The sequence below is a fragment of the Rhineura floridana genome, chromosome 4 (assembly GCF_030035675.1).
Source record: "Rhineura floridana isolate rRhiFlo1 chromosome 4, rRhiFlo1.hap2, whole genome shotgun sequence".
Taxonomy (NCBI): Eukaryota; Metazoa; Chordata; class Lepidosauria; order Squamata; family Rhineuridae; genus Rhineura; species Rhineura floridana.
Window position 1 is genome coordinate 82501739 of NC_084483.1, and position 288358 is coordinate 82790096.

A 288358-nucleotide genomic window follows, 5' to 3' on the forward strand; every position below is an offset into this window, starting at 1 on the left:
TTATTTGTGATGTCTATCATTTGGGATTCAGTTCATGCATGAGTAATAAGAGGGACTCTATGTAAGGTGTGTTTTTTGAGACTGCACTGCTCAGGGTGCTGATTTGATACTATATGTCTCTTCGATTTTAGCTTTGTTTTTATGCTTGTATTCTTTTATTGTAAACCACTTAGACTTTTTATGACAATAAGTATGCAAATTGGATGTATGAATAAATGCTGTTAGATGTAAAGAACCGGAAAGGAGTAAGGAAAATAATCTCTATTTAAGACTGATGGGGGGCTGGATCCTTATAGATCTTTCCCCCCATTTTATTGCTCTTTGAGAACATTCAGTATGTCATTGTCACATACTGCTTGTATGGTGTGCCGTCTGGCTGAGGTAGATGAGTTGTTCTTCACTGCTGAACATATGGGGGGAGCTGCCAGGGATAGTGCAACCTCCCACCCATTTTGGTTTGATTTTATCCTTGCTGTGGTCCAGATGGCATTGGATGAGCTCAGTGGGGCGAGGGAGCTCAGCGGAGTGCAGCCAATTCTCACTGGGATCCCATCAGAAGTTGATGAGTCCTTCTTGTTTATACTGGATTTAAAACACAATAAGTCTTCACCTAATCCATATTTAAGGCTGCCATCCTAAACACCCTGCCACCAGCATGGAACCATACTTCTGAAGCAGAGAACATGGTTTGCATGTACAAGAAGGGTGTAACCAACAGGAGAATACTGTACATGCCTTTCAGAAGCAAGTCTAATTGCTTTCAATGGAGCTTACTTCCAAGTAAATGTGACTATGATTGAAGCTTAGAAAATACTCTGTCTGGTACAAAAAAAATTGTTTTCATTCCTGTAGAAAACTAATGTCAAGCATTAAGCATAATAATTAATTGTCATGATCTGTGAATCAGTTTGCCTTAAGACCCACCACTAAGCACCAACACAGAATGTCGAGCTACTAGCTTGGCAAAGCCAATGCCTACTTGAAATTATAAGGCTTTCTTGGAGAACTATTGTCAAAGCTGAAGATATTTTGTGTGAATTCTTCATTTTAAATACATTTAAACTAATAATCTACACTGCATTGTGCTTGTGGCAATGAAGCTTCTGATACTGATTTCCTGAGCTGGTGTATGGAGCCTACAGTTGATCAAAGAAGTTGACAGTGGCTGCATATACATCATACTTTTAAAGCACATTTACAACACATTTTATCTCCAAAGAATCACGGAAATGGTAGGTTGTGAAGCGTGCTGGGAATTGCAGCTCTGTGAGAGGTAAACTACAATTCACAGGATTCTTTTGTGGGTGGGTATGCTTTAAATGCATGATGTGTACACACTAAATATGACTGGGGCTGGTCACCACTGTCAGGAAGACAACGGGCAGGCAAGCCAGGGTTGGTTACTCTGCATTAGGTCTAAAGCAGCGATGGTGAACCTGCAGCAGCCCATGGACCAGATCCAGCTCAGCAAGCTATGAGAAATGACCCGGCACCCTTACCCTCCAGCTTTATTTCCCAGTTTCAGTACTGCAGTACTAAATCTCTCTCTCTGTCTCTGTCTCCCTCCCCCTCTCCCTCTCCCCCTCCCCCTCTCCCCCCCTCCCCCTCCCCTCCCCCTCTCCCCCAGCTCTTTTCAGGCTGAAAAGAGTCCAAACTCTAGATCCCAGCATAGAAACTATACCAGTTGTAGCTGACACTGTGAATGTGAGGTTGTAGCATCGTTATGAAAGCAATCAGAATCAGCACTCTCTGGGGAAACATTAGTAGCTACCAGCTACTGACATACCAGGAACAGTTAGTTTCCCGCCAGCTTTTGCATCCCCTGAACACTGTCAAAGTAATACTCTGCCAAATTCATAGCTTGAAAATGAGATTGCAAAATGGACATTTCAATTCAGCCCTGTAATATTCTTCCCACAGTTTAAGAAGCTATGGAAGTGGAAAGTATTATCTAGTATTTACACTCTAGTGTAATTTCACCAGTGGTCCACAAACGTCATTCAGGTAGTCCATAGTGTGTCTGTGAAGAACACAATTTAAATTTTAAAGAGTTTTATGGAATTCAAGTTATAATATAATAAAATACAATATAAAAATAAAATATAAGAATGAAAACAAGCTATAAGATGCAAGTAAAAATCATACAACTTCTAGCACTCCACATTACAATTAGTACAACAGGCAGAAAAAATTATTAAGTGATCTGCCAAGACCCTCAGCAATTTTCAAATGGTCCATGGAGAAAAAAGTTTGGGAACCACTACCCTAGTTCATCAAAGTTGTCAAATAAATACCACAATATTAAGACTGGCATGAATAGTGTTATGCTTCCAAAATGGTATGTAATTGTGGCATATCTAGTCGATATCACATATAGAAATGGAAATATATTGCAAAACTTACTCTTCTGTCAACATAAAACTCAATTTTTCAAGAGCTGTCAAATTTTATTAACAAAACATTAATGTCAAGTTAAAGTCTTTCCTTTTATCATTAGGCTTAGGAGAAGCCTTACGGGAAAGAAATGTGGGGTAATTAATTAATTAATTAATTACAGTTCAGGGAGAGAGCACATGCTTTGCAAGTAATAGTTTCCAGGTTCAGTCTTATTTACTGCTAGGAAAGACTCTGGTCTGAATCCATATTGAGCCACTGCAGTTTAAAGAATACTGAGCTAGATGGACCAATATCTGACTCAATATAAAGCAGCTTCCTAATGTTCCAGGCTAATGTAATTAAGGCACTTGGTTCCTAAAACATCTTAGAATGATGTGGTCATAGCCATGTCTGTTCACCTTCAACTTTTCCATACTAATATTTTTAGTATTTGTATTTAATGTTTGTAAAGATAGTTATGTTTCATCTTTTTTTCTCTAATTACTTTTGATTTGTATTTAATATGGGTTTATTATGTTAATCTCACTTTTGTTGTATGTTTAAATTGTTGATTTGATGATCAGGTGGTTTTTAAATTGAATGTAAATATATATATTTTTTATCCAATGTACACCGCCCAGACAGCCTTGCTATGGGCGGTATAAAAATTGAATTAAATAAATAAATAAATAAATACTAACTGATCTGATCCCCATTATCAGCTGGGTAGATGGAAGGCAGACCTCTGTTGTGAAACAAAACCAGCTTACAAACTACAGAAATATCATCAAGCATCTTAACAATCCATTTTTCCCCTGCCCTTTATTAAAATCACTTATTTGTTCTGCAACATTTACATTGGTTTATGTATCTGTAACACCAGAGTAATATAATAGTTTGTGACATTGCACTGTTGTGGCACTTGACTACACACATTCCATCCTCAATATTTATCTTTTGGTGCAGCATAACAGAAGAGATACAAATAATGCTTATAGCTGGGTCTTTGACTTCATAATAAAAAGTTTCTTATCCTCACTGTCAACTACATTTTTCTTGACCATGAATGGTGTACATCAGACAGCAGCTCTACCATTTAAAGTGCACATGCATTCAATATTTTCTGTTAGTGTTTTTCTTTTGTTTATATTCTTCACAAGGCTGCACTTCCATTTCTACACCAATCAAATGATGACTCATATAGAATAAATAATCAAATCATTTTCCTTTAAACTTACTACAATTAATGTATAATTAACAATGGAAGCAAATGCTTTAGGAGTTAGAGATCATGATAATAGAAGATGATTCCATTAGACAGCAAAGGGATGTTATTGTTATCAATGAAGAAATCCATGTCCAAATGAGGATAATGCATTCATGAAAGTGGGCCACAGGAAATGATCTGCATTTCCTCAAGAAATGACCTGCAAGTATTAGCTTAAATGAGGGTCATAACTGACACTGCTAGTATTGAATATGAAAATTACTGAAATGAACCAGGGACATAGTTTTATTAAAACAATTAATTAAAACTCGATTTTACCCTTCAGTACAAGGCTACACTTTGCTTGAGGCCAAAGGACTTTGGTTGATTAGCAACATTTTCCACCTTCCTCAGTCTTCTTTGCTTTTAAAAAACTAATATAATAAGACAGTATAAAGTTTTTTAAAAAACATAGTGTTAGGGCTCCTTCTGGGAGGAAGGGCTAGATATAAATTTAATAAATAAATATATAGATGATATGCACAATATAACACTGTAATTCATCTAATTGTTGCTGCCCTTAACTTGCCCCTGCCAACTTAAAATTCAAAACTTCTTAATTTATTCTCCATCCTAGCCTGTTTCAATTTACCATATGACTTGCCTATTATATTAGTTCTGCTCTACAACTTTTCAAAACACCTTTTCTTCAGCCTCTAATTCTTATCTAATGTTGAAGAAAAGATATAAACCTTTTGATGCAATTATTTATACAAACTTTTTTTAAAATCAAACTATAAACTGCTCTTTGGATCATACCAGTAATATTACATGATAAAAAGAGACAAACAGTTATTTACCCAGGCTTGTAAACAGCATTTAACCATAACCCAATGTGTAAACATGTCCACATTTAAGCCTTAAGAACACTTATAGCTTTGTTGTATTATGGCACAGCTAGATAAACACATACAAATCCTTTTACCACTTGTGCTGAAGGCCATACCAGTGGATTGAGTCCAAAGATCATTAAAGGCCAGGTGTTGTACAAAGATAAATATATATTGGTAGATTAAAATCAACATTTGTTTCATATATAAGTGCTTCAGTACAGATACATCCAGAAATTCAAATGGCCAATTAACCTGGCATTTTGGATAGCAGATAGATACATTTACTTTCTGTATATTGTTTCTAAGGTGAAGAGTGAAAAACAGTATTCACATAAAAGAAGGATCATTCATTTTACTGTTAGCAAGATGTGATCAATGCATGATGACCAAAAACTTGTAATACACTCTATTTTAAATGTTTATGTGGTTTTTATTGTATATATGTATGACTGTTGTAAACCTCTTTGATTTTTTAAATTATATAGTAGTATACAAATGTTTAATTAAATATGCAAGTGTCCCTTTCAGTTTTCAAATAGGTATGGTTCTTGCAACCCTAGGATTAAAGGAAAGGGTTATCTTATATACACATATATTCACACATTGTACTTTGCACACTGTAATATTATATAAAAAAATGGAAATGGACTGCCTTCAAGTCGATTCCGACTTATAGTGACCCTATGAATAGAGTTTTCATGGTAAGCGCTATTCAGAGGGGGTTTACCATTGCCTTCCTCTGAGGCTAAGAGGCAGTGACTGGCCCAAGGTCACCCAGTGAGCTTCATGGCTGTGTGGGGATTTGAACCCTGGTCTCCCAGGTCATAGTCCAGCACCTTAACCACTACACCACACTGGCTCTCTAATATTATATAACAATGGCTCAATTCAGACACCTTCATGAGCCCTGGCTCTTTTGTATTCCCCGTACCCTCTCTTCTTCTTTCATGAGTAACAGGAGATCAAAAACTTCGACTTTACCTTTTGAAAAAACCACATTATGTCCAAACTTGGGAAACTGGTTTAAATGTGGTTAAAAAAAACAAACAGGGCCAAATCATGATTTGAAATCCCGGTTTGTTAACTAATCGCAGTTAGAACAAACTACAGTTCCCTGAAACTGGCCAATTCAAAAGTGAAAGCAAAAGCTTTCAATCTGCTCATTTTATGCACTAACGAAAAAGAGTGCAAGAGTGCATGAGCTTGAAGCTTGTATAGACTCATTTGCACAATGACAAATCATGATTTGTTGTGACATCTGAGCTGAGCCAATATATAGGGAAAATAATCTTTTAAAATTAAAATAATCAGTTAAGCATGCTAGTAAAAAAATCTAGCAATCCATAGTTCTTAGTTCTCTGTCTATCTAAGCAATCTGTCGGCTTCTCATTAAACAAAACAAGATACTCAAGACTATATCTAGGTCTAGATGTGGTCCCTGGTTATCAAGGCCTGAGGGGCACATACCCTGTTATTAACTCCAAGTGTGGGTAAATGTACTCAAGATGGGGTACTGGAATGAGGTGTGTGTAAAAGCATAGTAAAAACAAACAAACCCTTAGAGTGAAGTTTTGGCTTGCTCTCCTATATAAACCCCTATATTTTAGTTTGGAATCCTTTATATTCATAGACGAGTAAGCCCCATTGAGTAGGATTTAACTTTGGAATAGTCATGAATAGGGTTGCGATGTTAATGTCTTTCCTTTTACAAACACCATACCCACACACATTTAGTCTTTTCTCAATATATACATACTGAATAACCAGAGCTTGGAAAAGTTACCTTTTTGAACTACAACTCCCATATGCCCAATCCAGTGGCCATGCTGGCTGGGGCTGATGGGAGTTGTAGTTTTAAAAAGTAACTTTTCCAAGCTCTGCTAATAACCAACAAAGGGCAGAAAAATACAGTGTAATGCAAATGATAGTGAGAACACAAGCCACAAAAAGGAGGGTAGTTAATGCTTTTAAAGACAAATTATTATTTAGGCTGCAATCTTATACATATTTACTACAGAATGAAATTGGACTTATTTCTGGATAAATATTGTAGGACTGACCTGTTAATGAACAATTCATATCATGTTCTATTTTAAGGCTGTAAGTGTCCCATGCACACTTACCTGGGAGTAAGCCCTCTTGAAGTAAGTTAGTCTCATTTGGAAATAAACATACATATGATTAGGCAGCACTCAACATTTCTGTTCAATATGTCTAGCAGTTGCATGATAATTTCTTTCATATAAAAATGTTCTATAAATGGAGAATCAGCAAATAAATTATCTGTTACTACGAGCATTGGCTGTTAGTCCTTAAAACTGGTAAAAGGAGTTTATTCTGCCATGTATTATTTATTAATGCAGTGAATTTTTATTAAAATCATGTATAAAAGAACACCTGACTAAACTTGGATTTTCTTCCCCAACAGTATAGTTTGTAGTAATTTCGTTTATTTGTTTTGGTTGATTGGTACCATTCTTTTTGTATGCAGGCTGTTGTGATAAAATGAAATTGTGTATAATATTTCAGCCAAGTTAGACATAAGAAAGGCGTTTGCATCTCATCTGTTTTCCTTGGAAACTCCTCTAGATAGACCATAAATGCTGACTTAAATGGCTGCAATAATTTTGGAGTGATGAAAATGACTATGGCAGATGACTCAGATGAAAAGCAAAACTAATTTTATTGACCAACGATGGTGTACCACCCACAGATTTGTAAGAAGGCACCTCCTGTCTCTTTTCCCTTAAATAATTACTTCCCATCTTAATTACTGAGTGCTCTGAAATCCTTGCCAACTAACAATATAGCCATTTTTGAGCAGGAAATTCCCCAAGGCAAGTTGCTTATACTCCTTGAATTAAGCTATAAAGCTGTCAGCATTAAATAGTTTTATTATTATTTTATGTAATAAAGTGATATACATAATAAATTGTAAAGCATTAAATTAATTAGTTTTAGAAAGCCAAAATTCTCACATGGCTACCAAGTGTAACCAAACCTTTGCTTACCATATATGTCTGTGAATTTTAAGTGACTATGCATAGAATTTTAGGTATCTCATTGGGTCAGATCCAAAGAAAGTCTGCTAACTGGAAAGTAACAGGTTGAAAGAGAGAGAAGCAATTTTCAATTATTCCTTTCTCCACCTGAAGCCCTCTATACCCTTGAAAATGTGCTCTGGAGAACTGCTGAACACTCCAGAACAGCAGGAAAGGTGACAATGGAGGCTGCAAGAAAAATAAGTAAAACTGCCTTCTTCTCCATCCTCCAGGAAAAGCCTTGAATTCAGCACCTTCTGGATCAGTGAAAGGACACTCTGGATGCAACCTCTTATGAAACATTTGTGTAAAAGCAAGCTGTCTTTACCACTGCAGTGTATTTTAAAAATACATCACTATGGCTAAGGCAATAATAGTAGTTACTTGTAATTAGGGGCAGAGACTTTCAAACTTCCTTGGGGGGATGGGATGGGGGTAGGTGAAACCTAGGAAAAGGCTGGTGCAGGCCAGTGGTTACAGCAATATCTCAGTGGTCTCCTACAGTGTCCTGTCCTTGAAATTCACTTTTAGGATGGTCACTTTAAGATCTGCAAATGTACATGCATGCACATAGGACAAACTGGACAGTCTCTACTCAAGCGAATAAATGGGCACAAATTTGACATTAAGAAAGTCAGCACAGAAAAGCCTGTAGGGGAAATTTTTAATCTCCCTGGCCATTCATTTGCAGGAGCCATGTTTTTCTTTCATTCAGTAGAGTGATATAGGAATAGACTAAACAGACTAAATTATAGCATCATGGATGCCTTTATTTGATAAAGGCATGGTTGTAGTCTTTGAGCCAATGCAGAGTGTAAAATAGTTGCTGTGCAATAACTCAGTTTCTAAGCAATGTACAGAGTTCAAAGTAGTGGCAATCTTTTTTTCCCCACTTCAGATTCTTAACCAAGTATCCTATAAGTGGGTGCAAGCATATTTTGGGACAATTCCTAACAACTGTGAAGTGTATCATGACAGCCCCCATAGCCATGACCACAAGGAAAATTCCAGAGTCATGCCATCTGGATTTTATATACCTTTCTTTTCTAACACTGCTTAAAAACTCCACCTTAAAAACACAGACATTCAAAACAAATTAACTACTAATAAAATCTCATAAAGTTAATGGGCCGTGATTGCAATCCTGTGCCTACTTACATAGAATCATAGAGTTGGAAGGGACCTATAAGGCTATCAAATTCAATCCCCTCCTCAATGCAGGAATCCATATGACATGTGGCTGTCCAGCTGCCTCTTGAATGCCTCCAGTGTTGGAGAGCCCACCACCTCCCTAGGTCATATTGCTCTAACAGGCAGTTTTTCCTGATGTTCAGTCGAAATCTGGCTTCCTGCAACTTGAGCTATCATATATCCCCTCAATCTTCTCTTCTCATGGCTAAACATGCCTAGTTCTTTCAATCTCTCCTCATACGGCTTTGTTTCTAGTCTGTTGATCATCCTTGTTGCCCTACTCTGAACTTGTTCCAGTTTGTCTGCATCCTTCTTAAAGTGCAGTGTCCAAAACGGGATGCAGTACTCAAGATTATTCAAGATTTGCCGCCCTGGGCTCGTACTGGGAGAAAGGATAGGATATAAATCAAATAAATAAATAAATAAAATAAAATTAGGCCTAATCAGTGCCAAATAGAGGGAAACCAATACTTCATGCAATTTAGGAACTATACTTCTGTTAATGCAACCTAAAACTGCTTTTTTTGCAGCCACATCGCACTGTTGGTTCATGTCCAGCTTGTGATCAACAACAATACCAAATTCCTTCTCACATGGAGTATTGCTGAGCCAAGTATTCCCCATTTCACAACTATGCATTTAGTTTCTTTTTTCCTAGGTGTAGAACTTTGCACTTATCCCTGTTAAATTTCATCCTGTTGTTTTCAGCCCAATGGTCCAGCCTATCAAGATCCCTTTGAATTTTGTTTCTGTCTTCCAAGCTATTGGCTATCCCTCCCAATTTTGTATAATCTGCAAATCTGATAAGCATTTGCTGCACCTTCTCATCCAAGTCATTAATAAAAATGTTGAAGAGCACTGGACCCAGGACCAACCCCTGCAGTACCCTGCTCATTACCTCACCCAGTTTGAGAAGGAACCATTGATAAGCCCTCTTTGAGTACAATTCTGTAGCCAATTGTGGATCCACCTGATAGTTGTTCCATCCAGCCCACATTTAGCTGATTTACTAATCAGAATATCATGGGGCACTTTGTCAAAAGCTTTGCTGAAGTAGAGATATATTATGTCTACAGTCTACACGAGAGGTTACCTGATCAAAAAATGAGATAAGATTAGTCTCGCAAGATTTGCTCTCAATACATCCACGTTGGCTTCTAGTAATCACTGCATTGTTTTCAAGGTGCTTACAGACTGACCGCTTTATAATCTGCTCCAGAATTTTCCGAGGGATAAGTGTTAGGCTGACTGGTCTGTAGTTTCCAGGTTTCTCCTTTTTTGCCCTTTTTGAAGATAGGGACATTAGCCCTCCTCCAGCCACTTGGGAGTAAGCACCATTGAACTCAATGGTGCTTATTTCTGCTGTATAGGTTCAACGTGTAAAACACGTGGGTTTAACAAAAGATCTTCAGACAGCCAAAATACAATCTTTCACTCTTAATTAAGGCAAACAATCTTTTTTCTGCAATTATTTTGAAATTTTACAAGTAAATCAAACAATCCCCTATTTCCCCCTCCCCTGCTCCTACAAGCATCCTCCCCTCCCTCATATCCCCTGAATCTCCTCTGCACCCCTCCCTAGATCCCCCACCATATCTTACTCTCCAATTTCCCTTACGTGCCCCACCTGTAGTATCAGAAAAAACAGCCTGTTATGCATCCCAGCCATTTATTTGAGAGATTATTTCAAACTGGGAGAGACAGGCTTCCTAGGAGATTTTGCCATCACAAAGAGTGGGGTTCTGGACAACACTAGCTGCAGTGGCCACCCCCCTCCTCTCAAGGCCCTTAAATGGAGCACATGGTGCAGAAACATCTGTAAGGGGAAACTCCAGAGTTGCTGGCTGCTGGTCTCCTCTCAGCCACTCATTCCCAAGGTGGGTTGCCAGTCTTGCTTTACCTCCTCCAATTGCCTTTCCAGTTCCTACAACCCCTTCTGAAACTTTTTGTTTTCACCTCTTTTGGCCAGTTCCAAGTTAGCTAAAGCCTTCTGGGTTTCAGCTACTGACTTAAACACCCTAGAGTCCAAGCTAGCCAACCTCCCATCCACCTCATTGACTCTATTGTGGAAGCCCAGCAGCTGCGCTTCCATTCTCTTTCAAGTCTGTTATCACATTGCTTTGTTTGCTACTGATCCCCCTGGTGCTCTTGTTGCTTTGCTGCTGGTTCTCTTGGCACCACAATTTTGTCTGCTCCAGGACTGCTGCTCTTCTTTTCTCCATTTTGACTCAGACACACCTTGCTTCTAATTTTTCCTCCAAGAAACTCAATCCCACTTCTAGTGTTGTGTGCATCCCATCACCCAGGGGTTCCTGTGCTTAACCAGGGTTTCCATGGAATTAAGGCCAGCAAAGCCTGTGGTGTCTTTAGGATATATTGTTTATTTACACATATATACAACCTCAGCATAAGATGGAGAGGTTCACAGTATCAACAGTCCAATAGATCCTGCTTCCCTATAAGGGAGTCTTCCCAGCCGTAGCCTGAGGTTCAGATACACGAGAGGAAGCAAGCCTCTTAGTCTCTTTGAAGTTCCCAGCCTCTTTTCCAACAAACCCTAAACACACAGAGAAGCTACTTCCTGCAGGGGTGGAGGAATCATTCTCCACAAGGAGCATCCCTGGTCATTTGTTCCTATGTCAACAGGACATCTCTTGACCACATTCTTACATAGGCATATCAATCCACCCAGCATGAATAAAGAGCCTGGCCAGGTACTTGTTTGACCAATCAAGCAGGTTTCTCTGCTGCAGATCCTGACTCCCATATACAGGATTTTAGGCTGGGAGTGAGAATTCACAGAAAGAATCCACTCTACCTCACAATCTCATAACAATATTTAATATTATGGAGGCTCTTGACTTACCTAGTTCAGTCTTCTTTACAGCTTTGCAGCCTGTTGGGCCCAACTGAGATCTTGCAGGTGTGGCTAATGGAAACACTTTGGGGTAGGAAACTAGTGTGTTCACAGCCATAGTCCTTACATTGCATGGCCAGACTCAGTTCTGATTATGCCTCCCAGTACCTCTCACTTTCCTTTGCAGTCAACAAGGTCTAATCATCCAAACATAAACAGAGCAAAGGATGGGAACTGAGGAAAGCAGATTACATGTGATGAGAAATTAAGAAAAGTGTACTATATACATGCTAAACGTAACTTGTATTTTTATTCCAGTTATGCTTAGAAATCAACTGTTCCAGGAATTCCAGATGGCTGGATGATAACGTATAATGATCAAACTGCAAGAAAGTAATGAATTTTAATGGGAGGGGCTTTATCTCAGTGGTAGAAGGCAAGCTGAACTGAAAGGGGCTGATAGGTGCGATAGTCCAAAACATCTGGAAGGCGCTAGGTTAGGAAAGATTGCTCTAGATAAAAGAACTCATGTAGTAGGACTGAAAAAGTTCTCTGACACCCTGGAAGCCACTGCTGGTCTGACCAGATGAGACTGGATAAATGGTCCAAACCAGTGTATGGTTCATATATTCATAAAATCGCTTGCTGTGTTTCCTTTATGTACCTCATAACAATGGCCCTGCAATTAAAATAGGTCAGTCACCTGTTTTTTAAAGCAAATATATTTATGCCCTTTTAAAGTATCTGCATCCCTAAATCATAGCCCAGTTTATTTATAGCAGGCAGTCAGGCTGCGCTACTAAACATACTTTGGGGTGGGGGGAGAAAGCTCGAGTGGACAGTGTGGGGCTTACTTTGAAGTAAACATGGACAGGATTGGTCTGTTGGTATATAGAATTGGTAATATTGATTCTGTATTCCATATATGTGTTTGAAGAGAAAACAAAAATGTAAATGTTTTTGAAACAAGTTGGAGGGGAAGGCAACATCACCATCTCTTCCTCAATGCTGCCCCTGCCACTTCTCTTCCTTTCTTCAAAACTCACCTTTTCCTTGTGACTTTTGGCTTAACCTCTTAATAGCTTCATACATGTAACCAAACTTCAAGTATATGACACTGCATTTGCCCCAACCATCCCTCCCCTGCCTTTTCCGTTATTTCCCCCAAGCATGTGTACAAATTCTTTTAGACCAAATGCCTGCCTACATGGAGAGGGCTGTCATTCCTTAACTTATTATATAAATAAATTAAACCACCGACATGAAAGAAACAGGTGCAGTCGTGAATGTTTTTCCCAAAGTCAACCCAACTTTAATACATCTGGCAGTGCAATTCTATATATGTCTACTAAAAATAAATCCCACTGATTTCACTGTGTTCACTCCAGGGTAAGTGTTTGCAGCACACGTACATATAGAGCTGAAGGAGATGGAATGGGATATGCTATTTTATCGTCGGTTTTCATTTTTTAATCAATATTTTATATAATTATGTAAACCACTTAGAGGTATATTTTTATTAAGCAGTATATAAATATTGGTAAATACAAAAAAAGAGCATTGCATCCTAAGGTTTATTTCTAAGTAACTGGGGCAGTTGTCCCCAGGGTAGAACTTTTGGGGTAGGAATCCAGAGCCCCATTCAGCGAAATCGGTAGAAGGGCCTCTAAAGGCAGCAGGGCTAGCTTACTGCATTTCGAAGAAAATGAAGTAATACTTGCGGCCATCTAAAGACAGGGGCGGGTAGTAAGAGTATTAACTCCGGAGTCTAGAATTGCCCAGTTGCACCGGAGCTGGGCAACTGGAATACAGGGAACGTTTTGCCGGTAGAAAGGAGAAGCAGTCTTATAGAAGGCGTGGCTTACTGGAGGCGGGGGAGAGAAGAGAAAATATGCGGAGATAGGAGACAGACATTAAGACGGTCACTTGAGGTTGGACTCTGAGGGGCTTTTGTGGAGCTCGCCGTGGCGCAACCAACGAGACGAGTGGGCGGGAAGGCTTAAGCAGGTGTGAGGCCGCGGCCGCGCGAAGTAAGTGGCTGCTGCACTGCCAGCTGCGTTCCGTCTCTGCTTAGCCTCATTCAAGCTTGGTAGCCACCGAGCGGAATTCTACCCCCCTTCCCTCCCCCCCTTCCGCTGCCGCTCCTCTCTCCCATCTTTCACGCTGAAGCCACAAGAACCGCAGCCCTGCTGAGCCGAGCAACTATGGCGCGCGGGAGGTAAGCAAACCTTTCGCCTCTTCTCCTCACCGCACGGAGAGGGGCGGAGCCAAACAAGCTAGAGCGGGGGGGGGGAGGGGGAGGTGTATATATTGTTATTTCTTGAGAGGAAGTTGCTGGCGGGGCCAGTGTTGCATTCCTTGGGGGCTACTGGGATGCTGACGATGTGGTGCACTTCCGGGTTCACACTTTTTCTTCTTCTCTCGCTTCTCCTGTTACCCCTCAAACGCCCTGAAGTCAGCCATGGAGTTCCGCTTTTTTTGGGGGGGGGATAGCTGTAGATTGAGTTGTCCCCAGCCCGGAATGGGGAAGCCATAGAATGCCTAGCATGTATCGCCAGTGTATAGGCTGCTTCTCAACTGACTGCATTAGCTTGCTTGCGCCAAGGTTTGTTTGTTTTTAAAGCCCAGCGGCAATTGCAGGTAATAATGCAGCAAGTGAACGCCAGGTGGCGTCTTGCCCCTTCCCTATTCTCCCCCCAACCGCGCTCCCCTTCAGCGCTCCCTTACCTTACCACTCCCCTCTCCGCCTTGCTACACGTAGATCTTCTTTGTATGTACCAAAAGAAAAAGAAAAAACACCAAGGAAATAATCTTCGCAGTGATGGGGGCAGGAGGGATGCTCAGGGAGAAGCACAGCTCAGAACTTTGGCGTGAGGGAGAGAGGCTGCAGCTTTAAGGTTCTGTACGTGGAAAGGCAAGTGAAGGAAGATAAGAGAGATGGACAGCTACATTGTTTTGCTAAGCACTGCAGGGCGTGAGCCTTAAAACCGACTGCAAGAGTAGAAGATGGAGCTGATCTTTCATCGATCTGTGCCCAAAAAGGCGATGTTTTTTAAATGCTCCTTGGTAACTATTCTGCCCTTTGTGGGTTTTGTAGGGGGAGAGAGTGACATATCGTTGCTTGATCTTTTGTATAAGTCGGGGTCCTTTCTAGGATTATAAAATGTAAGTAATAGTCCGCCATTTTGAACTGTTTCAGGCAACAGCAAATGAAATCCTTGGTCTAAACGCTGTTTCTTTGCTTACCCCCCTCCCCCCGGTATTTCTTTTTCCCTTGGCCGCCCCCATTGCTGCTATGCTATGTTCTCTTCTGTTAAGTAGTTACAGTACTATGTAACAATAACTCCCAATTCCTTGTAAAACTAGATGTATTTATGGCATTTAATGAATAAGAGAATAAAGAACCTAAAATTATATAAGCTCTCTTGCCTGCTTTCTAATGCAGTCAGAAATCTAGTTAAATCGATCTGATGCAGTGCCTGGTACTAGGAATAGAGTACAGTGGGATTTCTGTATTACTTTATTTTGGAAAACACTTAGCTTTCCAGTTGAAAGTAATGGTAACTAAATCTAGCCTACAATACAATGTAATATTTAAATAGGCTGGCTTTAATTACAGTGACTGTAATTAAAAATTCCCTGGCCATTAAAGTTGTGTAAAGATAGTTCTATCTTGTCTAAGCCTCTAAAACAAAATTAAGCCAGAGCTACATTTGAGCTGTTGTCTGGAGATATTTTAGCTAATGTGTATCAAGACTTCTACAATAGCAATATATATTCATCTAGTTTGTAAGAATACATATGCTCAATAGAATGAATACATATGCTTAATAATGTGCAGCTGAGTTTTCTTCAACATGTGATCTACTCTTTTTCTGTTGGAAGGAAGGCAGAGCGTATTGGCCTTGAAGTCATTTTATCAAAATATCTTCTCCTTTCAAAACAACTATGTTATCCATTAAAAACAAACCTAAAACTTTAAAACAACTTTGTATTTGCCATTGTCTAAATAGTTTTCAGTAACACTCCTCGTTAATTACAGAAATGTCAATCAAACAGACATTCATTTGCACCAAGTAAGACCACTGACTATTGAGCATTACCTACTGATAAGATGTAATGTGGTAAGCACCACATTGAAAACGGTGGGTAGGCGGTGGTTGTTTTTTTAATTTAAAGCAGCACCTTAAGATAAATATGACTGCTACTATTGGAGAAACAAATCATTTTTAGTAATGTTGAGTTGGATATTGAGCACAGAATGTGGAACCAATGTTAGTTACATACAGTGTCTCTACAAGAATAACCATATTGACCATACAAGGCATAATACCTTTTTGGTTCTTTAGTATGAAGGAGAACTGAGTTAACAGAAGGAGGCTTTTTTAAAAAAATCTGCTTAGTATTATCAAATTGCAGCCATACTTGGATGTGAAAACAAGATTTGAAGAAATGAGCATTTTAACATGCTTAGGAAGTGCATGCTGAAAAGAAAGTGTCAAAAACACTTGAAAAACAATTGAAAGGCTGACATAAGTGTTAACATAAAAAATTGCAGAAATGGACAAAGTCTTGCATCAGAATTAAAATCTTCACTAATATGGCTATTGATAGAATGAAGTGTTACCTTTGTAAGCAATATTCCCAGAGCACATCTCTTGAACAGAAAAATGAGCTGTAAAGAGCTAAACATTGCAGCATTTTGTTTAACTTTAAATTATCTAAATATATAATATAGAAACTGTGGCTAAAATTAATGATTTTATCTGGTTGCCTTTATACATACTAGGGGATCTCACTGTATACATTCTTTATTGCTAGAAGGCAGCTTCTGGAGCCATTTTAAATAATGGTTTTAAAGCTTTTCTGGTATGTAATTGCACCTTGTACATTAAGCAGAAACATTATTATGGTTTCCCCAATATACTTAATGTTTGACTTCTGTTTTGCTTCACCAAATGTATAAAGCTAGTTATAGTTTGCAGAAATATTGGAGAATATACATTTACAGAATAGCTCCTCCTGTGACATGACGCTGTGTGATGTCGCTGACCGAAGTGCTGAAGCAAGACAGCCATCTTGATCATTATTAAATCCAATTGAAAACATCCTCAAGTTCTGAAATGCCAGAATTACTTGAGTAAGTCACTGTGTCGTTCACTTTATTCCCATTCTTTAAAAAAAAAAAAAAATCATAAATTGCATGAGGCAGGTGTACTTGTCTGTTGTATTATGCCTTATACTTGAATGCTGACTGCTGTCACCTATCTATACTGAGATAAGCTTATCATAAGAATGACCACTTTACTTGTTTTAATTTATCAAATTGTAATCTTACAGTGGCAATAAATTTTGATAGTTTTTAACCTTTGATATTTTGAAAGGATATAATGAAAGCTGACATGACAGGTCTGATTCTTGACAGATAAGATGGATGACATCTTTGTAAAACTTTCAGCAGATTTGTGTGAAATAATAATAAAATAGTTTGATAATAGTAGAATGAAGCAGTGCAGAATCTATTTTAGTGGGAAAGCTCTTAAAGAAAGAAGCAGAGTAAAGGAATAGTGTTTCCTTTTTCAAAAACCACTCTATGGTAGCTCACTATGGTTCATTCGTTCTCTCTGGTTTAAAATATTGATATTTAACACATGACTTCTTGAAATCTTGTTTCTAAAAATAGAATGAATTGATATTCAGGAGGCCAAAGGTGACAAACCAAGACAAAGGTCACAAAGCTCATTTTCAAGCAATCAGTTTTAACTTTGTCTCATGCCTGAACAAAAACTTTACAGAAAAGAGACACATAATGTCAGTCTTAACTGAGAAATACAGATTGTTTTACAGCTTTTGAACGAATAGGTGTTTACAACTTAAGTCTATGTGTTATTTGGGTATATATCAGAGTGAACGTAATGCTACTTTAATGGTACACTGTCTTTAAATAGATACCTTTCTAAATGTTCATACAATCATGTCACAATTTAGGTAAGTTCAACTAAAATCTTAAACTTAGCCCTTGAATTTAGTACACTGGTACTAAAAAAGAATTAAAATAAATGTTTTATTGAAGGGACCAGTTTTTTAAACCTTGATATGTTTTTTCCCTATAGCAGTTAAATGCTTGAGAATTGAAATAGGCTTTAGTTCACAACAGCTTAAAGCTGTTAGTCTTTAAGTGCCACAGGCTTTGTTGGCCTGCTGTGGCAAAAACATTACTACACCTTTCAAATTTGCTGTTTTCCTCCGATCAGATAAGATATTGCCATTATTATTTAATATTATCATAATTCACCCAGTATGTTTTGAAATATTTTCTGAACTTTATATCTCATATTACTCATCTAATTGTCAAATTCTAAATTTAATTAAACAAAATTTAAAAGTTCACAAAGTAATGTGAATATGTGTTTTATACAACTGCCTGTTGTATAAACTGGAAAAAAATCACTATGTGAACTATAGATTTTTCTAATAACATTTTTAGGGGGGAGGAATGTGTTATTAAATATTTGCATTATGAATATATATTGAGCATGCACTTCAGTTGTTTGCAAGATCTGAATTCACATACTTTAAGTTTAAGATAGTACTTAATTTTTTGCTTTAATTCCTTTTTATGCATGACAACTGAAACTATTTAAGCTTAATTAAGATAATAATACTGTATTTATACATTATTACCTATCTTTGTCAAAATGTTATCAATTTGATAATAAATATGCATACAAATGAGTACATTGGTGTTGGGTATCTGTTATTAATACATGGAACAGTTATCAGTGCTAAGATACCTTTAAAAATTATTTGAGCTTGTTTAACTTCTTAAATAAGAGAAAATGTTAGAGAATTTGTGGTTGGTCACATATATAAAAGTCCACAATAGAGTACAAAAATATGGAGTAATACTAGGTTCATTTTCTAATGTGTAATACTATTTGAATATACAGTAATTACAAGACAAGCCAGGCCTTATAATGATCATAAATACCTGATAAACCAAGAGATCGATTATTTTTTCATATGCTTGCCTTTACTGAGTGCATACTAAGTAAATTTCAATATAAATTTAAATACATTAACCACTCTTCTCAAATTTGTGTAGCCACTGAGATTATGCCACCAACTAAAAAAGTTGACTCTTTGCTTTCTTTTTGTAAAAGTCAGATGGAAGCTTAATGCAGTGTACATTATAATGTTATATAGCTGAATAAAGTTATATAACTGATTAATTGCTAAATGTTAATTTAAAGGCTGTTTAGAAAATCATCAGATATTGGAAGACATTTAGTTTCTTTCATGAATGTGGCCAAAAACCTAGGTGTATATTATGAACAGACATTGTAAAACAGATGGATAGTGGGGGAAGTTTTTGCTCTTTAAGTTCTACTTAAAATCACATTCTGTATTTGTGACTATGCCATAAATATATCTAAATATCTTTTTAGCCTTTCATTATGTAAATTTGGAATGTAGAGCTACAAATGGACTAACCTGTGTAATGATAACAAATGTTGATTTGAGAAACAGGCCCTGGTGGTATCAGTAGTCCCATTGACACTGGTGCAAATATTCCTGAGATATGGATCTTTTACCATCAATAAAAAAGATTGTATTTGACTGCATTTGTATTGAAGTTAATGAACTTTATAAATGGATTAGTGCTTTTAACTATCCTAAACCCAAAGTGTAGCTTAATCTTAATCTGCTTGCATAGTTTTGATAACTTAACCAGAAGCAGAGGTAATAAAAACATCAAATTCAAGATTTAACACAAATAAAACCTGAAATCTTAACCTAATTAAATTGTGAAGGAAATCCAGTGGATATACATGATAAACCTTCTGATTTGAGCAAAAGTTAAGAATACAATTCAGTTAAACTGAAGTACATTTTAAGTTCTATAATTATGATGGGTGTATTTAACCATTAACATAACTATCTCTGCTGTTGAAACTATATGCTTGGATTATCCAAAAACTATAGTTGATGATGACTACTGAAAGCTTAGTGAAACGTTTAGGTGAAAAATGGATATTCCTATAGATTTTTCACATACATTATTCATTCAGCTTTGAGTATGCTTGTACTTTTAATTTCTTTTCAAATTACAGAAAACTTATATTTTTACTACAGTAAAATGATTTCATAAAAACTTATATTTCAGTTGTCTGATTAATTGTGGAAAGTTGCTAAAAATGCAATTTGTTAAAAATGCATGTTGACTTAGTTACAGAGATCATTAAGACTTCAGTTCTATACAGTACACGCTCTCCTAGCCATGAGTTGCATTGATTTCAGTGGGGTATGCTTTTGAGTAGACATATACAGGATTGTATGGCACATAACTAAATTGGTCCTTAAAACAATAATATTGCTTCTAGTACTGTCATTCATTAGAAGACACTTAGGACAATTAAAATAACTTTAGAAAACAAATAAAGCAAAATATAGCACATGATTTCAGGGTTTGGGTAAAAGTGGCTTTCCTGTACATTACTGTAAACATTTTACAAGAATCACTGGATATTTTTCCATTTGATTCTAAAGATCTAATAAATACTTTCATATAGTTTGAGTCCTGTTAGCAGAAAATTGTTAAAGCACTAAAGTTTCTTTTCAAATAAATGTATTTTTAAAAAGCAAATCTCCAAGATTTCACCATAGCTTGTAAAAGAAGAATTATGTTAATACAAATAATGAAAATATTTATCTTTTAGATAGGTAAAAATTCTTCAATTAACCTAAGAATTGGAGTGGGGGAAATTAAAAAGCAAGGCAAATACAATATAACATGAACACAACTTAGGCTAAAACAAGGATTAAAACATGGGTAGGGGACCTTGTAATATATCTATATAAATGCAAACACTTTCATCACTTTCCATAATTCTGCTATTTGTCTCATTTGATTCTCACCTATTTCAGTTCTTCAAAAAGGGAAAATGGGAACACTTTTACTTTAACGTCAATTTTAGTGAAGATTGAAGAATAATAGTTTTTCAAAGCTTATATATAATATTACATAGTTCAAGTTGTCTCATGATGGAACTGGACTGTCTAAGCATCTCTTAAAAATCACAGATTTCCAATTTTCCAATTGCCTTTGGTATTCAGTTTCCCATAAGAATTGTATTTGTGTATAATGTACAAGTTTCAAATATGTACAATTGGAATAGTGAAGTGTTTTAACTTATGACAGAATTTGAAGAAATGTTTGGCTGTCTACCATCAAACTGTCAAGGAAACAACCTGTTGAATAAACTCTTACTGTTGCCAACATCTTGAATTTGCAGGAGATTGTCAATATCCTCCAACTGTACTTATTACAATACTTAGAATATATCTTGAATTTTAAGGGATGAATAGGTGGCTTAGTTCTGCATTGTCCAATAACAGAATCAAGATACCTTCATTATTCTTTCTATGTTGTTAGTTTTCATTAAATGGTTGAAGAAACAATATGAAATTTCAGTATATCCATCCCATTGTACTGAAGTATTTGCTCTCAGAAGACCAAAGAATCTGCACTTGCCAACTCCTCTCTTTTGTACCACCGCAACCTCTTATTGACTTGCTCTCTGAAAGTCTTGTGCTAGTTTTGGGGATTATGCTATCCTATTGATCTACGTAATGTGCAATACGAAAGCTTACTGCATGCGAAGTATAATTCAGGTGCAAGAGGGCAGATAGAATCTGCCTTGATTAGAAGCATGGAATGAAATTTGGTAAAATCAGTACCTTGGGAGTTATATTTTCCCTCAGGTGATAACTCAGAGAGGGTTTACCCACAATTAAAAGAAACCCAGCAGCCCCCAAATTGCTTAAGTATCCCATTATTATTTGGCAAATTTTCTTTCACAGTGTTTTGGTTCCTCTTTAAGTACACAAAAGTAGACTTCTAACCTCTTATGTAAAACTGAGCTATTTTCATCATGAGAAATAGAAATTTGCATTGAAATTTAGAATAAAAAGTGTTGTATATTTGCTTTGTAAATTTTATGTAGTGAAGAATTGCCCTTTTTTTACTCTAAGAATAATAAAAACTGTTGCTTAAATAAAAACACAAGCACTGAAGAACATGAAGAAATTGTTCCCTGCAATGCCAATCTTGTTCTTTTACTGTTAGTAGAATGGGACAGGTAAATACCGATCCCTCATGAGTAACTATCATATGGCTGAGATATGGTCTGGTACAAGATAACTGTGGCCTGTGAAATAAATATTTTATTTGTACTGTGTGATTTTCAACAAGTTCTAGCTCTCCAGTTGAATTTGTATGAAGATTTGTGGTAAAATTACATCCTAATTTGAGTGTTTTTATTATAAATGCAACTTTAGGATTTCAACAAGCTGCTTATATAAAAATAAAGTTCTTTGGGAAGGTTTACAAAACACTAAATCTTCATTAGTACATGGATTCTTGTAGTTTACTATTTTGTGTGATTTGTTTTTCAAATGTAGAGTGACTCTGCAAAGGGGCAGAGGATGGTTAAAAACTTGCTCTTTTAAAACAAAAAAAGGTATGAATTACTTGTATTACTTGAACTATCCATTGTAAAACGGACACAGAGCAGTAGTCATTACATAGGCACTTTCTGCACAATGCAGGAAATTCAGAAATAGCTTTTTGGAATGTAAACTAATCTACCTGCACAACCCAAGTAATACATTTACTCTAAAATCTTTGTGTTTTTTCAAAATGCAGGCATTAAACGGTCAACTAGCCAATTCCTTTCTTCAGGACTTAGTTCAAAAACTAAATGTAACATTTTATCCAAGCAACCTGGTTGCGTAAGAGTCTACAGGAATAAGGTTTACATAAAAATGGAAGATAGGATTTTCATTTGTAATGGAAAATGTGTGACATGCCTAAAAAGTATATTATCACAATTTGCATTTGGCCAGGGCATTTTATCAATGTTCACTGTGATTGTGGCTAAACAATACCATTAATTTTAAACTGCCAAGTGTGCTGAGTGAATGCTAAAATCCAACAAGCTGAAGACTTTGAGCTGCTTCTGCTATTAATTGAATCATTCCTTGCATTATCCAGTTACCAGTAGGTAACTTGTTTGTGGAAGAGCCCAATTAAAGAACACTTTACATAAAAATGTGGGTGTAATTCCTCCCTTCGGTGCATTAGACTGATTAGAACACCACCTGGTTATCCAGTTGTGGTTGTGATGAGCTAGGTAAATCACAACCTGTTAAAAGTTTACAGGTCACTTCATAGAGTCAAGAACAGGCATTTTATGGCCTTCTAATGAGCCATTAAACTGGAGAAGAGATAATTAAATAGAGTGCTCTGGTGGAATTAACGTAGTAGTGACTGCAGCTCTCTGATTTTTAGGTGCCTCAGAAGACTATGAAATCATTCTGGAAAGCCTCTTCAAGTCCAGGTTAGTCTTTATTCCATACAACTGCTACCACTCCCTATTTTGTGACTCTGTTGTTTTTTTCTTGGATGAATGGAAATGAGAGAGTCCCCCTAAACAGGATGAGCTTAGTTTTCTTGAGGAAAGATAACATAAAAATGCACATGGATTTTTCCAAGGTGCGACTGCAGATTGCTGAATCCAAAGCAACTTTAATTATAAGAACCATTAATTTCTGTAACCCAGTATAACAATACTAAATGGGTTTTCTAATAACTTCCCAAGTAGTGTACAAAGAACCACAGTGCCACTCCCACACTGAAATAAATTTCTTCAGTGTTATGTGGGGAGGCAGAATCAAACAAAAAGAAGCCACCACAATAGTCATAGCATGAGTATTCCACTGAATTGTGGAATTTATTATCTCTTGTAAGTGTATTTAGGATTGCAGCCTTAAAGTTGACTTTCTCATAAGTCTGCCATGTATGTTTCTTTAAAAAGTAAAACTGAAAGATTCCGCTATTGGGTTTGAAAGAGCCACTGTAACAGTACAGTCTTGTATATGTTTCTGCAGAAGTAAGTCAGTGTCGAATGGGGGCTTATCCCCAAGTAACTGTTCATAGAGCTACAGCCTAAGAGCCATACCCCCCTTTCTTCATCCCCCCACCCCCTTGTGCGCTATATACTTTCCCTTAAGGAACTTTTGATCAAACAGCCTGCTGAACCTGATACCAGCCATGGGCACTAACTACTTAATGGTCTTCCACAGAGAAAGAAAAAGGAAACTGCATGTGTGTGTATGGTGGCAATGCTTCCATTGTAGAGTACCCTAGTTACAAGACTTCCATTTGCAAGGGTTATGGGCTGCTGAAGTTAAGCCCATTTCTCTCTTCCAGATTTAAGAGTTTAAAAGAGATGCTTATCTCTATACACCCTTGTCTTCTGAGGATCTCTGATCTATTTTTGATTCCTCCTTGGGCAGCCTTGTTCTATGAGGAAGGAAATTTACCCCCCCCCCCCCGTGCTATCTTATCCTTGCCAGCCTCAAAAATGAAGTTTTCTACTCTGCCTATTTCTGGGAGAAATTTCCCTGTTTGCTTTCCCTCACCAAAACCCAATCCTTAACTGTACTGTCCTTAAAAGAATGCTTGCCAGTGGGAAGGCAAGAACAGAGCTTCCTTTTTGCAGCTATCTTCCTTGTCGCTGGGGGCAAAGTGGTTTTTCCTTTATTGCATTCCTCCTGAAACTAGTTACAGGGTCAAACTCATTCTCGCTCATCTATTTTCAAAATTTATTGGCCAATAAAACAGGAAGAATTTCCAGGCCGGCCAGCTAGCTCTCTATCCTAAGGATGTAATCCTATGCACACTTGGGAGTAAGCCCCATTGAACACAGTGGGATTTACTTCTGAGTAGATGTGACCTGGATTGCACAGTTAATCTTAATACTAAACTTTTGCAGTCGATTCTTAACTCTGATTGCTTGCCCCATTAATTTCAGTAAAACTCACTTCCATAGATGTAGACCTAAGACTGCAGTTTTCAAGTCCTTCAATTGCGAACAGCCTTAAATAACATTACTGAAAGAAATCCCCAGCCCACCCCCTGCCGCTCTCATCAGTTGTAAATCCACAAGTAAAGAGCTGCCGACGTACGCAAAGCCACCCCCTGTAGGGCTCCGAGTTGTCAACGCGTCCTGGTGCCCTTGACTTCCTATTGCCTTAACTGCCTTAGACCTGCCGATTGAAACAAGATGACTGCATCGATCGCTTCGACTTAGGCGCTGATAGATGCGAACGTGGGTGATTTCTGGCAGCTGGACGTAGGAACGGACTCCATCGGAAAACGTAGTGTGGGAGGTGATGAATTTTTCTGTGGCGTTGCGTTTTTTGCTTACTCGCACCTGCCTGTCATCGCTCGATGAACGCGAATGCCTCGGTACTTCCTCTGTCTGAATACTCGCCCGGCGTGTCCCCGACTCTCTTCCCCTCCACTATATGAGCAGTGAAATCCTATGCATCTTCATTCCGAAGTTCCATTGAGTTAAATGGGGCTTGCTCTGTTAGGAGTAGCCAACGTAATGCCTTCCAGATGTTGAACTCCATCACCAGGCAGCCCCCGGCAGCATGGTCTATTGTTCGGGATGGTGGTAGTTTTCCGGCAAAACTGTTCGCTACCCCGCCCTAGAAGTATGTATACCTATGCAACTAATCTTACACATAGTTACTGGGAGTCTTTCCGTTTCGTTTATTTGTGTACCTATGCGTAGGACTGAAGCCAGAAGTCAGGAATGCTGCGCTTTCCTTAGCTGCTAAGTGAGCTTGGTGAATAAGTATAAACTGATCGATAAAGGCAGCTCCCCACGTGCTCAAACGTCGTGTTTGGCGGGAGCAACGCGGCTCCTAGAACTCTGACCTAATCAGCATATGCCTTTGAAATATGAAACTTTCGGGGAGAAGCTGGGCAAAGGAGCCGCGCGACGCTCACCTTTTGGGGGACCTCGGGACTAAATTTTCATTTATGCGGGAGCTAAATATAGTCACAGTTCATGCAGTTACATTAATAGAAGCATGCGTATTAGTATGGCTTAGATTTCCAAAGAACAGCAGCCTGCAAACTCGAGCATTTTTACTTGGGATCCCATTGGCTTACGCATGAGTAAACATCATTCTTTGTTTTGCTGCAAGACTTAACATGCCTACACCTCTAAACGTTTTTTAAACGAGTGATTCCTTGTTGCGTTACAGTTTTACCCTAATGAGGGGTATAGATGAGAGGGGGGAAATTGCTGAAAGGGAGTTATTTATTTTTTCCCGTTTGATTCACTGACGCCCCAAATAATGAGGGTTGTTTTGTTGCTGTAGTAAAACATAAGGAAACATGAATTCCTGCAGTATTTCTCAATGTAGTCGTTGCCTTGAACTTCCTATTTTGTTCGTTCGACGTAGAGTGGCTCTGCCGCCATTTTACAATAACGGTGCGACACAACTGGCAACGCTTTTGTGGGGAATCCGAGCTGTATAAGACCACGTGTGCGTTCGCGCCTTATTTTCCTTTCAATGAGCTTTGCGCAGATGAAAGATCCGTTTATAATAGCTTTCTAAAAGTATGATCTTCAGCATTTTAAAACTGTTTTATTTTGCGTAACGCACAAAACAAGGAACTCTTGAAAGTAATACGGTTGAAGGAGTGGGATCGTTTCAGAAACATATAGATTTTGTTAACCTGCTTTTAATAATATAAACCAGGAAAGGGGGGAGGAGAAGGGCACCGCCAGGGGGACCATGGCCATAATTCAGCAAAACCTAATGGAAGATAGGGGAGGATTCTTTGCATTCCTTTTCCCGGCACCTTAAGGCTGCCTTTTGAGAAATGGTGTAGGTCGGATATAGGATGTAGGTCGACCTGGATGTAGGTCGAAGGCACTTTTTTTGTGCATTTGCCGTGAGCGTGGTAGGGCTGAAGTGCCGGCAAATGTGTTACCTCTTATTTTTGAAACTCGCCTTAGGCATTAGCGTAAGGGACCGCCAAAATTAGTCCTCCCTGTGGTATTTAAATTGCCCTCCTCTGCCAACTGTCATTGGAGAAATAAGGGTTTTTCTCATAACGGCTTCAGTCTTCCTACAAAGGCCAGGGCTTCAAAAATATTAACACGAACCGGTTTATACAATTAACACTCGCACACCTACAAAAACGCATAGGCTGCGAAACTTGATATTTCAAGGCTAGTTTACCAGGAATTCTACTCGGTGTTAAATATGGCAATACTTAGAGTATTTTTTATTAATTCGGAGGAAAATATTTTAAAATGCTGTATAGCCGTTATGCTTTGAGAAAATTTCTCGACATAGTTTTAGCTAATACACTGCCCTTTTCCGGGGTGTGTGTGGAAATGGACTGCCTTCAGTGATCCCGACTTGTGGCGACCCTATGAATCGGGTTTTCATGGTAAGCGGTATTCAGAGGGGGTTTACTATTGCCTTCCTCTTGAGAGGCAGTGACTGGCCCAAGATCACACAGTCAGCTTCATGGCTCTGTGGGGGAACCCTGGTCTCCCAGGTCGTAGTCCAGCACCTTAACCATTACACCACACTGGCTCTCTTTTTGGAGGGGCAGGTAACAATTCAAGCCTCCGGGTAAAGAAAGGACAGCAGCGAATACGGAACAAACTACGAAAATGCACATGAAACGCAGGAGATAGCGATGTGCGTGAACAGCCGTCGACCTGTTCTTCCGGGCACCCAACCGCAAAGGTAAGAAGAGAGGGAAAGCTGGCCCTTTCAGCAGCCTGAAAATCGGCGCTGAAACGCTAAACTCTACAGTTCCGACATGTGTGCGCAGTACTGTAAAGAGTACCTCTGTGCACGTGCCGATTGCTTTCCCTTCCGTACCCAGTTGAGACAGAAATTTTCCCTGTAGGAACATTTGGAGGGGAGGGGTTTGTAGTAGGTGCCCGGAAGTCCTCAAGGAAGGAGGGCTTTGGTGTGCGCCGGCAAGTTTCGGAGGTTACCTTTTTGAATAGTCGAGGTTTCCAGTCTAAGCGTCCTTTAGGACCCTCCTGCTTGCTTGAAGCCTACGGCCAGAAGGAAGCCGAGAGCATGGAGAGCACCACTGAGTAGCTCGCTGTCTCTCTCTCTCTCCCCCCCGGCCTGTTTTTAACAGAATGGAGAGGCAAAAACACCCGGGACCCTTTATTTGCTCCCGCAGGACAGCAAGCGTGAGGCTTTCTCGTAGCATCGCTGAGATGCTGGGCGGCGGCGCAGTTAGAACGACACTTTCAGCCTTCCTGTAGCTCGCTTTTATTAGGTGTCCTCCGAGCCGGTTCATGTTCTGTTGTCTCATGCTTGTATCGGCTGAGAAAACGGCGAGATGCCGGTCTGAGAAACGACTACTGAAGCTTCCGCCTTGTGAATTGACTGCGGGCTTTCCCAGGGAAGCGTGCTTGGAAGGGTGAGCGAAGGAGAAACCGGAAACAAAAGAAGCGACGCACCGGACACCACGGTCCGTGGAAAGAGGCTTCTTTCCCCAACCCGATCCTTTGCAGATATAGGAGGGCCCCGGCCTTCAGATGCCTGTATCTAGGCGGGTCGGTGTGGTTTGTTCGCATACAACTTTTTGGCTTTCTCCAAACGTACTCTATAGTGTACTTCGGAATGACTGCCGGTTCTGCTCTTTCTCTCTCTTTGCTTGATTTTTCTTCTCTTCTCCCCTTCGGTTTAGGAAAGTTGCGAGAGTTCCTAGCTGCCTTGGACTTTTTACCTTCCAAGGAACTTAAAAGGCTGGTGTCCTTTGCAGGAAATGAATGAACCGATAACATCTGACACCAGTGACCAGTCCGCTGACCCCAACCTTAATTCTGCTAAGACTGGAGGCCTCCAAATTTGGGCAAGCCCAGCTTTCATAGAGTAGTGCGACCTATGCTTTCTAATATTGCTTATCGTTTCCTACATCTTGCTGTTGCACGACTAGTTCATAATTACTTCCTGAATTAAAAGGGGAAACAACTCTGCAAAAATTAATCATGCATTCTGAATCAATTGCTAATCTTCTCATTTAAAAAATATGAGTACTGTTATCCACAGCTCCAACTTATTTTATTGGTGGTGGTGAGATGTTTTCTTAAAATTTCCTTTGAGCGAATTCCCAGAGTTCTTCTTTATTGTTCAGCTACCTCCTTAAGAGGAGGCATTTGTGTTTCTATGGCCATTAATAGTGCAATCCATTGCATGTTTACTGTGAAGTATGCCCCACTGTATTCAGCAGGACTTACTCCCTTGTAAGTGTGTTTAGGACTGTAGCCATATACACCATTCATTGCACAGCTTGCCACTTCACAGGATGCAGATGCTGAGGAATATTTTGGACTGAGTTTGAATCGGATAAATGTATTGAAGGCAATGGAAGTCGAGCTATTGCAGCCATAGTTGGCTATAGCATTGCATAGTGAGAGATGGGGGTGGTTATAAGATTGTCCCTCTGTACATCTGGGTCATGTTGGAAAATAGGGGTACCTGTTTTAAAAACGTTTTAGTTGCTCTAGGACATTTTGGAACTAGTTCATACTGTCAGAGATGCTCTGAAACATAAGTATATTTGCATAACTTCCATGAGGGCATCCCTGTTACCCTATTTCAGTTTTTTACGTCGTTCTTTCCAAGACTACCCGTGTGCTATAGTAAATGCGCAAGTCTAGAGTGGTACAAGATTCTTTGAATGTCGCCAAACAGCATCCGGAAGAGAAGATACATGTATCCATTTATCTTGTTCCATTTATCTGTTCAAGCATGTAGAAGAGTTTAACAATCTGTTCCTCTCTGTCCTCCCCCCGCAACAACACTCTGCCTCCCCCCGCAACAGCACTCTGCCTCCCCTCTCTACTAATCTCCTTCCCAACCTTTATCAAACGTTTTAACACTTTAAAACTGTCATTCTTCCTTAAAACTGAGCAAGCATTCCTTACTTGGAAGTAAACACCACAGAACTTGCTTCAGAATAAACACGCATAAGGTCGGGCTACATGTGCCATAGATTTCAGTGAAACGTGGACCGATCCTGTGCTTGAAAAGTGAGACTCAGTGAATTCATTTGGGACTTGGTTCAGCCTTCGGCGCGCGCGGTTTAGTGCAGTGAAATACTCAGAAGGAGATGAAAGGCAAGAAGGCGGGCCAGGGGAGGGGCAAACGCCTGAAGCAGACACGGCTCGAACGAGGAAGGCAAGTCGACCTCCACTATTGAAATAACCTATAGGAAATTTACGGTTGAAGACAGCAAAGGAATTTCATGATTTAGGGTGTCTGCTCTACTTAACCATACGACGTGTGTATTTAATACAAACTTTTCCTAATGATTGCCCTCACAGCACGAATGTTAAAAGCTGACCACCCTGGTATCTTTAAAAAAAACACCACCACCAAAAAGCCCCCGCCCCAAGAAACAAAAAAGGAGAGTAAATAGGCTGTTTTAGGCAGTCCCGAGACCTTCCGTGTTTGTTCAGACTGCCTGTCGCCAGTTCTAAAACTACAGCGGACAACCTTGCAAATTCATAAAAGCATATTCAGGGCAAATCACCAAACGGGGTGGGGGTGGGGGTGGGGGTGGGGGACAACGGCGAGGATTAGGGTTAACAGAAGAGAAAGGAGAAAATATATCTTGCAACCTGTCAAGCCGCAACCAACCAAACTTTAGCTTGACATAACTTGGGAACGGCTGTATTTTCATTGACTGAAATTGACTTAAAGGTGCTCGACCCGGAGCCACTTCATTCAGGTGTAAATTCGAAGAAAGTAAATATGTTTAAAAATTGGAGAAGACTGACAAGGGATGGGTTGGGAGGAGACTAAGCAAAGAGTAGGAGAAAAAACCCACGAACACTTCAGCTAACTTTTTAAAAAATATATTGATCAATATATATATTGGTAAATGCCCAATTATTATTGAGACCGAGCGCGTCTATTTCCAATTATGGCGACTGGGTCTGTGTTCTTATCCCTGCCTTTGGAAAACGGATACATTTGGAACTCTACAGGGAAAGAGTCTGTCGCAGGAATGGAAGGCTTCCTCGTGCCCCTGAGATCCACCGCCAAGAATGGGTGTGCGCGTGTTAAACTACAGCTTCCCAGCCCAGTTTATTCCTCTTTCCTTTGTTTTCTTCCTGCTGCACATACTCTGCTGCTATATGTACTTCCACCCACCCTGTTCCCTCATTTCTGGCAAATTCTCCCCCCCCCCTTTCTCTTCCACCATACTCCCTCCTCCTGGAGAACAATCGTTAGTGATTGAGGCTAGGCTTTCAAACTGGCCTCTTATTTAGGAAGTCATTAATCACATCCCCTCCCCCGCAACGAGATGGCGGAGGGACCTGTGAGGCGCAATCCCAGGCCCCCAGGCTCCTCCCCACCCCAGTTATCCGCTCTAAGTGCTTTGAAACGCTAGACCGCCTCGCATTCAGGACCGAATGGAAGTGCTATCGCGTTTCCGGTGGGCGTTTCATAATTGCATAGGTAATGAACTTTTTAAAAGGTGGCTTCCCCTGTGGACCATGCCTTATGCACCACGCCTACATATCATATGGATACGTTTTATGTAGTGGATCTGCAACTCATATAATGCGTATGTCAACGTTCCTTTAACTTTTAAAGTAGTTAACAGCAGGCTTTTTCTTAAATTCACGTGGTATATGGTTTTTCGGCCGTGTTAAATAAGTGTGACATTAAGGAAAAAAATATCCTATGTTGTTATTTCAGTTTCACGTGGTTTATTATTATATATATGCGGCACTCAATAATTATCAAGATGTGACGTGAGTTTTATATACTAGCTAGGCACCCCCTGTCTCTCTCTTCGGCGGTGCTAGGATTTTACATTTCCGCTTTCCCATCAACAGACGTCTTTTAATATTAATGGCGCTTACCTCTGTGTAGGGCTCCTGTGCATCCTTATGGGGCAGTGCGCTCCATTAAACTCGGTGGGACATACATATCTTGAGAAAAATATATAGGATTGCGCTGTAAATATCTTAAGAGACCGATCCTATAAATGCTTAGATATAAATTAATAAAAATGTATAGCCATGCTGAAACAAGTCTCACTGGGGCTTACTCTTAGGTAAATATGTATAGGGTTAAGATTGCATTCTCTAACAACCATAATTCATTGATTTTATTTCAACGTGACAAAGATTGTATCTTTACGTCGAGATCCTAAGGCTGCTATCCTCACCCTAGTTACCTGCGAGTAAGCTCCCTTTAATTCACTAGGACTTACATCTGAGCATAGATGGCTAGGATTGTGCTGTAAATCAATGAAACAATCCATTTCAGTACTGTGTTTACGGTTGCTTCTGTAACCGGTTTCAGGTTAGGTACTTCTAGCTAGTATTTTGTGGATCAGGTTTAAAGATGAGATCCTTAAGCGCACTTGCTGGAGTGCCTCTGTCCCATTAAGTGCACACCATCATGAAAGTGCGTGTAGCGGATGACAATTATTTCATTTGCACGTGGTGGTAATGAAAATCCGCTGCTCTAGAGAGCGGTGTTATTACATGCGGATCTCCCTCGCTGTGCTTCCCACAAAGGCCCTCCCCACTCCTTCGAGCGGCACCAGGCTCTACGTAGAGAAACATGCCAGCTCGCTGCAAGGCGAGTGTGTTTTGAAATTACGGTTGTTCATTCATAAATTATTCCGGCGTGTCAAGCCCACTTGAAGTGCCGATTGGCTACTCCTTCCTCTTGCCAAACCCCCTCTGAGGAGTGGAGGTGAAATTAGTAGCAAGAAGGCATGTAATTGACCGAGTCACGTGTGTGTAGGGGCCCGCAAACCGAGCGAGGGGGGGAGGAAGAGTCAAAAGAGGGAAAGCACGTTAGTTCAAGCGAGCGAAACTGATGATCGTTCAAAATCAAGATGTTAAGCTGATTCAAAAGACTGTTTCTAACCAGCAAGGGGGAACTTTTCGTTTCGCCACTTTGGAGCAGAGGGCCAATGGGGCAACATGGCCAAAGGTTATTCTTCCCCCCGTTGTTTTTTCAGGGGGGACTTTTTATTATTTTTCTTCCTTTCCCCTCACGCCTTCCATTTTTAAAAAGAAATCATTTTAAAATATTTGATCTTTCGTGCAAGAAAGGGGGGGTTCTATGGGGGGGACCTATTGTGGGTAAGATCTCCCAAGTGCTCCGCACCGCCCACTCCCGATTCACCCAACTTGAAAAGCTTTCAGAGGGGCCTTTTGTTCGAATTGTTCCTGTGCGATTGAGCAAGCAGTTGCTGGGAAAGGAGGGGGGGCGAAGAAACTTTTGTACACCTGCCCCCCCTCCTTCCTCTCCATGACTCTAGATTAAAGTGATTCTGGAGGGGAGGGAAGATTCGGTGGAGGAAGAGAGGAAAAGAGGGGATGGGCGCAGTTGGAAAAGAACACGGCGCTCGCTGCTGCTGCTACTGGATGGGCCGTCCCAAGTTGTTGTGCAATCGTCTTCTCTCTCGGCTCAGTTCCCCCCCCCCTCCGCCTTTTTCCTCCCTCCCTCGCCTGGCCAGCCAAGGCACATTCGACTGCGAATTCCTCTGGGGAGGGATGGGATCGGTGCTCAACCAACAGTACCCAAGTAAAGTATCGCTTTCTGGGGTGGTTTATGTGGCTGAAAGATGGAGTTAAAGGGCAGAATCGCACGTATGTACAGAATAACGTGGGCTGGGCTGCTGCGTGTGTGTGTGTGGTGTGAAAAATATAATCGGAGTGAGTCACAGCAGATGCTGCCTTTCCTTCAATAATGCCCTTAAGCACTGGGTGGGTTTTTAAAAATAATAATTTTATTTCCTTCCTGTGCGACTATGGTGTGCTTAATGTTTTTGTGGGTAGGAAGGGGGGTGGATTTCGTAATGTTTGTGCGTGCGTGCTTGTGGTTTCTGTCCTCTGTAGCAATCGTTCTTGAACAACAGCCAAGGAGATGTTAGTAGAATTTAATTCTTTGCCTTTTGTGTGTGTGCGTACGTTCTTGTTTTTCCGCAATCCCTCTCCAAATCAGCGGGGGCGCGTAAAGGTGGAGATGAGCCCGGGAAATTGCCGGAACAAGAAGAGGAAGAAGAAGAAGAATCCCAGGTTTTGCACGGAACAGGCCATTGCAAGTGGTTTAATGTGCGAATGGGGTTCGGATTTATTTCCATGATCAGCCGCGAGGGAAGCCCCTTGGAGACTCCGGTTGATGTCTTTGTACACCAAGTAAGCACGTTTAGTTGTTTTTAGTTAAGTCTTGCCCCCTTTTCCTTTAACCGATGCCTTAGTTTCATGTGGCGTAAAAGCGCCTCATCTACACACTTCCGTAGATGTTTGTTTGTGTCCCATTCTCTACTCCCTAAATGAGATCTATGGAATTGTTGGTGCTACAGAAAGAAAGAAAAGTGTGCCATCTCGACAGGCTTATAGTACAAGAACTTGATTTTGTTTAATGTTCTCCCGCTTTGTTTATGTGTGGCTTAAATATTGGTTATTTTTCACTTTTCATCAGTTCATGATCTAAATGATAAACTGGTTGCAACTCTGTGCATCCTTGTCTGAGTTAGCCCCATTAAATATAGTGGGATTTACTTTTCAGTAAACATGTACAGCACAGTGCTGATAACTTTCCCCAATTTGAAAATTAATATCCTTTTTATTATATGGTTGAATATGAGGCATCAAAGTACTAGTGGTTTTGTGTTTGTGTGTGAGTGAATTCCTCTGACTGGAAAATGTTCTCCTGTGGAATATAAGGCCATTGTCTTATTAAGGGCACAAGGCTCAAAAGTCAAATGGCAATAGGTGGCTATTGTCCTCATATATGCATATAACAGCAAGACCAAGCTAGTATTTAAATGTGCATATTGACTATAAAAACCATTATACTAATATTGGGGATCTAACAAATTTTATTTAACTGTGGCACATACATATGCATGTACTGAAATTGCCTTTAGCCCCCTTGATTATCTAAGCCCTAAAAACAGTAGTTAAATTCTGAATTGTACTGGTTTTATAATTTTTATAGTAATTTCAAAAGGATAAATATTGGGTAAATTATAGCATGAAATACCCCCAAATCTATACATATTTTGCTTAAAATTCCAATTGATTTCTTAATTCCACATGTATGTGTTTATTGTTGGATGTAGTGGGTCTGCAAAGCATAGATAATGTTTGAGCTTTGGCCGTATAACTGCTAAAGACAACATAATGTTTATGGTGGTCTTTTTCTAGCAAACTGAAAAAAATATTATATGCTAGGTATTAATTTGGGTATATCTTTCCTGAAAGCCTAGTTTGGACCAGTGCACTGCATAGTTTTGGGGTTCCCCCATCTATTTTGTGGATCATATTTTTAAAAGAACTGACTTTAAATTGAAAACAAAAGGAATATGACTTCAGTTGTAAAGCCATTTACTGTTTCAATGATTCTACTGAACTCAGTGAGACTACTCCAGAATTAGTGATCTGAGAATTGCTATTGCTACTGCTCAAGATAATATTTATTTGTATTATTTTCCATCTTAGGTCATCAACATTGGTTTATTTAACTACAAAACTGGGGAAAACTGTTGAGATCAGATGTGTTTTCTAACATAGAAATATTACTTTAACAGAATTTTAAGCTCTCAACTTGATATTGGCACATAAAAACTCATTTTCTTATGTTTCTCCTGACATATAATTACTAAAGCTGTTGTCATTGTTGATTGCTAGCAGCGTCTGGCCTTGTTCCTGTTCTCCCCTGCATCTTTGACCTTTCTTTAGGTCACTGCATGAGGTTTACTATCCTATATGTTTAACTTTTTATATATGAAAGAACATTTTTCTAATCATATGTAGTATTATTTTCTTTGGTCTTCAATATGAAAATCAGAAATGTTTACAATATAACTGTTCTTTAATATTCATAACAACAAAGTTGTTTCCTATAAGTGCCTTTGGATAAATTCACTCAGTGAACAGCTAATGCAGGTTTCTGACTTCAGTGCTGCTGTTCCACTGCGGAAGAGACAAGTATCTCTATGTGGGGGACCATTTCTTTGACTTTGAGAACTGCAGTGGTAAGCCTAGTGTTACACGCAGTTTTCTTCCATGTACGTATGCACCTTTTTTGGATTCTTATGACGTGGTATATCAACATACAGTATAGTACCCAGCTATTGGTATACATTTTAAAAGAGAATTGTGTAAAGAATACCTCACCTTATCCCTAAGGCTGAGGGCAAGTACTTTTTATCTCATACATTGTCTTACAAATACAATTGGACAAGTTATAGTTTTACAGAAATAGTTCTGAGATGCATACTCTGGTCACAGTTACACACACTTGTTAGTTGCAACAGTTATGACTTCTATATGTGAAAGAACAATCATGGATATTTGTCACAGATGGAGGAATGTTTATCATTTAACTATAGTCCTTTTCACTGAAGGCAGTGTAATCTCTCTCTCTCTCTCTCTCTCAAAATCCTCTTCACAGAAGGCAGTTTCCCCTCCTCTCACTCATACATACATACACTGCTGCCTGTCAGCTCATAAATTATGATGTGGTGTAGCTGCATATGTGAACTGTCTCAATGAGCTGGTACCCAATAATTCCATGATAATAGGAGTGTATGAACCCAATTATTTGAGGTTTAAATTCACTGGTCCATGCACTGAGCCATGGTAGCTATAAGGAATAAGGTACGTAAATAAACCTGCTAGAAAGCATATTAATTTATCTCTTTGTGATAAATGATTATACTATAAGTAAAAACAAGTAATTTATTAGTTATACCCAAGAGAGAAATCTAAATGTTAAGAAATATTTTAATCCTCTATATGTTACTAATATCTTCATCAAACTTGAAGATAGCATCTCATGAATACTTCCTAACGTGTGTTCTGTGAATGTTCATAATAAATTGTTTTCATAAGACGTATACTATTTTGATATAGCACTTTGATCTGTGCTATTGTAGAGTCATTTTATAAAATACTGAACAGATGGGGAAATTTATTTTCCATTGTGTTTGGCAGTATGTCCGGAAGCATTTAACCAATTGATTTGTTATAATTTGTGTAATACTTAGTTGGGGTTTGATCAGAATTTTTGCTTGTTGAAAAAGTGTTCAGAAATATTAATTGATATTAACCCATCAACTTCCCTCCACTCTCATGAATCAGAAAAAGAGAAGCTAGTTGGGGTGGGAGGAACACTTCCTGTCCATTGGAATAGGATAGGATTGGCAACAAGCAGCAGATCCCATGCCTCTGGGGCCAGTAAGGGGCCCTTCTGCATTCCTGGGCCCTCGGCCGGAGCCGGACCTGTTGGTAAATGCAGAAACATCTGCAAGTGGAGCCAGCATGTGTGGGAATGTGGTGGGGGCATGCATGCCCCTCCCCACTTAACCCCACATGTCTTTGCACTGAATTCATTAATAGAGCTATAGTATTTAAAATATGTTCTTAACTGAAGCGACATTAGAATGAATTGTGAGTCCATGGCTCTTGAATTATGTGGTTCACTTTATAAACAGGCTGCTAGGATGATAGTGGGTTGTATTCAACATAGAGCTAAGGCAAACATTCTGCAGTGGAATATCCGTCTCTTCCCCCCACATGCCCTTAAATCTGTTCTGGAGTTTCCCTGGAGCAGATCTGGGGAGAGCATGGGGAAGGGGGTAAGAGAGGTGAAAATCCCATTGTGCAAGCAGAAGTTGTTACACTCACACAAATATTTAGTTGAATACTGCCCATAATTTCTTCGTTACTCTACTAAATCACCCATACTTGAACCAAAAGTTACAGTGCCTTGCAAAAGTAATCAGACTCCTGACCAATGGTCTCATATTACTGAATTACAAATGGTACACTGTAATTTCATTCTGTATGATATCTTATTTTGAAACACTGAAACCAATGTTGCCTTACAGTAATTGATTTTGAGTCTCAGTGTTTCAAAATAAAATATCATACAGAACAAAATTACAATGTACCATTTTAATTCAGTAATATAAGACCATTGGTCAGGGGTCTGATTACTTTTGCAAGGCACTGTATGTTTGTGTACATTTGTTGTAGCATTCATTGATAAATCTTTGGGGACAATGAGGTTATTGACTTTCTACTTAACTTAATTATTCCAGATTTATTACTTGGCGGATAGTAAGTCCTCTTGATGTTAGTTAAACTTAATTCTGTGCAATGGATTTGGTTTTTTAAAGGATAAACATTCTGATTTTTAAAAATTCTTTGCAATGGTGTGGCTTGAATGCTTGCTTTTCTTATGTACTTGGCGTTATACTATAGAATGACATAATCATATTTCCTATACACATTTACATGAGAATAAGTTCCATTTAACTCAATACAACTTAACTTCTGAGTACATCTGTATAATATTATAGTATTAATAATGCCTTTACACTGTTAATACTGCCTTTCTTTCTAGCAATATTTTTGATTATCTTCAATTTTCCAAAACCTTAGGAAAAGTGCCATGTTCCGTATTATAACAAACTCAGAAACAACTCAGCAATAATTCAATGCCCATAAATAGCGTGAACAATCTAGATTGTTAAAAGTATTTATATTTTTTTGTTGGACACGTTCAGCTTTACAGTACAATCCTAAGCTTAGAACTAAGTAGAACTGTGTTGGATATTGTGCCATTCACTGAAGGAGTCCTTCTGCTTACAGAAGGGCTTTTAGGATTAAGTTCATACCAGTGGAAGAGTGAAGGTAATTTTTCCTATTTCCCCTCTCCCTGTAGCTCCCTGTGCCAACTCCCACACTCTTTCAGAAGGTTCCCCAGTTGTTCAGAGGAGATTTTCTAAGGGCTATGGGGGTGGTGAGGATTGCAGAAATTACTTCCTGTTAGTAGAAGCAGGAGTGGAGTTCTGCTTAATGTAAGCTTAGCTGCATCAAGGTGTTGGATACTTACTCCCTAGTATGTAGGCTTGTGAGCTTTAGTTGCTTGTGGTTCTTATTGTGAGAAGAATAGCACAAATGGAATGTGCTTTCTTTGATAAGTGGATGGAAGAGCAATGTTTGTCTTGCCATTGGTGAACTTTGGGACAGAGATGAGGAAGTCTTAAATGTTTTAGAAGTTCTAGAGTTTTTGCTTATTTACAGTAATGTTTAATTGGGCTTAATCAGCAATTAAAGAATTAGGGCTGTAGTCAGTTGTGTCATTCTGTTTGTGAAAGGCTCTTTGATCTAGCAGAGGCTTCCATGAATGTAAGGGGGGGTGAAAGGTAATTTTTACTTATTTTCCCTTTTCTCTGCATCTCCTCCAATCTGCTCTAGGGGGTCGGAGATCCTCTGGAACAGTATGAGAGATGCTGCAGGGAAAAGTGGGTTTGTGAAAACCATCTTTCTCCCCTTATCTGCAGAAGCCTCTAGTCTAGTGGATCAAATAGCTTTCCATGAGCAGAATGACACTATTTGACACAACCCTTAATAATTGTACCAATTTAGACTGCAATCTTACATCCATTTACCTGGGACTAAGCCTGACAACTCAATGGGGCTTGCTTCTGAGAAGAGATATAAAAGATTGCTCAATTAGTTGATTAAACCTTGTAGCCATGGCTTGTTCTCATATTATAAACTGTACAAATGCTGTTCTAAAGTATATTGAAATATTGGAATATTTGCTACCATTACCCAAACTTGTGTACATCTATTCTCTAGTAATCTCACACAGAACCATATGAATTTATTAAATTGAGGTATATAGCTTCAGTTTTAGTTTTAGCTTAGGTAATTTATACCCCAATTCTAAACACATTTACTTATAGAGCGGTCTAAAAATGTAATAAAATAAAAATAAAATAAATAAAAAAATAAATGTCAATCTGTAATTTAGAATGACCAGATGGTCTAAAAATGTAAATGTACTGCCTTCAAGTCAATTCTGTCTTATGGCGACCCTATGAATAGGGTTTTCATGGGGGTGAGAGGCAGTGACTGGCCCAAGGTCACCCAGTGAGCTTCATGGCTATGTGGGGATTTGAACCCTGGTCTCCCAGGTCGTAGTCCAACACCTTAACCACTACAACACACTGGCTCTCAGATGGTCTAAAGAGGTGACAAAAACAGGAGGCAATATTAAGACACATTTCATTTCTTAATCTCCTTTCCAAAGTAACAATTGAAGAGAAGCTTTCATGAAGGAAATGTGCAAACTGTTTCAACACCCACAACTTGTATGCTTTCCCACAAAGTTCCTTTTTAAATATTATGCTAGAAGTGAGAGAGATGCAACTTGTTTGAGCTCTCTGTCTCTCTCTGCTCTTTTAAAATGGTACTAAGACAAACCTATTGCCATGTAAATACACTCAGAATAGAAAATCCTTGTTAACTTAAAGTGGTTTCTTTAAATTCACTTATTTGCCACAGATTAAATAACCTGTTTTAGGGATTCTCAGGTTTTGTCGTTAGTTTACTCACGTTCAGAAAGTAACTATCCAAGGCTCCTAAATGTCAAGCAAATTATTAAGTGTACAAAGCGTGCCCCATTCAAACATATTAACAAACCATAGTTTGGGCTCATGTGCAAGAAAGGTGATTTTTATTGATTCTTCCATCTCTCTGCTTCTCCTGAATTGCTCTAGAGCGCTTCAAGGACAAAGTTGGACTGAGAAGTGCTCCTAGACTATGGACCTGTTTGTTCAATGGGAGTGCAATGCCACTATCTACCTAATTCCCAGAACTAAGAATTGGCATCTGCTCTACTTCCTCTCTCTCCCACCACCACCACCTCCTAATCTGTAGTACCAGATGAGGGGACTGTGAGGCCCCTGTAAATGTTGTACAGTAATTATGGTAAGTGTTGGTTTTGTAGGGTAAATGTGGTGGTGGGGGAGTATGTGAATTGGAATGTTGAGGAATGCTGAGTTGTGATTGGCTGAGTGTCTGGGTGATTGAAGGTATAAATGAGAGAATGATAGTTGGAGGTTGGTTGGTTGTTGTTAGTTCTGGGTTTTGGAGGGGTGGATTTGTGTTTAGGTAGGTAGTGAGGCAGGTTTTAGGACTAAGAGGTATAAAGAGAAAACTATGATATGTAACCACATGCATGTTGACTGAACTTAAAGTAATCTTGTTTATTAAAATGAATAGTTTTGGTTTAACAACATGCCTGATACTTGGCTGGGATATTACAGACAAGAAGAGTGGGCAGAGCAAATACCAAAGCTGGGAACAGTATCAGTGGTGGCAGGGTTGAAGGTATAGTGTAACAGCAGCAGGTATCCAAAGCAACCCAGGGCTGTAATCTTTAACCAGAAAGATACAGGGAGGTTGTGGCCTGTAAGTGCACCCAAACACTACATAGCAATCTATGGAGAAATTAAGGCACAGTCTCAGGGCACTATTGTGTTACAGAGTGTCAGGTGGGGGTGCCTAGTAGTAGGATCATGAGAGACCTGTGCTGGGGCCAGTGGAAGAGATCCATTATGAGACCAGACCCAGAGTAGGGGTCTGACAGGGACTCCCCAAACACACTTTTATATAGCAATGCCGCTTTGTTTCCTCAGCCCTTGCTATATTCACCAGGTTTACAGGCAAGCTTCTCCCCTCTCTGCCACTTTATGTCCTTTCTAAAGATCACAGCTATGGGTTTGCTTTAGGCTTGCCAGGTCTACAGTTTTCACCTGGAGACTCTGGATTTTTGGGGTCCTCTATGGATCTCTGGGTGAGTCACCTTAATCTCTGGACTCCCAGCTTTCATTTTTTTTAAAAAAAAGTAGTGTTCTGGTTCAAGAGATATACACCAAAACATCAGCCACCACCCCCTGCAACTTCTATTAAATGAGCTTTAGCTGGCTGTCTAACCCCATCCTTTCAGGTTTGTAGCCAGTAAGTGAAGTCAGAGTTGTGATAGACAAGGGATTTTTTCACTTCCAAGCAGTACCTAGACCCCATTGCAAGGTCAGAAAACGTTTGTTTTTTCATGCTTATGAAGTATATAACTTTTAGTCTTTTGCTCTCCTGTGTGCAGGAGTCAAACAAGTTTAAATTTTCCTGGGCTGTTAAAGAAGGTAGTGTTTTGAAAACCTTCCCAGTATGAAGCTTTAATCCAATACTCAGTTTTCTGGGAGTAAAGCTGCAATGCTAATCGCACATAACTGGAGTAAACCCCACTGAATTCCATAGAACTTACTTTTGAGTAGACATGGCTAGGATTGTGCTGTAAATTAATGGGCTTTTGAGTGAACATAGCAAAGGACTGTGTTTGTGTTGTAAATCTTTCTCCCTCCAATCCTATTTTTAAAGCAATTAGGCAGGGCTTATGTAGGTATCACTGCTTTTATTATGTTAGAAACTAATACTGATTTTATTTTATTTTTTAAAAAAATGTTCTGCAATGACCAACTGGTTTTGACAATATATTATATGGGGTGGGCTGTATGTATTTTTACATCTGCTGTGTGTGTGTGTATGGATTTTTCCAACAACCCTGTGAGGTAGGGTTGCCAGCTGGAAACCAAGGCAGCTCACAATAAGAAATAAACCAAATAGCCATAAAAATAAGTGTAAACAGTTCAAAACAGCTTAAAGTGGCATGATTTTGAATTTTGGGCTGGGTGGGTGAAATTCCTTATTACTTGTTGCCATTCTGGGCACACTTCCCTGTTACTCAAACATTGGGTAATATTGAATACATTTTACATGCTTCTGAGTAAACAAACATAGGATTGCACTATAAATATCTTTAGAAGTTGTGTAAATAATAAACATCTTTAACAGTCACGCTTATATAAATATTTTGTCATACTATGTCCCGATAAGTATCGGATTTCACACTATGATTGTAGATTATTTTTTCCTCTACATTTTAAGTGTGCCCTTCTTCCTTGAGGTGGTCATGTTTTCATCCTGTGGGGCAAATTAGGCTGAGAGATGGTGAGTAGCCCATATCACTCAGTAAACATTATAGCTCATTTCCATTTTAAAAATTTTATTAAAACAATTTACATGCAGGTAACGTTTATTAAATAGATCTACACAATATGTTTAAAGCACATCCAAGTCGCATTTAAAGTGCATAGCTTCCCCTAAAGAATCCTGGGAAGTGCAGTTTTCCCCTCACAGTTATAGTTTCCACCACCCTTAACAAACTACTGTTCCCATTATCATGTGGTATGATTCATGTGCTTCAAATGTGTGTTGAATGTGCTTTAAATGAATGTTGTGGATTTGCCATAGGTATGATGTGCATTCATTAGTGAATTGCAAAGAACAATTTTAAAAGATGCTTCTTTAAACAGGGGAAGGGTTGTAGCTCAGTGGTAGGGCATATGCTTTGCATGCAAAGGCCCAAAGTTCAATTTCTGGAAAAGACTATTGTCTGGAATCCTGGAGAGCCAATGCTAGTCCATGTCATCAGTACTGAGCTAGATGGTATCAAATGGCCTGACTCAGTACAAGGCACATTCCTTTATTCCTAAAAATGGAAAGAGACCTAAGGGCCACAGCGACTCCAAAATGTATTTATGTATTTTATTTACAATATTTATATACCACTTCATTGTAAAGAAAAACTCAAAGCAGTTTACAGATGGAATTAAAACAATAAAATTGTTGGCAAACACAGTTAAAGATGAGTATTTAAAAACATTCAAAATAATAAAACCAACGAGTTAAAAACAGATGAAAAGCACAATAGCTTCTACCTGCCTGGGTAGGCTTGCCTAAACAAACATGTTTTTAGCCGGTGCTGAAAAGAGTACAATTAAGGTGTCTGCCTAATGCCAATAGGACGGGAGTTCCAAAGCGTAGGTGCTGCCTAACACTAAAGGACTGAATAGAACAAGTGCTATATGGCACCCATAACATGAAAAGCACACCTTGAACTTGGCCTGGTAGCAAATCAGCAACCAATGCAGATTTCAGAGCAGAGGTATTATGTGCTGATAGGGTCTCACTCATGTCAGCAATCATGCCACAGCATTCTGCGCTAACTGCAGCCCCTGGGTCAGGTTGCGCTGCATGGAGACTTCTGTGACCTTGGCTGACTGGCTGCTAGGATATTTTTAGTTTTGGATTTTGGTTATGAATCCTGTCTGGTTGTGGGATGGTGAGGTTTCTTCCTTACTCATAGGAATCTTGTTGTCGTTTGTATGGTATTGCATTTAGGAAATCATCAGTGTCTTTTTCTTTTTCTATTTGCATTTCGTTTACCTTTAGCCTCACTCCCTTACATCCATAAAAGCAACAACAGTGGTTCCAAGCGCTCAGCTCAACCCCCTTAAACCCACTGATGATGCACTTTGTTGGTTGCATGATGGTTTGTTTTTTGCCCACTAATGGTAAAAGAGAATTCACATATTGGGAAGTGTGGCTTCAATTGCTGTTGTTCCCAAGGTGTTGCCTGTGAAGATAGACCAAACCATGTGTGTTTTCTCTCTGTCATTTATTACTCACTGGAACTGGGTTGGCTGTCAAAGTGAGTTTATAGCAGCTCGCAGGGTAGACAGAAAAGGGAAGAGAATATACTTTTACTCATTTCTCAGACCTCTTTCTGAAGTGAAAGGTCAAATCTGTAAAGATGTTTGGAGCAGCCATGTTAACAGGTAGAGGCAGGGCATTCCAGGCATTGGGTTGCCAACCCTGCTTGCATATGGATATATTTGCAGAGGATCTCTATTCAAGCTTTACCAACAGCACAATCCAAACTATATCTACTCAGAAGTAAGTCCTGTTGAGTTCTATGGGGCTTAGTCCCTTAATAAGTGTGTTTAGAATTGCAGCCTTCAGGGGCATCTATCTTTACTCCTGAGTGCTCCCATCTAACATCTCTACAACACTAGGCTTTCTTCCTACAATGGCTTTCTGGTGACTAGCCTAGCCTGAGGGCCAGAAGCAAGTAGGCTCGATTAAATGTTCCCTACCCAGGCTCCATCTTTTATCTATGATTTCTATCTTAATTTCCAGTCAGAGAAATGTTCTTGTATTCTATGCCTCAAGCAACTGTGGTTAATGCTTAATGTATCATGCTTAATGACATCACTAGGGCCCGCCCCTGAAATCTCAGGGTTTGGGATGCTTCTGACCCGGCAACTTTGCTTCCTTAACCCTCTACTGTATCTCTGAGGTAATTTCGCTGCCACATTTTGATACTGTTTCACAATCCTTGTTTATTTTCCCCAGTCGTTATATGTGTTATAGTAGCTGGCCAAATAACCAGGCATGTTTTGAACCAAAGTGATTTATTAAATAACAGATTTGAATATGAACAATAATATTTTGTCTTCAGGTTCTTAAATGTGTGTTTACAAATAAATGTCCTTTACTTCTGAATGATGTACTTATTAAATTGCTGGATTAACACCAATACTAACTATCTACACTACAACCACTAACTTCCTAACTACCACACTACAACCACTCTTCCTACCTTTCTCTTCAAAAATCAAGTCCTATCTGCTGTTCAGTTGCCAAACACTCAGATAAAAAACTCACCATCCCATTCACTCAGACAATCACAAACCAGCCTGAATCAACATTCTATCTCACTCGTTCCCCGCTCCCAACCCTCACCACTTCATCATTCTAATATACTAAATCACATATAACATAATACAAACACATACAACGTATTAACCTACAACTGTGGAACAAGCATCCTATAGCACCTCTGTCTTGGTGGATTCAGTTTCAGTTTAAATTATGATCTCAATGGCATTTAATCTGAATGGAGTATTTCTTCCTGTGGTTAATTGCACTTTTCTTAAGACTCTTTTGTTTTGCGATTACTGTTGTGCCTCTTCCACATTGCTAGGTATTAAATACTAGCTTAGTGGTTCCCAACCCGTATGAGTATAGGACCCCCTTTTTAAGTTGAAAAATTTTTGTGACCCCCCCTCCCCCACGCTAATTGTGATTTTAGTCTCTCTTAATTGAAAAAATGGTATGTGGCAAAATCACATCTCCAAATATCCCTTTCCATTAAAAGCTAACTGCAGACAGGGAAGTATTACTTTCTTTTCTTAATGCAAAGGTCCAATCAAATTGGTATTCCCCTCCCCCCCCACAGTCTGAAGACATACAGTCTTGTTTTCCAACACCCATGGGTTACAGTGTTGGACTAAAATCCAGGTTCAAATCCCCACCTAGCCATGGAGTGCACTGGGTGACCTTGAGCCAGACACAGTCTCTCAGCCTGACCTATCTCATAGGATTGGTGTAAGGATAAAATGGAAGGGGGGGGGCTATGTGCACCACCTTAAGCAACTTGGAGGAAAGTGGGATATAAATGCAATAATTAAATAAATACATTTCAGCTGAAGTATGTGGACCCCAGCCTCAGCCAACCTGCTGAGCTTTTTAAAAAAAATAATAATCAAGAAGCAGCAATGTGTAGTGGTGGGGATACTAGACTGTAAAGACAAAAGGGTGAATAGATTGAGGAAGGGGGTTAGTGCTTTCAGGCCTTGCAATGATCATCAGAACTGCTGACTTGGCTAGTGTGCACTTGGGTAATGAGAGTGGAGCAGAAGACAGATCAGCGTGCACACACAACCTCCTGCAAGCATCTGCAGGCGTGCATGCATTCAGGCACATGGGAGGGGGGACTGCCGCAGCATCTTGGAGAGAGAGATTGGGGGGTAGAGTGTAGGTGGAAGAAAGAGGGGACGCTGGCACACACATTTAGCCTCAGAGATGGGGGGTGAGCAAGCAGTACCGCCCCTAGGCACCAGGAAGCAGGACAGTTGCCCCGGGCCCCGCACTTGGCGATCCGATTTTGTTTAAGATGTGTGGGCGTGAGAGCGCAGGCATCCTGTGAGGTAGTGCGAAAGAGGTGGCCGGGGAGGTGGCGTCGCGGTCCTTGGGTGTCAAATCCTGAGCAGCGCTTTCTGATCCTTGTCTCTCTATGAGCCGCACAGCCTGAACTTCCCGTATTCAATTGGAAGTCGCTCTCAGCCGTGGTTCTCTGTGGACACTGAAACATCTGCCGCTCTAGCCTTTTTGGCATCTCTATGGTGAAAGCCTTCACTGCTTTGCATTAGAAAATGAAGGAAAACTTTGCCTATCAACAGTGTGTATAGCTCTAAACGACGGATTTGGGGGCAGTTACTAATATCTGGGGACTGTCAACACCCAGTGTGTGTGGGGGAAGCAGAAAGTGGGAGAGTCAGACATTCATTCTAACAGCTGCCCGTCATGCTTTATGGGGTGCTGCTCCCCTATATTTAGTGTTTTAAAATGAGCCCCTCCTAGTCATTGGTTCAGCTGCTCAGGGGTAAACATTCTCACTGCTCAGAAGGTTTTTTTGGGGAAAAACCCTGTCAACTGCCCAAGGCCTAGGGACAGATGAGGCTTTGTCCCGCTAGTGGGAAGAGATGTGACAGAGAAGGGAGCAGCCAGGTAGCCTTGTCCAAGTGTTAGCCAGTTGTTAACAATGTCTGCAATCCTAATCACACTTACCTGGAAGTAAGACAAACTATACTCAGTGGGAATTATTTCCAAGTAACAAGATGTTGGACCAGGATCTTTGTTTAAAATGTGTAAGAGTCAAGGAGGTGCTTTGGTATTGTGCTGACAACACAGAAAAAGATGGTCTGTGGGGGAAGGGTTCTTCTGAGACTTGGCTGTACCTGAGCTGGGAAACAGGCCATTATACAAACATTAAGTCTCTCTCTCTCTCTCTCTCTCTCTCTCTCTCTCTCTCTCTCTCTCTCTCTCTCTCTCTCTCTCTCTCTCTCTCTCTCTCTCTCTCTCTCTCTCTCACTCACTCACTCACTCACTCACTCACTCACTCACTCACTCACTCACTCACTCACTCACTCACTCACTCACTCACTCACTCACTCACTCACTCACTCACTCACTCACTCACTCACTCACTCACTCACTCACTCACTCACTCACTCACTCACTCACTCACTCACTCACTCACTCACTCACTCACTCACTCACTCACTCACTCACTCACTCACTCACTCACTCACTCACTCACTCACTCACTCACTCACTCACTCACTCACTCACTCACTCACTCACTCACACGAGAGAGAAGAGAGAGAGAGAACCTTAATGTTTGTATAATGACCTCAAGGTTCTCATAAAAAAGCTAGTAGAACTCAACTCACAAGCCTGAAGTCTATTATTTAAGAACTACGATGTCTCAAGAAAAGTTGTCTAATTTGACTTTATTATCAATAGAACATAAATTGTGTGAAAATCTAGATTTTGACAAGTTGATTAATGATTTTGCAGAAGTGAAAGCAAGGAAAATAATTTTTCGAGAATAAATAGTTTCTTATATTTGTATTATTTTTATTTTAATCCAAATGTAATTGCCCGTCAAGAAAGCAGCCAGACATTTACAGAAATGATTAAATTCTGTCATCCTCGATATTTAAAACAATGGTTCTGTACAAAGTGTTTTCAGTTGTTTAGTTAGGAAGATAAAGATGGGAAAATATGCCTAGAAATAGACTGCCATATCTAGCAGATATCGACAAAAGGAAGAAAGATGTCGAGAGACCAGTGAAGAAATAGATATGTATGGAACAGGTTGACTAGAGGCCTATTTCCTGAAGTGAAGGTAATCATATTTGTATTTAATATGTTGTTAGCCTCATATGTAAATATTATAATTACATATATTCGTAAATAAAATCTCTCTCTCTCTCTCTCTCTCTCTCTCTGTCGAGATATATATATATATATAATAGAGAGAGAGAAAGAATGGGGGAGGCAACTATGCTTTTGCCCCGGGCTCCGCACATGCTAAGGGTGGGCCTGCGAGCAAGTCCTGAGTGTACTAGCTGCTCCTTGGCTCCATCTGGACCAAAGGTGAGATCTGGGTGGACTCACAAATAAGAATACTTTTTAAAAAGAGGTGGCAGCAAATGAGGAGTCAAGAAAGGCAGGCAGGCTGGCTGGCTGTCAGGAAGGAAAGGGGAAAGCACCCTTTCCTTGTGGCCTTGCTTTTTGCTTCATGAAAAGCCCTCTCCTCTAAGAGCAGCAGCAGCAGCGACAGTGTGAGGAGATGGGAGTCAGTGATAGAAATCTCCTCTTCTTCCTGGTAGCTCCACCTTCAACCTTGTTTGGGATCTGCAGCTGTTTCATAGGCAGATGCCTGCCCTCAGCGTGCCTGAAAGATGCTCTGCTGCTTCAGCAAAAGTCCTCCCCTCTTGTTTGGAGCAAGGGAAAGGTGTTATCTGCAGCGGCAGTGGGCAACAGCCAGCATCCAGGGAATAAAGACTTCTTTTAAAAAATCATAAATAATTCACTTCTTTACTGTTTGTGACCCCCTCTGGATTACTTCACGACCCCCTGGAGTCACAGCCCCCAGGTTGGGAACCACTGTACTAGCTTCTTTTACAATGCATGGTACTAATTGTTATGTTCTACTAAATAGGGATAATAAAGCGTAGGTTCCTAGTGTGATCAAGAGACAAAATACAAGACTGACATCTTAAACTGTTCTCTTCTAACTGTCTTGCACTGAAAGTAGTGGGACTGTCATCTTACTGCCCTGTTGCAGCAGCATCTACCCACTTGCAGAAAGATGTTCCACATGGTGCTCTTCTATGACAGGTGGTAGATGTATTAACAACAGGCCATTGTGTGTGTGTGTGTGTGTGTGTGTGTGAAAACTGCATCCTGTGCTGGAATAATACATCTGAAATGTGTCACTGTGTTGTAGGCATGGGCACTACATTATATTTATGAGTTCTGAAAATTATGGATTGGATCCAGTCTTTGCTTGTACCAGTGGAAGAGGGAAGTAACTTTTTCCTATCCACCCTTTGCTTTGCAACCCCTCCCACTCTCTGAAAATCAGCTTTAGAAGGTTGGGGATGGGGCTGTAAGGGAGAGGCAGAATTACCAAAAAATGCTGTCTCTTCTCTTCTGCCAATAGGATCCCCCCGATGGATGAAAAGTCATCCATGAGTGGAAAGACTTTTCTGTTTGCTAGCAGCTAAGTTTAGATCTAACTGAAAAATTTCTAAATGTTTGTTTATATTTAAAGGACAATGAGAGACTTGCGCTCATGCAAAGGGACTTCACTGTCCTGTCTTTTCCCTTGCAGCCCCCACTAGGGATGGGAGAGAATATCTGCTAAATCAGGCTTAGTACCTGATTCCTATTGAATCTGATAGTCCGCTATCTTTTTGGACCAGCACTGATTTCTTGCAGCAGGCCGCAGCTGTAATCAGCACAGATTTTTTTTCAATCTCCCCCCCCCATTTTACGTAATTATCTTCGTAATTTCCTCTAAGTTGATGCATTCATAACAGTGTGTAGCTGTGATAAATAGGAAAAAATAAACCACATGGAACACCGTGAGCATTTACATAGGCACTTATGTTAAAAACTATGCAATTTTTTTCTGTAACCAAAACAACAGCCGATCAAATTGACAAGTGCCAAAGCAAGAGGGAACAAAAAAGGGTGGATCGGGATAGAACGATGGACTATTGGAATACAAGCAGATTGGAACTAGGCAGCAAACCCCCCAGTGTGTGCCCAAAATCTGCTCCAGAAGGTTCCCCAACACCCTGGAGCAGATTTTGGGCACACATGGGGGCTGCAAGGGGTGAGGAGAGAAAGGTCAAGTCCCCTTGTGTGTGTGCAAGTCTGTTCTGCTTGTACGCACACCGCATAGGATAGAACCTACTGTTCTTATTTTACTAAGAAGCAGATTAATGTATTTTTAAAAGCATTTATTTTTAATTTGCTTCACTAAGATAACTTATTAGAGTTTATGACTACTTTGCTCTATTTCATTTAATATGGTTTTGTAATTTTTAATGCAGTTTAAAATGGTTAACATTGTTATTTGTGCTGTATACAGTATATTAGGTGCTTGCAGAGCAATAGTTATAATTGTAGATGTGGTGTGGTTGAAGATTCAGAGAAATACGAGTTAACTAAGGAATGAAACAAGAACCCTGTCAACTTTCAGGAATTTTTAAGGCTTTAATCTGACAGCAGTTAGTATTGTAACAAGAACGCTAATGATCATCAATGTGTACTTTTTCATTAATGTTTCAGATAGGAAGGGCAAAGGGTTTCCCTTACAGCATCTTATTTCCTTCTAATAAGGGAACTGTGGTGGTCTTAATTATTTCCAGATATACAGCTAGACAGTTTGAGGTATTCACTCTCTCTCTCTCTCTCTCGTGTGTGTGTGTGTGTAATTGCAAGCTAAAACTACTTGGTTGTATATTGTATAGGAATATGTATTGAAAACCAGCAAAATGAAGATATCCTGAATGGCACTGGCTTCGCACACCTATAGATCAACTATTTTGTTTTTTACAATATCAGTTGCCAAGTTCTTAAGTCAAAGGCCTCTTGAGATTTTATTGGCTTATTTCATCAATAACCTATTGGCTGATACGCTGCCCTTGTAAAGTATTTATTGCGCAGCAATTTAACAAGAATGTTTACTTGCACACCTAAAAGTGTGACTACACAAATACATAAAGATTTACAGTGGAGAAGTCTATTGATTTTTAATAAGCTTCTTATCAAGACCATAACAAAGTCCTACCATTTTCCCCATACTCTCTCTCTCTGCAGTGTAACATTTTGTGTATAAACTCATACAAAATTACATATTTAGTCTCTCTTCCCCCTCCCCCCAGGTAGTGTTAAGTAGATGGGTTAAATTTTACCCATCTTTCTCGTGTGAACCATTTACGTAGGTTTGAGAGTGAATGCTACTTTAGTGCATTGAGGCAGCCACTAAGCACAGAACAAACACAAGAGAAATAGTCCAGAACTTGGCCTTTGCTCTGCCCCTATATAGCTGCATTAGCCTCAAAGATGGAAGGGGGAAAGGGAGTGGATAGGAGGGAGAATGTCCTATCAGTCATTTAGGCCAGGGGAAGGGGTTCATTCATGTATAGGGTTGCCAGGTCTCCGGTTTTCTGCCGGAGTCTCCGGCAAAAGGGGGCCGTCTCCGGCCTCCGGCCATATTTATGCTAAATAGATAGATCTCCGGTTTTCAAGAGCCTCCCCCAGCCACGCATGCGTGATTCATGCATGTGTATGCTGCTGAAGACTCTTCCCGCCCACCCGCCTTTTCCCAGGCAGGCGCAGGTGCAGGAGGAGGAAGCAGCGTCTTCCCGCCCACCCGCCTTTTTCCAGTGAGGCACAGGAGGAGGAAGTAGCGTTGGCTGGGCAGCCTGCTGAGGGTGGGCTGAAGCGAGCGGGCGCATCTCTGTCGAGCCTCAGGGCGGCGGGCAGGACCGAGGCGGAGGCCGTTGCTCAGCCGTCGAGGCGCCTCCATGCGGCACAGCCGCTGCCACTGCCAGACGGCACCGTGGAGTAGCAGCGGGACATGCTTGCGCACCTCCTTGGGCTGCGCTGCCACCGCTGTAAGTCTCGCCGGCTGGCGGGAGGCAGAGCGCGGCCGAGTAATGCAAGCACCTCTCCTGCTACAGATCCTGCTCGGTGCGCTGCTCAGGTAAGGCGGGCAGGACGGGGATCGCCTCTGGCCGGGGCAGCCACCGCCGCCGCCTCGCGCCTCTTGGGGAGCAGGTTCTGGGCGGGGCTGGTTGTGGGTCCTCAGAGGGAAGGGACACTTTGCACGTGTGCAGAGGCACGCTGCTGCTTTCCACAAGGAAGCGCGTCTCCGGGACTAGAGCTGAGCGCTAAGGTTGAAAACTGGTTCTGGGGTTCACATCAAGGGCCAGGCAGCCCCTCCCCCCCACGCGCGCTTTCTTTCCTGGAGTGTCCCTCGGGCCGCCGCTCCCAGCCTCTCTAGCTACTTACCCTGAGCCGGCCTGGGCGTCAAGCCAAAGGCAAGCCTAGAAGAGAGAGACACCCCCCCCCGTGCAGATCGTCCCCTGCTTGTGGCGGGGGGGGCGTGAAGCGGGTGCGGGAGGGAGGGAGGCGGGCCTCAGACCTAGAGAGGCGTTCTGCCCCTTCCAGAGGGGAGAACTTTGGCTGCTGCCGCTTTTCCCTTCCACACAGTAATGATACATTATTGGATACAGACCTGCAACTGCTTACATTAAGACCAACCTCACTTAAGTGTCATTACTCTCGCTCCTTAGAAATATTGCTGTTACTCAAACCTGTTCGCAGCTAGGGCTTTACTCAGCTGGCAGTCTACTAACTTTTGTTCTTTGTGATGCTCCTCCTAATTCCCCCTCCCTGCTGTGGGAATTAGGCATAACCACCACCATGTTAACTGCAGAACACCCAAGTTGATCCAACTCTGTTAGCCAACCCACTAACAGCCAATTATAAACAGCAAACACTTTATCAAGCAAGTAGCAAAGTGGTGAAGAATTTTGAGAGATTTACTATGTGGCTTCAATCAAAGTCTCATTCTTACATTTTAAAGGAACAAAAAAATAACAAATCTCATGGAAATGCATAGGAGGAAGTTTTGAGCTTTGCATAATTTCTTTGAACAGAAGAATAAAGGTCAAATGGTTTACAGTAATTTATTCTGCCTCCCTGCAATTTAATTATGATTGATGTGACTAAAAATCACGACCACAAAATAACATTCTTATGACAGAATTTTTTTTCAGTGTGTCACTTCCAAGGTTAATAAGTATAGTGCATTATGTAGCTGCCAAAGGTATGCAAGAGTTGGGGAAGGTAGCATTAAAGCTAACTTATGTAGAGAGAGAAATACAGGAATTGGCAAATGCACCATGACTCTCTGCAGGCCACAAGTCTCCATAAATGTAATGTAAATTGCCTTTACATTCTTAAGATAGTGGAACTGTATCACAGCCATTCATCTCAAGCTGGAAGGTTGGAGAGGGTTTGCATATATTTTAAAACCAAATCTGCACATAGACTTGCAGACTTCTGCTAGTAAATAGCAACCTCACTTCCTTCTTTTTCCCCCCTATGGTAAATGTGCAATATATGGCAAAAATTACTGGCTGTTTCTATACCATGTTGATTATTATTATCACCAACTGAGATACTCAGTTAATACTTTTGTAAAAGATACAGGAATAGAAGGCTCTCTCTAACACACATATGGTCTTTGTTATTTACCCAGCTTTCAAAAATCCTTCAAATGTATAACTCTGAAAGCAGGCTAATATAGATCTCTTTAGAATTTTGCCTCCACATTTGATTGTAAAATGGATGATCCAGCCTGTTGTTAGTGTGTACATGTGGTGCAGTTAGACATGCAGTCTCTAGTGGCTGCAATGCATGCAATTCCAATATTGCATTCAAAGTGTCCTTCTGTGCATGGAATGCCTTTTTCGCTTATGAAGGTCTGTTTTCAACTTAGTGGAAAACTTTGTGCAACAGATGTCAAGTGAAATCTAGAGGTGTTCTTCTATTTGCATAATTTCATGGTAATATCCAACCATGTCATACTCAGAGCAGACCTACTGAAATCAATGGATTGTATGACTAACACCCAGTCCTATCTGGTTTTTAAGGTGAGTCGCTTTGGGCCATTTTAGTGATAAAAGTGTATAATAAGCATTTCAGTTTGCAATGCTCTTCTGCTAAGCTGGAGACAGCCCATGAATGACTGGAAGGGGCCATCTAGTTGACAAAGGGTACCTTGAGATTCAAGGCTGAGTAAAGCACTCCTTTTGAAGACCCTTCACTGTCAGCCAATTACAATTCTGGTTATTACCTACAAAGTCTTAAATGGCTTGGGACCAGGTCATCAGAAGGATCACCTCCTCCAGCATGAACTGGTTAACTGCAGTCTTTTGAGAAGCTCTGCTTTGTGTTCTGCCACCAAAACAGATCCCAAGGAAGCCTAACCCTTTTCAGTGGAAGTGCTATGGTTGTGAAAGGTCCATAGGAAGGAAGGCAAGACTGGCCTCTTCTCTGTTGTCCTTAAGGTGCCTGACCTTGGGCCAGTCACTGCCTCTCAGCCTCAGTGGAAGGCAATGGTAAACCCCCTCTGAATACCACTTACCATGAAAACCCTATTTATAGGGTTGCCATAAGTCGGAATTGACTTGAAGGCAGTACAATTCCATTTTTCATCCTAATACCCAGGACACCCCAGTTCTCACAGAGCTACAGTTTGTCATAGTGATTCAACAGACAGCCTCTCTTCCCAGAGATTTCTGTGATTGTAGCTCTGTTAGGGCAACAGGAGTCCTCTAACAGCTTTCAGCACCCTTTGCAAACTACACTTCCCAGGATTTGTTGAGGGAAGCCATGGCTGTTTAAAGTGGAATAATAGTGGATTAAATGTCTGGTGTGAATGTGGCCTGAGTCTTAGCAAGTGGAGGAAGTAACTCCTATTGAGTTCTGTGGGGCTTAGTTCCTTAATAAGCATGCTTACAGTTGCTGCCTTCAGGGGCATCTATCTGTGCTCCCATCTAACCTCTCTGCAACACTAAGCTCCTTTCTTCCAATAATGGCCTGGCCTGAGGGAATGTAAACCCTTCTTGCCAGAAGCAAGTAGGCTAGATTAAATGTTCCCTAAAGGTGTTGAACTGTGACCTGGCAGACCAGGGTTTGAATCCCCACACAGCCATGAAGCTCCCTGGGTGACCTTGGGCCAGTCACTGCCTCTCAGACTCAGAGGAAGGCAATAGTAAACCACCTCTGTCTGAATACTGCTTACCATGAAGACCCTACCTGGGATCAACTTGAAGGCAGTCCATTTCCATTTTGCATCACCCTAAGCTTGTGAGAAAGAATGACCTTGTCACTTCAGATGGACCTAGGAACACCCTATTTTAGGTAAGATTTCTATTTTAATCTCCAGAGAATTTTTTTTTGAATGGTATGCTCCAAGCAACTGTGGTTGATACAATGTATCATGTTTAATGACGTCACTAGGGCCCGCCCCGTGATGTCACTAGGGCCCGCCCCGTGATGTCACTAGGGCCCGCCCCGTGATGTCACTAGGGCCCGCCCCGTGATGTCACTAGGGCCCGCCCCGTGATGTCACTAGGGCCCGCCCCGTGATGTCACTAGGGCCCGCCCCGTGATGTCACTAGGGCCCGCCCCGTGATGTCACTAGGGCCCGCCCCGTGATGTCACTAGGGCCCACCCCGTGATGTCACTAGGGCCCACCCCGTGATGTCACTAGGGCCCACCCCGTGATGTCACTAGGGCCCGCCCACATTTTCTCAGGTTTTTGGATGGTTCCGACCTGGCAACCCTATTCATGTATATGGCTGATGGTGGGGCAAAGCGACAACAAAAGGTGGGCAGGCCCACCAAGGGTTGGGTCTTGTCTCTGACCTTGTGTGGCATCTTTGAAAAGTAGCACAAAGACGGGGACAAAAAGAGTCTCCATCATCCCCCCTGCAATGCAGAGCTAGCAAGGTTCTGTGCCTGCCAGGAGATTTTAGTTCCTACTGCCTTGCAGAGAAAAGTGAGGAAGTGCCTTCTGAAAGTGGCTCCTATGGGTCCCCTCCTAGGGCCTTCCTCAAGAGGAAATTTGAGAAGGAAGAATGCATGCCATTGAGTATCACTTCATGACAGCACTCTGGTCTCATCTGCACCACACATTTAAAGCACAAGGCTTCCCCCAAAGAATTCTGGGAACTGTAGTTTACTCCCCCTCCAGAGCTGCCGTTCCCAGCACCATCATTTCCCAGTATTCTTTGGAGTACGTCATGTCCTTTAAATGTGTCTTAAATGCACTTTAAATGCATGGTGTGGATGTGACCCCTGTGCTCTGTCAAGAAGTGGCATCCAATTCTGCCTTCTACTGAGGCTTTTGAAGAGATTTCACTTCTCAAAGGTGCATGGTAGTGCCTTCAGGCGATGAAACCCAGTGCTTCCCACCCTAGCCATCTTTCCACAGGAGGAAGGCCAGATGGGAAAAGGGCAGGAATGTGTGTGTTTTGTCCTACTGCCCAAAGAGGCAGCGGTGCCAGAATAGGTCAGGAGTTGTTCACACCATATTAAGGCCATTACTGCAGGTGGAGTAAAAGGTAAGGTCAGGCCTTCATTTCCATGACTGTGCCTGTTTCCTGAAAGCATTCTGTGTTATTCTTCTTCACGTCCATTAAGACACCCCCAAGTAATTTAAAATATAAAAAGTTACATATATTAAAAACAGTGAAATACATATGCACTCGTACACACACAGTTTGAAACAACACCACCACATACAGAAAATCAATTCAGATCCACTATATGTACCAACTGGGATAAAAATCTTCATTTAGATGTCATTGAAAGAGGAACATCTTTATCAGGCACAAAAAAGACAACAGAGAAAGTGCTTGTCAGATATATAAAATGGGACGGAGTTCTAGGATTGGTGCCTCCACACTAAAGGCCTGATTCCAACATCCAATTGTTACGTGATTCCTTCTTTTCCAATATGGCCTTCTGAATATAGGGAGGAGATTAGGAAGAACAGAGGCAATGTGTTATTGCCTGTCTCTCCCTTCAATGACTCATCTTTTTAGCCAAGTTTAGTAAAACAGGAGATTGGATCCAAAAGTGCCCTTCCTTGACTAGAAAGCCTCTAATGCATGTGGAAGAGCTCTACCCCCTGCACTAGATTCCTTGTGCCCCAAAAGAGATCAGAAATACAGAGGGGTGCTTCCATTTCTGCAAGGCATTGTGCAAGTCGTTGTGCACAGTCGCACAAAGTCTTCATTGAGAACAACAATTGATGGAGTAGTGCATCTTCCAGAATTTCTTCCACAGATACATCCCAATCTTACTGTTTTTTTAAAAAATTATAATAATTATGAAATATTTGCCCCAGTTTTGTACCTGAAAAAATTTCAGATATATTTGAATACATTTATTTAAATGGAAAGGTTTGGATCCTGGAATAATCTGTATTTTAAGTTGTTTTAGTTCCAGTGATTTAGTTATGTATTATTTCCTTACATTGATATCATTCCTTTCCTCTGTCATCAAACCTAAGGACACATACATGAAGTTCCCAGGGGGTCACCCATCCAGGTTCTAACCAGACCTACTTAGCAAGTGGTGCCTTCATGTGACTTCAGACCAGAGCTTGGAAGATTACTTTTAAAAAGTAATAAATTACAGTTATAGTTACATGGCCCAAAAAAGTAGTAGATACCATTATAATTACAATTGGTCTGAATGTAACTGATTACTTTACTTTTACTCAAAAGTAATCACTACAATTACATTTTAGTTACTTTTTTTTAAAATTGCCTACAAGGTGCTGGCCTTGGCTGCTGCACATCTGAGTAGCCTAAAACAACATTAAAAACAAGAACACACACACAGAGGGTAGTAGAATAATTTTTTTATCTGTAAGATTAATAGAATCTCACATCCTCCCACCTCACCTCCAGCAATGGTAATACCCCAACACACACATAATTCACTTGAAATCAAATTTTACACTTGAAATGCTGCTTTTACAATACATTTCTGTTATGTTTCAAAAGAACTGGATGCTCAAAGAGCACATCAAGACAAAATCTGCTCTGGGCTGGGACAAATCATACACCCCAAGAAAGAGGAGGGTGTCCTCTACGAGATGCCAGTACGTCCCGCCTGGCCCACAACATTTGCTGGGTGCAGGGCAGGGATAAGGGCATCTATGCACAACCAAAATTGACAAAAAGATGCAGAAAAAAATAAGAAACTGAGCGTGCCCACCCCACAATCTGCTCTGGGCCAGGACAAATCATACACCCAAGGAAAGAGGAGGATATCTTCTACAAGATGCCAATGCTTCACACCCAGCCCAGAGTTTCTGTTCGATTCAGGTCGTGTATAAGAGCATCTATGCACAACCAAAAGAGAAAAAAAAGCAAAGAAAAGAATAACTATCTGGGGGTGTTCACCACAAAATCTTCTCTGGGCCAAGATAAATCAGACACCCCAGAAAATGATAGTGTCTTCTATGCTATGCCAGTGCTTATGATCTATGTGGATTTTTAAAAAAATTGTATTGGTCTTCCCTGTTACTTTGTTATAGCTCAATTATTATTTTTAAAAGACATTGATGTTGGTGACAGAAGGACTTAAGGCAGGGTCAACAAACAATAATTTCTTGAAGAAGATGTAATTTCATAGATGATACTCTAAAGTATGGATGGATGGCATCTCATAGAACACACTCTCCCAGATGCATGGAAGTATATATGGTGCCCCAAATCATCTTTTAGGATGGGCACTCCCGTTTCTGATTTTCTTTCCTCTACATATTCATTATTTTTCTAATACATATATGCCCTTGTCTGTTGCATACACACAAAAGAAGCTCTGAACTGGATAGGAACCCTCTTCTGCATGCATGGATGTATGACTTGTAGTGCCCAAAGAATGTTTTGGGGTGGGAACCCGCAGTTCCTTATATACGTTCTACATTGCTTGTTTTGCATAGATGCACATATCTGTTTCATGTGTCCACAAGAAAATCCATTCCAGGCAGGATGCAGTGGCATCTCGTTGAGGACACTCTCTCCTTTGCTCAAGTGAATGATGTTTCATGGCCCACAGCAGATTTTGGAGTGGTCACCCCAAATTACATATTTTTCTCTACTTACTCTTCATTATTTTAGTTCTGCACAGATGACCTTATGGGTGCCCTGCGCCCAGCAGAAACTATAGGCCAGGTGGGAAGTACTGGCATCTTGTAGAGGCCACCCCTCCCCCTTCCTGGGATGTATGATTTGTTATGGCAGCACGGGTGTAGTTGTCTAGTAAGTTGTCCCTTACTCTTTTGGGAGCAGGGTCCCTATGTCTCCAGCATCATATGAGCTGATAGGCATGAAGGGGAGTGTGTTAGCCACTGAGAAGAGTCTTCTAATATGCTTCCTTGTCCTTTCCTGCTGATTGGAGCCAATCAGAGTGAAAGGAGGTGAGTCACCCACTGAGAAGTCTCTTTTCAGTAGCTAATACTCCCCTTTCATACTGATCGTCTCCTAGGGACATCAGTTGTTATGGGAGAAGGCATTAACAAGGACCTCATTCTCAACCCAGGAGCAAAATTAGGGGAGGGGAGGTCTGGCTGTGGCTGATACTATCACGAAGGGACCTTGCACTTCTGAATTTGCCACTATACTACTGCCTGGCACAGTGCAGATTTTTGGGCGGGCACCCCTAGTTTCTTACTGTTTTCTGCATATTTTTGTCGCTTTGGGTTGTACATATATGCCCTTATCCCTGCCCTGTACCCAGCAAAAGCTCTGGGCCAGGCAGGACACACTGGCATCTTGCAGAAGACACCCTCCCTTTCCCTGGGGTGTATGAGTTGTCCTGGCCCAGAACAGACTATGGGGTGGGCATACCCAGTTACTTACTTTTTATGATTTTATGACATCATTATGCATTTATGAGCATTTCAGAAGCCTGAGAATTTTGATTGAATAACTTTGTTGTTATTCTTGACGGGGAGACTCCCCAGATCACAGCGATATATGATATGGGGTACTCCAACATATATTTTGGGGTTTAGAGACATGTTAACTTTGGCTTGGAGTTACTGTAGCTGTGAACTTGGAACTGGCAACTAGGAACCAACTTCAGCATAATTATGTTATCTGAGACTGATGGGAGTTGTAGTCCAACAACATCTGGAGGGCTTATGTTGAAGACCCAACTCCCTTCCCACCTACCCATCTGTTTCAAACACATCCAGAAAAGTATGTCTCTTAAATTCTATGTCTCACAGTGCGTTCCTTTCAGAGGTAAAAATTAATCTGCAATCCTATATACTTATCCATTTAACCCAATGAGGCTTAATGTGGAGCAGACATATATAGGACTGGACTCTACCAGAATACATTTCAGGGACTATACTTTATTAATGCTATACCAACTGCAACTACCAACTGCTGCTTATGTACATATATTGTCTCAGCTTAAACTACCTTGCAGGGTTGTTGCAAAGATAAACGGGAGGGAATGGCAATGGTCATGGCATTCACAAATCAAAAATAAATCTGGGAAGGGGGGCACACACAAATAATAAGATGTCCAACAGATAGAATGTTAACAGGTGAAGCTTTCCCCATAATTGTATTTCCATACAAAAAAGGCTTACTCCATTTAATTTCTACCTGCCCCACAGCTGTCCATAAGAGCCTGATCTCCTGCAATGCCACCCCTAAACCGTGCAAAGAACTCAAGTTAAAAAATAAACACCACAGAATTTGGGCAATTTTTTTTAAAAAAAGAACATCTGTAACAGTAAGAAATACGACATTTTCAGGCAAAAAGAAGTTACGAGACAGTAGACGTAAAAACCCACACACAAAGCCTTGACATAGAGCAACAAAAATACTCTGAGCATGAGCATTTTCACATTTTAAAATTTTACTCATTGTTTTTGCTTATTTATTGCCTTGGGCCAGTCCCTAACTCTCAGCCTAACCTACCTCACAGGGCTGTTGTGAAGATACAGAAGGCAGAATTAAAATGGGAGAAAAAGGAAACTAAGGCTGCAATCCGATACATGTCTACTCAGAAGTAAGCTTTATTGGGTTCAATGGGACTTACTCCCAGGTAAGTGTGTACTCAATACACACTTGCCTGAGAGTAAGTCCCATTAAGCTCAGTGGGACTTACTTCTGAGTAGACAGGCACTGGATTGCAGGTTAGACCTTGTATTACATGCATCAAATTTTACTTGCCTTAACCAGATTGATGCATCTTTGTGCTATAAAGGGTCATATTTTTTCTCCCTCCCCCCCCCACAAATTGGTACAGCTTCATCCAGTCCTCATGTTGCCTAATTAGTGCAATTCTATACCCAATTTGATTTACCTGGGAGTAAGCTGCATTAAACATAAAGAGACTTACTTCTGAGTAGACTGGTATATATTGTACTGTAAGTCAGCTATGCAGTCCTTTTTAACAAGTGCCTGTTTGGAACTTTTTGCATTTGCCATGGGGAGAAGGATTTACACAAAAGAGCTTCCAGGAATTATCTTCCTTACAAGACGAAGATGCATTCTGCTTGTTAGGAAAAGGAAGGGCAGCTCTTTAGGACCCTGCTGCAACTTCTGCCTGCCACCCTGAAGCCCTGCTTTTGGCTCTGCTCTGCTCTCTCCGCTGGTAAGAGAGGGAGCTTTGCATGCCAAACACACACACACAAGCTTTGCGTGTCAAACACACACACATTGTTGTCTCTCACCTCTGCACCCAGTTCTTCATGCCCATTTTACTAATGCCTCCTTGCTCTCCAGCTCTTTTCTCCCCCATTTCATTTTTAAACAGTTGTTTTCTCAATTCCATTTCGCTCTCCACCTCCTCTCTTGTCGCACAGAAGCCCAATTAGAAGCACATGGTTTTTATCCACAAATCAGAGGAGCCAAAGACTTCCCCTGCTCCCCCCCCCCCCCGGTAACGTCTCTGGAAACGTTAAAGTTACAGCTCAAAAGTAATGAAGTTACTCCTCGTTCTATTACCAGCAAATTGTAACGAAGTTACCCATTCATTACTCAAAAAAGTAGTGAATTATAAGTAATGTTATTTCTAATGAGTTACTTCCAAGCTCTGCTTCAGACCATACCCTTATATTTCAGATACATTCACTTCCATTCACATAAGGAAAGGGTGACTTCTGCCAATTCGCCCTTCCATCTTCAACCCCATCCAACATTCGCCAGGGTCCCTCAGTCCCCAAGAGTAAACTTTCAGGGGGCTGCAGAGTGAAGGTGTACATGCGAAATCCCTGTTCAATGGTCATGAACTGTTGGTGAAAGTTAGAATCCAAGGCACTGGCTTTCACTGAGCTATGGGTAACATCTGTACATTTTGCTATGGAATATTTTCTAGTTCTAGGATGAATGCTCTCCCTCACTCATTTCCAATGAAAGGAATAGGTTTAAAACAAAACGGGCATGGCTGAGTCAAAGTAAAAACACTTTTAAGTACTGTTGATTTCTCACTGATAACTGTCCTATCGACAACAGTGGAACATGAAAGTGCTATTGAGTCCCCATCTTTTTTTTTTAAGTCCTTTTTAATGGTGGGAGCTTTTCTGTGCAACATGGTTTATAAAAGTTAACTGAAAATGAGAAAACAACTAACACAACGTCAATTTAAAAACCTATTCTGAATTGTAGAGGTGAGCTTGGTTTGGTTTGCCAGGGAAAGCAGATGGGGTCCTTGATTCCTTTATTTATGTCACTTGCCTTTTTAACACTTGTCTTCTAAGTTATTGGCTTAGGGTTGTTTCTGTTTTCTGCATGATCTGGAAGACAGTTCATAGATAATTTGAACAGTTAATGAAATCTAGGTATGTGGTAATCAGGAACATGGGAAGCTGCCTTATACTAATTCAGACCGCTGGTGTATCTAGCTTAGTAATGTCTACACCAGGGCTGGCTAACCTGTGGCCTTCCAGATGTTGTTGGACTCCAGTTCCCACCAGCTCCAGACAGCATAGCCAGTGGTCAAGGATTATGGGATTTGGAGTCCAGCAATATCCTGAGGGGGGGGGGTACAGATTAGCCACCCCTGACTGGGAACAGCTCTCCTAAGATCTTTCCCAGTCCTGCCAGGAAATGTTGAACCTAGGACCTTCTACATACAAAAGAGGCGCTCTCCCACTGAGCTGTAGTCGATCTCAAAGATTAGATTTCTAATAAGCATAATGGGGCTGCATTCACGTATAATGCCAAACCATGATTTAGCATTACAAGCATTACTAGCTACAGCTAGTGCAAAATGCGGCGGCCAGACTGCTAACAAGAACTAAGCAGTCTGAGCATATAACACCTGTGCTAGCCCGTTTGCACTGGCTTCCAATATGCTTCCGGGCCAGATTCAAAGTGTTGGTACTTACCTATAAAGCCTTATATGGCGCGGGACCACGATATCTGTCGGAACGCCTCTCCCGATATGAACCGGCCCGTACACTACGGTCTACTATGAAGGCCCTCCTCCGGGTTCCGACTCATAGGGAAGCCTGGAGAGTGGTGACAAGATCTAGGGCCTTCTCAGTGGTGGCCCCCGAACTATGGAATGGTCTCCCCGAGGAGGTGCGCCTGGCGCCGACACTATCATCTTTTCGGTGCCAGGTTAAAACCTTTCTCTTCTCTGAGGCATTTTAATTCCTATTAATTCTAAATTACTATATTTTGATTTTAGACTGTACAGTTTTTTGTACAGTTTTGTATTGTGATATACTGTATTCTGTTATTTTTATTGTATTTTTAATGTTCACCGCCCAGAGAGCTGTTGCTAGTCGGGCGGTATATAAGCTTAATAAAATAAATAAATAAATAAGAAGATGCCTGGCTTCTCTCCAGGCCTGCACATTCCTTCCAGTCCTCTCCAGGTACAGTGCAGCTGTGAATAGTTTGGAAGCTTCCATTTCTATTTTAGATTAAACATAGTTTAACAAGCGATCTGAATGATACACTGTAGATATCTTAACTATGGTTAATGAAAACATGCCAGTTTCATAAACTATGGTTGAAGTTGACCTGCTTCCACTGATCATAGTTAAGGTTCATCAGAGTTTTTTCAGTTTTGGATGACACAATATGCTACAATCAAAGTGGCTTACCGGATAGAGTAGAGCTACTGCATTAGCTTCCTGGCAGGTGGGTCGCTGTTGCTTACCAAGAGAGGGAGGGAAGGTCATTGCAGTGCAAACGCACCAGTGGAATTATTGCAGTGCTCCTTCTGGTTTGCACCATACTGACCACCTCGCCCTCCCAATAAACTAGTGACTGACCTGCTGGAAAGCTAGCGTAGCTAGTCCATCCTACCCAGCAAGTTGCTTCTGGCTACAATTAATGTACAACTAAAGTTAATGCTTCTTGCAGCTGTCCTGGGAGGGAGCATATGAGCCCAGGGGGAGGCTAGGCTTAGTGTAGCCTTCTCCAACCTGGTGCCCTCCAGCTATTTTGGACTACTACTCCTGTTAGTGCTGGCCAGCATGGCTAATCATGACGGATGATGGGAGTTGTAGTCCAAAGTATCTGAAAGGCACCAGGTTAGGGAATGCTGATTTAACATTGCCCAAACCAACCCTGTAATTCTTGTCTTGCTAACATGTATTCTAGTCCTCCTCATGTCTAATTCTATCTGATTTCATTTCTATTGAAAAGAAAAAAAAATAAGTGACTGGATGCATAAATGCTTCTGCATACTGGCCAGAAAAACAATGATGGCTTTATGTGCAAATTCCTGAATGTGTTTGCTGGGGAACATGTGTGTGTATTAATGATGTTGGAGGCACAGTGCCTTCCACAGGCTCAACATTTTATAGAAAGACTAAAAAACCCTCTTTACATATTACTTGCATGAAGAGGGTAAGCATGGGGAGAGAGGCTGCAGGTGTTGTAACTTCTGCAGTGGGGAGTCTTCTCTATGCATGGCAGCTCCCTATCATCACTAGAAACCTGAAAACCCAGGGTTCTACATCGTGTAGGGGAAGCGTCCACCCAGACTCCCTGCTGCAGAAGTTATGAGAAACCTGGTGATGAGAGGGTTGGGAGGAGCCATGTGACTTCTGGGGCAGGGCTAAACATGCTTACCCACTTACAGTCTTGCCCTGCTTTCCTCTTCATACAAGTAATGTGTGAAGAGAGCTACAGTAATGTGTGTACAAGCTACAACCTGTAGCTTTCCTTTTCTTTACTACAAGAAAGCAGATCATCTTTTCCTGACACCTCTGCTGTCCCTAAGAGAAGACCCTTTGCCAGAGAGACCTAGAGCTGACAAAGAGTTTTTAAAAATGGCTGAGGAAGGAAGATGTCAGTTTCATCACTGGTTTTCACTGATTTTGTGAGGTGGGGTCTAGATCAGGGATGGGGAACCTCAGACCAGGGGGCCAAATACAGTCCTCTAGGCTTCTCTATCTAGTCCTCAGGAGTGTCCCCAGGCTGCACCCCTCACTGGCCCTGCTTTGCATCCTCTTGTGAGTGTTCTTGCCTGGCTGAAATGTGTCCTTGAACTCTGAAAATGCTTCTAATGCCTGGATGAGGGGGTAGAGAAGAGTGTGTAAGTGTGTATAGAAAGTGGCCTACTGTACAAAGATAATGTTCACATTCATTGCTCTGTCCACTTTTGCCTCTGGTCCTGCTCGCATGTAGCACCTGGAAGACGGCCGTGAAGGAAAGGCCCTTGGGCTCAAAAGGTTCTTCACCCTCAGTCTAGATAACGTGCCGTAGTTCTGTAAAGTTTGAGAAATGCAAACCTTCAAGGAACAGTGGCAAAACTGATGGGCATTGCAGCATTGCTGGGGAGCTGGTGGTGGACAAAGAGAAGCTAGAGCTGAAACTGAAGGAGATATCTACATCCTGTTTTGGTAACCAGAGGAATACTGTCTTTGAATGTAAAGATTCCATTTTAAGCTGTTATGGCTGATAACCACAGTAATGTATGCTTAAAAAATAATTCTGCACCAAGAATAGTTGGTTTTGTATCCTGCATTTTAATTTTGCATGGTTTTGCTAATCGCTTGGACAAAGCATTGTTCTGTACAGACCACTGAACTTCACATCCTCAGCCACTGGAAATCTCATTCAGCCACATCTTTAACTTATTTGAGTTCAAGTAGCATTGCCTGCACTTCCAACACTAGAAACCTGCTTTAAAAATAATTTTAAAAGTACTGTGGGCAGTATTCAACTAAGTAATAGTGCTGCTAGTGCAAAGGGATTTCCTCCTCCTCTCCCCATACATGCCCCATTCTATCACCAAGTCTGCTCTGGAGGGTTGGGGGGGAAATCAGAATAGATTTAGGGGGTGCAAGTGGAGAGGTAGGAAGTCCCATCATGCCAGCACTAATCCTTAAGATAGCACAATTATTTAGTTGAATACTGCCCTCAGTTTTTCAGAAAGCTAAATTCTACACCCAATACCACATTCTGCATTCTGGGGAATTTTGTATTGTGTGAAGTTCTTCCAGTTATAAACCTGCAGCTAGTCAATATGGATGACTTATGGTGAATAAAATTGCTTCTGGTGGATCTCACAACTTCTCTGCCTGCCCCTTCCTAATTGCCTAACAACCTTCTAGCCTTGTTAAAGTTCAGAAAAAGGTGGACATCAGCCTTGGCAACACAGCTGTGTGCATTATGGAAGATGTATACACAGGGCCTTTTTTCTTCTTCAAATTTCTTGAGCCTCCTCGAGGTCAGAAAAGGGAAATCAGTCCTGTGCTCAGTTTTCACATGTCAAAGAAGGCTGAACTCAATGTTGGCTCTATCTGTCCTTGCAGCACTGAATACAGCATAGGATAAATGTCCTATACCACACAGAACGACAGGCAAGTAAAGCAAAGAGTGTGTGATCTCTCTCTGAATAATTATTTGCAATACAGTCACCATTAACTGCCATCATAGTTGGGTCTGGAAAAGGAACCAGTTAGCTGTACTTTTCTTAGGCTGAACTCTGTAAGATGAATTGAGTAAGAGTGGTTACTTACTATTTGGGCTTTCCCAGCCCTAGTTAGCATGCTTTTAGCACTTCCTTAACACTACACATGTGTAGTCCAGAACCTGATGTCCTTTCAGCACTAAACACCACATCAGGCTAAAAGCTCAGTGCAAAACACCGTTTCCTCTCTCTCTTTTTCTAATGCAACACACATTCTGCATTAGAGGGACTTCTCCATGGTGGTGTGGGGGAAGGGAAGATAGTTCCCTTTCAAAGCTGGAAAAATACACATTTCTATAGAGTTTCTACTACAAAGTACTCTATTAAACTATTTTTCAAATATGCAGTACATTAACTGAGAAACATTACAAACACCACAATATAGGCATGAATCTCTAACATATTTCCAAAACAAAATCCTAAATTAATTAATTCAATAATAAATGTTTTATTTAGTTTTACAAGGTCTTACGGTAACAAAAATAAGGTAGATGTGTGTTTAAACACTCCTGTCGGTGAGAAAAGTGACCATCTAGATAAACTGGTGTATCAGACTGTTGAGGCTGAATTTGTTGTCAATGTAATTAATTTCTTAAATTGACTGTCACAAGATTATGGGCTAGATCCAAAGCTGTGCTCAGTGTGGAGTTCTGCAGGGAGTACAGAAGCAAACCTTGCCAATGCTTCCTTCCCTCTTGCAGCCCCCTGTGTCTCCTAAAAAGATGTTCAAAAATATTGGAGAACCCTCTGGAGCACCACAAGAGGAGGTATGGGGGACTGTATAGAGAAGGAGGGATCAGCTAAGAGAACTCCTATTGAAGACTCTGCTGGACCTTGTTGCTTTCCATGAATGGAAATAGCCTTTATGGCAGCCTTTCCCAACCAGTGTGCCTCCAGATGTTGTTGGACCACAACTCCCATCAGCTTCAGCCAGCATTGCCAATGGCTGAGGCTGCTGGGAGTTGTGGTCCAACAACATCTGGAGGCACACTGGTTGGGAAATGCTGCTTTATGGTCATGGGATAGCCAATCTGAATCCAGCCCATTTCTTCTTTAGTTGAGTAATGATATTGGCATATGAGAAGAGACTTTCCACAGGTGCAGACAAGCATAAGCCTACATTATTATGGTTGAACAGCTTCATTCATTCAGCATTTCCAAATGTTGCTGTTTGTAAAGCATTAACAATTGTCTATGATAACTGTTGTTGGACTCAGAATTTTTATGTACTAACATTTGTAAAGGAGCCACTGTACTTTTTTATTTAAGGGAAAACACCTAGATAAGGGGTTTTGTTTTTTGAGTGAGAAAAGTGATGGTGACTTCAAACTTTTTCTGTTCTACTTTTTCCTTCCCAGAAGCTGCCCTTAAAAAACAAAGTAGAGGGGCATAATTGCCCAACTTTATGCATAAGATTGTTAAACTCCTTAAGTGTGATCATGCTCAAACTATATCAGAAAATTTATTAAAAATTACTATTTGCCTACTGAAGTATTTTTATTATTTGGGAAACATTTAGGGTTAAGTAACAACTGCTTAAAATATTAAATTTAAGTTTTCTCAGCCCAACTTTTATTTGTTTTACACGTGAGAATTAACAGAGCTATTAGAGTGTTTTCTGATTACTATGGGTATGCTGGACTCTTCATCAGTTTGCATGCACATAGTAATGGAAATACAGACATGTTGGGACTCTCCAACTCCCAACAGCTGGCCTGGCTACCATGGTCGGTAGTTAGGGTTGCCAGGTCTCCGGTTTTCTGCCGGAGTCTCAGGGAAAATGGGGCCGTCTCCGGCCTCCGGCCATATGTCAGTCAAACTGGTGGATCTCTGGCTTTGTAGCAGCCCCCTCAGCCATGCATGCGTGAAGAGGCGGTGGCTGTGGAGGCCAGGCTGGGCTGGCTCCTCCTTAGGCAGTTCCCCTGCTCTGGAAAGGAAAAGAACTCTTTCCGGTGGCAGCTCAAGCTTAGCAGACCCGCAGAGCTGGCTCGCCCGGTGGAGAGAAGGCAGCGACTCTCGCCTGGATTCAGACACCCCAATTGCTTCGGCTAGCGGAGCCCAAATGCATAGGAAACTGTTCAAGGTGAGGCTGCCTTGATTTAGCCCTGTCCACTTTGGAACCCGTTTCCTCGCTTTCGTGTTATGTCTGGCCCCGAGATCTCCCTCCCCTCCCCCGTCGCTTCTCCCTTTCTCCGCCCGCCCCCTTTCCCTGGTAATAACGACATGTATGCTCTCCTGCCCACATTCTAGCAACCGGGAATGTGCCAAGCGCCGCAGCAGGCAGCTGCTGCCACCCACTCGCCTTGCCTTGCCTTGCCTTGCCCTGCCCCCTCGCACAATGCAAGGGACCCCCACCCCGGAATCCTGCGCCCCCTCCTCTTTCCCTTGGTAAAAAGGGGTGAGCCGGCGAGGAAGGGGGCTCTCTTTCAGCCTCCCCCCTCAATTCAGGGCTCCCAAAGGCTCCCGGTCTCCTCTCCCCGCCCGCCAAGCCCCCAATCGGGGGGAGCAAGGCTAGCATCGGCGGCCTCCCTTCCCTTCCCCTCGCCTGCTGGTCCCCGGCCGGCCCGTGCGGTGCCTGGGGTGCGCGCCTCCGCCACTGCGATGCAGCCACTTGCGGCTGTCAACCTCTCGCTCAGCCCCTCCCTGCCGATTGCAGCTCTCACACACTCACACACACCCGCTCTCACACACACGGTGCCGGGAGGGAGCGCGGCGGCACAGTCAGACAGGCGGAGCCGGACTCGGCGAAGCTGGCGGGCGAACACTCATGCCCGGAGCCACCACCGCGCGTGTGTGCGCGCATGCCCACACACCGAGCGAGGCAGCCCGAGCTGCTGCTATAGTCCGAGCGGGAGCTGCAGCTGCAGCTTCTCCGAGCAGCATGCTCTGGGAGGGTGGCGTGGGTAGCTTGCTGGCTGGCCGGCCGATGCCAGCCTTGCTCCCCCCCCGATCGGGGGCTTGGCGGGTGGGGAGAGGAGACCGGGAGCCTTTGGGAGCCCTGACTGTGCCGCTGCGCTCCCTCCCGGCACCGTGTGTGTGAGAGCGGGTGCGTGTGAGTATGTGAGAGCTGCATTCGGCAGGGAGGGGCTGAGCGAGAGGTTGACAGCTGCAAGTGGCTGCATCGCAGCGGCGGAGGCGCGCACCCCAGGCACCGCACGGGCTGGCCGGGGACCAGCAGGCGAGGGGAAGGGAAGGGAGGACGGCCGATGCCAGCCTTGCCCCCCCGATCGGGGGCTTGGCAGGCGGGGAGAGGAGACCGGGAGACTTTGGGAGCCCTGACTGTGCCGCCGCGCTCCCTCCCGGCACCGTGTGTGTGAGAGCGGGTGCGTGTGAGTGTGTGAGAGCTGCAATCGGCAGGGAGGGGCTGAGCGAGAGGTTGACAGCCGCAAGTGGCTGCATCGCAGTGGCGGAGGCGCGCACCCCAGGCACCGCACGGGCTGGCCGGGGACCAGCAGGCGAGGGGAAGGGAAGGGAGGCCGGACGATGCCAGCCTTGCCCCCCCCGATCGGGGGCTTGGCGGGCGGGGAGAGGAGACCGGGAGCCTTTGGGAGCCCTGAATTGAGGGGGGGAGGCTGAAAGAGAGCCCCCTTCCTCGCCAGCTCACCCCTTTTTCCCAAGGGAAAGAGGAGGGGGCACAGGATTCCGGGGTGGGGGTCCCTTGCATTGCCCGAGGGAGCAGGGCAAGGCAAGGCGAGTGGGTGGCAGCAGCTGCCTGCTGCGGCGCTTGGCACATTCCCGGTTGCTAGAATGTGGGCAGGAGGGCATACATGTCGTTATTACCAGGGAAAGGGGGCGGGCGGAGAGAGAAAGGGAGAAGCGACGGGGGAGGGGAGGGAGATCTCGGGGCCAGACATAACATGAAAGCGAGGAAACGGGTTCCAAAGTGGACAGGGAAGGACACACTGTTCACTGTGGACTTTCACCGTTAAAACCATTTGGAACAGAAAAAAGATCAGAAGAGCTCTGTATTGCTAATTATAATAAGGAGTTTTGTAAAGACTGCACTAAAGAGTATCAGAGTAGCTATTGTATAGTGACCAGCTCTATGGAAGCCCCAAGAGTGTTGACATCAAAAGTGAAGGAAAACCTCTACATAATAACAAAGAAAAACAACAAATTTTGTGGAGGCATGTTGGGAATGCTAGTGAAATGGACAATGGAAAGGAGGACAGTGGATATTCCTCTTTGTTGGCCAGTCAGCACGAGCCCACAGATAATGACGATAGTATGCTACTGGCAGGAAACATAAGTGATACACATATATGCATATTCTTTATCTTTTAAGGAGGCAAGTCCTAAATGGGGGGTGGGGGAGAGAGAACACACACCTCTGCATTATTTTAGAACAATGAAATGGTATATAAATAGTCCCCTGAAAATATATGTAGGTGACATTGTGTACTTTGTAAAGCCAGAAGCAAGTAAGCTAGATTAAATGTTCCCTAAAAGTGTTGGACTGTGACCTGGGAGACCAGGGTTCAAATCCCCACACAGCCGTGAAGCTCCCTGGGTGACCTTGGGCCAGTCACTGCTTCTCAGACTCAGAGGAAGGCAATAGTAAACCACCTCTGTCTGAATACTGCTTACCATGAAGATCCTATCTGGGATCAACTTGAAAGCAGTCCATTTCCATTTTGCATCACCCTAAGCTTGTGAGAAAGAATGACCTTGTCACTTCAGATGGACCTAGGAACACCCTATTTTAGATAAGATTTCTATTTTAATCTCCAGAGAATTTTTTTTTGAATGGTATGCTCCAAGCAACTGTGGTTGATACAATGTATCATGTTTAATGATGTCACTAGGGCCCGCCCCGTGACATCACTAGGGCCCGCCCCGTGACGTCACTAGGGCCCGCCCCGTGACGTCACTAGGGCCCGCCCCGTGATGTCACTAGGGCCCGCCCCGTGACGTCACTAGGGCCCGCCCCATGATGTCACTAGGGCCCACCCCGTGACTAGGGCCCACCCTGTGACATCACTAGGGCCCGCCCCATGACGTCACTAGGGCCCGCCCCATTTTCTCAGGTTTTTGGATGGTTCCGACCTGGCAACCCTATCAGTAGTCAGGGATGATGGGAGCTACAGTTCAACATTGTCTGGAAGGCACCATGTTAGGGAGGCTGCTGTAATTGTTTGCTTTCATTGCCACCCTGTAAAATCTTTTTTTTCCAAGAAAGCGAGCATTTTTCCAGAACTTGATAGTACAAGGTATATATTATATATTATATGTGTCCAGTGATTGCACAAGCAGAAGGCAGTTTTTCAATCATTCTTTCCTTTCGACTCCTCACCACTGGAGCTCCCTGTACTCCCCAAACAGCCCCTCTAGCGAGTTTGCCTGTGGCTGGAAAGTGGCTGTGTCACCTGGAACTGCAGTGTGACCATGGAATTGCCAGATACCAGGCAGAGGCATCTTGTACCAGTGGATCTGCTCCATAGAAGTTTGCTTTGCCTGACTTAGCTCAACTTTTACTGCAGATCCATGTGACACAGCCCATGCTGTAAAGGAGAGCCTACCAAACTTCTGGAGAGCTTTTTAGGGGTACATAAGATTGATTACACAAGCTGCCTTATTGCACAACCATTGGATTCAACCCTTTTTTATTATTGATTTATTTTTCAGTATTCTGCATTAAGGAGGAAGGGCAGTAGTTCACTGACAGAGCACATCCATTGCATTTAGAAGGACCCAGTTCAAAGCATCTCCACTTAAAAAGAATTTGAGTGCTAAATGATGGGAAAGACTTCTGCTGAAGACTGTGGAGAGCTGCTGCCAGTTGGAATAGACAATACTGAACTCAAAAGATAATATAATCTGCATTTTTACTGCAATTTAAAGCTATTGATGTTAATGGGATCAAGCATTTCTACCTCTTATGCTGTTGAGGCCTACATAGTGACTAAAATCTGGTAGAAAACTACTGAGAGTCTTGCCTTTAGCATCAAGAAGGTATTTATTTTACTTCTTTAATTCCTCACCATATAAAAATATTAAATATAAGAGGTAAACGTTAATTACAATACAAAAATTAAAAAGTCCTATGTATATTTTGGATACAGCCTTTAAACAGTATTTGAAATAATGAATTTCAAATGCATGCATTTTTAACACTGCCCATCTCTGTTCCCCATCACTTCTCATCTCTCCTGCTGCTTGATGGGATCCACAGGCAGGCCTAAGGGATTGATTGTTGAATTTAAATATTGTTTGGGAGGAACTAGATCTTCTACTACTTTATGGACAAGCTGACAATCTCAAGGGCTGTTTTAATAGTTTTTAAAGCCCATGCCTCCTATGCAAAATTGTTTACATGTATTACAATGGTTTCCCCCCTTTTTACATTTTATATTGGCCATGCTAGCACATAATGGTGAGCCATAAATTATGGTTTATTATACTGTGCACAAACTATGTGCTGGTATACACAGCCCAAGTGCTCACACTTTGTTTTTCCCTTTGCACAAGCAAGTAAACAAACAGCAAAGGAATTAGCTCAGCATGATGTGCAAATCTGGAGTTTGTTTTACCATAACAAACCACAATGGCCTGGTTAGCACATAACACTAAGCCATGGTTTGTTTAATAAACTACCATGGTTCTCCCACAGAGATTGGAATAAATCATGGCTTGTTTTGACAAAGCTTGGTTTGCTTTCCATTTGCTCTTCCCTCTTGACTTTGTAGCTTGGTGAGACTCTGGGTCTGGGGTGTTTGAACAAGCAATGGTTAAGAAAGGATGTTGGGTTCACACATAATGGCAAGCCATAGTTAAAGCAAACCAAGCTTTGTAAGACAACAACAAACCATGGCTTCACATTTTGGTTTGTTGGTAGCTAACAAACTATAGATAAGCTGCAAGCAACGTTGACACATAAACAGTAGTTTAATAAACTACAGCTTAGCATTACATGCAAACCAAGCCAATTGCAAAGCCAAACCATGGTTTCAGGCTGGCTAGTGGTCATGATTTGTTAGGGCAAAACAAATCACGCTCCTGGATTCAGACATAATACTGAGTTGTCCACTTTGTGGTTTGTTTACCCTCTCATGGAAAAGCGGAGGGAAGCAAGTGTACTTGGGCTGTGTTCTCCAACGTGTAGCATGTGCACCTTATGACTTACTAAACCATACTTTATGACTCAGTGTTATGTGTGAACACAGTCATTCTGTATATAAATTCTAAACTATTTGTTAGCACTTATGAAATCAGCGTTCAATCATTATACAAAGGTCTGTAGCAATTTAATCTTGTCAAGTAGTATTTTTAATGTAATTGTCCCATTCTGGTTTTGAACAGAAAAAACAGGTCTGCATTCCTGTTGAATGTAACTGAATGTCCTGTTAAGTTTCAAATTCAGCAATGCTATGTGTACATCATGTGTTGTTCTGATTTAGAATATAGAATGCCAATATAGCCTAGAAACTGAGACTATTGTGGCTTTTGGTCTGACATAATAGGTTTAATATTTTAACTGGTTGTGATAGTGATGTGATTGTCCTACAGTACATAGTGAGCTTACTTGATTTAATTGGCTCATAGTATTTCTCATTGGTATACTCGATTATTTTATGTACTGTTCCATGAAATCATTGAATGTTGGGCATACAAAGTTATATCTAGAAATAAGAATTCTAAAGCCATTTACTTAAGAGTAATCTTATCTGTGTCAGTAATTAGTGAGTTACTAATCCATGCAACAAGCAGTTCATGTACCCATTCTGGAAGGGAATATGTGTGTCTGCAATATGCATTAAGCAGGGTTTTTTTATGCCCTGGACCTGAATCAGAAATATGAGCTGCATACAGATTGTCCAGCTGGATCAGAATGAAAAATGTGCTTAAAGATATTGCAAAATAGTAAAACTATTTAGCATAGGAATTTCATACATACCAACAGCCATGGAGCTGACATACTTATTTCCTCTCCCATTGAAGGGACAAATGGGGGGGGGGGACAGAACTGGCTGAAAAAAAGGGAGTGCAGACAGAAAATTGCAGCTACTCCCAGCTTATGCCAACCTGGCACAATCTGGCAGGGCTTTCGATTTGTGGTTCTTCTGACCCCAACCCTGTATGAGTGCTTTGTAATTAATGTATACTTCAGAGGATTAAAAATACCGGAATCCTTTTCCTGTTTTGTGAATAAAACAAAATATTTTATTTGTTAACATTTACCTTTAAACTCAAAAGTGTAAAGTTGTCATTTATCTAATGTTCAGAAGAATGGGGATATGACCCAGCCAACTCTCTTTGCCTCACTGATTTCAGAAGGGAAAGTTTGACATTTGCTTAAAACTCTCCCATGAAGTCAGTATAATATGCATCAAGATCTCTGGGAGGCAGCCTTGGGTACAGAGCTCCAGTGGCCAGAGTGGTTTAACAGTCAGCCCCTCTTCTGGGGATTGTAGGTCTGTAAGGGGAATAGGGTGTCTCCTAGCAACATGTGCTCAGAGGCACATGTTACCAAATTCTTCCAAGCTACAGAGGAAGTGGATTGGACTTTGAAAGACCAACTCAAATTGTGTTTGCATTTTTACAAATTTGTAGGGCAGTACAATATCTCAGACAGAAGGTCAGATCTCCTGTTCCCCTAGTATATTTATAGCTGCCCAATTTCCCTGCTTTTAAAGGTTTGATAGAAATATCTGTTGGCTATAGGTACAGTGTGGTGTAGTGGTTAAGGTGTTGGACTATGACCTGGGAGACCAGGGTTTGAATCCCCACGTAGCCATGAAGCTCAGTGGGTGACCTTGGGCCAGTCACTGCCTCTCAGCCTCAGAGGAAGTCAATGGTAAACCACCTCTGAATACTGCTTACCATGAAAACCCTATTCATAGAGTCACTATAAGTTGGGATTGACTTGAAGGCAGTACATTTCCATTTTCCACAGGTATGTTCTTAAACCACAAGGTTTTTTTTTTTTTTTGCCTATTAGTGAATACATTCTCAAAGTGACGTGTCTCTCCTCTCAGAGCCTGTCCCCTAGAAGCCACAGCTAAACAGGCTTGTAACAACGCAAGGTCTTATGACAGTCGCAGAAAAGTCACAAAATATATTTTTTCATCAAACACAGATGTATATGCAGCATTTCTCCACAGCCCTCTATTAGCTTTATTGTCAATATTGGCCACAGAGTATCCCATAGACAACTAGTGGCACTCTTCTTAGCTGTGATCAGGATACAGATCTCCAAGGGCTGAAACACTTCTGATGGGCATTCATTGCAGGGTTTGGTTCTATCCTTCATGTTGTTTAACATCTGCATGAAACTATCAAGTGGGGTAATACCAAGTTTTGGAGTGCATTGTCTGGGTCTCTCCTCTGAAAGATGCTTATAGGATGATGACAAGGGAGAGGAACTTTTTGGTTGTGGCTCCGTTTGTGGAATGTTCTCCCCAATAAGGTTTGCCTGGTACCTTCACTGACATCCTTGGGGTTCTAGCTAAAAACGTATCTCTTTCCCCAGGCTTTTAATGGATTACAGTGATATTGTTTGCTGTTAGTTGTGCTGCCAAAGCATTTTGTTGCTATGATTATTTATTTATTTATTATTTGATTTACATCCCATCCTTCCTCCCAGCAGGAGTCCAGAGCAGCATTATTGGGGGTGGGGTGGGGGGGTTGCTTGTGGATTTTTATGAATTATGTGTGTGTTTATTATAATGCATTTTTACTCCTATTTATATTATTTAAAACATTGTGAATTGCTTTTTTATGTAACAAGTGACTAACAAGTTGAAATAATAATAATTACATTTTATTTTAAAGCAAGTTGATTTAAGAGACATTTAATCTAACTGAAAAACCAAAGTTTTAAACAATCATCTATACTTTTCTACCTCACTATAAGAATAAGAAATAAGAAAAAACATTACTGATACTAGATCTTTTTCTCTGTTTGCTTCCATCTTGCATTATAGATCCATAAACTTTAGTTGAGATCATTCTTATTCATACTGGCATCAAGTGAAGGCATCAAGTCCTATTTTAATGTTGCAGTCCTCAAAGCATTCAGGAGGGATCTTAAAACTTTTCATTGATGTAGCCACACAGAAATCATAGGCCTGCCTCAAAAGTAAGTGGTTAGACTCTTTAGAGGTTGAAATACTTGCTTTTTAGGAATATAGTGTGCATCTCTGTAGGCCTTGCCATTGTCTAGGCTGCTTACCTTAACACCTCCCTTCTTCATTTTTTGTGAAGTAGGGCTCAGAATAGGTGCCACAGCAACTTTAGGTGATAGGTGCTTTGTCTTACTTGGCAGTTAGCCCCATTAAAGATTTCCAGAGATGTTTAATCTTTATTACTTCAGGATCCCTGGATTTATGTCATACTATTTCTCTAATAGGAATTCTTTGACCTGTATAAAGAAGTGAGTATTTCCAAACAGCATGAACTAGGATATTATTTTCAGTCTTGCAATATTTCTGAAAACCAGAATAAATATCTGGCAGTTCTATAATCCTAATATTTACTTGGCAGATGGACCCATTAATTTTAGTAGAATGTCTTGCACTTACACATAGCTTGGACGGTGTGTGTAATGCATTACAATTGCTGAGATCTACTTCCAAGTAAAAGCATTTAGGATCAAGATGCTAGACTGCATTCTGTTACCCACAATGAATTCCAGCATTGTTCTTGACTTGCATTTACAATACAAGCCGCATTGATTATACTTGAACTTGCTTGTAAACTGTACCTAGAATTGTACTCTTAGAAACTTACTTGGAAGCAAGATCTGTTGGTTTAAATGGAACTCAGTTCCAAGTAGGCATGCTTATGGTCACAGTCTCTGTCACGTTTAAAAAAAATACTGAAACATCAACACACAAACAGTTTTGTTTGATATAACTTCATTGGGTCACTAAATAAAATGTTGCCAATAAATCTGCTTCATAGCAATTGTACCCAGAGCTTGTTTGGTTTTTAAAAAATGAAGTGCTGGTACTCATATCTTGATAAAAGTAATGTGGGTACCAGCACAAAATGGCTGCCATGGGCAGCAAAAAGACAGGTGCCAGTACTAATTATACCTACCTGTTCCAAACTTGGCACCGACACTTTGGAATTTAAATATTAGGTGCCATCTCTGTTATATTTTTTTAAAGATGTTTTTAAATTTTTTGAAGATGTTTTGTTTTAGTATGTTGTAAAGTCTTTTGTTTTTAAGATGTTTTAAAGTGCTTTTAGTGTTTTTGTTTGCCACCCTGGGTTCCTTCTGGGAGGAAGGGTAGGATATATACACCATACTAAATAATGCTTTAGCACTTTGTGAATTGACCTTTTAAGGAAACCCAATGGTCTCTTCTCAAATGTGATGGGCTTCCTTCTCTTTCCTCTCTGGTTTTATTTATTTAATACATTTAAATCCCATCCTTCCTCTCAAAAGGAACCCAGAGCAGCAAACCATAGTTTTTTGATGAATCCAAATGAACAAACAATGATTTCTGCTTGTTCTGCAAACCAGAGTAGGAAATTGGGAGCGTACTTTTGTACTTTTCAAAAACCCTGCTTGATCTAACAAAAGACAAACCTCACAAACAGGAGGGGGGGTTGTGGCATGAGGAAGAGGGGACAAGAGACCTTTGAAGCTCATTTATATAATGCCAAACCATATAATTCTGAAGCAGCCCTCAAAGTTCAGTAATCCAGTACAATAGTATAATGATCCACAGATGTTCTAAGAGAAATAATATTATTCAGAAAAACAAATGAAAGGAATTAATTTTATAGTTTGATGATGATGATGACGACAATGATGTTATTGTAGGTGACTGGTTTGGTTTTGGTTTTCCCCATTTTGTTGTATGTGGCTTCATTGAAAGCATGCTAACAACTAGCAAGTCTACCCTACCCTACCCTCTTTACTACCCAGCCATTACATGCATGTTTTAAAAATCTTTGTTGACCAAGTGCTTCACCATTTGTGCAGTCAACACTAGTGTTTCTCATCCAGCCTGCATTTCTCCCCCCCCACCTCATTGAAATGAGTGACATGGCCATCCCTTATTTAGCAGGCAGGGCCGGTTCTAAAGGGCGGCCAGGTGGGCCACTGGCTAAGGGCCCCTGGGGCTTCAGGGGCCCCTGCGCTCCCCTTCTGCAATCCACAGCAGGATTGCTGTCGTGGGTAGCAGGGCAGGCTTGCCATCAACCAAGATGGTGGCAGAGGCTTCAGCTCCTTAGGGAAACCTCAGCCGCCATCTTGATTGATGGCAAACCTGCATGCGCAGCTGCAAAAAACAGCAGAGAGAAAGGTAGGTGAAGTAGGGGAAGGGCGGGCGGCTTGGGATCTCCCGCCCTGTAATCCGCTGTACCAATCCTGCCATGAATTACAGAATGGGAGGGCCGGGGGCGGGGCAAGCTGGTGCCCAAGGGCCTCGGCATGCATGGGTCCAGCCGTGTTAGCAGGGCTTCCTCTCCTCCATTTTGTGGAGATAGGATTTTTCTGTACTAGTTCCGAATTGGGGTTGCTACTGCAGTGCTAAGCACAATGACCTTTCTTTTTTCAATCTGGAAAGGCACTAAAAAAACTTCCTATTTTTTAAAAATGCAAATACTTGCTTTTGAAACAAAAGTCACACAGTGGTTCCTCTGGCAAAGGTATAAACTTGTAAGTGCTGAGTTGAAAATTGAATTTTCATACAGGATGCCTTAAACGGGAGTTTCCTTCCACTCTACTCAAGATTTAGAAATGGTGAGGAATGTGCACCCTTTTGTCTCAGGTTGCAGATCCTCTTGATAAAACCAGGGAAGCTGAGAGGTCACAGTCACTCACTGCCTACCATTTCCAGAGGCATTCCATTGCTCTGCTGGTTGTCAGAACTTTCTTTGCTATTGGTCTAAAAAACATTTCAGAATTCCCTTTTTGTTTGTTATGATTTCCATTGTGTAAAAAAGAAAATGAGGCAACTCTGAATACTATCCTGCAATTCAGATCGCTGCAAATATATCTAGAATGCATGTCTAAACATACGAGTCTTTTTAAAAAGTGTTGAATTTAATTCATGTATATAAAACTTAAGAGAACCAGTGTGGTGTAGTGGTTAGAGTGTTGGACTACGACCTGGGAGACCAGAATTTGAATCCCCACACAACCATGAAGTGCACTGGGTGACCTTGGGCCAATCACTTCCTCTCAGCCTCAGATGAAGGCAATGGTAAATAGGGTTGCCATATCTCAATTTTTTGGCCTGAGACTACGGTTTTTGGGGGTCCCCTTTGGCTCTCTGGCTGACCCACCTTAATCTCTGGACTCTCAGCTTCAATTTAAAAAAAAATTAAGTTCCTAGGTGGTCTGGTTCCCGAGATATACACCAAAACACCAGCCGCCCCCACAACTGTTAAATCTGTTTAACGGATCTGTTATAGCAGCTCCTAGCAGAGCTTGGAAAAGTTACTTTTTTAAAACTACAAGTCCCATCAGCCCCAGCCAGTGTGGCCACTGGATTGGGCTGATGGGAGTTGTAGTTCAAAAAAAAGAAACTTTCCCAAGCTCTGGCTCTAACCCCGCCCTTTCAGGATTGTAGCCAATAAGTGAAACCAGGGTTGTGATTTGTTGACCCAGGCAGTGCCTAGACTTCATTGCAACGTCAGGAAATGGTGGCTTTGAGATCTTCAGTTTGAGTAAGTAGGAATATGGCTTAACGCTTTTTTCCTCTTGTGTGCAAGAGTCAGACCCTGGGCTGTTGGAGAGGGCAGTACTTTGAAAACCTTGGCAATATGAAAGTATTTAATCCAATGCTTGCTTTTCTCGGAGTAAAGTAATGCTAATCCCATGTACCTGGAGTAAACCCCATTGAATTCATTAGGACTGACTTTTGAGTAGACATGGTTAGGATTATGCTGTAAATTAATGGGACTTTTGAGTAAACATAACAAAGAAGTTTTTGTGTTGTAAATCTTTCTCTCCCTCTCCAGTCCTATTTTTAAAGCAATTAGGCAGGGTTTACCTAGGTATCACATTATTATGTAGGAAACTAATACTGATTTTTAAAAAAATGTTCTGCGATGACCAACTGGTTTGACAATAAACTATTATATGGGGTGTATATTTATGTGTGTGTGTGTGGAGTCTTTCCAACAACCCTGTGAGGTAGGGTTGGTGATTGGAAACCAAGGCAGCTCACAATAAGAAATAAATCAGTTTAAAAACCAATAACCATAAAACAAGTAACACGTTGCAAAACAGCTTAAAGTGGCATGATTCTGAATTTTGGGTTGGATGAATGAAGTTTATTTATTTATTTTTATTTATTATTTGATTTATATCCTGCCCTTCCTCTCAGTGGGAGCCCAGGGCGGCAAACAAAAGCACTAAAAACACTTTTAAAATAATAAAAACAGACTTTAAAATATATTAAAACAAAACATCTTTAAAAACATTTTTAAAAGCTGTGACTCCAAAATTTATTTATGTATTTTATTTACAACAGTTATATACTGCTTTATTGTAAAAAAATCTCAAAGCGGTTTACAGAAAGAATTAAAACAATAAAATTATTGGCAAAAATAGTTAAAGACATATATTTAAAAACTTTCAAATTAATAAAACCAACAATGAGTTAAAAACATTTAAAAACACAATAGCTTCTACATGCGTGGATAGGCTTGCCTAAACAAAAAGGATTTTAGCAGGTGCTGAACAGCGGCGTCTGCCTAATGTCAGTAGGCAAGGAGTTCCAATGCGTAGGTGCTGCCACTTCGTTGTTGTTGATATGTGCCTTCAAGTCAATTTTGACTTATGGCGACCCTATGAATCAGTGACCTCCAAGAGCATCTGTCATGAACCACCCTGCTCAGATCTTGTAATTTCAGGTCTGTGGCTTCCTTTATGGAATCACTCCATCTCTTGTTTGGTCTTCCTCTTTTTCTACTCCCTTCTGTTTTTCTGTATTGTCTTTTCCAGTGAATCATGTCTTCTCATTATGTGTCCAAAGTATGATATGTGTCCAAAGAGGAAGGCAATGGTAAACCACCTCTGAATACCTCTTACCACGAAAACCCTATGAACAGAGTATCCAAAATGCTGCCACTTTACAGGACTGATTTCTTACAAGAGCAGAAAAAGTACTATGTGGCACCCATAACATGGAAAGCACAGCTTGAACTTTGCCTGGTAGCAAATCAGCAACCAATGCAGATTTCAGAGCAGAGGTATTATGGTTGATAGGATCTCACTCATGTCAGCAATCACGCCGCAGCATTCTGCATTAACTGACAGGCTGCAAGGATTTTTTTTAGTTTTGGTTTTTGGTTATGAATCCTGAGTGGTTGTGGGATGCTAAGTTGTCTGCCTTACTCATAGGAATCTTGTTGTGTTTGGTATGGTATTGCATTTAGGAAAGTATCACTGTATTTTGTTTTTCATTTTTTGTTTGCATTTCATTTACCTTTAACCTTACTCCCTTACATCCATCGAAGCAACAGCAGTGGTTGCATGTGCTCAGCTCAACCCCCTAAAACCCATTGATGATGCACCTTGTTGGTTGCATGGCAGTTGTTTCTTGCCCAATAGTGGTAAAAGAGAATTCATATATTTGGAAGTGTGGCTGCAACTGTTGTTCCCAAGCTATGAAAGTAGACCAAACCATGTGTTTTCTCTCTGTCCATTATTGCTCACTGGAATTGGGTTGGCTGTCAAAGTGAGTTTATAGCAGCCCACAGGGTAGACAGAAAGGGTAGAGAATCTTCTTACTCTTACTCATTTCTCAGACCTCTTTCTGAAGTGAAGGGTCAAATCCTCATCTAATCTGGATTACCATATATCTGTGGCTTCTTGGGAAGATTATTTTACTAAAATTTATGCGGGTGAATGAATTTACCATCAACCAAGTAAGCCCCAGGGTCATAATTTCCCCAAATGGCCGCCTGTTACTCCTAAGGAAATTGTCAGCCTGATCAACAAACTAAAAATAGGCAAGGCACCAGGATCGGATAATATTCCCCCTGAGGTTTTTAAAACTAATGCTGACTGGTGGGTGATGGTTTTAGCCACTTTGTTTACATATATTGATTCTGATATTGTCATCCCAGAGGACTGGGGACTGGGTATAATTGTTCCAATCTTTAAAAAAGGTGCCAGATCTGATCCGGCCAATTATAGACCGATCAGTTTGTTAAATATCATCAGTAAGATTTATGCCAGTCATTTAAGTGACAAACTTCAAACGTGGATGGAACAGGAAAACATTCTAGCAGAAGAGCAGGCGGGATTTAGAGTTGGCCGTTCCACGATGGATCATGGCCTTGTTCTATCCCATCTGATAGAAAAATATACATCGCCCCGCCAAGGAGCCCTCTATACAGCATTTATCGATTTCAAATCAGCTTTTGATTTGATTCCCAGACATAAACTTCGGGAAAAATTAGAGTCCACCACTATCGATAGACGCCTGCTAGCCCTAATTCGTTGTCTATATGAATCTACTTACTTACGAATTAGATGCAATAGAGCTGGTCATCTATCTAAGGCTATTCGGTGTTCGGTGCCATCAGTATGCTGATGACACTCAACTCTATTTCTCTTTTCCACCTGAAGCCAAGGAAGCCGTACAGACCCTAAACCAGTGTCTGGCATCAGTGATGGACTGGATGAGGGTAAACAAGTTGAGATTAAATCCTGACAAAATAGAGGTACTCCTGGTCAGTCGGAAGGCAGATCTGGGAATAGGGGTTCAACTGGTACTGGATGGGGTCGCACTCCCCCTGAAGTCTCAGGTTCGCACTTTGGGTGTACTCCTGGACTCAGCTTTGAATTTGGAGGCCCAGATTGCTGCAGTATCCAGGAGCGCATTTGTCCAATTAAAGCTGGTGCGCCAGCTGCGCCCGTTCCTGGACCTGCCTGATCTGACCAGGGTGATGCATGCCTTGGTCACATCCCGCTTAGACTATTGTAACGCGCTCTACGTGGGGCTGCCTTTGAAGACTGTTCGGAAACTTAAATTGGTACAAAGAGCTTCAGCCAGAGTACTAACTGGGGCTGGTTACAGGGACCATACAACTCCCCTGTTCCAACAGCTCCACTGGCTGCCAATTTGTTTCCGGTCACAATTCAAAGTGCTGGTTTTGACCTACAAAGCCCTATACCGCTCAGGTCCAGACTATTTGACAGATTGCATCTCCCTACATGAACCTGCCCGGGACTTGAGATCTTTAGGTGAGGCCCTTCTTGTGTTCCCTACACCTTCGCAAGCACATTTGACGCGGACACGAGATAGGGCCTTTTCGGTGGTCGCCCCTAGGTTGTGGAACTCCCTCCCGAGTGAGGTACGATCAGCTCCCTCCTTGCCGTCTTTTCGGCGACAAGTAAAGACTGTTTTATTTCAGCGGGCATTTGGGACAGAGAACGACCAGGATTAATGTCTTATAGGCTTGGTGATCATATTATATGATTATTATTTTAAATTGTTCGCTGTTTTAACTTTTATCTTATAGTTTTTAATTTTCCCTTATAGTTTAATTCTTTTTTTAATAATATACTCTGTATGTTTTAATGATGTTGTTTTTAGTTGTAAGCCGTTCTGAGTCCTATTGGAAAAGGGCGGGGTAAAAATAAAGTTTTATTATTATTATTATTATTATTATTCCAACGTTCAAAGGTGTTAAGCAGGGATGTATTCTGGCACCTATGTTGTTTAACATACACATCAACTCTCTGGTAAAAACTCTTTCACCTATAGGAACACACTACCCCAGTTTGTCCAAAAGGCTGGTATCCATTCTCTTATATGCTGATGATGTTGTTCTTCTTTCTTTGACTCCTGTGGGACTGAGACAATTATTGACTGCCCTTGCTAGCTACTGTAAAACAGACCTTCTGGAAATTAACTATGACAAATCAAAAGTCATGGTTTTTTCCAGAAGAAGATTAAAACCTCGATGGCAGATCACTGATCGTTCTATAGACCAGGTATCATCTTTCAGATACCTTGGGATGATATTTCATTCCTCAGGATCCTGGCGTCCCCAAGTAAAACACGTTACAAACAACGCTTACAGAACAGTAAAGGCGCTCCTCTCCTTTTACTATAATAAAGGAGGACAGTATGTGCCTTCTGCCATCCAAATTTTTGTGACCAAAGTAATTGCGCAATTGCTATATGGTGCCCAAATAGGTACTTATGATAATTATGCGCCCCTTGAAATAGTTCAGACTAAATTTTTGAGAGTGATTTTCGGCATTCCTTCGTGTGTTCCCAATTCCATTCTTCGCTTGGAAGCAGGACTCATTTCAATAGAGGCCCGTGTATGGCTGCTTAAAATTAATTTCTGGTTAAAATTGCTGTTTATACCCGTGGGTTTGGCCCCATTAACATTAACTGATGTTTTTTGTTCCAGTTGGAAAAAGACCCTAACAACTAAATTACTATCATTAGGGTTCTCTCTTCTTGCAATTTTGCCGCTGGGTTTCCCCAAAGCAAAATCCTTTATTTACCAACAAATTTATGATCTGGAATTGCAAACCCACTTAACCAGAGTGACGGCATACCCTTCCCTCAGATACAACACAAGGATATTTGCCGCAGCCTGCTATTTGTTTAATCTTACAGTCCCAAAACTCAGGAGGGCGTTTACTCTCGCAAAATTCAATATTCTACCCTCGGCTCTTTTGGAGGGCCGGTTTAAAAAAATTAAATACGCTGAACGGTTCTGCCCTTGTGATAACGATGCAGTGGAGTCGGTTAGTCACATTTTACTCTACTGTCCTTTTTATCGTGACTTACGAGCCGCTTTAATTTCCCCAATTTTGCAAGGTTCTTTTGCCAGAGATGAATCCGTGATAGTGGACCATCTTTTGTCTGATCGCCGCCGCTATTTGTACTAGAAAGTCTTTGGTAGCTTCCCAACTTAATTAAGTTTCTTACTGGCCTTTTTATTTCAGAGTGTAATCTTCCCAGCTGTGCTTGGGTCCTCTTTTTAAAGTATTTTGGAGAAACTATCTGTATTTTCGACGTGGATACTTATAGTTAGTTTATAAACCCTTATTTTAAACATGTCTAGTACAACTTCCTTGATTCAAAGGAATAGAGGAAGGAAAGTGCTTAGTTTCTTATGTGGTATTTAATGTTTTTTAACGTCTGCATAATTGTATGATTGGTCTTTGACTGTAATAAACTTTTACTTACTAATCTGTAAAGAAGTTTGGAGCAGCCACGTTAAAAGATAAGGGCAGGGCATTCCAGGCAGGGGGTTGCCAACCCTGCTTGTATATGGCTGTCTTTGCAGAGCATCCCTAGTCAAGGTTTACCAACAGCACAATCCAAACTATATCTACTCAGAAGTAAGTCCTGTTGAGTTCTATGGGGCTTAGTCCCTTAGTAAGTGTGTTTAGAATTGCAGCCTTCAGGGGCATCCATCTTTACTCCTGAATGCTCCCATCTAACATCTCCACAACACTAGGCTGCTTTCTTCCTACAGTGGCCTTCTGGTGACTGGCCTGGCCTGGCGGCACTTAAACCCTTCTTCCCAAAAGCAAGTAGGCTAGATTAAATGTTCCCTACCCAGGCTCCATCTTTTAGCTAAGATTTCTATCTTAATTTCCAATCAGATATTTTTTTTAATTGTATGCTCCAAGCAACTGTGATTGATGCTTAATGTATCATGCTTAGTGACATCACTTGGGCCTGCCCCTAAAATCTCAGGTTTTGGGATGCTTCTGACCTGGCAACCCTAATGGTAAACTCACAGTTTGGAAAAGTTACTTTTTTAAACTACAACTCCCATCAGCCTCAGCCGTCATGGCCACTGGATTGGGCTAATGGGAGTTGTAGTTCAAAAAACGTAACTTTTCCAAGCTCTGAAGTGCTTACCATGAAAACCCTATTCATAGGGTCACCATAAGTTGGAATCAACTTGAAGGCAGTTCATTTTCCCCCCATATAAAACATAAGCACGGTGAGTCTTTTAGATCAGAGTCAATTATCATTGAACATTATTTCCAACATGGTCTGGTTAATATAAAATTGGAACAGGGTTTGCAACAAAGATGGCTAATCTGTGGTCCTCCATATGCTGTTGGATTCTCAGCTCCCATCAGCCACCATAGCCAATAGTCAGGAATGATAGTAGTCCAATAATATCTGGAGGGCCATAAATTGGCCACCCCTGATCTAGGAGGTCTGTTTTAAAAACTTGTCTGCAATGGCTGTTTGAATTTTGTTCTGGTCATGTCAGTAGCACTGATTCAGTAGTACATTGATTATTATATTGATAGAAATGTTTGTTTTTTAATGCTTTGTTGCTGGAAAAGTGGCATGCCAGTTCTAAATCAAATCAAACTCATGCTGCAATCCTATACACACTTACTTACATCCTGTAGAAGTCAGTGAGGCTTACTTATAAATAGAAATGTATAAGTTGTGTGGCACATTTCCTATGTGTAAAATGGGAGTAATGACCCACCAAATAACTGAATTTTATAGGGTAGTTGGAAGTTTACCCTAAGGACAGTAAAGCTCAATGCATATTAATTTCCATCTCAATGAGGCTGTTGTAAATGAAAGCCAAGTAACTACTATAAAGCATTTTGCAAATTAAAGACTGTCTTAAGTATGAATAATAATACAGGGCAATTATGCCTTTTAATTTGGAAGCATTACTACGTATAAATAATACCTAGACACAATATAGCAAAAATTAAAATAAGAAAGCTCTCCTTGATTTCAGCTTAGTAAATAAATAGTAATAATTAGGAGACGTTTTAAGTTTGTGCCTAACTCTACCATTGGAATTAAAATAGTTAACTTTGGCTGGATTGTGCCCCCGATTTAAGAAAATTACCAAGTTGGAGGAAAAAGCAGTTAAACTTAATAATGTATCTGCCTCCTCTCAATATTTGTCCTGGCACTTCCTAATAAAGCTTCAGATAGCAGCTTTTGTTTACAAGATTCACTATAAAAGCCACAAATACTGTAAACTGAACCAAGGTTGAAACAAATGCCCAATGTTCTGTTCTTATCTCTGCATCCCAAACACAGCTTTGGTGCAAAACAGTTCGGACCACATGTCTGCATGGTTATCGGATACTCCTATTTATTCAAGAAGCCTTTGAAGCACACATGGGTTGGAAGGCGAAAGAGCTTTTTTTAAAAAAATGTTTTTTAAAATGGCAGCACCAGTTGAGGTGACTCTCAAAAGCAAAAAGGCTGTTTTGTTTGGAAATGATGAATTGATGTCCCACCAAAGTCTTTTGATTGTAGCTCTGACTTCAGATAAAATGCCTGAATAATTGCTCTTGCAGTGGGCCTGGGGAAGATGCAGTTTCACATGTTCTGTTGTTTGTTTGTTTTTTTAAAAAATTAGGTGTATTCAAAAGGTTAAAGTGGGGCCTCCTGTTAAGATTAACTCTCTGCTCTATTATAGCTCCTTGGCATGCAGGCCCCACCCATGAATAGCCCTGTGCTGCTAATACCATGCCTTTGTTTCTTTTGCTGGATGGGTGTTTTATAAATATCCCCTCCCCCAGAAAGGAAAGAAACAGCTCTTTCCCTTTCAGTGCCTTTGGTCATGTGACTTCCCTTTTTTCTGTGAGTCATGGCTAGGGGTTGAAGGTGAATCAGAGAATGATTCAGAGATCAGAAATTCTATTTTGACATTTATAACAAACTTGGGCTGAAATATCTTATAACTGAATTCAGAACACAGAATACTAGAGACACACACTTGCCTTAATTGATGTTTATCTTGAAATACTAATGTATTATTTTTAAGAGAGAGAAATAATCTACTGCTTTCATTTTAATAAGGCTTAAGCTGTAGAACTCAATAAGAGGGTTCAAAAAGGGGGGAGAGTAACTGAGCCCAAATAATTGCAATTCTTTCAAGTATGCACATTTATGTGGGGGTGGGAAGGAGAAACATTTCCTGTTCTGGATAACTTTTGAGTTTACAGAATACTACCATATTTTTTTCAGAAAGTACATGGGTGCTGAAGTGCGGAGGGGCACTGACCCACCCACCTAGCTTTGTGGAGGGGGGAGATTGGTGATTGCTTTTATGTCAGGCTGAAATCTGAAGACAAAAATGTTTGAACAATAGCATTGTGGCCTCTGGGTTCTGTTTTGCTTGTTATTGATTACATTTTATTTTTAAAAACACAGCTACTCAAACCAACTTATTTCCTAGTATAATTGTATTTTTTTTCATCTTAAAAAATGCCACTTTTAGTTAAAGGCTTTGAAGGTGGTTAGTTTATTGTTGTGTGTTTTCCGTCTTGCTTTTCTTAAAAGAGCGTTTGGTCATATTTCAACATCAAAACAGTGAAAGATCTCTGCAGGGATCTTCCATTCAATTTTTGTTGTGCCAGTTTTGTTTGTCTTCATTTTGAAGGTCTTATCTTGTATGACAAGCTAATCAGACTGATTAATGACAAGAAAGGCTGATAGTTTAAATGTTTGCTCTTGGTTAAGTATTAGTCTAGTCAATAAGGGACTTTTTGTTGTAGTATAGAATTATTTTAGATCTAAATCATTGTTAAACATTTTGCTGGAAATATTTTTGCCCTAGTCCAGCAAATATTAATTTATGTACAGAAAAAAAACACATTTCTGTGCACAAAATGCCCTTCTTGTCCCAGACTTATGTTCATCCTCTAGAGCAAATAGTTGCCATTGTCAGCTCTGATCATCTTGGGGGCAAAATGGAAAATGGTATGGATCTGAATTTACATACCCCTCAGCCTGCTTTGAAGCAAGTGATTAAACCTGTCAGAACTGACAATACCAATCACATGTTGGTAAGGGGGGGGGAGAGAAAATATATATTTGCTGACCATTATCAGGTTGGGGGCATTGAATTGTGGAAATTAGCTCTTGAAATGGTTGAGTTTAAGGGGGTGGTGTTGCAGGAAAGCTTTTTTTAAAAAGTTTAAAAAATTTGCTCCTCAATGAAACTTCATGTATGAAATCAACAACAAAGGAAAAACTGCCATTGTCTTAATAAAGGTTAGTGGAAACAAGCCAACTTCAATAGTTTATGAAATTGGTTTGTTTTCACTAACCGTAGTTAAGGTTAACAACAGTTGAAATCTGGGGTGCCAACAGAATTTCCTGGGCCCAGTACACTGTATGTAGATTGGGCCCCCTATATTTCCCACACAGACAGCACTGCCTGGCCATCTGTTGGCAAGAACTGTTGCTTATGACATACATTACCAATATGGTCAGTTATTTTGAATCCACAATTAAGATGATGTTATTTAACAGATTTCTAACCTGCCTTTCAGGGTATCTGCTCTCACAAGTTATAAATAGTTCAGACACCATAATCCTGTAACAGTCCATCTGATATTTTACAGAAGATTTTTTTTTAAAAAAATTGGCAACCCTGACAAGAAGATACAAAAAAAAATGCTCTAAGTATGTGTGCTGTTTCACAACCTTGGTGATTGAACCAGTTCTCAGCATATTTATTTTATTTATTAGATTTATATCCCTCCTTCCTCTCTTTATGAGCCCAGGGTGGCAATTAGCCCAGCCTAATTTACCTCACAGGATTGTTGCAAAGATAAAAGAGGACCCAGGAGGAAAAGCAAGGTATAAGTATGTTATGTCATATTCATAGACCATGCAGAGAAAAATAAACATGCACAAAGCCCACACACAATACACACATATAGTTTTAATTGTGATGTCTCCACCAGGGACCAAGCCTTTAGTGTGGCAGACCCTGCCCTGTGGAACTTCCTGTCAGTGAACCACCCTTCATCGCCTGAAAACAGAACTTGGTAAACAGGCCTTTTAATATGAGCTTTCTTTTCCAGCAGTGGAAATTGATACTTTTATTGCTTTTATTATTATTTTTAATGATGTTTTTATTGTTTTTTAATTCTGTTATGATTTTGTATACTGTAATGTCGCCTTGATATATTTTTATGAAAAGTGTGGCTTATAAATATTTTAATAAAATAAATAAATATTCCACAATCCTGATTTTTGCAGCAAAATACCCCCCAAGCATGTTTAGCTTCACATTTTTTATGACTGAATCAACTTTCAGTTTAACCTACCTCACACACACACACACACAATATGTTGTAAAAATAAATACCCAGGGGAAAAAAACAATTTGACAGGGTTTATTGTCAAAAGCAGTTGGCCATTGCAGATTTTTTAAAAAAAATAAGTAGTATTCATTTCCTGCCAAATAATAGCAGTGACACCTAAGTAAGCCCTGCCGTTTTTTTTTAAAAAAAAGGATTGGGGGTAAAGAGCCAGTGTAGCAAATTGATTAGAGTATTGGACTGGGACCTGGGAGTCCAGTGTTCAAATCCCCACTTGGCCATGAAGCTCATTGGGTGACCTTGGGCCAGTCACTGCTTCTCAGCATGTCCTACCTGACAGGGTTGTTGTGATGGAATGGAGAGGGAAGAAATATGTACACCACCTTGAGTTCCTTGGAGGAAAGGTGGGTTATAAATACAATAATTATCTGTTTGTTTATTTAACACTACAGTATTCCTATGTCTACTCAAAAGTAATTCCCATTGACTTAGTCCTAGAAAAATGAGTCTAGGATTAAAGCCTTATGTGAGGCAAGCAAGCTGCAAGGCAGGTCAGTCACTTGCAGGTGAAGCTCGAAAGGGCCCCTCACCTAGAGATTGAGACCCAGTCCATACTCACTCTCTTTGGGCTGGCAACTGAGATGGTGGGGTTGGGGGTGGGTTGAGAAGGGTCCTCTTCCTTGTCCTTTCAGATGCTGGGCGCAAGGCATGCCTGCTGCTATGCTGCTGGATCAGCTTGTTTGCCTCATGCAACTCATTAATTAATGGGGCAGCAGCAGCTGTTTAGCAGTGCAATGATGCTTGTAAAAATGTGCCCCCTATACCCCCTGTTGGTGGCCCTGCTAGTAGATATTGCAGGTGCTGTTCAGATTAACTTTAAATAATGGACATTTTGCTGTTGATGCCAATTGGATGTTGACGTGTGTGAGAGAGAAAGAGAGAGAATGCTCATATTTTTGGATATTGTTACTTGCTATTTATTTATTTATGAGATTTGTTAGACGCCCATCTGACAGAGGTTAATCTGCCACTCTGGGTGACTTACAACCAAACACAAGTACATTTCATATAAACATAATCAAAATCCTAAAAATTAGAAATTAAAAATTAAAAGCTTGAACATTTAAACCCCCCAAGAACTGCAATCTGCTAGAAAACCAACCTCTCACATTGTTCCGTGGAAAGCTTTTCTCCCCTCAACCCCCCAAAAAAACTCTTACTTCCATACTCATCCTACTTACTCAGCTCCACTGAAATTTGAACTTCTCAGCTGTGTGTGCTGTAAAATATCAGCTTTCCATTCCTCATGGTGTCCCCACTCACGAATCACAGCTTTAATTTTACTCATGGGTTAAAAATCTGAAGAGGCAGGGACTTGGAGCGGTTTGCATTCTGGTGTCTAGATTTTAGGGCACGTAGATATAAATAAGGCTAGGAGTCCTGCCCCTTTGCTAGCTCCAGGCCCAGGAGAAGCCAGCTCTTTACCTATTTATCGGCAGCCTTGGTTGGAGTTCAGATATAACACTAAACTGCAGCTCCTTTTATCAGTGCCAAAAAACGGAGTGCACCAGCCTGAGGCTCATCCTTGTAATGCTAAATAATTATTTAGTTTATGGATGAATTGGACCACTCGTTCTAGTGGGTGGTATTCAACTAATACCATGTCAGCACAAGGATTTGCATTTGTGCAACAAGGCTTTTCTCCCTCTCTTCCTGCTGCGTGTGCTCCACGTCTCCCCACAGATCTGCTCTGGAAGGTTGGAGGAACCTCTAGAACAGATTTTGGAGGCTGCGGTGAAAAGGAGAAGGGGAAAGTTTCATTTCACAAGCAGAAATCCTTGCGCTGACAGGACTGTGACTTAGTATTCCATTAGATACAGCCCCATGTCTGTTTGCTTTTTGCATGTTGAACTGGCAACAATGCAGCTTCAAAGAAGATTCTAACTATGTGGCAAACATGATAAGACTGACTATGGCAGAGAGAGTGATGATGCACTGGTGGTAAGCCTGAACGAGATGGGAGCAAAGATAAAACTGGAGCAAAGTGTGAACTGGAGCAAAGACACCAGGGACTCGCTTAGAATATAACCAACAGTTGCTCCTGTTAGGCCTTTGCAAAGGAGATTTGAAGGTCAATGGTTGAAATCTGGTTTATGTCAAGAAATCTTAAGTGTACATGTGTTTTTCATTCTTTCAACTTTTCCTGTGGGGAAAAAACCCTGGATTTTAATATTTTATCTGTAATATGCTTTGTAAAATTTATATAGATTATGCAACTTCAGATTTGGAATTCTTGCTTTGTGTACGGTTGAAAATGATATACAATATCTTTGTCAATCTGATGAAATAATGGATACATTAGATGTTCAATCTCTAGCTTCAGTTTTCTGACCCTTAGAGAAAATCAAATTCAGTCCCTATAGTCCTCAGTCCCCCCACATGCGGATAGAATTTTTAGACGCTGAGTTGCATAGAAAACTCAACTTTTATGGAATATGCAGAAACTGATTTTTTGTTTAGGTTAGGTTTACCCATCTCATTGGTATTAGAGATGGCTGAATATTTTGTTTCACGTGGAATGTTGAATGCAACACTTGTTCTCACTAAGGAGAAACTGTATGCAAACATAAGGCCATAGGTCACCTCCAAACCCTTTTCCTGCATTTCACAGGGTAATTTCTTGTTTCTATTTTTTTGAAAAAATTACTGCATATGGTACTAGTTGGGAGTCTGTGGGCCTCCAAAAGTTCCTTGACTCTAGCACTCGTCATCTCTGACCATTGGCCATGTTACCTGGGGCTGATGGGAGCTGGAGACTAGACATCTAGAGGGCCAAAGGTTCTCCACCTAGCATATAGTTTACTTTGGCTAATGTTATCAGGACATTTTTGGTTGTTGTTATTTATCCATAAAGATTTCTTCTTTATTGGTAGTGGTGTACAGCAATAATCTCTTGTTAGATTAATAATATGTATTTATGTAGCACTTCCATCTCAGTGCTCTACAAAAATGAAGCAGGTATTAAAAGAGACATTTGAGGGGATGATAGAACAGTGGGAAAGGGAGATATATGAATGCTTTGTTATGTGCCTTCAAGTCGATTACAACTTACGGCGATCCTATGAATCAGCAACCTCCAACAGCATCTGTCGTGAGCCACCCTGTTCAGTGGAAAGAATTTCATAAAAGGAGGACTACATGAGACAAAGGCTGTAGGCTGGTGTGAGAGAAAAAGAGGTTAATAAAATAAAAGTGTGGCACTACAGCGGAAGAACTGAGGAGGATCACAGAGAATGAAGGGAAGAAAAGGAAGTGCAAAAGGAATGTAATAACTTTTAAATAAAACAAATTTAAAGTGAGACTTTGGCTCAGTTAACACGTAACACTAAGCTAAACCATAGGTTGTTCTGTGTTTACAGCTCATGCCTTGTCTGGAGGAGACAAAGCACAAGCCCTGGGGTTCAGATGACATGTCAAGCCAAACCACGTTTAGCTCACAGTAGCATAGCAGCAGGGTAGGAGGAGGAGCAAAGCAACCACAGTTTCCTCTCTGGGAACCTGTATATTCATGGTAAGCCAGTCTGGGTTGCATGTGAACCAAGTCAATGGGGAATAGGAAGACAGACAGAGGTAATGTAGTAGTAGAAGCAATAACTATAATGCATGGTCAATGCAAGGAACAGAATGACAAGTTGAGTAGTGGAGTGGATACAACTGGATGGACAAGAGAAACAGAAGCATATTGTAGTAGTCAAGATGAAAGAGGATCCGTGTGGTAAAGTCTTAGTAGCAGTAAACAAAGGATGAAGGCTAGAAATGTTAGAGTGCAATAGTATTGCACTGTAGTATGTTAAAGGAATCAAATATAATTTCTAGATTATACATCTGAGCAAAAAGATAAAATTATAATAGAACTAATAGATCAAGTAAAAGAAGTAACTAGAATATTTGGAAGACAGTTGAGTAGTTCCTTTTTAGATATGTTTAACTTATGAAAAATGAGAAGAAAACTAAGTTGAAACAGAAAGAAGGCATAACAGAAAATTAGACAACAAAGTAGAAGGATCTTGGTCAAAAATAGAATTGCAAATCTGTGAAAAAATTAATTATTAATCCTAAATGAATGTATAATAGCAGCCAAAGGATAAAAAACACACAAAAAAGCAAAGATCCTAGGACTGACCCTTGGAAGGACACCAAGAGAGGGAGGAAATAAAGAATATGAGCCAGAAACAAAAAATGGAAAAAGAGCAACCAGATTACATACAAAAAAAAGAGAGAAAAAAATAATAGAGAACTGGTCAGCAACTCACCTTGCATGTAGAGATTATCTGGTATGGGGATTGATGATGATTTTGAATAGATTTATGGAGAATGTCCATATTGAATCGGTATTGGACATATAATGCCACATTAGCTGTCCTCTAGCTGAGTCTCCTCTGATATTTTAAAATCTTAAATCTTGCTGACTAAACTATTATATGCCTTTATGAATTTGGCAGAGACGGGTGGGTGTAGGCATAGGGTTTGTTTAATTTACAAGCAGGGGTGGATATGGTAGTTAAAGCTGCCTGTTGGAAGGACAGAGAATCAGATAAGGGATGGGTTCAGGATTTCATGGCTACCATGATAATCATGGGGATGTCTCATCACAACTTATTTGTTTATAGCATTTGTATCCTACCTTTCTAAGAGAATACTCAATAAAAACAAAAATAATAAAATACTAAAAAAATAAAAAATATTATTGACCTACTACACATGGCAAGACATACTCTGGACTACGTGTTCTAAAGTAAACAGATTGGTGATCTGTGGATGGAGGAATTTTCAATAATTCAGTTGTCATGGGCATATCACTTCATGGTGAAGTTTAGATTTACAATGGCATTGACCTGCAAAAGGAAAGGGAGGAGTTGGGTAGGTCTCCCTTGGAGAGTCATGGGTGTGGACAGAGAGATTTGAAGGGAGTTTCCTGTTGACATGGCTGGTGTTCATGTTGTAGTTATCTGTAGAATGCAGAGATGACTCAGGTAATGTATATGATTGCTCCTAAGTGCCCTCTCCTGGTGAATTGAACCCAATCAGCTCCTTGACATATGAGAAAGCTGGGAGTACTGAATCAATTGGGATGATGGTTAGAACAGAAGCAGATGGCCAAGTTAGACCAAGCATAACCTAAGTTTACTTCAGAGACTAATGTGGCAGTGATGGCTGCAAAAAAGGAATACTTTTTAAGTCATCATTGCCTTGGCACAGTATCTTTAACTTTTAAGTGGAAATAGTTGCACAAGTGGTGCATGTGTGTTTAGTTAACAAAAACAATTTGGTTTAGCATGTTATCTTAATGCCTTCCTATGTTTAGTCAAGTTCTAAAATTCTGGGGAATTGCCCTTAAGAGGCCACACCTTTTCCAGATGTATCATTAGGCAATAAGGTACGGCTGTAGTTAGTTAAAGCTTTACCACTATCATAGAGTTGGATGACTGTCAGTGGCAGAAGGATGGATCAAAGTCCCAGATTTGTCTGTTTTTTGGAATAGACACATAGAATCTGTGCAACTGAAACTATTCATTTAACTGAAGTTACCATTAGATGTTACAAGTGCCCAACTGCAACCAATACCATCCACATGGAATGATAAGAGTTGGAAGGGACCTGAGAGGTCATCTAATTTAACCCCCTGCTCAGAGCAGATGAAACATTCCTCCTTACTCTTTCTGTCCATCTCTTACATAGGGTTTAGTGTTGTAATCCTGAAACAAAAGTCCTGGTGAATATTTCCCCATAGTGCAGAATGAGCTAAAGAGCAGAGAGAAAGAGAGAGTTGCTTTTATGTACTGTTTGAGTTTATAGTACAGGGACAATTGAAGCTTTAGGTTGCTGAATTGCATTGTAACTTTACGCAAATTTAATCAAGTGTAAGCCAAAATTGAAATTGAAAATGAAAATGTTAGTGTAGAAAGTAGAGAAATATGATTAATAAGATAATTTAGAAGGCCAAGACACCACATACAATTTATCTTATGCCTATTAAGTAACGAATAAAGATTTTAAAAAATCTGAGGATGATGCCAAAGTAGTTCACAATTTACCTGAAAATGTCCCAGATGGATACTGGTGTTTTTGAATTCTCTCCCCCCCCCACATACACACACACCAAAAAAAGCAAAACTGAGTGGCTGAGCTCTTCTCTCCCTCCATTATTATGGTAATGAATAGGATTTGCCCTCGGTGACAAAATTATTATTGTCCATTGTAAAAATCAATTTGTATTTACTATTACCACTCCTGAAGAGACCCTCCCTGGACCCAGAAAATCTTAATAACTATAGGCCTGTGGCAAATGTTCTATTCCTGGGCAAGGTCCTTGAATTAGTGGTTGCGGGCCAGCTCCAAACCCTCTTGGATGAGACCGATTATCTGGATCCATATCAGTCTGGTTTCAGGCCTGGTTTTGGCATGGAAACAGCCTTGGTCGCTCTGTATGATGACCTTTGTCAGGAGAGAGACGGGGGAGTGTGACTCTGTTGATTCTCCTTGATCTCTCAGCGGCTTTTGATACCATTGACCATGGTATCCTTCTGGGAAGACTGGCTGAGTTGGGAGTGGGAGGGACTGCACTGCGGTGGTTCCGCTCCTACTTGACAGGTCGCCTCCAGAAGGTGGTGCTTCGGGAACATTGCTCGGCACCCTAGACTCTGCAGTATGGGGTTCCACAGGGGTCAGTTCTGTCCCCCATGCTGTTCAACATCTACATGAAACCATTGGGTGCGGTCATCCGGAGCTTCGGAGTGTGTTGCCATCAGTATGCTGATGACATGCAGCTCTATTTCTCCTTTTCATCTTCTTCAGGCAAGGCTGTCAATGTGCTGAACCAGTGCCTGGCTGCGAGAATGGACTAGATGAGGGCTAATCAACTGAGGCTCAATCCAGACAAGACTGAGATGCTGCTAGTGGGTGGTTCTTCTGACCAGATGGTGGATGTCCAACCTGTCCTGGATGGGGTTGCACTCCCCCTGAAGGAGCAGGTTTGTAGCTTGGGGGTTCTCCTAGAACCATCTCTGTCACTTGAGGCTGAGGTAGCCTCAGTGGCACGGAGTGCCTTCTACCAACTTCGGTTGCTGGCCCAACTATGCCCCTATCTGGACAGGGATAACCTGGCTTCAGTTGTCCATGCTCTGGTAACCTCCAAATTAGATTACTGCAATGCACTCTACGTGGGGCTGCCTTTGAAGACAGTTCGGAAACTGCAGCTTGTGCAAAATGCAGCGGCCAGATTGGTAACAGGGATCAGACAGTCTGAACATATAAAACTGATTCTGGCCCGCTTGTATTGGCTACCTGTATGTTTCCGAGCTCGATTCAAGGTGCTGGTTTTGACCTATAAAGCCTTACACGGCTTGGGACCACAATACCTGATGGAACACCTCTCCCGATTCGAACCCACCCATACACTACGTTCAAGATCAAAGGCCCTCCTCCTGGTGCCTACTCAGAGGGAAGTTCAGAGGCTGGCAACAAGGGAGAGGGCCTTCTCAGTAGTGGCCCCCAAATTATGGAATGATGTTGTTGACAAGGTGTGCCTGGCGCCAACACTGTTATCTTTTCAGTGCCAGGTCAAGACTTTCCTCTTCTCCCAGGCATTTTAGCATGTGTTTTAAATTGTTTTAAATTTTTAAATTGTGTTTTAAATTGTTTTTAAAGGATGTGTTTTAAATTTGTTTTAATGTTTTTGGTTGCTGTAAACCGCCCAGAGAGTTTCGGCTATGGGGTGGTAAATAAATAATATAGTATATTAGATTAATGAAGACTCTTCACAATATGGCTGCTCAAAAACTGCATAATTGTTCCCTATAATAAGAAGTTCATATATTAATTTACAACACTGTCTACAATATGATCCTGGTACAAACTTCTCAAAATGTCTGACTATATTTCAGTTTATTGGAGGCCTTTGTCTCCCTAGTTCAGTCTGTAAATTAGTGGTGGGGAATCTTTTCTGGCTGGCAGGGCAGATCCTAATTTTCCTGACATCTGGCAGGTCAGGCCACTCACCTGACTTCATAGTAACATGTAACATTAAGTGATGCTGTGCTTTGAAGCCCTTATTGTTGGACTAACAAGCACAGTGCGAAAATTTCAAACAGCCCTTTGTAAACTTAATTGCCCTATTCTTTAAGCTTCTGAAAATTGGAGGCTTAAAGAGCAGCACGGGCACGTTTACAAAGGACGGTTTGAAAGCTCAGCACTGTTCTGTAAAGTCCTAACCATTGGGGCTTCAAAGCACAGCATCACCTGAGGAACTGTAGCTCTGTCCATACCTCTCCCACTGTCTTAGTACTGTGCTGACTTGTGGCAGGGGTGAGCAGTCAATTCTCTGGAAGCAGCTGTGCCAGAGAAAAGGGAGCCAAGGACAGTGAGTCTTTCCTGGACTTTTTTTATCTTTCCAGAGAAACACTACTGATTGCTTTAAGTGCCCTACAAGCTCTGTTGTCCAATGCCTCTCCTAACAGCATTTGTTTCCCTTCAGTGTCCCATTCATTTTCCTGACTCTGCTATGTACAGCCTGTATGAGCCTTTCTGTTGTCTCTGCACGCCCCAGGGGCCATCTAACGTTTTAAACTGTAGTTTAAAATAGGGGTTGCCAACCCTCGGCAGGTGTCAGTACAGTCAGGCTGCACCAACAGAGATCCCTCCTGGGCCAGCTGCAACACAGCGAGGGAACTCTGCCGCATCCAGGTGCAACAAGGGCCTAGCTGGCTCAGCTGATACTAGCATAAGTGGAGCCAGCAGAAGACCTGAAAAAGGGCCATTTGGGGAGAGAGCAGAACCAAGGGGAGGGGAATTTACACCACTTCCTGAGCCCATTTGGCTCAGTCCTGTAGCCCTCAGCCCCAGCAGATAATATACCAGGAAAGGGGGTGGCAGAAGGAAACATAACTTTATTTTCCTTCCACCAAGCCCTGCTGGTGTAACCAGCATCCTCTCCTTCCAGTGGCTCCTGAACAGAGGTAGGATGTGGCAGCTGGCTCTGCTTCTGCCAGCCTCTGCCAAGTTGGATTGGGCCCTGTGTCACTAATAAGCTCCCTGTGTTCGGATACCTGTTAAATATTTTAAGAGAGATGTCATTTCTGTAAGGCAATTAACTCAGGCTAAATTATAATTATACATTATTTTTGAGGAGTTTTAACAACAGTGTATTTCTACTGCTAATTTAATTAGATTTCTAAAAGAACCAATCATCCAAAGTTTCTATAAAATCATTTCCTCTCAACTAAGTACATAATTAGTAAAATCTGGCTTGGACAGAAATATCACTAATAACACTTTACAAGATAGCGGGTTATATATTTTTGCAATCCTTCTTATGCACATTGAATCAGTAGCATTTCTAATGCTAACAACCTGTAAGATGGGATATAAAATTAAAAAACCAAACAATTAAGCTAACAGCTGATTAAAGATTACTAATGCAATACAAATGCGTATATCTGTTTCTATGTTTCTCTTTGTATTACAATATTCAATATTTCAAGATAACAAGTTTGGTCTTAAAATATTGCTTGCTATGCAACAAATAATTCTCAATTAAAAATAAAAAGACATCATAGGAAAAGTTTTTAAAGAGAAATACTTTAAAAATTGAAAAATTGAGAATTACTTTAATTGAGAATTTACTTAAAAATACAGAACAAGTTAAACTTCTGGGTTGCTGGTTTTTAAAGTAATATACTGACCTATATAATTTGCTAATTCTTTATTGGTTTTATACAGCCCTGTGCTTTAATAGACTAGAATGTCTCTAAAGAGGGCTTTAAAGGAGGAACAGAATCCCAGCTGTTACGTGTGCACTGACAGATGCGGTCGTATGTGCAAATAATTTCTGTTAAGCCTATGAAAGGGCTTGTGCTATAGAAGAAGCAAAACACACTTCACAACATTTATGTATTTTTTCAATTTCTATGCTGCGCAATATTTGCAAGGTTTTGTGTGTGTGTAAGGTTTTAGTTTAGGTCTGATGTCTTGGCTGGTTGGCTTGGAAATCGTAGTAGCAGTAATGGAATAAGAGATTTAAGAAAAACTGTAAAATGCATCCTTGTACTGCGTGTGGTAAATTAAGCTGTGTTTCCAGGAGCCTCATCCTTAAATGTAGTCCTTGCGATGCAAATAGTTGGGTGATTCATTACTTTTGCATTCAGAAGATCCTTCAGAAAAACATTTCCATGGTTAAGCTTTGTGGATTCATAAGTCTTAGTACGCTGCCAGCTGCAGTTTATTTGCTTGTTTGAAAACATTAGGTCCTTTGCTGAGGGTGTGTGTGGCAGGCAGGCATTCATTGTGAGCCATGTCCACGCAAGTAATGTAGCATGTGATCAGGAAGCTCAAAGATGTCACCAGTAACAAGCTCTGAAACCTCCTGGTGCTCTGAAATGTATTTTAGTGATCACAGAAGGATGCCATGTCATGAATCCTTGCTCACATGTTGTAATGCTTCTGTGGATGCAGGCAGACATGGAGAGGATTCCCCCCCCCCCCGCCACATAGGGCCAGTATAAAATCTGAACAAATCCTTAGGCACTATTGACTGGGTTTTATAAGTAAAATTAATTTATGGTTAATTTTGGCTGTGAAATTGCTAAATATGATGATTTAATAGCATGGTTACACTTCTCAAACCAGTAAAATAAAACACAAGACAAATACTGAGTTAGAGGCAATTTTCTATAAGCAGTCTGTGTGTTTTTTCTCTCCAGAACTTTGCATGGTGCATTAGCAGGTGTTTAGACCCTAACTGGAAGCCTACAAAAGAGAGGAAATTCTGAATTATAGTTCATTATGGGAGCCCTTTCTCCCTTCCATACCCTAATGGTATGGCATTCTAATAGGAGTAGCACACGCATATCAAGAGGAGAATAGACAGTCACAATGAGCCCCAACTTGGAGTTTCCTTTCTTTTGTGAATTTAAGTCAGATTCTGAAGCACCCACTGACACTGGGCACAATGCAACAGGACCTTTTCCTGTGCGAGCCCACTGAAATTAATGGGACTCTCAGAAGAACATGAAACATAATGAAGTTTGTACAGAGGATGCTCCTGTCAGAGTATGAAAGGCGGCACCCTTAAAAAAAAGTAAGGGATGATTTTATCTGGTATTGTTTCTTGTCCAATTATATATTGCTACAGTAGCTTAACAGGCAAGTCAAGCAACTGAGTGCCTACAGGGCAATTAACATCCATTTATTTAATGTTGTAATTATTTATTTAGTTAAAGCATCAGCTTGACTAATAAATAACTGCACAGAAGATGTAATAACTTATAGCTCAGAATTTAAGTGCTAGGAATGTTAAGGCTGTAGAAAACTAGTTTTCAGTTCTGCCTTAACAGGAAAGCTTGAAGTAACCACAGGAAAACAAGATGTAAATCCCAACTTGGGAGAAGAGGTAAAAAGAAAAAATCACTAATATATATTCAAAGCAATACAGACCTAGCCTAGGGGGAGAGTCAGCTTAGAGTAAAACAAGTAGGCTTAGGTTTTAGCTCAAGCTCAGTGTAGACTTCAGTTTTCCTAGATTACAAGGTTAGGAAGATTTTTAGATGACAAAAGGCTCAGCTGAAAGTTTCAGCTTTCAGTTCAGTTTAAAACCAGATAAAAGCTAGTTCCATTTATCAAAGCTGGAGTGTTAAGCTGCAACTTAAAACTACAGGATAACTTGCACTTTAAAACCCTCAATATTTTTTCAGGTTTATATTTTTACAAAATGTTTAGGGGTTTTTTACGGGAGAAAGGAGTCTGCTAAAAGTTTCTGTTTGATTTCAGTATAAAATCAAACAAAACCTAGTTAAAGTTTTTTTTAAAGTTAGTAAAAAGGAATCTTTCGAGGAAGGAAGGAATCTTCTATAAGAAGTTAATCCTGTTAATTTACCACCCATTGCCCACTCCCCACTTAATCAATATCCATGTCCTGCCCAGAGGCGAAGGATTCAGACTGAGGCAAGGTGATGTCTTTTCCCTTTTTATTAAAGTTATAGTTCTATCCAAAGCAGTGTGCTTCATATACCTGTCTACTCTGACTCACTACTTTCTCTAACTATCTTAGCTAAACAGTCTCTGTAGTGTTTGGAAATTACAGGAGACCCCGTGCGACAACAAGCAAGAGGCTGAAGCTCAATCAAGCAGGGGCAATGAAACCATGCCCCACAACAAGAAGAGAAGAGTACTAGTAGTGGGAGACTCCCTACTGCGTGGGATCGAAACCCAAGTATGCCGAGAAGATCCGTGGACTCGCCAGGTATGCTGTCTACCAGGAGGATGGATTAGAGATGTGACGGAAGGGTTGCCATCACTCATCAAGCCCACCGACAGGTATCCCTTTCTCCTCATCCATGTGGGAACAAATGATACTGCCAAACGAAGCTATGAAGAAATCACATCAGACTTTGAAGCTCTGGGAAGGAAACTCAAGGACTTTGGGGCCCAGATAGTTTTTTCATCCATCCTTCCAGTACTTAGAAGAGGAGTAGAAAGGGAAAGAAAAATATTCTGTGTGAATGAATGGCTACGAAGGTGGTGCTGATATGAGAGATTTGGATCCTGGGACCACAGGCCATGGTTCCTGGAAGATGGACTGCTGGCAAGTGATGGGTTGCATCTCACAAGGACTTGGGAAGAATGTGTTTGGCCACAGCATGGAGAAGTTCATCAGGAGGGCTTTAAACTGAATCCTAAGGGGGAGGGAGACATAAACTTGGTGGTAATGACTGTTGAAGGCTTGTGCACAGTAACGGGACCAGAGAGATCGGCTCTAATAGCGCCCAGTAATAGTCCTCAGAAAAATGTAGTAATGAAGGCAAGCCATAAATCACATGGTCTTCAATGTCTATACTAATGTTGTTGTAAACCGCCCAGAGAGCTTCGGCTATGGGGCGGTATACAAATGCAATAAATAAATAAATAACGCACAGAGCATGGGAAACAAGCAGGATGAAATCGAACTCTTAATACAGGAGAATAATTGCAACTTGATAGGTATAACTGAAACTTGGTGGGATGAGTCCCATGACTGGAATACAGCAAGTGAAAGATATAACTTGTTCAAAAAGAACAGAAGGAATAAAAAGGGAGGTGGAGTCGTGCTATATGTTAAAATATATATATCCCTGCACAGAAATACAGGAAGATGAGCTTGGTAGCTCCACTGAGAGTATCTGGATTAAAATTAATGGGACAAGTAATAAAAGGAATGTGGTGCTTGGAGTCTACTACCGACCACCCAATCAAGGAGAAGACAAGAATGAAACTTTAGAAAAGCAAATTGCCAATGTTTTGAGGAGGCATGATGTAGTAGTAATGGGGGACTTCAGTTATCCCGATTTCTGTTGGGAGACAAATTCTGCCAAACACGGCCCCTCCAAGAAATTTCTGACTTGTGTTGGAGATAACTTTCTCCTACAGAAAATGGAGGAAGTGACCAGAGGATCAGCTATCCTGGACTTGATTCTAACCAATAGAGATGATTTGGTGGATGAAGTGGCAGTTACGGGAACTTTTGGGGAAAGTGACCACACCTTACTTGAATTCTTGATTTTAACAGAAGCAAAAGCTGAGAGTAGCCATACGCACACCCTGGACTTAAGGAAATCTGATTTTAATAAACTCAGAACAATTGTAAGTACAGTTCCATGACAAGCAACCCTAATGAGAAAAGGAGTCCAAGATGGGTGGGAGTTCCTAAAAAAGGAAATTCTAAAAGTGCAATGGCAAGCAGTTTCAACAAGGAAGAAAGGGGGGAAACAGCAGAAGAAGCCAATGTGGCTTCACAAAAAGCTTAAAGATGACCTGAAATAAAAAAAGAACACATACAGGAAGTGGAAAGAAGGCCAGGCCACAAAGGAAGAGTGCAGGCAGGTATCACGGAATTGCCGGCATGGTGTCAGGAAGGCTAAAGCTGAAAATGAGCTGAGGTTAGTGAGGAATGCTAAGAGCAACAAAAAAGCTTTCTTCAGGTACATCCATAGTAAAAGACAGAGAAAAGAAATGGTGGCACAGCTACTCAATGAGCATGGCAAAATGATAACAGATGACAAAGAAAAGGCAGAAGTGCTCAATTCCTACTTTGGGTCATATATCCAAAAAAGGGTCTATGACTCTCCCAGGAAACATGAACTGGAAAAGGCAGGATTAGAGCTTGAGATTGATAGACAAATGGTCAAGGAATACCTAATCACTTGACCGAGTTCAAATAGGCAGGGCCTGATAAACTGCATCCTAGAGTATTGAAGGAACTGGCTGAAGAACTCTCAGAACCGCTGTCTGTTATCTTTGCAAAATCATGGAGGACTGGTGAAGTGCCGGAGGACTGGAGGAGAGCTAATGCTGTCCATTCTGATAGAAATACATCAAGGCAGAGTCATGGTAATCCACCTCTTGAGCTATGACACGAAACAAGTTGGTGTACACCCCCACAGAGTTTCACCCCTGCTTCATGGTTCCCAACTGCCGGGATACAGTCTCCTTCCGCTGAGGATCATGAAACATCTCAGTCATGGTATCAACAAATGCGGCATACTGGGTCAAGACAGGATCATTTGGGACCAAAAACTGAGTAGTCCATTTGGCAGCTTCCCCTTCCAGGAGACTGATAACAAAAGCCACCTTCACATCATCATTTGGGTGCTCAGCTTGGCACAGTCGCATGTACAGTTCACACTGGACAAGGAACGTGGCAAACTGGTCACTCTGGCCACCATAACAGAGGCAGTTGCACTGGCACTATGACACGGACAGATGGCACAGCTGCTTGAGCCACACACCCTTGAGCAGCTTGGTTAAACAGGGCTGGAAGATTTTGTTTGTCGAGTCGGAGATTCTGCGTTTCTGCATGGAGGTTCTGGACTTCTGCATACAAGACTTTGACTTTTATCTGGAGACTCCTTTTGCGCCACCGCTGGCCTCCATGGGTTCTGTTATGGGAGTGTCAGTGAAGGGAGGTGGTGGCTGAGTCAAGCTGTCCTGTCCAGAGGCGAAGGATTCAGACTGAGGCGAGGTGATGTCTTTTTCCTTTTTATTAAAGTTATAGTTACATCCAAAGCAGTGCGCTTCATATACCTGTCTACTCTGTCTCACTACTTTCCCTAACTATCCTAGCTAAACAGTCTCTGCAGTGTTTGGGGATAGTTGACTGAGTACTTGTGTCTTGGGAGACACCTGCTTAGGTAGGGAAGGTTTTCGTGCTTAAGCGGTGGTTCTGCCTGCATTCCATGCTTTGAAAGTCTCTCTTCTTGTGCCTCCTCGCGCGGGATGAGGGGGAGCGAGTCTCAGACGGCCCATCTGACAGCAAGGCTTCGCTCGGTGACAGTACAGTCTCTGGAAGCGGAATGCTGATTGGCTGGGAAGTGTTTGAAGTGTCTAGTGGGGATTCCTGCACAGGAGTAGATGGCATGATCGGAGAGTTGCTTCCCAACTGCCCGGGCGTTGGACTCACAGGTGGGGCAGGAGCTGCCTCGGTGGAAGTGCTGGGCATGGGAGTTTGAGGGCTGCCAGAACCCTCCCTGCTTGTCTCCCTTCCTGCAACTCCCCAAGGAGCCTTGTCCTCATCTGACTCCCTTCCCTGATCTACCTCTCCTTTCATCTGGGGCACAACAATGCATTGACCACTCTTCATTCCCAGAAGACTGAATTAAGCTAAGTCCACCCCCCTTTCCAAATTCTCTAGAATTTGAGCCACACCTCCTGATCCCACTGGTTGCACTAGCAGTTGGGAGAAGCTAGCCAGGCATATAAATTTAGAACAGCCTAGCAAGGACCCCAGCTGATGCAGCATCTCTGACCCAGTGACAAAATGGCATAATGGGTGAGTTTAGCAGCAGGGCAAGGAGGCCAGAACAAGCTGCTCTGTCATTTGATATAAAAAATCCCAAGCTCTCAAGTAAGGTAACTTAACATATTATACTACAAAAGTAGATATGCAGTTGCAAAGCCAGCAGGGGTATGGGGGCTTTTCAGTATGTCACATGTATTACTGTCTGCCTGTTGGTCAAAAGTCATGGGTGTGCCCTTGAAAAAATGAGCTCTTGGGCCTCATGGAATTAGTCTGTTCCATTGAGGCCAAAGTGGCTGACATGGAGAAACTGAGAGAGGCAGAGGGGTTGGTGAACGAGACATATGGAAATGAGATAGCTATCTCTTACTCCCAGGATTACAATTTGCATCTTGTCATGGAGAAGGGGGGTCTCCAGGAAGGAGGGCATCATTCTGAGGAAGAGGGAAATGATCCCTTAAAAGGGACTCTTGTGGGGTGAGCAGATATTCCTCTAGGGATGGGGAGATCATGGTAGTGGGTGATTTCATCACTAAAAACACATAGCTAGTTGGGTGTGTGATGATTGTGCAGGCCTCAGGGTGAATTGCCTGCCTGGCACAAAGGTTGCGAATGTCACTTGTCGTCTAGATTTCCCGGTAGATAGCAATTGGGAGAAGTTGGTGATCGTGGTGCATGTTGGCACTAATTACATGGATAAATATAGTTGTGAGGTCCTGGAAGTGACCTCACAACTCAGGCTGCTAGGTAGGATGTTGATTTCAAAATAGCTTTCTCTGAAATTCTGTTGGTTCCATGCACAGGGCCAGCTAGACAGTGTCAATGTGTGGATGAGACAGTGATGTCGGGAGGAGGGTTTTGATTTTGTTAGGCACTAGTAAACATTTTGGTACAAGTCTGTACAAAAGGGGTGGGCTCCACTTGAACCAGGATGGAACCAGACTGCTGGCACTTAAAATCAAAAGGGATAGCATGAGTGATTTTGGTGATTGGTTGGCGATCACTCGTGATCGAGTAAGATTGTCTTCCAAGATAATTTGGTTGGAAGATGCCTGTGCATGAATTTGTTTTATGTGGGGAGATTGGCGCATGACGATCAACACACAATCTTGACAGAAAAAAGCTTTGCTCCAATGGCATGGATACCACGACGATTGGAAGTCTTTTATCTGCTGCAGCCTTCATCTGCCTTCACAGCCGTTGTAACATACACATTGTTATCCTCCGCCTGTTCTGCCATTGAGGACTTTCTTGGATCGTTCTTTGTCTGGTTCCTCTCCCTTGACCTTACTGCCATGGGTGACCCTGCTGGGAGTACATGACTCCTGATGGCATCACTCACAGGGTTCATTGGAACACGCAAGCCCATTCACCACTGCAAGGTGATGATCTAGCGAGGGATAGCCTTGCTGTGGTGATTCATGCATTAAAAGGTAAAGGTAAAGGTGTCCCCACACTTACAGTGTGAGTTGTTTCCGACTGTTAGGGTGACGTCTTGTGGCGTTTACTAGGCAGACCATATATATGGGGTGGGATTGCCAGTTCCTTCCCCGGCCTTTCTTTACCTCCCAGCATATGCCGGGTACTAATTTTACCGACCACGGATGGATGGAAGGCTGAGTGGACCTCCACTCCTTTTACCAGAGATTCGACTTCCTCCTTCCGTTGGAATCGAACTCCGGCCGTGAGCAGAGCTTCGGCTGCATTACCGCCGCTTACCACTCTGTGCCACGGAGGGTCATAATTCATGCATTAGTAACCTCAATATTTGATTATTGTAATGTGCTTGTATGTGGGACTTCCCTTGCACCTAGTCCAGAAGTTCCAGCTGGTGCAAAATACTCTGGCTGTTGGGGACAGATCACCATACCTCCTGTGCTGAAAAGCTTGCAATGGCTGCCCATATATTACTGGGCCAGGTTCAAGGTTCTTGTAGAATTTAAAAGGCCCTTAACAACTTGGGTCCAGGATATCTTAAGGAATTCCTGATTCCTTATATCGCAGCCTGATCACTGAGATCTTTGAGGGAGTCTCTGTTGGTGGCCCCCCATGGCTCAGATGCACGGCTTGTAATGACTAGAAGCCGTACTTTCAGTGCAGCAGGCCCATGTCTGTGGAACTCCCTCACAATTGAGATTGAACAGGCACCCTCCTTGTTGCACTTCAGGCACGTGACTGGCATTTTAAGGTGCTATTTGGTTTTATGAGGATTTTATTGTTCTATTGTCTGGCTCATTTTTATGTACACCACTTAGAAATGTGAATGATTGTGCTGTATGTAAATGCCCAGACGACGATGCACCTGCAGCCCAGCAGGAAGCCCATGCTGCCGCCCACAACAGCCCCAGCCTGCATGCAGTCGCCACCCATCACCACCTCCACCAGCACCACCACCACCAGCTCCACACCAGGCTGCGCCGTTGTTGGGCAACAGTAAGAAGGCTCTGGACATTGTATTGTTTGTATGGTATTTTATGTTTTATTGTATATTTTATTACATATTTTGAACGTTACTTTGATATTTTATACGAATTGCCATCTACCTTAGTATTTATTCATAAAAACAAGCTTTATGTTGTTTTTATGATGATGTAAGCAGTTGTTGTTGTTTTGTTTTGTTTTTTATAATGATATAAGCCGTTCCCAGGTCTCTTCTTTGTTGCGAGATTCTGGGGGTGAGCAGTGTTTGGGTCCTGGGTGAGAGCCAGGATGGATATATGGAGTCCTGGGTGAGAGCCAGGAGTCTGAGAGGGTGTGTATGTTAGAAGCAGAAGGGACTGATGTGGGTTTATCTAATAGTAATCTGTAGGGGTGCCACACTTCTATATGTAATATTATGTATTTTGGTAACATTTGTTGTTTAAGCTTATTTTGTATTACTTTATGTTTTGTAGCATTATAGTATGATAGTATGATTACTTCTGTATATTTTTGTCATTTCTATGGTTGTAAACCACCTTGAGTGCAGTGATGTAGAAAGGCGGTATACAAATTAAAAATGAAAATGAAAAATGAAATGAATGAAAACAAAAAGGCGATGGGGCAACTATTAAATTGGTTGCCAGAGGAGTGGGGAGCTGACAGGAACTCAGGAGGGTCTAGTTCAGACCAAATCTCCCCAGGATGAAGATGAGGGTGATGATGATTTAAATGAGGGAGGGATAAAAGTAGGCTTTGAGAGTGCAGGGGCTCATGATAACAATTCAGAGAGGCGAAACCACTATAGGCTAAAACACAAGTGCCAAAGACATTTAGACAGAGACACAGTACGTAAGTTCTACATGCTAATGCTAGAAGCCTCCAAGCTAAGATGGGTGAGCTGATATGCTTGGTCTTAGAGGACAGCATAGATATAGTGGGAATAACAGAAACCTAATGGAATGGAGAGAACCTGTGGGACACAATTATCTCTGGGGACAAGCTCTTCAGGATGAGCAACAAAAATTGTTACATACATTAGTAGCAGTAAATAGGGAGGTCGTTGAACCACTGGGTGATAAGGGAGTCAAGGAGGATAAGGAGATTGTAGAAAAGTTAAATGAAGTCTTTGCTATCTTCACAGCAATAAGGCAAATTACTGGACCTGATGTAACTTTCACAGAAAGGGAATCTGAGGAACTGAAACAACTAGTGGTGACAAGATACCAAGGTTTATTAACAAAATAAAAATTGGCATATCATTGCGTCTAGATGGCATCCCACATCAGAGTTCTTAAATAATTCAAATGGGAAATTGCTGCCTTTCTAACGAAAATGTGTAACTTTCCCCTAAGATCAGTCTCCATATCTGTGGGTTGGACAGTAGCCAATCTAACAGCTTTTTTAAAAAAAGAGATCCAGGGAGGTTCCAGGAAATTATTGACTGGTTAGTTCAACATCTGCTTTGGGGAAATTGGCAGAAAGCATTGCCGAAGATAGAATCCCACACATGTAGGAGAAATAAGTATTGCTGAAGCAGAACTAGTGTGGTTTCTGCAAGGGTTAAGTCTAAAAAGTTGCTATATAAGGGACTAATTAAGCAATTAGAAACTAAATGTGGAAAGCAATTGGATTTTCTTTTACTGGTTGCTGGGTTGATTTTTTTTTCTGCCCAGAAACCCTGAAAAGGCCTCGTGCTGAGCCATACATGTTGGGAAAATGAGAAATTAAGCCTAAGTTACCCCCTGGGTTGCCAGCTAACTGTAGGGTATATGGCAGCATTTCTGTTCCTTTAGGGCTAGTTTCATCCTTTGCAATCAAGTATTCAAGAAAAAAGAAGAAAAAACAGCCACTATGATTGCAAGTGCTTTGAAAGAGTAAAGGGTAACCATTTTTTCAGATCACCCTTTAGCAGTAAGCACCCAATCCTGCTCTACTCATTATAATAACTGCAGAATAAACAGACTCTTACTTTTAGTGCAGACATATTGCTGGCCAGGTAGAGAACACAACTGAAACTGAAAAGCAGAGCAAAGGAAAGTCTACTGAACCTAGCTTAACCAGAGATTTATTGTAAGCCATGATCCCTCTAGTCTAGAAAACAGGACAGGGTGACATTTAGGGAAAGCAGAACTAACCTCTGGCAAAGTCCCTCTCCTGGTCATCCAGGAGGGGGAGATGGGAGCATTTGAGCTTTCCTGCTCGAGTATGTAGTGCTAAGAGTTATGTGTGAACTGGACCATACTGTTTAAAGGTTTCATTCTAAAGTTTAGTTTCTGAATGGCATTCCAGTTGCTTATTCTCTTTATTTAGAAGTTGTCATAAATTTAATATTCTGAGACAACTGGCACAGTTACAGTAAATCCCAGAAGATTCCCCTCACCTGGGTGATGGCGCAGATCACTGGTGATGCTGTTGTACTTCATAACCTTAGTTATTCAAAGCTAAGGTTTAAAACTTCTGCTGTATAGATCAAGAAAAAGAAAATCTAGATTGAACTCATGGTAGCATAATAGATTTACTGGTGAGTAATGGTAATGTGATTTTATTTGCCATTTTCAGAAGAGTAGTTTCCCTCTTCTTTAAACTATGGGCATGGTAGTTGTGCTGGTTTGAAAAAATGATTTTTCCCCTTTGCCTTTGTTCTGAAAATACTGTTCAATGAAAACCAGAATTATATGTCTAGACATAAAAGTCCAAAAGTGAACCTTTTCTCTGACATTCTACTTTAGGCAGTCTTTTCATTTCTGTTGTTTTAACAAAATAGATAACATGAAACAGAACTTTGTATAGCAACATTTTGAAATACCCTTTAGATTAGCTAATTTATTTTATTACTGTTTAGATATATATTTATTTATTACATTTATATACCGCCCCATAGCCAAAGCTCTCTGGGCGGTTTACAGCTAATGTTTGCCAAGTGTGTGTATTTAGAGTTTATAAACCAATTTTCTGCCAGTAGGCATCCAGAGTGGTTTAGAAAACTTTGAAAATCATAATCCTTGGGTACATCAGTCATAAAACTTTACCTAAAATCCAAATACATTGAACTGTAAACACAATAAAATGGTACCAGACAGAAGCAATTGTAGAATAGTGTTCTTCTGGGTACTTTTTGTTCTTCAGGAACTTCTTCAATTAATTTAGCAAAATAAAACAATTAAACCTGCCAAAAATATGTTCATAAAAGGAGCTGGTTTTAAACCAGAACAATGTTTCTGCTATAGCCCGTAACCTAAAGCTGTACATGTTGCTTTGGTGTACACCTGGTGCTTCTGCATCAGTAAGCTTTGCTCCTTCACTTCAGAGTCATAAGAATGTGCAATGGTAGTAATATGTGCTGCACTCATTCATTTTTTTCTGTTTGGAACTAAAATCTGTGCAAAGTTGGCATAGTACCTTCAAGTGTTAATTGTTTGGGTTTTATTTCGGAAATTCCACTCTAATTGTACACTGTTAGAGGATTATAACTATAATTCTGTTTTTTGTGTGTGGTTTTTTGACAGACTTCAATATTGTTTTTTTTTAAAGTCTTTGGTAACTAAGAATATGTTTCCTGTTTACAGAGCAAGCTTTACATGGAAGGATTTAGAAGCCTAAAAGAAGGAGAACCAGTGGAATTTACTTTTAAGAAATCTTCCAAAGGACTTGAATCAATACGGGTAACAGGTCCAGGTGGGATTCCCTGTTTAGGAAATGAGAGAAGACCCAAAGGAAAAACAGTACAGAAAAGAAAGCCAAAGGGAGATAGGTAAATAACATTTTTTTCTATTTCTGCATCTTTCTGAAAGTTTTTATTTGCAGTATTCAATAATTTTGTGACGAGAAGTGCTTCTCTACAGACTCAGATGTAGTCATGTAAAACTATGGCTGTAAATATTTAACTTTTAAAAATGGTGATTTTTTTGAGCATCTGTGGAAATCACATACTGACTTTGGAGTCCTTCCTTGGCAAAGGATTGTAGTTCAGTGCTAGAGCATCTGCTTTGCATGTTGAAGGTCTTGGGGTTCAATCCCTGGCATCTCCAGGTAGGGCTGGGAGAGACTCCTCTCTGAAACCCTGGAGACCTGCTTCCAGTCAGTGTCACCAATACTGTGTTAGGTGGAACAATGGTCTAACTTTGTGAAAGGCAGCTTCCTATCCTAGATGTGCTGCTTTCTGCTGCTCTATATTGCTGTTCATATGTCTTAAAGCACTGTCTCCATGAGGATTTGTTGTGTTTTAGCATTAGGTCCTGGCATTAAAAATGAGTTCTAGGTGCATTACCAGAGTTAGTCAGAAGTTTACTAACAGACCTTCAATCAGAGCAGCTGACTGTTAAGCCACTATGGCCACTGGAGCTCTATCAGGGGAATAGGCATCTCCTCTCAGCACCCTTCATAAACTCCACTTCCCAGGATTCTTTGGGGGAAGCCATGACAGTCTAAAGTGAAATAAAGGTCTGGTGTGGGTGTGGCCCCCTGATTAAGCAAGCCCAGCAGCTGTGAGTCTGGCTTTTCGAACACAGACAATCTGTTGTTACTGAGCATGCCCGACATTATCATGGAATTCAAGCCAAAATTTCTTAAATTAATTAAAAATCAGCCAGACATTTTTTAACCTTTAAACTGCAGAAGATAAAGGTCAGAGTATGGGGCAAGGTCAGTAATAGGATTATAGGTACTCCTTGAACATGGCATTTTAATTAATTTCAATAAATTATGAGAACTCTGACAGAAAAAAATTCCAAAAGTAGTCTGGTTTCTCTCTCTTTTTACACTTTGAACTCTCAATTCTCTCTGACTGTTTTGTGTATCACCATGAAATTTAGAGGGTTGCTAAGCAAGCATTTCTGAGTTCAGGACTATACTTTTTGTAAGGTTGTGTTTTGAAATGAGCTTACGGGAAGCATCAGAATGGCATGGGGGTATTTTCAATTTAACATTACGGAATGCGAAAAATTCATGCAGACTATAGTATACAGCCACTCTCATGGCTGTATAATACAAAGCATATAACAGCAAAAAGAACAAAAACAGGGAATAGAAAAAAGGGGGTTAGTTATACAAATGATGGTATAATCTCATATTATGATGGTAAAATGTAAATGTACTGCCTTCAAGTCGATTCCGACTTATGGCAACCCTATGAATAGGGTTTTCGTGGTAAGCGGTATTTAGAGGTGGATTACCATTGCTTTCCTCTGAGGCTGAGAGGCAGTGACTGGGCCAAGGTCACTCAGTGCGTTTCATGGCTGTGTGGGGATTTGAACCCTGGTCTCCCAGGTCGTAGTCCAACACTCTAACCACTATGCCACACTGTCTGTCATTATGATGGTAGGTGTTCCAATAATTAATGGGAGTCAGTGTTCCAGTACTGAGTTATCATTGGCTTCTGCTCTCTTCCTTTGAACCAAATTGTATAATTTATCCATTGTAGCTATATCTAGACATTTCAGTTTCCATTCCCATTTAATGTGCCCTTTTGGATGCTTCCATTTCCTTTTGGCAGCAATGAGAAAGTTACACAATAATAGCTTCAGATTGTCCTTTAGAGCCAGATCTATGATATTTAACAGGGCTAACAATGGGATTGACCTAATTATCCTTCCACGTAGTTCAGATATACAGTGAAAAATCTGGGCCCAGAATGCTTTACCTTGGTGCCATCTAGTCCACTCAACCATAACTGATGAGTGGTTGGATATTAATTTAGTCTTTATTCTAATTTTTAATGGGCGAGCGGTTAATCATGGGGATAAAAATATAGTTAATTCTAGAATATGAATTATGTCTAACAAAGTAGAACAGTGGTTCCCAACCTGGGGGCTGTGACCCCCGCAGGGCCACAAATAGTAAATAAGTTAATTATTTATTATTATTATTTTTAAAAAGTCTTCATTTCCTGGCTGCTGGCTGCTCCCCACTGCAAGACAGTTACAACAGAAAAGTTTAGGATGTCAGCCTTGTATTTTGTCTCTTGATGACATAGGGAATGATGACATTATACCAACCCTGTGAGATAGGTCAGGCTGAAAGACTGTGTCTGGCCGAAGGTCACCCAGTGGGCTTCATGGCTCAGTGGAGATTTGAACCTGGATTTTAGTCCAACACTGTAGCCCATGGGTGTTGGAAGACAGGACTGTACATCTTCAGACTGGGGGCGGGGCTTTGATTGGTCCTTTGCACTAAAACAAGAAAGCAACACTTCCCTGTCTGCAGTGAGCTTGAATGGAAAGGGATATTTGGAGGTGTGTTTTTGCCACACCATTTTTTCCATTAACAGAGACTAAAATTACAATTAGCATGGGAGAGGGGGGTCATCAAAATTTTTGAACTTACAAAGGGGGTCCTGTACTCATAAAGGTTGGGAACCACTTGAGTAGAATGTGTAATCCTTCTGATATGGATATATATATCAGCAGATATCTAGAAAGTTCCAATGCTCAAGCCACTTTCCTAAAGCTTTAGGAAATCTTGAGATGTTAACATACCATTTGAATTTGGAGAAATTTGGGAAGACATTTTTGTTAATGTTCCTTTCTCTGGCCAATCAGTTCTCTGTACCACTCAGCCAGTCTCAGACCAAAAGTATTGCTATGGCTAGGTGGTCCCACCCATCTTTCTCCAGGCACAAAAACAATGTGATAGTAAATTTGTATATTAATAGAGCTATTGGCTCTTAGCTCTGGTTGTGCAGTTTCCTCCTCCCTCCTGCTGTTATGATGGCAATCCAGCCATACAAGCAGATCTACTTTTCTGATAGACCCAGGAGCCAATACATCTGTTCTAAGTATGCTCAGAGCTGTTTCCATGAAGGCTGCACCTACATAGTAGCAAAGCTCAGAGCCCAGCTTCCCTGACCAGCCTTTTTGTTTGATTCTTCCCCCCCCCATTATTTGTGTGAGTGAACATCACTGGACACACTGAGTTTCTTGTTTGTAAAGTAAATGGGTTGTGTTTTTTCACTTATATAATTTTTAATGGATAAGGATGCCAAAATATTTTTAAACAATGTTTTAATCACATTTCCTCAAGCAGTTCACCCTCATTAATAGTTGGTAGAATTAAGAAAATAGCATAATTATGCTGGAAGGGGAGGGGAGAAAATAAAAAAAATTACTCTTTGCCAGCAATTAATGCTTTTTGCCTTGCAACTGTTTTTTTATATATAAATCTGGAGTGGAACTGCTCTAGACTCTGGTGAAGTAGAACACATGAAGCACTGACTGGGTTCCCTTAACATTACAGTGATTGCTGTTTGTTGGTGTTAGAGCCCCTTGCTTCTGATTTCTTTTCCTTGGCGTTTTGGTAAAAGAATAGTGGTGATTCCATGTATCATGTGACTGACTGGCAATGAAGGGCTGTGGCCAATGCTAGTCTGTTTTGTTTATTAGTATAAGGTCACAGACCCGTTCAAGTAAAATGATCAATACAGCAACAAAATAGTTAAAACACAAAAATATAAGAGTACAGCATAAAAGAAGTACTGTATCAGTTAACAGTCAAGAAAAAAGAATCCTCTTACTAATCTAATAATAGATGGCCAATGCTAGTCCTATTCAGAGTACACATATTGAAATTAATGGACCTAAGTTAGTCATGTACATGTACAGTGGGCCTGCTCTGAGTAGGACTAACATTGGATACAGCTCAATGAGTTTATATTTCAGATTGAAGTTACTGTTGTGGAATCATCTTATTAAATACAAACAGAGTTTTCTCACTGGGGAGTCAGATGCACTCTGTGCATGCTCATGTCATTTATTTCTGAGGCTCATCATTCTGAACCATGTCTCCTCCTGCTCAATTTAAACCCCTCAGGCTCCATTATGTTTGACTGGGTAGAATATTACCTGCACAATTTCCTTCTCATTAAGCCAATTGGCAAGAGCCTTGTCTTTATACCTTTTTCAAACAAAACAAAACAAGATAACCCATGTTATTAACTAACTCATTGTTTAACTCCATCATATTTTCAGACCTAGTGAAGCTTATTAGGTAACAAATAGGGCCCCCAAAAGGGTTGTGCACATGTCCTGTGGACTATAAATCAATCAATACAAGGAAGTAAGTCCCATTGTTTCAGTAAGACTTACTACCAAGTAAGTTGGTATAAGATTGCAACATTAAGGTGCTCTAATGCAGCCATTTCTTCATTAGAGTTTCTGAAATGTGGCTGTTCATCAGATAGATTCTTTATGGCAAATTTCTTACTGGCTTACATGGTTTAGCAAAACAGGAATGAGTCTAGGCTCATTCTGTCTATGTCTGTCTGATGTCAGGTGTATGTGTGTTGCTTCATGTCTATATAATGTGGTTGCTTCTGGTGCTATGATTGTCTGTTTCCTGGTTTGTTTTTCCATCTGTATTTTATCTGTGTTACTTTTATGAAAGGATCCTGTGGAAGAGGGGGAGTACTTTTTTCTTTTTGCACAGAGTGAGAAATTTGAGTTGTCATTAGCTTCTAATTTTGTTAAATTTAACTGCTCATAAAATAAAAGCTGCAGTGCAGACTTGGGTAAGTGGATCTGGCTAGCAGGCTAGATCACTGTCTTCCACCACCTCTTGCAGGACAGGTTTGAGAGGTAGGCAGAGCCCACCCATCAGTCAATCATTTGACATCAGTGCCACACTTTGAAGGGGCTTCTGAACACCCAACAACAAAGTGCTATTTGTACAGTGCTTCGAAAGGACCTGGCAATCGTATACGGTATATGACATAGGGTGTAGACAGGTGGGTGTGGTTTGGCTGAAATGGTCTGAGGAGCCAAACAGAGAGACCTGGTGGCCCTAAATAGGCCCATGAGCTGGAGCTTCCGCACTCCTGTTGTAGTAGTATTCCTAGCATATAGAGTAGTAGCCACTGTAGTGGGGCAGCGCCATGAGCCGCGCTGCCAACACCAGCATCTCTGCAGCTTACCTGGACATGACTGTGGCAGGGCAGCAAAGTTGGGGCCTTTGTGGTCACATTACAGAAGTGCTGGATGATGATGATGATGATTAACATTTATTATTAAATTCAACCAAAAGTCCCAATGTGGGTTACAACAGTTTTAAAATACAGCATTATAACAACTTAAAATAACCTAAATTCACAAAGAGGGTGAGTCCTAAAAATATATGTCTCAGGTGTCAAAGGCGAGGGTAAAGAGCATTCAGCATTCACCTAAAACTATACAATGCACCTCGGTGGGAAGGAAGTTCCACAACTTAGGAGCCACAACAGGGTATGCCCCTCCCAGCCCCCGCCCCGAGCTTCATAGGTTGGCAGAACTACCAAAAGGGCCCCCTTTGCTGATCTCAACACCCAAGAGGGTCCACAGGAAAGGAGTGGTCTTCCAGATATCTGAGACCCAAGTCATTTAGGGCTTTAAACACTAGCGTGAGCACCTTAAATTAAGCCTGGAAAGGAACTGGCAACCAATACAGCTGTTATATGAAATTTAACAGGAACCCCAGCCAGTAATGCTGCATTTTGGACTAGCTGAAGTTTCTGAGTTATTTCAAGGATAGCCCCACAATGAGCGCATTGCAATAATCCAACCTGAAAGTTACCAGAGCATGGAGTACTGTTGCCAAGTCATCTCTGTCCAAAAGGGGCCGAAGCTGGTGAAAAAGCCAGAGCTGGAAGAACCCACTCCTAGCCACTGAGGTCACCTGAGCCTCCAGTGGCAATGTTGGATCCTGGAGTACACACAAACTGTGGACCTGCTCCTTCAAGGGGAGCGCAACCCCAACCTCTTTAGGAGGGGGTGCACCACCACCTCCTTCAAATCAGATGGTATGTCCCTCTCCTTCAGTGAATCATTAATCACTCCTTGGACCCACCCAGTCAACCCCCTATGGCTACCTCTAAGAAGCCTAGATGGGCAAGGGGGCAGGTGGTCAGCCACACTTCTTCAAGCAGCTTGTCCACATCCTCAGCCATCTCCCCACCTCCTGGACATGAGAACTCTGGACACATAACACCTCTGTTTTTTCAGGATTTAGCTCAGATTATTCATCGAGCCCATCACCGCCTGCAAGCACCAGTCCAGCACCTCAACTGCCGTTCCCAATTCAGGTAGAACAGAGAGATAGAGTTGGGTGTCATCTGCATATTGGTGACACGTTACTCCAAATCTCCTGATGACAGCTCCCAGCAGCTTCATATAGATGTTAAATAGCATGGGGTACAAGATGGAACCCTGCTGAACACCACAGGACAGCTCCCATGGTGCTGAACAGTAGCCTCACATAACTACATTTTGAGAAGCAGCCCTGAAGGTATGAGCAGAACCACTGCAGCACAGTGCTCCCAATACCCATTCCCTGAGACATTCCAAAAGGATACCATGGTCAACAATATCAAAAACTGCCAAGAGATCAAGAAGGACAAGCAGGTTCACACTCCCCCTATCTCTTTCCTGACAGATGTCATCAACCAGGGCAACCAAGGCAATTTCAGTGCTATGGCCAGACCTGAAGCCGGACTGGAATGGATCCAAGAAATCAGTTTCTTCCAGGAATGCTTGAAGCTGGACCACCACTACCTTCTCTAGTACCTTGCCCAGAAAGGGGATATTTGCCACTTGCCAATAGTTGTTTAACACTTCTGGATCCAGATCTTACAGGGGATGCACCACCGCCTCCTTCAAGGCAGATAGTACTTTTTTCTCCTCCAGCGAATCATTAATCACTCCCTGGACCCACCCAGTCAACCCCCTATGGCTATCTCTAAGATGGTACATGGACAAGGGTGAAGGGGGCAGGTGGCCAGCCATACTTTTTCAAGCAGCTTGTCCACATCTTCAGGCTGCAATAATTGAAACTGATCCAGTAGAGATGGAACAGACCGTGCTTTAGATGCCTTCATTGGACTTGCTTGAACTGTGGCATCCAACTCTTTCTGAATCTGAGCAATTTTGGCCCTCAAATGCCTCACAAAATTGTTACAGCAGGCCTCCAAGGGTGTCAGAGCCAGATGACAAAAGCCAATTCATCACCTGGAAGAGCTCTGCTGGATGGCTACTTGTGGACAGTGGTGGCACAGAAGTAAGCATTCTTACCTGTGTTCAGTCAGTTTAGACTGAGATTTATACCACCTGTGCTCCAGCTGCCAACTGTCCTGTATCATTGCATGCACGTCACTGGAGTACCAAGATGACTTATGTGCTCCTTAGTGAGGGTGAGGGCACTCAGGAGCGATCATGTCAGTGGCTCTATGCATCTCACAATTCCACAGTGAGACAAGAGCTTCAACAGGAGTGCAGCCATGTCAGCCAGAAAATCTTCCAGAGCATTCAGGAATCCATTAGATTCCATTAGTCTCTGAGGGTGGACATCTCAATTGGTCCCCCACCTTTGCAGTGTGAAGTAGCTACATTCAGCCCAAACCTTACCAGGAAATGGTTCGTCCATGACAAGAGACTCACAGTTAGTCCCTCAATCAATGGAGTATTCCCAATCATCTCAGTGGCAAAGACCAGGTTGAGCAACATATGTTGGACCATTAATGTATTGAGACAGCCCATGGTTGTCATGGAGGCCATGAAGTCCTGACCTGGCCCATTTGAGGCAGCCTCAGCATGGATAATGAAGTCCCCCTACACCACTGTGAAATAAACATATCACTTAATCCATCTAATTCAAATCTGTTAGGCCCAATAATTTCAATAGCCATTCTTCCATTATCTATATTAATTCCATCTTCCATCTTCAATAATCCTGTTGTCCAGTAATTTCAGTAGCCATTCTTCCGTTATCAGTATCCCATAATAATCTTGTTGTCATAGCCATAGTCCAAGCAAACATATCAATTAATCCATCTCGTCAAATCTGCCAAGTCCAATAATTTCCATAACCATTCTTCCATTATCAATATTAATTCCATCTTCCATCTTCAATAGTCCTGTTAAATCCAGTGGTTTCAGTATCCATTCATCCATTATCAGTATCCCATGATGATCTTGCTGTCATAGCCATAGTCATATAACAAGAGTCTGATGGGAATTTCCCCCATCACAAATATGTCCTTGTCATCAATTCTGAATATGTTGTTGAAATATTGTTGTAAAGTCACATCTCTGCTCTGGGTGCATCTCTGCTCTGTCACATATTTGTAGTTAATTCCATAACTTTTTTCTATGTCAAGCCCCATCACATCATTCCAGTCAAGAATTCTGAGTATGTTGCTGAAATATTGCTGCAAAGTCATATCTCTGTTCTTCTTTTTTACAAAATGCACTGGCTCATTTCTTAAGAGTTTCTCCACTGTCACATATCTGTAGCCAACTCCATAGATTTTTTCTATGTCAAGCTCCATCATATCATTCCAGTCCAGAAAATTATCCAAGACATTGATAACTTTACCACCAAAATCTTCATTAATTTCTTCAGAGACAACTTTGAATTCCAAACAGTCAACTTTATTTCTAACATCCATAAACTCCAAATCTTTTTCCAATTTCACATTTGTTCCAATCTCCAGGGCTTGTAGCTTCCCTATCCCATCAAACTCCTCTCTCACAGAATCCATTGTTTCTTTAAGCTCCTGCGTCATTTTGTTAAATTCCATTTTCATCTCCTGTCTACCCTGTCTCAGGGTTTGTTTCGTTATCTCAATCTCAGCCATTATTTTCTGAAACATAATTTCTTCCATGGTCTCAATCACTTTCCTGGTTGTCTTTCTTAAAACCGCAGAAACAAAAATTATTTCAGCCACAATTGGGTTAATGTTCCAGGCTTGCTTATATCAGTGTAGACATTACAGCCTGCCTTATCTCTATGTATTCAGGAATACAAAAACAAACTTAGTTCCCAACATCAAAACAATTAGTGGCGTCGTGAACAAGCAGATTCGTCAAAATGAAATAGACCAAAAAAAAAGTTTTTGTTTCCCCCTCCTCGAAATAGAAATCCCTCTTCCGTTGGTATCTTTAGAATGCACCTCCAGGACAGCTTTTTGCGATAAAAACAAAGATAAGCTTTTTCGATTTCTTTCCTCCTTAATTTCGTTAGTGAAAGAGAAAAGCCATAATAAACTCACCTAGAAGTTCTTCACAGCTGATTCATTGACAAATCTCTTTTTTGCTACACCAATTTAAACCAAGTAAAAAAAGAAAATAGAAAGAAGGATGCTTATCTGCCTGTTGAAGTCCGTTTTTCTTTAAAGAAAAGATAAACGTGTCATTGTAATCAGCAAGAGCTTGATGAAAGTCCGTCTGGCATTGCAGTTTGAACCTTCTCTCATAAATAAATGAAATCCAGTCCTCCCCACAAAAACAGGCTTTGTGGTTGATCTCTATGTTTCTCCCTGACCGGGAGAAAATCTTTACCAGTCAAAAAGAGTGTTGTGACTGATTTTAAAGCTGAAAAAGCTTCTTCTGAGACAAGAGCTCGTCTCAGAGGCAGCACAGGCAAAGCAACCCTTCCCGGAAGTCAGAATGTACAATATCTGAAGACAGATATAAGCATATTCCGCCCTGCGTGCTTTGCATGCCAACCCCCCCCAGCATTCCCAAATCATCCCCCCACCCCTGACACTCCCAAACCATCACCTTGCCCCAGATACTCCCAAACCATCATCTCCACTCCAGGCATGTTCAAACCACCCCCTCCTGCAGCACACTCTCCTTGCCAACCTTCCCCCTTAGTACCTGCAGGAGTTGGTGTGCCTCAGCCATCATGGGCCCACTCACACTGCCTGCCTAACCTGTTCCTATGCCATTGCAGTCTCCCACTGCCCTGTGCTGGCACCCCAACAAATGCTGCTGCCATCCCATGATAGGGCTCTTATAAGCTTCCCGTTCACCTGGCCACCGAGGCTGATGCTGCCACTGATGCCCCACACTTGCTGGCCTCCCTCCCACCCCACAGCCTGGAGTAAAGGGAGGCCTCGCAGTAGAAACACTGAGGCCTCCCATGAAGGGGGTCCATGGGTTGCCCAGGCCACCACTGCCATTGTGCTCTTCTGCTGTCTACTTGGTCTTCTCTGCCTTCCTTCCTCCTTTCCCCCTGCCTTGAGGACAGTGTAGGTCAGTCAGACTGTGCAGTTTGCAACGCCACCTGTGCACAACATGACGGTTACATTTTTATTATTTGTATATACATATAGAATAACAAGCACCAGTTCTAATGATGGGTAACTGATAAGGATTCATGTCCTTTAATACCAAATAAAATGGGCTTTTGCTTTTGGAGGTCGCTGATTCATAGGGTCGCCATAAGTCGTGATCGACTTGAAGGCACATAACAACAAAAACTCATTGAAATATCCGGTCCACTACACTTACAGTTTAATAATGCATGCTCCTATGGAATATTAATAATAATGCAATTGGTATTGATGGGGAGATGCAATAAAAGTATCTGAGATGACCTGGTGTAGTAGTTCCAGTAACACATTTCCAGTGAAAAAGAATGTGGAAAGAAGGTCTCAAGAATGACATGGGCAAACAGAGCTGGGTAGATTTCCCAAAGAAAAACGAAAAATCCAGTGCTGCAGAGAGAAAGAGATCTGGGCTGTGAAAGACTACAGAGAGGAGACATGGGCTGTGAAAAATACAGGCATGAGTTAAGGACTTTCTTCTCTTTGATCCACATTCATTTACAATTTTAATTTTTGTATTAGTTCTCATAGCATGGAGTTTTTTTTGAAGTACCATATTCAGGGTAGGGTATAAGAAGTTATTAAAATTACATTATGTTTGCAAGGAATAGCATTCCATGGCTTAGAAGTGACTAGAACTGGTTTCTACTCTTTAGCTTTTGGACAGTTTAAATGCTGATCAATTTATTTTAGTTCAGACAGGTTGGCAAACAATAGCAAACCACAGACTGCTCTCATTTCATTGTCTGCAATTAATGTTGCAGTACTCTTTACATCAAAGTTACCTGGACTACTTTGATTTCTTCTGACATATTGATATATATGATACATGTGATTTAAATTGCTTGTATGTTGAAAGTTTAATTTTATTCAGAATTATCACTATTTTAGAGAAATACCTTTGCTAGTATTTATGTTGGATACAATGCCCACAATCCACATTTTTTTGTCAAAGGCAAGCTAATGACCCTAGATTACATAGCTTAGAGCTTCTTTCTGTCCACATGTCCTCTACTTGAAAGGAGGGGAAGCAATCTCTGAGGTACAACAGGATGGAAACCTGTGGTCCTCCAGATATTATTGGACACCATTTCCCATCAGTCCCAGCCAGCATGGCCAGTGATCAGGGATAATGGGAGTTCTTGGGTGAGTCCTAAATGTTGGAGAAGATGTGATCAAATTAGCACATTTTACCATATGTGGTAGTCATGTGACAAATCTATTCATGTGAATTTGGGTCATGGTACCCTGGTAGATTGCAGACAGTCTCGTATGTTTCCTCAGTTAGCACTGTTAACACTGTTTGAGGACAGTTTGAAAGAGCTGAAGCATAAAAAATGTGAAAACCTTTGTTCTAGTTGCAGCCAGACTAGTTATAACGAATAAATGGAAGACTTTAGACAACTTCTCTGTGGAAGTTTGGCTGCAGCAAGTATAGACCACGGTGCTATAGAAAAACAGCTGAGATGAGTGCAAAGATATGAGGCTTCCCAAGGAACAGAGGACTTGTTGCAGGTCTGTTGGATGTGAACTTTGTGGACATGGATGATTCTGACATTTGTTCCTCTGGTTGTTGGATTTAATGTTATGTTGTAATTTATTAATATTTATTTACTTGTGTATAAGGATGATAGGAGTTGTAGCCTAATAACTTCTAGAAGACCACAGATTCCTCATGCCTGAGTTAAAAGGAACAGAGGGCAACTGGCCCATTAACAAGAAGAAGGCTATGGAAAAAGATTGCTTTGCTAGAACTGGGAGAGTAATAGTCAGGGATTTGCCTACTCATGGATTTGTTTGGGGAATCTTACCTTTACCTCACAATTTGATCACTAGAAAGAAAGTACCTAACTCTTGTCATTACTGTCTGTTATACCTGTGAACTGAATACTGTATTGTTCTGTTAAAGACTTGCAGGATTGCTGTGGAAAGGTTAAAATGTGGGTGAAGTATATTTGGGTGGGTTGTTTTTAACCTGGAACTGCTAGTGGAAAAGTATGCGAAACATTTCACCTTAACATAGGAGACCTCAAGAAAGTTTCATAGTATGTCGTGGGCTGTATGCTGTTCTCTTATCAATCCCTTTTCCAAACTGTGAATTGTGTCCTCAATTTCAATTTATATTTTAGAGCTGGAGAAATAAAAATATCAGCCTGACCTATCTAAAAGAAAAATGTTATGCCAAAACACTACTTTGAGGACAGGTAATATGCAGATATAACTCTTCATAATTTGGAAGCCAGAAAGTTAATTTTTGAGGTAGCTTATGCTGAGTAGATATGATTTCTGGTCTTATGTTTTTAAACTGGGGAAGTGTTTGCATCATTTTTACTTATTAAGTAAACTGTGGTGTGGTGTTTTGAAGAGAGAGAGACTTGGTTTTTGTGTAGACATCCCAAAGAAAGAGGTTGGATAATTGTTAAAGGCAGCTAAAATGAAATGGATTGTGTTGCCACTGATAAGTAGACTGGCCTTATGCCCCAACATTTTTAAGGAATCTATTGTTTAGAAATAAATAGCTCTAAAGGCACATCATTTACAACTGAAAACCTCAGTAAACAGTAGTGGATTGGAAAAAATAAAACCTGTGAACCCTTTAACTAACCCTAATTAGATTTCAAAATTATTAAAGCATAATTTCAATTTCTCTCTTTCCACCCCCGACTCCCGGCGTAGGGACAGGTTTAGAAGTTAATGTTTTATAATAAAAATGTTGAAATACTGCTTATAGTGCTGGCCATTTTAGGCATTTTTAAAATAGTAATATTCCAGAAAGTTCAAAAAATGTTGCAGTGGGCTTGTGTTTTCTAAGTCTTGTTGTGTCAGATTTTGGAATTTGCTTTCCAGAAGTTTCTTTTGTAGGAGAGAAATCTTTCAGGCATGAATTGATAGTCCAGATCTTTTGTGGTCTGTCTCTTCTAACCTATGACCCCTGTTCCGTACAAGGTCAACATCTGAGGGCAGGAGATTAAGATAGTTTAAAGACTGGAATGGGAACTGGAATGGAAAAATTAGCCAATCCATTTTGGTTGCAAAACATCAAAGTCCTTGAACAATTTACTTATATTTCAGTGTAGTTTAAGAGTAACAACTTAATTATACTGTGTTTGGCAAATATATGTATAGAATTAAGAAGACCATCATGAAAGAAATTTTGTATTGTATTAAAATATATTTTATTTGTTGTACCTTAACAAGTTGTTAGCAGTTTGAAATATAACTTGGAATCTGGTCTTGCAACTTCTTGACCCAATTACTTCTCTTTCTCATTAACTGTAATACTGACACTAGTAGTACAAATTTCCTGTACAAGGATCTGACCGTGATTGTGTTTCCAGTGACTCCTGAGATCATGTGCTAAAATGCATAATAATTAAAGTTTAATTATTAAACCAAGGCCTCTTTTGTTGGTTCTTTACAAATGCAAACACTTTCTGTTTAGTGACATTGTCAGCCAGAATTACTTCATAAATGAGGGGGGGGGAAACAAAACCTTTTTGCATGCCTTTATATGAAAGATTTGTTCCCCATCTGTGTAACTGTGTTTAAGGCATTATGTGCATGATGTGTGTTTGCACATGTACACACATACACTTCAATATCAGTTGCAGAAGCAATTTTTTTAAGGAAAAATGCAAGCTGTTATTAGTTTCCTTTTTGTTGCTGGTTCTATAAATCCCAAATGGGAAGAAAAGCTATTCTTGCATGAAAAAGAAAGATATGGTGCCTTCAGTGTATAAGCAATGTTTATCTTTATAGAATTCAGTGGTTTTCCTGTTTGCAACAAATTTGAAAAAGATTTCCAAGTTAAATAGCTTAAACTACTGTTAGAAAACTGATTGTTGACCAATAGCTAGTCAACATTCGTGGCTAAAGGTTTGAACAGTAAGCCTGAAAGTCCCTCTATTATAACAGCTGAGCTATGACCGTAATTTAGCGAAGCCATGGACTTACTTTGCAGTTAGGAAAGCCACTATCTACCTGCCTCACTCCCATTTGTAACATGGGGTTGGTGCTAATGATAGCCTACCTTTCAAAATTACTGAAAGGATTACTGAAATAATATATGTGAAGTGTTTTGAACACTTGAGATGCATTTACTACTAATCGTATTTGTATTAGTCCTGATGTGGACTATGTTTGCAAAGTCAGATATTTTCCCCTTTGCTTGATTCTCTTTTTGTCTTTTAAGTCATTGTTACTGATAAGAGGGCATGGATTCAGTTTAAGAGGTTAAAAGTGTATACTTCTAGCATGTTTGTATTAAGTTTAGATTTAATTTTAAAACAGTTGTTTTTATAAGAAAGTTACTATAGTGGAACCTTTACTTAAAAAAAAAAATTTAAATGAGATTTTCCACTGCAGTAATTGGCAACCAGTGGGCTGTATCCAATGGTTTTATATGTATTGCTGTTATACCTCATCCTTCCTCCTGTTGGAGTCCAGGGTAGCTAAAAAAACATGAACCAAATATCATAAAACAATAATTAAAATTGCTTCAGATGGGTACAAACTCTTAGAAACACAGCTGCAGAACAACAGACTCCCTGTTAAAACATGGCTAGTTGTCAAAAGCCTGGTGAAATAAATATATGGAAAGAAGATGCCTAAATGTTGAAGATGTGGGCAACAACTGAATCTTAGTCAGAAGGGAGTTCTATAAATGGAGGGCCACAACAGGGAAGGCCCTGCCCTGTGCTGCCTTATGGGCTTTGCTTGCAGATAGCACCACAAGCAGGGCTTCCCACCCAGATCTTAAAGCATGGTCTGGAAGACACCAGGAGAGACACTGGTTTGATTCTAGGTTGTACAGGGTCTTTTACATCAGTACTAACACCTTGAATTGGAGCTGGTAGCTAACAGGCAGCCAGTGCAGAGTCCTAAACTTCAGTAGTATGAGCCCTTCTTGGTATGTCCCACATAACAGTTTGGCAATGGCATTCTGTATTAGCTGCAGCCTTCCGACAGTCTTCAAGAGCAGCACCATGTAGAGTACTTTGCATTAATCTGAACGAGAAGTTATTTAAGCATGGGACACTAACAACCAGGCTATATGTTGCACCAGCACAAGACAAGTTAATGCAGTGGATCTTTCCCTTCCTTTTGCAATTCCTATACCCCCCAAAAGCCCTCAAGAAGGCTATGGGGATCTATCAGAAATTGTGAGAAGTGTCTTAATGGGACTTTAGTGGGCTTTCCCAAAATCAGAAACAAGGCACTTGGTTCTGCTGTAAATGTGCTTTATTGCAAGCAGAATTTTTAATGATACTTGCAGCTGTCTCCTGGTCTGACAGTGCAGTTCTATGCATATATACCCAGAACTAAATATGATTGAGTTCAATTACACTTGCTCCCAACTAAAAATAGATATCTGTACAGCCTTAATGGTGAAGATGAAAACTTCATTGATGGGGATTTTTTCAAGAGTTTTTTCACCCCACCCTTTTTGACACTGCATTTAGGTAGGTCAGAACACAGGCCTCTGTGAAAATTCAGTTCACAATGCACACATGTGATTACTCTGCACAAGATATTCAGTCAAGCCATATGGAATATTGTGCATGCACATTTCCCAACCAACAATTGTTAATGGTGCGCTTGTCTTCCTGAACACACTTGCCTAACATGATCTCTTTGATCATTGTACCCAGTGACCACTTAATACATCTTAAAGTAAGCTCTGGTCCATGAAAGTTCGCCCCACAGTACATGTGTCAGGATTGAATCCAAAGAATTGTGAGCAGAATGAGAAAAGGTCTTAGTGTTGTTCCATGAAATCTTGTGCGAGTGGGATCCATTAAAGTAGAGCCCCCTTCATATGTAGAAAGAAGTTGTGCCACCGCCCCAAACAATGCATGGGCATCTGTTGGAGAAAACTTGTGTGTATAGATCACTCAGGTTAGCTAGAAGGATAACTTCTTATGTATGTTTTCCCCTGAGGCATCCATGTATCATGAGGATGTGGGGCAAGAGACTGTGTAACTCACAGGGAGAGATGTGAAGGCCTGCTGGTTCCACTTGCACTGGTCTTTGCTGAGCTGGCTGTGCCCAGGTGGCGGTAGAGATACCGGGGGGACTTCTGCCAGCAGAACCCAGCACTGCCAACACTCTTCATCCTCCACTGCAGCTATGCCCCATCCAGCAGCCTCTGTACCCAGTATCTAGGACAGTGATTCTTAAACGGTGCTTCGCGGCACACTGGTGCGCCGCAAGAGGTGACTAGGTGTGCCATGAATATTATGAAAGTATATTTTAAAAATGAGAAGAAACCCATTTGTATTTACGTTATTTTTATTCATAGTTTAAAATATATTAATATATTTTTAATTTTGTACACGAAGTGCACCAGAAAATTGTTGTATGTTTTACAGTGCGCCGCAAACCAAAAAAGTTTGAGAACCACTGATCTAGGAGGTGGATTGCACCCTAAGTCTTGGTTTCCCTGCCCCTTCTTTTCCTCAGCCCTTTCTGTGGAAATGAGTGCTTTACATCTACTTGACACTGTGGAGGACTGGAGGAGACATAAAAACTTTCAGAATACATAATAATTGCCTTTCTTGTTAAAAAATATTTTCTTGCTCAGGCTTCTTTGGGAGGAAGGATGGGATATACATATAAGAAATAAGTAAATATAATTTTGATGGTTTCTTACGTGTTTGTTTTTTGTCTGCTGCTCTTAAACTGGCAAAACCAAAGAGATGCTAGTATTGCAAAGAGATGCTAGGTTCCTTATAATTCAGCAGCTTGTATGTCAATTTGAAACAAATTTAAATTTAAAAAAGTAAATTCAGTTTGGAATTATGAATAAACTGTACTTTTAATATACCAAACATGATCATTTTACAGGCAAACCAAGTTATATAAAATACATTTTATATTCCTAAAGTAACAAAGTGACTTTCAATCTGTAAAGGGTGCTATAGAAATAAGTACTGCATATTTTTAATGTTTTCCCCAAATTTCTGGGTTTTTTTCTGGAAAAAATAGGGGAAAGGGTTTTTTCCCCTCATGGCTTCAAATTTTACTCCTCTACTCACAAGCAGCATCAGCTGCACCCAAAGCCCTTCCTATATTTGCCTTTTCACATGCAAAGATAATTTATAAGGAGCTGTGAATAAGGAAAATATAGGGTACCATGTATAAATTCTATTTGTCCATCAATGTTCATGAGAGAGTGATCGTGCAAAGTCTTTCACAAGAGCTTATGCAAATAGAAGAACTCCATTGGATTTGCATCCCATTGCATTTAAGGCGCTGCAAGACCAATATTGTGCTTTGTTGCAACAGACTAACATGGTGAACCTTGTGGAATTTCATTCTTAACCAATAGTGACTAAATTACCAGAGGATATAAATATGCACATTAAAAATGTCTGACTTACTTTCTAACCAGAAGCTGTTCTAACACAAATCATTCTATTATACTATAGAAGTAATTTTTTTGGAAAAGTCCAACTTCTTAATTCCACTTTTGCAAACAGGTATGCCATTTCTTATAGCCTGCATTTATGGAGAAAGGGTATCAGAGGCTCTTTCTTTTGTGTATGCTTAGTCATTTAAATGCACATAAATTAATTGGCTCTGACTTTCTGTGGTGCTAAGCTAAGGAAACAAACAGGGAGGCAGTCCCCTGATCAGTCATTATAAACAGCAACCTTATTTGTTAATAAGAATAGTTTTAGTTGCGAGCCTGAGCTCTTACTGTATGAGAGGGAGGCAAAAAGAAATCTCATTTGAACAATGTGGTTTCTTTTTATATAAAGGCGATGATACAAAGTATCTGAGTAGCTTATTATGTCACTGACAAGATGCAGTTCAAGCTTGTTCTGACCTGAGGCCTGATAGATCAGTGTTTGCTGCTTGGAGGAGGAAAGAAGTGGGGTGAGGGTGGGAGGACAAAACCTGCTGCTCACAACCATTAAAGAAAAATAAAAAGCCAGCTGCTCCCAGAACCGAGCTTGATCCTTTTCAGACAAGAATATATTCAAGGGATGAGAATTCATGACGCCCTATGGACCTATATCCCAGCATTATGGAAAAATGCAGAGCTTGAACAATGAGTGACTCTTTGTGGTTCAATCTGGCTTATCACTAGCACCCTTAAAACAAAAGGTGTGTGTGTGTGTGTGTGAGAGAGAGAGAGAGAGAGAGAGAGTGAGAGAGAGAAATTCAGACATTTACTTTGGGTTTATTAATAATGGCAGTTACTGAAAGCATGTCAGTAAGTACAGGGAAACCCAAAATGTCAAATACTTAGCAGAGAATAATAAAGAAAAAGAAAATTGTCTTAAAATAGGACTTGGGAATCTTCTCTGTTCCCTCCCAATCATTTTCAAAAATATTTTAGATGGTTTAAATTGTTTTATTGCTTGTGTGTTTGCTGCCCTGGGTTCCTTTGGGGGAAGGGTGGGATATAAATTTAACAAACAAATAATGTATTTCCTTTTTAGGAAACAATGTGAAACAAACACTACTTTGAACAGTGCAACATTTTTATTTGAACTATAAGGATATTGTGATGATTAACAGGATGGAGTAGTAGAAATCTTGAGAGAGATTATAGAACTAGAGAGCATTTTACTTAAATTTATCTGCTTTGCAAGTTTAGCTAGCTATCTTTTGCCTTTTTTAATGCGCATACTATTTTGCTGATAGTAATGTATGTTTGTGTTATTTCTTACATACTAGTCTTCATTTAACTTTCCCATTAAAAATATTGTACACCATCCTATAATAACTCCTTTAAGAACAACAATATTTGGCATGCTTTTGGTGCATAAATAGGTGTCTTGTGGTTGCAAAAGAGAAATTCTGGCTAGTTGCAGCATACACAAATGGCTGGTTTCAACTAGCACTGTTTAAATCTGCTGTCCTACTACAAGTTCTCATTGGTATCCCAGAAAACAAGTTTCTTATTTTTTGCACTTCATTTCTTTAAAAGTTTCTAGCCAACATATTTGGAAAGTGTAGCACTAAATGACAGATAAACAAACAGGTACATAAAAATTAATCCCATCCCTTCACCATCACTTCATCACATGATTTCTAAGCCTGTATCAAGATTAGCTGTAAATAGCTGTAAATTAGAGAGAGATAGTTTAAACATATATTACTTAAATTACCTAAGTATACAGAAAGCTGTCAGTGAAGCATTTTGACTTGTAAGAGCCGAATCCTTGTCATTTATATTACACATATTAGGGAGATTGTTTTGCTCCCTGGCTTTCTTGTGACATTGAACTTGACATGAGTAATTGCTTTTCATGCAGTTTCATCATCTTCAGTATTATTGCCATCCTGCTATTGTCAGTTGGCACAATAAAATTAAAATACATTCTTCGTGGCTCACCCAACAGTCACTGTCCAAATAGTACATAAAGATTTTTGGAAGAAGAGGAAAAATGAAGAAAGCAGTCAAATGGCTTAAATTTACTCTGTTGGTTAACTTTAAATCTGAAAGATGGAGCTCTTCTTAGGTCTCTGAAATTTTGTTCTCTGCTCCTGATGGGAGCAGATCAATTATGGGTTGTGCTGCAGATAGGATAGTTACACTGCTCTGTTCACCGTTGTTCTAGGACTCCATGCCCTGCCATTTACACATTCTGGCTGTTCATTATGTGTACAGGAAACCTGTGGCAAGCAACATCCCCCCCTACACACACATACTGCTTATTCCCTTCACTTTATTGGCATTGGCATCTCTGTCCCACCAACATTTAAGATTGACTTGTCATTCTGCAAACTGCATTTTCCATTCTGCAGAGGATCCCAGCTGCTTCCACTTAAACACCCAGAAACTAATCCTCCAGAATCAGCTTGAGCAGGCCAGCATCTGTCTTTCACATTTTGGTCCCCTTGAGGTGCCTCAGATAATGCTCTGCACCTCAGTCAGGGCTGCTATTTCCACCTTTTGGCCTGCCTTTTGATTCTAAGACTGCTCCCAAACCTTTTTCTTTTTCTCCCTTCTTACTACAGTGGAAGCAATAAAGTCATTTTCTCTTGAGGAAAAATCTGGTTTATAGAGAGGTCAAAAAAATGAGTTTAAAGTCAGCCTGCCTTCAGTTTATGATTACCACAGAATCAAAATTTCAAAACATCCACTGGTGTGTAGATAAAAACTGGAGAAAGGCATTCATGAAAAAATGGTTTGTACAACCTTTTAGCAAGAGAAGCCTTTGTACAACCTTGCATGCATGTTGCATCTATTGGACATAGTGTGCATCAGTTTGGTGCATGTTTAGCTGTTTTTGAGAAAGAGGGTGATGGTACTTGGAGTGGTTTAGGACTTTGCTAGTGCTAGATGGTTTTGCCAAAGCCCTTACAATTAAGCTTTTATTTCATTTGTCTGATCTGATTTGTTCTCATAGCTTCACTGCCGAATCTTATATTTATATCAAGGCAAGACTTTCCAAAGATTAATATATTTTTACCAATTTGATTATCAAAATGGCATCCATTTAAATGTAAAGAAGCATAAACAGTGGTTGCATTCACATGTAATTTAGCACTACATGGATGAACCTGAACCAGCCCAAGTGAAGCGTTTAGCTCATAGTCCCCCTTCATCTCTCTTTCTTCTCCAAAGCTGGGAGGAGTACTGTTTCAGAGTTTAGTTTCACTTTTACTGAATCATGGCTTAATGTAAATTTCATAATAAGCAAACTTCAAAACATGGGTTGTGAAACTGGCTTATTAAATTAACCTGTGTATGTTGAGTTTGTTTTAAACCAGCATCTCTGGTTTGAATGTAATGCTAATCCAGAATTCAGTAAAACTAAACTATGCTAAAGTCCTTTAACCAGCCATGTGGGATGGAGGAGTGTACCACATGGCCAGTAGTCTTTATTTCTGGATTGATCTCCATGCATGAAAGGGATTCCTAGACTTTTTCAATGAAATAGAAGTTCTTGGTGTACAAGTGTATAGATAGATGGCTTCCTTCTTGCTGAAAAGGATAAGCCCTATTGATTTGAACATGATGATTCTGGAGTAAATAGTTTCATGTTCTTGCTCAAGTTAGTACATCACAGCTTATGGAGCATGTTCTTAAATGTTGAACCATGGAAAGTTTGGTGATGAGATCATACTTCAATAAATCTCACATACTTAAAAGATTTAAAAAGTGATTAAAAGTTTTAGTTTTATATGTATTTTCCCTGCAGCCTATCCTCTACTTAGTGCATGTGGGAGAGAAAAAACATAAACATATTTTATAAGATGGAATGTCTCCCTTTTTTAATTGCAGATTTTTAAATAACCCCCTCAAGTACCACCTTTTGGAGGAAAAAGGTCAGGATTATGGGCTCTTAACTGAAATGAACAAGTTGGTGCTTATGGTACTCAACAGATAGAAATGGTGTATTTAAAGAAGTATTTTTAAAATTGTTTGAACATTAAACTTCCCTTAATAAGAAACAGTTCTGCTTTATATGGTTTCCAGGGCAAATACTTTGTCAGTGTCCAAGACTTCATTGTACAATCACTTTGACCATAATGATGAAGCTCTTATCAGGCTGCTCCTAGCTTTAAGCATCTCCTATAAATCTGTGAGATATCTTATCTAAATTTCCTGATGTACAGGTCATCACTCATGCTAGGAGAATTGATTCCTGGCTTTGTAAGTAGCCTTTCTTGGAATTTCATGACTGATTGTCGCCTACCAACAAAGCACAACAATAAGCATATACTTGCAGAAATAAATTTAAATATTTCACTCCAATTTCCTATCTTTATATCCAAACTTAGAATGGAAGCCACTTTTTAATGTTTATATTTAAAAAATTCTTTGCTAAACATGTCTTAAGTACCATATCAAATTCTGCACTCATTTTAGCGGATCAGGAATAATTTTTTCATAGTAGAGCCTACTGGATTTTATGCCAGTGTAACTGACAGCTTTCAGCAGGCTTTTAGACAGCATATTTAAAAATGTTTAGTAACTTTCACAATATATATATATTACTTTTAACTCCTTAGTATGTATCTACATGGCAACAGAGATGAGCATATTTATTTCAACTTCTGTCTCTTGCTACTGTATGCGCACCCAAGCCAAGCATGTTTAGCTAGGATAGCATCAAAGGACACAAATCCTTTTCAGTGGTTCCAGACTAAAGTATGAAAAAAAGGAGCTGCTGTAGAGGCTTTTCACTGACATGTTTATATTGTTGTATGCTTCTTTTAAATAAAAAGCCAAACCTAGAGGATGTAATCCCTGACTAACCAATGGATACCAATAAATGAATAAAGTCAAGGAGTTGTATTCAACTAAGTACTGTGCAGAGTAGACCCATTGAAATGAATGAACCTAAATTGGGTATGTTAACCTCAGTGGGTCTACTCTGGGTAAGACTAGCACTTAATACCACCCAAGGTCTAAATGAATATAATATACAGTATTTCTATCACATAGATATTTAAAATTTTAAAAATTTACAAAAAATTGGTCTGTGGCTTATAGCCAATAGAATATACAATACTGTATTGCCCAAATGATCTTATTATTTGCGTTGCAACTTTGGAATGCACAGTGTGTAATATTGCATAAATATGTTCTGGAGCATATATTATATACAGGGCTTGCATTGCCACATAAGATTATTTGCCTGTAACATCCTTTTTGCTCTTGTTGAAGGGTACTGTTCCCATACCACGCTCCTGCTACACAGGACAGCATGAGAATAGCACCAGTGTGCAGCTTATGTGTAAGCATTGATCAGTGTCCTAGCACTAGTATGAGTGAAGTTATGGTTCTCTGCTGGCCACATGTCCTTTACAGACAAAGTCAACACTTTAGTCATCTGCACAGGGTTTTTTTAATGTGTAGGAAAGCAATCCCCCTCTAGGATGCACACCTTAATGTGGTGAGGGGGTTTGAGAGTGTTTAAGAAGCTTAGAGCAATGCCGTCAAAAGTCTAGACCAAGACGCTAGACTCCTAGCAAGAGCAGCCAAGGCAGAATGGTCAAAGCTGAGCTACCAGACTAAGATGCATCCAAACTCAGAGGAAGGCAATGGTTAACCACCTCTGAAGATCTCTTACTATGAAAACCCTATGAACAGAGTATCCAAAATGCAACACGAGATAGTGCTGGAAGATGAGACCCACACCACTCACCGAGCTACTGGGAAGAACAAAGGACAAGTACGAGTAGCGCGGTGACTAATGACGCAGCTGAGTCAAAGCTGAAAGGAAGCCCAAAGGCTGATGTGCACAGATGCGAAAGGAGAGTCCAGAGTTGTACGACGCACGCAATAGGAACATGGAATGTGAGAAGCATGAACCAGGGAAAGTTAAAAATTGTCAAGCAAGAAATGGAACGCATCAACATTACAACATTTGGTGTGAGTGAATTAAAATGGACGGGAATGGGACGTTTTCAATCAGGCAACTACAAAATATTTTATGCAGGAAATGAGAAATTAAGAAGAAATGGGGTTGCTTTAATAGTGAGAAGTGATGTAGCAAAAGCAATTAGGAGCTACAATGCAAGGTCTAAGTGAGTGATATCAATGAGATTAAAAGGGAAACCTATTAACATAACCATCATCCACATCTATGCTCCAACAGCAAATGCAGAAGAAGAAGAATTGGAGAGATTTTATGCAGAATTACAGGAAGAAATTGATCATACACCAAAACAAGATATGCTGATAATCATGGGAGACTGGAATGCAAAAGTAGGAAAAGAGAAGAATTAGGAGAAATCAGGCTTGGGAGACAGAAATGAAGCAGGAGAAAGACTTACTGAATTATGTGAAGCCAATAATTAGTTTCTTGCGAACACATTTTTTGAGCAACTGAAAAGACGACTGTACACATGGACATCACCAAATGGTCAATAAAGGAATGAAATTGATTATATAATTGGTAGCAGAAGATGGAGAAGTTCCATACTTTCTGCAAAAACAAGACCAGGAGCAGACTGCGGTACAGATAATGAACTGGTCATATCGAAAATCAGAGTAAAGCTAAAGAAGACCAACAAAGCAGTCATAATGCCAAAATACAATTTAAATAACATCCCAGAAGAATATAAAGACCAAATAAGGAACAGGTTTGAGGCTTTAAACTTAGTTGACAAAGAACCAGAAGAATTATGGATGTTGTAAACCACCCAGAGAGCTTCGGCTATGGGGTGGTATACAAATGCAATCAATCAATCAATAAGTCAGAGACGTTATCAGGTAAGAATGCAAAAAGACAATATCTCTAGTTAATAAGAAAGACCTCAATGGATGACTGAAGAAACTCTTAAAATGGTTAAAGAGAGAAGGAAAGCAAAAGCAAAAGGAGATAGAAACACAGTCAGAACCCTAAATGCAACAATACAGCGACTAGTACATAGGGACAAAGAACTATTACAATAGTTATTGTATAGAAATAGGACAACAAAAAGGGAAGAACAAGAGCCCTATTCCAAAAGATTAGAGAAATGAAAGGGAAATTTAAACCAAGAGTAGGGATGATGAATAATCAACAGGGGAACACACTGACTGATCAAGATGAAATAAAAGGAAGATGGAAACAATACATCGAAGAGCTCTATAAAAGAGATGCCAGGATGACAGATTCGTTCACGGAGGAACTGTATGATGAAGAACCAGAAATTTTAGAATGCGAGGTGAAAGCTGCTCTTAAAATACTTGGAAGAAACAAATCACCAGAACAGATGGCATACCAATAGAGTTGCTACAAGCTACTGAGACTGAATCTGTCCAAATTTTGCATAAAATCTGTCAAGAAGTATGGAAAACTAAACAATGGCCCACAGACTGGAAGCATTCAATATACATCCCAATTCCAAAGAAAGAGGATCCCAAGGAATGCAGTAATTATCGAACGATTGCCTTAATATCCCATGCAAGTAAAGTAATGCTCAAGATTCTACAACAAAGGCGCTTATCATATATGGAGCAAGAAATGCCAGACACCCAAGCTGGATTTAGAAAGGGAAGAGGCACCAGAGATCATATTGCAAACATACGTTGGATAATGGAACGGAGCAAGGAATTTCAGAAGAAAATCACCCTGTGCTTTATAGATTACAGCAAAGCCTTTGACTGTGTAGATCATGAAAAACCATGGAATGTTTTAAAAGAAATGGGGGTGCCACAGCATCTGATTGTCCTGATGCTCAACCTATACTCTGGACAAGAGGCTACAGAAAGGGTGTGAGACAGGGGTGTATTTTATCACCCTATTTATTTAATCTATACGCAGAACATATCATATGGAAAGCGGGATTGGACCAAGATGAAGGAGGTGTGAAAACTGGAGGGAGAAATATCAATAATTTAAGATATGCAGACAATACCATACCACTAGCAGAAACCAGTAATGATTTAAAAGAAATGCTGATGAAAGTTAAAGAGGAAAGCACAAAAGCCGGGCTACAGCTGAACATCAAAAAGACTAAAGTAATGACAACAGAAGATTTATGCAACTTTAAAATTGACAATGAGGACATGGAACTTGTCAAGGATTATCAATAACTTGGCACAGTCATTAACCAAAATGGAGACAATAGTCAAGAAATCAGAAGGCTAGGACTGGGGAGGGCAGCTGTGAGAGAAGCAGGAAAAGTCTTCAAATGCAAAGATGTATCACTGAACACTAAAGTCAGGATCATTCAGACCATGGTAGCCTCCATCTCTATGTATGGATGTGAAAGTTGGACAGTGAAAAAAGTGGATAAGAGAAAAATCAACTCAATTGAAATGTAGTGTTGGAGGAGAGCTTTGTGCATACCATGGACCACGAAAAAGACAAATAATTGGGTGTTAGAACAAATTAAACCAGAACTGTCACTAGAAGCTAAGATGATGAAACTGAGGTTATCATGAGAAGACATGATTCAGTAGAAAAGACAGTAATGCTGGGGAAAACACAAGGGAGTAGAAAAAGAGGAAGGTCAAACAAGAGATGGATTGATTACATAAAGGAAGCCACAGACCTGAACTTACAAGATCTGAACAGGATGGTTCATGACAGATCCTGTTGGAGATCGCTGATTCATAGAGTCGCCATAAGTCGTAGTCGACTTGAAGGCACATAACAACAACAACAGGAAAGCAGTGTATGACAAAGGAAGTGGGATCACTCCCTGACCTCAATATGTTGATCAGCTGTTCTGTACAGAGTCTTTGAATGTACAGCTTGTTCATGTGAAGGGTCTTCACAGGAGAGCTAATCACTACAAGGTTATGTGATTCTGCTCTGTCACTCTGGCTCAAATACTGTACACATGCGCTGACACACATTTAGTAATCTGCACAGGATAGTTTCAGCACAAGAACATATCAGTGGTTAAGGAATTATCCTTAGTTACTTGAGTATGCTTGATATGAAATTAATAGCATTACATTTATTTTATTGTTCCTCTGCAGAAGCTGCCTATGACAGGGCTAAATAGAAAGTAGACCAAGATATAATGATAGACCTCTGGCTAATTTGCATTAGAAATTAATCAGCAAGGATCTCTCATTTTCATTTGCACCACCATCACACATTGCAGTCTGGTGTGTTTTTATTCAGAAATAACTCCCACTATGTTCATTGGGTAAATGTGTAGAGCTGCGGTCACCAGTGAGGTTCCACAATGATGCCCTTAAAGCCTTCTTCTGTTGCGTGCAACGTCTCCAAGTCCTCCCTCACTGCCCCGTTCATCATAAGGTGGTAAGGGCGGTTACCTATTTATCTTCTTGAAAAGTACATTAATCTGAAGGAGGAAACTAAATGAGTGATGCTGTTTCTCAAGTACCCTTTTAATTCTATGTTTTTTTCAAGGTTCAGATTCGCATCTGAACAGAAAGCAGAGCAACCAAGAGGGTAGGAGCCAAAAGGGAGCAATCTGGGAGACTGGGGAACTGGGTGATGGGGGTGGAACAGGGGATGCCATAGATGTCAGGAGACAGAGAAAATGAAGTGGCGGGGGAGAGTCACACAAATACACACAAGTTAGATCCAGTAAACAGATCCTCTTGAAATGGCTTGATATTTTACATGCCACCCACCCCCTGCAACTATCATAAAAATAATGGTTTTAGTGCTTTCCAGTCCTGTCACAGTGCAAAAACAAGAATCTAATGCACAGGAGTCTCTTAATTCTTTGAAGGGTTCTGCTCAAAACCACCAGCAGATCATAGGTCACCTCTGCATCCACAGATGTGTTCTGTGATTTGTTGGTCATCCTATGTAGAAATCATGAAGATCCATGAGGATCTCTGCCTTGTATTAATGCCTTTGCAGTGCTGGTAGGCACCAGATCTATGATTTTTGCTGTGCAGCTTTCCACTGTAAACTTTAAATGTGATGGTGTTTTGTGGGGAGGGGGGGGATCCCATTTGAAATCATGTAAATCTGAGAGAATTCTTTTTAATTCTGCTGGATCAGACTTCTGCCCAAGTCTCTTTGGAAAGGCATGTATTCCCTCTCTCTCCTGCCCCCCTCCCCACTGCCTCTCTGTTTAGGTGGGGATGGAAGACTTATGTAGGGAAGAGGGGAATGAAGCAACCAGATTTTATTTTATTGTTAAATTTCTATACCGCCCGACTAGCATAGCTCTCTGGGCGGTGTACAACAGAAAAAATATAAATATATACAATAAAATCCTATAATTCAGTGCGAGGAACACGTAAGTAAAAATCCACAAATCTAAAATCAATTAAAACATACTTAAAAAACTAAAATGCCTGAGAAAAGAGGAAGGTTTTAACTTGGCGCCGAAAAGCGCACCTCATCGGGAAGACTGTTCCACAGTTCGGGGGCCACCACTGAGAAGGCCCTAGTTCTTGTTACCATCCTCCGAGCTTCCCTATGAGTCGGAACTTGGAGGAGGGCCTTCGATGTTGATCGTAGTGTACGAGCAGGTTCATATTGGGAGAGGCGTTCCAGCAGGTATTGTGGTCCTGCACCGTATAAGGCTTTATAGGTTAAAACCAGCACTTTAAATTTGGCCCGGAAACATATTGGTAGCCAGTGTAGGCGGGCCAGAACAGGTGTTATATGTTCAGACCGCCTGGTCCTCGTAATCAGTCTGGCCGCCGCATTCTGCACAAGCTGTAGCTTCCGAACCATCTTTAAAGGCAGCCCTACGTAGAGCGCATTACAGTAATCCAGTCGAGAGGTTACCAGAGCATGGACAACTGAGGTGAGGTCCTCCCTGTCCAGATATGGACGTAGCTGGGCTACCAATCAAAGTTGGTAGAACGCATTCCATGCCACCGAGGCTACTTGAGCCTCGAGTGACAGGGAAGGATCTAAAAATACTCCCAAACTACGAACCCGCTCCTTCAGGGGGAGTGTAACCCCGTCCAGAACAGGGTGAATATCCACCATCTGATCAGAGAAACCCCCCACCAACAGCATCTCAGTCTTGTCTGGATTGAGCCTCAGTTTATTAGCTCTCATCCAGTCCATTATCGCAGCCAGGCAACGGTTCAGGACATTGACAGCCTCACCTGAAGAGGATGAAAAGGAGAAGTAGAGCTGCGTGTCATCAGCGTACTGATGGCAGCGTACTCCAGAACTCCTGATGACCGCACCCAGCGGCTTCATGTAGATGTTAAAAAGCATGGGAGACAAAACCGACCCCTGCAGGACTCCACATTGGAGGGCCCACGGTGTCAAGCAATGTTCCCCAAGCACTACCTTCTGGAGACAACCCGCCAAGTAGGAGCGGAACCACTGCCAAGCTGTGCTCCCAACTCCATGAGCCTCTCCAGAAGGATACCATGGTCGATGGTATCAAAAGCCGCTGAGAGATCAAGGAGAATCAACAGAGTAACACTCCCTCCATCCCTCTCCCGACATAGGTCATCGTACAGGGCGACCAAGGCTGTCTCAGTACCGAAACCGGGCCTAAAACCTGATTGAAATGGATCTAGATAATCGGTTTCATCCAATAGCACCTGGAGCTGGCCAGCAACCACTCGTTCCAAGATCTTGCCCAGGAATGGAACATTCGCGACTGGTCTATAATTATTAAGATTTTTGGGGTCCAAGGAGGATTTTTTCAGGAGTGGTCTCACTACCGCCTCTTTCAGACGGCCAGGGACCACTCCCTCTTGTAAAGAGGCATTTATCACTTCCCTGGCCCAGTCAGCTGTTCCATCCCTGCTAGTTTTTATAAGCCAAGAGGGGCAAGGATCTAGAACAGAAGTGGTTGCACAGACCTGTCCAAGCACCTTGTCCACGTCCTCGAGCTGAACCAACTGAAACTCATCCAGTAAAACATGACAGGACTGTGCTCCGGACACCTAATTCGGATCAACTGTTATAAACTGGGAGTCTAAGTCCCGGCGGATGCATAGGATCTTATTCTGGAAGTGCCCAGCAAACTCATTACAGCGGGCTACTGATGATACTATCGAGTCCTTAGGGCCTGAATGAAGTAGCCCTCGGACAACTCTAAAGAGCTCCACTGGTCGGCAAAGAGATGACTTAATAGTGGCAGCAAAATATTGTTTTTTCGCCACCCTCACCGCTCCTAAGTACAACTTAGTAGAGGCACTTACCACTGCATAATTGCATCTGTCGGGAGTTCTCCTCCACCTCCGCTCAAGCCGCCTCCTATCTTGCTTCATCACTCTCAGCTCTGGGGTGTACCATGGAGCTGTATGAGCTCTGCACAGGAGAGGGTGTGCAGGAGCAATCGTGTCAACAGCCCGGGTCATCTCTGCATTCCACAGTTCAACCAGGGTGTCGACAGGAGCGCCAGTCTTATCAGCCGGAAAATTCCCCAGAGCCCTTTGAAAACCTTCCGGATTCATTAGTCTCCGGGGGCAGACCAATTTAATAGGTCCCCCACCCTTGCAGAGGGGAAAAGCTGCTGTAAGTCTGAACTTCAACAAGCGGTGATCTGTCCATGACAAAGGGAGAGATGTAAAACTCCCCACATCCAGATCACCATCTCCATATCCAGTAGCAAAAATAAGATCTAGAGTATGCCCCGACACGTGTGTTGGGCCACTAACATATTGGGACAGCCCCATGGTTGTCATGGAGGCCATGAAGTCCTGAGCCGCCCCAGACAAAGTAGCCTCGTCATGGATGTTGACATCCCCCAGTACTAATAGTCTGGGGGATCTCAGCAATACCTCCAAGACCATTTCCGTCAACTCAGTTAGGGAAGCTGTTGGGCAGCAGGGTGGGCGGTACACCAACAAGATTCCCAGTCTGTCCCTTTGACCCAACACAAGGTGCAAACACTCCAGGCCAGTAGCTACATGAACATGGTGCTTGATGAGAGGGATGGAACTCCTATAGACCACAGCAACCCCACCTCCCCGACCCCTGGATCTACCATGGTGCTGAACCAGGTACCCAGGTGGGCAGAGCTGGGAGAGACTAGCTCCTCCCTGCTCACCCACCCAGGTCTCGGTTATGCATGCCAGATCGGCTGCCTCATCCACAATCAAATTATGGACGAGGGAGATTTTATTATGTACCGATCTGGCATTTAAGAGCAGCAACTGGAGATCCGAGAGTTGGCTGAGAGGACAACCAACAACCCTGCGGATGTGAGAAGGACCGGAACAAGGCACAGCCACTACTTGTCTGGGCCGCATTCCCCTTACCTGGCATGTCCTTGACACAGCGCCATACCTCCCTCTGCCCGTCACTACACTAATTGGGGCCCTGACAAGTCCTCCCGTATGGTGGAAAAACCTCTTTCCCAGGCACATAATAAAAAATTTAGAAACTCACGTATTCACTCGCAGCAAACACAATCACAGGTACACACTCACACATTCCTTCACAACCAAACACACAAAACACAGTCCCACACTTTATACAAGCAGGCACTGATATCAGATGATGTTAAAGATGGAAATGCGTTGATATCCTCTTCGGAGCAGGCAGCGTCGTCACCAGCAGGAATCAAGCTCTTATTAAAGATAGTCCAATTTCTGCTCCCATCCACCACATAGAGCAGAGGAGGCGTAGATAGCAAGTAGCGAGTCACCGCAGACTCATCCGCCGCCTCATCCACAAGCCCCAGACTGGACCGAAGCAGCACACCAGGCATCAAGTCCAAGCCGCAACGCCAAGCCCCAGAAATCCACGCAAGGGCAGCGCCAAGCGGCCCAGCACAATGCCAACAGTCAACAGAAACAAGGCGCCTACGCCCCCAGAACAGCAACTCGTCCACTGAAACCAGCGTCTCCTCAAGCCGAAACGAACAAGCTGGGGGGGGGATGACACCTCACCACCCACCGAGCAGCGTACCCGACCAAGCGGCAAGGATGGGACCAGCAAGCCGCCAAGCAGAAACTCCCAAACGAAAGCTCACGCCGCAGACGAGCCAGCCTCTCCCGACCGGCACCAAGATCACAAACAAAGCACCGCAGTATTTATATACTGCTTTATATTTTAAAAATATCTAAAGCGGTGCACAGCACAAAATTATAAAACAGAACAAGAAGTCATACATAAAACCACAAAACAGTAACATATACAATCTGATAAGTGGCGTGTACAGGTAACATCACTGATCAGGGCATGCCTGTTCGGACAAATACATTTTAAGCATGTGGTGAAAATATAGTACAGTTTGCACATGCCTAATCTCTGGAGGGAGACTGTTCCAAAGGGTGGGTGGCATTACTGTAAAATGCCTCTTGCGGGTGGATACATGATGGAACATTGATGCAATGGTGCCCCAAAGAAGGTGTCATCTGCTGATCTCCATTCAAGGTATGTGGGACTTTACCAAAAAGTACTTGATGTGTTGCCTTTTCTCGTGACATGCAGACGAGCAGGAAAAGGCAGCTATTTTCAAGGCTTGCAAGAGGTTCTAGCTATTGCCTCTTTCCTCCTCTGTCTGTCAGGCATTCCACTGCAGCACTCCATTTTCTCCCCCTGCCTGTTCCATTTCCTTCTCACCAAGATGGGATGATGACTTCTGGGTCTAGAGAGGGGAGGACACTTCACCCCCTCCTTCAATGCAGGTGGGACCTCTCTCGCCTCCAGTGAAGCATTAATCACTCCCTGGACCCAGCTTTCAATAAATGTTTCAGGAAATAAAAATTGATTGAGATACTGTTTCAATAGAAAGCTGCTACCTGGTTGTCACCATTTTAATAAAGTATTTGGAAGTTTTGCACACATTTATGACATCGGTTCTAGGAACTCTCAGAATATCCTTATACAATAGTTTGATCTACCACAGTTTCAGGCACGTGAGCGAAAAAGGTGTGTTTATTTCTTAGTTCAGTGAATAAAACAGCCTGCAGGTAAGGATTGGGAAGGGATTGCCTGCCTACCACCTTTTCTGACTGCTAGTTCTTCTTGAACAGCTGTTCCACTTGTGTGCATGCTCTTCTGTTCCATACAATGGTGGTGAAGAGATGTCCGTTATTTACATTAATTTTATTTTTACATGAATATGCATGCATGTGTATTTTGCGGCAGCTGTGACTGCCCTATCCTTATTTCTCTCATTCTAATCCCAGGACAAATTGAGATAGCTTATGAGCAGCAGATGCAAGACTGAACAGATGACCAGACAGCAAGTGCCGAAGTGCAAGGCTGTAAAAAGCTGTGACAGTGCATTAACATTCAGTTCCTTGTTTCAGTGGTGACATTTGATAGTCATCGGTAAAAAAGAATATAACAGTAGACCTTTTAACTTGGCAAGAGATCTACACAAGCTTGTCCTACTTAGTTAAACTAATGTTGTTCCTTGTTCTTTAACATTATCTCTCCAATCCCATAAAGTGAGACATCCAGCAGAAGCAGATGTCTAAGCACAAAGGGCATGTGAATATGTCCCTCAAATGCATGTTCACCGACACTGCAGTCTCATATGGATCCTATTGTGCTGTTTTGATACAGATGAGGCTGCGCTTACCCATTCAGGACAGGTGATTATACAAAACAAGTGGCATTTGCCTGCAGTTGGATCGGGGTCATGTGTATATCAGATTCACATCATTTGCATGTTGGATTAGACAATATTAATATTCACTGTATTAACAAGGAAGAACGGTAGATCTGTTGCAGGATGCATGCATTTTGATTGACTGTAGTGCTGTTATATTTTGAACTGCTGTTGATTGCTTGTATTTTTCATTTTGATATTGAAAAGTACTTCGAACTCCTCTATTACCAGTTAGGATTGACTGTACTAGGCTATGGAAACCATTGGTCTGGCTTGCTGTTATAATGATGTTCTGTGTCACACACTAGGTTGTATCCAGAATGTTTCTCCTGTAAATGTCGTCTTCCATTTGCAGAAGGAACTGTGATTAGGAGGAGGTGATTTTCATGCATTTGCCCTGTCACCTGTGGCCCTAAACATCATTTTTCACACTGTTCCATGGAGATATCCTCATTTGCAGGAGGAAGGAGAAACTGGCAAAACAATCTTCTCCCCATGGGATCATTCTGTGACTGGAGTTCTGCATACAGGAACTCTGAATCTAAGCCTAACGTTTAATTATACAAAAATTACAAATCTAATTCCATATACATCTTTATTCCTGTATTATTTCCCTTATGCAATTATTTCAGTACAGTTCTACAGAAAATCAGAGCCTGATGGAAGAAGGACAAAATGTTATGGAAAAAAATATTATTATTATTTATTTATTTATACCCCGCCTTATGGCCAAAAGGCCCTCAAGGCAGCTTGCAGGAAAAACACAAATACAGGAATACATCCATAAAAAATACAATTTACAAAATTAAATAACAAATAACATTATTAAAAAACAGCGATTACAAAACTTCCAATGAAAATACAGTGTGGTGCATGCACCTGGAACAGCAGAAACATATGCTTATATGATTCATTTCTTAAATATTTATGTACTTTGAAAAATTAGAACTAAATATTCCTTTACAAATAATCACATAATATGATTTTAGCAAGGTTTTAAAATGCGTAAATAAATTATCCTATTCACTACAGCCCTCAACTGAAGTTGGGAGACCTACCTTGGAGAGGTGCTTTCTATTTGTACAAAAGCACCTTTTGACACAGCCATTGCTTTAAAGTAATTGCCTTTTTGATAGCCACACTTATTATGGTCTCTTAACCATCAATTACAAAAGGGATGTGCAATTTTTAAGCACTGAAAAATTGAGTATAGTTCAAAGATTACACTATTTGTATGAGAAATGACCCCATCACCTTTCTGTTTTATGAGAGCTGTAACATAGTGGCTTAGAGACCAAGTTATAAATCAGGAAGCTGCTGGTTCAGATCTCACCTCTGCCATGAGGTGAGGTAGTGTGGTGCTAGCAAGACCAGCAGAGGACCAAAAATGGCCACAGTTTTCTGTCTGCGAACCTACATGTTTGCTTATTCATAGTAAGCCACTGCTTGGCTTCATGTTATGTGCAAACTGGGTCACTGTGTGGCCATAGGCAAGCCACTCGCTTTGGCTGCACTATGGGGGACAGAAATACTTGGTCATAAAAACTTACATGGTTTTTGTAAGATTTAGAAATAGGTAATGCATGTGAAGTTCTTTGAACACTTGAAAGTGCTTATAAATGCTAAGTGGTGTTATCTGAATATGTACCAGAAACAAGAGAGCTGCACCAATTCACGGGGGGGGGGGAGAAAACACCCAAAGGTGTAATAGAAGCAACTTCAGATTTGTTGCTCTTTCTCATGTTATTCCAATACAAAAATACATAATAATATTAAGAGAAATTATAATCTAATTGATATAAACTAATATATCTGTATTATCAAACTAGTCATTATTAAATTTGTGGATCTAAAAACTGTCCTCTAATATTAAAGGACTAGATTTAATCTTTTTTCACCGCTTATGTCATAGGACTATCACATCATAACATATATAACATTTATATTTCAAACGCTCTCCTTGAAAACAAAGGTTTTCTAGTTTGTGTCTCCATTGTCGTAACCAAAAAATTACAAAACCTCATTGAGTAATATTCATAAGCTGTTAATAAAAAATAATTTGCCAAAGAAAATATTTTTTTATTCATTCTCTCTCTGTAAGGGTCACTTATCTCACTATTCAATACAAATAGAGCTGTCCCTTAACTTCTTTATTGAAATTGTTTTAATGTATTTTATTGCTATCTCTGTAAACCATTCTGAGATTTATTTGTAATGGTAAGCGCTATAAATATATATTTTAAGTATTTTTTTGAAACTTTCATGTAAAAAAGGTTTACATTTCAAGCTATTATTGTAACAATCTTCTACAAGATCAAAAGTACTCATCTCTTTTAGCAACAAAAAAGTAATACTAAAACCATTTAGGAACTTAACATGCAGATAACTCCCCCCTCCCCGACAACTCCTTTAATATGAGAAAATGTCTCTTCTTTCACCTGGTTTTTCTTCCTACAGACCTTATTTATTTATTAACTTAATACACTGATATGCCGCTTAATCATTTGTATTTCTAAGCAGACTTCTTAGTAAGTATGCTTACTAAGATGCCATACAGATGGTTCATCAATCCAATTATTGACTCAGGTGTTGAATCTCTTTTCTTCATTGCAAAAGTTTTTATAGCTTTATTTACCATTATGTGTCTATATAGACACCATTCCGTTGAAAGGAAAATGACTATTACAAGAGAACCAATAACCCCATTGTGATTTGACAGTAAAACACAGCCCATTAAAACATGAATGATAAAACACATGTGAGATGGAAATGTCTGAGGGAAAATATATGAAATGAATTCAAAGTCCTGTGTGTCCATTATAAAGAGGAAACAAAATGAATTGAAAGCCCCTATTTTGCAATTGCACATCCAGAAACTTCCATGTACTTCACAAATGAAATGAGCCAAATTTGTAGACACATGCAAGATGAAGGCTCTCTGTGCCATGAATCTAGATTTGATTTGAACTTGTGATGTCCAGTTGACAACTGAAATAGTTACAATAGAAAATCTATGGCAAGTATTAGAAGAGATAATCTGCATAAATACCACATGTTAACAACATATCAAGTTGCTAAGGCATCTAAAACATTCTTCACTCAAGTGCCTCCCAAAGTAAATAAATAAAATAGAAATTATTTGTGTTTATCTCAATTCTTTTCTTTGTTGCAGCATTATATACTCAAAAGAGTATAATTGTTTAAACAATTAAGTTTCCTGATTAAGAAAAAATGAGAATAATCCTGATTAGCTATGAACAAGCCATGCATTACAAGCTTCATGTCTCTTGAATTTCTATTTTTCAATATCCCTTGGTTCTTTATTAGTACCAGAGAAGGCGGTATTTTACACAATTGTTTGTTGAGAAACGTATTGCACTTTATTAGTGATTTTTTAAAAAAACCCTTGTCCTTTATTCCATACTATTTTAAATGTCTTTATGGAAAAGGAGGAAGCTACAGAAGCTAAAGTGAATGTCACACAGAATCTGGAGCCAAAATGAATTTCTCCTCCCCCATCTCATTGTAAGTTTCCACCATGCGTGTCTCTTCTGAGGTTCCTCAATTGTTTGCATAAAACTTGTTTTATTTACTTGGTGGTGGGACTGATAAAAAATATTTGTGCAAAACTGTCCCTGACAAATAGACAAATAGTATTTGTCTGTTTTTCTGCTTAATGTAAAACTGGATCTCAGTCCACTTGCTTTTGTAGTGTTTGCACTAAGAATATTGAACCCCCATGCATCATTCACCAATGGGATTTACAGTTAAAACAAGAATGTAAATGTGTAGAACCTTTTTTAAAAGGATCTGTGCCTGTACCGTGTGTGTGTTAGACTAAAAGGCATATGCCATAATAATAAATGAAAGTTACTTCATAATACTGTAATAATCAATTTCTTTAAAGGATTAAAATAATCAATTTCTTTAAAGGAAAGGTTTTCCTTCTTATTATAACAGAGGGTGTATTTTGCTTTTGCATAATGGGTTCAGATCCAGGAAATTACATGTGAGATTTCCAGATTTAAGAGAGCTCTGTGTGTGTAAAAAATTAGTATCCAGGGGTTTTTTTGCGTGGAGAACCTGTTTAATTTAGCTGCTATAATAATCTTGACGTTCTGAAATGTTAAATTAGTTATAGCTGCACAGTAGCATCTCTACTTTAAATAATAAGTAAATATTTAAATCTAATATTAATGAAATTATTATTGGTAGTAGTAGTAGTAGTTTTGGTGCTAACTGAATTAACCATTTGACAGAAATGCATTATTATTTTTAATGAAATTGGCCTAAAGAATATTTTACTTGTAAGCCACACTGAACCCTCTGATACAGATTTTAAAAACTGAAGTTAATTTTTGTCATTCCATCTTTGGTAATGTATCTCTGGAACCAGAAGAGGATAATTACAGAAATGCCCCTACGTTTTGCTTTCCAGAACGCTATAATTTCCTTAAGTGGACATTGTGGAGTTGGTGGCTTGGTACATCTTTTTATTTTTATATACTCTGCTGCCTGATATGATGCATGGCATACTTAAAAGTAACTGCATTGATTTCAATTAGTTACACGTGAATAAGTGTGCATAGGATAGCAACTTCCTTTTTTATTTATTTAAATTTATTTTACTTGTTTCTTAATTATTTTCCCCAGCTTTTTTTATGACACATGATACTTTGGCTAAACATCTAATTTGCACTTCTGAAACACCATTTTTCAAAGTTTTTAAAACTCTGCTAGTAGCAGAAAGTTTTTTTTATCACATTGCTGCCCTGGGCTCCTACTGGGAGAAAGGGCTGGATATAAATCTAAATTATTATTATTATTATTATTATTATTATTTGTCCAAAATGCCATTTTGTGATAGCATTAAAAAGAAGAGACAAGAGAGTTGGTTGGATGACATTATTAAGTAAGTAATTCAAAGCTGTCTCTATGTTGTCACCAGTGGATAATTATGAAAAGTTTTTTCTGGCAACAAATAATATTGTAAAACCAACACAAATGGCAATGTTGTTTGCTATGCATATTGGATTAATGGTCCAAATCATATTATAGGTCAGCATGAACAAGATAATAGTCCTGGCTTTCTTTCTTGCTTAGGTCAGCTGAGCAGTAATTAAAGCCAACTATTTGAAAGTCCCTTTCTGCTAGAAAATATAGGCCAGAGGTGCTGTAAAAGACAAAATAAATGCCATCTTGATGCTAGAAAAGTAGATTAGCTAAATACAATCCAATCTCAGCTTCAATTTCATTTTTTTAAAATAATAATTGATCTTGACTTTTCATTTTCCTTAATTTTTCATTACCTAGTCCACAACAGCTCAGGGCAGGAAACAGAAGCATCTTCCCAGCTAAACAGAATAAAACTTAATCACATGCCACAAACAATTCCTTTTTCTTTCCTGACAACTCAAGTTCCATAAACAAGCAACTTCTGTGAAACAGTGATTGGCAAGCTCTGTTGAAGAATTCTGGGGATGGTTTCAAAATGTGTATGAATTCCATTTGTTTGTACAAATAGTTACATTTTGAAGGGTGTATTTTAGATGTCAGGTGCAAATCAGCAACTTGTAGGTACAATGTTCTAAAATAAGTTTAAATGTGTGAGGGTTTCTGTTTGCTTGTCATTTTCTGCAGTGTTTTCATTTGAGCTGAAAGGCAACCTTGATCTAGGGCTTTTACTTTAGGTGTGATGAACTGGTATAAATGATTTTTAAAGTATTTGCCATGTCTTCATCTGCTTTATATTCTGAATGTTTGGAGAAAAGGGCTGCATCTCTTTTAGAGCTGGAATTCCCTCTTTCCCCCCCCCTCGTGAAACAGTAAGAGAAAGAAATATTCCTGTTTTATTTTAGAAACATTTATCATCAAATATAAACTCAAGTGACTTCAGGTTTCTCTGCCACATAAATTGTTACAACACTACTTTTTTTAAGGGCAGGGCAGACTTTATTTACTCTTGATGTTTCTGGAATATATTTTAAAACATCAGGTGAAAAGTTATACTGATTATGTTGTGTTTCATAAGACTGACTTTCAGAAGTTGCACTGTATATAGCACAGTTATATTATATATATCAGTTATTTTGAATACTTTATTCCCCCACCCCATACCTGGTCGATCTTAACTATTCATAGAAGTTACCATGAGGCATCATTTGTGAACTCAAAGCAGCTATCCATTTTCATTTTGGTCAAATTCCTAGAGAATGCAGTGTTTCAGCCACAAGATTTGCTTGCTAAGTGACAAGCAAGAAGTACTGAATCTTAATTACAGTGTGCTTTATTTAAAAGGGAAGGGGAGAGTAAAAGAAAAAAAAGTTGTGTTTATTTGCAAATGATAATAAGGAAAGCTGGGGCAGATGGTTATCTTAAGGCTACATCCATGTGTATCTGCAAGGGTGTTGAAGCCCCCTTGAATAGAATCAAGCCCTGACAGCTGGCTTTTGGTCAATTGGATAACACAGTACATACCACGGTGACTGATTAAATTGATTTGTCCATGCCTGCTGCCTACCTCTGCTCTGCTGCTGGAGCTCTTTAGCCTACTTGAGAACTCTCAAAGAAAAGGGTGTGGGGAAAATACTGTGCTTCTGGGTATATGTGAACATAAATGAAAGAAGCTGACCTAAATTAAGTGTTCCCAGAAAAATGTTGTCTTTTATCCTTTGAGTGGAATATATAGATTTTTCAAATGGATGGCATTCCTTAGTAAAGGTAATGTTTAAATCCGATCTCCTCTACCAGAGGAAGAGGTGAGGGCACTTATATTAAATGAACTAATTCTTTTCCCCTTTGTTTCACCCTAGATGTTCAAATCTTCTTTCTTAACAGCCTTTAAGAAATGGGTCTCCTTGCTGTGGTGAAGGAAATGATTTTAAGCTGCCTCGCTGCAGCTGAATAGATAGAGAGGAAGCCAAAGTAATAGCAAAATGCTTAGTTGAGAAAACAGGGAAGGAAGGCAGGATCATTATTTAGAAAAACAACTGAAATGATTGGTGAGGGTTTTTTCTGTTTTTGGTTCCCCTTAAACTCACAAGAGAAGTTACTTCTTTAGTTTGTAGTATCTAGGAAACATAAATCTTGACCAAATCCAAATATTAGTTAGGATGCACTAACACAGAATACAAATTCCTCAGAATATGCATATATGCACATGGTTTTATTTTTTGAAAAGCAAAAGGACCTGTATTGCATCAAAATATTGCTGGTATGGCACATTTATTGTTGTTGTTGTTGTTAATAGTGGTGGTTAAATTCACCAGTAGGTTCCAGGGTGGGTTACATAATCTAAATCCAATATTAAAAAAATTAAAACGCATTTCAATCACAAGAATAGGGTAGATTCTGAAAACATACATCTCAAGAGTTGAAGGCCAGGGTAAAGAGGTGTGCCTTTAGAATTTGTTGAAAACTGTATAGTGAAGGTGCCAGGGGCACCTCTGCAGGGAGGGAATTCCACAATTTAGGGGCTGCCACAGAGAAAGCTCTCTCCTGGGCCACCATCCCCCAAACTTCTGAGAGTGACAGAACTACCAAGAAGGCTCCCTCTGCTTATCTTAACACCTGAGAGCATCCATAGGGAAAGATATGGTCTCTGAGATATTTGGGGCCTAAGTTGTTTAGGGCTTTAAACACTAACATTAGCCTTAAAATAATATTGGGCCTGGAAACAAACTGGCAACCAATGCAACTATTTTAGAACAGGGATTATATGAGTTCTAAAAGGAACCTCAGCCACTAATCTGGCTGCTGCATTTTGGAGCAGTTGACGTTTCTGAGTTGTCTTCAAGGGCAGCCCCACATAGAACATATTGCAATAATTCAATCTGGAAGTTATCAGAATATGGAGTACTGTGGCCAAGTTACCTCTATCCAAAAGCTGGTGTAGCTGGAGAACCAGCCAGAGCGGGAGATAGGCACTTCTAGCATTATTGTCTTATCTCAAGAGCTACTAAGCTGACAAATAAGTGTTCAGCAATCTTGCCCAAGGCTGTTGCATGGTGTGAAGTTGTGGTGTCATGGGGACAGTTTTATCGAGGGGCCTTTCATTTTTTTTAAAAAAAGTTTCTAAGTGGTGTAGAACAAAATATATGCACCAAAGTGTGAGTAGCCACTGCTTCCTCCTCCTCCCCCCCCCCGGCAATTTCTGTGAAATGAGCTATCCTGTATTACAGCTGTTGCCGCTGTGGGTCGTGTTGCCCCCGGGAGCCATCTTTGCAGCCTGTTTTCATCGCCGCTGCCGCCCCCTGCTTACCTGGGTCTTACGTCTCTGCAGTGTTCGGACTGTTGTTGGTTAATTGACGTGGAAGAGACTGTGCTGGTTGAGATGGGGTATGTGTGAATGTGAAATTGGGGTGGTATTATATTGATTTAGTTTAACTTATTAATCTAATTTTATTAATTGATAGTTTGTTATAGGGTACGGAGGCGGGTCTCTGGATTAATTATTGTTCTAGGGTGGGTGGCCTGTTGACTGACAAATAGGGATAGAGACATGTGCAAGTCAGGGAGTGAGGTGGGGGACCAAGTTATTGGAAGATTGGGTGGCAGGCGCTGGAAAGGTGCTGTTGGCAGACCACGCCAGAATAGGGGAACAGGGAAAAGATGCATTATACCTATCCCCTGTTCCGGGTCAGTCCAGAACCAGACGAAAACTGGGGGAAGCAAGGTTCCTACCGACCTTCGACTGTTGTTATGTAATGCCAGGTCTGTGGTACAAAAAACTTCGCACATCCATGATTTGATCTTGGATGAGCGGGCAGACCTGGCATGTATTACGGAGACTTGGTTGGACGAGGCCTCTGCTCCCATTCTTGAGGCAATGTGTCCACCAGGTTTCCGTTTTGCACAGCAGCCGAGGGTGGGAAGGCGGGGAGGGGGTGTGGCAGTCATCTTTCGAGAGTCCTTGGGTTTTGCCAGACTCCCTCTCCATAGGACTCAATATGTTGATTGTATGTACTGGAGGTTGGGTCCGAAGGGCAGTTTAGGGATCCTGCTAGTGTACCGCCCACCCCGCTGCACAGCAGACTCCCTGGCCAACGTGCTGGAGGTGGTCTCGGCTGTACGGGTGTTGTCCCCTGAATTGTTAGTGCTGGGTGACTTCAACGTGCATGCTGAGACCACCCTCACTGGAGCCCCTCGGGATTTCCTGGAAACCATGGCTTCCTGGGAACTGCACCTTAGTAATAGGGGGCCCACCCATGTAGCCGGTCATGCTCTCGACCTTGTGTTTGTCCTGGAAGAGGAGAGAAGTGCTCTGAAGTTGGGAGTGGTTTATTCCACCCCTGTGTCATGGTCAGACCACTACCTGGTAAACATAGACTTCTCAATGCTGCACCCCCTCCACAGGGGCGAAGGACCGATTAGAATGGTCCGCCCCAGGCGCCTGATGGATCCGGATGGATTCCTAACTGTGCTAGGGGAATTGGAACCTGCTGAAGGTCGCCCGGTCGAAACCCTGGTGAGGGAGTGGAATGATGGGATCACCAGGGCATTAGACCGGGTGGCTCCAAAACGTCCTGTCCCCCTGAATAGAACTCAGTTAGCACCGTGGTATACACCACGGTTGCGCTCCCTGAGACAGGAGGTGAGACGACTAGAACGCCGGTGGCGGAAATCCCGCTCCGAAGATGTCCGGACACAGGTTAGAGCAGCAGTAGCTGCCTACCAAGTGGCAATAAGGGCAGGAAAGAAGGCTTTCTTTGCTGCCTCTATTGCGTCTGCAGAGTGCTGTCCCAGGAGGCTGTTCCAGGTGGTTCGAAGCCTGGTCGATCCAGTTGCCCAGAAACCCTTGGAACAGTCAAAGGCCTCCTGTGACATATTGGCAAAGCACTTCGCCGATAAAATCGAACACTTACGGAGCTCGATCCTGTGCGCTGTGGATACAGTAAATGAACCAGAGTTGGCCAGTTGTAAGCCGGTAAGTTGGGATCGGTTTCGGCTTCTTCCTTCTGAGGATGTGGACAAGGTGCTTTCGACTGTGAAACCTACCACTTGCCTAACTGATCCTTGCCCATCGTGGCTCCTTGTGAGCTGCAGAGAGAAACTGGGCAGGGGGATTAAAGCGGTGGTAAACGCATCCTTGCAAGAGGGTGTGATGCCATCAGCCTTCAAGGAGGCAATTGTAAAGCCCATCTTAAAGAAGCCCTCCTTGGATCCCCAGGTTTTTAATAACTTTCGCCCAGTTTCAAATCTACCATTCTTGGGCAAGGTCATTGAGCGAGTGGTGGCCAACCAGTTGTCAACACACTTGGATGAAACGGATTACTTGGATCCATACCAATCGGGTTTCAGGACTGGTCACAGAACGGAAACGCCTTGGTCGCTCTGGTAGATGATATGAGGAGGGCATTAGATAGGGGAGAATTCACCTTTCTTGTCCTCCTCAATCTCTGAGCGGCTTTTGATACTGTCGACCATAGTATCCTTATACATCGTCTGGAGGGATTGGGAATTGGAGGTACTGTATTGCAGTGGTTCCGGTCCTTTCTCTCCGATAGGTACCAACAGGTAGCGTTGGAGGAGGAGGTTTCAGACCCTTGGCCTCTCAATTGTGGTGTGCCACAGGGCTCTATCCTCTCCCCCATGCTATTCAATATTTATATGAAGCCGCTGGGGACAATCATCAGGAGATTTGGGCTGCAGTGTCACCAATATGCGGATGACACTCAGCTCTATCTCTCGTTTAAATCTTCACCAGAGTTGGCTGTGGAGACCTTGTCCAAGTGCCTGGAATCCGTGAGTGGATGGATGGGAAGGAACAGGCTGAAGTTGAACCCCAACAAGACCGAGGTGCTGCTCGTGGGGGACAAGAGAAGGTTGGGAGATGTTGACCTGAAGTTCAACGGGGTGAGCCTACCCCTGAAGGACCAGGTCAGCAGCCTTGGGGTGGTACTTGATTCCAGGCTGTCCATGGAGGCTCAGATTTCGGCAGTGAGCCGGGCAGCCTGGTATCAACTACACCTCATACGAAGGCTGCAACCCTACCTTCCTGTTCATCAGCTCCCACTGGTAGTACATGCCCTGGTCACCTCTCGATTGGATTACTGTAATGCGCTGTACGTGGGGTTACCCTTGAAAACGGTCCGGAAACTACAACTTATACAAAATGCGGCGGCTCGACTACTTACGAATAGTCATCGCCGGGATCACATCACACCAGTGTTGTTCGATCTACACTGGCTTCCAGTTGTTTTCCGGGCCCAATTCAAGGTGTTGGTATTAACCTTTAAATCCCTATATGGTTCTGGCCCAGTTTATCTAAAGGAGCGCCTTCAACGCCACCAATTATGCCGCCCGACACGATCAGCCACACAGGGCCTTCTCTCAATCCCGCCGACAAAAACAGCTAGATTGGTGGGAACTAGAGAGAGGGCATTCTCAGTGGCCCCCCCACCTTTTGGAACTCCCTCCCACAAGATCTACGGCACGCCTCTTCCCTAAATGTATTCCGTAAAGCCTTAAAGACCTGGCTCTTTCAACAGGCCTTTGGGATTCCGGGGAGGGTTAACTGCTATGATTAAAATGCCTCTCACCCTGTATTAGTATTGCTTTTGCTGTTGTATTATTGTATTATTGTGTTTTATTATATTGTGCTTCAACTGTTTACATGTACGTCGCCTAGAGTGGCCACTGGCCAGATAGGCGACACATAAATTAAATTTATTATTATTATTATTATTATTATTATTATTATTATTATTATTATTATTATCCAGCTACTACAATCCCCAGCCTTTCAAGGTTTTAGTCAGTAAGTGAAGGCAGAGCTATGATTGACAAGGGGTTTGTTGAACTCCAGGCAATAGCTGTTTTCAGGACCTTGCAAGTCCTGAAAGTAGCAGCAGCTTTTTTCTGCTTGTCTCTGTATATTGTTTAAAGCTATGTGTCTGCACATCACATGAGTTAAGGAAGGTTATAGCTTTCAGCAGCAGCATGTGTACTTTCCACCCTCTTTTTTCCTCCAGCGTGAGGTCCGAAACAGAAGATCAAAGAAGCACACACAGCACAGCAGGCTCTTTATAGGCATTGACGGTAAACAATTTCAGTGATGATGATGATGATAATAGTGTATTTGCAGGTTTTTTAAAAAAATGCTTGCAAAAACATATACAGTATCTATCAAATAATTTTTCAACAGGAATAAAATGTATATATGCAGTTTATGGTGCCATTACAATGTGTTATAATTTTTTAAAATATAATAGTCATACAAATTTAAATTTTCCTGGGTTACTGAACAGGGCATCTTATTTGTCTAATTCATAGCCTGTTTTGAAAATCTTCACTCAGTAAAGCTGCAATGCTAATCCTACATACCTGGGAGTAAACCCCATTGAATTCAATAGAACTTACTTTTGAGTAGACATGGTTAGTATTATGCTGTAAATCTTTCTCTTCCCTTCCAATCCTATTTTTAAGCATTTAGTCAGGGCTTACGTAGGTATGACTGCTGTTATTTGCTAAGAAACTAATACTGATTTTTTTAATTAAAAAAAAGTTCTACAATAGCCAACTGGGTTTGACAATAAACTATTATATGGGGTGTATTTAGTATTACATCTCCAATGTGTGTATAGAGTCTGCAACAACCCTGTGAGGAAGGTTGGGCTGAGAGTTGGTTCAGTCAAGCTGCACATGTGTAGAGAATGTGTTTGTTGGCAAATTTGTTTTTTGGTAATTTGCTTTAAAATGTCAGAACTGTGGAATGTTTATTTATTATTTAATTTGTATCCCGCCCTTCCTCCCATCAGGAGCCCAGGGCAGCAAACAAAGCACTAAAAACACTTTAAAACATCATAAAAACAGATCTTAAAATTAAAATACATTAAAACAAAACAGCTTTAAAAAGATTTTAAAAAACAACTTTAAAAAAGGGTTAAAAACATTATTAAAAAACATATTGAGCAATTCTAACAGACTCAGACTGGGACAGGTCTCAACCTAAAAGGCTTGTTGAAAGAGGAAAGTCTTCAAAAGGCGCTGAAAAGATAGCAGAGATGGCGCCTGCCTAATATTCAAAGCTGTTAAAGCAATGAGGGGGCTGCCTTTGTGCATGTTTTGCCCCTCACTGCATGGTTTGTGAATGAGACATAATATCTTTGTACGTCCTGGGTCCTCCCCCCCCCCTTTATCTTTATCTTTGCAACAACCCTATGAGTTAGTTCAGTCAATTTGCACACGCTTTGTGGGTGTGGGTGTGTTGGCAAGTTTTTTAATTTTTAAAAATATGATTTACTGTAAAATGTCAGGACTGTGGAACATGGATGGAAATGTAGGAGGCCTAATCTACATACAGTCAACCAGGCCCAGGAAATCCTGTTAGCACCCCTGGGTCTACATAATCAACATGACCCTCTCACTCACCTTCCCAAGAAAAGCTATATTAGCAATGGGTGGATTACTAGTAGATCCAGGGTGGGTTAGGAGTGGGCTCATCACCACCTTTTTAAAAGCAGAAAGCACCACCCCATTGTGTAATGATGCATTGACTACACTCTGGATTTGTATGTGCTCTAACCAGTGTTCGGTCAGCTTCAGTATGAGATTTCCACCACTTGCTCCCTAGTGGAGCGGCCTATAAATCTTTTAAATAATAAACAAGCAAATAGATACAATTACTCCAAATCCTCCAGCATGGTGCCACTATTACAATGGTTTTTAAATTGCAGGAGAGAGGCAAATGTTTAGATACTTGCTGCCCTCTGGTGGGATAAATTTAAATATTCAAAAGGACTAAGCATGCTTTATATGAAGTATTCCTACCTCAGGAATCCATTGCCAACGAAGTACTTTCCCTCATGCTTGTTTTTAATTCCAACCCCCAGATGTATTTTCTCTTGTTTTGTAGAGGCCTATTCACACTCAGAATGGATTGTATGTATAATATATACAGTATGTAACACATTATATAATATACATGTGCGAGAGTACTACTACTGTCTTATAAATTAGCACTGTTTACACAAAGTTCCTTTGCATAGTTTGCCTCAGAACTATTGCAGCATTTAGGATAGCAAATGTTTTGTTACAGACATGGGCTTGGATTGTAAATTAGCTTTAGCAAAGTCAAAGAAATTTCCTGTGCCCTCATCTTGCCACCAAACTGTTAGATCAGATTCATAGTTGGGAGTATTGATTGATTGTGCATTGTCATTAGAGGCCAACTCGTCTTAGTGGCTCAGAGCACCTTTTATTAACTTTGGCTGATTGCCAGCTGTGATACTTCCTGAATGGCAATAACCTTACTTCAATTATCCACACTCTGCTAAACTCCCATTTGGAATACTGCACTGCATTGTACATGGGGTTGGCTTTCAGAATGGTCCACAAACTTCAGCTAGTCCAAAATAGGGGTGCAAGATTATGAACAGAGACTTTATTATTTGAACACACCAGTAGTTTATCATCTGCACTGATGCCCTGTCCATTTCCGAGCCTCAGTGCTGATTTTGATCTCTTAACAGTCCTGATGCATTGAGATAGTCTTCTCCCACATACCTATCCCAGACCCTGAGATCATCTTAGGAGTCCCTCCTGTGCTGTATGGTGCAGCAGGAGGCTACTGAGGAAAGGACCTTTTCAGTGGTGGCACCTGTGATGAGGCCTAACCAGTGCAGAACAGAGGGGAACTAGTACTCTGTGCAATTTGGAAACTATGCTTCTGTTAATGCAGCTTAAACTAGCATTTGCCTTTTTTGCAGTCACATCATGCTGTTGGCTCATATTCACCTTGTATTCAACAATTCTAAGAACCTTCTCATATGTAGTATTGCTGAGCCATGTGTCCCCCATTTTATAACTGTACATTTGGTTTCTTTTTCCCAGATGTAGAACTTTGCACTTATCCCTGTTAAATTTCATTCAGTTGTTTTCAGCCCAATACTCCAGCCTATCAATATCACTTTGAATTTTGCTTCTCTCTTCCTGGGCATTATATCATCTGCAAATCTGATAAGCACTCCTCATCCAAGTCATTAATAAAAATGTTGAAGAGCACTGGGCCTAGGACTGAGCCCTGCAGTACCCTACTTGTTACCTCCCCCCAGTTTCAGAAGGAACCATTGTTAAGTCCTCTTTGAGTACAGTTCTGTAGCCAACTATGGATCCACCTGATACTTGTTAATATAGAGAGTAGTAGACAGTGGAATGGGGTGGCGGCAATCATCTGACCTCTGATCATTAATGTCGCTGCTGCATGCTGGGATACAGAGGAGGAGGGGTGAGGTGGCAATGAAGTACAAACACACCAACAGAGCCAATCCAGCACTCCTATCAGTGTGTTTGCATCTCTGCATCACCTTGTCCCTCTCCATCCCCATATGCAGTAGTGATAAGTGCAAGCACAGGTTAGTTGAGCACCACCACCCAAACTTGTGTCCACTGACTATAGCATACAGAATAGTGTAAAGAAATAAACAAAGAAAAGCTAAATACTTGTAGCTCTAGCTGCTCACATGAACCCTTGTTACCTTTGCTTTTCCTTTTTCCTCCCTCTCTGCTGTGTCTTATCCTTGCTAATCCCTTCCCTCTTCTCTGTCATTTGTCTTTTCCTGCCCAGGTCAGTCAAAACTTATTCTACACTTCTTCCCCCACCCATATTGCTCTGTAAAGTACAATGTATGAATAATAAACTTCATTGATTACTTTTTGTTTTATTCAACGTAGTGCTAAGTAAATCCTTGTGCAAGAGGGAAAATTTCTGCTTCCACAATGGGAGTTTCCTCCCTGTGCCCCCCATGAACCCCCTAAATTTGTTCTTGGAATTCCAACCCTCCACAGCAGATCTAGGGAGGGCATAAAGTGCAGAGGGGAGGAGGGGGAAAGTCCCATTGTGGAAGTCATTCTGCTTGTTCAAGGAACCACACACTTAATTTTTCTAATGTGCCTCACTTCATTACTGGACCGCCATCTGTTCAATTATTCTTTTTATATTCTGCATTTTATGTGACTTGTTCAGTATTCCTGGTAGATAGAGAGGTCGTTTTCTCAACAGTGACTTTGAATCATGGCTTTATAAAGCATTAGTTATTGCCCATTCTTCATTTAATAAGTTGTTGTTTCTTGTGGACTAAAGTAAATCCTAAGAGAATTGGCAAATCTCCAATGACAGACATTAGTCTGATAGATTGGAGGTGAATACCAGTTGCTGGTGAACACAAGCAGAGAGAGTCTTGTGTTTGTGTCCTACTTCCAAGCTTCTCAGAGGCATCAGTTAGCCACTATGAGAAAAAGATGCTGGACTAGTTGGGACTTTTGTCTGATCCAGCAGGGCTCTCTGTATGCTCTTATGCAGGTATGCAAGCAAATATTCACCAAATGTATACTCACACAAGCCAACCTCAAACACCATCATTAGACAGTTTCTGGGTATGTGTCTGATGGGCTGTTTACCTACAGCTTTAATGGTCAACTGCTCAACTGTACATATCCTTTTCCTTTTGTTTATACTTGGAAGAGAGCAAGAAAGTGGCCTATAGGAGTTCTCTCTCGCTCATCAGGCACCCTGTCCAGGTGACGACTGGCCTGGAATGTCTCCACCTTGTCCTGGGTCAAAAAGACAGACTGGGAATTTTGTTGGTGTACCATCCACCCTGCTGCCCAACAGCTTCCCTAACTGAGCTGTCAGAGGTAGTCTCGGAGGTACTGTTGAGGTCCCCCAGACTATGAGTACTGGGAGACTTCAACATCCATGCCGAGGCTGCTTTATCTGGGGCAGCTCAGGACTTCATGGCCTCCATGGCAACCATGGGGCTGTCTCAATTTGCCACTGGCCCTACACATGTGTCGGGGCACACTCTTGATTTGATCTTTGCCACTGGACATGGAGATGGTGATCTGGAGGTGGGGAGTTTTTTATCGACCCCATTGTCATGGACAGATCACCGCTTGTTGAAGTTTAGGCTTACAGCCACCCTTTCCCTCCGCAAGGGTGGAGGACCCATTAAGTTGGTCCAACCTCGGAGACTAATGGATCCTTTGGGTTTCCAAAGGGCTCTGGGGGATTTTCCAGCTGATAAGACAGGTGCTCCTGTCGAAGCCCTGGTCGAACTGTGGAATACGGAAATGACCCGGGCCGTGGACACGATCGCTCCTGCACGCCCTATCCCATGCAGAGCTCATGCAGCCCCGTGGTATACCCCGGAGCTGAGAGCGATGAAGCAAGAGAGGAGAAGGCTTGAGTGCAGATGGAGGCGTACTCTCGACGGATGCAATTACGCCTTGGTGAGTGCCTACACCAAACTCTATACAGAAGCGGTGAGGGCAGCGAAAAAGCGACATTTCGCTGCCACCATTAAATCAGCTCTCAACCGCCCAGCGGAGCTCTTTAAAATTGTCCGAGGGCTTTTACATTCTAGCCCTCAGGATATTATAGTACCTTCTGAATCCCGCTGTAACGAGTTCACTGGGCACTTCCAAGATAAAATCTCTTGCATCCGCCGGGACTTAGACTCCAGTATTATGGCAGTTGAATCTAATGAGGTATCCGGAACACGGTCTTGTCCTCATTTATTGGATGAGTTTCAGTTGGTACAGCTTGAGGACGTTGACAAGGTGCTTGGACTGATGCGTGCAACCACCTCTGTACTGGATCCTTGCCCCTCTTGGCTAGTGAAAGCTGGCAGGGATGGAACAGCCGGCTGGGCCAGGGAAGTGATAAATGCCTCCTTGAGAGACGGAGTGGTCCCTAGTTGCTTAAAAGAGGCAGTAGTGAGACCACTCCTGAAGAAACCTTCCCTGGACCCAGATAATTTGAACAACTATAGACCAGTAGCGAATGTTCCATTCCTGGGCAAGGTCTTAGAACAGGTGGTTGCCAGCCAGCTCCAGGTGCTCTTGGATGACACTGATTATCTAGATCCATTTCAATCCGGTTTTAGGCCTGGTTTTGGCACTGAAACAGCCTTGGTCGCCCTGTATGATGACCTGTGTCGGGAGAGGGACAGAGGGAGTGTTACTCTGTTGATTCTCCTTGATCTCTCAGCTGCTTTTGATACCATCGACCATGGTATCCTTCTGGAGAGGCTCACAGAGTTGGGAGTTGGAGGTACTGCTTGGCGGTGGCTCCGCTCCTACTTGGTGGATCGTCTCCAGAGGGTAGGGCTTGGGGAGCATGCATCGATACCCTGGACTCTCCATTGTGGAGTCCCGCAGGGATCGGTCTTGTCCCCTATGCTTTTTAACATCTACATGAAGCCGCTGGGTGCGGTCATCAGGAATTTTGGAGTGCGTTGTCACCAGTATGCTGATGACACGCAACTCTATTTCTCCTTTTCATCTTCTTCAGGTGAGGCTGTTGATGTGCTGAACCGCTGCCTGGCCGCGATAATGGGCTGGATGAGAGCTAATAAACTGAGGCTCAATCCTGACAAGACCAAGACACTGTTGGTGAGTGCCTTCTCTGACCAGATGGTGGATGTTCAACCTGTTCTAGATGGGCTACACTCCCCCTGAAGGAACAGGTTCGTAGCTTGGGGGTTCTTTTCGATCCATTCCTGTCTCTCAAGGTGCAGGTGGCCTCGGTGGCACGGAATGCGTTCTACCACCTTCGGTTGGTAGCCCAGCTACGTCCCTATCTGGAAAGCGACGACCTCACCTCAGTTGTGCACGCTCTGGTAACCTCTAGACTGGATTACTGCAATGCGGTCTACGTGGGGCTGCCTTTGAAGACAGTCCGGAAACTTCTGTTAGTGCAAAACGCTGCAGCGAGACTGCTGACGAAGACCAGGCGGTCCGCGCATATTACACCTGTTCTGGCGCGTTTGCACTGGCTGCCTATTTGTTTCCGGGCTAGATTCAAAGTGCTAGTTTTGACTTATAAAGCCTTACACGGTGCGGGACCACAGTACCTGGCGGAACGCCTCTCCCGATACAAACCTACCCGCTCACTACGTTCAACATCTAAGGCCCTCCTCCGAGTTCCGAATCACAGAGAGGCTCGGAGGGTCATAACAAGATCTAGGGCCTTTTCAGTGGCTGCCCCCGAATTATGGAACAGTCTCCCCGATGAGGTCCGCCTGGCGCCTACACTTCTATCTTTTCGGCGCCAGGTGAAAACCTTTTTATTCTCCCAGGCATTTTAATCTACCTTTTAAGCTTTTAATGTATATGAGGTTATTTATTGTTTATATTTATGTTCTATTGTTCTTGTGATGTTATTGTATTTTATCCTATGCTGTACACCGCCCTGAGAGCCTTCGGGCTGTGGGCGGTATATAAATTGAACACAAAAAAAACAAAAACAAAAAAGTGGCACACATCTTACCAGACTGTGAGTGAATGGAAGAAATCCTAGATGCAAGAGAGGTTTCACTTTACTCATTATCGCTCTGCTCTTAAACTGCATAGGCCTATACAATAACCAATAAATCCTTCAAGTTGCATCTTCCATGTGAGAATACCTTTGAATAATGAGGAAATTGAACAAATAATTTGAGGAGTTTCTCCCTTTTCTAATGGATAGGGTCAGAAATGTTTCTTGTAAACCTCACCATTTTTAAAATATTTATATTTTGCAGATGCTACAATTGTGGTGGCCTTGATCATCATGCTAAGGAATGTACTCTACCTCCACAGCCAAAGAAGTGCCATTACTGTCAGAGTATCATGCACATGGTGGCGAACTGCCCACATAAAACTGTTCCGCAGCAGCCCACTAGTTATCAGGGAAGATACGAAGCAGATCCCCAGCCCTCCACATCAACATTCCTGAGAGAAGGAGGAGGGGCTTATGGCTACACATCTTCATCCTATTCTCAGGAGGGACGAGCAGATGTCTTAGAACGTTCAGGTAGATCACCACAAGAAGCAGCTTCAAGTAAATTATCTCCATCACCTGAAGAACAAAGCCGGAAGGGGCCCTCTGTTCAAAAAAGGAAAAAGACTTAGAGCTTTTCTCACAGCCTTTCATCTCCTTACCCTCTTGGGATGTCTACCTCATTCAAGCACAAGGAGAATAATTTCACAAACCCTGCAACCTACTTCAAATTTTGACTACTGTTGAGAAATGTGGTCTTTTTAAAAACAGACGCAGACCTATATCACTGCAAGCCAAATTCATTTGAGCTGAATTTCTTATATTTTATTAAGCTGGTTGAGACATCACAATAAACCATGGCTTGCTGTGATGAGAACAAACTGCAGCAAGTGTTGGGATCATATGTTTCTCCCCTCCCAGCCCTCCCTTTCCTTTTCCAACATATCTGCAAGGAGTTGGGAAGTTTTTAGTTCTCTTTTTGATTAACTGCAGCTTGACGTTCCATCCACACCTGACAAACTGAGGTTGATCTTAACTATGGTTTATTTGAAACAAACCAACTTCAAACGGTTTATGAAGCTGGCTAGATTCGATAAACCATAGTTAAGATTAACCACAGATTTTATTATTGTTATTATTATTTAAAATATTTTTAGGCTGCTTTTACTGGCAAATGCTTATAAAAAGCAGCCTACAAGCACAACAAAAGATTCAAAATAGTACAAAATTTTTAAAGTTTAAAGTTAGACATAATGCTGAACTGCAGGTAATCAAATATTTGATGTGAAAGCTTCACAAGTCTTGCAGTCATACCAGAAGGGGAGACAGAAAGTGAGGCATGCAAGCTGCAACTCATTTCTCTCTTGCTAAACCATGTCTGAGTGTATACATGTCTTGAATGTATATGTGCAACACCCTGTTTCCTTGGATACATAATCCACTGAAGGCAATAGTCTGAGTATTTTTTGAATATGTATTCCTGGATTTTTTTCTTTAATATATATTTTTATTATGGAAGAAAGAGAAGGGGGGAGCAAATCACAGCCGTTACTTCATGAAAATCTGAAAGAAATGTTACTACTTAAAGCTGCCATGGTCATGGTATTTAAGATATTAAGACATCCCTGTAGGGTTCAGGGTAGAGGTTTTTCTCTCTCCTCCTATTATGCAGGACAGCAATGCTTCTTTTAAACTTCTCACCTTGAAAGGGTAATGCCTTGGTTTAAATATGCTTCAGAATTGCCACAGTGTTAAAAAAAGTAAAGGCGTTCCCCTCTTGTTCCCTTTCCCCCAAAGACAATGAATGCATCATTTTCTGTGCTGGTGTCTCAAATATTGTATTAAATTAATATGGTTTAAATGCAGGTTAGGTGAGTGAGAGGGAGAATGTATACATTTAAATGATTGTTTAGAGTGGTATTGAGATACCACCTTGAATCTTTTTTATTTTGTGCAAACCTTGAGGTGTTATGAAGGTAGCAGCAGCAATTAGCATCTTCTTCTGACTCAGTTTCACTAAATGGCATGCTATATAGATGAATGGATTCTACATCTTTTGAAAAGTGAATAGTGGAAATATTTCCTTGTGGATTTTTATTCTATTTTGAGAGAGAAATTGAATAGACCACTTGGCCTTTTAATTTTAGAAATGTCAAATTTTATATTTACAATGCAATGTAAAAGTTTGTGCATGTTTACTCAGAGGTAAGTTACATTGAGTTCAATAGGGTCTACTCCCAGGTAAGTGGGCACAGGAGTGCAGCCTTAAGTTTTTAATACAAATTTAATAATCAAAAACATACAACCATAAATTATAAACACTTGCTTAAGGACTTGCCAAACTAACTTGACTTTGGAAAACCCAATTTATAGTAAGATTAGAAAGCCAATTGACTGCCTATTATTTGATCATGAACCCAAGAATGATTTAGTGTCCATCATAATAATGTTTCTCCTACTCTGTTGTTGACCATTAGATTGTTTGTTTAACCAATTGTTCTTGGTGTCAGTCAATACTTTTAAATGCTCCATTACCAATCAGTTGCATTAATAATAATACACATATAGGCTGCTGAAATATGGGGAAGGGCTGTAGCTCAGTAGCAGATCACGCATGCAAAAGGCCCCAGGTTCAGTCCCCAGCTCCTCCAGACAGGACTAGGAGAGGCTCCCTGTCTGAAAGCCTGGACAGCTGCTGCCAGTCAGTGTAGACCAGTGATTTCCAAACTTTGGGGGAAGGGGCCATCATTCAGTGGTAGAGCATCTGCCTCGCATGCCAGAAAGTCCTAGGTTCAGGCCCCGACATCTTCAGATAGGGTTGGGAGCGACTCCCTGCCTCAAACCCTGGAGAACCACTGACAGTCAGCGTAGACAATATTGAGCTAATTATTTTTTTAAGCTGCATTGTGATTTGCCTCCTAAACAGTGGCAGCTGCTGTGGAACATTCCAAGGAAGCCCAGGTTGTGTATAAACTAATTTCTGTAGATTATGACCTATTCCCATTAAAATGTGCTGCTGATGAAAATTTCTCAGAAACGAGTCTCCCTTGATCCAGTACCCACTTACCTGAGAGTAAGCTCTGTTGAATTCAATGGGACATACTTTTGAATAGACGTAGGACTGCACTGCAAAGACTTTGACTAGACTCTTGCCCATTTTATCTGTTGTGCCACTGACAGCAATAAAGGATGTTTTGATAGGCTTTCAATCAAGTCTGATGTAACTCCATTCGCTGCATAGGAGTTATGCAGAGAAAGCATTTGTTCCATGTCAGAGAGCTGAAATCCTGCGTTGCTGCTGCTGCTGCTGCCACCACCTTTTGTTCATGCAATGTATATGTCTCAGTCACCTCAGTAACAAGCACAAATCCTATGTACCTTTGCTTGAATTCCATGACAGTGTTTGAGGGGGGAAATCTCAATGGTTTATACTGAAGTTCTTGGTGTGCTACAATGAAACGTTTGTTTTTTTGACGATACTGAATGTGATATATGTATAGAGTACTTCCTTGCCTTATGTAAGGATTGTAAACTTATTTAAGTTATGTAGACAAATCAAAGTGGCATTGCGTAACCTTCTAGCAGGTATGATAACTGGGTTAAACAGCAACAATGCAAAACTTAGGTCACTTTGAAAATAAAAAACCAAAGTTTCTTGACCTATATATATAGTAAGATGGAAATAGTGGATTTGAAAACTGGCCATTCCCCTGTTTACATACTTTAAAATCCTGACATTATTGTGAAATAAATGAGTTCCAGCAGCCACAGACTGAATTGCTGAGAGAACCTATCAAACCTATCTTGTTATTAAAAGTTTACGTTTTATTTTTATATATTGGAGGATGGTCACTATTACAAAACAGCCTTCTCAGGACAAAGAACCTTGCTCAGGGAAATGCCGTGTCAATCCTTTTTATTATTATTATTCTATTTTACAGATCACTTGCTTTTATTTGCTTGCTCAAAACAAACCAAAAATAGACCTTTCATTCTATATACATGTTGTGCGCTGATGATAGTCACTACCTCTGTTTATATATAAAGGAGTTTCTGATAACTCAAAATATCCACCTTTTGCATTATGCTTTCCCACAAGAACAGAAGTACAGTGGTATTCCTGGACTTAAGTGAACATTTGTGACTTGACATGCACAAGTGCGGCTGACTTTCAGAGTTGTGGGCAGGGGAGCTCCTCCCCATTTCTGATATTCTAAGCCACATTGTTTACATAGGGGATAATAAAGTTATTCTGTTTACAAGCAAACAACTACCTCATACTTACCACATAAGCAACACCTGTGTGCTGTTCAGGCCTTAACGGTGGCTGTTGTTTCTATGGTACATACCTGTTGTTTTTAAAATTATTCTGTACTTAACAGTCCCTTTCTATGTAACTTGCTTTCACTGCAAAAATGTTAGGCCAAAATATGTACTTAATTTAAACATGATATGTCCGTTTGAAATGATGTGAGAGTCTCTTTAAAGTTTAGATTTGCTTTTCTGCCTCAAAGAGAAATAGGTGCTGTTTCATACACAAACACACCCACAAGCAAGGTAACCAGTTTTCTGGGGAAGAACCGGTATGTGGGAATTAACTAATTATCCCCAGATTACAATAAAATTACATAAATGTTATTGTTTTTTGTCCCCTATTACTAAGATCAAATTATCTGCTTGACATAAATATAAGTAGCATTGTTACAACTTGGGCGTACTCCTAAATGTATGGAATATTACATTCCCCTCCCATTTCAGTTGGTGAAGTAACTTTGCTGCTTCATTGCTGCTAATTACAGGACCTGGCTGTGCTACACCAAAAATAATAGTTGCTGTAAAGCAACTCTTTAAAATATACACTCCTGGCTCTTACTACTTCGACTATGGGCAAACCCAAGTAATTGGGTTAACCCACAATTACTAACTGGTCCAGGTTTCTGGGATGAATGCCACAATGACCTGGATAGGCAATTTCGGTCCAATAGGCCATGTGTTATCAGACTGAGAGTAAGCCTTGTGCCTGCATACTCTTTTCTCTCCACCCCTTGCATGCCCAGCTTTGAAGAAGATACTTCAAAGTATCTTTGGTTTAAGAAACTACAGTTTGGTTTAAAAACCACAATTCAAGCATTCTGTTCCATGCAATTATGATTGCATGAAGTAGAAGAGCAGGACTGTACCCACCACTGTTGTCTCATCCTCTGCCTGGCCTGTTACCACTGCTCAAGCATGTAGGTTCTACACATGGTAGAGTACCCTTGTGATTAAGAGCCCTGTGCGGTCAGAGTTTGAAACTGTGAGGGTGCTTGCGTTTGTAGAGCAGGTTTCCTTCACACCTTCCCTCAGTGTGGAAGGGCTGGACCCAACTGGGATACAGGAGCATGGCCAGTAGGCATTGCCCTGCTCTCACCCCTGGATAATGTCCAAACAGGGCTAATATCTGCACTGAAACTAACTTCATGATGGGAAGTAAAGGGGGGGAGGCTTGTTCTTGGACCATGATTGTTACATCTGAATGAGGCCAACATAACAGTCTTCAGATGATTAGTGTCAACATCTCTAAATGTTTGTATGTACATGCTAGCAACAACGTTTACATTGTTAGTTTTCTGTTTAAGCATCATGTTATGGAGTCTATCATCCTCTCATTCTGAACGGTACAGTATCCTGAGCTTCTGTTGGAATTCCATTTTAAAAAACAGCATGAATTTTGAACAGCACCCCAGGCCAAATTATGTCAGATTAATTGAAATGGGGCTCCCACCAGCACATCTCCCCCATCCCCAGGAATGGAGCCCCTTCTCCATAGGTATATGATAACTAATCTCTGACCAGTTGATAGACCCTGAGAACCTCTCCAGACACTTTACTAAGTCAGTGGGGGTTGTGCCACTGAATTGACCTATGTTCACACTTACATAGCATCTCTTAGAAAGGCCATTCTGAAAGGGAAAAGACAACAGGATAATTACTTAGGTGCTCTTTGGGCACTAAAATTATCTCTAAAAATGTGATACTTTTGCCAAATAAAGGCTACTTAATTTTTAAAAACCTTTAATTTGTGCTAGTGCTATCCCAGAGTTACTTACAAGTATGTAGTTTTGTGGATGGAGACCCATAAAAGTGTTTATAGACCTTGTAACCTTCTTTGTAAGAAAAATGATAAAGAATGTGGGAAGATCTCATTAAGTCTTAAAGCTAATTTAAATTAATTTATCTCTAAGAAATGTTTATCATAAAAATATATGTGTGTGTGTGTTTCTTCCCCTTGCATTATGATGGAAATGAAAGTAATTGGGAAAAGGTGTAAGTGTGTACAGATGCACTGAATTTAATTTTACTAGATGTCTTTAATGAGATTTGATTATTTTGTCTTTGCTCGCTTTTAAGGACTTGTTAAATGTTTTATATTGACAGCCTTTTTAAGATATGCTGGTTGTGTTACTTCTGTCATCATGTCTGTTTAGGAACAAGATGTTAGCATTGGAAACTTTTTATAATACAATGTTCATGGGGCTTCATGTAGTTCAGCTGCTCTGTTAGGAAGCATTTATTGAGGAAACAGTTTATGGTCCCTGGGCCAAATTCAGCCTTCTGGAGGTGGTGGTATCTGTCCCTGCCCTCCAACTGCTAAACCCAGATATGCAAACAGGATGTGGAAAAGCAGATTTGGTGGCATCAAGGCCTGACAACCATACACTTTGAGGGTTCCCTAATCCAAGTGCCCCTCAAATAAAACTAGTTGCTAACTCTGCTTTTACGATCATTTGAAGATGCAGCCAGCACAACAAACTGAAAATTGAGCTGAATATTAGAATGTACTTGAACACTTGGTACAATTGTTGCTAACCTAAAATGGCAGACTAACTAAGGAAGGAGATGATGATAGGTTTGACTACCTCTTGCATTTTACTACTTTTTAACTAACAAACTGGTTGACAAGTATTACCAGATTGGCTTGAATCTGTATGTTGCTAAAAGTAAACCCAATATCCAGAGACCAAAGTGAAAACTGATATCTATGCTTCTAGAATATTGTCTTTTTATCTAGTGTTTTTAAAACTATCCTCTGTAGTATATAGATTACCTCATGGTCCATTTTGATTTGTATTTTGTTTACAAGGTATAATTAAATCACTTGAATTGTTTGAGTCTTTTAAAAGAAAGACAGTGAGTTTTTGAATTTTATTTTTTTGGAAGGTCATTTTTCACATGTTTACTGTCTGTCTTGCTAGACTGAAGCACTGATTGCCTTTCTACATATCCTGTATTTTATATATTTTCTTTTAATGCCTATTGCCTACTGTTTTTATTTCTATCAATCATCGATTTGTGACTGAGGTTTAAAAAGATTACATGATGAAAAATAAAACATATAATGTTGGCATTTATCAAAGGTTTCTGATATTTTGTTATGTGTCTGGAGGATGGGGAAGGGGAAGGGTGTTCATCGTAAAAAATACTGTTTGTGTTTAGCCTAAAATCTTTCTGTTCTTTTTCTGAAGATTTTCTTGGTGTGTATTCATCCTCCTTATAGTTCACTCTGTAAGCTATGTAAGCAAGAAGCAGGTCTTAGCCTCAAAGAGCTTGAGACAGACAGGCAAACAGAGATTGACCATTTTAGAAGTATTACATAAATGCTTTGGTTTTAAGAATGATAAATTAATAACGAACATTAACAGTTAACATTAACAATTAAAGTCAAATGAAACAGGTACTCTGATGAACCACTATGGTTTACTATTTTTTATTTATTAAATTTATATCCCACCTTTACTCCACAAAGCTCAAAAAGACATACAGACATGGTTCTTCCTCTCCTGATTTTATCCTCACAACAACCTGTGAGGTAGTTTAAGCTGAGAGACAGTGACTAGCCCAAGTGAGCTTCATGGCTAAGCAGGGATTTGAATCCTGGTCTTTCCAGGCCCTAGTCTGTCACTAACCATGATACATTGGTTCATTTACTTCATTTATATTCCATCTTTTCCTTCAAGAGGTCAAAGTGGCATACATGGTTCTCTCCCTTTCCATATTATCTTCACAAAAACCCTGTGAAGGAAGTTAGGCTAAGAGCCAGTTACTGGTGCAAGATCATCCAGTGAGCTTCATGACTGACTGGGGAATTGGAATTCTGGTCTCCTAGGTCCTAGTCCAACAGCGGCGTCACTAGCCAGGTGCGGGGAGTGTGGAGTGCACCAGGGTGACACCATGAGAGGGGGGTGTCACCCAGAGTAGGGTTGCCATATTGCCCGGTTAGCTGGGTTTTACCCAGATTCTTTGCATGCCACCTAGTGCCCATTTAGCCCCTTAGCTGGCCCGGATTCTCAGCTTTCATTTTTTAAAAAAATTAAGTTTCTAGGTGGTCCGGTTCTCGAGATATACATAAAAACGTCAGCCCCCCGTTAAATCTTTTTTTAAACTACTGTATAGCACTTCGTAGCTTTAACCCCGCCCATTCAGGATTGCAGCCAATCAGTGAAGTGTTTGGTTGACCTGTGGCAGTGTCTAGTAAACCTCATTGCAAGGCCAGAAAATGGTGGTTTCCCCCCGTTTATCTGAAAATCTCATAAATTGGGTAAGTATATACATTTCAGTTTTTTCCCCTCTTGTGTGTAGGAGTCAGATCCTGGGCAGTGTTTTGAAAACCTTCCCAATACTTGCTTTTGTGGGGGTAAAAGCATTGCTAATCCCATATGTCCAGAGTAAATCCCATTGAATTCAATAGGATTTACTTTTGAGTAGACATGGTTATGAATGTGCTGAAAATCAATGGGACTTTGGAGTGAATGTAAAAAAGAATTGTGTTTGTGTTCTCTTTCTGTCCCCCCCGCACCTCCAGTCCTATTTTAAAGCAAGTAGGCAGGGTTTACTTAGGTATTACAGTTTTTATTCTGTAGGAAACTAATACTGATTATTTTAAAACTAATACTGATTTTTCTGCAATGACCAACTGCTTTGACAATAAACTATTCTATGGGCTGTATGTATTTATACATCTGCAGTGTGTGTGTGTGTAGTCTTTCCAACAACCCTGTGAGGTAGGGTTGGAAACCAAGGCAGCTCACAACAAGAAATAAAGCCATTTAAAATCCAATAACCATAAAAAGAAGTATAAACAGTTGCAAAACAGCGTAAAGTGGCATGATTCGGAATTTTGGGTTGTGTGAATGAAGTTGCTTATCACTTGAGGTTGCAGTTCTGTCCCTGTTTGAGTAAGCCCCACTGAATACACTGGGACTTGCTTCTGAATAAGTAAATCTAGGATTGCACTATAAATATCTTTAGTTTGTGTAAATAATAAATATATTTGATAGTCATGCTTATATAAATATTTCTTCATTTATCATATTTTTGGTTTTTGGTTAGGAATCCTGACTGGTTGTGAGATGCTTAGTTTTCTGCCTTACTCATAGGAATCTTGTTGTGGTTGGTATGGTATTACATTTAGGAAAGTGTTACTGCCTTCTGTGTTTTTTTCCCCTATTTGCATTTCACTTATCTTTAACCTCACTCCATTACAGCCATAGAAGCAACAGTAGCATATGCAAGATAATTAACTCCCATTAGTGATAAGAGCAAGAACTTATAATTATTATTTTAATTAAAACAAGAGGCTTATCAGTACTTTGAAGAGGACTAGATATTTATTTTCTTTCTGAGCCCAGGACTGGGTCTTTCATGATGCCCGGTGGGGGGGGGAGCAGGAGAGTAGTCGATAAAACAGACATCCTGGCATTGGTAATCTAATTAGCAAGGTATGTGTGGGGTTGTTGCACACTTCCAGGCCCAGTTTCATTTTGAGTATGGAGGTGGAACCTGTGTAGATGTGGTTGATCAAAGAGAAGAAATTTTGAGTTAAGCAAAGCTGTGCTTTTATAAAACCTTATAAACATACAGATACTTTGAATGTCTGAGTGCCTGCACCAGTAGAATACCGGAGGAACTTGTAAAACTTGCTGCAACAGTATTTAGAACTGAGCATGTGGCGTGAAAGACTCCTTTTCCTAACATTTTGGCTTGTTTTTCTCCACCCACCACATCTCTGAAATATATCGTATATGTAATGGTTAACTGTACTGCTGCCCTGACTTACTTTATGTTTGTTGCTATTTTGTGTTTTTATTATGTTTTTATATTGATTGTGCATTTTTATTGTTTTTATTATATTTGTAAGCTGTCCTGAGCTCTGTTTTTAACAGCAGAAGGGCAGGATATAAATCCTCTTAATCAATTAATCAGCATTCCATAGTGTTGGAAACTAGAGTCTAGGCATTTAAGGCTGAAAATGTTAAGTTTTTTTAAAAAAAGATTTCTCACATCTTTCCCCAGTTTTTGGTGGTAATTCCTAGGCACAAAAACAGAACTGGACAATCCAAATGTTAATATGCAAATATTTGCATAATATGCAAATAATATGCAAATATTTTGCATGATATGCAAATTAGCCTGCCCGGATTTGTGGAACTGGAATATGGCAACCCTAACCCAGAGCCGCCCCGACCCTAGGCACCCTAGGTCTGGTACGGGAGGAGGTCCTTGGGGGGTGACACCATGAGTTACCACACCGGGTGACACCAACCCTAGTGACGCCACTGTAGTCCAACACTCTACTATATTATACTTCTTCATAGAAAACTAGAGTTCCAATTCCAGATCTTTCATAGATTCCTTGGATGACCTCAATCAAATTTCAGCCTCAGTTGCCCAAAGAAAATTTACTGCATATAAATTTACTTTAAAAAAAAATTAAGAGTTTTTGTTTCAATATATTTTAAACTCTGTTTTTATTGTGTTTTAGAGTGTTTTTAATGCTTTTGTTTGTTGCCCTGGGCTCCTACTGGGAGGAAGGGTGGGATATAAATCTAATAAATAAATAAACCACAGTGCCTGGAGATGAATATGTATTAGACATATACCACTTTAATGATGCTTGTCATACCACTTCTGACAACGTACTAATAATACCACAGACATTTTGTTCATTAATTGATTTTTCAGTAAGCTGTATGCTTTCACATGCACCTGTTTCATGTTTGTATATAATGTTTCAATGGTTTGAAGCACTAGATTTTGAAGAGACCAAAAAAGAGTATCAACTGAAGCAAATTACTCAGTATAACGTTGTACATAGCTTATTGACATTCTGAAATGGTACAGATCTTAGAGAAAATAAAACACGTAAGATGAAATATCTGAAAATAAAGCAACTTACATATGATGAAACAGCAACAAATTTGATACAATTTGCATAAACTAATTAATGGTTTAATAATGAACCAATAACATTGACAAAGTAATAAATCTAAGTAAGGCAATCTGGTACACACTTACCTGGGAGTAAGTCTCATTGACAACAATGAACCTTATTTCTGAGTAGACACGGATTGTAGCCTAAGTAACATAGGCTAGATCAGGGATCACCAACCTCTTGCCCGCTAGTGCCGTGGTGCCTTCAAAGACCTTCAGTGGTGCCCCCAGCAGGTTGCCCAGAATCTGAGCTTTTATTTTTTTAAAAAAAGTATCTTGGGGCCTTTTAAAAAAGGATTTTGAACTGGTAACACAATCGTTGACTTCACCTAGTATGTGCTTAGCTGCAACTTGGGAATCAACAAATGCAGTTGTTGGATTCTGTGGAGAATCTTTCCACTATTCCTTTATTATTATGGCCACCTGCACATTAGTGTTCTTCCCTTAGCATATGACCTATTATTTTTCATAACCCCTTTATTACCACTGCAACCATGTATCTCAGTACCATCTATTTTTTACCTCAGTTTAACCACCAGTAGCTATGGCTAAGCATAGGACAAAACAGCACAGAGATCCAAATATAAAGCAGTATCAAAGTAGATTACACTTTATTTTCAATAGTTATTAATATAAACAGATGGTTTATATCAACTAGATAGTTAACTTTGCTGTGTTACAATTGCTTTCGATAAGAATGTTTACACTATATGGTTCCTGTGACTTTAAATCAGACATAGGGCCCTAATTTGGTCCACATGACTGTTTTCCTGAAACCACACCCACCAGATGTGACATCAAATGTGGGGCAGATAAAGATGTGGCTGCAAAAGAACAATCAGGTGCTTAAAGCGCATTCCCAATTGTTCCTTGGCAAGCTGGGCTCTAACAGTGCCAATCAGCTGATCGGTACTGACAGCAAGCCTCACTGGGATTGGCTGCAGTAAAGAGTTCCCCATTTGAAACTCTGTAGTGCATTTGAGAAGGTGTACTGTTGGTGATTGGCCAGTCATAATTTACCAACTTCTAGTGTCCAAGCTCCTGTATATCGAGACAGAAACCTCACACAAAGAACTATGCTTGCTTTGACACACTGTAAGCAACAGTTTAACTGTCACTCAGGCCAACTGAAGGTCCCCTACTAATACACCATATCTCTCCACAGCTCTCAGCAGAAACTCATGCCAGTTTACAGTTAACATTTTACATTGAACTATACAGAAGAAATGCTTTAATTCACTTTTAAAATAAAAACGTTTATCTCAGAAACAAGATGATTTCTCCACAAATTCCAACTCCCATCATTCCCAGCCAGAATGGTCACTGGTTAGGGTGGGTGGGAGTTGTTGGACTTCATCTGAAAGGCTGCAGGGTCTCCACCACTGCTATAAAAGGTTATGGACAGATGTTTTACTTCACAAATGAATGCATATTAATGAATCATAAGAGTAGAAGCAAAGCCTTGTAGGCCAACTAGTCCAACTTTTTTCTTGGTGAAGAAGAAACAGAACAGAGCATCCCTCTCTTCCAGATGCCTGTCCAGCCTCTTCTTGAAGGGGTCCAGTGAGGAAAAGCCCCTCCCTCTGCCTAATGGGTCCGTTTGTAGAGGTGCTCCTCAACATTTAAAAGTTTATTCTAATGTGAAAACAAAATCTATCAGTGGCAGCTGGTGGCTTCTTGTCAGTGGGGCAATGTAATTCACTCTGGTTTCAGCACCTTGGACAGTTCCTTGAATCTTCAGACTAAAACCCAGAGCAGATTACACTGTCCCACTGACATGGAACCACCAGCCACCACTGAGATCTGTTTTTCTGTAACCTAAACCCATTACATCTAGTCCTGCCTTCTGGAGCCAGCAGAAGAACAGCAGATGTTTGAAAAGTGCAATTGTGTCCTCTCTGTCTTTTCAAGGTTAAACATAACTAGTTTGTTCAACCTTTCCACTGGAATATTTTCGCCACTGCTTACTATCTGTGCTGCCTTTCTGTCAACCTGTTCCACTTAATCTATATCTTTATGGAAATGGAGTACCCAGAAAAGTACCCAGGCTCTGAGATCTGGTATTTTCCTTCTTTTATTATTATTATTATTATAACTAACTTTATTAACTTCATAGAATCCATCAAAATATTGTGAATGATGTTTAAAATCATATAAAAATTACCGTATTTTACTATTACAATAATGGAATAAATAAATGTATTATGAATAATTACTTAATAAAAGGAGTAGAAACTTTAAATGATGTGTGGTTCTATTAATGCCACCCTGGGCTCCTACTGGGAGGAAGTGTGGGATGTAAATCAAATAATAAATTAAAAAAATAAAAAAAAATTTATTTATTTTTATTTATTTAATTACATTTCTAGACCGCCCTATAGCAGAAAGCTCTCAGGGCGGTGTACAACAAATAAAATCACAATTAAAATATGAGCAAGTGTGGAAAATATATATATATATAGTACAATTATAAAACATTAATAAAATTGCCATTGAGATTTAAATTAAGATCATATTAAGTTTAAAATGTTAAATTAAAATATTTAAAAATTTACAAAATTTAAAAAGCCTGGGCGAAAAGGTAAGTTTTTACCTGGCGCCGAAAAGATAACAGAGAAGACGCCAGGCGTATCTCGTCTGGGAGGGCATTCCATAGTTCGGGGGCCACCACCGAGAAGGCCCTAGATCTAGTTGTTGATCTCCGGGCCTCTTTATGGGTTGGGACCCGGAGAAGGGCCTTCGATGTTGAGCGTAGTGAACGGGTAGGTACATAGCGAGAGAGGCGCTCCATCAGGTATTGCGGTCCGATGCCGTTTAGGGCTTTATAGGTAAGAACCAACACTTTGAATCTGGCCTGGAAACATATCGGTAGCCAGTGCAGCTGCGCCAGGACAGGTGTTATATGGTCAAATTTCTTTGTCCCAGTGAGAACTCTGGCCGCAGCATTTTGCACTAGCTGAAGTTTCCGAACCGTCTTCATAGGTAGCCCCACGTAGAGTGCATTACAGTAGTCCAATCTAGAGGTTACCATAGCATGGATAACTGAGGCAAGATGCTCCTTGGGCTAGTTGGGCTACCAGCCGGAGCTGGTAGAATGCATTCCGTGCCACCGAGGCTACCTGAGCCTCAAGTGACAGGAGCGGATCTAATAAGACCCCCAAACTACGTACCTGTTCCTTTAGGGGGAGTGTAACCCCATCTAGGACAGGTCGAACGTCAACCATCTGGGCAGAGGGTCCTCCCACCAACAGCATCTCAGTCTGGTTAGGATTGAGTTTCAGTTTATTAGCTCTCATCCAGCCCATTATCGCGGCCAGGCAGCGGTCTAGTACATCAACAGCCTCACCTGACGAAGATGAAAAGGAGTAGTAGAGCTGCGTATCATCAGCATATTGCTGGAAACGCACTCCAAAACTCCTGATGACCTCACCCAGCGGCTTCATATAGATATTAAAAAGCATGGGGGACAGAACTGAACCCTGCGGGACCCCATGTTGGAGTACCCAGGGACTCGAGTAATGTTCCCCCAGCATCACCTTCTGGAGACGATTCCCGAGATAGGAGCAGAGCCACCGCCAAGCAGTGCCTCCCACTCCTAAATCCGTAAGTCGCTCCAGAAGGATACCATGGTCGATGGTATCAAACGCCGCTGAGAGATCAAGGAGAACCAACAGAGTTACACTCCCTCTGTCTTTCTCCCGACAGAGGTCATCATACAGGGCGACCAAGGCCGTTTCTGTACCAAACCCCGGCCGAAAGCCCGATTGAAATGGGTCTAGATAATCAGTTTCATCCAAGAGAGCCTGGAGTTGGCGAGCGACCACACGCTCTAGAACCTTGCCCAGGAATGGGACATTTGCTACTGGCCTATAGTTGTCCAAATTATCAGGGTCCAAGGAGGATTTTTTTAGGAGCGGTCTCACCACCGCCTGTTTCAGGCAGGGTGGGACCACTCCCTCTCGTAAAGAGGCATTAATCACCTCCTTGGCCCAGCCGGCTGTTCCATTCCTGCTAGCTTTTATTAGCCATGAGGGGCAAGGATCCAGAGCAGAAGTGGTCGCCCGCACCTGTCCAAGCACCTTGTCCACATCGTCGAGCTGTACCAACTGAAACTCATCCAATAAAACAGGACAAGACTGTGCTCTGGACACCTCATTAGGATCAACTGCTACAATAATGGAGTCAAGGTCCCGGCGGATGTTCATGATCTTATCACGAAAGTGTCGCGCAAACTCATTACAGCGGGCAATTGATGGTGTTATTGCGTCCTGGGGACCAGAGTGTAAAAGTCCCCAGACAACTTTATAAAGTTCCGCTGGGCGGTTAAGGGATGACTGAATAGAGACAGCAAAGTATTGCTTCTTTGCTGCTCTCACTGCCTTCACAGTGAGAAAAATACAGTTGCATTAACCTTTTCTGGCAGTTGCATAATCCTGCTGATTTAGCTTGTGATCAACTACAGTCCCAACATCATTTTCATATATACAATACTGTTGTCAAGTCCAGTATCCACTTTATCCTACATCTTTGTGCATTTGTGTGTGTGTAAATGCAGAACTTTGCAATTGTTTTTGCTAAATTTCCTTTTGTTTGAGCCCAGTTTTTCCTGTCTATCAAGGCCATTTTGAATTTTATTATTGTCTTCTGAGGTGTTGGTTATCTATCTCAGTTTTGCATCATCTGCAAATTTGATAAGGATTCCCTTCATCTAAGTCGGGGGGGGGTAACCCGTGGGCTGCATTATCCTCTCCCCTGCTGTGCTATTGTGATGCCAAAAGGTGTGTTTCGACCTGCTGTATACCACCACCACCACTACCGTTCATCCATTTTTTTTAAAAAAAGTTTATTTTATTTTTTCAACTGACCTCAAGACCCCCCAGTCTGATTCTATAATGCCATAAGGTTTCTGTGACCCACTAAGACCCCTCTGCAAATTTGTCCTATTTTTAAAAACAAATGGCCACACCCACTTATACGCTTTGGCCCCCAAAAGGTTGACCATCCTCAGCCCAAAAAAGGTTATCTAAGTAATTGTGTAAAATATGGAAGAGTAGCAGTCCGTGACAGATCTTTCTGGCATCCCACTCAAAATCTTTGTCCAATATGATGAGGAAGTACTGATGGCATGCTTTTGAGTATGGTTTTCCGTTCAGCTGTAAATCCACCTGATAGCATTCTCTCCCCCCCCTCTTTTCACTAGTTAGCTAATCATGGGGGCTTTATCAAATGCTTTGCTGAAATCAAGAAAAGTATCTACGGAATTCCCATAATCCTCTAAACTAATAACCCAATAAAAAAGAGAGACAAAATTAGTCTACAGGATTTACTTCTGACAAATCTCTGCTGGCTTCTTCAAGTCACTGCAAGAGGCTTACAAATTGAATTACCATCTGTTCTAGTATCTTCCTTCCTATTGAAGTCAGAGTGACTGGTCTGTAGTTCCTAGGTCCCCCTTTCCTTTTTCCTCTTTTTGAAGAATGGGACAACCTTTGCCTAGAAAAAAAGGAAGATAATTAAGCGTCAGACCATTGGATTTTGTCAATCATTGAATTTGAATTTCAGGATAACATGCAACCTTATGATTTTTCTCCTCCTTGTAGTGAAGACTAGTTTTGAATATTTAAGAAAAATTAAAATTAAATATATTTATTAAAAATAGGTTAGTCTCCTAAATTGTAATTTCAGTGTCTGTGAAAAGAGATTAGAATTGCAAGTCTTTTAAATGCTAAAAATTATAAGATACCAATTTAAGTAGAAAAGTATGTACTACTGAAGTAAATTTCTTAAGTAAACTTGCAGATTTCTTCTTACCTTATACGTTCTCATTGGTTAAGCAAGAATTGTTGTTCTAAACCTCAATGCAATAAAGAGGGCTATAGCTTTACTGATGCTGCTAGTGGACTGCTACACGCATAGGAGCCACATAAATCAGTCTCTGGTATGAATATTGCCACCTGGAGAGTCATTTATGTGCAAGGGCTAATCAAACTGATAAATGGCTTCTTCACATTGCTGCAAATGGCTTAAAAAGTAGATCTGAAATAATGAGAGTGAGGTTAGGAAATAAGCAGTTTATCTCCATGTCAAGCCACTACAAATGAGGAGCTGTCCACATCTTTAGACCTGGAAACTATAATGACTACGTGTTGAAGTCTAAGGGGCAGTTGTGCACACTTAATCTGTTCTGGATAATGGCTGCTTTCCTGTGGGCAAATCTTAATACACAAACCTATGTTTGTTTCACACCAATCTAACTGTTATAACTGCCCACAAAGGATCTCGGGAATTTGTGCTGTTATGTTGCATCCCTGCATCAAAGTTACAGCAATTTTGTCAAGATAGCAACAAAGTAACTTTATAAAATAAGAGCAGTTGTCCAAATCCTACATGGTGCCAGTGACACAGCTCACCCTCATTCTAGTCACTTAAAGTATTAATAATAAATGAGATCCAACATAGCAGGTTTCACAGTTTTTCTTTCTCTCTTCTCCCCAGCAGCCCGCACCCTTCCCCCAAAAATCTGCTCTAGTGATGGGGGGGGGGCATCCTGGGGCCGGGAGGGAGAGAAGAGAAACTGGAGATCCTGGTATACAAGGAGATTCCCATTGTACAAGTGCACTGTGCATTTTCAGGATAATATGCAACATGGGATCTCACCCAGTGCTTATCATTTGTGAAGTGCCTAAGAAACTAAGCACTGTACAAAGACAACTCTGTCCAATAAGTTTGCTAATTTAAACAGACAGTAACAATAACTTCTATGACAAGCCTCTTTCAACAAGCCTTTTAAGTTGAGATCTATCCCAGTCTGCGTCTGTGTTAGAATTGCTTTTAATATGTTTTCTTTAATAAGTTTTGACCCTTTTTTAAAAATGTTTTTAAAGTTGTTTTGTTTTAATGTATTTTAAGGTTTTTTATGATGATTTAAAGTGTTTTTAGCATTTCTCCTTGCCGCCCTGGGCTGCTGCTGGGAGGAAGGGCGGGATATAAATCAAATAATAAATAAATAAAATATCATTATAGTTTGTTGAAAATGCTGGGTATACTTTCAGAGGGCCCTCATGTCCCCAGTCTCAGAGCTACAGTTCCCAGGATACCCTGGGATGATGGAATGATTCTTAACTTAGTTTAAGAGTATAGGGCAATTTTGAGTCAGATAATTGTCCACACATACCCTGCTATAGTACCCTGAACTTAATGATGCCTAAACATTTGCATTTAATTCACATTTTTTCCATGTTATCCTTGCCCCTCCCATTCTGCCCAACTTCCTACAGGCTAAGCGTTGGACACTTCCTGATGACTTTTTCACTGAGCATTCATCTCAATTTGTTTACAGGGAGATGAGACTACGCTGACTTCTTAATGAGCATTCATTCAGGGAGGTTCAACAACATTACATCAAAGCAAGTGTTATCCCACACTTTCCATTGCATTTTCCCATTGCTTTTCTTATCACAAAAAGTCTGATCTTCTTAAAATTAGATTTATCAGTTTGCAACCAGAAGGCCTCCAAATGACTTATATCAATGCTAAAAACAAAAACAAGTATACTATAAAAACAAAACCATAAAACACCCCTATCCAGTAACAAGAAACTTTGGCAGCATGCTAATAACAGAGAACCTCATCTCAGTCTATCAAACGCCTGGGGGAAAAGGTGGCAGCTTCTCAGAAAAGTACCTCAGACCTTGGACTGACTCTGCCCACCTGAGACCATTGGATTCTCCTGGCCAGGAAAGAATATAAGAACCTGTGGAGCCTTGCTTGAACAGCAAGGGATTCCTGCTTATTCTTCACTTCTGGTTTGTCCTTTTTTTGACCTGCTCCATCATCATGGCTAGTTTCTCCTGTTTTGCTCTGGTCCTGCCTACTGGCTCATCCCCTAGCTGGGTCACCCCAGATTGCTGTCCAAGGCCCAGCCCTGACAATAAGTAGTAGCTTTATATGGAAATCCTGCAAGTTGTAAAGAGCATCTGCACCAGGGAGAGATGCCCCTAGGATGAGGAACTTGTGTCCTTCATATGTTTTGGATTACAATTCCTAACATCTCTGATCATTGGCCATGCTGTCTGCAACTGATGGGATTTGGGATCCAATAACATCTGGAGGGACACAGGTTCCCCATCTCTGCTCAAGGATTTCCTACACTGCCATGAAAACTCTTTCATCAGCTCTTCATACATATTCAGCTACATGTAACTATAATAATACTACAGGTTAGATTATGTCATTTTGAATCTTTTTAAACAGGTTTGTACTGTTACTCACTTTGAGATGTTTCATGGGAAGTGATTCATACATGACATTAAATAACACCACAAATTATAAGTAAGATGCCTGTGCCCTTAACGTCTATGACACAGGCAGAAATTCAGCAGAAGAAGTTTTCCCGTTGTTGCAACTGTTAACATTTCTGCTTATCGCATAGCTACTTAAGGCAGAGGAGCCCTCTCATTTTTTTAAAAAAGGTAGCATCTCTACCCTGAAATCAAAGGCCTATTTAATACACAGGACTGAGGACTGAGGCTGTATGCTTTGTACCTAGAATTTCAGGTGCCCACTAGAAATTGCTGCATATGACCTTATTAGTTACCAAGTTCTTAATGTGTATGTAAATTATGCTCCTGAAATTCCCATGCAATGCTGTAACTATTTTAGAGTGGTCTTTGTTTACTTATTACTGTTTGTCTCATCAACTGCAGAAAGTATAAGTTAACTGGGCCTTTGACTCAATGGTCAATTCTGTTTTGAATATCGATGTAAAACTCTGCACATATGAAGATGATATTTAATACTTTTTTGCTACAGACTGCGTCTCTGTTGGAATTGCTTTTTAAAATGTTTGTCAAGCTTTTTTTTTTAAAAAAAGATGTTTTTAAAGATATTTTGTTTCAATATGTTTTTAAGGATGTTTTGTTTTAATATATTTTAAAGTCTATTTTTATTGATGTTTTAGAGTGTTTTTAGTGCTTTTCTTTGCCGCCCTGGGCTCTTATTGGGAGGGAGGGCGGGATATAAATCTAATAAATAAATAATATTTGAATCTCCAGAGGATTTTTTATTTTTATGCCTCTCCCTCTCCCCTTCTTCTATGGCACCTAATGCAACAGCATCTGTAGTTCCTTCATCTACTTTTGATCCCATAACAACATTGTGAAGGAGGTTAGTTTAAAAGTGAGTGACTGGCCTGTCGATGCCTCATGTCATGGCTGAGCAGGATTTTGAACCTAGGTTTTCCTGCATTTAAGATCCATATTGCCAACTAGGGTGAGCCTGTGTGATGAAGCATGTGCTGGCCTATGATCTGGGAGACCAGAGTTCAAATCTGTCCACTTTCTCCACACCATGTATAATTTTACACACCTTTATAATGTTTCCTATTACTCAAATTTTCTCTAAACTGAAAAGCCCCAAATGTTGTAACCAGTTGCTCCATCCAGGGGTGTAGTTGTCCAGTTCTCAGGGGGTCTTAGACCCCTTACTATTTTGGGAGCAGGATCTCAGCAGAGTCCCTATATCTTTAGCATCCTACAAGCCAATCAGCATGAAAGGGGAGTGTGTTAGCCACTGAGAAAAGTTCTAACATGCTTGCTTGTCCTTTCCTGCTGACTGGAGTCAATCAGAGTGAAAGGAGGCGAGTCAGCCACTGAGAAGACTCTTTTCAATAGCTAACACTCTCTCCTTTTGTGCTAATTGGCTCCTAGGGATGTCTGTTGTTGTGGGAGAAGAAGGCATTAACAAGGATCTCATTCTCAACCCAGCAGCAAAAGAAAAAGGGGGAGGAGGGAATGTGGCTATGACTATCATGAAGTGCATTTCTGAATTTGCCACTACATTACTGGCTCCATCCCCTTGATCATTTTAGTGAACCTTGATCATTTCTGAACCTTTTACAGCTCTACAATATCTTTTTTGAGATGAGGTGACCAGAATTGTACACAGCATTCCAAGGGCAGTAACGCTTTGTATAACTTTGTATTAAATTTGCATAACAGAATTACAATATTAGCAGTTTCTAGCATGGAATTCACTTTTTTTCACAGCCACCATACTCTGGGTTTATGACTAATGATTAGACAGTTTAATATGCCTGAAGACTGTCAGGAATATGCTTATTGCTTTACCTTCGTATCAAGAAAAGCTTCAAATACTAAATTTTGGACTGTTAGGGTGCTGTTAAAAATACAGGAGCAGGGCCAGTAAAAGTCTGGCAATCCTGGATGCAGGCAGGCTCTGAAGTGTGGCAAAGGAAGCTATTCTCAGAGGGGCTGTCTGGAGAACAGGAGGGCTTCAGGTCCTCCCACCACAAGCACGCTTGTTTCCATTTGTGGTTAGGGCTGCCAGCTCCAGTCACTGAGGCAGCTTCTGTACCTTTGAAGAACTGCATAGAAATTACAGGTATCACATTTCCTATCACGGTGCTGCAGTGATTAGAGAAACTGCCCCTAATGAAATTTTGCCTTTTGCTCAATTGTGAAAGAACCGTTAGTGTCTTATCTTTCCACTGTTTGGGGCACATAGCATCTGATTCTGCTCTGTAAGCAGAAGGCAAAATCCAGCCAAAGTTAAGTGCATTCAGTGACAACAGCAAGCACATGCTGGATTATGCTGTTGGAAGCTGAGTTAGTGGGCTGCAGCAGACCAATGGCCTTATTCCAGTTTCATTGAAAGACTGATGAAATATCATCCCTCAAATATTAATGTATGTACTCAGTGAGATTACTGCATCTGTAAAACATGCATTTACTTATTCAGATGCACTAACACTTTAATGTGTGTGTTTATATAATATTGTTCAACAGGTTACAGACATGATGTAAATGCTGCTTGCTCAGTTGTTAGGAGTGGGTTGACAAGCTGTATGGGTCTAGAGCATTTCTGTGTAGATATTACCTATATATTTTATCTTTTTTTAAAGGGGGGGCAGAAAGAAAATGTCTGTGAATAGAACAATGCTGCCACAAACTTTTTGTGTGGCTGAGCTTATCATTGTAGCTTAAGTTGATCAGTAGCTATTTCTGCATCACCTTTTACTACGGAGGAAGAAGGGGAATTCATATCCCAAGAGTAGTTTGTACAGGAAAGCAGGATGTGGTCTTAATATATTATTAATCTCTAAGGAGGAAATTAAGGACAAGTGTAAGTGCAGGCAATTACTGGAACCGGATGGTATTTAGCAGAATATTCTGATCATAAGCCTGTTTGGGAGGGATTGTGCTACATCTGAGATTCCCCCAAGTGCAATTGTATTGCCAAATTCTTACATGTGAAGAATCTTTATGCTTCTGTCATTGAGTCCTTACCAGCTCTGAAAATAACTGGTGATCAAATCCCTGCTTAGCTGTGATGTTCATTAGCGAGACTCACCTGGCACTTAGGAAAAATTGTCATTGCAGCCTTAACAGTCCCATGTCTAGGGTTGCTAGTGCATTTTCTGACAGTCTTCCCTTTCCTCTGTCTTCAGCAGGACTTTTGAAATTGAAACTTTTCCCATTAGATATCAATAAAGAATGTCTCTTTATTGAACAGTAAGCCACAGGAGTTTTACCACACACACACATACACCGGTGCATGGACTTCTATAAAGCAAAGACTACCCTGAACTCATTGGAAGAAAGGGAGAAAAATAGAAATATAGCCAATAATATTTGAAATTGTAGTCACAGAACTGCCTAGGTTACGTTAACCATAACAAATAAGGCTAAATTAAATTTATTCCTTTTTTGTTTAAAAAAGTATGTTTACTGACTATTGTAACTACTTGGGATAGTGTATGACTTTTAATACATTTTCCTATTTCTAAAATCATTGTTTAAATGCAGGATAGTCTCCAGGTTGGAAAGGGCGGATGGTGCTAGTAGTCTTTCCATTATTTCCCACTCTCTTTTTTTTTTTTACAATAATTTTTATTCAAATTTTCATAAAACATAGAAAACAAAATCATAAAACATTCAAAGACAAAAAACAAAACAAAACAAAAATGATTAAACAAAAAAAAAATAAAATGTTGACTTCCCATTTGTCACATATCAAATCAGTTGTAGGTCTACAATATATAACAATCCTGTCTCTTAAATCATATTATAAAATCACTTTCCTCCAGTAGTTATCTTAATTAATCATCAAATCTCATAAACATTACTTTATTCTTTCCACAAAAAGTCAAAGAGAGGTTTCAATTCTTTAAGAAATATATCTATCAATTTTTCTCCAAATAAACATGTCAATTAATCCATCTCGTTAATAATTATAATAATCTTATTGTCATAACCATAGTCCAAATAAACATTTCGATTAATCCATCTCATCAGAATCTGTTAGGTCCAATAATTTCAATAGCCATTATTCCATTATCCCTATTAGTTCCATCTTCCATCTTCAATAGTCCTGTTAAGTCCAGTAATTTCAGTGTCCAATCTTCCATTATCAGTATTCCATAATAATCTTGCTGTTGTAGCCATAGTCATATAATAAGAGTCTGATGGGAATTTCCTCTATCCCAAATATTTTCTTGCCATCCATTCTGAATAAGTTGCTGAAATACTGTTGTAAAGTCATATCTGTGTTCTTCTTTTTTACAAAATGCACTGGCTCATCTCTTAAGAGTTTTTCCATTGTCACATGGCTGCAGTTAATTCCATAGATTTTCTCTATATCAAGCTCCATCACATCATTCCAGTCCAGAAGATTATCCAAGCCATTGATAACTTTATCTCTAATATCTTCATTAATTTCTTCAGAGATAACGTTAAATTCCAAACAGTAGATTTTATTTCTAAAATCCATAAACTCCAGATCTTTTTCCAATTCCACATTTGTTCCAATCTCCAGGGCTTGTATCTTCCCTTTATTTTTTGTTTTCTCATCTCTGATCTCATTCTCCTCTCTCACAGGATCCCCTATTTCTTTAAACTCCTGCGTCATTTTGCTCAGTTCAATTTTCAGCTCCTTACTACCCTGTCGCAGGGTTTGTTTCGTTATCTCAATCTCATCCATTATTTTCTGAAACATAGTTACTTCCAGATTCTCAGCCACTTTCTTGATTGCCATTTTTAAAACCACGAAAACAAAGCAAAACAAAAATAAAGAAAAACCACTTCTTATTTCAGCAACAATTGGGTTAATATTCCAGGCTTGATGACATCACAGTATAAACAGAGCAACCTGCCTTATCTCTCTATGTTCAAGAATGCAAAACAAATTTAGTTCCCAGCATCAAAACAGTTAGTGGCGTCGTGAAGAAGCAGATTCGTCAAAATAAAATAGAACAAAAAGAGAATAGTCCCAGACAATATAATATTCCTTGGAATAGAAATCAGGAATAGAAATCCCTCTTCTGTGTATATCTTTAGAATGCACTTCCAGGACAGCTTTTTGCGACAGAAACAGAGATAAGCTGTTAATTTCGTGGATAACAGAGAAGAGTTATAGCTCACCCAGAAGCTGTCCAAAGCCGATCAATCTGACAAATCTCCTTTTGCTGCAACAATTTAAACCAAGTAAAAAAAATAATAGAAAGAAGGGTGCTTGCCTGTTAGTCCGTTCTCTCTTTAAAGAAAAGATAAACGTATCGCTTAAGCAGATAGAGCTTGTTCGAAAGTCCGTCCAGCATTGTTGGCTGGACCTTATCTCATAAATTAATGAAATCCAGTCCACCCAACAAAAACAGGCTTTTGAGGTTGATCTCTACGTTTCTCCCTGCCCGGGAGAAATTTCATCAGTCAAAAAAAAAAAATGTTCTGACTGATTTATATCTGAATAAGCTTCTTTTGAGGCGGGAGCCCGTCCCAAAAGCAGGCACAAGCGAAGTCACCCTTCCCGGAAGTCCATTATTTCCCACTCTCAAAGCTGCAACGATTCTTTTCTCAGAATTTGAATAAGAAACTTTGTCTTTCCTTATTCACCTTTTCAGGACTACAAGTCAACTCCTTACAGCTTTAGGAAACTGACTTGCATGATTGTTACTAGGTATTATTTTTCCTATAAAACCTGAAACATGTGCATGATACACATACACAAACAATTTGTTAATGATTTATTTTATTTATTAGATTTATATCCCACTCTTCCTCCCAGTAGGAGCCCAGGGCAGCAAACAAAAGCACTAAAAAAACTCTAAAGCATCATAAAAACAACTTTAAAATATATTACAACAAAACATCCTTAAAAACATGAAAACAAAACATCTTTAAAAACATCTTTAAAAAAAAGCTTTAAAAACATTTCAAAAAGCAATTCCAACGCAGATGCACATTGGGATAATGTCTACTTAAAAGGCTTGTTGAAAGAGGAAGGTCTTCAATAGGCACTGAAAAGATAACAGAGACGGTGCCTGTCTAATATTTAAGGGGAGGGAATTCCAAAGGGTAGGTGCCACTGCACTAAAGGTCTGCTTCCTATGTTGTGCAGAACAGACCTCTCGATAAGATGGTATCTCTAGGAGGCCCTCATTCAGTCCACCACCAAATCCAGGCACTGGTCCAGGGCTTGCACAGCCTCTCCCGATTCAGATGTTACAGAGAAATAGAGCTGGGTATCAGGTTACCAGTGCACGGACAGCAGTGGTCAGGCTATCCCAGTCCAGAAACAGATGTAGCTTTCTTACCAGCTGAAGCTGGTAAAAGGCACTCCTAGCCACTGAGGTCATGTGGGCTTCTAGAGACAAAGATGGATCTAGGAACAGACTATGACGCTGCTCTTTCATAGGGAGTGTGACCCCATCCAAAGCAGGCAACTGACCCGTTATCCTAACTTGGGAACCACCAACCCACAGTGCTTCCATCTTGCTGGGATTCAGACTCAGTTTATTGGCCCTTATTCAGCCCACGACCAAGCCCAGGAAGCTGTGCAGGGCTTGCATGGTCTCTTCCAATTCAGCTGTTACAGAGAAATAGAGCTGGGTATCATCAGCGTACTGCTGATACCTCACCCCAAATCCCCTGATGGCCACTCCCAAGGGCCTCATATAGATGTTAAATAGCATGGGAGACAAGATAGTACACTGTGGCACCCCACAGCACAACTGCCAATGCTATTCTCTGAAAAAGACCCTGAAGATATGATCGGAACCACTGTAAAACAGTGCCTCCAGTACCCATCTCACCAAGTCAGCCCAGAAGGATACCATGGTTAATGGTATCAAAAGTCACTGAGAGATCAAGTAAGAATAATAGGGTTGCACTCCCCCTGGAGTTATCCAACATTGTGGCCAAGGCAAATTCAGTCCCATAACCAGGCCTGAACCCAGACTGGAATGGGTCAAGATAATCTATTTCATCCATGAGTACTTGCAATTACTGTGCCACAACCCTCTTGATCCCCTTCCCTAAAAAGGGGGTATTTGCAACCGGGCGGTAGTTATCACAAACTAATGAATCCAGGGTGAACTTTTTCAGGAGTGGTTGGATCACTGCCTCTTTCAGGATGGCTGGAACTACTCCCTTGAACAATTAAGCATTGACCACACCCTGGATCCACTCGGTCAGTCCACCTCGGCAAGCCTGAATAAGCCAAGGAGGGGAAGGGTCGAGAGGACACGTTGCTGGCCACATCGTCACAAGCACCTTATCTAAGTCATGAGGCCGCATCAACTTAAACTGATCCCAATAAGTTGCAGTAAATGTTGCACTGGAGACCTCACCTGGGACTATAGTAGATGTGGATGGGAATCAAGATTGCTATGGAGGTGAGCAATTTTACCCTCAAAGTGCCTTGCAAATAATTCACCGTGGGCCTCCAAAGGGTCTAAGACTTCATTTCCTGCAGCTGATGTCAACAGACCTCTGGCAATATGGAAAAGCTCCACTGGATGGCTACTTGAGGATGCAATGGTGGCAGAGGAGTGGGCCTTCTTTGCCGCTCTCACTGCCACACAGTAGGCACAGTTTTACTCATACCCGATCAGCCTCACAGCACATCTTTCACCACTTGTGCTCTAGCTATCATCCAACCTGTTTCATTGCCCTTAGCTTACCGGTGTACCAAGGTGCAAACCACGCTCCACAATGCCGGAGAAGGTGCTGAGGGGCAACTGTGTCAAGAGCCTGACATGCCTCGCTGTTCCACAAGGACTTCAGCAGAGTCACCTGCACTATCTACTGGGAACTCCCCCAGGGCATTCAGGAATCCTGTGTATTCCATTAGTCTCTGGGGGTGAACCATCTTAGTCTGTCCACCATGCCTGCAGGGAAGGATCAGAGCAGTAAGTCTAAACTTCATCAGGAAGTGGTCTGACCATGACAATGGGGTGACATCCAACACCAACACCCCATCTCCAGACCACCCCTTCCTCCATCTGGAGCAAAAACCAAACTGAAGGCATGCCCTTCCCTATGCATGAGGCCGGTGACAACTTGAGACATCCCCACGGTCGTCATGGAGGACATGAGGTCCTGAGCAACACTAGAGGCAGCCTCTGTATAGACATTGAAATCACCCAGGACTATTGTTCTGGGCTCCTCCAATACCACAGCCAAGAAGTCCTCCGCCAGCTCGGTTGGAGAAGCTGCCGGGCAGCAGGATGGACAGGACACCAGCAGCAACCCTCGTTTACTGTCTCCTTGGCCTACACCAGGTGCAGGCCCTCGCAGCCAGCTCCAAGACAGAGTGGTTTCCTGGTGACAGAGATAGAAGTTCTGTAGACCACAGCAACTCCTCCCCTCGTCCCTGCAGCCTGTATCCAGGTGGGCAAAGCTTGGTCAGATCAACTTCTCCCAGCTCACCTACCCAGGTCTTGATAATGCACACCAAATCGGCACCTTCATCCATGATCAGATAATGGATGAGTGTGGTCTTATTGTGTACCGATATGGCATTAAACAACAGAACACACAGGCCAGTGGGTTCAGCAAATGAGCAATGAGGAACCCGTCCATGAGAGGAGAGGAAGCAAGGAACAAGGCCTAGATAGCCTTGCCCTTCTCTTCTATGGTAGTTCACCACCTCCCATGGCCATATTTCCCTCTACCCAGATCACTGAAATTGGTGGCATCACCCATGTTCCTCCTTACTAAGACTCCTCTTAAACACCTGATATGAATGCAACAAGAGCCCAACAACAAATCCTACCTGAACCAGTTATCTCAGTAGGCCTCTGGGAGAATTTGGAACAGTCAGACCCACTGAATAACTTTCACACAGGACACATCTACTTCCTCCCCATCTCACACTCAGGGAGGGCCATCTTTCTGCCAGTTGCATACTCTCACCCTCTCACCGCAGGAACTATACATGCACCATACACCCTCCCCACTACCAATCTCCTCTAGTTTGGTTAAAAAAACTAGCAGGGGGTAGCGCCCTTGCCCTCAGGACTCCCTAAGTGGCTCCCCCAAGGGGTGACCCCACCAACGGCAGACCTGCTGCCCAAGGGCAGCCAGGCTTTTATGCCCCCTGACCCAGCCAGGAGCTGATGCAAGAGGCTGCAAGATTAACTGCAGCCTCTCTCTGGAGTCAGGGTCAGACGGGGGTCCCAGTCCTTCCAGCACTTACCTGGGACCTCAGTTGTCTCAAGAGACAGCAACCCAGAGGAGTGAGCAAGCAAGCACCCAAATGCTCAGGTACTCACTCCCAGGGCAGGTCTTCTCCAGTCTCCCACTGCTGCAGCTGGGAAAGTGGGAAAACCTATTGAGTAGATTTCATACATTTGAGCAATAGCCTAGTGAGCCCAATTCAATAATTCAGAGATTTGAAAAGCTATTTTTCTTTGTTGCCAGCTTTTTAAGAATGGAACTACTTGTGCTGGTCTGATAATACAGTGGGACATTTTCATAGCTGGCACAAAATTCTAAGGCATGTGGGGAAACTGTTGCTCTTCAGATGGACTAGATCATCCTTTCCCAACTAGTGGGCCACCAGATGTTGTTGGACCGCAATTCCCATCTTTCCTGGCCATTGGCAATACTGGCTGAGGCTGATGGGAGTTGTGGTCCAACAACATCTGGTGGCCCACTAGCTGGAAAAGGCTGGACTAGATCACCTATCATCCCAGACCACTGGCTCTGCTGGGTGGATCTAATGGGAGTTTGCCCAATAAGGGTCCCTCCAATCAGCGCAGATAATTAAGTCAAATCTCAGTATCAGGTCCTCAACAGGATTCTGTTGAGGATATTGATGTGGCTGTTCCACCACAATAATCAAGTATGTGGCTGTTCCACCACAATTATCAACAATCTAATCCCAGAAGAGAATATGACAAACACTCTTGTGCTGGTAGTGTTTAGTATTAGATGGCTAGGAAAAAGAAATGTTTTAAAAATGCAGACATCTATTATGTGTTTATTGTTTTATTGTACAGAAAAATTAAATGTCTTTCATATATAGTTTTCAAAATCTTTATTCCAGTTAACAGATTGTGTCACATCTGCAGCATCAACTTAATGGTAAATTATAACTGCACCACACTAAGCTCATAACTGTTCTTATACAGACCACTTTGCCTAATCTAGTCAAGCCACATTTATTATTTTAAAGTGTTAATAGAACCATAATGGAAAGCAGTGCTTCCCTAAGGAATCATTTTAGCAAAGGTGCAATTCTAACTGCTTTACATAACAAGAAGCACCTGTGTCAATAAGGCTCCTCCTGACAAAATGGAAATGGACTGCCTTCAAGTTGATTCCGACTTATGGCGACCCTATGAATAGGGTTTTCATAGTAAGCAGTATTCAGAGGGGGTTTGCCATTGCCTTCCTCTGAGGCTGAGAGGCAGTGACTGGCCCATGGTCACCCAGTGAGGTTCATGGCTATGTGAGATTCAAACCCTGGTCTCCCAGGTCGTAGTCCAACATTCTAACCATGGAGTTATTTGAAAAATTGGATATGAGATTTTAATGCTGAACTTCATATTTCTTAAAATCTTCAATTGTGTAAAGTATGCAACCTATTAAAGATATATGTAAGGTGCAATCTTGTAGTCCCTGGATGGGAGGGCCCAGCAGCAATGGGATTTCGCAGATCTTCTTTGTTGTGATCTCCCTCATAGCTTCAGCCACTGTTGTTCCTTCATTGTTGGCCCTCCACTGGCAGACAGTGAAAGGAGGTGTTCTGGGGGGAGAATCAAGGCCACTTTGGATCTCCTGGATACACAGCCTTGCTGATCCCCTGGCATGCTCCTGCAATTGAGATGAAAGCATGCCAGCCCAGGGCTGGTGTAGTTATTTTCCTCCCATTGGGCCTAATGGGAGTGATTATTTTAGTGTCACCAAAGTTGAAAGAGGGAGAGAGGAATACCACCCTTCCTTCTGCCCTGCTGGCACAAGTCAGTCATGACTTCATGGTTTCTCTCCACCATGGCAACTTCTTCCCCCGACCATGTAGGACTGCTTTGCTACTTAAATTAGAGACCTCTGCTAATGACCATATTCTACTTTTGTAGTCTTTTGATTAAGATGTTTGCAATTACAAATGTTTGTAACATCCAACTTAGAAAACCACAAAGATAACATTAAAAATCAAGCTAAAATTCAATGGTAGTTAAGCACATGCTTAATATTTTCCATTTTAAATAAATGGAAGTGCTTAACTTTGGCTGAAGAAATTCCTATATTATCATATATTATTGTTTATTATTAATATTATTATTATAGTTTATTCCTATCCCACCTTTTGGCAAAAATACACTCATTTTATGCCCATTTTATTACTGATGCAGCTGGAATCAAAAGGGTACTGCATCACTGTCTCTACAGATTGCAATTTATCACTAATGCCAATAAATCTGTTTATCCAAAGCCCCAGTGAATAGTAGTACTGGATGGATTCTGTTCTTAGGAGTGTAACATAATCACATGTAAAATGTTGTTTGCACACAACTAAGTACAACCTGTAACAGTGATGCAAATTCTGTGGGCCTCCAGGTGCTGTTGGACAACCAACTTCAAATTGGCCTTAGCCAGTATGATGAATGTCAGGGATTTTGGGAATTGTTGTCCAACAATCTGCAAGGTCACAGGTTCCCCACCATTGGCTAACATCCCAATGAAACCATTGGCAAACTGACACTGATTTTAATGGTTTGATACGAATTTAAGCCGTGTGGCTCTGCTCAACCACATCAGGCACTAATGATTTACCTGGAAGTAAATCCCATTGAACTCAATTAACATGGTATAACACTGCAAGTCTCTTTACTGTAGTCTTTTAAACTGCTAATACTTCAAACCTTGGGTCCAGTTATAGTAGGCACCACTTGTTTGAACAACTGTTGCACCACTCCTAAACATTTCATGTGGTCAAAAAAAAATTATCTTTGTGATTGCAATATTATTTGTACCATTCCACTAAGAGACTGCCATGACTAAGAGTATGCTGCTGCTCAAGAACAAACCCCCACATCAGCACAAAAAGGTAGCTAGGACATAGTGGGGCAATCCCTATATCTCTCCCAAACACCCAGTGTGATTGTGGCACAGTAGACAATAAATGATTAAATGTTGTAGCTTTGACAGTGCTCAATCTTATTATTTTTAGGCAGGACAGGAGAAGATAGGAGCAGACTCAGTCCAGACCACTCCCTTCCCTTACCCACCCAACAGGTACCCTCGTGCTGTCAAAGCATTATTAGGCAGATGGAGTATATGCCTCTGCAAGTGCAGCAGCAGAGTTATAGCCCATTACTGCACTTCTAACTCCCACAATTGTGTTAATTAAAGCTGTGTTTATTGGCTAAAAAGGCCAAAATAAAAACAGCAGCTTTTAATGGCACTGCTTTCCATATGAAGCTATTTCGTTTGCTGAAATATAACTGAAAACCAAGTTCGACTGAAAGGTCCCACTGAAACAAACATTATTTATTTTCAGGTAATATGGCCAAACGTTCACTCATAGCTTTTTTTTTTAATGAATGTGGCCAAAAATACATATTTAAAAAATCAAAGTGTAATCTTCTGAGCTTTGACAATTTCATCAACATGTTTTCTGTGTCTGGCCCACTTTTGATTCTCCCGTGCAGTTCACTGACATTCTGCCCCACAAGATCACTGGTGAACTTTAAGTGATGTGGCTGATGGGAGTTCAAAGACATCATCCTCCACGCTTTCTTCTATTGGTTTCATTTTTGCAGATGTTCTTAAACAAGGAGACGGCTGTCCTGCCAACATTTGAAAAAGGAAATCATTTAACAATACCGCCGTAGTAACACCATATTATATGAAGATATATGTCCTTTTAAAGAAGTGAGATGTTTCAGTTTACATCTGAGCAAAATGGATTAGAGGGTATCCTAAGGCCAGAAAGACAAATAAATAAAATGAAACTACTTAGTGCCACCTATGGCTCATTTTCAGCATTGCTCTCCAACTTAAGTAGTAATATCAAGGATCGGAGTGCTTTCCCCCTCCTTTTGAATCTAAAATGTATGTAGCATGGACATTTTTTTAAAAAAAGTATTTAAAAAGCCCTGAAGCTTACAAAAAACATTGTATCAGTTAAATTCACAAAGTAAAACAAACACAAACAGCACCAGAATTAATACAAATCCATAGCACCTATTGAAACTTCATTCCCTTAAGAGTTGAAAAAAGATGGATGTCTGTACTCTCAACCAGCATTTTCAGTTGTTCTCCCACAGATCCACATCTAACACAATGGGGCACTAATAAAAACTTCCTGCTATATTATAATAAAATGATTAAATAAAAGCAAAACACACATGAATATGCACAGTATGTGACAATTTGCAACCGAATGCAGAAACTGCCCCATATGGACAAGGATGTGATACAAGATATGAAGGATCAATCTGTGAAGTTTTATCTGTGATGTCCTATTCACACATGAAAAGTATTGCTGGTTGCAGTCATTGATCAATGAACACAAATGTGAAGACTAGCCCTATTTAGTTTTTAAATAATTATGGCTTGAATCCACAGATGTCTTAGGTGAAGAGAAAAGCATTTTCACTTTTTCAAAGCAGCCCTGCTGAATTCTCCCAGTTTCCCCATCCCACATCACATATCATTCCAGACGGTTCCTCAACTCATGGAAATTGTTTTGGGGGGGCACGGGGGCGGGGCTGTAGTGGGGTGGAGAAGACAGACAATCCCTATTGTGGGAGAACCGCTCATCTGTGTCTGGATTCAACCAGATTTTTAAAATAATTTTTACACATTACAACATAATCACTGTGATTTTGTTTTTTAGACAGGCCAAAAAACTTGAATATTAAAAAGTAGCAGTAGGGTACTGTTTTTACATTAATCCCTTATCTTGGTATTATTGCAGAAATACTACATAAGAACATAAGAAGAATGCTGCTTGGTTAGACCAAAGACCCATCTAGTCCAGCATCCTGTTCTGACAGTGGCTAATCAGATGACTGTAGGAACCCCCACGGAGGACCTGAGCACAACAGCACTCTCCCAATCCTGATTACCAGTAAATGGTAGTCAGAGGCATACTGTCTCTGATGCTGAAAGTAATATGGCCTGTTTAACTAGTTGCCACTGACCGCCTTATCCTCCATGAATTTGTCTAACCCTCTTTTAAAGCCATTCAAGTTAATGGCCGTTACTACATCTTGTAGTAATAAATTCCACAGGTTATGTTTGGTGTGAAGAAGCACTTCCTTTTGTCCTGAATCTCACATTTGGCTTCATTGGATGATCGTGGGTGCTAGTATTATGAGGAAGGGAGAAAAACAAAAAACAAAAGAAAATGTATTTCATTCCCAAAGGCAACATCATGACTTTGACCCTACCAACTAGGGTGTTTCAGTAGTGCCTGGAAATATTGGCTGGCTGGTTAACAACTCACGAAGGGAAGAGGCTGTGGAAGTCCCACGGAGAAAATGTTGCAAGCCATCTTCACCATCACTTGAGCTAGCCATGCTGTTTCTCATTTGCATCACAGAAACTTGCGAGCACAAACTGGGCTGTCGATCGATTTTTTGGGACGTCTGTAGAGAAAAATTTATACTGAAACCTCCATCATTAACAAAGCTTTAATAGATATTTATTTATTTACATTTAGATACCAACCATCGTTCCTCCAAGGAGCTCAGGAAAGCAGACATCTTTCCTTACCTACCCTTTCCCCCCCTCACCACAGCCTGTAAGGTAGATTGGGCTAAGAGAGAGAGAGAGAGAGAGATACTGGCCCAAGGGCACCCAACGAGCTTCATAGCTGCATGAGGATTTGAAACTGAGTCTTCCTGTTCAAAATCTGACACTCTGACACACCACTAGCTTGCCATATACAATAAGCCCTGCATACCTTCTTCCAGGGAATTGGGATCAGCTATTAGTAAGGTCACATGAATAAAAAAAAAATTTCATGGGCTGGACAGCTATTTATAGTGTGTATATTAGGAATTGGAAGACTTGTATAGATTATCTTTTGAGATGTTCTGCTAGTAAAAGGCCTTTAGAAATAAAAATAAGAAATTCCACATATGTACACCACAAAAACAAAAACAAAAACTAGGGCAGTTCTGTGGCACCATCGGCTATTTCCCCAGAGACTTGAAAGTGGTGTGATAGTGTCATCATTGTTGGATGTATCCACACTTGGTGGTGTTTGGTCAAAGCACTTTCCTGGTGTGGGGGGAAACAGATGGTTATACTTCTCCAGAGATGGGGAACAGTTGTTCTGTCATATCCGCTTCGACTCTCTTAGGAGCTATATTGTCTGTTTTCAGCCTTTCACACAATAATACTGATAGTGCCAAATTCCATGATTACTGGGCTTCTGGCATCAAATGTGGGATCACAGCTCTTTCCAGATCCATTTTTGATTAAGCCTAAGCCACCTTCAAACATTCTTCCACATTAAAAGGGCTCCACATAGTGAAATAGTGGGATGCATTGTTGGCCCAGCCACTGACATTGTGCCCATTTGCCTGGCTCCGCCTTCCACCAACAGCCATTGGGAGAATATTTGAAGGGGGAGCCAGCTGTGCTGACCAAGGCTCCTCCACACAATCGGAAGCTTTGTGATCGCAGCATCCAACTGTGTGAGAAACCCTCCACAAGTACAGGTGGCTCCCCACCCCCTTCCAGACCTTTCTGTGTATGCTGTTAACATCACAAAACTGCCTGGTGTCATCTACAATTAATTGGGTTTCACATTAAAATTAGTTACAAATTGGAAAGTCATTTAATTTAAAACAGTAATTATGGAGTAGAACCAGAAAGTTCCACCCTTCCTTATCTAGATTTCAGTAGATCTGCATTCCTCAAAAGGCATGACAAAGTAGGTTCTAGCCCACGGTGTGAATCTGACTAAGAAAGCTTTAACCCACACACACTTAATTCCAATAAACCACTTATTCTTGAGGTGCAAGAGGAATCTTTGTTGCTTTTGCTACACAGATGAATGCAGCCACCCTTCTGGCATGTACACTCAGAAAGTGAGGAAAAACTGAGATTTGCATGTAAAGCTACAATTGTGAAGTAGCTTAAACAATGATCATTCTTTTAATAGTCTACAAGTTGTGGCTAGTGCCCATTGGAACTGGTAGGGTAGAAAGCAGGGAGACCAGCAGTAAGTGGAGTCAGAGCCAATGACAAGCAGAGCCACCCCTGATTTGTGGTAAGTGGACTGGCTGAGAGCCGATGGAGGTTGGTGGAACAATGCCCCATCCACCCTAATGAAACAGCTTCCACTGTAGTCTACAAGTGTGATACTGTAAGGAAGGGGAACCTGCACCCCTTTAGATATTGTTGGACTCGAGCATTCATATGCTGCAGACAGCATAGCCTATGAACGTCAGAAGAGCCTGCTGGATCAGACCAAAGGCCCACCTAATCCATCATCCTGTTCTCATAGTGGCCAACCAGATGCCTACCCCACAAGCAGGACAGAAGCACAACAGACTGTCCCCACTTGTGCTTCCCAGCAACAAGCATTCAGACAGCATTCAACTTGCAGTACTGGCTAGCAGCCATTGATGGAATTTGTTGAAACCCCCTTTAAAGCTTAATGGTCAGAGCATAAGAACATCTGGAGGACCACGGGTTCTCTATTCCCATCACATCAAGCTTGAAATTCCATCCACTCAAAGTTGCCACCCAGATGCCACAAGGAAGTTTTGAAGTATGGCACAAGAACAATGCCCATCTCCTGTTTATTCCCAGCATCTAGCAGTCATATAAATATCATACTTGTATTTAAAGTTAATTGATAGATATATGTCCAAAGGGAAGTTATAAATAGACCTTTTGAAAGAAGTGTATTTTAAGAAGATGGAAGAATGATGCATGCTGCCTTGAACTCATAGGAGAAAAGAGTTGTGTGTGTGTGTGTGTAAATAAAAGAAGCTACATAGAAAAGGAAGATGCATTTTTAAGAAGTGAGCACAACTATACATCAGCTACCTTATCATTTAGGGTTGGGTCATTTAACAAATATAACTTGTTTGTAATATCTTTTCCAATAAGGTATTTAAATATTTCAAAGAGAAATGGCTCAGATTCCAGAAAATATGTAAGTCTCTCTCTGGACCAGCATAAGAATTTGCAGTTATCATCAGCAGTAATGGAGACCTGTGAAGAAAGCAGAATCATAGATTTAACACTGTCTTAATGGGTGTCACTGACCACAATGCATTTTAGCTTGGATGTTCAGCAAAAAGAGGCTTAAAACAAATGTATCAATAGTGGTTTGACTTGAAACACCACATCCACAATGTGACACAGGACATGCTTAACTGTTGAGAAACCCTTTGGCCATAATCTAAATTTTACAGAAAGTTACAAGGAAAACTCTTTTGACATTTTGTAAACCTGCCTTCTAAATTAATTTGCAACTGATTAAAAAGTTTATTGCAAACTATTGCAGAAAAGGAATGAAAGCGATGGAAACCAACATGTGGGAATAAACAGGCCAAACGTGAATAAGAGAACATGGCATAATACACTATATACAAGCCTACTGTTGTAAAGCAACTAGCAACACCGCCCATAGTATAACTACCTGTGGAGGATGCAAATCATCTTTTTAAGAAGTTGTACAGGAAATAATTTAACATCCAGAGTTCTCTTTTTCTTAATTGCCATACTTGCAGGCAGATTCTAATTGGATTGAATGGAACTTAAGGTAAATATAAAGACAAGAATAAGAAAGACAGGAGGCAAATTATTGTAAGCTTAATTGCTTCATGTGCATTTCGATCATGGTGGACACATCATGCAATCCAAACACAGAAGGAGTCTGGGATAGCACGTGCATATGAAAAAAGTTGCCCTTACTTCCTGAGGCCCTGAGAAAAGTGCACACAGCAAAAGCACTGAACTCCAGTTCAGGGGGAATCCTATTCCTCTTAACATCACTTTAATTTGGCCTTCTATTTATTTATTTTATTAGAGCCGCCATTTGTAATGGTTTAATGATGTTTTATTGTTGGTTTTAATGTTTAAATGTTGTTGCTGTTTTAACTGTTTTGATCTGTTGTACACCACATTGGTGGTTTAGAGAAAGGCAGCATAAAATATTTAAAAAAACAAACACCATTAGATTATCAGTACTGTCACAAATGATGCAATTGGACCTGTATGGTTGCAGCAGTCCGATAGAATTCTACTGAGTAGATTGAGATGCATGTGCCTAGGACTATAGCCTTTGATCAACAGCTCAATTCTAAGAGCCAATTCACACGTCATCTTGTATAAGCAAAAAGCAGCTAGCTTGCTATGGTGAGCATGCCTCCAGCAGATGGCACCAGCATACCAAAAACATCAAACAAACCAAATCCCAAGCCAAAAAATCACTCCAGACGAAATAACCAGTGGATCCTAATATGAAGTGAATTATGAATGTGCTACTTCCAAAAATAAGTTAAAGGGTCTATGTCCAATATCTAAGCATTCTAGAAGATGCCTTGAACCATTTTTAATGTTGCTTGTATATTTAGTAAAAAAAATATTCATGCATCACCCACCATGTGTACTGCCTTCAAGTTGATTCCGACTTATGGCAACCCTATGAATAGGGTTTTCATGAGGCTGAGAGGCAGTGACTGGCCCAAGGTCACCCAGTGAGCTTCATGGCTATGTGCGGATTCGAACCCTGGTTTCCCAGGTCATAGTAAGCATCTAATGAGGTGGTGGGCTCTCCAGCACTGGAGTCATTCAAAGAGGCAGGTGGACAGCCACCTGTCTGGTTGCTTTATGCTGGATTCCTGCATTGAGCAGGGGGTTGGATTTGATGGCCTTATAGGCCCCTTCCAACTCTACTATTCTATGGTTCTATGATCTCTGTGCAATGTACAACAATACAGTTTCCATATTTCTATATTTAGAAACAGATGCCTGGAAGAAATATGTAGCAGTCTATTGAAGAACATTCTTCATTCAGTGTAAAAAAAAAACTGATGTAAATAAAAGGAATACTAAGAATTTCTCCTTTAGAATTAGGTGGTGCTGGTTTCATCTCAGCACAGAACAAATCAATGCCCATAGAAGAGAATGTATTGGGGAAAGTGTAAGTAACCATTAACTTCCAGTGCAAAGCTGAATATATCTTGACAGTTACCTCTCCTTGGCATTAAGCCCAGTCCTTGACTGGAACATATTACATCAGTCACCAGTTTTAGATTCTGTACCAACCCCGTCCCTGGTTTACTATCAAGTAATTTCTGCATATTCATAGTTACAAACAAGAAGACACCAGAGACCTGCAGCCCAAGAACTGGGTGCTTAGTACAAACTAGTATGTGAAATTCAGTTCACCCACTTCCCAGCATCTTTGGGGGGATCTGAGACTTCCAGGAGTAGTCTCTCAGCCTCCAAAGATCCCATCCTAGTATACTGCCTTACCCAGCAACTGAATACAGCACTCACAAATGGGAAGGTTTTCTCCGCAACTCAACTTCCCACCCCATTCCCTATCCTTACCCCATCTACTTGCCATGTTCTGAGCTCCCTGCTTCTCAGGCCAATACATACTCTGCCTGCTTGGCTGGCTGGCCTCCCCTTGACCAGCTATCTACCTCTGGGTCCCCTTTTACTTAGACAGGAGACAAACAATTGTCAGCTCTTTTTAGAAATGGGGCCTATAGGTGTGGTGGCTGAATGACAGCTGTAGAGTGTTGAATCAATAATTTCCCTTGGCATACACACACACACTCCTTTTGCCCACTGTTGTTTCTTGCCAAAAAGGCTTAGTAGGGTTTTGAAAGAATGCAGAAAAGCTGCAAAAACTGATCTATCAGACATGAGAACAGGAAGAAAACTGTCTTTGGTTCTCTTGGGGGGAGGGGGACCAAAGCAAAAGCAAAAACAAAAACAAAAGCACCACATTGTTGTCACCATCCTAGTCTCCTCTGCTTCCCAAGCTCCTTCCTATTCCCTTTTCCATCCTTTAGTCTCTCTGGCTATCCACGCAGACAATCTATGTAATAACCCAACACTATTTCTCTCATCTTTATCCCCATGGTGAAACACACTAACAACAAACAACTACTAATAACTCTCCCACATTCCCTTGCACCTGCTGAGAGATTATGCTTTATGCTGTCTTAAAACACAGAAGATGTTGGAATGTATGAGGTTCAACTCCAACTTGGTGGGTTGAGGCTGTATGGGGTTAATAAAGGGTAGCTAGAGAGCTAGACCTATCCCTTTGATCCTCTGCTGTCTGTTCCCTTCCTGCTAGACTGATAAGCAACAGGATGTTTGATCCCAGTTCCTTCCCGCCTTTCTCAGTGTTCTCTTTCTCTCGAGAGGGGAGCAGACATCTTCTCTTTCTCTCTCCTCTCAACCAGGATAATGGCAAGTACTGGGACCAGTACTCGCTGCTCCAGCATAGCCAGTTAGCTAGATATAGAACTCTTTCCTATCAAGCATGTACTTCCAGAATAAAGTAGTTGTTTCTTATTTTAAAGCTTAAAGTCTCTGTCTGACTAATTTGCAGGGAAGGTAGAATCTTAGCAAAGATTCAAACACACACACACTAAGTTCGCTCAATACTCTCCATTCCGCAGCGCTACGCAACTCTGCTACACATCTCAATAGAGAAATTCCGACAGAAGACTCTACCAACTATTTATGTCTGGTATTGTCCAGTTTTCAATGTTTCAGTTGGGATAAATGGAACTACTGCTGGATATTCCACAGTTTATTTTCAGATAAAACCATCATTGGTCATGTAGAAGTTAGGGGTTATCTTCCAATAGTAGGTACAATAGCAAATCAGCAAAAATATGCAAGTACAAACATGTTTTCAACAAGCAACAGGAAAACAAAACCATTTTAGATTGTGGAAGATGAGGCAGCAACAGTACAATATTTATTTTCAACACTTCTTTTGACTACTCTCCAAATTAACATTTCTGATTCCAACAACTGATTCATACGATAACTTTTCCATTATTCTTTTATGGTATTTGTGTTGTTAAGCCTTTAAAATATAAGAAAGAAACCTTAAAACTTATAACCATACCTGGAACTTCTCACCCCGATTCATTTGGGTTGATCGAAATTCAGGAGAATCTATAAAGGCACAGGGGTAAATATTATGCAGAAAATGCCCTCGATAGGAGACCTTCATTCTGATGATAAAAATATTAAAAACATTTGAAAATATAGGAGGTACAACAAATTAATTTATATCGGAATACAATCATCTATTGTGTTTATAACCCTGTAAAAATCAGGAGGTCACTGATTCATAGGGTAGCCATAAGTTGTAATAGACTTGAAGGCACATAACAACAAAGATCAGGGTTATAAAACAAGCACAGTAGGTTCCCCATTTCAGAAGTTAAGACTTGCAAATCATGGAGGGCGATGAAAGGGGTGGAGCTACCACACTTGCCTATGTGCACCTGCCCCCTTTCCATGTTTCCTTAGTTCTGGAAAAGTTCCTTAAGAGGGCTGTTACTCACTAACCATTATTAGATTCACACTAGTGTTAACAATCAGGATTAGTAACAGATTTGCAAACCTGGTGAAAACCAATCATGGTTAGCATTTATATGAGGAAGTCCCACTTTCTTAACCATGTTTGGGAGACTGGGCATGTTTCTTTTCCCACAGGGAGACATATCATCACAGACAAGTAACAAATCAGTACTGCATAATCCAGCACATAGTGGCTGCCTATGTCCTGCTAGCTATATCCAGGTAGCCACTGCCCACAGTGGTTTCAAATGACTACCAGGCACCCCAGAAGCCATATGAGCTTTGGTCAAATCACCATTTAGATTCAGTCTGTATCTATAAAATGATAAGAATACTGATCTACTACATTGAGCCATTCTGAGGATAAATAAGGATGACAAAATACAGTATACTGGAAGAGCTATTGACATTGGTTGGATCCAGTCTGGCCATTCCATGAAACAGAAGGCACAGAGATCCAGCAGAAATTCCTTTCCACAAAACGGGGGAAGCAAGGGATCTCCATCAATTATTTCCTCCCTTTGCAAAGGCCCATGCTGCCTCTACTGCATCCCCCAGCCCTCCAGACAGCTTTGCAGAAGAAAGGAGATTTCACCCCCATCCTTTTTCTTCAACATGAGCAGAGTTCAAGTCTGGATCCACCCATGGTTAATAATAATAATTACAACAACCTTGCTTCAAAATGATTGCTAAGGATTGTACAGGTTGTAATCCTAAATACACTATCTTTAGCATGCCCCATCAAAAGCAATAATTTAGTATTCCAAGACTCCATAGGTGGCAGCATTTCATTTAATACATAGCATTACATTACATATCCCTGAATTCATTCCCAAAATGAATTCCAGAAGTATTAAATTCGTTTTTGGTAATAACGATGGATAGAAAGAAACTAGGAGCAGTCCACTCTGGATTACAAGTGAGCTTCAATCAAGCCTTGGCAAGGTATGTTTATGTAAGCAGTTAACTCAATAGAACTACAGGTTTGCCATACGTCTGTTCAGGTTTTAAGCTGAGCCAGGGTTAACTCTGCAACTACTTTTCTATATAGAAGGGCACTGAGCATGCAATGCACTAACAAATAAAGTATCCTATGCAGAATATTTTTATTCTTTCCCTAGCTCCCCACAGATCTGGGATTAGGGATAAGGGCTTTTAAAACTAGCATCTGACTAGGAAGCAATTTAATCACTGCATATTGTCTCAGCATATATTCAGCTACAATTTCTGGATGACAAACATAAGAGTTACAGTCAACTAAGCCCTACTCAGAGTAGACCCATTAAAATTAATGAACCTAGGTTAGTCATGTCCATTGGCTTCAATGGTAGTACTACCATGGGTAGTATTCAATGTTAGCCCTATTCAGAGTAGACCCATTGAAGTTATTAGAAGTGTCTAACTTAGGTTCATTCATTTCAGTAGGTCTATTCTACAAATGAGCTAGAATTTTGCCCAATTCAGATCTGGTACTGAATTTTTTATTAATTCGCTTATTCAATATCATTGCGGACTGGATTTTTATGTCATGATTTTCCACGACTATTTTCGGAAATTGATTTTTTTAAAAAAAAAAGTATTATTATCAATATTTTTATCTATATTTTAAAGGAAATATCAACAAACATCAATATTTCCTTCAAAATATTGATATTAATATCAATATTTTTCCAAGGGAAAACACCCTGGATGAGTAAAAGCTGCGGCTTGTAGACAAAGAACAATCTCGAATCGAAACTGGCCTGTTAGGTTGATGGAATGGTTTTGAACCGGCACCAGACAATGGATCCCATTCCTAGTCTATTCTGATTAGAACTTAGTTGAACACAACCCATAGACTTGACTTCCACTTTAAGACAGTATAGAAAGGTAGCTACTATTGTATCAACTTCACCCATATTTACTGGGTCTCTTGCTTCAACCACGTTTTTGACAAAATTCCAGAAGCTTTCAATTCATTTTTGGTAATACTGATGGACAGAAAGTATTTTGAAAGCACCAAGCATCTCTCTTGAATCATGCCACAGTAGTTTAAGAGGAGATGGAAGATCCCATTTTGTACATTTTCACCATAATTCAGGATTAGAAGCTAGAAATGTAAACAAAGTTTACAAATCTTAGAATTGTTAAGATGTGTTGGTTTACTGAGAAAGGAGAATTTGAGAAAGAATCTGTAAAAGTCATAGAAACTATGCTGTGGAGCCATATATATTTTCATGTATTTTCAACCTTGGCTGAGAACTGGTTTTGAACCAACCTCTCTCTAGAATTAACAGAAATAGCTGGGACTGAAGCTAAGCTGTCAGGTGAATGAAACACATGGTTTAAAACTAAGGCACAGTTAAACAAAGTGAATACTTCAGCAACCAAGGAATCATGGTGGTATGCAGTAGTGGACAGCATAGTGGGGCTTGTGTCACTCATCACACCTCCATCTGGCTGAGTCGATGCAGCACATAGACGGGAGGTGGAGGGGTGTGGTGAATAGGCTGGCAGGTAACATGCCACTAGGGCCAATCTGGTACTCTTGCCAGCCTCACTGCCATGCCCCTCTCCGTCCCAGTATGCTGCAGCAACTCAGCAGGGTGGAGGTAGGGTGAGCGGCACAGCCCCAACACACTGCCCACTGCTGGTGGCATGAGAGAAAGCTACAAGTCACTGGCACAGCAAAGGTGGTGAGACATCACAAAGCAAGTGGCTCAAGCACTATAGAGATCAGTAAAAGTTACTGCTACCTTAAAACAGTATTTTTTGACAACAGATGCCTTGGATGTATGCAGCATTAAATTGTATCTGCATAAATTCAAATTATTCAGAACTATTATATATTTATAAGAAAGGGTGCAAGTTATTGTATGTTACAGTCACTTTCGATTTTACTTTTCATTTTTCCACAATTCAATTAAGCCATAAAAAGGACAGCTCCTGTTTAAACTTTTCCAAGCACATACTTTCCTTTTAACAGGATGCTTAATCGATCATCCACTGATGTTTTGTCCTCTGCAGCATATGCTTGACCTGTTTTTAGCGTCTGAATATTGCAGAATTGTCCTGTCAATCTTTGGAACAGCTCTGGAGGCACATGAAGTGGTTCAAACATTCTCTTATATAGACTACTGAGCTCTTTATCTATCTTTATCTGGAACACAATAAAGAAATATTAAATGTAAGCAGCTCATTAAATATATGGCTATTTTCAGTTAAACTTTACTCTAAAAGATATCTTTTTTAACCAGAAACACACAAACATATAAATTAGTAACATCTTCCAGTTTAGCATCAAAGAAGCTGACAAGTGGTCAAAGAATGATGCTACCATTCTACATATAAATAATTTGATTTTACCTTCATATAAGAGTTAGCAGTTGCATTTTTTTCTGTGTGTCAAAATACTCATTGCTCCTGGCTTAAGGAGGGCTAACTTTTAGCCAGGAGATATCAGTACAATTTTCAATGTTTCATTTTGATATCACACCCATGGCTACAAACAGAAGTTACCAATGTAATAATTAAGATATAAATGCAAACAGAATTGTATTCTAGTAAAACATTATCAGAATATTTCCTCATTTTCCCAAAGTTATTTCTCTGCTTAGTGTAGCATATTAGCGGATGGAGCGCAATTCTACAAATGTTTGCTCAGTGGGACTTGTATCTGAATTGAATGAAACTTTTCCCCAGTAAAGTATTCATAGTCAAAGAGACTGACCTACAACTGAGGATGCATCCAGTTCAAATCTCAATTTGGCCATGAACCCACTAGGTGACCTTATTTCATTATACAGCCACGGGAGTGGCTGTATACTATAGCCAGCGTGGATTTTTCACATTCCGCAATGTTAAATTGAAAATACTACCCATGCCATTTGGATGCTTCCCATAAGCTCATTTCAAAACAAAACCTTACGAAACTTATAGTCCTGAACTCAGAAACGCTTGCTTAACAACCCTGTAAATTTTCATGGCGATACACAAAACAGTCAGAGACAATAGAGAGTTCAAAGTCTAAAAAGAGAAAGAGAAAACCCAGAGCCCTTTTGGACTTTTTTCTGTCAGAGTTCTCATAGTCTGCTGAAATTCATTAATGTCAGCCATGCTCACAGAGTACCTGTAATCCTGTTACTGACCTTGCCCCATACTCCGACCTTCATCGTCTGCAGTTTAAAAGTTAAAAAAATGCCTGGTTGATTTTTAATTAATTTAATTTTTTTGCATTGAACTGAATGATAATGTTGGGCATGCTCAGTAAGAACTAACTGTCAGTGTTCTAAAAGCCAGACTCCCAGCTGCTTGGCTTGCCTAATCAGGGGGCCACACCCACACCAGACTTTGATTTCAAGTGAGACAGTTGTGGCTTCCCCCAAAGAATCATGGGAAGTGTAGTTTGTGAAGGGTACTGAGAGGAGACTCCTATTCCACTTTCAGAGCTCTAATGGCCAGACTGATTTAACAGTCAGCCACTCTGATTGAAGGTCTGTGAGGGGAACAAGGCGTCTCCTAGCAACTCTCAGCACCCTTCACAAACTACACTTCCCAGGATTCTTTGAGAGACGTCATGACTGTCCAAAGTGAAATAAAGGCCTGGTGTGGATGTGGCCAGGGACAGCTTTGGTTTAAATTTGGGTGGGAGGCTACATGTGCCTGCTGTAGAATAAAATGGTGGGGGAAACGCTGAAAAGCAATTATACTGTTCACAATGTTTTCCTTTTGGAAAGGAAAGGGGCTTCTCCTCTGCCCAGTATCCACCCACCCAATCTCCTCCCCCTCCTCCTCCCCTCCCTGCCCCTCCCCCGGGTCAGTGTTTGACTACGACCTGGGAGACCAGGGTGCAAATCCGTACACAGCCATGAAGCTGACTGTGTGGCCTTGGGCAAGTCACTGCCTCTGAGCCTCAGAAGGAGGCAATGGGAAAACTGCTTCTGAATACTGTTTACCATGAAAACCGGTATGGAGCCATTATGGAGAACAAGTCTTATGAGGAAAGGTTGAAGGAACTTGCCATGTTCACTCTGGTGAAGAGAAGGCTGAGGGGTGACATGATTGCACTCTTTAAGTACCTGAAGGGCTGTCACATAGAGGAGGGTACAGATTTGTTCTCTGCTGCCCCAGAAGGTAGGACTAGGTCTAATGGTTTTAAGTTGCAGGAGCGTAGATTCAGATTGGACATTACAAGGAACTTCTTGACAGTAAGGGCAGTTCGGCAATGGAACCGACTGCGTAGGGAGGTGGTGGGATCCCCTTCACTGGATGTCTTCAAGCAGAGGCTGGACAGCTATCTGCGGGAGATGCTCTAGCTGTGGATTTCCTGCTGTGAGCAGGGGGTTGGACCCAATGGCCTACAAGGCCCCTTCCAACTCTATGATTCTATGATTCTAACCCTATTAATAGGGTAGCCATAAGTTGGGACTTGAAGGCAGTCCATTTCAATTTTCAAACGATTGCACAGAAATAAATCCCACTGAACTCAAAAAGTATACAAATGATCAAACCCACCCTCCCTTCTCCTCCCTCCTATCCCCTCCCTCTTGCCCCTTCCCTCCCCCTTCCTTTGCCTCTCCCTCCCCATCTCCTTCCAATCACCTCCTTCTCCTTCCCCTTCCTCATCCCCACGGTCAGTTTTACTTATCTTAAGCATGATTGCATGGGAGTAAATACCATTGAACTCTATAAGCATGCAAATGATCAAACCTGCCCTCCACTCCTCCTTCCTTTGCCCCCCTCCAATCCACTCGTACCCCTTCCCCCCTCCTCCTCCATGGTCAGTTTTACCTATTCTAACCATGATTGCATAGGAGTAAATCCTACTGAAGTCAATAAGCATGCAAATGATGACCTGCCTTTTCCCTCCTTCCCCTCTCCTCTCCCTTCCTCCTCCCCTTCCCACTTCCTTCTTCCTCCTCCCCTGCCCACTTCAGCCCTCCCTCCCTCCCCCCCCGGTCAGTTTTACCTATCCTAAGCATGATTGTACAGGAGTAAATCCCACTGAACTCAGTAAACATGCAAATGATCAAACCTGTCCTTCTCCCCTCTCCCTCCTGCCTGCTCCCCTCCCCATCTTCCCCTCTGCCCTCCCTCCCTCCCCTCCCTCCTCCCCCCCTCCCCATCCCATGTTCAGTTTCACCTGTCCTAAGCATGATTGCAGGGGAGTAAATCCCACTCAACTCAATAAGCATGCAAATTATCAATCCATTCTCAGCAAACTTGCACAGAATCCCATTTCTTACCTCCTGGATTAAAAAGCAGAGAAATTCACTCATAGGCAAAAAACCTTGTGGTTGCCACCACTCACCATATGCTCACAGGCACATGTTACCAAATTCTTCCAAGCTACACAGGAAGAGGATTGGACTGTGAAAGAGCAACCCAAATTGTCTTTGCATTTTGACAAATTTTAAAGTTTGATAGAAATATCTGTGGGCTATAGGTACATTCTTAAACTGCAAGGTTTTTTGCCTATTAGTGAATATTTATTTATTTATCAAATTTATATCCCATCCTCCCAAAGGAGCCCAGGGTGGCAAGAACTTCTGTGAGAAAAGATACAATAAAAAACATATTTAAACATAAAAAAGCCATTTAAACATCTCAAAGCAACACAACACAACATAACATCTAAAACAAATTTAAGAACAAATGTAACCAAATCATGTGCCTGGATAGGCCAGCTAAACAAAAACATTTTCAGCAGGCATCTAAAAAGAGATGAACAGATAATAAAAGAGTCCATTGGCAACTATCTAGATGACAATGCTGTGATTAGTAGGAGCCAGCATGGGTTTGTCAAGAAAAAGTCCTGTCAAACTAATCTCATCTCTTTTTTTGATCGGGTCACTAGCGTAGTAGATGGTGGAAATGCTGTAGATGTCATCTATCTAGATTTCAGCAAAGCGTTTGACAAAGTCCTCCACGACGTTTTGATTAGCAAACTGGTCAAATGCGGACTAGATGAAAATACTGTCAGGTGGATTCACAACTGGTTGGAAAACTGTACTCAAAGAGTGGTCGTCGGTGACTCTGCTTCAGACTGGAAGGAGGTTTCGAGTGGAGTGCCACAGGGTTCTGTCCTGGGGCCGATACTCTTCAACATTTTTATCAATGACTTAGATGATGGGGTGGAGGGAAGCCTTATGAAGTTTGCGGATGATACGAAACTGGAAGGGATAGCTAACACAATGGAAGACAGGAATAAAATCCAAAGGGACCTGGATAGACTAGAAAATTGGGCTGAAATTAATAAAATGAAATAAAATAAAGACAAATGCAGAATTCTGCATTTAGGCCACAAAAATAAAATGCACGGGTACAGGATGGGAAATACCCAGCTTAGCAGTAGTGCGTGTGAAAAGGACCTTGGAGTTGTAGTGGATCGCAAGTTGAACATGACCCAGCAGTGTGATGCTGCAGCAAAAAAGGCAAATGCGGTTTTGGGCTGCATAAACAGAGCTATAGTTTCCAGGTCGAGGGAAGTAATAGTCCCACTATATTCTGTATTAGTCAGGCCTCATCTGGAATACTGCGTTCATTTCTGGGCGCCTCATTTTAAGAAAGATATAGACAAGTTAGAGCGGGTTCAGAAGAGGGTGACGAGGATGATAGCCGGTATGGAGAACAAGTCTTATGAGGAAAGGTTGAAGGAATTTGCCATGTTCAGTCTGGTGAAGAGAAGGCTGAGGGGTGACATGATTGCACTCTTTAAGTACCTGAAGGGCTGTCACATAGAGGAGGGTACAGATTTGTTCTCTGCTGCCCCAGAGGGTAGGACTAGGTCTAATGGTTTTAAGTTGCAGGAGCGTAGATTCAGATTGGACATTAGAAGGAACTTCTTGACAGTAAGGGCGGTTCAGCAATGGAACCGACTGCGTAGGGAGGTGGTGGGATCCCCTTCGCTGGATGTCTTCAAGCAGAGGCTGGACAACTATCTGCGGGAGATGCTCTAGCTGTGGATTTCCTGCTGTGAGCAGGGGGTTGGACTCGACGGCCTACAAGGCCCCTTCCAACCCTATGATTCAATGATTCTATGAGTACAGTGACGGTGCTTGCCCACTGTCAATAGACAAGGAGTTCCAAAGTACAGGTGCTGCCACACTAAAGGAATATCTCCTTACAAATGTAGAATGGACATTGTGTGGCACTTGTACAAGTTCCACAAATGGAAGTGATCGAATTGGCACATATGAGATAAAGCAATCCCTTAAGAGCCAGTGTGGTGTAGTGGTTAAGGTGTTGGACTACAACCTGGGAGACCAGGGTTCGAATCCCCACATAGCCATGAAGCTCACTGGGTGATCTTGGGCTAGTCACTGCCTCTCAGCCTCATGAAAACCCTATTTATAGGGTCGCCATAAGTCGGAATTGACTTGAAGGCAGTACACGTGGCTTCTTAAGTAAATCTCAAGCCATTAAGGGCTTTATATACCATTAACAACATATTGAATTTAACATCTTAGATGTGCCACAATATCTCATCCTCAGCACAAACACACACACCCCATCTGCAATAAGGGGATAGAAAACCTAACCTACCTGATAGGACTGGAGTGAGAATAGCAAGATAATGTACGTGAAGCACTTTGAACACTTCACAAGTAATGCTGAAGACTATTATTACCTTTGATATGAAGCAGAAGTAGACCAGAGAGCCCTGAAAACAACTCAGGACATGCAACAGCAGTCCACTGTAAGACATCGTAGCTAAGGAAGGAGAAAAGTGTCTAACATTCTACTCTCATTTATGCAGCAAACAGGAAACAGAGTGACTAGATGTCTTCCTGAATTAATACAGTTACTAGCCAGGACACTCTGTCCTGTCCTATCCAAAAACACAGGCAGATTGAGCGGAGACCAGTTTGGCTTGCAGAGAGAGGAGAAAGTGGGTATTGTGGATAGCAAAAACAGAAAAGGTTTTGGCACCAGAGAAAGAAGTATGGAAGACATAAAGGCATAATTCAAGGGAAACAAGAGAAGAGTGAAAGAAAAACACCAGTTTGAGGATGAATTCTTCTTCATTAGCTTATCTATAGTTCAACTATTTCTGGCTAATAAATAAGGCTGGCAGGAAGCTTAGTAAAATGGAGATGTATGCTCTATGGGGGGAAAAGAGTGCTGCCCTTGGGTTCAAAGACAAGTGTGAGGTTGCTCATTTGTCACAACAATGTTGGGGATCTTGCAGGCCACTCTCAAAAAAAAAACATGACTAAACAACATACCAGATTCTCTTTCTTCTCCTTTCTGTTCATTCAGGTCAAAATGTTTTTTCATGCTACATTTTCATACTGTGGTTTGTACTGTTCACTCATTCCTCAGTGAACAGATGCTACTATAGAAGGAAGTACAGTATAAGAGGACTCTGGATGAAAATTATTCTGTGGTAAAGAAGCTGAAATCATGTACATCTCCGTATACATTGTACCCAACTAAGTCATTGCACAAGAGGAATGACTTCTGTTCATGCAAATAATTTGCCGTCCCTCTCCTCCCTCTGTATGCATCCCCCAAATCTGATCCAGAGTGTTGGGGAAATCTCCACAACAGATCTGGGGGAAGGTTGCAGGGACTGCGCAAGGGGAGAAGTTCTGTCACACAAGTGGAAGTCGTTTCACTCACACAATTACTTAGTCGGATACAACCCAGTAAATATATGACAGTGATCAGTAGAAGCCAGCATGGATTTGTTAAGAATGAATCCAACCAGACTAATTTTATTTTTTTTAAATCAGGTTACTGGCTTAGTAGATTATGAGAATACTGTGATTCTTATTTATTTTGATTTCAGAATAACATCTCACAGAGTTCCCCATTTGTTAGCAAACTGGTTCAGTATGATATTTCATGCAGATCCGCAGCTGGTTGGAAAAGCATATTTATAAAATGCTTGTCAACAGCTCCTTATCAAACTGGAGGAAGGTGTCAAGTAGGGTGCCGTAGGGATCTGTCCTGAGCCTAACACCCTTCAATATTTTTTATCAGTGGCTTAGATCAAGGGGTGGAGGGAACCCTTATCAAACATGCAGATGATACAACACTGGTAGGTGTAGCTAACAATGCAGAAGACAGGAATAAAATTCAAAATATCTTGAATAGTCTCAGTCATTTTTCATCTCTAACAAAATGAAATTCAAAAGAAAATGGGTGCCACTTTCAGCAAAAGGATATGCACAAACTGAAACTAGTTCAGAGGAGGGCAATAAAATTAGTAATAGTTACAGAAAACAAGTCATATGATGAAAGCTTGAAGAAACAGAGCTGAAATCATGTACCTCTCCATATACATTGTACCCAGCTAAATCACTGCACAAGTCATTGCATATTTAGTCCAGAGAAGAGTAAGCAGCTACATGATAACATTTCACAAATACCAGAATGTGTGAAATATAAAAGACTATCTCACAGGAGTAAGTTAAAGGAGGGTAGATTTTAGAAGAATATTGGAGAAACTTCTTAATGGTAAGAGTAGTTCAATGCTGAAACCAATTAATTCATGGAGAGTGGGAAGGGTTTCCCCCACTGGAGGTCTTCAAGCATAGGGTGGGCAGCCATGCATTGGGGATGCTCTAGGTCAGGATTTCATGCACTGAGCAAGGAGCAGATGGCCTACAAGACTCCTTTCAGCTCTACAACACTATGGCTGGAGATATACTTGAGGTTGTACTGGTTTCAGCACATCTCCACCTCTGCTTTCTGAAAGCAAGGGCACACAACATTCATCAAACTCCTCCTTTTTACTCCTAAACCAGGGAAATTGGAGATAGAGTGTGTTGTACCTTGAAGTCAGCCACACACACACACACACTTTAAAACTGATTGGCCATCAACCCCATTGCCACTCCAGGTGTGTGGAAACACTTTGCTGTAGGCCCAGACAGAGACAGTGATTGACCCAATGTTTTGCTGTGGGTGGTTCTAAAAAGTCTGAAATCAGCAGAAGGGAACATTTGTGTTCAGCAGTGGGCAAATATATTTCAAACCACAGCCAGACAAAACGGTCCTGCTGTTTTGAAACAACTAATTTGCACATAGCCTGAGTCTTAATGAGTCACATATGCATTTAAGTCATTTCTGATTGCAACATCTCTACTGCAATAGCCAATGAGAAAGTATTTGGAGAATAAAGACAAGAACAGAATTACTCCTTTAAAAAAAAACAAAAAAAATAAGAAGCTGTCATGCTTCCACATCCCCATCACTGCTCAAGATGTTATTAAAGCCTGCTTTTTAAGGCTTCCAATGACTTATAGGCCAAATTCTGATTTTCCCTTGCCAAGCCTTCTATTGCATTGGTGCTCTTTTGATAGCAGATGCAGCCTAGGAGGGAAGAAAAAAGCCTGAAACACTGAAGATTTTGTGCAATGACTGTAAGAATGATTCATCTAGCTTGCTGTGCTGCTCATTTAAATATATATATATATATATATTTACATCAAAGTCTAACTGGATTAAATGAAATACTTTAATATTTCAGTTTTTATGTGGGTTTTTTATTTATCATGAATAACCAAACTACAACGGATGCTGGAAAGTAGATCTGCCATTGAGTCATACACACACACATACACAGAGCAGGGAGGGTGTGCTGTTAAGGCTTTTGGCAAAATGGAAGACGTATTGATAGCCAGAAAGCAAGTCCATTGTCCAAAATAGGCAGGCAGGCAGCAATCACAGCCGTTCGAGGTTTTGGACTTTTGAGTGGTGGCTTCAGTATTTCATATCCCACATATGACACCGAGTCCAGTCTGGACCACATGCTAGAGAAATGGCAACAGCCACCTCAGCATGTTCTGGACCAACTTTTATAATGAATTCAGGCAAGCACAGTAAACACACCATGGAACAAATATTTTGACTAATTGTATTACATGAAAATGTGTGAGAGAACCTCCTCCCACTCCTACAAACAACACACCCTCCTTTTTCATTTTAAAAAAGCAACTTCACCAGTAGGCAATGTGAAGCAGAGGGGAAGAGCTATTTAACCTTTCCCACTCCAAATCATCCTTGTCTGGTGGTTCCCTGACCACCACCATGTTCCAGATGTGTGCTGCTTGAACAAGCATGTTGAGATCCCATGTAGCAAGAGCAGGTTGAGAACAATTTGGAATGGAGCAATGAGCAGCAGCATGCACAAGCCCCCCACCATCTGCTTTGTTCAGTCAAAGGAAAGGAAAAGTACAAAATGTATTACTCTAACATATGGTACAGAAAAGGGTAGAGGACTGGAACACTTTCCCTCTGACAAAAGGCTAAAATGTTTGGGGCTCTTTAGTTGGGGGGGGGGAAGCTCTGAACTAGCATGCTCTTAAGAAAGAAACAATAAAACACAGAAGAACTTAAATCAGGCTACACTTAACAAGAGTCTAGTATGAAAAATCTAAACCTACATTGCACATTCATTTTTACGCATAGCACAGCTAGCAAGAGAGGTCCAAATCGGCTTTTTAGTTTCACACATGTGAAAGCAGTGAAAGATTAATTAGGGCCCAGAAGTTAATATGAAAATCAGATAATAATGGTAAACACAAAGGAGGGTCAATATAAAAAGTCTGCAAGGCATGAGAATAGGTTCAGTGGTGGCTGCTAGCTGATCTACAGTGAATGAAATATGGGACTCTTTGATGCTGTAAATAAATAAATTATTTGTCCAAGTCTCACGATAACTTTGAATGACTTACAGAATGATTGTATGCAAGTTTCTGTAGAAGTAAGCCTCATTGTGTTCAGTAGAACTTATTCTCAGATAAGTGTTCATAGGGTTGCAGCCTTAATCCTGTATAAGGATTCTTTTCCTGCTTAATTTTTAATTGATGCCTTTTAATCATATCTTGTAAAAATAGGTTACAATATTATATTGAAAAGCATTTCATCTTTTATACAACAAAAGAGGCATACAATTGAGTGATTACAAGTCACCAGCATGAATCTTAATTTAAAATAACCTATATTTTTCCTACAGGGTAACTGATTTTATAGAGTGGAAGAAATACCTGAAGGCTTACTACCCTTGTCAAATAGTAGTACATTGTACATTGTAAATAATCAAGTTTCCTAATTCTATGTATACTCTCTATTTCGGAAGGAAAATAGTTTCAAATCTTAAAACACACACACACAAACACTTGGATTCCACTTGAATGCAAATTGAGCTGCTGGATGCCCAAAAAACCATTAAAAATGGAAATGGACTGCCTTCAAGTCGATTCTGACTTATGGTAACCCTGTGAATAGAGTTTTCATGGTAAATGGTATTCAGAGGTGGTTTACCATTGCCTCCTTCTGAGGCTGAGAGGCAGTGACTGGCCCAAGGTCACCCAGTGAGCTTCATGGCTGTGTGGGGATTTGAACCCTGGTCTCCCAGGTCATAGTCCAACACCTTAACCACTACACCACACTGGCTCCCTTCAGAAAGAATTACAAACTTCTTTAAAAAGGATTTTTTTAAAAAAGTAACTGAAAACAAATGGTTCAAAGCAAAGCTCCTGAGTTGTATAAATGATAATTCATATTACTAATATAGCCAACAAGCTTATTATAGACTTGTTGGAAGCAAGACAGAAGAGCAAGGTCATTTAAAAGGACCCTCTTGGATAATTTATTGATAGTTTAGTGGTGATGTACCTACCGGTCTTCTCTTGTATAGCAAATATATAAAATGCAGAAGGTTGATAACAAGGAATGCTGTATTCCAGATCATTATATCCACAGCACAACGGAATAGCGTTGCCCAGATAATGAATAGTGTACAACCTGCCAAAAATAAAGAGTGTCAAATTACTATCTATAGATACACATATACAGAGCCCTGCCCTTCCCGCCAAGTCCAGAGAACTATGATTTCAACTGAAGACTGTGACTGATTTTGACCAGACTCCACACTTAGCTATTTCAAGAAGAAAAATAAAAATGGTCCATTTAATTTACTTCCAAACAATAATGCTCTTCAGAGTAATTAGGTCACAAATCATAAACTAAGCCTTTATAGTCATGATAAGAATGCATTCTACTGCAATTACAGTATGCATGTCACAGTCATAAGCATGTGTGGAACTGAGCATGACTCTTCCTCCTCAGAAAAGTGGCAAAAGGCTGTACATGTTATCTACACATATATGTCACAAAATACACTGAAGGGGTATTAGGAAGATACAGCTGTTCGCACATTTGTTAACTGTATTTATAGGACACTATTCTGTTACATTAGTATCTAAAGTAGTTTACAAAAAATACCACAATATCAAAGCAGAGACAATAACTAAAAACATGAATTTAAGACAGAGATAAATGTAGATGTATTAATACAATTAGTATAGCAGCAGGAGGAATTCAATAAAGCCATAAAAACAAATAATTACTAAAACCCAATAAATGCCTAGAAAAATTATAATCGTGTTGGTGATTCCTGAACCTGTCAGGGAAGGGTCCTCCATAAGTGGGGTGACACCACTCCTTAGTCTCCTTGGTCACCACCTGTGTTACCAGTGAGGGTATCCAGAGGATGGACTCCAAAGCAATGCTTCCTCACTATAACTACAGAGGGGTTATGTATGAGCCAGACTTACATCTGCATTCAAACTAGGTTTTGATTCTTCCATGACAGGCCAGGCTGCAGAATCTTATGCAGCATTGTTGTGTGGCATGGAAGAAGAGGGAAGATTAGTATTCAACAACAACCCTATTTTGGCATACAGAAGCTCTTGTGTATTCCTACGTATATATTGTTTGTCCTACCTAATATTACCATAGCTCGTAGGACAATCATATGAAGATGGAAAGTGGTTGGAATAACCAATCCAACGGCAAAACAAATATTGGCCATATGAAACACTAGGTGATGAATCTCTCTCCAGTTTTCACACACAGTTTCATTCAAAGGCACAGCAGTGGCATTTCTGACATCTGGGCTGAAAGTCAAAGGTGTCATCATGCTTGAATTAGCTTCTGTGGGGTTTATCTTGAAGTTGCCTGTTAAAATATATTTTTTACAAAAAACATGAAAATTAGAAGCAGAAAAATGCAACACATAATCCCATGCTTGCAGCTTGAATCCATATTTTTCAACAGATTTGAAAGTATTTGAGAGCTGAAACTATATGGCCATACACACTGAAACATTTTTTGTGTCTATACTGTTTTTAAACATAAACAAAGGACAAAATATTTATCATAGCTGCTGCAAGATATTTTGCTATCCAAGGCAGAATATCACCTTTCTCTATGCATGAAGTGCATTCAATTAAATATATACAGGAGGTGACTTCTATGCTTAAATCAATATTAGCATGGCATACTTAAAAATAGTGAGAGTTCACCTTATCTATCCCACACCTATCCAACTGCCATGTAGCAGTGACATTAAGCGGTACTACTAAATATAGAACTTTACAAAGCTAAAGACGCAAAAGGCTGCACAATTTTTCTGACAGCCAATTTTTAAGTGCGGCAGAAATAGGTTTACTTTATCTTCCAATGTGACATAAGGGCAGATAATGCATTTGACCCCTTAATCCATGCATGGACATTAGCAGGGGACACTGCCCATGCATGGACATCAGCAAGGGATACTTTTTAATTAGATATACAACCAGCCCCCTATTGAAAATTACAAAAGGACAAAACACTGTTTGCTTCGCTATACTATATTCTTTGTCACTGGCTCTATTGACAGGTCTTGCTTAGATTTCTTTTTTTTTTCTTGTTCGCATTCATGCTTTTAAAGGTGAGCTAAGTACCTTTTATTGCCTGAAAATAATGTCAAAATGCTACCACCACTACGACCACATACAAAAAGAGAGAGAGAGGAGGATATAACTATTTACAGGATGGGATCTTTTTATCCTAATTCACATTTCCTAGAATTGTGACTCAGTGTTCTTTTTTTTTAAAAAAAGTAGGTTGCAATTTTATACTAACCACTTACTTGGATGTAAGCCCCACTAACATGATCATCTAAAAAGAGGCATCTACCACTTACTGTCTGCCACACAAGAAAAAATAGCTCTTAAGGTGATGCTTGCCATCCACATTTTTTAGAAATATGTGTTTGTTTCGGGAGGGGGGAATCAGTGTGCTGAGCACCTTAGAGGGCAACCTGTACCTTAGGGGAAAACAATAGCTGATAGGAGATTTTCAGTAGGAGGCTGGTCTCTGAGCTGGATCTCATTCTGGATTGTAACCCTGCAGGTACTTTGGACAGTTTAACCAAAACATTTTTAATACACAGACAACAGAATGTATTGTAATAACATGCAGTCACAATATTATACTTTAAGGTGCTGCCTAATAATATTATAGGGTCACAGTCATGGCCCTATGGTAAGGGTAAGTTGGCTGAATTGCATTTCACCATTATAAGAGTTTAGGGGGTAGTAGATCTTATGGCTTAGTAAATGATTCAGTGGACTGATTTGATACTTGACAGGGTAGGAGAGATATACTTGAGGATGATCCATGCTGAATTTGGGATAGAAAGGATAACAAATGGCTTATTTGGAATGAATTAAACATATGAGTGCTTTAATGAAGTTGACATGTGATGTGTGCGTATTTCTTCCACAGACTTTGCTGGGGTGATTTTCCAGAAAGATTTCTCCTTTGGACTGCATCTTTTGGGAAACAGGTTGTTGTGTTGTGTCAAGTGGAAAGTCTAATGCAACCTTTGCCAACCTGGTGACCTCTAGATGTTCTGGACCACAACTCATATCATCCCCAGGCAACACAGTCATCTGGGACACATCAGGTTGACAAAGGCTGGTAAGTATGTCTTGTGCTTTTGCCTAATACAGAAGTTCCCAAACTTCCCCTCCCCCATGGTTCTTCCCAATGATTTTTCTGCCTCTGGTAAGCAATTGTGATGCACTGTGTTCAATGCTGGATGATTTTTAGTTAAATTGTTATTCTCCTTTTATTTTTTATATTGTATTTTATTGTATTACAGTATGAATTCTATAGAATTCAGATTGTCATACAATAAAATGCTACCTAAGAATCAATAAAATACAATTAAAAAATAAATATGAATATTTAATGCAATGGATGTGCTGTCTCCTGTCTTGAACCACAAACCCACAGACACACTGTGGACCACCTAAATGAAGCTCAAGGACCACTGGTGGTCCATGGATCCACAGTTTGGGAGCCCCTGGTCTAACAGTAGTGTAACATGTTTGTAGTTTTTATTAAAAATATATTTTTGTGAACAATGTTTATCTATGGGAATTTATAAGGGTGTTCCCTTCAAATGCCCAGTAAGAACCTGTTGTAGAGAACGTTAAACAGAAGGGAGAAGGTTTGAACTGTAGCCTTTTGTTGGATCCGATGCCAGCACTAGCCAACACTCTGCACAATGTTAGTGAGCAGGGCCGGTCCTAAAGGGCAGCCAGGTCGGCCCTGGCTGAGGGCCCCTGGGCCACAGAGGCCCCTGAGGGGCCTCTCAATAGGATGGGGGGGGAGTAGCGTTCCTTTTCTGCAATCCACGGCAGAGTAGCTGCCACAGATCGCAGCAAGGGAGCTTCTTCCACCCACTCATCTCTCCTATCTTTTGAGGCTGTGCAGGCTGCGCGCACAGGACTGCCATTAACCAAGATGGCAGCTGAAATTTCCTTAGGGGGCTGAAGCCTCCGGCGCCATCTTGATTGATGGCAGCGATGCATGCAAATAGCAGCCTGCGCAGCTGTGAAAGACAGGAGAGACGGAGCCAGCAAACAGGCGGGTGGAAGAAGCTTCCTCCCTGCGAGAGACAGGTAGGCACATGCATGTATGTGTGTGTGCGTGCACGCCGGGGCCCAGAGCAAGCTGGTGCCCAAGGTCCCCAGCATGTCTGGAGCCGGCCCTGTTAGTGAGTAAAGGATGGCTTAGAGTCAGAGAAGTTCAAGGCAGCAAGAAAGGGAGGTCTCTCCTCCAAAGGAAAAGGGACAGAGGAGATGTTGAAGGATGTAAAAAGTAATTTTTTAAAAGAAAACTGAAGTGAATTTCATAGGAAGGATGTGAGAAAGTGGCAGTTTGAGGGGAGCAAATAAGATGCAAGTTAAGAAAAAGGAGAAGGGGAGGAAAAATTACTGGAGATTAGTAAAAACAGTTTGAGAAGGGGGGAAAAAGGAAAATATAAAATAAAATGGTCTCTCTACTTAGAGCCTCTAGCCCAGCAAAGTCTTCCTAAAGTGGGGGGCTGATTCATAATGCCTCCCCAGCCAAAGTCTGCATTTAACAAGTATCCTGCAATTCTACAGGTGCAACTTCCCCAAACACTTGCTACACCTAAGAATTTCTGCCTGATGTATCTGTAAAGCATACTGTGTTCCCTCACCACCTGTAGAGAATTTTGAGGCAGAAACACTTGCTACAAATCCAAACTGATGAATTTCAGTTTGGACACACAACCCTCCACCACCCAGCAAGCCCAATGTTGAATTGAAAGACCAATATGCAGTTTGAGTGAAAATTGGCAAAATTATTCCCAAGCTCAGATTCTATATTTATGTATAAAAATATTTGTATACTGTAATTTCATAAAAAATATCGAATTGCTTTATGACAACAATACAGAAAACCCCCAAAAATATTAAAACAGATCACCAGCAGTCTATTATGGAAAATGTTTTTCTTAACTGTCTGCATAAGTCTGGCAGAACAGAAAAATTTTCAGCAAACTTTTGAAGGTTAGCATAGAAGACGCCTGCTGAATCTCTATTGGAAGACTGAGCCACTAACACTGAAGGCTCCCTTTCATGTAGATGTCAAATAAGCCTCACCAACCAGTGCGAGGGGGGGGATGAGTAGCATGCCTACTCGTTACTTCAGTTATATATGCCGCATTTCATACTAGCACAACAAATTGTTTTAATTTTACAAAGAACAGAATGTATGAAGAAAGCCTGTTTGGTCCAGTGGTCAGAGTTCTGGACTAGAACCTGGGACCCCAAGGTTCAAATGTCCTTTCAGCCATGAAGCTCATTGGGTGAACTTGGGCCAATCTCTGTCTCTTAGCCTAATCTACCTGATAGGGTTGTTGTGAGGATAAAACAGGGGGAGAAAGGACCATGTATGCCACTTAGAGCTTCTTGGAGGAAAGACAGGATGTTAAATGCAATAATAAATTAATAAAGTTTCAAAAGTTTCTTACATTAGAATGCAAAAAGAAAAAGGGGGGAAAGCTCTGCCATAACTATGGACTTGAACCATACCCTGCCATTAAATGCCATTAAAATCAGAAAGGGGGGGGCGGATATCGTAACACATTACTAGAGTTATGGAAGGTTCAGTGTCACACAGGTCCCTTTCAACTCCTATCATTCTGTGTGGATATTATTGGTTGTCAGTTGGCCACTTGTAATGTGCAATAGTAGCTCCAGTTGCATAGGCTCCATGTGTCTATTCCAGTGAATGGGCAACTTTGGGTCCACCCCTCTTCCATGTACAGCCATCTAGCACCAAGGTAAGCAATGAGGATACCATTCCATATCCATATTGCCCAAATAACACACCTGTTAAGGGTGTGGCATTAACAGCTGCAATTTCCCAGAATGTTGGAGCTTGAATGAACATGGAAGGCCCTTAAACACAACATGTTAAACTGCAATGTTTTTTATGAATCTATGTATCTATGTATCCAGTGTGGCATAATGGTTAGAGTGTTGGACTACGACCTGGGAGACCAGGGTTCGAATCCCCACACAGCCATGAAACTGACTGGGTGACCTTTGGCCAGTCACTGCCTCTCAGCCTCAGAGGGAGGCAATGGTAATATCCGCAGGGTCGCCATAAGTCGGGATCGACTTGAAGGCAGTCCATGTATCTATCTTACAGCACCTTCTAACATTTAGAAGTGGCAAGACATGATAGAAGAGTTCTAAACAAAGAAAAACAATGGGAAGCGGATTTAAAGAAGAAAAAAGCAAGTTGCTTCCATAGAAAGCAGTGGGATTTCCTTTGCAGTAAATGTGTATAGGATGGTTATGAAATTACAGGGGTGCGGGATGGGGAGGGTTAACTATGAAAGGAAGGACATCAGAATTATTTTGTCAAAAGCCAGTCCCACATTAATTTTTTAATTCTTATTGAAAAGATTTGTAAAATCACAGATGTTTGACCACAACAATACATTAAAGATATAATTCAACATTACGAGCCTACCACAAACTAAACACATTTATTTAATGCACCTTCTTTAATGAGACTGGAAAAACTACACAGGCCAGAATGTAAAAAATCTTATTATATTCTGCATTTTCTCCTGGATGAAAACATTCACACATGAAACAAATGGCTCAGTAGAGGATGAAAGGCACTGAAGACAGTGGTGCTTACTTGGAATAAGTCCCACTGAATTTCATGCTTAGGTTTGGCAAGTAGTAGGGTGTTTTTGCAAACAAACACAAGTCACTGAGAAAAGTGAAACTATAAATAAAACACACAAGACGCACACAAGTCTTAAGCCCATTTCAGGCATGCTTCTTGCATGAAAAGCCTACATACGTGCAGAAATGAGCTTTAAGCTCCACCCTCTGCATGGTACTCCAACTCATGGTGGGCAATTGTGTGAAGCAGGGAGCCTCCTCAGTTCGTGTGGGCTCCCTGCAGGGTTGTAAATCATGTGAAGAGCCTCCCTGCTGTGCACAATCACCTTCCACGACTTGGAGGGCAATGGGAAAGGCGATGGGGGGCAGCCCTAGGTGCCCTTGCCCACTCTGCTCACTTATAGGCTTTTCACATGCATAGCATGTACAGATAGGGTTGTATTCAGGCGTTACCAAACTCCAGAAATACAGCACACATGGAGGAAAGTGTGTTAGCTCCCCCTCCCCCTGTCTCTGTCATGGAGAGAGGCAGCCTGCTTCTACTTGTGTAGGCTCACCACATGATATAGAACCCTGGAAAAGCAGAATCCTCCCATATCACATGGGAAGCTCCTGATAAAGTCCCTAACCCGGTTCCACTGCTAACCAAATTCAGAGCTCCCTTTGGAAAATGCTCCACAGAACAAATACTGCAGCATTACCTCACACACTGTAAAAATAAATGTTATAGATAGGTTTGGCTAGATGAGAACAGCTCTGTATGTTTCAAATATACCACTTCTATGCAAATATAGTCTGCATCTGTGTTGGAATTGCTTTTTAACATGTTTTTGAAGCTTTTGTGGAATGTTTTAAAAGATGTTTTGTTTTAATATGTTTTTAGTGTTTTGTTTTATTATATTTTAAAGTCTGTTTTTAGTGTTTTCTTTCCCACCCTGTGCTCCCTCTGGGAGGAAGGGTAGGATATAAATTTAATGAATAAATAAATAATACAGGTTTTATATATGACAAGTTACTTTTGGAGAGGAATGAGAAAGAGAGATAAACACTGAACTTTCACCTTCATTAAATATTTATCCCTGCACAGCATCACAAGTCTTAAGTAAGTCCCAATATTGAACCCTCCACAGCAAACTGGAACGGATTCAGAGGAAGGCAACAAGGATGATCAGGGGACTGGAAACAAAGCCCTATAAGGAGAAGAACTGGACAAGTTTAGCCTTGAGAAGAGAAGACTGAGGGGAGATGATAGCACTCTTCAAGTACTTTAAAGGTTGCCACACAGAGGAGAGCCAGGATCTCTTCTCGATCATCCCAGAGAGCAGGACATGGAATAATGGGCTCAAGTTGCAGGAAGCCAGATTTTGACTGAACATCAGGAAAACTGCCTGTTAGAGCAGTATGACAATAGAAGCAATTACCTAGGGAGGTGGTGGGCTCTCCAACACTGGAGGCATTCAAGAGGCAGCTGGACAGCCACCTGTTGGGTATGCTTTAATTTGGATGCCTGCATTGAGCAGGGGGTTGAACTCAATGGCCTTACAGGGCCCTTCCAACTCTACAGTTCTATGATCACAGATAGACAGACTGTTGGGGAAATTTCCACAGGATACTACTGTGTCTTTTGCATCACCTGGCTTTTTGTGGCTTCAGAATGAATGTCATTATAAAGAGCTAACTTGCTCTTTATATTAATATATACAAATATATATTAATTTCACCCAACTTTTCTCCTTTTAAAAAGAAAAAAAAATCTGACAGCAACAAAACTCTCCACTCAAAATGAACATGTTCCATTGACCTAGGATTGTATTTTCTCTTCCTATAGTATAATCAGTAAAACATATTTTATTAACGTAGTAATACCGGTTTCTGGTATGCTTTTTTTAAAGCATAAAAAAAAAGTAAAGGTGTCCCCGCACTTGCAGTGCGAGTCGTTTCCGACTCTTAGGGTGACGTCTTGCGACGTTTACTAGGCAGACCATATATAAGGGGTGGGATTGCCAGTTCCTTCCCCGGCTTTTCTTTAACCCCCACAGCATATGCCGGGTACTAATTTTACCGACCACGGATGGATGGAAGGCTGAGTGGACCTCGACCCCTTTTACTGGATTCGACTTCCTCCTTCCGTTGGAATCGAACTCCGGCAGTGAGCAGAGCTTCGGCTGCATTACAGCCGCTTACCACTCTGCGCCACGGAGAGCATAAACCTTTGTAAATAAACCATGAATATATATATTTAAATAAATTAATTCAGTGTTGCATAGATTTTGCATTGATCTGCTGTACCTATATATAAGCAGATACTTAAGAAAGGTTGTATTTGAAATGGAGCGAAACCCAGAGTAACAGCAGGAAGAGTCTCTCCAGCTCCCAACCGAAGGGATCTGAGGAAATGAAGGCAGCTGATAAGCACTTATCCAGACTGTCAAATGCACTGCTGGCTTTCCTCACAAAGGGCCACTGTAAGAGATAATCAGAACACCACTTTGAGAAGGCTGGAAGGACACACACTGCCCCTCTATTCCTTCCCTCCTCTCCAAAGTTATTTGACATTCAGCACCATGACAAAGCTTTGCATACAAGTGATCCAGAACGCAGCAAGGCCCAGGCTGGGGCCAACAACAGGTGCTCAGCTTAAGCTGAGCAAGCTTGCCTCGAATTTCAAGCATTATAGGGGGAATAAGCATGACTGAACATTTCAGCATGGGAAGACTGCCTCTCTCAACCATGCAAAGCAAGGGCTCTACCCTCAGACTCTTAAACTGCGGGGCTGGGTGTGAGTGAGATATCAAGTAATGAGAACACCAAAATATCCTTTTGAGCTTTTCACACTTTTGACGCCACCTCTGGAGCATATTCTGTAACACAGACTAGGCAGGGAGATGACTTTGCTAAGCTTATCCAAACCCAGATGAGAAATCCTACGCGCGCTCCTTTGCGTTCTACTGAAGAAACATAGCGTGGATGTCTCAGAGCATGTTGGATAAACTCGGTCTCTGCCACAGGGTCTGGGTTCTCTTTTGGGGGGAGAGCGGGAGGAGACACCTGGCTTGAATTCCACTGGGTTTGCCCAGGGCGCCCGACTCCCGGACATGTTGCAGTCTCGGGAAACTTTCCTTTTAGCAACGGGACGCAGGGCCAGGGCGGGAGAATTAATCGGCGAGAATCGGCTGAACCCACAGAAGGGCTGCCGAGAAAACCCCGAGCGCCCTTCCGTCCTTGCGGGAGCCGAGTAGGGCTCCCAAGCGGGTTATTCGGGGAGCTGCAGGGAACAGCAACTCCGGAGCCAAAGAGCGGCTCCCGAGGGGAGGCGACGACACCGGTCTATCTGCACCGGACGAGCTGTCTCCAGCGGGCAGCTGTCCGTTGCCGCTTCCGACTGCCCCGCTCCCTTTGCCCGCCTCTGCGCCGCCCTCCATTTCCCGCGCTTGCCGCCTCGCCCAACTTCTGTCCCCTCGCGGCTCCAGCCTCACCTGCGCGCGCCTCTCGCTTTGGGGGCGCCTTCCTTCTCCAGAATTTCGCTGCCGGCGGGAGCTCCTCCGGGGGCGCCCTCTGGCTCTTCTGCGCCTGCTAGAAGAGGCTGCGCGAAGCACTCGCCGGCCCCTGAGCGGAGCTTTTGACTAAAATAGGCATCGGGCAGTCGCCGCCGACACCAAGTTGCGGGCGGCGCCAGCTCTCTCCCGGCGCCGCCTGCTGTAATCTACCGAGAGCGGCTGTCGAAGCGCAAGCGCTGGGAAAGCCACAGCGAGCAGACACCCCACCGCCACCTCGGCTGTTAGACCACGGGGGAGAGGACAGGGCAGAGCCAAGCGAGGGGGGTAAGCGACCCCGCAAACAAGGAGCTCGCCTAGTATATTTCAGCCACCTGGAAATATACGTTGCCTCTTCTGTGACCCCCGAATTTGTTTTCTGGTGCTGCTACTGCGGGAGGAACAGGCTCCCTTGGCTCTTGTCGGGAAGCGAGGAGCAGCACCGCTGGCTCCAGAAGCCTGTTCCGAAAGTCCAGACTCCGTATCGGAGGGGAGGGCTAAATTACGGAGTGCCTCTGAGCATGGCCCGACTGTTTCCTTTCACTCCTGACTAGCAAGGTAACTAAAGCCCTGTAGCGAGCTCCTCCTGGGGGCACCGCTCCTCCCAGAGCTGTGCTTTGGCCCAGGATTTTTTATTTTTATTTTAGAAAATTATCTTTTTAATTTGTGATCTGACAGACAATGACAACCTCCATTTAAAGAATGGCAGTTCGTTTTAAAAGCAGGTGCAATTTAAGAATTAGATCATCAGTGAATGAGGCAGGGCGAATGCACAACAAAAGCCTCATCTGGAAGAGCCTCCCAAAATCTGCTCACTCAAGACTTTCCCTGACTGAGGGTGGGTTTTTCTTTATCATAGTCACCCTATACTTATTTACTTCATTACACACTCTCTGGAATGAGAGGGAATGTCACTACCTTTCTCTTTCCCTGGCCTGGCCCTCACATCCTCTCCACCACGGGAGGGGGGGGGAGAATTGGCACTTTGCTCCACGTAGAAATGTGGCTGCCCCATCTAACAAGAAAGGCTGGCTACAGGACTGATAAATTAATATACCCTAGTTTGCCTCAACCCCCCACTCAAAACTCAACACACACAAAATTGGGATTAGGTGTGAGGCTTCTAATTCAGAGGGTACTTTTTAAAAAAGGAACTGATGGCCACTCTAGTAGCTCAACAGGCATAATATCTTCTGCTTTAGTTTTCAGATGAGATGCCACAAAGAGAGGTTGGTCCTACCTTTATCAGGAATCCCTGTCCTCTGACTAGAGGCTCTACTCCTAATCCCAGATAAGGGAGCAGGATTTTACTGTGAGGAAGAAAAGACATGTGATGAAGTGGTTAGCCAGAGAGCCAACGCAATGCCCTCCTGATTGTGCTGGACTCCAACTTCCATTAGACCCACTCAGAATAGCCAATGATCAGAGAGGATGTGACTTGGAGTCAGCAACATCTGGAGGAGGTACCATGTTGGCTACCCTGGACTGTAGTTAAAATCTTCAGTAAGGTACTAAGTAAATGAGGCCAGTATTCCTTTATGCAATCTCCTGAGACTTCCTTTATTTTTTAAAGGAGACTGGAGGAATTTTCAGCCTTTTCCTCTGCACCACTTTCCCGCATACATCTCACAGGTCAAAGCATACAGATTATACTGTTGTTGTTGTTGTTATATGCCTTCAAGTCGACTATGACTTATGGCGACCCTATGAATCAGTGACCTCCAAGTGCATCTGTTGTGAACCACCCTATTCAGATCTTGTAAGTTCAGCTCTGTGGCTTCCTTTATGGAATCAATCCATCTCTTCTTTGGCCTTCCTCTTTTTCTACTCCCTTCTGTTTTTCCCAGCATTATTGTCTTTTCTAGTGAATCATGTCTTCTCATTATGTGTCCAAAGTATGATAACCTCAGTTTCATCATTTTAGCTTCTAATGATTGTTCTGGTTTAATTTGTTCTAACACACAATTATTTGTCCTTTTCGCAGTCCATGGTATGCACAAAGCTGTCCTCCAACATCACATTTCAAATGTTGATTTTTCTCTTATCTGCTTTTTTCATTGTCCAACTTTCACATCCACACATAGAGATTGGGAATACCATGGTCTGAATGATCCTGACTTTAGTGTTCAGTGAGACATTTTGCATTTGAAGACCTTTTCTAGTTCTCTCACAGCTGCCCTCCCCAATCCTAGCCTTCTTTTCAGTTCTTGACTATTGTGTCCATTTTGGTTAATGACTGTGCTAAGGTATTGATAATTTTTGACAAGTTCAATGTCCTCATTGTCACCTTTAAAGTTACATAAATCTTCTGTTGTCATTTCTTTAGTCTTCTTGACATTCAGCTGTAGTCCTGCTTTTGTGCTTTCCTCTTTAACTTTCATCAGCATTCGTTTTAAGTCATTACTGGTTTCTGCTAGTAGTATGGTATCGTCTGCATATCTTAAATTATTGATATTTCTCCCTCCACTTTTCACACCTCCGTCATCATGGTCCAATCCCGCTTTCCATTTGATATGTTCTGCGTATAGATTAAATAAATAGGGTGACAAAATACACCCATTTCACACCCTTTCCGATGGGGAACCAATGGGTTTCTCCATATAGAAGAAACCAATGGGTTTCTCCATCCTTACAGTGGTCTCTTGTGCAGAGTATAGGTTGTGCATCAGGACAATCAGATGCTGTGGCACCCCCATTTCTTTTAAAGCATTCCATAGTTTTTCATGATCTACACAGTCAAAGGCTTTGCTGTAATCTATAAAGCACAGGGTGATTTCCTTCTGAAATTCCTTGGTCCATTCCGTTATTTATGTTTGTGATATGATCTCTGGTGCCTCTTCCCTTTCTAAATCCAGCTTGGGTGTCTGGCATTTCTTGCTCCATATATGATAAGAGCTTTAGTTGTAGAATCTTGAGCATTAATTACTTGCATGGGATATTAAGGCAATCATTTGATAATTACTGCACTCACTGAGATCCCCTTTCTTTGGAATTGGGATGTATATTGAACACTTCCAGTCTGTGGGCCATTGTTTAGTTTTTCATACTTCTTGACAGATTTTATGCAAAATTTGGACAGATTCAGTCTCAGTAATTTGTAGCAAATCTATTGGTATGCCATCTGTTCCTAGTGCTTTGTTTCTTCCAAGTATTTTAAGAGCAGCTTTCACCTCACATACTAAAATTTCTGGTTCTTCATCATACCATTCCTCCATGAATGAATCTGTCATCCTGGCATCTTTTTTATAGAGTTCTTCAGTGTATTGTTTCCATCTTCCTTTTATTTCATCTCGGTCAGTCAGTGTGCTCCCGTTGATTATTCAACATCCCTACCCTTGGTTTAAATTTCCCTTCCATTTCTCTAATCTTTTGGAATAGATGTCTTGTTCTACCCTTTTTGTTGTCCTCTTCTATTTCTATACAATAACTATTGTAATAGTTCTTTGTCCCTACGTACTAGTCGTTGTATTGTTGCATTTAGGGTTCTGACCTTATTTCTATCTCCTTTTGCTTTTGTTTTCCTTCTCTCTTTAACCATTTTAAGAGTTTCGTCAGTCATTCATTGAGGTCTTTCTCTTTTAAACTAGAGGTATTGTCTTTTTGCATTCTTCCCTAATAATGTCTCTAACTTCATTCCATAGTTCTTCTGGTTCTCTGTCAACTAAGTATAAATTGTACTTAAGGTTTAAATTGTAATGTTATTTAAATTGTATTTTGGCATTATGATTGCTTTGTTGTTGTTCTTCAGCTTTATTCTGATTTTTGATACGGCCAGTTCATGATCTGTACCACAGTCTGCTCCTGGTCTTGTTTTCACAGAAAGTATGGAACTTCTCCATCTTCTGCTACCAATTATATAATCAATTTGATTCCTATATTGACCATTTGGTGATGTCCACGTGTACAGTCGTCTTTTCAGTTGCTTAAAGAAGTGTTCGCAAGAAACAAATTATTGGCTTCACAGAATTCAGTAAGTCTTTCTCCTGCTTCATTTCTGTCTCCTAAGCCCCATTTCCCCACAATTCCTAGTTCTTCTCTCTTCCCTACTTTTGCATTCCAGTCCCCCATGATTATCAGAACATCTTGTTTTGGTGTGTGATCAATTTCTTCCTGTACTTCTGTGTAAAATCTCTCCAATTCCTCTTCTTCAGTGTTTGCTGTTGGAACATAGACTTGGATGATGCTTATGTTAATAGGTTTCCCCTTTTAATCTCATTGATATCACTCACTTGCGGTGAACAGCACCAGGAGAAGTGTTAACAAATAACAACCCCGGTCCTATCCAGGCCCTCCTTTGCCCTAATAAACAAAATGAAACAAAGCAGGCTATCTGGTTGCAGATCTCCTGGCCCTTTGGTGACCTTGGTGCAGTCATATCAGCATAACCTACTTCATAGAGTGTTGATCAAGTAGGTTAAGTTAACCCATAACCATGGGTGCAACTCTGAGTTTATTGGAGAAAGGGTGGAATCTAATTCTAATCACAATCTAATTCCAGGGTACTCTTTTGGGTATTCACATTTAGGTGTCCCTCGCTAATTCTGACTAAACTAGGTCAGTATTATTTAGGCCCATGTTTCACAGCTGAGTGCCACATTGGAGATGGACTGGTTTGGAGAAAACCCTTGTGGAGGATTCTGAAGCTAACAAGCTTTGGATAACCTGTAAAACTATTGCTAGCTGAAAACACCACAGATTCTTAACTTGTGCTTTTTCCATGCAGAAATCTTAATGTAGCTTGGTGTAAGGTATTCCTGTTTATCCATTTCACTCTTTAAACTAACAAAGCTGCCACTTGTCACAGTTGCGGCCACAATCCACACATTTACACAATCCACAGGCTGCCATCTCTGTTGCTAGTAAAGAATGAGCCCCTCCACCTTGGGGGAGGGATTTCTTGCCTCGGTCAGGGCATTTGTGAAGTTACAGCATATATTGAATGCATTCATCAAGCCCTCCTTCACTTTTAAAAACAGCAAGCTCCTTTTGTAATTATTCTAAATGTAAACGTACTGCCTTCAAGTCGATTCCGATTTATGGCGACCCTATGAATAGGGTTTTCATGAGGCTGAAAGGCAGTGACTGGCCGAAGGTCACCCAGTGAGCTTCATGGCTGTGTGGGGATTCGAACCCGGGTCTCCCAGGTCATAGTCCAACACCTTCACCATTATACCACACTGGCTGTCATTGTAATTATTCTAGGAGAGATTTCCAGCTTAAATTATATCTTAGCCGAGTCTTCCCATTTCTTAGAATGTGCACTGTCATAGCCTGTTCTCACTTTGCATCAGTCCTCATCTATCTAAATAAAAACTAATAAAATAATAATAATCTGCTTTGAAAGCTTTTGAAGAAAAGTGGGGTATAAATATTTTAGAATAAACTAATATTTTGTCATCCCCTCAAATTTAGGAGGTATTTCCATTTTCTCTACTCTAAATAATTCTCAGTGTCTTTAAAGGCAATAGCAAATACAACACTATTGTGTTGATCTATGACAGGGAAACCAGTGTACAATAAACTGTTATTCATATTATGCATCAAAATACATCTAGAGAAATTATCAATGTACCTTATTAATTTAAAGCCAAAAAATAACCATTTGAACATATTACATCTTCATAACTATTAAAACATTTATAGCAATTGCTCACTTTCCTTCTTTCTGAGCATCTTTCTGTTTTATCTCTTCTACTAAAATATGAAAATGTTATTTCACATTACATGATAAAGAATACATTAAAGTAAATCCTGTTCTGCTTCCTAATACAGTTCCTTTACTTCAAGGAAGTAACTGGAAATAGAAAGATATATGGATGTTTCTTGCAGCATATATACTGACAAACCAAACTGCTATATTGAATTAGGAACTGTACAAGCATCATCTGTTTGTGCTCACAGTTCTTAATGTTGTCCACCCCATGACCCAGTTGACAACATCCTCTGAGGGATTCACACCAAGTTCAATCAATAGCTAGACTGGAATGACTGTCTTGCAGATTTCAGATGCTCTTTCACAACGATAACTGCTATATCTTAAAATTAAGAAGTTATTTTCTAGAATACGATTTATTTTTCCATGAACAACAGTGTGGTTGCAGAACAGATCTGCCTTATATAAAGGTCTGAAATATAAATTTACTACTGACCATGGCTGCTGGCACCAATATTGCTTTTCATATGTTTTTCAAGTTACTACAAAACTATTTCTAAAACTCTCTACCATCATATATTGTTATATTCTGTACATTACATAGAACTATTCTGTAATGTTAAGAAAATAAGTGTTCTTACTAAACATTATATTCCAACGTCTGTAAAATATGTATTTTTACAAGATCAGTCGAAAAAGTTCATCACAGAAAATTCAAATACTGGAACATGTTGTTCAAAGCTGTTATCACATATAAAATTGTCTTTACCTATTTCTGACTTCCCCTGAGTATGAACAATGAAGAAAAATCAACAATATTCTTAATACCCTAATCCAAAGATTGTTCCATCTGCAAACAAAGGGCTCCTTCTGCGGAGATCTGGCAGAGGATTTTGTTGACCCCCCCACTTCCTTCTGCAGCTCCCCATGCCAACTCTGGCCTTCAAACCCAGATTTTCAGGGGCATACAGGGATCCGGAGAGGCAAGGAGGACTGGGTGGAAATCACTGCTTCCACCTTTCCCCCAGCACGAGTTGAACTGTGCTGAGTGCAAGTCTGGATCTAACCAATTGTTTCTTCATGTCACTGTAACTGTGATGTAAACAGTGCTCCCATTTGTCTGGGAGTAATCCATTTTGGATTAATCCTAGTGCAGTTATATTGGGTTTGATTTGAATTATGAATGAACCCTAGAAGTTCGATCTTAACAGGAAACGAGTGTTTGTCTGGGAGTCCAGTTTGGATTAATCCTAGTGCAGTCAGTTATATTGAGTTTGATGTGAATTATGAATGAACCCTAGAAGTTCAATTTGTAACAAGAAACAACAGTGTGGAGAAAATAAAACAATCCATATCTGGCGTGGCAGTGGTTTCAAACAGATGGCTGGAATATAAAAAGAGGGTTGTATCCAACTATATGCAGAGTATACCCCCCCAAAATGAATTGACCTAAATTAGCTATGTCCATTAATTTCAATAGGTCTACTCTGCATAGATCTACATTGGACACATTCCACGGTCTTTAATGAACTAAGCCATTTAAATGGTAAAAACAGTCAGCCAGGTGCTAAGCAGACCCAAAATGGCATACTTGTTTCATTTCCAAATGACTGGATTCTTAATATGTTTACACTGATATTTACTAAACAGTCTGTAGCTTACTAACATGGTTGGAGAAATTATGGCATTTCTCTTACACAGTAAGATCTCTTTTCCCAAAAACAATAGCATTATTCCAGAAAAGCCCTGCATCATCAGTGAAGCACAGACTTTTCCATCTCACCTGATTTTGACTAAAAACCATAGGATGCAATATTGCTTCATGAGAAAATCAGCCATTCTTTTTGGTATAGCAGACATGTAGATAAGAAAGCTTACACACCTTTTCCTCCTTAAACAAAAATAACTACAAGATGGACTGAGCAGTAACATCTGCAAAATATCACATCCTGCAACACTGATAAGATTAAGTCATTTCACACATAATTGATAATTTATGTGATTGTTACTGTTTTCATTACTATAGCTTAAGTTTCACAACCCAAATTCTTGTGGAATTTTCTCTTTGATCTTTTATAAAAGCAAAAGGAGATAGAAACACAGTCAGAACCCTAAATGCAATAATACAAGTAGTACATAGGGACAAAGAACTACTATAATAATTATTGTATAGAAATAAAAGAGGACAACAAAAAAGGTAGAAGAAGAGCCCTATTCCAAAAGATTAGAGAAATGAAAGGGAAATTTAAAGCAAGAGTAGGGATGTTGAATAATCAACGGGAACACACTGACTGAATGAGATGAAATAAAGGAAGATGGAAGCAATACACTGAAGAACTCTATCAAAAAGATGCCAGGAAGACAGATTCATTCATGGAGGAATGGTATGGTGAAGAACCAATAATTCTATAATGTGAGGTAAAAGCTGCTCTTAAAATACTTGTAAGAAACAAAGCACTAGGAACAGATGGCATACCAATAGAGATGCTACAAATTACTGAGACTGAATCTGTCTAAATTTTGACAAAACTTTATCAACAAATATTGAAAACTAAACAATGGCCCACAGACTGGAAGCATTCAATATACATACCAATTCCAAAGAAAGGAGATCCTAAGGAATGCAGTAATTATCGAACTATTGCCTTGATATCCCATGCAAGTACAGTAATGCTCAAGATTCTACAACAAAAGCTCTTATCATATATGGAGTGAGAAATGCCAGACACCAAACCTGGATTTAGAAAAGGAAGAGGTACCAGGGATCATATCGCAAACGTGTTAGATAATGGGAGGGACCAAGGAATTTCAGAAGAAAATCACCCTGTACTTTATAGATTACATCAAAGCCCTTGATTGTGTAGATCATGAAAAAGTATGGGATGCTTTAAAAGAAATGGGGATACCACAGCATCTGATTGTCCTGATGCACAACCTATACTCAGCACAAGAGGCTACTGTAAGGACAAAATATGGAGAAACCCATTGGTTCCCCATCGGAAAGGGTGTGAGACAGGGGTGTATTTTATCACCCTATTTGTTTAATTTATATGCAGAACATATCATACGGAAAGTGGGATTGGACCATGATGGAGGAGGTGTGAAAAGTGGAGGGAGAAATATCAATAATTTAAGATATGCAGAAGATACCATACTAGTAGCTGAACCCAGTAATGATTTGAAATGAAAGCTGTTGAAAGTTAAAGAGGAAAGCACAAAAACAGGACTACAGCTGAACGTCAAGAAGACAAAAGTGATGACAACAGAAGATTTATGTAACTTTAAAGTTGACAGTGACTACATTGAACTTGTCAATGATTATCAATACCTTGGCACAGTTATTAACCAAACGGGAGATGATAGCCAAGAAATTAGAAGGCTAGGACTGGGGAGGGCAGCTATGAGAGAACTAGAAAAGGTCCTCAAATGCAAAGTTGTATCACTGAACACTAAAGTCAGGATCATTCAGATCATGGTATTCCCGGTCTCTATGTATGGATGTGAAGGTTGGACCGTGAAAAAAGTGGATAAGATAAAAATAATCTCATTTGAAATGTGGTGTTGGAGGAGAGCTGTGAAAAAGACAAATAATTGGGTGTTAACACAATGGGGAGGAGAGTCTGGCTGGGAGTCTAGAGTCTGTGAGTTCCAATCCCCACTCGTGTCTCCTGGCTGTAAAGGGCCAGCTAAAGATCACTCCCACAGTGAGTGGCTCAGGGGTTATGTGCCCTGCCACCTGTGCAGCTGTGGGCAAGCTGCATAGTCCCAAGGAGCCCAGCTGCCCCCCATCTGGCAGTTGCGGACAAGGAAGGGTCTGGCTTGTGCAGCTGCAGCAAGCTGAGCAGGCCCTAGCCAGCCGGGGTGGACTAGCCTCAGAGGGAGGCAATGGTAACCCCCCTCTGAATACTGCTTACCATGAAAACCCTATTTATAGGGTAGCCTTAAGTCAGGATTGACTTGAAGGCAGTCCATTTCATTTTCAAAACAGATTAAACCAGAACTGTCACTAGAAGCTAAAATGATGAAACTGAGGTGATTTACTTTGGACACATAATGAGAAGACAGGATTCACTAGAAAAGACAATGATGCTGGGAAAAACAGAAGGGAATAGAAAAAGAGGAAGGCCAAACAAGAGATGGATTGATTCCATAAAGGAAGCCACAGATCTGAACTTACAAGATCTGAACAGGGTGGTTTACAACAGATGCTGTTAGAGGTCACCGATTCATAGGGTTGCCATTAGTTGTAATTGACTTGAAGGCACATAACATATTTTAATAAAAATAAATGTACACAAGTACTCATGAACAAGCAGCAAACTAGTTCAGCATGCCAAAGAGGGCTTTGGACTTGAGCTTGAACAGTAGTCTCATTCACCCTGGTGACAACCCACTTTTGGAACTGGGTAGCATTTCATAAAGAAGTTATAAGTTATAAGAAAAGTTGCTGTTCAAAGTGAAACATTTCACTAGACTCCTGAGTTTTCCAGGTGCACCCTAAGCAGCTCTTCAAATACCAGCTAGTGACTCCTGCTTCTTTCTATTTGTGCTTTGTTTTGTGCCTCTACTATCCCTAGGTAAGGATGTCCCTCTCCATCAGATGCAACCACCAGCAGGCACCAAATAAACACTGGCACCAGCTGCGATTGTGATCTCACTTACTACATTGGGATAACTATCCAGATTAGGTCACTGGATTATAACAACATAAAGCTAGATAAACAGGACCCTGCTCAGGCATACAAACAGAAGTACTTTACTTCGCTGTTTCATTCAACACTGTCGTGTACAAAACATTACTTATGGACGAGAGGTATTCAAAACATCCTACCATCATCATTTAACCAAAGTGGCCACACCTGATGCCATAACCATGGAACTGGAGTACAGTTAACCCTGATATTATAACATTTAGGATTTACAACATACCATCTTATTATCTGGACTCAAACCTTGAGGAAAACCACAATCTGAGTTCTCTGTCAAATGGAAATATGAACACTTCCACAAAGGTGTTGGAGGGATGAGGAAAGATAATTTAAACCAAGTCTCCCTGCTTCACATCTTAATATGAACATTCACAGATCTACTACATGTGTTGATGGTTTGCTTTCATGTCTTCCTTTATGGAAACTCACTACGTTCAAAGTCTAGAGATGAAGACTGATGGCATTTTTTCCCCTCTGAGAGCTTGTGGTAGTATGGTAGTCACTGCATGCAGTGTGATGCTGTTATTTCAGTTCACAGGTTCAGCAGGTTTTTGTAGTGCTTAAAAAAACTGTTTGACTAGAGACAGCAGTGAGATAACAGAAATGAATGTATGCACCATGGGAAATGATACCACTTCTACCATTCTGAAAAAAAAGTCTGTCCTCAGCCAAGGTACTGTTCGACTTTCAATGAGAATAGCTCAGCATTTTTCCTCTGCTACATATGTTGCAGCAATTAAAGTGATTGGCACACTCTTTGCAGTCAAAGTAATTACATTAGTGCCTTTTGTTTTTATGTATAGCCCCTCTGCTATACCCTGAGAGAAATCTAAAGTCATCATTTCATGAATGTATGCAAGAATTGATATCACAATATGCAAGGCACTAAAATTACAACAAAGCTTTATCCAATAATAATTCATATTGGTCCCCACCCCCAACTAATAAGATGAGCAGAAGGAGTCAACAGAAACTAATTATAATGCACCATCAGTCAAGATGTGTAACTTGCTGCCTCTAAACACTGTGAAAGGAGCCAAGCTATTTCCCCCCCTTCTGGGGAAAAAAAACCCTGGGCTTTTATTTTAAAATTGCCTTTATGAGAATCTGCAGTTTGATTTTTATGGAAACACCACAGTATCTTTCAATATTTCATTCCAGGTGCAATGAAGACAAAAATCTGTCATTTTATAACAGAGTTACAATTTATAACATTAGTTAATGTTGTCTTGAACTGTTCTGAATCTGGTCTACAGGTTGTCTTTTGGGTGTATCTGGAACTGACATGTGATAGAAGTTTGGTAAGCGGATGTCGTATCGAAATCCTTTCCCCAGGTTCACTCTGTCGTTCAAAGCATAGAGCTTATCAGCAATGTCATTTCCAATTAGAACTGAAAATATTCGCGAGATGAATCGGTGTTTAGCAAAGAGTAAATATAATTTTTTTCTCCTCCAGGACACATATCGACAGTCTGTTTCTGCTGCGAGGGTTACCTGAAAGACATATTGGGGTGGGAGGGAAGAAAAGTTAAAATGATATTTGTTTTCCAAAGCCACACAAAAGTAACAAAAAGCGAAGACAGGACCAGTATACAGAAATCAAGAATTGTTTTTCCCCTGCAGTCTACACTTGTACATCCTAATTACAGAATGGTTTCCTCCTTTTAACCATCTCCTGTGTTTCCTCTCTCTGATCCAACTAAAGAGCCCTGTATACATATCATTTATTAGAACAGGAGCCATGGGCATAAACTGAATGCACATTCAAATATGTATCCAACTGTGGATGCTGTCTATCTGCATTCCATTCTTTTCAATGGGGTACACGTTTAGCCTTGCATCCAAAATGGGTGGAAATGCGTGTTCAACTGTGCATCTTATACAAATAAAAGCTGTTCGAATAGACTACACGTCTTATCATCATCATCACTATTGTTAACTATATAGCAACATCATTGACAGAGCACAGGCCCCTCTCCTGATGAGCTCACAGTCCAGTATTCAACAGAGGAAGAAGAGAGAAGTGGAGGCAGGGGATAAGCAGGGAAGCAATAGACACTTTTTTTGAGTTGCATTGAGCATGAGTTACAGGCTCAGTTACAGTAGGACATGGGAACTCAGGAGGTTGCACCAAAGACTTTAGAGAAAAAGTGGGTTTCAAGGAGGGACTTGGATGAAGTAAGAGATGTGACATCATGCATCTGGTTCTGGAAACTGTTTATTACGTATTTATTAGAGTTACCTCATAAAATAAATACTCTAGGCAATGTATAATACATCATCTATAAAACAAGGCTAAAACACAACACAAATCCAATCAGTTCAAAAGAGAACCAAAACTAACATAAAAGAATTAAACAAATGCCAGCCACAGCAACAAACCATTTAATATATAAAAGAAGTTAAAGCGAACCAAGTTTCAAGCATTTGGGTCACAAAGGGAGGGAGTCTTTTGAGGGAGCAAGAGACCTTTGGGTGGCGGTGGTGATGGGTGGAGGGGCAAAGATGCAACTCACAAGTGTGAAAGGAAGCTTTTGCATGGATATTCTTACTTGAATGAGGTACCTGGCTCCACTGCAATCCCTCTCCTCAAGTCGAAAAGCACCTGAGAGCACACACTCTCCACCCTACACTACAGTCTTTTATACTGTGGGGGCAGGGATTAATTCTTACAGTTTAAAGGATGCTGTGCATGTACTAGCAGGGAGTAGGAGAATGTGCTCTACAGATGGCAAATCAATAGATCTGTTTCCATTTATATCATCTAAAGAAATGGCCTCATAAGGAGGAATGAGGAGCAAGAGGAAAGCTTTCAAAATGTTCTTTCTGGAACTAGAAATGTTTTTGTTTTCATCATCAATTTCTTTTAAAAAAAGAACTCACTATGGAAAATAATCAACCACTTATTTCACCCCCTCTTTGTGTGTGTGTGTGTGTGTGTGTGTGTACACGCGCATATGCAGACATTAGTAACATAATGTTTGATACTTTGTATTTGTGGCACCTGTATAGAGAGCCTCGATGCTGGGAAACCTCATTTGCTGGCACTGCATGCTGTGTGAGATATAAATCTGATTGTTACATGAATTGTCATGTTGTGTGTTCTACCTGATAGCACTGTGTTCTCACTGCTGCTGGATGCAAGAGACAAGAAGGAAAGTAAAAAAGAAAGATCTAAATCTATACCCCCCTCAAAGGTTTACTCCATTTTGACTTTCTTTAGTTACTACAGCATTAAAGAGGAACTTTGTCCCCAAACAGGCTTTCATCTTGCCCTTAGCCTGAGCAGTTACTCTGTGGCCTGGATCTGCAAAATCCCCATACCTGAAAGATGCCTTCTTCTGTGGGTCTTAGTGAATCCCATTCGGGTGAATCCAGAAACTGAAGGGGAAAAATATAATGCAGAAATTCCCCATCCACTGTCACTCTGATTCTAACAAAATAGAGCAGTTTGTGTTAATATTGTCGGCACAGAGAAAAGGAATATCAAGTGGGGATTAGAAGATTAATTCCTTTAAAAAGGAAAAGAGTGGTTGGGTATAGAGAATATTTCGTTCCCGTATAATTATTTTATAACCATCAAAATAACTTCTTTTTGATTTTGGATACATACAAGATAAACAGCAGGACAGCAGACATTAAACGTATCACACACAGTTAAAATGTTTTCATCTTTATGTCCAATTATTGTATGCAGTTGGATAATAAATTGCATATATAAAATGCGCATCCTTCAGACCTGATGAGAAGGAAGTGCTCATATGTAGAAAAGCATTTGTATATGTAAGAAACAGAAATGTATTCCAATTCATATCTTCTTAAAGAGTTCCTGAATCTCTGTTGCAATTTCCCACTGAGTTTTTCAGCACACAAAAAGGTACAAAACAGAGTCTAGGTACAAGAGGGAAAAATGAATTGGCAGTTCTCAGAGGCATCCACCCTGAAAGATAAACCTGACTCACAAGCTGCAGTGCCAGAAGGACAAGGGAGTTGCACTGATGAATAGGATGTCTGCAGGAATAACCCAGCCTTCTAATGTTTTGGCAAGGCAACAAGGATTTCCCTATATGTTACATATTCCATGGAATTTGCTACCAACAAAATGGGGTGACGAAATGCTAGCTTAGACTACTTTTAAAAAAACTATTCAAATTTATGGAGTCAATAAATGGCTATTTGCCAGCATGCATGTTCAGAGGCAGGATGCCTGTGAGCAAACAGGAGGACTTGCCTCAAAAACCTGCTTATGGGTTTCCAGACGCATTTGGCTGACTCCTGTTAGAAACAAAGGGCAGTATCCAATGAAGTAGCTCTGTCAGTACAAGGACCTTTGGCTGCACAACAGAACTCCCCCCACTCGCACCACCTAAATCTGTTCTGGGCTTTCAATCCAGAGCAGATTTGGGGAGGATGTGGGAGTGCATGGAGGCATGCCAATGGTACTCTAGGTTGGTGGTACATTAGGCACCAAAATATTTCTCACTCAAAAATATTTTTAAAAACTATTTTTAAGATCTAGCAACTCAGGTGTTCAAAGACATGAATCTGTTCACATAGATGTCTATATTCTACTCCATTATCTTGGGACAACATACATTCATCAAGCTGAATGGTTCCGAGACTACAGGAGGAGATACACAGTGGCAAACAAGATTACTGCATTTAATGTTCAGAATTATGCAAGTTTATACTTTGCACTGCATAGTAGAAAGCATGAGTTGCAAAGGGGGGCAGACAGAACCACTTAAAAAAGGAATTCACTGTGAATGCACACTGCATTGTAATCCTAGTCTCCAAAACTCTATCCAAGCCTGCAAGCAGTCAGTATCCTTTACATTTTTTATTTCTATAGGTGCTTTTTAATTAAAAAGAAGGAAAGAAAGATGAAAGCTATTCTTAACCTTGCCAAAAGTTTCAGAGTTTATGTTTTTGGGCACTTGCATGTATTTGTAGAATACAAGTGATAATTAAAATATCCTCCTTTTTTTCTTAAGATGTAACAGCTTTGGTACTAGAAATGTTTTTACAATGAGGTTCAAAAACATTGAGCCTACTGTATTGAGTTTAAACAGAAACTAAAAACACACAGAAGACATGCTTTGCATTCTTGATCATTTTTCTGTTTTTAACTTTACAAGGACATAAATGTGATACAAACCTTCCTGACAGAAGCAAGGAGAGCTTATCAATTGGTGTTTTGCTTTGCATGGCATAACAGTGCTCCTTCTCAAGTGTAACTACTTCTTCATCGCAGCACAGGATGATCTTTCTAAAAACTGTCAATGAAATCCCCAGTGGCTGGAACAGTGCAAGGTAAAGCTCCTGGAATTCTTTGTCAAAGGCAACACTCCGAACTTGGTAGGTTACATAAACAAACTGTATGAAGCATATCACAAACAGTATAAAATTCCAGGAGAAAATATCAGCTGCACAGACATCCAGCCATGACCAGACAGATGAGCAGAGAAAACCTAGACCAAGCAAAAAGAAGACGTAGAGCAGGCCAAAAAACCCACTTCCGCCCATGTAGCCAACAACAAACAAAATGCTAGCTAAATGATAGATTGATCCTTCTGCTTCTGACTTCCAGGTTACACAGATTGGGTGTGCATATATCAAACTATCCCAAAAACTTGAGTTGTCTTCCATGGCTTGAACACTTGATTGATTGGTATTGATTGTCACCGTCTCTGCGATCACAAAAACCTCTTGTTATAAAAATAAGGTTCAGATAGAAAAAGGGTTCATCATTTCCTTCATTGTTAGCTGGTCACCATAATTTCCATGCATGTTCTGGTTTAAAAAGCTACAAAGTTACTCAGCCAGGAGCACAGTCTTCTTAAATATCCATACACCTTGAGACATGTACATTTGCTTGGTTCCATGATGTTACTGATCTGTCCAAGAGAGAATGAAGAGGAAGGGAAGGTATAAATATAGAAAGAAACATTTATGCAACTATTTTGATATATAATCAACATAAATGTTTGCTTAGCTTAAAGTGTATTTCCAAGGACCAGTCAGGCCAGCATTCAGCAATACAGGCCATTGAAAAAATAGCATTAGTATTATTCATTTCTATAGTACTTTACAGCTCAATCCTATGCATGATTACAAAACAGTAAGGCTCTTCACGTTCAATGGGGCTTGTTCCCAAGTAAGTATATATAGGTCTTTGGCCTAGAAGTGAAAGTCTATGGGAATCCAGCATCCTGAATTTCTGATCCATGGCAATCAAAACAGGTCACCAGGAACCTTGCTGACTTAAACTGTGAGAACAGGATGCTGGACTAGATGGGCCACTGGCCTGATCCAGCAGGCTCTTCTTATGTTCTTATGTTCTTATGTTCACTACTCCCACAAGATGACGCTGACCACTGATAATCTTCTAGCAAAAGTCTAAATAAAATTATTTTTCTTGAGTACTATAATTTTTCCCCTGCCTTGGGAATAAATCATTGTGATATTATCTGACAACACAAGTAGTAGTATTTGATATATTTTTAAAGCCAATTAAAATCTACCAAAGCTGGCTAAATTCACATTCAGCTTTAGATTAATGGTAATGTTAGTAATTTGGCCCTAATGTCATGACATTGTACAAAATTGTCAAAACAATTGCTTATGTATTTAATTTTGCTTCTCTGTGTAAACAGTCCAGACAGAGGTGGTAAAATTAATATTAAAAATCTTAAATATTAAAAAGAAATACAGTGGCTCTGATCCTTCACCTGCCATGGACAAAAAGGCTCTTTCCGTTCATGGAAGCAAATAAGGGCAGAGGTGACTGTTGCAGATGCCCATTCCTCCACTGTGAGGTGGTGAAATAAATATTAGAAAGAAATACAATGGCTCAGATCAAGACCTCACCTTCCATGGAAACGAATAAAGGCAGAGATCACTTTTGCAGGTGCCCATTCCCCCTTGCAGCCCCCAGTGTCACCAGTGCCACCCACACTATTCTGGAAGGGGGGAGGGGAATCTGCAAAAGTTGCCTCCCCCCCCCCAATCAGCAGGAGCAAGATTCTAACCCAATAAATAATGACATTTCTAAACCACAGGGCATGTGAAAAAAGACAAGTGGAGTTTTGTATAGTGAGGCCCCAAAAATGGCCGGAAGGCATATAAAGCAGCAGGTTGGTGGTTGAAGTTAAGGAGGCTTATGGCCCTATATGGTACCTGGGAACCATATTTAAGCCCTCTGACTGCTTTGGAAGAACAGCATGATAGCACTGTCAGTAAATTAAATTCTAAGAGTTTTCTTTTATATAAACAGTGTGTTATAATTTAACAAGACTCAGCATGGAATAGACTTATTGTATTTTTAAATATATTTCCCAGGAGTAGCTGAAGGTTTTCTTCCTATTCTGCAAACTAGTTTTGCCTTTGTATTTCAGTTCTAAGAGTAAAATACATGTATACAAAATGACATCAGGCTGCAGGCACAGTAGGAAAGCAAAAATTACAATTTGCTTGTGGCATAATCACCATAAAAAAACCTAGAAACAGAGCAGTTTTAAATGTCAGTGCTTTTCTGTGTTAAAGAAACCAATCTTCCAATCATTGTCTTCCAAGGCGAATCAATGGAGCTTATTTTCCATCAGCCACTCAAGCACTTTATTCTCTGAACGCTGAGAGGATCCAGCACTTCAGAAGTGCCATCACTACAGTGAATGCAAACAGAAATTCAAGCAGGGCATGGGAAATTGTCAATATCACATTTCTCAGGTGATATGTTTTAATTCTCTCATAGGCTTCTCAAGAGGCTATTAATGCCAAGATTTGAAAAAGCTGTTGCTAGGCATATGTTCACATAAACAGGGTCACTGTGCAACAACTTTAGTTCTGCTTCAGTTTGCCTCACAAGCAGTTTGGATGTAGGGAAGGAGCATAACAACACAGAGGCATCTAGGTAATGTTGTACCAAACACATGAGTAAAATGTTAAGGCAAAGGCAAAGGCAAAACACAAAATCATTAAGAAAAAATAAACTTCACAAATTTCAAAGGGAGAAAATGAACATTCTAGGTATCAAAAATTGTTGAGATCACTCATTTTCTATTACAAACCATACCTAACCAAAGTGTATCTATCCAACCATCCTTTAAACAAAGATAGCTAACCTGAGACCCTCCAGATGTTGTTGGACTACAACACTATCATTTCTGCCCATTGTCTATGGGGGGATGGGACTAATGGAAGCAGGGGCCCAACAACATCTGGAGAACCACAGGTCCTTAGGGTTGCCATATTCCAGTTCCATAAATCCGGGCAGGCTAATTTGCATATTATGCAAATATTTGCATATTAATATTTGGATTGTCCAGTTGTTTTGTTTTTGTGCCTAGGAATTACCACCCAAAACTGGGGAAAGATGTGAGAAATCTTTTTTTAAAAAGCAACATTTTCAGCCTTAAATGCCTAGACTCTAGTTTCCAACACTATGGAATATTGATTGATTAAGAGGATTTATATCCTGCCCTTCTGCTGTTAAAAACAGAGCTCACCACAGCTTACAAATATAATAAAAACAATAAAAATACACAATCAATATAAAAACATAATAAAAACACAAAATAGCAACAAACATAAAGTAAGTCAGGGCAGCAGTACAGTTAACCATTACATATACGATATATTTCAGAGATGTGGTGGGTGGAGAAAAACAAGAAGCCAAAATGTTAGGAAAAGGAGTCTTTCACACCACATGCTCAGTTCTAAATACTGTTGCAGCAAGTTTTACAAGTTCCTCCAGTATTCCACTGGTGCAGGCACTCAGACATTCAAAGTATCTGTATGTTTCTTAGGTTTTATAAAAGCAGAGCTTTGCTTAACTCAAAATTTCTTCTCCCTTTGATCAACCACATCTACACAGGTTCCACCTCCATACTCAAAATGAAACTGGGCCTGGAAGTGTGCAACAACCCCACACATACCTTGCTAATTAGATTACCAATGCCAGGATGTCTGTCTTTATCGACTACTCTCCTGCTCCCCCCCCCCCACCGGGCATCATGAAAGACCCAGTCCTGGGCTCAGAAAGAAAATAAATATCTAGTCCTCTTCAAAGTACTGATAAGCCTCTTGTTTTAATTAAAATAATAATTAAAAGTTCTTGCTCTTATCACTAATGGGAGTTAATTACCTTGCATGTGCTGCTGTTGCTTCTATGGCTGTAACAGAGTGAGGTTAAAGATAAGTGAAATGCAAATAGGGGGGAAAAACACAGAAGGCAGTAACACTTTCCTAAATGTAATACCATACCAACCACAACAAGATTCCTATGAGTAAGGCAGAAAACTCAGCATCCCACAACCAGTCAGGATTCATAACCAAAAACCCAAACTAAAAAAATCCTAGCAGCCAGTCAGCCAAGGTCACAGAAATCCCCATGCAGCACAACCTGACCTGGGGACTGCAGTTAATGCAGAATGCTGCAGCACAATTGCTGACATGAGTGAGATCCTATCAGCACATAATACCTCTGCTCTGAAATCTGCATTGGTTGCTGATTTGCTACCAGGCCAAGTTCAAGCTGTGCTTTCCATGTTATGGGTGCCACATAGTACAGTACTTGTTCTGCTCTTGTCAGAAATCAGTCCTGTAAAGTGGCAGCACCTACGCTTTGGAACTCCTTTCCTATTGACATTAGGCAGACGCCTCTTTTCAGCACCTGCTAAAATCAGTTTTCTTGAGGCAAGCCTCTCCAGGCATGTGGAAGCTATTGTGTTTTTAAATCTGTTTTTAACTCATTGTTGGTTTTATTATTTTTAATACTTTTAAGTATCTGTCCTTAACGCTTTTGCCAATAATTTTATTGTTTTAATTCTTTCTGTAAACCGCTTTGAGATTGTTTACAATAAAGCGGTATATAAATGTTGTAAATAAAAATACATAAATAAATGTTGGAGTCACTGTGGCCCTTGAGTCTCTTCCCACTTTTAGGAACCAAGGAATCTGCCTTTTACTGATTCAGGCCATTTCATACCATGATTTCTTAAATGCAATACCATACCAACCACAACAAGATTCCTATGAGTAAGGCAGAAAACTAAGCATCTCACAACCAGTCAGGATTCCTAACCAAAAACCAAAAATATGATAAATGAAGAAATATTTATATAAGCATGACTATCAAATATATTTATTATTTACACAAACTGTAAAGATATTTATAGTGCAATCCTAGGTTTATTTATTCAGAAGCAAGTCCCAGTGTATTCAATGGAACTTACTCAAACAGGGACAGAAATGCAACCTCAAGTGATAAGCAACTTCATTCACACAACCCAAAATTCAGAATCATGCCACTTTACGCTGTTTTGCAACTGTTTATACTTCTTTTTATGGTTATTGGATTTTAAATGGCTTTATTTCTTGTTGTGAGCTGCCTTGGTTTCCAACCCTACCTCACAGGGTTGTTGGAAAGACTCCATACACGCACGCACGCACACTGCAAATGTATAAATACATACAGCCCATAGAATAGTTTATTGTCAAACCAGTTGGTCATTGCAGAAAAATCAGTATTAGTTTTTAAAAAATCAGTATTGGTTTCCTACAGAATAAAAACTGTAATACCTAAGTAAGCCCTGCCTACTTGCTTTAAAATAGGACTGGAGGGGGAACAGAAAGAGTTAGAACACAAACACAATTCTTTTTTACATTCACTCCAAAGTCCCATTGATTTTCAGCACATTCATAACCATGTCTACTCAAAAGTAAGTCCTATTGAATTCAATGGGATTTACTCTGGGCATATGGGATTAGCATTCCTTTTATAAAAGCAAGTATTGGGAAGGTTTTCAAAACACTGCCCAGGATCTGACTCCTGCACACAAGAGGGAAAAACACTGAAATGTATATACTTACTCAATTTATGAGATTTTCAGATAAACAGGGGGGGAACCACCATTTTCTGGCATTGCAATGAGGTTTTCTAGACACTGCCTCAGGTCAATCAAACTGAAACACAACCCTGGATTCACTGATTGGCTGCAATTCTGAATGGGCGGGTTAAAGCTACAAAGTGCTATACAGAGACAAGGGAAGGTTGGGGGATGTGGACCTGATGCTCAATGGGGTACGTTTACCCCTGAAAGACCAGGTCCGCAGCCTGAGAGTCATTTTGGACTCCCAGCTGTCCATGGAAGCTCAAGTCTCGGCTGTGAGCCGGAGGGCGCTGTATCAACTCCATCTGATACGGAGGCTGCACCCCTACCTTCCCAACCATCTGCTCCCACCGGTGGTACATGCCTTGGTCACCTCTCGCCTAGACTACTGTAATGCGCTCTACGTGGGGTTACCCTTGAAAACGGTCCGGAAGTTGCAACTGGTACAGAATGCGGCGGCTCGTCTGATTAAAGGCAGCCGCCGGCAAGATCACATCACTCCGGTGTTGAAGGAGTTGCACTGGTTACCGGTTGTTTACCGAACCCAATTCAAGGTGTTGGTTTTGACCTTTAAAACCCTATACGGTTTTGGCCTAGTCTATCTGAAGGAGCACCTCCAGCATCGTCAGGGATGCCACTCAACAAGATCAGCCTCAGAAGACCTTCTCTCGACCCCACCGGTAAGAACAGCAAGACTGGTGAGGACTAGAGAGAAGGCTTTCTCAATAGTGGCCCCCACCCTATGGAACTCTCTCCCAAATGACCTCCGTCATGCCCCTTCTGAGATGACCTTCCGCCGGACTTTGAAGACCTGGCTCTTCAGGAAAGCTTTTAAGATGGGTTAGGCTTTTATTGTTATGTTTTAAATTTTTAATGCTTACTGTACTGTTTTTATCTTGTACGTTGCCCAGAGTGGCTAGTCATCCAGCCAGATGGGCGACTAATAAATAAATTATTATTATTATTATTATTATTATTACAGTACTGTTTAAAGAAAGATTTAACAGTTGGGGGGCAGCTGACGTTTTTATGTGTATCTTGAGAACCGGACCACCCAGAAACTTAATTTTTAAAAAAAATTAAAGCTGAGAATCCGGGCCACCTAAGGGGCTAAACGGGCGCCGGGTGGCATGCAAAGAATCTGGGTAAAACCCGGCTAACCGGGCAATATGGCAACCTTACAGGTTCCTGACCCTGGCCTCAGAATAAACAGATACAGCTGGAGTTCCCACTCAATCAGCATTAACAGGATGAATATCCCCACCTGCATATCTCAGTGTGTTTGTATCCATCAGTATATTCATACTAATAGAACTGAGATATTTCTTTTGAATGAGCACTATTTAATCTATTTTGTCTTATAGCACAATCTGCCAGGATGAAAGATTTTGGATTTGGTGGATCTTGAGTTTTTAGCTCCCCTGGTTGAGCTAGGACTGAGCCAGGGCTTTGCTGGTGAGTCCATCACTCAAGCTGAGCTGAAGATACACCAGTGTAAATATCCCAGCTCAGCCTTAAGCAAGTGTAATTTCCAATGGTGGGGGAGGCAAGATGGGACAGGACAAGGAGAGACTTACACCTGTTCCAGTACCCTTGCCACTTGGTCACATGACCTAGCAACCCAGTGGAATTTAGCTGGCAAAAAGGATGGTATAAGTCAAATTCCTCCTGAACTGAGTTTGGAATAGAGGTAACTGAAGCCAGAGTAAGTTACGCAAGTTTCCTGTAGTTAGGATCGCTCTGTTAGACTACCAATCAATGTAAATTCAGATTAAGTTAACAAGTAGCAATAGTGTAGCATTGTTTTACAGTAAAATCATATGTATGTTTCCTTTGAACAAAGTCCATTTGTGTTCAATGGGATTAGTTTGTGGTTGGAAGAAAAATTCATACTGGACCTAGGTAGGAAAAGCCACAGCATTGTTGGTGGAGGAAAGTGGGCAGCAATGAAGTTATGAGACCTAGATGGGAAGGTAGCTGGAAGTCCCCTAGTTTCTCTCACGGGCTTGTGAGGCGAAATGTGGTAATGGTGTATACTGAGATGGAGGGAGGGTTACAAGGTATCGCCATCATCCAAAAAGAATACAAGCTAAGAAAACATATTTAGTCCAAAAAGAACCAAGCAAACTTCTAAATATAAAAAAGAAATAAGCAATTGAGAGAGCATATCTGTGTTAAGTAATTAAGGGGAGGGAAGAGATGTAAGGATGACATGTGAGCTTTAAATATCATACAAAGCTCAGAATCATCTTAGCTGAGGAAGACCATAATGATACCTTCACTTACAACCTTTAACCCATATAATTTTATTTGTTATAAAATAGAAAAAGGACTATAACCCAGCACCACCAATAATAATAATATTGATAATGATGAAAATGGAAAATGGACTGCCTTCCAAGTCGATCCTGACTTATGGTGACCCTATGAATAGGGTTTTCATGGTAAGCGGTATTCAGAGGAGGTTTACCATTGCCTTCCTCTGAGGCTGAGAGGCAGTGACTGGCCCAAGGTCACCCAATCAGCTTCATGGCTGAGTAAGGATTCAAATTCTGGTCTCCCAGGTCAAAGTCCAACACCTTAACATTATGCTTATCCTCAGTAAGACACATATTATACAGTTTTTGTTTATGCTGCTCTGGAGCAATATATGAATCAAATTATTAATTTATCATGCTTACGTGGAAGCTAAATTCTATCAGTGACTTGTACATAAAGCACTCTTCTATTGCTTTGGCAAGGTCTCATCTCCTTTGCATATCCATGTATCTCACACTCTCCTTGTTCATAGTGTCTTACAGATTTTTTACTGCTCTAGCATTTTTTCCTATACAATCCAACTCATTTTGCTTCCTGGTATCACTAATAAGCTACCTTCCCCCGTGTTATTGATGCCTCTCACCCATACAGCTGTAATTTTCTCCACATTAAGCATGTTTGCTACTTCACAACCAAATGTTCCTGATACTTTCTTAACAGCCTCCCCACCTCCACCCCTACCATATATCTGGGTCACCCTCAATTAACATACACATCCAATGCTCTTGGAGTCTGTCGCTCTATATCCTATGCTGCTGTCCTGGGTTATAAGCTTCCTCACAGCAGTCAGAATGCTCCTATGCCCCATATTATCCTTAGTTTTGAAAACATACTCTTCATGACGATGAAAGGAAATGTAAAAATGCAACTATTTCAATTTCCATTCTGAAAAATCAAATCTAATGTGAAAATGAATCAAGGCTTGTTGAGTTAGTGGAAGCAGAGGAACTTGTATGTAGTGTTATGCAGGGGCAGATGGTGTGGAAGGACACAGACACTCACCTGACCTCTGGCTTGTCAGTCACTGCTGCTTACTGGGAGGTAGAGGGGAAGAGGCAAGGTGGTGGCAAGGTTGGTGCACGGCAAACACACTGGTGGAGCCAATCCTGCACTCCTGCTGGTGTGATGGCATTGCACCAACTTCCCCCTATACCTCTTGGTAGGCAGCAGCAATGCAACTGAACAGAGGTCCAGTGAGCAGCGACATCTCGCCATGCCATCCACTGCTGATTTTGTGTGTGTGTAGTTTTTCAATAAAATACAAACATTGCATCATCCTGAATGACAAGAGATCAAAAACAGTGATAAACATGTGTGAAATATCAAGAAATAGTTGTACAGATATTACATAGGACAAAACGCAGAAATATCCATCTTTCATTTCCTATCACCAAAGACTGATACATACCTTACTGGCTTGCCATACGACTTATATTAACTGTACCTCTCCAAAGCATGATCTCCAAAGATTGGGGACCTTATGGAAGAACTAATATTCACATAATGCAAGCAAGGAAACCAAATAGCATTGAACTGATCCCTCCTAGCCAGACCCCTAAACATCCTGCTGTGCCGCGTAAAATGTTCTGACAGTTTTGTTTCTTGTGTGTGTGTGTGTGTGTGTGTGTGTGTGTGTGTGTGTGTGTGTGTGTGTGTGTGTGTGTGTGTGTGTGTGTGTGTGTGTGTGTGTAAGCTACTTTGTAAGTTTTTTTTACCCTAAAAGACAGTACAGAAATAGTTCAAATAAAATAACAAATAAATAGTAATCAATATTGAAAGTGACAGCTGTTTGCCACCACACAAGGAAGACTCGTGACACAAGATTGGAATAATGTTATATTTATTAAATATAACATACTAAATCCAAAACAAGACAGCCAATCATTCAAATATAAGTACTTCGGGCAGGTGAGGCTAAACCTAACTACGTGGGACTACACTCCCACCTTCTAAAGGCATCGATTCACATCATTGCATAACTCCAGAGTCAAGGACGTGGGTGGAATCCCCCCCTTGCTCTTGGAGCCATGTGCGTGGTTCCAACCTCCACACCATGGCCCCACCGTACAGGCGTTCACCATGATGCGCAAGCCAGTCCCACAAGGACACTATCCAGATCCCCACCAGACATGAAGCCCTGATGGTTCCCTGGGGAGTGCCCCTTTTTCAGGATGCCGTAAACGCCTAAATATAATCCCCATATAGCTCACCTGCCCGAATTCTATGCCAGCCAAAGCAGACGCAACCCAACCCCACCAAAGAGCCAATTGAATTAAAACCCAAGCAGCATGGAGTAGGCAAAACCAAAGGGATTCTGAAATCAGGATCCCCCCAAAAAAATTCCTACTCGGCCCCATTCTGGCGACCAGCAAAGCCCATACTGACAAGGGAGGGAGGGTGGGTGCCGCGAGGCGAAAAAGGCAAGAGCGGGAAGGAAGGAGCAGCCTTTTATATGCTGCTCCAACACCCTTCCCAATTGGATAAACGATCTCACGTGGCTCCTAACTTGATTAACGCAATCATACACGAGTCCTCCCTATATTAATGGTGGCGGCAAATACGTCCCTTAATAGGAACGACATTCTAAGTGACTTTAAAACAGGTAGACCAGACTCTGAATCAGACTCTGAATCATTGATTCTCAATTTAGTAAAGATAGCATCTTATGAAGTCAGAATTCCTCCCCACAATTTTCTGTTGAAAGGGGATGACTACACTCATCCTTATTTCATCACTAAATAGCCCATTTTACCACAAAGGTATTGTAAGGAACTGGACCAAACCTTAGAGATGCTATTTTAAATAGTTAATGCGTCCAGGGCAGTCTGTTTTAATTGCATCCTTTATCATCATTTACAGGCTTCTTATTACAGTTTTTGCTGATGCAGTATACACACTTCTGAGGTCTGGTGACAAAACAGCAAAGTACTAATTGAAAAATCATGGTTAATGTGGCAACCACTAGCAGAATTTCATGTGCAAAAAACACAGCAAAAGGTAGCTTGACATTCTTATCCAATGTATGTTAAAGGGAGGTTTTTGGGTAACTTGCTCCTGTCTAGAATGGTTAAAACTTATTAACTAGATCAAGAATTGGGAACCTTTTTCAGCCCAAGGGTTACACTCCCTTCTGCACAATCTTCTGAGGGCCACATGCCAATGATGAGAGAGGCCAAATGTAGGCTTAGCAATTAAAATTTACCTTTGTACAATAGACTAGTTTCTGCACACATTTGCTCACCTCTCTGTATCATCCATGCATATGCAAGCAAGAAGCACAATCACAGTTCAAGGACATGCTCCAGCCAGGCATAAGAACATAAGAAGAGCCTGCTGGATCAGGCCAATGGCCCATCCAGTCCAGCATCCTGTTCTCACAGTGGCCAACCAGTTGCCGCAAGCAGGAGTGCAAGAGCACCTTCCCCTCCTGCAGTTTCTAGTAACTGGTATTCAGAAGCATACCACCTCCAAATATGGAGGCAGAGCATAGTCATGATGGCTAGCAGCCATTGATAGCCTCGTCCTTCATATATTTGTCTAATCCTCTTTTAAACCCATCCAAGTTGGTAGCCATCACTGCCTCTTGTGGGCATGAATTGCATAATTTAACTATACACTGTGTGAAGAAGTACTTTCTTTTGTTTGTCCTGAATCTTCCAACATTCAGTTTCATTGGAAGTTATGAGGGAGAAAAACTTTATCTACTCTCTCCATGACATGCATAATTTTATACACTTCTATCATGTCACTTCTTATTCACCTTTATTCTAAACTAAAAAATATTCTTTTTGAGGTAAGTGACCAGAACTGTACACAGTATTCCAAATGCAGCCACACCATAGATTTATATAATGGTATTATGGTATCAGCAGTTTTATTTTCAATACCTTTCCTAATGATCCTCAGCATGGAATTTGCCTTTTTCACAGCTGCTGTACACTGGGTTGACATCTTCAGATGAATAACTTCAGCTGAATAACTTCCGCCCTGTCTCTAATTTACCATTCTTGGGCAAGGTGATAGAGCGAGTGGTGGCCAAAGTGTGTGCAGACACACTTGGATGAAGCAGATTATTTAGATCCATTCCAATCGGGCTTCAGGACTGGACATGGAACTGAAACAGCCTTGGTCGCTCTGGTGGATGATATGAGGAGGGCGTTGGATAGGGGAGAATACACCTTCCTCGTCCTCCTAGATCTCTCAGCGGCTTTCGATACCGTTCACCACGGTATCTTATTAAATCGCCTGGAGGGGTTGGGAATAGGGGGCACTGTTTTACAGTGATTCCATTCCTATCTCTCAGGCAGGTACCAACGGGTGGCATTGGGGGATGAGGTTTCAGACCCTTGGCCTCTTAATTGTGGAGTGCCACAGGGTTCTATCCTTTCCCCCATGCTATTTAACTTCATTTGCTATTTTACTGCCCATTCACTCAGTTTGAAGAGGTCCTTTTTGGGGCTCTTCTCAATCCCTTTTTGTTTTAACAACCCTGAAAAATTTAGTATCATTAGCAAATTTGGCCATCTCTCTGCTCACCCCTAATTCTAGATCATTTATGAACAAGTTAAAAAGCACAGGTACCAATATCAATCCTTGGGGAACTCCACTTTTCTCTCCTCCATTGGAAGAACTGTCCATTTATTCCTGCTCTCTGCTTTGTTTCCTAATCACTTCCTGATCCACAAGAGGACCTCTCCTCTTATTCCATGATTGCTAAGCTTACTCAGGAGTCTTTGAAGAAGTACCTTGTTGAAAGCATTTTGAAAGTCCAAGTGCAGCATGTCCACTGGATGACCTCTTATCAATATGCTTGCTGACACTCTCAAAGAACTCTGATAAGTTAGTGAGAGTGAGACAGGACTTACCCTTGCAGAAGGCACGCTGGTTCTGCTTCAGCAAGGCACACTTTTATATGATTGGTTATTTTATCTTCAACAATACTTTCTACCAGTTTTCCCAGGGCAGATGTTAATTTCCAGTATACCCCTAGATCCCTTTTTAAAGATTGGTGTTACACTGGCCACCTTCCAGTTCTCAGATAAGGAGGCCGATCTGAGGGACAAGTTACATTTTTTGTTAGAAGATTGACAATTTCACATTTGAGTTCTTTGAGAACTCTCAGGTGGATGCCATCTGGACCCAGTGATTTGTCAGTTTTTGTCTACTAAGCCTAGAACTTCATCTCCTATCACCACTATTTGCCTCAGTTCCTCAGACTCCCTTCCTGTAAAAGTTAGTTCAGGCACAGGGATCTGCCCTGTCTCCTCCACTGTGAAGACAGATGCAAATAATTCATATGTTTTCTCTGCAATCTCCTTATCCTGTTTCAGCACACCTTTGTCATCCAAAGGTCCAAACACCTCCCTAGACAGTCTCCTGCATAGAATATATTTAGAATTTTTTTGTTGGTTTCTATGTTTTTAGTAATATGTGCCTCAAATTCATCTTTAGCCTCCCTTATTATTTGCTTGCATTTCTTTTGCTATTATTTGCACAAGACTTCCAATTCTTGAAGGAAGCCTTCTTGCCTCTAACAGCTTCTTTATTTATTATTATTAAATTACATGTATTTATTTATTGACTCTGCTAATTAACCATGCTGGCATCCTCTTGGCCCTGATGGTACCTTTCCTGATCTGTGGTATACATTCCAGATGAGCTTTTAATATGTGTGTTTTTAAATAGTTCCCAATCATTTTGGAGTGACTTGACCTTCTGGCCTTTGCTTTTTAACTTCCTTTTTACCAACCCCCTCATTCTGAGTTTCCTCTTTTGAAGTCAAAGTGACTGTTAGATTTTCTTGGCAATTGGCCGTTTATATGTATGTTTAATTATGTGGTTAGAGTGTTGGACTACAACCTGGGAGACCAAGGTTCGAATCCCCACATAGTCATGATGCTCACTCGGTGACCAATGGTAAACCACCTCTGAATACCGCTTACCATGAACACCCTATTCATAGGGTCGCCATAAGTTGGAATCGACTTGAAGGCAGTCAATTTCATTTTTTAATTTAATAGCACAATGGTCACTGCTCCCAATCGGTTTGACATCACTTACATCTTGTATCAGGTCCTGGGCCCCACTTAAGATTAAGTCCAGGGTCACCACCCCTCTGGTCAGTTCCACGATCAACTATTCAAAGGCACAGTCATTTAGGGTATCTAGAAATTTAACTCTTTGTCATGACTAGAACACATATGTAAGCCAGACTACACCAAGATAGTTGAAGTCTCCCATTACTACATTTCCTAGTTTGGATACTTCCTTGAATTCATTTTTCATCTCAAGATCTCCCTGAGCATTTTTATCAGGGGGACAACAAATACATCAAATAGAGGTACATTCTTTTATTATAATAAGTATTTCTCCCTAAACACACAAACATCAATCAAGACCGTGAAAGCATATGTTTTAAGGAGAAATGGGAATAACAATTCATGCAGACACCAGCAGAATAAAATATATTTCTGAGTGCTAAAATTTACGTAACTCCTTGCAACTGGTAGTTTGGCTGTGATCCCACTGGGAACTTACAATGCAATCCAAACCCAAAATCCACCAGGATGAGCAAGTTTGTAATAGGCTGATCTTGGACTGTCCTGCCTGGGCTATGCCAGCATAACACTCTCATCTCAGGATACACTGGCATAACTCCCTCAACCCGGCTTAGCCAGAGCTCAGCTAGTGGAACTTAAGCCTGTGGAACTTACACAGGCATAAGTCCCCAAAAGGGGTGCTCCAGGGTGGGATGGCAAGGGGAGACTTACACCTATTCCAACCTTCTTTCAGTGCAGTCACATGACCAGGCAAGTTGGCAGAACAAACACCGGTAGTTTATTTTAAAGTCTTGTTTTCCCTCTTCCAGGCTTGGGTCGGCTCAGCCAACAGCAGCCCTGCTCCTGAATGTGATTTGGAATAGGGGTAACTTACACTGGCTTAATTTAACTTGGCCTAAGTTTTGTTGTCTTCCTATACTTAGGATTGCTCCAAACTTGCTTGTGCTCATAAACCATGCATTACATAGTGTCATTTCTATGAAAATTGCTGTATTCTGTTACATAAACTACTTTGAAGGCTCCCTGAGCTGAGAAGATGGAAATTTTAAACAAAAAAAATATTCTATAATGTTAAGGCATACCAAGTACTTTAGAACATAATGTAGTTAAATGGTTTTCTTTAAATATACATCAGTACAAAGTCGATAGTGATTGTTCCCATTTTACTAGCAGAGAGCCAAACCACCAGGAAAACAACTTGCCTAAGGCATCCACTGAACTCATATGTCCCAGGATAATATTGAACACCATCTACATGTTCCATTTATTTTATTATTTAGATGTATACCCTATTCTTCAAATGTCATCTTACAAATGTTTTTTAAAAAACATAGAATAACTAATACATTTAAATAAGTTAATATGGAAGGATCCCTTTGAGAGCTCCTGGACTAAGAATTTCAATGAAAAACTAAACTATATAGGACTATCTTTAGATCTTTTGGCCCTATGGGATCCTGAGCAAGCTAAACGTACTATTAGACAACGGATAGCGGATATAGATCGACAGTACTTACTGTCTAAGGCATGTACGTCCTGTTCTCCTTCCCACTTTGGCCTAAGTTTTCGTTTTCCACTCCATGCGTCATATCTAGAAGAGTTAACTTTTCCACATTATAGGTTTTTATTTTCCAGAGCGAGATTCAATTGTTTACCTTCCACACTTTTAACAGGTCGTTTCCAGGGCATTCCTAAGGTAAATCGGCTTTGTATTTGTAAGTTACAAATGGTAGAAACTGTTGAACATTTTTTTTCTTTGTGAGCTATATAAAGAAATAAGGGAAAAAATTATTTTCCCATTAACATCAGGATATCCTGGTAGTACCACAAAATGGTTATTACAATATCTTTTATCAGATAATGATAAAGTTAAGACTGTACAAGTAGCAAAATTTCTATATATAGCCCAATCTATCCGGAAAATCCAGGTATTATCCTTTGGCCCTACTGAGTAAATTATTTTATACCTTACGCAGTTTTTAAATTATTTTTTGTATGTATTTGTATGTATTTGGATCTATGATTGTACAACAATAAACTTGAACTTAAATAAGTTAAATCAGTGAACCTATAAAAGCAGTATAAAAATAATTCAAGAAACACAGATCCACAGGAGTTTAAAAGCCATGGACAAGAAAACAGCCTGGCATCAGAAAGACCTGAGTGGGAGTCAGGAAAGCCTTTCTGCAGAGGGCATTCTAAAGCAAAGTTGGCACCACCAAGGAGGCCTTCTCTCTGGGAAACACCTAATGGGCATTGATAATAAGGAAACCTGAAGGAGGGCCTCTGCTGAACATCACAGCACCTGGGCAAGCACATTTGGTGTTGTGCCCAGCCCAGACGTGGTGCAAGTCCTCAGAGGATGAACCAGACACTCCACAAATTGAGGATCTTGAGGAGCAGGCAGGGTTTCCTAGAACCAGTGCTGAAGATCCACTTGAGAGACCATCTGGTGGGAGAACTGCTGAAGAACCTATGGAGCTATGACAAGAGGAGGTGAACACCCCACCCCACCCTACCCCACCCCACCCTACCCCACCCTCTCCCGTTCTTGAGAACATTGGTGCAAAAAAGGCCTTTGCCCAGGCTGAAAAGCAATAGCATAGCATGTGTCTACAGACCCAGAGTCATTGTGTGACTCTGAGTAAGGGGTCTACTTGTGAGTAAACAATCCCTGAAACTCCTTTACTATCAGCTGCTGGAGTTAGGGTGTGATCTAGAGGCCACCATATATAAGGTCTCCATCTTCTGCTTTCTACTTGCTGGAAGCAATACAGGTTTCTGGTTCTTTCTTTTTGTGCTTCACCTTGTTGAACTTCCTGTGATACTGATCTTTGATTGTTTCCCAACTTTGTTCTGGATCATGGTTTAGACCTAAACTGATTCTCAGTGCTAGACCTTGGCTTGTTCAGACTATGCTGCACCTTGAACCCTGCTCTCTTGGATAAAGTGTTTTGGTAAAAGGCGTTTACCTTCTTTGATTGAGATTTGACACTCAAGGGCACCTCATGGAGCATAGCATATGAATACAGTTGTTCTTTCAGGTATCCTGGCCCTAGACTATGAAGAGCTTTGAAGATCAAGACCAGGACTCTGAATTGGGGGTGGAAATGGACCAGGAGATAGGGCAGTTAGTGAAAGGCCCGCATAAAATGCTCACAATGCCTGGCCCCAGTTAGTAATCTAGCAGCTATATTCTCAACTACTTTTCTCTAGTGTTTTCCGTAACAGGAAGGTAATTCATTACTGAAAGGATGAATGAGGACTAGCTACTCCCTTTTCATACAATATGGGGCAAGGAAGCAGGATCTGTAGGCATGATTGGCAGAAGCTATTTTGGGGATTAGTTGTCACTCACTATCTCTAACCAGATGCTTCTTTCCATGCAATTTATCAATTATTTAATTAATTCATTGCATTTATATCCTGCCTTTCCTCCAAAGAGCTGAAGGCAGCATTTATGGTTCTTCCCTACTCCCTCTTTTTCTTTTTTGTCACAATAACCCTGTCATAAAGATTAGACTAAGAGATAGTGAGTGGCTAAGTCACTCTGTCGCTAAGGCTCTCTGGCAACTGTACCCTGAGCAGATAAATCCATACGATGTGGATCCATGGGCGCCAGAGAACACCTCTCCTTCCCTGAATCCTGATGAGACATCTCAGACTCTGATAGCTAGTTCACAGACTTCTCAGGGCATAAAGACATTTCAGAGGAGAGATTCCCCACAGCCAGAAATCCCATTATCTTGAAGAAGCCAATGTCTACAAAATGCATCAGCCCTTTAACTGGCCAAAAGGCAGCACTTGGGGTCTCTAGTTAATGACTGCCTATCATTGCTATTAAACTTGGCTAGTTGCTCGAAAACAACTTACTGAGACAACTTCAACATTTAGCCTCAGCGGCATGAGCATTGTCTGTGGTCCTGAACCCCTAACTTGCTCTTCCTCCAAGGTACTGATTGTGCTTAGCCTTGCTACCTTGCCTGCCTGGGGAACCAGGAACTACTGACCTCCCTTTGCTTGGGATATCAGCCCTCCTTGGCAGTGGGCATCCCAGCAGATTGTAACTTCTATGAGCTTCATGTGTGAGTAGGGATTTTAACTAGGACTCCCCAGTTTTAGTCTGAAACCATAAATCACTATACCATTCTCTCTCTTTTAGCTGAAATGCTTTGCCGAAAAGCAGCTGTGTAAAACATGTTCTCATGCTCAGGGATGCATACTTCAATTTAGTAGTAAAACTCTGAATGCTTATTGCAATATTTTGAGAAAATACCTAAGATTCTCAAATTCTTAATAAAATCCATAGACAAACTAATTAAAACAGTACATATTAAACAACTTCACAGAATATAAAATAATCCAGCAGCTAATTAAGGGAAACCCATAAAACAAAGATGGCATGCCAGGTTATTCTGAGCTTGTTAGAAATAATGATACCTGTCTTGTTTGTATTGAAAACCGATCACTTATCATTTTGAGGCATGTGCCAACTGCATAATTAAGGTACATAAAGTAAATCCCAGTTCTTGAGAGTTGAATGTGCAAGCTAAGAATTTCTTATTGCTTCATTGAGAATGAAAATCTAAATATACCTCCCATCAGCATAAGCAGACTACACTCTGAGAAATCAGATGCGACACAGTAGTCATCAGCACACTGCTGATGGTGAATATCCATGGCCCTGGTACAGAGAAAACAAGCTGCACTCAAATCTTTTTGAAATCCTTTGGACACGCTAGTTGCTACTGACTTAAGTTCCAATGATTTTTACAGGACCAAAGAAAGATTAATTGCCCTGGATGGGGCTACTACGTTTTGAAGAGTGTTTTAATGAACAGACAATATAGAAAGAAGGAGAAATGTTCTGCTGGATTGCCCACACTACCATTTGTACAAGCAATCCCAGTGCAGTGATTTGCTGTGATCTAGTTTAAACCCTTTACCTCCAACAATTAAAACATTCAACATTTTAACAAGTACAGCTCTCTTCCCCAATACTGAATTAGAATCACATTTTTGTCAGACACATTTATAAATGTGTCATTTTTCCCTATCTATATCCATTATTACCATTTTTTGGCATAATAAAAGTTCTGTAGTGAATGCATTCATTATACATGGAGTATTCTTTTCAACACATAAAAACTTCTTCTCCCATATCTCTCAAAACCCAGAAGGAATGGCAATTTTTAATGCAAATTACCATTTTCATATATGGAGCTCTTCTGTATACTTGAACAGAATATTTTTCCATATTTTCCTAGTGTTAATTACCCACCTGAAATTGATCTTTGAATAAAACAACAACTGAAATATCATAAAAACATAGTTGTATAATTCTTGTGCCATTTTCCTCTCATTAAATCAAACAGCAAAGTCAGATGAAAGAGCAAATTTCCAGCAACTTGCTGTTGGAAGCATAAGTAGTGCAGTACCTAGTTGTAGAAAGTTGTAGAAAGTATAAGTAGCCCAGTAGCAGCGATAAGAAGACACCAGATAGACTGCCACAGCTTTGTTAAGGAGAAGCTTTACTTGAGACACACGAATAAAGTTCTCTGGAGACACACGAACATAACAGCACCATCAACATACAACTCCTTCATCCCCCCCCCCCTTTGCTGCAGCCACCCCCTTTCTTTTATGGGTCTTTCCTTAATTGCTCTAAGGTCCTGCAGCTGTGAATCTGATGCAACCAGCTCCTTGTTAATCATTGCTGTTAACTCTTTGCTTCCCTGTATAACCTGCCATCTATAGGAATCACAATAAAATGCAAGTCATGATGACTGCTAACACTTGCTCCAGAGGACTCTCACTGATTTCCATAAGATTAATTAAAAGTACTACTTAATCCAAACAGATATTCGAAAAGTTGTGATGTTGCTCTAGTCTACAAAAAACAGATAAAATAGTTGTTGTATATCAGTGAAACCTGCATGCATTATTCTTTGCATCCACCACAAATTAACCCTCATACTAAAGGCCAAATTCTATTTCTATATATCTATAGTAAGCTCACAGCCACATTCTTTAGCTCACATCAAGCATTCAAACAGAAAACATTCTGTACATGTTGGATCAGCATTTCTTAAACTTTTAGTTTGGGTTTACAGGATCCATTAACCAATGAATTTCTTGCAATATGCTAGCAGTTTTTCATGGACCAGGCACATAAAGTTCAGGACTTTCTGTATTTGAACTTATTCCAAACACCTGTAGCTTACTCTCATGGAGGATAAGACTGTCAATGCCTACAAGGCATGATGGCTATGTTTTACTTCCACTGTTGGAGACAGTATGCCTCTGAATGCCAGCTGCTGGGATTTGTAAATAGGAAGAGTGCTGTTACACTCAGGTCCTTTTCGTGGGCATCTAGCTGGCCACTGTAAAACAGGGTGCTAGAGTAGATGGGCCACTCGCCTTACCTTATGTCTTTATTTTAGCATTACAATCCATTCTAAATTGTTTTAATGGTGTGATTCTAGAATTAGAGCAGACACGTCAAGTTTGTTGATTGATTGTTTGCTCAGCGGTAAGAGGGTGCAGGTAGACATACAGAATTGCAGAAGACTGCCTCCTTGCCCCCTTTCTGCTGATAAATTCTTTCCATCAGTGGACAGACACCACTGGATGACAGGGAATTTTGTAGTTCATTGGACTGGGGGTCCTTGAGTAAAATTGAAGAAACAGGCTTGCAGCAAAAAGGTAAGCCTTTATTGGATGACAAGTGTATGCTTGGTCAGTCTCTCCCTTAGTGAGTGGAGAACTGCCCCCCTTAGCACTGGTTGCCTGGCTTTTTTATACATTTCAAGACAAAGGCTTTAGCATCTACCAGTCAGGAGGTTACACATCAGTATGACACAGTATGACATAGACATAACAGTATCACACAGGTATTTGCATAGGCACTGCACTTTCTGCATCATGTTCTAGTGAATTTGGCAATGTTCAGTACTACCATAAAAGTACATTTTTGCAGTAAGCTAAGCATCCCAGCTAATGCAATCCTTCCTATGTCTTAGAGATACCGAGATATTCAGCACAGTGTTCTATGTTATCTTATTTAAGAGTACATGTTGTTCCAAACAATCCAGCACAGTGAGAAAAAGACAGCTCTAAAGGGAGAAAAAGGTTTCTGGCTAGTTACTAAACTTATTAAATGTTAAACAAAGCTATTAAAATGTTATAAACCTTTATAAACCTTTATAAAATATAGTTTGCTTATTGTTTGTATATTTAAAATTTCCCCAACATGGACACCACCCATTAGATCCAGCTAGCCGCCTTGTGACAGTGAATTATGAGAAAATTCATTAATGTATTACCTTTTTCTATTTGTTTTCTAATTTCATTATATATAGATAATGCTATTCAATGATAAATTAACAAAATGTAGAACTATTTCCTTCCCCCATCTGCAATCTTATAAACTTTTTCTACCACTTTCTGTACTAATGCATTATTTCATGTTTTGACTTATCCTTTCTTTGGATAAAAAATCTCATTTCCATTATGCCAAAATCTAAGCCCTTTTGGAATTGTTAATATGTATTTGTAATTCTTAAATGTTTGACTGACCAAATGACAGAGGTGCCAAGAAATATTTCACTATGTTTTTTAAAAAAAACCAAACCCCCACTCCCCAGGAAATGCATCAGTCCTCATATTTCAAATGTAATGTTTAGCTTTTAAAAACATGCAAACACACTGATGATCACAGATTCAAAACAATTTTTCAGCTATATTAATGACCTGTGCTTGAATCCTGTAAACTCAATATAATTTAATTTAGCTAGTATGTTGCATAACTACATGATATTCCCCAGGCCATCTGCTTACCAACAAATTAAATTCATGATGCTTTTCTATTTCCAAACCAGGGGCACAGAAGAATTTTCGTTACTTTGATTTGTGAGTGATATCAAACTATATCATACTCAGGGAAGACCCAATGAAATCAATGAGTCTACTCTGAGTATAATATGGGAGTAAGTCCCATTGAACCCAGTGGAGCATACTTCTGAGTAGACATGTACTGGACTGCAGCCTTAGTTGGATATCACCCAATGTGCTTTATAGTGCAATCCTATACATGCCCATTCCGAGATAAAACCCCATGACTTCAAAGGGACTTACTCACCTGTATGTATTATAGGATTGTAGCCTTAATCACAAAGGGGAATAATGAAAAGAAAAAACTATTCTGTGTGCTACCAAATACATGCCAATTATAAGAATTAATGAGATTAATATTTAAGTGAAATGCAGGAAAAGGTGCTCCCTTTTAAAGTGATTAACAATACTATGAAACTGGGATGGCAGAAGCCACAGAATAGTTTACTTTTGATAACTGTTCAGGAACTCTTCAGGATCATTTGGTACAATGCAGAAGATACTGTACAACCATCCTCTGTATATGCAAAATGACCTTTTCTCAAGACTTTCGTACAGATTTCGTTGAAGGTGCTTGCTTAATGGCATTTTAAAATCTGGAGGCTACCAGTGACTGCTCAGGCAGGGGATGAAAGAAACAGGCTTGGCTGAGTGAAATGATGAAAATGAAAACTGAGTTTTGCAACTACTGGGGAAGAACAACAGACAAGTCCTAGTAGTGCTGTGACTAATGACGTAACTGGGTCAAAGCCAAAAGGAACCCCAGAGGCTGGTGCGCACAGATGCAAAAGGAGAGTTGTACAACGTACACAATAGGCACATGAAATGTGAGAAGTATGAACTAGGGAAAGTTAGAAATGGCCAAGAAAGAAATGGAACATATCAATGGGAATTGGACACTTTCAATCAGGCAACTACCAAATATTTTATGCAGGAAATGATAAATTAAGAAGAAACGGGATTGCTCTGATAGTGAAAAGTAATGTATCAAAAGCAGTTAGAAGCTATAAATCAAGGTCTGAGCATGTGATATGTTATGTTATGTTACGGTTTATTTCTCTGCTGCCTTTTGGCCAAAAAGGCCCTCAAGGCAGCTCACAAAAAATAAACACAAATACAAAATAGAAAAGAACAATACAGTGTACAAAAATATAAATAACAAAATATTAATATTGTCAAAAAAGCAACAGCAACATCTTTCAATAACAATACAATTTCAATGACAATATCAATGAGATTTAACGGGAAACCTATCAACATTATTTATTTATTATTTTATTTATATCCCACCCTTCCTCCCAGCAGGAGCCCAGGGCAGCAAACAAAAGCACTAAAAACACTTTAAAATATCATAAAAACAGACCTTAAAATACATTAAAACAAAACAACTTCAAAAACATTTTTTTAACAAAAAGCTTAAAAAACATCTTAAAGAAAAGGGTTAAAAACATATTGTTTAGGGGGGAAAGGGTTTTTAAACAAAAATTAAAAAGCAATTCCAACACAGACGCAGACTAGGATAGGTCTCAACTTAAAAGGCTTGTTGAAAGAGGAAAGTCTTCAATAGGCACCGAAAAGATAACAGAGATGGCACATAACCATCACACAAGTCTATGCTCTAATGGCAAACACAGAAGACGAGGAAATGGAGAGATTTTATGCAGATGTACAGGAAGAAATTGATCATACACCAAAACAGGATGCTCTGGTAATCATGGGGAATTGGAATGCAAAAATAGGGAACAGAGAAAAACTAGAAATTGTGGGAAAATGCGGTTTCGGAGATAGAAATGAAGCAGGAGAGTGACTTATTGAATTCTGTGAAGCCAATAATGTTTCTTGCAAACACATTTTTTGAGCAACCAAAAAGATGACTGTGCACATGGACATCACCAAATGGTCAATACAGGTATGAAATCAATTACAGTAGGGTCCCACTTTTCGGTGGCCCGCTTTTCAGTGTTCCACTAATATGGCAGCTTTCAATTAGAGTAAGGCCCCACTCATAACGGCACTTATTCCACTTTTATGGCATTTTTTGGCCGTCGGGCACCATTCTATTAATTGAGTTCTGCTTTTTGGTGGGTTTCACTTTTAGGCAGGGGTCTGGAATGTAACCCACCATATGAGTGGGGCCCTACTGTATATAATTGGAAGTAGAAGTTCCATACTTTCTGCGAAAATGAGACCAGGAGCAAACTGCGGTACAGATCATGAACTGGTCATATTGAAAATCAGAGTAAAGCTAATGAAGAACAACAAAGCCTTGCAAGCAGGGTGTATACTTGCAAGGAACATTTTACAGTGCGTGGGATTATTGTCCATAGATTTTTTTGAGAACGTGGCACCCCCTCAAATTTTGAGGCTCCCACACCCTCGGGAAGCTGATCAGGACTCAAAGTTTCCTGCACTTATCCATGTACTGGTCCAGCACCCTCCAAGTCAAAGTGTTTAATGTCTGAGGTGACCATCCCCTTGGATACCGAAGAACAGCAGCTGGTGGAATCTTTCCAAGCCTTAGCCGCTAAAGACCAAACGGAAATTATAAGGAACTTAGATATACTAAAACGTTTCTGGAGAATCTGCAGGCTGAACAACTCAGCCTCACCCCTGCAAGAAAATCCCCCAAGCCCCAGATGGCAATGTCACCTGGTCCCCAGCCCCTTGAGAGTAGCCTACGACGTAAGGAAGTTTATCCACCTACCCATCAATCCAACACAGGAATCAACCCAGATGGTCACTGCAGTGCCTCGAAAGGCGGCAGAATCCTTTTGGCCTCCTCTAAAGTTATGGAGGAACCCAGATTACCCGCTTGCCCCTCGTGGACCGACATGCGATTTCTGGAGAATGGTGAGTTAGGCTCCCCGGAGAAAGAAGCGGGTCCACCCCATATATATGCAGGGACTATCATCTGTAACGTCAGCAGACGCAGTCTATCCCTGGAGACAATTACCCCATTAGAAGGTGACCTGAAGTGAACAGGAAATCATCTCCCCCTCTTGGCAAGATCCAAGTTCCACCGATGGGATCAGTGCGTCAACAAGTTCCTTGGGTCGGATCCATGGCAGTGTCAAGAGAACGCTTTCTTTTGCCCTGTAAGTATTCATCCCTGCTTGTTTAACCCAGAGAGCTTCGATATGGGGCATCCACGGCAGCCGATTTCTCCCAACTCCCTCACTCCTTTGGGGCTGCCGCCCATCAAACTATCCACGGAAGTATCCCATGAAATGACCCCAGCCTTGCTTCGGGTTCCCCAGAGGCGGGGTTCCTCGGTGGTTGGACTCAATCCGATAAACCCTATACACCTTTTATCTTGGAACATCGCAGGATGGTTTAAAAACTGGGCTGACCAGGATTTTATTTTATATCTACAGTCTTTTGATATTATATGTCTCCAGGAGACCTGGCTCCTGGAACAATTCCCTTCTGTTGCAGGGTTTTAGGGTTTGGGAGCACCTTGCGGTGAAAGTTTCACACCGAGGCCGCAGTAAGGGACATCTAGCTATCTTGATCTCCACTACCCTGGATGTGCAGATTACCGAGGTTTGCAGTCCTTCGCCAAGTACTTGCCAAGCACTGATAGTCTACGGCCTTACGGTGCCTCCCATGATCTGTGTGAATGTTTACCTACCTCCCTACTCCTCCAGAGCCGATTTAGGGCTCTGGGTTGAGTTAAAGGATTTTGTGGAAAATCTCCAAGCCAAGTACCCTTCCCACTTGCTCCTCATCTGTGGAGACTTAAATGCCAGAATGGGAGTTAATTTCCCTCTGGGGAAAGACCTTTGGCTAGACCCCGATGATTTAATTAGTCTCTCTCGTTCTTCTCATGATCAGACAACTAACAAATATGGGTACGCCCTTTTTTCGTTAATTTTTAAACTCCATTTAGTGTGTGAACGGATCCTACTTGAACCATTCCAATGGCCATTTCACATACATTTCCGACAAGGGAGCTAGTGTTATCGATTATATCATCGGGACACCTTCCATTATTCCCCTTTTCCAGTGTATGACTCTAGAGGACAGGGTAGAAAGCGATCATCTTCCACTAAAACTCCTATTCCTTCCCCAAAACTCCCTCCCCGCAGTAAGGACAGTCCCCCACATGCCCGGATATTTGCAGGGGGTTAGACGCCTCAAATGCTCTCTGGGAATCGATACTAACGTAGGCCGGACCTTGGGGTCAGACAAACTTCTTCACCTCTGCCTTCTGGCCGTCGAATCCCCAGGGTCCATTCTTCAAACTTACCAGGATATAATTAGTGAAATAAGACCTTTGGTCACATCGACCCTAGTTGATAAAACCCTGAGTAGTTCCCGGACATGGTTTGATAGCGACTGCAGAGCCAAGAAAAAGGAGCTCCGCCAATTAGCCAGAGACTATATCCCTCCTTCGACAATGCCGAAGAGAATACAAAACTACACTTAGATTGAAAAAAAGGGCTTTTCATGCTGATAATTGGAAAGCCCTGGGTCTCGCATTAAGGGAGGAAAAGGAGGCTAAATTCTGGGAACTAATTCAGACCGGACTTACAAGCACCGCCCATCGGGTAGCTCCACCAATTCTTCCTGAATCATGGGTGTCCCATTTCTCTAATATGTAATGTAAGTACACCCTTGGTATCTTTAGAGGATTTATCTATCTTCCCATCTTGGCCACCCGTGTCCATTTCAGAAATCCTGGATTTAATTTCCCAGCTCCGCCCTGGCAAGGCTCCAGGTGAGGATATGATTCCCCCCGAGGTTTTTCTCTCAGACGCTAACTGGCGGGCCCCAGTTTTGGCTACCCTCTTTACATACATTAATTCCACAGGTGCCATTCCCTCCGGCTGGCGAACTAGCATTGTTGTTCCTATTTTTAAGAAAGGAGATGCCTTGGACCCGTGGAATTACAGACCCGTCAGTCTCTTAATGTCCCCTCTAAATTATATGGATGGTATCTATTAAATAAGCTCCTCGAGTGGGAGTCCAGTAACTCTATCCTCCATGAAGAGCAAGCTGGGTTTAGAAAAGGCAGGAACACAGTTGATCAGGCTTTTGTGTTGCAGCATTTAATACACAAGACTACAAAGGGCCCAAATAAATTTTTGTTTGTGGCCTTTGTAGAATTTACTTCCGCTTTTGACCTCATAGACAGAAACCTTTTACGGCGTAAACTGGCCCAGACCAATATTGACAAGAGACTGCTTTACCTTGTCAGGTCCCTTCATCAGGCCAACACTCTGTGGCAGAGCCGCCCCTAGGCATCAAGAAGCGGGGCAGTTGCCCCGGGCCCCGCACTTTGGGGGGCCCTGCGCTTAATGATCTGCTCACCAGCCAGCTCCTCCCTCCCTGCCTGCTCGCCTTCGCCAGGCAGGGCGCAGCACTCGTTCGCTCTCTTTCCGCCCGGAACAGGGGCTCGCTTGCCTGCCTGCCTGCCCGCCATGCCGAAGCCTCCGCCGCCACTCCTGCTGCGGTCAGCGAGCGGTAGCCGCCCTGGGGACAGTGAGCTGGGCCAGCAGTTCCGGGACTGGTGCCTGCGCATCTACGGCAGCAACTTGGCCAAGACTGTGACCCAGAGCAAATGTGGGGGGCCCCCAACTTTGCTTTTGCCCTGGGCCCCGCACATGCTAAGGGAGGGCCTGCTCTGCAGGTGCGGTTGGGTCTGCAGGGTATTTTTTCCAGAGAGATCCAGATAGAAAGAGGAGTGAAGCAGGGTTGTATTCTGGCCCCTTTTTTATTTAATTTTTTAATAAATGACATTATTCCCGCAATGGCCTCCCCTTCCTTTCCCCCCCCTTCAATTGGCAACCGCAAGATTCCACTACTACTTTACATGGACGATTTGGCACTGTTATCTTTAAACAAAATTGGTCTCAAAAGGATGTTATCACACCTTGGCTTTTATTGCATGGAACATCATTTGGTTATCAACTACGCTAAAATGAAGATAGTGTCCTTTGGTAAGAAGAGGGCAATCTCAAACTGGGCCCTCAACGAACGCACACTGGAGCAGGTCCGTTTATTTAAATATCTGGGCATATGTTTTAGTGAGAATCTTTCTTGGAAATCTCACATAAAGTCAACTAAACTTGTGGGTGATAGATCCCTAGCACAACTTAGAAGTTTCTTTTACACTAGAGGGGGCCAATTGGTCAGCCCCTTGATTAAGGTTCTCGTTGCCAAAATTTTAGCTTCTATACTTTACGGGACTGAACTTTGGGGGGAAATGGCAAAGCAGGAGATAGAACCACTGCAGAATAAGTTTCTAAGACAGATTCTAGGGCTCCCTTCCGGAACCCCGGCAGCGCATCTTAGAGCAGAATTTGGGCTACCCTCACTTGCGGCTAGAATTGACCTAGCCTACCTCAGATATTGGGGTAGACTTCACAGCTTGGCTGCCCACTCTCTCACCAAACTCTGCTGGTCGGAGCAGTTAGCGAACAGGTGTTGGGCTTCTAGCGCTCAAGAAATGTTAAAGCAGTATAATCTTCATTTGGGGGAGTTTTTGAGTCTCAGTCCACGAGCCCTTAGGAATCGAGTCTTCGATTATGCTGCGAACCAAGACTGGGTATCCATTTTAGTAGCTCCCTTCTCTCCTTGGTACCCTCAATTTAAACTTAATCATGCCATATCGCAGTATTTCGAGGTTCTTACACATGCATCCTTACGCAGAGCTTTTTCGGAGCTTAGATTTCAATCAATGCCGTCTGCCTACTTAGAGGGGAGATATTTGGGAACTCCACTAGAAGAACGGAGATGTATTTTTGGGTGTAACTCTGTAGAGGATATTATCCACTATTTGTTATATTGCCCACTGTACGATGACCCTAGACGGAAATTTCTGGCCCAAATAATTTATTCTTGCCCAGACAAATGCCCACAGGAGCTTGTGGTGAAGCTTTTAAGTGATAACTCAAAGCAGGTGTTCACTTTAGTAGCTAACTTCGCGTTGGCTGCTAGGAAGTTGCATGCGACTTATGTTCAAATCCCATAATGTTTTATTATAGCACCTTGGTCCATTTTAATTAGCTCGATGTTTTAACTGTTTATCTTGTTGTATTTTGCAATGGCCTATGGCTAAACGCAATAACACTGACTGACATTTTAATACCAAAATACAATCTAAATAACATCCCAGATGAATTTAAAGTTTAAATAAGGAACAGATTTGACACTTTAAACCTAGCTGACAGAGAACCAGGAGAACTATGGAGTATAGTCAGAGACATTATCAGTGAAGAACTCAAAAAGACAATACCTGTAATTAAAAAGAGAGAAAGGCCTCAATGGATAACTGATGAAACTGTTAAAATGGTTAAAGAGAGAAGGAAAGGAAAAGGAGAGAGATACACAGTTAGAACACTAAATGCAATAATACAGCGACTAGTACGTAGGGACAAAGAAAACTACTACAATAATTATTGTACAGAAATAGAAGAGGATAATAAAAAGGTAGAACAAGAGCCCTATTCCACAAGTTTAGAGAAATCAAAGGGAAATTTGAACCCAAGATAAAATAAAAGGAAGATAGAAACAATACATTGAAGAATTATATAAAAGAGATGCAAGGATGACAGATTCATTCATGGAGGAATTGTTTGAAGATGATCCAGAAATTTTAGAATGTGAGGTGAAAGCTGCACTTAAAATACTTGGAAGAAACAAATCACCAGGAATAGATGGCATACCAATAGAGTTGCTACAAGTTACTGAGACTGAATCTGTCCAAATTATGACAAAAAATTATCAACAAATATGGAAAAGAAAACAATGACCCACAGACTGGAAGCGTTCAATATACATCCCAGTTCCAAAGAAAGGGAATCCCAGGGAATGCAGTAATTATCGAACTATTGCCTTAATATCTCATGCCAGTAAAGTAATGCTCAAGATTCTACAGCAAAGGCTCTTACCATATATGGAGTGAGAAATGCCAGATGTCCAAGCTGAATTCAGAAAGGGAAGAGGTACCAGAGATCATATTGCAAACATACGTTGGATAATGGAACAGACCAAGGAATTTTAGAAGAAAATCACCCTGTGCTTTATAGATTGCAGCAAAGCATTTGACTGTGTAGATCATGAAAAACTATGGAATGCGCTAAAAGAAATGGGGGTGCCACAGCATCTGATTGTCCTGATGTGCAACCTATACTCTGGACAAGAGGCTACTGTAAGGACATAATATGGAAAAACTGATTGGTTCCCAATTGGAAAGGGTGTAAGATAGGGGTGTATTTTATCACCTTATTTGTTTAATCTATATGCAGAACATATGATACAGAAAATGGGTTTGGATCAAGATGAAGGAGGTGTAAAAATTGTAGGGAGAAATATCAACAATTTAAGAAATGCATACTACTAGCAGAAACTAGTAATGATCTGAAACGAAAGCTGATAGTTAAAGAGGAAAGCACAAAAGCAGGACTACAGCTGAACGTCAAGAAGACTAAATTAATGACAACAGAAGATGTATATAAGTTTAAAGTTGTCAGTGACGACAATGAACTTGTCAAGGATTATCAATACCTTGGCACAGTTATTAACCACAAGGGAGACAGTAGTCAAGAACTGAGAAGAAGGCTAGGAGTCGGGAGGGCAGGTATGAGAGAACTAGAAAAGATCCTCAAATACAAAGATGTATCACTGAACCCCAAAGTCAGGATCATTCAGAGCATGGTATTCCCCATCTCTATGTATGGATGTGCAAGTTGGACAGTGAAAAAAGTGGAGAAGAATCAACTCATTTGAAATGCGGTGTTGGAGGAGTTTTATGGATATCATGGACCACGAAAAAGACACATGATTGGGTGTTAGAACAAATTAAACAGAATTATAATTAGCTAAAATGATGAAACTGAGGTTATCATACTTTGGACACATAATGAGAAGACATGATTCACTAGAAAAGGCTGGGGAAAAACAGAAGGGAGTAGAAAAAGAGGAAGACCAAAGAAGAGATGGATCGATTTCATAAAGGAAGCCACAGACCTGAACTTACAAGGTCCATACAGAGTGGTTTACAACAGATGCTATTGGAGGTTGCCGATTTATAGGGCCGCCGTAAGGCGTAATCGACTTGAAGGCACATAACACACACATGCAGTGCTTTTATACATGGGAGTGCTTTTGCTACAAAAAAGAATTATAAACATGTATAATTTATTTTAATATAATAAAAATGAGGTGTGGAAAGTAATTAAAATGCTAGAAAGGCTTCCTTCTTACTTTTTAAAATTTTGATTCTTGCCCTTTAAGACACAACTCTATGGTTGCTTCAGTCTTCCTGGAAGGAGCAGCACAAATGCAGGTACAAAGGGCAGCCACTCAACCTGCCCTTTAATTAATGCACTCTCAACTCCACAAGATAGTGACACCATTCATAAAGTTATTAGCTAATAAGAATCCAGCTGGAGATGTCCCACTGTCACATAGGGGAGTAACACCCAAACTTTCTAATTTTGTTGTGGCCATTAAAGAGAAGCTCTTCAAATGGCTTGCTTCATCTATAATATTAAGCCAAATATATAATATCCCCACCCCCGTTCCCTCGTCTATATGTAAGTCAACTCCCATTCAGTCAGCATATTTGTAAGAATTCTGGAATTCCATTTCTCTGATAACATCTTTACAGCATTACCAAGTGGCTCTGAAATTTAATATTATAAGGGTTCTTTAAATAAAATGTTAGTGCATGGAATGACTAGGACATCGCTCAATGGTAGAGCATATGCTTTGCATGCAGAAAGTCCCAGGTTCAATCCCCTGGCATCTCTAGGTAGAGCTAGGAAAGATTCCCTGTTTGAAATCCTGGACGGCTGCTACCAGTCAGTGTACACAGTGCTGTGCTAGATAAACCATTGGCCTGATTCTATATAGGGCAGCTTTCTGTTTGTATTGTAGCTTTTGAGTGCATTACCTTAAAAAGAGCAGCTGACTTTGTAGAATATTCCATCAAGGGGCAAATCAACATATTTTCCTACTCCTTAAACTGTGATTCTTAATTTAAATTTTTTTTTAGATAATTAATTTGATGATGATAACAAAAGAGAGTGCCTTATAATTATAATAAACCATTCTTACTGATATGAAATGCAATGAGGCAAAATATATGTGCAGTAAGACTGGAAGTGGCAAATGAAAAGAAAAAACAAGTAAAGGATACAGAGTTTGCAAAATAAATTTGGTGCATCAAATATATCATTTTCCTGTCAAGCTGGTACAAAGCTTTCAATGTCACATCTTTACAGCTGCTCATACATTTTGAATGAAAAAAATACTATGAAATATTTAAGTATCCCCAAATGAGGCTGCCCTCCCCCAAATTGTTTGAATATTGAACATGAATCATTTCAAATATTATTCAAAAGTTGCCCCACTGTTATCCAATGGGGTGGTTCATTGGACTAAAGGCACCCCCCCAGAAGCAGATACAGCCTGATTCTGCTGCTTGATCTCTGATTATTGCTGCTGGGTGAGGCAGATGTTTCACACACACACAAATCCCTTGTGTTAGTGATAGGCCCAGTATGTTTCAGGCTTTTCTTAGAAATGTGGCCATTTTTAAATTATCATCATCAATGTACATGGCACTTTACAATGTACAGAAGAGTGGGTCCATTCCCCAAGAGACTAATAATTCACATTTTGACTTGGGGAAAGCAACAGAAGAACAGAAGAGGAAAAGTTAAATGGGGGAGCATACGTTGTTAATTTTGTCCATGAAGCCTTTGGCACAAGTCCCTATTCCCCATTCGCTATTGTAATCAAGCCTGTTAGAATACTTACACTTTCTGATTGGTTTGTTATGTAGAACCATCATGCCAATGTATTTTTGATATACATGAGCTAGATGTCTGTGAATCAGGAAGCCCTTCAGTAGGATGTTAGTACAGGATAAAGAGATGAAGTGAGTAAGTAGAAATAATGTTCTTTGTATTCAGAAGATATGAACTTCCGAATAAAGTAGTAGCAACAATCAAAAGTTCACCTTGCTCACAAAACTAGTATTGTAAGACTGAAATCCTATTATGCCTGGTAGTAAGTCTCACTGAATCCAATGGGGCTTACTTCTGAGTTGACATGTATAGGATCTCACTGTAATAATATTATTCATAACTTTCAGAAGTACTTTTACTCACTGTATCCTTACATTCTGGACTAGTATCCTACCTAAAGGCTTTTCAGGTTCACAGACACTTAACTCATTGGCCAACACTCATTCATGACTAAAAGAATGCTTCTTACCTTGTGCAGAGTGCATTGCTCTTAGCAGACCACAACCAGATTCCACACACCCTGCAATATGGGCAAATGCTCTGACGGAGACTTGAGCCCCTGCAACAATTAGCATTATTCTATCTTTTTTAAAAATCTGTACCTATTTTCTGAAGAAAGGGGCAGAATCTGTGGCCAACTCCCATCAGCTCCAACCAGCATGACCTATGGCAAGAGACGATGGGAGCTGTAGTCCAACAACATCCTGAATGCAATAGTACAGTAGCAAATTCAGAAGTGCAGGGTCTCTTCATGATAGTCACAGCCATGCCCCCTTTTTTGCAGCTGGCTTTTGCAGTAGACAGCCCTAGGAGCCAGTAAGCATGGACAGGAGAGAGGGTTAGCTACTGAGAAGATTCTTCTCAGTGGGTGACTCATCTCCTTTCACTCTGATTAGCTCCAATCAGTAGGAAAGGACAAGGAAGCATGGAGAAGAGTCTTTCAGTGGCTAAGCCGTTTCCATTTCATGCTGATGGCTTGTAGGATGCTGGAAAAATAGGGACCCTGCTGGGACCCTGCTCCCAAAAAAGTAACAGGTCTAAGACCCCCTCAAGACACTGGATGACTACACTCCTGACTTGAGTGCTCACAGGTTTGCTATCCCCACTCTAAATGAACTGTGTACAAAACAGACTTGGATCTTCTACTTGATAGGACAACAAATTCTGTTTCTTACTTGCCTTCCAATTTTCATTATTTATCCTGTCTTTCTTCTATCTTGGACTTCAAAGCAGTGTGTGCATGGATTTCCAAAGTGGAATCACATTCAGGCACTGACCACACCCAAACCTGCTGACCTTCAGCAAGGTGGCTGCAACCTATGTGCCTTCAGACCATGCCCTTCTCTCTATGCTCACTTACCTAGGAGAAAGCCCCTATCAAACTCACTGGAATTTAATTCAGAGTAAACATGCATACAATTAATTGAATTTTATCTAGGCCATGGCTCAGCAAAACACAACACAATCTGTTTTATACCAGGCCTATGTAAACCCCCTTGGATATGTGAAACAAAGTTAAGAAAAGAGTACAACCAATAAAAGTCTTGTGGGGCTTTAAAAAAGTAACAAATGTATTGCAGCACAGCACTTGTGTTGAGTCTAGTCCACTAATATATGACAAAATAAATGTGTTAGTTTTTAACAGTGCTGCAAGACTCTTTGTTGTTCCCACTGCAACAGATTAACACAGCTAGCCCTCTCTAAACTGTTAAGAAAAGTGGATGAAAAAAGACAGAAGTTTGGATTTGGACTGGGCAGCAGTACACAGAAACTTTGGTGTTATGCTTAGAGATTGCTCAAAGGCTATTTAGGGGTGCAGTATTCCATGCACTAATTTGTAATTATGATGTTAATGTGACAGAACTGGAACCCATGGTAGAGTTGAAAGGGATCTTTGAGATCATCTAGTCCAACCCCCTGACTCCAGCCTTTTTGAAAATGCACAAAATATTCCCAGGAAGACATGAGCTCCACCATCTCTCATTTTAGAAATTAAAGCCTTCAACAAGGACTGGGAAAATTTAAGATGCCAAGTCATAAGATGCCAAAGTTGATCGTGACACCTGTGAATACGAATCACCCACCTCCAAAATATCCTTGAATAAATGAACGTATATAAAGTAATGTTTGTTACATGTTATCTCCCTTATCCCACAAACTCCGTGCCACCACAGCTGGGCAGAATCCTCCTACTCTTCTTACACTTCCTTTTCTCTCTCCCCTCTCCTGCAAGCCTGTGGTAGAGAAAGAGAACAAGCTCAACTGCCCCGCAGGGTTATCTTCCCGCGGCAGACGGAAGGGGCCGATGAGAACGGTTTCCACAGACCTCTCCACCACCACCCCGCGCGCACTCCTTCCTACTTTGGGGCAAATGATCGGGCGGGCCGCTGGGCGATTATAAGGCGCGCTCGCAGACAGGATGAGCCGGCCGCCGAGGAGCTCTGCACCTCCTCGAGTGGAGGGGAAAGCGAACGGCAGCGCCGAGGCTCGGACAAGACAGCGGAGGGGTTTCAAGGCGAGCCTAGCCCCTCTCAGCGCCTCGGGACCTCTTCTTTCAAGTGCCAGAACCAAGCACGTGAAAGAGCGTTTCTTTGAGCGCGCCCCGAGCGCCTTTCTCTAGCCATCTAACAAATAACTCCGGGGGCCGAGGCTGAGGGGTCAAGGCTGCCAAGTTCAGAGGGTGGGGCTTCCAGAGAGTCTTGAGCCTCGGAACCCTTTCAAAGAAAACATATTATTATGGGTCTGGACTGGCAAGCGAGCTTCATCTGCAGGGTGGAGGGTGGGGAGAAAGAGTGGTGTCGAGAACTGCGGGTCGAGCCGTCGCCTTCGCGTCTCTGCTGGGAAGTAAAGTGGGCAGCCGTGCCAAATAAAACGCCAGAGGGACACTCATGGGGGGAATCCCTCCGCGTCATCCCTTTTAGCTCCCTTCCTTACCTTTGCTCCCTTCTTCGCTCCAAGTTTGCCCGCGAAGCGCAGAGGAGGCGCCCTCGCTCTCCGGCCGTCCCTTTTGCGGTTCTGTCCCAGCGCGCCAGGCAGTGCTGCTGCTGAAGCAGGCAGCAGAGGCTTTGACTAAAATAGGCAGCGGGTGAACTGCCACGAGTTAGGCTGCGGGCGGCGCCAGCTTCGGGGTCAGCGGCGGAGCAGCACCGGCGGCTGAAAGGGAGAGCGACTCCCAGCGCGCAGGCGTTCTCCAACAGCTGCCGACGCCAGACGGCAAGGAGCGACTTCGACGGTCCGTGCCAGGGCGTGTGGTGCTTCCTTCTGTCGCTGCCACTGCCTTCAGGACAGAGCCTGAGTCGGCCTCCAAAGGGGATTTACATGAAGGCCAAGCAGCTGCCGTATGTTGACGCGGAAGAGCCCAATTGTTGGGGGTGAATGTGGGCCGGCCCAAATTCAGGTGGGAGGCAGGGGCTGCTTGTGAGGGGTCAAGACTTCTTCATATCAGTGTTGGCCTCGAAAAAATACTTTCAGCTCCGCGGATCTGTTCTGGAATATAATGTGACGTGAAAATGATGCGGGAGGATCTCTGAACATATACAGAAAGCATTTCCCCCTCTGTGATGAATAGTTATTATAGCCTGCCACACACACACACATACACACACACCTCTGGAATTGAGTTCTGGAATTGAGGGCCTTCCCTGACAAGGGGTTGTATTAAGTCCTTATCAGAGTGAACCTAAGTTAGTCATATGTATTAACTTCAATGGGTCTACTATGAGTAGGACTAGCATTGAATACCACCCGGTCTTTCATTATTATTCATATTTATTTAATTTATGAATGGTTTCCCATGAAACATCCCAAATTGATTAACAATTAAAGCACACACAGACACACCATTTCAAATCCAATCCAGATACAGATAGGGATCAGATATTTATTAAAGTATTTCCTGGGCTGTCTTCTCAGGAGAAGTACCCTGACCTTACAATACATAAAATACATAGCTATCAAAAATATATAATAAAAGTAACTATTCAAAACACAACAAATTGACGAAGCCATATCATAACTCGGCTAAAAAAATTGTCTCCCTTCTGTGCCCTATTTAAATTAATTATTAGAAGCTCAATTTTTTATTTGTAGTTCCTTAGTGTTCTATTTGATGTCTATAATTATTTTCCTTTTGCTTCTTTTATGTCACCAAGTTCCCACTCACTACTGGCTCCTCTTTTTTAAATTGTGAACCTACAGCATTTAGTCTGTTTTACATCAGCAACTGTCACTTGCTGAAACATTTTTCTCTTTTTCAGAAATTAAATATTTGGGAGAGATAAGTGGACTTATTATCTCTGTTTGCTTCTGTTGTCTCCTGGTTTCCATTCATATCAAAAATATTTCTTTAGAATACTGTGCAGGGGTAGACTGCTTCTACACCTTCCTTTTGTAATGATATTTTCATCCTACAGTATACAAGGGAGGCACCTGTCCTTGGCTTGTAGGCTTCTTCACATCCTTTCAATTCTTCAGACAGAAGAATTAAAAGGAAGCTTCAGTTTGTATCGGCACCTGTGCCTAAGGGGAAAATTCCCACAATAACTCATTTCTAAAACATTTTGAAGCCTCAACAAAAGACTTTTCAGAGATTTTGGCATGTTCAGGCTTGTGAATGTGAGAAGAGCCCTGCAGGATCAGACTAAAGACCTGTCTAGTTCAGCATCCTGTTTCTCACAGTGGCCAACCACATGCCAATGGGAAGCTCACAAGAGGCACATGAGGGCGATAGATCTTTCCTATATTCAGAGACACACTGTCCTAAAACCTGGAGCTTTCATATAGCCATTATGACTCCTGGCCATTGATAGGCTTATCCTTGGTGAATTTGTCCAATGCCCTCTTAAACTCATCTAAATTTCACATAGCTACTAGCTTAGTAACATCTTGTGACAACATCTTGTGGCAGTGAATTCAGTAAATCAAGTACATGCTATATAAAGAAGTGTTTCTTTTTCTCTGTCCTAAATCTCTTGCTAATCATTTTCATTGAATAACCCTGAGCTCTAATATTATGAGAGAGGAAGAAAAATATCTCTCTCTAATATTTCCACATCATGAGTAATTTTATAAACTTCTATCATGTCTCCTTTTAGTTGGTTTCTCCCATCAACAAAACTACAAGCTTTTCCTTGTAATGAAAGTGTTCCATTTCCAGCCCACTGATTGCTTTTTACCCTTTTCTGTACCTTCTACAATAGCCTTGTTGAGATGCAGTGACCAGAACAGTATACAATATTCCAAGTGTTTTTGTCCCACAAGGTATCGTCAAAGCATTATGATACTGGCAGTTTTATTTTCAATCCTTTTCATAGTAGTCCATTCATCACCTCATAAGGAACAAAATGTTTGATTCTTTAAACACCTTATTAAAGATGTGATAATATCTTATGGTATGGGCTGCTGTGTCATTTGGGGGCTAGTAGCTCCTATGCATTGCACACATCCTTTCTCTCCAGTACCCAATATTTGCCTCATAAGGAACATTGATTAAATTGATTCCAGTTTATAGAGAGAATACTCCTTTATCACTAAATACCCATTCCGGCTATTTTACAAGGGCATAGCCCCAAATCAGATTACATAATATGGTCAGTACCATAGCAGTTTACTATGGCAGTTATAACAACTTCTGTTCATTGTACAGAATTATGTAGTGCATGCTTGAAGATGATATCATGGACCCAGCATTTTTTATTTGTTGACCTTAAACAAAGGCTGAAGGGGGGGAAAGTTGGGATAAGTTTGTATCCCTCTTATATGAAGCTTTCCTTCTCATTGATGAGGTAAGTTCACTCAGTCATTTCATAAGTTTAAAGAGTTAAAATCTGTTTTAAGTTTGAAGTATGTGACTTAAGCCACAGTCTCGTATGCGCAAGGATTCCCACTAGTACAATGGGACTTCCCCGTCTGTTCCCCCTAAATCTGTTCGAGGGGTTTCTCCAGCCCTCTGGAGCAGATACAGAGAGGTCGTACGTGAGGGAGGAAGAGAGAGCAAGTAAGTCCTGTTATGCAAGAAGAAATCCTTGCACTAATGGGACATGTTAGTTGGATACCACCCAATTTTTTAAAAAAACAGGCTCCAACCTCTGGCACACCTGATCTGACATTACAAACATTACCTTACATTAAAAATATAGGATGCAATTAATAAAACTGTACAGAACTGACAGTTAATCTTCCTGGGTGCTATTCAAGGAAATAATAGCGCTAGTATGAGTGGGTGGGGGGAGAATGTTCCATTGTGCAGGGATAAATAGTTGCCCTGACTGAGAGATTACCTTAGTGCTACATTGAATACAACCCCTGACTGTAGTCTATGCCATTATCTTTGTCCACATAGAATTTTTTCCCTGTATCATCATCTCCATGACATGGAATTAACCTTCATCTGTATCACAGTGCACAAAGATCAATGAGCGTTTGATTCAGGCAGCCACTGTTAGAAGTTGTGAGCAAAGCATCCATTTGTGGGCTTGGTTCTCAATTTTTCGTACACCGTGTGTTGCCCTCAGGAGCATATGACTGCAGCTTGCAGTAAGTACAATGCTATGAATGGTGTTGATTACATTTGCCACCATTGCTTCAGCATTCATGAATTTCAGCTGATGTCCAAGATTAGTTTGGAAACAAAATCACAGGTAGCAATAGCATTGTTATATTTAATTTAATATATGAAAATAGAAACATAGTCCATTTATGAGCCCACTAGGATTATTATGTTGTTAATGAATGATAAAATTTATTAACATCAAAACAATGAACAGCTTTGAAAACTACTTTCTAATGAATCACTCTAATATAATGTGCTCTCTATGTCACTGATGAATTTTCTGCTTTTTACTGATTAATTTTCTGTTTTTCTGCCTTTCTGAGATGCAAAATAAGCACACTTTTTAGAGAAGAACAGTAAAAATTCAGATCCATTTTATAATATTTTATTTAGCTATTGTTTGATGCAGTTACCTGTGCTACAGTTTTGGAAAACACTGAAAGTTCTTAATAGGAACATCCTATTCCTGTGAGATGTGTATGAAGGATGGTATACCATATTGCTGTGCCAGTGAAGGGTCATCATACCATGATGTACTGTAGATTGACTAAGGTCCTTGTGCTATTACAATAGTGCTCTATTGGTTGGAGCTACTCCTTTGGAAACAGCCATCACAGCCAGTATGCACACAATGTGCAGAATTAGGTATGCACACAATGTGCAGAATTAGGGCCCTGTGTTGTGGGGACCATCCTTCCCCCTAGTTATTAGCATACATTGTTAACTGAAGGGATATCTTTGAAACATCACTGCAAACAATGAATTGCCATTGTTGGATTCTAGAATTTTAGCTTGTTGCCTTTTTTCCACTCATCATTTCTCTGCTCTGCAATTAAAGCCAGTGGAGGCTTTCCATTAGGGCAGACATAGATGTACTGCCCTCAAGTCAATTCCGACTTACGGCCACCCTATGAATAGGGTTTTCATGAGGTCAAGAGGCAGTGACTGGCCCAAGGTCACCCAGTGAGCTTCATGGCTATGTGTCTCCCAGGTCGTGGTCCAACACCTTAACCACTACACCACACTGGCTCTCTGTCCATTAGGGCAACTATCAAGTGAAGTGTCAAGAAATTTTTAAAAAAGTTTTCCCCAAAAGCTCAAAGCCACACTCTTTCATGCCCTATACATCTTTCCATAATCCATTTTAATTTAGAGAGGCTCAGGGAAAGATTTCTGTCAATCTCTCATTCTCTGGCCAGTCAGTTCTCTACACTGTCTCCAGGCAGAAAAACAATGTGACAGGAAATGTATGTTAATAGACCTACTGGCTCTTAGCCCTGGTTGTGCAGTTTCCACCTCCTTCCTGTTGTCATGATGGCAATCCAGGACGTTAGCAGGTCTACTTTTCTAGTAGACCCAGGAGCCAATACATCTGTTCTGAGCATGCTCAGAGCTGTTTCTTTGAAGACCACATCTACACAGTAGCAAAGCTCAGGGCCCAGCTTGCCTAATCAGCCTTGTTTTATTCTTTCTTTCTTTCACTGTTTGTGTGAGTGAGCTCCACTGGACACATTGTTTGTATCTTGTTTGTAAATTAAGTGGGTTGTGAGTTTGTTTTTTACTTATGCCATTTTTAATGGATGGGGATATTTGGGGTGATAATTTTTTTAAAATGTTTTTGCCACATTTCCTGTAGCAGTTCACCTTCATTAAAAGCTGATGGAATTTAGAAGACAGCATAATTATGCTAAGAGGAGAGGGAAGAAAAGAAACAGGAAATGTGAGCCAGGCTTCCTTTCTTTCTTTCTTTTCTTCAAAGACATGCTGGGACATGTATTTCTTTTGGGTCAGCAATGGATGGCATGTGTCTTGCAGATTTGTAATATCTGGCTTAGAACTGCACTAGGTTCTTGTGAAGTGGAACACATAAAACACTGTCTGGATTCCCTTATCATTACAACCACTTGCTTCTGATTTTTTTTCCTCTTGGCATTTTTGGTAAAAGAATAGCAGTGATTCCATGTGTCATGTGATTGACTGGCAAAGTATTGTATTCAGTGCTAATCCTCTTCAGAGTAAACTCATTGAAATTAATGGAGCTAAGTTAGTCATGTGCATTAATTTCAGTGGATCTGCTCTGAGTAGGACTAGCATTGCACAGCACTCAATAAGTTTATATTTCAAACTGAAGTTACTGTTGTGGAATTTTCTTATTCAATACAAACAGAGATTCGTCATTGGGGAGGCAGATGCACTCTGCACATGCTTGTGCCATTTATTTCTCAGGATCATCATTCTGAATCATGTCTCGCCTGTGCTCAGTTTAAACCTCTTAGACTGCATCATGCTTGATTGGGTAGAATATTACCTGCACATTTTCCTTCTCAGGCAATTGGCAAGATCTTTGTCTTTACATGCTTTTAAAAAAACAAAACAGTCCACTAGAAGACAACCCATGTTATTAACTAATTCATTATTATGCCTTTCGGCCTGTCATATTTTTGGGCATAGTCACATTTATTTAGGTGAATGAAAAGGGCCCTCCAAAAGGGCTGCACAGAAGGCCCCAGAGACAATCTGCCACTGACCACAGCCAGCTCCTCCATATCAGCCTTGTATAAAACTGTTGCATGGCTCAAAATTAAATAAAAATTTCAAGTATTTCCATAGTAGTATTTTGTATCAGGTCCCAGTGCAGAATGCAGCGGCCAGCAGAGCTTGGAAGTAACTAGTTACAAATAACGAATTACTTGTAATTCATTACCTTTTTGAGTAACAAGTGGGTAATTCCTTTACATTTTGATTGTAATAGCACTAGAAGTAATTTTACTACTTTTGTGGAGTAATTGTAACGTTTCCAGAATTACTTTTGGGCATTACTTGGGGGGAGCTCCTCTGACTTGTGAATGAAAATCATGTGCCTCAAACTGGGCTTCTGTGCAGTGTCGCTCTTTCCTCATGCTCTGTGGATGGGTAGGAGGCGACGAGGGAGGAGGCAGAGAGTGAGACGGGGTGGAGTGGAGAAAACAATTGTTTTTAAAAATGGATAGTGGTGGTGAAGAATGGAGTGGAGAGAAAAAGGATCCGGAGGTCAAGAACATGGATAAAGGAGGAGAAGGAGGCAGCAGCAGAATGGAGATAAAGAACTGTGGAGGTGAAAGATGACAACCTGTGTGTGTGAGAGAGAGAAAGAGAGAGAGAGAGAGAGAATACTGTGTTTGCACTTGGCACACAAAGTGGCCTCCCCCACCTTCTCTGGCTACTGTGCTGCATTTGCAGTATTTTAACTTTTTTGCATCTCAGGGGAAAATGTTGGCTTGAGTGAGTGTCCCTTAGTTGGTGGCAGGGCAGGGTCTGGGAGGTGGTTAAGTGAGAGAGATTATGCTTGCTGGCTGAGTTGGGGAGGTTGCATGTGGTTTGATGTGCAAAGATCTGAGTAGTGGCCTCTGCCTCCCTCCCCACCACCCTTACCAGCGGAGAGACCACCATTGCTATCTTATGAATAAAAATAATTATTCTACTACCTCTGTATGTGTTTGTTTATTTTTAATGTTGTTTTAGGCTACTTAGATGTGC

At 41.0% G+C, this 288358-nt stretch overlaps 3 protein-coding genes across 19 annotated transcripts; 1 reads left to right on the forward strand and 2 right to left on the reverse strand.

Moving 5' to 3' along the window:
• The first annotated feature begins 10536 nt into the window (after positions 1-10536).
• On the forward strand, positions 10537-170152 carry LIN28B (lin-28 homolog B). Of its 8 annotated transcripts, none has more exons than XM_061623450.1 (6): positions 13455-13783; positions 14327-14631; positions 22919-22967; positions 33457-33650; positions 112453-112637; positions 165365-170152. In XM_061623450.1, exons 2-6 carry the CDS (start codon positions 14572-14574, stop codon positions 165732-165734), a joined length of 858 nt encoding a protein of 285 aa, XP_061479434.1. In that variant the 5' UTR covers positions 13455-13783; positions 14327-14571; the 3' UTR covers positions 165735-170152. The 8 variants fall into 8 exon arrangements, with proteins under 8 accessions (XP_061479437.1, XP_061479434.1, XP_061479436.1 ...); XM_061623452.1 differs by lacking the exon at positions 14327-14631 and adding an exon at positions 16577-16705; XM_061623453.1 differs by lacking the exons at positions 13455-13783; positions 14327-14631 and adding an exon at positions 10537-10585.
• Positions 170153-194668: 24516 nt separating this feature from the next.
• On the reverse strand, positions 194669-230120 carry BVES (blood vessel epicardial substance). 4 transcript variants are annotated; one of them, XM_061623460.1, is made up of 10 exons: positions 229951-230116; positions 228764-228937; positions 227535-227664; positions 220911-221144; positions 219805-219929; positions 209144-209331; positions 205732-205840; positions 201669-201836; positions 199108-199249; positions 194669-197443 (listed from the first exon to the last, which is right to left on the reverse strand). In XM_061623460.1, exons 4-10 carry the CDS (start codon positions 221104-221106, stop codon positions 197331-197333), a joined length of 1041 nt encoding a protein of 346 aa, XP_061479444.1. In that variant the 5' UTR covers positions 221107-221144; positions 227535-227664; positions 228764-228937; positions 229951-230116; the 3' UTR covers positions 194669-197330. The 4 variants fall into 4 exon arrangements, with proteins under 4 accessions (XP_061479444.1, XP_061479445.1, XP_061479446.1 ...); XM_061623461.1 differs by lacking the exon at positions 227535-227664 and having other exon boundaries at positions 194669-197438; positions 229951-230120; XM_061623462.1 differs by lacking the exon at positions 227535-227664 and having other exon boundaries at positions 205732-205781; positions 209148-209331; positions 229951-230119.
• An 11327-nt stretch (positions 230121-241447) lies between these two features.
• POPDC3 (popeye domain containing 3) lies at positions 241448-281567 on the reverse strand. Of its 7 annotated transcripts, none has more exons than XM_061623466.1 (5): positions 265078-265250; positions 261295-261402; positions 245528-246266; positions 243694-243802; positions 241448-241863 (listed from the first exon to the last, which is right to left on the reverse strand). In XM_061623466.1, the coding sequence occupies exons 3-5, from the start codon at positions 246016-246018 to the stop codon at positions 241588-241590; spliced, it is 876 nt and encodes a 291-aa protein (XP_061479450.1). In that variant the 5' UTR covers positions 246019-246266; positions 261295-261402; positions 265078-265250; the 3' UTR covers positions 241448-241587. The 7 variants fall into 7 exon arrangements, with proteins under 7 accessions (XP_061479450.1, XP_061479447.1, XP_061479449.1 ...); XM_061623463.1 differs by having other exon boundaries at positions 261157-261402; XM_061623465.1 differs by lacking the exon at positions 265078-265250 and adding an exon at positions 264921-265062 and having other exon boundaries at positions 261157-261402.
• Between the last annotated feature and the right edge of the window lie 6791 nt (positions 281568-288358).

What these genes read in the sequence shown, in the direction of transcription:
- LIN28B (XM_061623450.1), top strand. Translation starts at nt 14,572, where the DNA reads ATGGAGCTGATCTTTCATCGATCTGTGCCCAAAAAGGCGATGTTTTTT. An exon ending in TGTTTTTTAAATGCTCCTTG is followed by an intron (nt 14,632 to 22,918) that starts GTAACTATTCTG and finishes TCTGATTTTTAG; the next exon opens with GTGCCTCAGAAGACTATGAA. An exon ending in GAAAGCCTCTTCAAGTCCAG is followed by an intron (nt 22,968 to 33,456) that starts GTTAGTCTTTAT and finishes TCTCCAAATCAG; the next exon opens with CGGGGGCGCGTAAAGGTGGA.
- BVES (XM_061623460.1), bottom strand. Translation starts at nt 221,106, where the DNA reads ATGATGACACCTTTGACTTTCAGCCCAGATGTCAGAAATGCCACTGCT. An exon ending in ACGAGCTATGGTAATATTAG is followed by an intron (nt 219,930 to 220,910) that starts GTAGGACAAACA and finishes TATTTTTGGCAG; the next exon opens with GTTGTACACTATTCATTATC. An exon ending in AGCATCCTGTTAAAAGGAAA is followed by an intron (nt 205,841 to 209,143) that starts GTATGTGCTTGG and finishes TTTTATCATCAG; the next exon opens with AATGAAGGTCTCCTATCGAG.
- POPDC3 (XM_061623467.1), bottom strand. Translation starts at nt 246,018, where the DNA reads ATGGAAGACAACTCAAGTTTTTGGGATAGTTTGATATATGCACACCCA. An exon ending in TCCTTGCTTCTGTCAGGAAG is followed by an intron (nt 243,803 to 245,527) that starts GTTTGTATCACA and finishes CTATTTTGTTAG; the next exon opens with AATCAGAGTGACAGTGGATG. An exon ending in CAGAAGAAGGCATCTTTCAG is followed by an intron (nt 241,864 to 243,693) that starts GTATGGGGATTT and finishes TATGTCTTTCAG; the next exon opens with GTAACCCTCGCAGCAGAAAC.